Source organism: Phyllostomus hastatus, unplaced genomic scaffold (assembly GCF_019186645.2).
Source record: "Phyllostomus hastatus isolate PE091 unplaced genomic scaffold, TTU_PhHast_1.1 phas_contig_210, whole genome shotgun sequence".
Classification (NCBI taxonomy): domain Eukaryota; kingdom Metazoa; phylum Chordata; class Mammalia; order Chiroptera; family Phyllostomidae; genus Phyllostomus; species Phyllostomus hastatus.
In genome coordinates, this window is record NW_025333737.1 from 29,395,070 (window position 1) to 29,642,334 (window position 247,265).

Here is a 247,265-nt window from a genome sequence, read left to right on the forward strand (position 1 = left end):
AGAGAAAGGCGTAGAAATGAGTCGCAAGGGGCAAAGACTACAACTCCCGTCAGGCTTTGCGCACAGTTCTTACCCAGAGTCGCTTCCTCTACTACCGCGAGTCTTTCCGCTGTGGACCCGGATGTAGCTGTGTTCTTGGCTAAGTGGGCGGGGCTCACGGGAGCTTTGGAACTTGGGGCTCTCTTATTGGCTATGGAGTGGACGGGAATAGTAAGGTGGGCTTTGGCCAAGGCGCGCGGCTCTCTTACGACAGCCAATCAGAAATCTGGTCGGGCTTTGGCGGGAGACCGGAAAGCTAAAACTGGGCAGATTTGGCGCGAGCGCGTCTGGGTTTTACTGCTGCTGGTTTGCTCAGGAGCTTGTTTGGGGTAATCCCTGAAGCCTTGTGCGAGAGAGGTGAGAAGGATCCGGCCGTGAGGCGACTCAGCCTTGTGGCGTGGAGAGGATGGGATTGCTCCGGGAGGTCTGGGGTCAGGGGAAGTAGCGGAGTTGGGGGGCAAGGCCCGCAGGTACGGAGGACGCCCGAGGTGAAGTGAATGGGGGAGAGCTCAGATATCGGGAGATCCCGCCCGGTAGGGGAAGGGAAACGTGAGTCCTCGGAGTAGTCTGGCGGCTGCGCGCACGTAAAGGAGCTGAATGTCGTAGGACGGAGGTGTTCCGGCGAGGTGTTGAGGGTTGTGCAGAGAGATCTGGGGGGATGAGGACTGTAAGTGTGGACGGTTGCTGGGCGAGGCTGGCGCTACAGCTACACCCGAACCTGGGGTGACTGAATTTAGAAGTAGTTAGAAGTCACTCAAGATAAACTCATTGCGTCGCTCAAGCGGGAAAGACCTTGGAGACAGAGGGCCTGGTTTGCCGGAACTTGGGGTCTCTGTGCCTCTCCGTTTTCTCACCTTGAAGATCATTTTAATAACAGTACGTCCTCTAAGGTAGTTGTAAAACTTAGATGAAGCAGTATCTAAAGCAAATGTTTACAACAGCTTCTTAAACGTGGTTGGTAGACATGTTTTTGCCATTACTGCGTAGATTTGGTTGGGAAGCAGAACCGAATGAATGCTGAAATAATAATGTTATAACAATTCACTTATGAAATAGGTGTCGTCATCGTATAAATTCCATGTTAGTAGTTATTTTTCCTTCAGTTTCACATGTTGACTGGCCGTCCTGTTCTCTCTGTTGTGCCCAGCTGTGTTGCCGTCATGCCCCAAACCCGGTCCCAGGCCCAGGCTACGATCCGTTTTCCAAAAAAGAAGCTGTCGCGAACGTTGGACACAGCTAAGAAATCTCATGACACCAAACTAGAACTGACAAACGTCCAGGCCATACCCCGTTCTCCTGGTGTGAAAAGTCAACCTCTCAGCCCCAGAAAACGCCTGGGTAAGCTATCCATTGTACAATATAAGTATTTTGACGGGTAGCTCTTGACCCTCTTTATTCAATAATAAGATGCCTTTGAAGCAGCTAAGTTCCGTTAAGGCCACTCACTGTGTTCACCTTGGTTATTTTCAGGATGGTTGGTAAGTTCTCTCACTGAACTTCAGAGTTAACATCACCTTCTGGAACGTTGAGTAGGTCTGATCTTCAGTTCCTTAACTGAACTTCATTCTGTCGGTATTTTAAATGACCTCGCATTGAGCTGTACTGTATATTATTTTGAAATTCGCCTTAACAGTGGTGAATTTAAGAGACACAGGTGACATTCTTGTTTTAGGTTGGTGGTTGGTCATCCTGTCCTGTCTTAGATAATTTGTTTCTAACGCGGGGTGATTGGGCAATGTCTGGAGACATTTTTGGTTGTTACAACAGAGAGGGTGCTAGTGGCATAGCGGAAGAAGACCAGGGATGCTGCGAAGCATTCTGCACTCGGGTTGAGAAACCCTTCTTTTGGAACCGTCTGAGGCTTGGATCCCACTGAAACCCCCTCGGTTTCTACCAAACGGTAGTAAGATTCAGTGGTGCCATCTGGCGGCCAGTGCTTGCTTCTAAAATGACAGGCATTTTATCGTGGTGGCTTTGACTGCAGTGGAAATTCACCTGTTTCTGGGGGAGGCCGAGATTTTTGCAAAGCCTTTTACTGACCGCTGCCACAAATGACTGTATTTTGGTTTTAATATGCGTCAGGTGATGACAACCAGTGCAACACTCCCCATTTACCGCACTGCTCTCCACCAAAGCTGGGCAGGAAGGAGAACGGCCCGCCACGCTCGCACACACCTAAGGGACGCAGATTGGTATTCGACAATCAGCCGACGGTTAAGTCTTCTAGCAAAAGAGAACGAGCCAGAGTTCACCAGAACAAAAAGTGCCCCTCGGTTCCAAAAGGTCAAGACATCACCACAAATTCCGAGCAGAGACAGCCAGTGGAGAAAGAATCTGCATGCGTGAGGCTATTCAAGCAAGAAGGTGTGTTCTTACACAGCAGTTGTTAATGCAGCCTTGTAAATAAGGCCGGTGACTCCAGAGGAAACCCTTTGGGTCTTCTCAGTCACCTCTGTTGTGTCTGACTGTCCTTTCGTGTCTGGCACAGGCACTTGCTACCAGCAGGCAAAGCTGGTCCTGAATACAGCTGTCCCCGACCGGCTGCCTGCCAGGGAAAAGGAGATGGATGCCATCAGGAGTTTCCTGAGGGAGCACATCTGTGGGAGGAAGGCTGGAAGTCTTTATCTTTCTGGTGCTCCTGGAACCGGAAAAACTGCCTGCTTAAGCCGAATTCTGCAAGACCTCAAGGTACTTTGAGAATCTGAATTATGATGCTCTTGCCAAAATGACCATTACTAAGGGTTTAAGAAACAGTGGCAGGCTTACGTGCCGTTTTCTCCCAAAAAGATGTTTTAAGTTTCATTGTCTAAATCTTTCTAAATGAAAGTAGAGGTTATTCTCTTGTATAATGTTACCTCCTCAAAGACACTTCAGGTTCCATCAAATTCTTATCCGTGGCCCAAATAACTCCTCTATGTTTGCATTTTTTCTAGAAGGAACTGAAAGGTTTTAAAACTGTCGTGCTGAATTGCATGTCCTTGAGGAGTGCCCAGGCTGTATTCCCAGCTATTGCTCAGGAGATTTGTCAGGACGGAGGGCCCAGGCCAGCTGGGAAGGACGTGATGAGGAAACTGGAAAACCATTTGACTGCAGAGAAGGGCCCCATGGTGTAAGTACTGCTCTGCAAAAGTCTTCAAGGTCTGTTACCCGCAACCCCCCATTTTAATCTCTTCATCGCTTTGCTCATAAAAGGAAGTTTTCCTGTATTTGCTCTATGAGAGATAGTTGCATAAGCTTAAAGGGAAAGGAGAAAGGAAAATTACACCTTCTAATGTTAAACTAGAAAACTGTTTTTAAACAAATTGCTTGAAAAACCTAAATGCTGCTTTTTTGTGGTGGTGGAGGGGGGGTCATTTGTAACAGTGACTGGAGATAGGACACAGTATGATCTTTAAACTGGTCTCAGCTGTAGGAATGCAACCTCGAGTCATCCCAGATCAGACGGATTGGAGAGGTAAGAAGGTGAATGTGGATGCTAATTGTTTCTCTCTCTATGTAGCGTGTTGGTGCTGGACGAGGTGGATCAGCTGGACAGCAGAGGGCAGGATGTGTTATACACACTGTTCGAATGGCCCTGGCTAAACAATTCTCGACTGGTGCTGATTGGTTAGTGCTCAAACTGCTACTATTACACGGTTATTCTAAAGAATTCGTTTTGTGTGTTTTTTTTTAAAATGTCTTGCCCTGGCTGGTGTGATTCAATGGATTGAGCGCTGGCCTGTGAACCGAAAGGTCGCTGGTTCAATTCCCAGTCAGGGCACATGCCTGGGTTGCGGGCCAGGTCCCTGGTTGTGGACGTGTGAGAGGCAACTATTTCTCACACGACGACATTTTTCTTCCTCTCTGTCCCCTTCCCTTCCCCTCTCTCTAAAAATAAATAAATAAAATCTTTTAAATTTTTTCTTTCTTTTTTTAAGATTTTATTTATTTATTTTTAGAGAGGGAAGGGAGGGAGAAAGAGAGAGTGAGAGAAACACCAATGTGCAGTTGTTGGGGGTCATGGCCTGCAACCCAGGCATGTGCCCTGACTGGGAATCGAACCTGCGACACTTTGGTTCCCAGCCCGCGCTCAATCCACTGAGCTACGCCAGCCAGGGCTAAATTTCTTCTTTTAATTTATTGATTTTAGGTCAATGAAATGAAAGGGAGAGAGAAACATTGATTTGTTGTTCCACTTATTTATGCTTTCATTGGTTGACTCTTATATGTGCCCTGACTTGGGAGCGAATCTGCAACCTTGGCAAATGGGGATGATATTCTAACCAACTGAGCTACCCAGCCAGTACAAGAATCCTTTTTTAATCTCTTTAGCCTATTTATCACCTATTTATTTTAAACCAGCATTCCGCTTTTTTATCAAAATAAGAAAGTAGATAGTAATTTTAGTCTAAGGAAAATCAGTTTTAAGCGCTGGCTGGTGTGTTTTGGTGGATTGAGTGCCAACCTGTGAACCAAAAGTTCTCTGGTTCCATTCCCAGCCAGCCAGGGCACATGCCTGGGTTGCAGGCAGGGTCCCCAGTAGGGTGTATGCTCAAGGCAACCACACAGTGACATTTCTCTCCCTTTCTTTCTCCCTCCCTTCCCCTTTCTCTAAAAATAAATAAATAAAATCTCTAATTAAAATTTTTTTTCAACTCTTGTTTAATTATTTTAAAAAAGATCAGTTTTAAGTCTGAAGAGATATGAAATAATACAGCATTTCAGAGACCATTGATTTTTGGAGTATCTGATTCAGCTCATCAGTGAACAATTCTAACTTAAAAGAGCACTCTATGGTGACTATATATGTCTCACCTAATGAGTGTTGGGTGGGCGAGGGGGGAGCAACCGGTGGGAAGCAGCCACTGGAATGCTGGGTTATACCTGGAAGTTTTTATTCAGGTTCTGGTGGTTGATTTTTTTCTCTTAGGATGATTTGACCAGGGATGGTTACCGTTCCTTCTCTCCTGCTCAGGCATTGCTAATACCTTGGACCTCACAGACAGAATTCTGCCGAGGCTGCAGGCGAGGGGAAAATGTAAGCCACAGCTGTTGAACTTCCCGCCTTACACCAAAAACCAGATAGCCGCTATCTTGCAGGATCGACTCAACCAGGTGAGCAACAGCCCTTGTGCCACACCGCGTGTTCCTGCCACACCTGTGTCCGGGAAACCTGACGGTCGCTCTAAAACATTTTGTTCTGATGGCGTTACTAAGCGTGGAGTTCCTGTGGGCCATCATGAGAACATTTTTATAAGAGTTTTTACCCCACGGCTCCATTTATCGGGTACCTCTGTGGAAATGAAAGCGAGAGAGGAATCACTCAAATGCTTCTCTAATAAGACCTTTCAAAGGAGGGCCCATGAGAAACTTTCTCTTCTGAAAATGACTAAATAGGTTTTAATTTACATTTGCTCATTTGTCCCCCCGCCCCCCCCCCAGCCCCATATATGAACCTCTACTGCATTCCTGCAAAATGCTTACGTGTGTAATCCCCATGTACTTATGGGCAGAAAGGGCATCTCTTAGACCGTCACGGTGGGGGTGGCAATCAAGTTTAGACTTAAGTGTGAAAATAGTTACCTCGGGGATCTACATGAAAGAGAGGGGGGACCTTACGGTTCAGACCGTCACCTTCCGTGTCTCGTCCGAAGGTATGTAGAGAGCAGATTCTGGACAGCGCTGCCATTCAGTTCTGTGCCCGCAAAGTCTCTGCCCTTTCGGGAGACGTTCGCAAAGCACTAGACGTTTGCAGGTGAGTTATGGCCCTGTTGGCTGCTTTTATTAAAAAAAGAAATGCTCTTTAATTGTCTCATGTAACTCAACTGAATGTGGCTTAAGAGGCTCTATGCTGCCACTTTTTATGCTCAGAAAAGAGGACTTGTTTCTCAGTGGGGAGCTCTGCCTTTCCACCGTGTTAATGTCTGAAACATTACCAGTCCATTACCTACAGAGGGAGGAACAAATGAGATGTTGCTGGCACTCCCTGTGGTGATTATAGATTGGTTAATTACATTTGTATTAAAAAAGACTCCAGTTTACTTTTCCATTAGCTGATCTCAAGCAGGTTTATTTATGGACCTGAACCATCTTTGCCTTCAGACATTTTTTTTCCTCCCTTCACTTTTTTGTGAGCACCCCTTCCTTCGGTTGGTGGTCCCCACAGTTGTGGCTCCAGACCTCTCTCCCTTCCCATCCCCTTGTGCCTCCTGCTGGGGAAAGCCTACGTGCTGACTGATGAAGTTTCTTCCCTCCCAGTAGGGGCACTGGGTCCATTAAAATGATCCTCGCTGTGCTGGCCTGCTGGTCCTCCCTCCCCCTACTGCCACGCAGTAGGTCCAGGGCTGGCTCACGGCTTCCTGTGGGCAAAGTGGTTTGGAGAGAGCAGTGGGAGAGTGAGCTCTTCCTGTGGCTCGATGGCATGGTCCTGGATGTGCAAGTTTCCCCTCGTCAGCAGACCCCCCTTGGGTGAAGACTGCAGCTATGAGCCGTAGGCGTGCAGGCTGGTGTGGTGTACCCCACACGTGTGCCGTGTACCTGTGCCTGAGGACTCCCCTTTCAGGTCTGGGGTGGCTGTGTCTTGTCAGCTGCCCACACTCCGTGTTCTGTCACCTGCCCCAGACGTTTCCCCTCATCCAGAGAGTCACCGCTCGCTCAGTGTGTGCTGACCTGCGGGGCACCTGCAGGAGGGAACCTTGCAGCGCCCAAGTGCTCGGGTTCCCCGATCTGCGGCTTAGTTCAAGGCCACTGTGTCTCCTTTAGCTGAGACATAACCCAGCGTTGTGTGTGGGGTTTTAAAATGATAAAACGTGTTTTCTGTTAATACGTATGTTTTCAAGTTTGGTGTGGTGTTTGGTTTGGCTCAGCCTAAATTAATTTTAGAAATATTTTTCACAGGAGAGCTATTGAAATTGTAGAGTCGGATGTCAAAAGCCAGACTATCCTCAAACCACTGTCTGAATGTAAGTAGTTTATCTCCTTCCTGTCTTCCTTTGTCGTGGAAGCCTAACTCTTCTGGGGAAAGAGCTAGAAAGGTGTAATGAACACAGTTAAATCCATTTTTGTGTGTGTGTGCGTGGTCTATTTCGTTGGCTTTATTTCCATCTTGCCTGCCAGTCCTGTAGTCTGTGCATTACTGGAAACTCGTCCCCCCGGGTGTTACATAAATGGTGGGGGCAGAGTAAGCTCTCTTTCCAAGCTCTAGGAATGAAAACTAAACAATAAGGTTGGATCAGCTTCTCTCTGGGTGCTTAGGTTGTGTGCAGTTTAGTTCTCAATACAGGGGGAGGCAGAGCCCGGTCAATGGCAGACAGACGGTGAAAGAACTGAGTTCAACTGGGCGCACCTCGAGCCTTTAAACCAGTCCAGGAGGGTGGAGATGTAGAGGCGATGTGGCTGCAGCAAACGGCAGGCTGATACAAAGACGCAAAAATTCATTTTCCTTCCCCCCGCCTGGTCCTCCCAGCTGTGGAAGACGTGACATAGCCATGAACTACGTATCTCCTCAGGGTCGAATGTCCAGTGTTAATCTCTAGCGACAGGACAGTCCGATTTGATTGTTTCTTCCTTCACTCCTGCGCTGGTTGAAAACTTTTAAAATCGTTTCTGGCACTGCAGTTCCACAGAGAATACTTTCTATTTTTCATTACCTTGTTAAGAGAAAATTAATAAAAATACTTCAGAAGTAGCCAAACTCAGTGCTTCGGATGGTGGTAGGTAGGTGATATATGCCACTACATAGACTAGATACTGGTTTCTGCTCAGCTTTTCAGAGTCTTCCTTTTTTCCCCACCACCAAATGACATTTGTTATGGGTGTGTCAGTGACCCTGTGAGCACCACCGGCACACACGCAGCTAAAAGGGGTTAGAAGTTCCTGGTATAAATTATTAGATTAGTGTATTCCTGTCTTTTGACCTCTGGTATATGTGATTAGCTTTTTCCCCCCCATTTTTTCTTTTATTGATTCTAGAGAGGGGAAGGGAAGGAGAAAGAGAAGGAGAGAAACATGGATCAGTAGCCTCTTGCATGTGCCCTGGCTGGGGACAGAACCTGCAACCCAGGCATGTGCCCTGACTGGGAATCGAACCCTTGACCTTTCAGTTTTCAGGACGACACCCAACCAACTGAGCCATGCTGGCCAGAGTTGCAATTAGCTTTTCATGGCTCTAGAAAGCTATGGGGAGACTGGCTTGAACTATATACAGAGTCGGGCAAAAGTAGCTTTACAGTTGTTTGTATAGAAAGTAATACAATAATTAACAAATAATAATACAAGAATAGCCCCTGCTGGTGTGGCTCAGTGGATTGAGTGCACGCCTGCCAACCAAAGGGTCACCGGTTCAATTCCCAGTCAGGGCACATGCCTGGGTTGCAGGCCAGGTTCCCGGTAGGGGGCACATGAGAGGTGACCACACATTAATGTTTCTCTCCCTCTCTTTCTCCCTCCCTTCCCCTCTCTCTAAAAATAAATACGTAAATAAATTCTTTTTTAAAAAATACAAAAGTAGTAATAATAATACAAGAATAGTAGTAATAATAATACAAGAATAAACTGTAAACCTACTTTTGCCCCCCCTTGGATATGAAGACACTTTCTAGTAAGCAGCACTGGCTGGGCCTCTCTGACACCTGGCAGGCTCCCAGCACCGAAGATACGCAAGTTGGATAGACAGACGACCACTTGTTGGGCTGTTTCAGAGGGGACTCAGCCATGGGGGAGGGAGCAAGAATAGGCCTCTGGGTTCCTTTCGGCCTTAAGATTCTGCTACTCGATCTGTGATCTCCAGTTTCGCCGCCCCCGTTAGTCCTCGGCAGCATCCCGTTCGCTGTAATAAAACAGAAGCAGGCGGCAACCGCACACGATCTCAGAAAGTAACTTTAGGCAGAGGTTGTTGCAGAGCAAGTCCCTCCTTTCTCCCAGTCCGCCCGTCATCCAGACAATGAGGCCATAGTCCTCTGCGGCTTGCTGGCCGTCTCCCAGCCTCCGCCTCCGCGATGTAGCTATCTGCCGAGATATCCAGTGACATTCTCTCAAGTGTTGCTCTGCTGCAGATCGGTGTGGGCAAGTGACCCAAACCGCAGAGGTCACTTGCAGAGGCTGTCTCGAGGACTTAGGTAGGACTGGCTGTGCTGCTGACGTTTAGCCACGCATTTGGTTCAGTATATTAGGTAGTTTTTCCAACTTTTTTCTTCCTTTCTCACTCGCTGAGCACAGCTGTCTTTGTTTCAAGGTTCTGTTCTGCACCTTTGCTTTTAAGCACTTTCAAGGCAGGATACAGGAGTTCTCTGGCCCTTATTCTTTCAGGACGTGGACTTTTGTCTCTGCAGTTGTGTTCTGCAGGGAGAAGTGGCTCACCATTCTGCCCAGGAAAAGGCTAGCCCCCTTTCCAAGTCATCCCACGTAGTTCTGGTCTCTTTCTGGGAACAGCGCTGTCTGTCATTCTTTCCAGTTGCAGAGTTGGAACCTCCGCTTTGCCACTGCATGACTGCACTTGACTTTTCTTCAGCTAGAACTTAGTATCGTCTGTCCCAATACACATAGTTTTTAAACATCTGATTAAGCCCGATTCATTTATTTCACAGGTAAATCATCCTCTGAGTCACTGGTTCCAAAGCGGGTCAGTCTTAGTCACATATCCCGAGTCATTTCAGAAGTTGATGAAAACAGAATGGCTTTGGTCCAGGAGGGAGCACAGGACTCCTTCCCGCTGCAGCAGAAGATCTTGGTCTGCTCTTTGCTGCTCCTGACCCGGCGGTTGAAAAGCAAAGAGGTCGCTCTGGGGAAGGTTAGTTGGGCGTGTCAGCAGAGGGAGCTGGGGTAGAGATGGGAGTCTGCTTGGCAGAGCAGGGGTTTTTTATTTGTTGTTTTTAGAGGGGGGGGATAGGGAGGAGAAAGGAAGAGAAACATCAGTGTGGGATAGAAACATTGATTGGTTGCCTCCCACACCCCCTCAACTGGGGACCTGGCTGGGAACCCAGGCCTGTGCCCTGACTGGGAATTGAACCAATGACCCTTTGGTCTGCAGGCTGGTACTCAATCCACTGAGCCACACCAGCCAAAGGTGCAGATGTTTTCCAAAGGATGTATTATGCTCCAGCTGATATGAATTAAAAATGGATTTTAATAGTAAGAATAAATACTGATACCACGTAAAAGGCAGCTGGCTTTATTTCCTTTGTGTTGTAGTTGAGAATTTACCATTAATCCTCTCCTACTTCTGCCTCAATGAAATATGTAAAGCCCCTTTCTTGCATTATAGTGTAGGTTTTTGGCAATATCTACAGAGTGCCTGTTCGAGAATGTCACTGAAAAGAAAAGAGGGAGAGTTTTTGCAAACCCAGACTCACATTTTTTAAAAGATTATAAGGTTACAAGAGATATGACTTACAAGCAACATTCGTTTTCCCTTGTTTCCTCCCAGTTGTATGAAGCCTATTGTAACGTCTGTCGCAAACAGCAGGTGGCAGCTGTGGACCAGTCAGAGTGTTTGTCACTTTCAGAGCTCTTGGAGGCCAGGTGCATTTTAGAATTAAAGAAAAACAAGGAAACCCGCTTCACAAAGGTACAACCAATTGCTTTCAACTGTCTTGTTTCGGAGAGCTTATTTTGTTTAAGATTTTATTTATTTATTTTTTAGAGAAGGGAAGACAGGGAGAAAGAGGGAGAGATACATCGATTGGTTGCCTCTCGCACGTCCCCAGCTGGGGAGCCAGCCTGCAACCCAGGCATGTGCCTGGACTGGGAATTGAACTGGCAACCTTTTGGTTTGCAGGCCGGCACTCAATCCACTGAGTCACACCAGTTAGTGTTGGAGAGCTTATTTTTTGTTAAAGGAAAGAATTTAAAATGACCTTCATTAGACAAAGTTTGTTTTTTTTTTTTGTTAGGTAGAGTTTAAGATCTGTGAGGATGGGGCTGCAGCGTGAATAAGATTTTTTTGGTAGGCCATTAAAGAAGCAGTGTTTAACTTGCTTGCTTCTTGGGAGAAAAGCTCAATGTGGCAGACTTTTCATGTAATAAAAACTTTGCTTATGTGAGTTCTCCACTGTAAAAAATGCTTTTTTTTTTTCTTCTTTCCAGGTGTCTCTGAAGATTGAAGAGAAGGAAATAGAGCATGCTCTGAAAGACAAAACTTTAGTTGGCAGTATCTTAGCTACTGGATTGCCTTAAATTCTTTTATTCTACACTAATACCTGACTCGAAAGTATCTAGTTTGGTACTTAAAGAGCTATAAAGTCTTCATTTTAGTACTTTATGTATTCAGATCTGAAGACAAATACTACTTACTTTTACTTGAAAATGATCGATTTTAATTTATAGATTCACGAATATTTGCACAGAGTTAAACATCTTTGGGTCTTACTATTTTTATGCATTAAAAATTACCAAGTAGACCCTTTTAAGTTACCCTTACTACCTGAACAGGCCCGCAGGACACAGATTCGCGCTGCAGGCTGTGCGTGCGTGTGCGCGCGCCTCTCCGCTTCCGCACACGCTGGTGCATTTGAAAGACTGCGGGGACTGGCATCCGGAGAATGGAAAAGTGCGACCCAGGAAAAGAAGCAGATCCGCGTGGAGATTTGGAGGACACTCTGTGGTCACGGGATTTCTTCCTTTTCGGAGTGTCCCGTGTTCACGTGGCAGATGCTCCCACGCTGTGACGTCTTAGAGACCGAGTTTCTCAGGCTCTCCCAGGGGGTGGGGGTAGTCGGGAGAGTGTGGAGCTGCAGACTGAATACATTCATTCTCAAGCCACCTCCTTGGCCTGTCTGAGCCATCACAGTTCCAGAGAGCTCCGGCTCCCAGAAGGCGACATGAAAATTCCTCCCACAGTCTTGCTGCCCTCGCATGAAACTACTTGTCTCAAGATGCCTGAGTTCGGGGTTGGCTTTTTTTACCTCATCTCCTATTTTTGTGGTCTTGTGAGATAAATCGATTCATATGGTTACTCAAGTCTCCCCTTTCCTGGGTTTGGTTTCTAGTGGCATAAGAATGCCAATTTGCGTTGGGGACACCAGGGGGCGCCATGACAACACTGACTGCCTGGCAAGTGCAGGGGCAGTTTCGCGGGAAGGGGAAAAACTTCAGTTTGATTCATTTGGGAGATTGCTGTACTTTTGTAACTCAAGCAAATTCTTGGAATGCAAACCATATGTTCTGATATGAGTGGTCTGAGCACCAGCGACCAAGTCTGCTCTCTGAGCTCTTCTATCTCCTCCTACTTTTCTGACATGGACTTGAGTTTGGGAACTTGATATGTGTGCAAATGATCTGTTGGCCACTGTTTCATTCACGCTGCCCACTGTATCCTTGCAATGTGATCTGGGCTACAGCAGGTGGTATGGGATAGAAGAAGGGCACGCTGAGAGGGCCCTCTGAAATGAACACTCCCCACGGGTGTGTAGCAGAGCATGATCTATAGGCGTGAGTCTGAATGGTGTTTCCGCGCTCCTTCGGCGGAGAAGTCGTTCCGTCTGGTGGTAATTTGCGAGTGGAGAACACAGCTCTATACGCAGAAGCCTGGGAAGTGTCTGGGGCTGTGAGGGTTAACCAGCATAATTGCAAAGATTGTCCGAAGGCTGATGGAAAGCAGAGACTGAAGGGGATTGAGAACAGATGCGAGGCTTGATTTAAATTACATTTTATTGGATGCTGCAGCCTTAAGAGACGTGACTGCTTTACAGTTTGTTTCCACACTGTGGGCAGCTGCTGTCTGTTCTGTGTCCACAGTAGGATCCTGCCCAAAAAGGAGCAGCCTCCCCACCTCGTTGCATTTGAGGCTTGGCGCCTTCCTCTCCACTGCAGGGCTCGAGTCAGGAACATGGCTTGACTCGCAGTGGGGCTGCTGTGTATCCTCCGTGGCTCTGAGCCAAGATTGCCTTTGCAGATTCCAAGGGGCCAAGTTTCTCTCCCCTCTACCTCCTTTCTCTCCCTTTCCCCTGGTATTTGGAAATGGGGCTTTCTGTGTACTGGTTTGTTAGTTTCTTTTCCTTAGGTTCCCCCCCCCCCCACTGTCAATTTCTAGGTCATTGCTGCTCTTAAAGGCTTCAGCAATTGGAACAGGGTTGGTCCTGTCAATGATGCGTGAAGCCGACTTAAGAGTCCCTGCTTGGCTTCCGCTGCCCTTGTGGGAGCAGGAGCTGATGCATGTTTGTCGGCGAAGTCTTAAGTGTAGTTCAGACAGCCAGGGAGCAGATTGAGAGGAGGCGGAAAGTCCTTTTCTTGCTGGCTTTTCTCACCGAGGCAGAGAGCTATGGGAAGGAGTGGGATTTTTCAGTGGGATGGGATGGGCTCGTGGTTACTAGTTTTTGCCAGGATCAGAGGCTGTTTCACACAGAGCAATGGCAGAGATGCTGACCTACATTCTTCCTCCCGAAGGTGGTGGGGCGTGTGTGTGTGTCTATATCCTGGTTTACTTATTTACGTTTCTTTAAAGAAGCAGATTAAGCTTCCATAGAGTGTTGTCAGGTATTGCCATGGAAGGCACATAGACACAATAGAATCGGTGCACGCCCCAGCCCCAGAGCTGCCGCCGATGTTTCTGGCCCGATGAAGCCTGGCTTGTGGCTAGGTAACTGGCAGGCGTGCGTAACGTCCAAGCTGCCCGGAGATCGGAAAAGTTGGCAGGGTGCTCTCCTCTCCCCCACCGCCCGCGGCTACTCCCTGCCTTTAAGCGTCCTTTTAAGATACACCAGTAAGAACTTGGAAGTAGGAATGAGACGGGCTTGGAGATTTTTTTTTTTCTTAATATATCTATAGGGAGGTGTCAACTTGACCACTCAGGGAGACTGAAAGAGAGCAAGCTCGAGATTTTATTTACATGTGTGTCTGTCCGCAGCACTTGGTGCCTGGTACCTGGTAGGTGTTCAGTCGACGGTGAGGGGACAGATAAATAAACCGAGGGAGATGCTGCCTTTCCCAAACGTCGCCGGTGCTCCTGCCCAGAGGTGGCGCAGGCCCCCCGGGGAAAAGAAGGGTGCTTGGTCTTACAAAATAGGTCTTGGCACAGTGGTGAAGGTTTATTGGCCTCACAGATGCGTTCCAATCGCTCCCTCTGATGTAGTGGTATTTTGCTTGAGGCAACTTCCACGTTGCTCCTAGGAGGCCTTGGCTAAGGAGAGAGAGTCCTCCTGTCGGGCTGGGAGGAGGGGCGCCTGTCTGGTGGTTACCTGGTGTCCCTAGAGCCCGGCCAGCAGCCTCTGCCTCTGGCTGGCAAGGGATTACGGAAGAGCCCGCCTTCAATATCCCTTTTTTTTTTTTTTTTTAACTTTTGGGGAAAGTTGTAACCTTAGGTTCTTCCCCGAAAAGGTGTCCTCTAAGGCTTTCTCTTAAGCTGCACTTAGAGGCAGGTCTCCCCCTTCTCAGAAAAGGTGCGCCGCGCCGTAGGGGGAGAAGGCTGTGCCCTCTGGTCTCCCCTCGATTGTCAACCCCGGCCCCAAGGCACTGGCAGGAGAAACTAATTGGGTGCAAGAGGCCTGGGTAAAGAAGGCCATCTGAAGACTGGCAAAAGGAGAGAGACCTAGCTCCTTTTTTAAGAAGCTCTAATTGAGTTCTGAATCAGCCTCGCTCCCTTTGATCCCACCTCTTTTTCCCACACTGCCTGAAAGCGCCGGATCAGCACTTTACAACAAGGGTGCGCCGGCTCCGCGCACCCCCCGCGATGCTCTGCCGCCGCCATCCACTGCTTGTCTCCTTCGGTTAAGATAATGAAGATGCTGAGAGATAAAATGTGTATTTAATAAGGGTGGGGGTGGGGAGGCAGAAAGGGGCAGCCAGGGCCTTCCCTGGTTTGGGGCCTCGCCAAGACTGGAGCTGAAAGCAAAGCTAGAGTAAGACTTGGCCCCAGGGTGCGGGGGTTTCTGGGCCTCCATCCAGCTGACTTCACTGCCTGCTGTTTGCCCTAAATTCCCCCACCTCCACCCTCTCACCCCCACACTCCCTTTCTTTTCTCTCTGCTTGCTCCCGGTGGGAAAAGGAAGTCTTGCTTCAACTTTATTTTCAGCTGGTAACGTGGCCTCTGGTGCCGTGTCCCCCAGCCCAGAGTCAGCTGCAAGGTCGAGCTAGGGCAGCCCCCTCCAGCCGGAGCCTGGAGAGGCTGCGGGCTCACAGTGTGGGGTGAGAAACGCTGGCGTTAATGAAGACCAGCTGCCAGTCTGGGCCGTGCCTGCAGTTAGCTGGAGGCCGGGCTTTGGTGGCGGGTAGAGGTACAAGGGTGTGTGACCTCCACCCCTGGGCACAAGGATATCCTGTGGCAGCTGAGGCTTGTGTTCTCCAAGCTTGACTCCATCCTCCGTTTGTAAGAGAGTAGTCTGTTTCCCCGCTGCCCCTACTCCTCCCCTTCCCAAATAACACTCAGCCCTTATTGAGCTTTATAACTGGAGTGGTGGCCCAGCTGGGATCTGAGGATCTCCAGGCTCTTTTGTAAACACTCATTAACTCCCTGGGAAGAACCGAGGGCCGTGTTTAACAGCTGGGGGAGAACTGAGGCACGTCGGGGTGAAGGGCCTGACCTGAGCTCACCCGACCACGGGCTCCACCCTGGGGCCCTCCGTCCCAACCGATCTAGCTCTTTCCCCCAGTTCTTCCTGCAAGACACAGGCACAGGCAGAGGCATTGCCGCTGCCCTCTCCCCTTCTAGGGAGAGGCCGTGCTTCCCCCTTCCCTCGTTTCTGACTCTGCCTGGCCCTTCACCCCATGACATTTCCCCAACTCTGCTGCTGGGGCTGTGTGCAACTCTCCTTGCAAAACGTTCTTCAGCCAGCCCTCTGCAGACTCCCCAGCCACCTCTCCCTGGTCCGCCTGGCCCAGCAGACCTGAGTTCTCCCTTCGGAGCTACTGAGGAGGTCAGCTGTCCTAAGCTGGGTCTGTAACCTTGAAATTGATGTAATTGCGTTAAGAGGCCCTTCTGCCCCCTATATTTATCCCAAATGGTACCTGGGGAAATAATCTCTCCAACGTATTTGTTCTGGAAAAGTTTCAGGATCCTATGAAGGACAGGGGAGGGGCACTACTGGACTCGTGGGAGCTGCGTCTTGTTCCACTGCCGACTGTCTTTCCTGGTCGTGGGCGTAGCATGAGCCCTTCGGCCCCACCTGCTTGTGCTCTCACCTGTGTGCGTCTGTCTGCACATCTCGACACACTCCCAGGTGCCCCTCAGTCTAAGAATATAAAACTCTACCGGTTTCCGAATACCATCAGGTCATACTGTCCTTTTTCCTTGCTCAAATCAGTCCCCCGCCTTGGGGTGTCCTCTGAGGCAAATAGGAGTAGCGGGGAGGGGTGCTGTGTCTGTGGAGGGGGTAGGAGTGAGGGCTCATCCAGAATGAAGGTCCCCTTCCCCAAATTCTCAACAACTGAGCTGCGTAGCAGGAGGGGGAAGGAAACTGATCGCAACCTCATCTTCAGCACCAAAGCCCAAGTTCATCTTCTCAGAGCAGGCAGGAAGAAATCTCTTTTCTCCTGTCTCATCCTCAGCTGAAGTCATCCCTGTGCTGTGTGTTTGAGACGGGACTTTTCCTGGCCCCAGCCCATGACTCAGACCCCTGTCTTTCTCCCACTGAGGTTCTTCCTTCCCCGTTAGTCCTCAGCGCTGCACCCGTTGACCCAGTCCCGGCTGGTGGAAGAGGGCGGGAGAGCCCATGGCTGCGCAGTGGGCTTTAGGACCCAGTGGAAACCCGTGCCTCTTGCAGCAGTCTAACCCAGAAGCAGGGGGAATCCTGAATCGAGCTAAGAGGGCTTCCCCGGTTCTCCTGGGATCCCCGTTGCCCCCCTGCCAGCACACACCTGAGCAGGTAGGACCACGCGCACCCCTTCCCAATTCCCCCTTGGCCGCCTTCCGCCTGGCCTCTCCTCTTCTGATCTGGCGGTTCCCTCCTGCCTGTTCAGGCTTTCCCCATCCCTCCTCCCCCACCGCTCACTGTAGTCCTGCGAGGTGGGAGCCTGGGAACCGTGGGGTGTCTGAGCCTCAGAGCCCCTCCAGCGCCCTTCCTGCACTTCCCCGAGCAGTCCGCTCGCTAGCTGAGAATGGAAATCGCGGGGGAAGGACTGCCCAGGCCCCACGCCCTTGTACCTCCTTTGCAGCGTTGCCCAATACCCCTTCCCCCACCTCACCTCGACGGGGGGACTCGGTGGTGCTGGGGTGATCGGTGATCCAGAGCGAAGGGAACCGGAGTGGGACGGGAGCCTCCCGGGGGGATTCCTATCTCGCTTCCTCCGTGCCTCCCAGCCCCAGGAGCTCAAGACTTTGCCCCTGTTCCCTACTCACCTTGGAGAAGTAACGTCTCCTTCCAGGCACACCTCACATCTGGGTGGCCAGAGGCTGTGCTGGAGCGGAGTAGAGGGTGTGTGTGTGTGTGTGTGTGTGTGTGTGTGGTGGGGTGACCTTTCCTCTAAGGAAAGTTCTTTCAGCTTAGATTCCCATCCCTGCCAAGACCTAGTGCAAAGATTCCCCCCACCCCCACGTGCGTGTGTGTGCGTGTGTGTAGACCATGCGGTTTGGTTGTAAGATCTATAAGCTTTGGCTAGAGGTGTCTGAGCACACCGCCGGGGAGCGATCCCGGAGTATGGCCCAGGCCAGAACAGGCTCAGCCCAGATGGCCGGGGAAGGGGGTGTGGACCAGATCAGGGAGGCCACCCAGCCTCGCCAGCTCCCTGGGCGACTGGGCTGTCAGAGCCTCGGGCTCCTGGTATTACCCTTGAGGCCTCTTCCCTCCTGCAGGATCCCTGGAAGAAGGGCTGCAAGGCGCCTACTGATGACAGTGGCTTCTTCTCCCCTCCAGTGTGGACTCTGTCCTCTGAGGGCCTAGGGCATCTCGTTCAGCAGGGGTATGACTTGTCTAAGGAACCGTGTGTGTGTGTGTGTGTGTGTGTGTGTGTGTGTGTGTGTACCTTGCTTCCGGGCGAGCTAGCCTGGGGAGGGCAGGGATGGGAGACACTGGTCACACTTCGAGGGACCCCCTCTGGGTGCTGGGGGTGAGTGGCATGGCCTCCACATATCCACGTGTGGGGGTACAATCTACACCCCCCCCCATAGCTCCCTGAATCCCCTATGGGTTGGTTTTGGAGGAAAGGGTGGATACCGACTTAGTTCTGCTCTTGACTCAGAAAGAAAAGTAGCGATGCTGAGTGTGAGCCGTGACCTGAGCATCGGAGGCCCGGATCCGAGACTCCGCCTGGCCATTTCACTGCATGCACGTCTGTAACAGTTTCTTCGCCTGCAAAGTCAGCGATCAGTAACAAGCCCACTTACCTGATAGGACACGGGGCCAAGACCCCATAAGACAATTTCTCATAGAGCTCAGTGCAAACGGCAGTTATGGCCTGGGGAGAGTTCTAGGATGGGATTCTCTCCCCGAATCTAGGTCAGTCTCTCTGCCTTCAGCGTCCTTCCCCCATCCTTGCCCATCTGCGGGGCGGAGGGACCAGGCAGAGCTGCTACCCCGGGGGCTGCAGAACCCCGCTCAATGCACGTGGTAGCTGTGGCCAGAGAGCCCGTGGTCAGAAGGGACAGATTCTCCACCAGACTTTTCTTCCTCGGGCTCCAACCCTTCTCCCCTGAGTCTTGTCTCCGCCGTTCTCCTGCCATTCCCGCTCCTCGTCCTTGTCCCTGTCTCTCCTCTGCCCGGTGGCCTCCTTGTCCGGCTCACTGGGCAGGAGACCTAATCGGATTCGACAGCTGAGATATGTGTGGCGGCTGAGAGCAGGTGGGAGGGAAGCCAGTGGGAGGATAGTAGGAGGGCTGCCCCTGGCACTGCCCGGGCCTCCCAGGCACCACCTTGTGCCTGCTGACTCCTGGCTTGGCATGGCCCCCGGGAAGGGGTGCGAGGGGAAGCTCGGGAACAAAGGGGCTGGGGTCTAGAGATTGGGGGGCGGGGAGAAGCACTCCTCTGGTATTTGGTGGTTTGAACGTCAGTATCTCTGACTCTGACAGGGAAGGGAGCACGGCAGGTGAGAGCCAGGCCGGCCCCTCCCTTCCCCATCCCCGTGACCCCACTTTCTTCTCTCTTCTGGCTCAGAAATGGGTTCACTTTCCCACCCAGCCCCTTGGGCCGGTAGCTCCTTATGGGTCACATCCGGGCGCTGCTGGGGGCACCACCACACACGCGCCTCACTCTGGGCGGGCGGCGTCCTGCTCCCTGAGGTACCTCGCTCTCAGGGCTGGGCGCCAGGACTCCTGGGTTCCCTGCCTGCCTCATGGTGCGGGGCTGCCCTGCAGGCTGCAGGGGAGTCGCTGAGCTGGTTTGCTTCCTCCTGTGTGGGAAGGGCCATCTCCAGGGCGGGGAGGTGTCAGGAATCCCAGGTGGGACGGGGTGGGGGCACTGCAGTCCCTGGCTCGTAGTGCCAACTCCTCCCTCCCAGTCTCCGACTTAGCTTGGCGGCTGCTTGGGCCTTTTCTAGCCTCTGGGCTTCCCTCTTCCTATGCAGGTAGCCAAGATCTTCTGCTGCCCTTCTTCGCTTATTTCCCATGGTATCTGGGGGTGGCTGTTGAATCCCCTATACCTGCACCCATACATTTTGGGGGAGGCAGGGGATTAGAATAATCGAGGCTGGGGCACTATTTTGTCTTCCCTCCCGCTCGGCCAGGACGAAGGAAACCGGCACAGACTTCCCCACACCAATTCCCTCTGCCCTCAAAAGACCAGGCGGCAGAGCCAGACCCTGCCCTCTTGGTGCCCACAATGTGGTTGGCACTGATTTGTCAGAAATTGGGAAGGTTTCCCTGCAGACCGCTTGCCTCCTCTCTTTTCCTCTCGCCGGGGCTGGGACAGCTCTGTGATTGTGGGCACTTATGGGCAGGCCTCCCCCTAGGGGAGGGGTGTGGGACGCCCCCAAGATGGCCAAGTTGGCGCTGGTCCCGGGCTGGAGTGCTGGACACGGCTCCGAGCTGGGAGTGTGTGGGGGAGAGCAGGACATGGGCCTCTCTGCCCCCCTCGTTTCCTGTTCTTTGGGCAGCTGTGGGCGAGAAAGGCTGCAGGGACTATTTTTAGTTGGTCTGTCCCCTGGCAGGAGGGACGTGCAGAAAAGCACGGGGAAGGCAGAGGGTCTGGCCAAGGTGAGGGGAAGGAGGCAGGCTGAGGCCTAAGGAAGGGCCAGGGGGGCGGCAGATAGAGCAAAGAGGCAGGCTGGGCAGGCGTGGGGCCTTGTGGAGAGGGTCCTGGCCCAGGTGCACGGGCTGGGGCGGGCGGAGGAGTCCGGGGACGCCTCAGGGTATGTCTCTGTCCAACAAGGACCGGACTTCGAGACAGAAGAGGCTTTAGGGTCCATCTAGACAGTCCCCTCACAGAGGGGGAAACTGAGGCCCAGCGAGGGGCTGAGACTTACCCTAGGACACTCAACTGGTCGTTGGCTGCCCAGGCCCCTCGCACTGGTGTTCTGTCGTCACGGCCCCTCGCCACACCTGTGTGCGCCTCACCCCCTCGCCGCAGCGGGGAGGCCCCTGGGCCAGGTGCCTGGTCCGTCTCCCTCGCTGCTTGTTTGTTTGTGCAGGGTCTCTGGTGAACCCCAGCTCGGTCTGTTTGTGCGTCTCCACCGTGTGGGGAGAGTCTGCGTCCGGGCTGGAAGGAGGTCAGGGTTGGGGTTTGTTTAGGTGGCCTGTGGCCGCTGGTGTGAACAGGGTGCTGGGCAGGTTCCAACAAGCACACAGGCTGGCGAGCTGTGGGGCTGGGAGACAATTTAGAGAAGGAGCGTCCTGTCTGACTCCATTTCAGAGACCCAGAGGGGGGCAGGCAGCTGCCTACGGTGGCGGGATGGGTGGGGGACAGACGGAGGACTGGGATCTGGGGTGTGGGTTTGTAGGCTCTCTGGTCCCCTTTGGGAGCCCCCATCCTCACACACTTGGGTCCTGGTGGTGGTTCGCTAATCCCATCGGCGAGGGAAGGGAGCAGGCGGAGGAGCAGGGAGGTTATCACAGGCTCGGACTCCCGGGTGGAAGCGAGAACTCGGAGGCCCAGAGGCAGCGCAGCTGGTTGGGATGCTGGGGCAGAAAGGACGGTGGAGAGTTACGGTTCCTCGGGATTCAGTCTCCTGCCTCAACCCCATTCCCGGGGCCACCGTGTGGCACAGCCGCAGGAGGGGCCATTCCGCAGGCTGACGTCAGTGGCGCCCCCTGGAGTTGTTCGGGGGGGCTCTGCCTGTGGAGCCAAATTTGGCACTTGGGCCCCCACCATTTTTCTTCGAATTAGCTTCGGGTCCAGCTGGCAGGAAGTGTTCCGGATGGACCTTAATCCCATACCCATTCCACCGCCCCGCCTCTGCCCCTCCACGTCTCCCATTCCTCGGCGGCCCACCCCCTGCTCCCCCAGGCCTGTCTCCGTGGGCCACGAATGGTGGCGCAGGAGCCCCTCCCCCTCTTTCCACACTGTTTCTGTCTCTGGGGGGCTGATGTATCACGCCCCCCCTCCATCAGGCCTGCCGCAGTGTGTGAGAAATCAATAGTGCAAATGGATTGGATTGAAGTCAGTCGTTCAGCCTGTCGACGCCCCTCGGGCCCCATCTACTCTCCTGGGACGTGGGGGGTCACTCCGTCCCCTTCCGGCTCCGCAGACGCGGAGAGATACACACCTCGTGGTGGCTGCCGCCCGCGCGCCGCGCACGGGAACGAATGACTCTCCCAGTCCGTCTCTGTCTCCGTCCTGATCTCTTTCTCTCCTACACGGGGCTGGTCTTAGCGTGACAAATACTCCTGAACGTTTCTTTTCGAGCTTGGGTGGAGTGAGGGTGGAGGGGGCTTCGAGGCAGTGGGCCGCGGGCCAGGGGCGGGATGGGAGCAGGTGGGTGAGGAGGCCCGTGCCCAGAGCCCCAGAGCGGAGGACTCGCTGGGGAAGGGATTGGGTGACAGCCCACCCCGTCAGCCTCTGGTAACTCAATCCTTGCACCCCACCCTCCCGATTCCCCTCCTGCTCAACAACTTCAGCAGCTGCTGGCAGAAGCCTGTATGAGTGCGTGTGTGTGTGTGTATGGAGGGGGCTGGGGGGCGGGGAGAGGGGCTGTGGGGGCAGGAGGTGCTGCCAGGACATGTTAAAGGAGACTCATGGCTCGGGTACGACTTGGGCGGCAGGAGGCGGTAGGGCTGGTGGGAGAGTGGGTGGTGATGATGGGCAGGGGCAGGCTGTTGAGGGGGGCGCTCGGGGCAGCCCAGGGGTCTCACAAAACCTGCCTGCACTGGAGCAGGGCCCGGTGTGGTAGGGGTGGGCACCGTGAGGGGCAGGGGTGCCCACAGCCATGACTCGCCCTGGGGATGCCTGTTCTTCGCCAGGGGGCGCATGTAACCATGAAGGACACAGACTGTCCCTGTCCTCAGTCCCCGGGCTGTGCCTGCTGGGCATCACAGTCTGGGTGACTAAGTCACTTCTGTCCTGGGGCTGGCAAAGTGCCAGGCTCAGCTCTTCTCGGTAGGTGAGTCACTGGCCTGGCATCTCCCCCGGATGCAGCTGAGTCACCCGGCTGTGCCTGCTGGGCAGGTGGGCACCGTGCTTGGGGTGGGGCTGGGGGGGCCCCCGTGCGTCGGCTCGGTGCCTTCTCTGATCTTTCCCTGGCGTGCCCTGGCCCCCGACATAGACCTGCAGAGCCGGGCAAGGACGGCGTTTCTCCCATGCGCTCTGTTGTGGGGATGAAGGAAGAGGTGGCAGGGCGCTGCATGGAAACAAGTTTGATTTGGAGTAAAAGGGGGCGCGAGTTAAGGAGGCGGCTATGGGTTTGAATCATAGCTCTGCCACCGACAAATGACCTTGGGCAAGACAATTTCTTTTTGAGCCTCAGGTTCCTCATCTGTACAATGGAGCCAGGAGTCCTACCCCAGAACACCCTTCTGGACTGGAGAATCAAATGGGGTGGGGCCAGGAGGGTGCTCGAGGGAGGATCTCCTTTGGGGAGGAGCCGGGAGGCTGGGGACGGGAAGAGGCGTCAACTGAAGCCGGTTACAGTTCCAGCGGACAGCGCCCACCCCACCTGCATCCAGGTGGTCTTGGCAGACTCTGTTCAGATGGCCAGCGATGCCGTTCTCTAGGAGACCCCAGAGGCTGTGAGGGAGGCCTTGTTTTGTTAGGAGTGTGGGCTCTCCTGGGATGTCTGAGTTATTTTGTATCTCCTTTGACTGCTTTGACTGCTGTGGGTTGACTCTGGCCTTGCACCAGTCAGGGCTCTCGGGTTTCGGAGGAGGATCCCTGTCTTGGGAAACGAGTGGCTCAGGCTTCTCCTGCGGCCCTTCTTCTGTGTGCTGGGGAGGAAGGGTGGGCCTCCAGGAGTGTCTTTCCTAATGAGTGAAGAACCCCTAGGCCCGTGGCACGCGCCCCCCCCCCACCCCCCGCTGTCATCGTCTCCCTTCCTGAGTTAAGGTCCCTGGAGGATGGCGGGTAGGAGCCCGGCTGTGGCCCCAGCATGGCTGGGATGCAGCTGCTGCTGCAGATTGGACTCCTGGCCTCCCACCTGGGACCTCTCCTGCCTCCCGGAGTCAAGCCTGGGGAGGGCTAGGTATTAGAGAATACCTAGCCCTGGGTACCTGCCCTGGGTACCTGGGCAGGAGGGAGTGCACTGAAGGTGTGCAGGCCGTGTGCGTGTTCACACGGATGCCAGTCTTACGTGCACGTGTGTGACTTCCTGTGGTGAGCAGGTTTGGGGGTGCGTGCATTTCTTCCTTCGTCGGCACACGGGTTTGCTGCTGCACCTGTGTAGGAGTGTGCCCCACCCTCTGCTTCATGTCCTTGTGTGTCCACAAATGCCTGTCTTGCATGTGCTTGTTCTGTGTGCTTATGGATGTACATACATGGGTGCCCTGGGCATGCATGTGGGGGTGTGCATATGTGTGCTCTGAAAGGGCACGCGGGTGTCCTGAGTTTGCATTTGTACACCTGACTCTCAATGTGCATGAGCATACCTGATGCCATGTGCCGGCAGGTGTACATGAAGGCCACCCTCGGTGGAAGGTACCTGCGTACCTGCGATTATGCACACTTGCATTTTTGTGTTCATGATCCTTCCCCTCTGGCCTCAGCTGGAAGGAAGACTGGTGGAATCTAGGCCAGGGGCAGCTTGTGCGATCTGGGGGTGGTTGACGCTGCGTCCCCTCCCAGGCTGGTCCCTCACCAGGGCGGCGCCCACGGCTGCTTGGCAGAGCTCAGGTTGAAGGCCTTTGGGGGGCTCGGGGGAGAAGGGGTTAAGCGTTGGCGTCCACATCTGGGAGCCATTGGCGCATTCCTGCCGGCTGAGCGCATGTTTGCGGATGGATCTGGACAGGACAGGGCGGGAGGGGCTGGGCAGGCGGTTCACACCGGCGGACGGAAATCCAGACAGGAGCGGGAGACAGCCGGGCCCAGCGGGCGGGAAGGGGCCTGGGGAAGCGCTGCCAGGCGCTGTCCGGGCACCTTTCCCCTGCGCCAGACCTCAGGGGAGAGCATCCCGCAGACCCGGCTTGTCTTACCTTTCCAAGGCTGGGGGCCAAAGCTGGAGAGAGACAATCAGATACCTCAAGTCTAGACCTGGCTGTGTAACCAAAGCGACAGTGGACAAAACCTCATGTTCGCTCCTGGCTTTCGGGTTCCTCCGTCTGTAAAGCAGGGGGGGCCGTGGGACGAGTGGGTTTGGGAGCTCTGCCAGTCGGGCCAGTCCTTCGGGCTGGAGGCTTGGGAGTGTGGCACTTCCCCTTCCAGTGGGAAGTTCTGTGGGGGCACTTGTGGCCACTTCTCTAACTGGGAAGGAGGAGTGTTCCTTAGTGATTCCGCTTCCACCCTGCCCCCCAGACTGCTAGAGGTGGGGACATGACCCTCTCAAACTGGAGCCGCAGGCTGGGAGGGGGTATGCAGCTGTATTGGGGACTGGGGTCTTGCAGATGGGGAGGGATTCAGATCCTGCCCCACTGGAACAAGAATGCAAGCGTTGCCCTGGTGGGTGTGGCTCTGTTGGTTGGAGTGCCATCCGAAAGCGTCGCAGGTTCGATTCCCAGGTTGTGGATTCTGGGCAACCAATCAATGTTTCTTCTTTCTCTCTGTTCCTTCCTCTCTCTCTCTAAAAAAATAAAAAATTAAAAAATTAAAAAACAACAATGAAAGAAAATGTCCTCGCTAAGGATTAAAAAGAAAGAGAGAGAACACGTAAGCTTCATTGGCTCCTCCAGCCTGGGCCAGGGTAGAGAAGCTGGAGTCCGAGAGAGTTCTCTAGAATGGAGGGGTGCTCCTTAGCGCCCCCTACTTAGCTCTTGGAAGATCGAAGAGCCGCTGCTCTTTTAGGGGAAGGCTACAGGGTGGGGGGCTGCTGAGGGCTTGAGGAGGGCCGGAGTTTCCCCAATCTACGACCCACTCAAGCTGGAGCAGTTCTGGGGGGAAGACGAGAGAGAGAGAGAGAGGAGTGTACTTGAGGGACGTCTACCTACTTTGGCTCTCCTTTCTTTGCAGATGAGAAAATTAAGATTCAAAGAGAGGAACCGACTTGCTTAAGATCACACAGCTCTCAGCTCCAAATGGTCCCTGGAAGAGAATTGTAATTATGGGAGCCAGGGGCTTGACAGCTAGGGCTGGAGACACTGTTCACTTCCACATCACATTGCATCTTCCCAGGTTTAAGTATGTGTGTGTGTGTGTGTGTGTGTGTGTGTGTGGTGTTGGGGGGGAAGGGAGTGTGATACCACACACTGCAGTCCTTTCTCCACCTAGCCCTTTCCCCAGCCTTCCCGCGGAACTTCAGCTCCTCGCTCTGAAGCTCTCCTTTTGGGGCAGAGGGAGGGATTCTCACAGATTCCCACGGTCCAGCCTCCTGCTAGGCGCGGCTCCTTTAAGGCTCTCCCAGCCCCAGGTCTACTAAGGAGAGCGGGGTGGAGTGTGATGCTGTGGGTCGGCCCCTGGCTGGTGATTGGTTGGTGGGCGGGCAGGGGCGGTCCTTAGGGAGAGGGCCTCCCTCAGCTCGGTACCCTCCGCCCCCCAAGTCGGGCTCAGGGTAAAGTTTCAGCCTCCGCACGTGACTCGCCATGGCCGCTGCCTTCGACCCGCGCAGCTAAGCCGCGGCGGTCCCTCGGACGGCTTCTCTCCCGGGATCTCTCACCCCTGACGCCGAGTAATACCAAGGCAAAGGGTCAGGACCAACGCGGTGCCAGGAAGGACTGCGTCCCCCGCGCTGCGAGGTAACTTCTACCCCCGGGATTTTGGAAGAGCCCCGGGCTCCCACAGGCATCGGGGCCCCTTGCTCTGCTCCTGATAGGAGCTCCCGGTGCCGGGCGGGTTCCCAGGGAAACCCGGGGTTTCCTGGGCTTCCCAACCCGCCGCCGCCGCTGCCGTGCCCAGGGTGGGGGAGCCCCGTCTGTGCGCCTGTCTTCGCCAGTGTCATCGCGCGCACAGCCGGGTGGCGTCTGGGGCAGTCTGCCGCGCGCCGGAGCTGTGGCAGAACCACTGCTGGGAACTCTTGCTCTCTCACTCTTTTCTCTTCAGAAACAAGCAAAACAAAAAGACTTTCAAACCTGTTTGGGGAGAGATCGGATGCCCAACGGACTAGCCCCCTCCTTCTCTCCCTCCTGTTATCTGAGCCGCCCTGTGGTTTGGGGAGAATCAGCCCGGGGGGCCCACCCCCACCAGAGGCAGCCGGCTTGGGGGGCGGGGCCCTGCTCAGCTGGTGTCCCCCGTGGAGTGAGGGGAGCAGTCAGAATTGGGTGCGGGAACCAGGGCAGTCGGGGGAGGGTTGTCTCCGGGTCTGGTGCTATCGTGGGGTTTGTAGAAGCTCTTTGGCTGAGAGGAGGATGTAATAGATTGGTCGGCTTTGCTCTGCTGAGGGTGTCTGGGACCTGGTGCCACCCACGAGGCGGGGAAGCTGCTAGCCAGATGTGTTTGCGGGAGGGGGCACTGGAACATCAGCTTGGCTATGCCCCCTCTTCTCTCTAGGCACTGCCCTATAGTCTGGCTGCTCCGTGGGAAGGGGGACTGGGCCACCGGAGTGCTAGGTTGGGGATGTGCGCCGCCTCATATGGAAATCAGACCGAAAAACAGCCCCCACCCCAGCCTGGGAGACATTTCCCAACTACTCTGTCTGGGAGAGGATGCCCACCTGGTGTGGCCTGCCTGCTGTCCGCACATGTGTGTATATGAACGGTCTCCGAGGGGTCCGTCCCTGAGAACACTTCCCCATTCCCCTGACCCCTGCTGCAGACCCCCAGCTTCCGCACACCTCTCACTTCTACTGCTGACCACCGTCCTCCACCCTCTGTTTCCTGGTTGGGAGTTTCAGGGATGTCTTGCGTCTGATTCCCTGGCTTCAGTGGTCAGAGGGCAGGGTTGTTCTGAGGAAGTGGCTCAGTAAGAACACCAGGTCTGGCTGGGGGACTGGGGCTCCAGCTTTCAACTGGGGCTCAACCTCCAGGGCCTTGTGCTGGATGGGGAGGCTGGGCCGGGGAAGCCCCAGGTTGGAGTGGGGATGACTTGGAGCCTTGGGGCTTCCCCTGAGGGGGGCAGTGGAGATGAGTCTGGGGGAGGGAACCAGAGAAAGAGGACTTGGAGCTGGAGGAAGAAGGCGGGGGCGGCCGTGGAGTCAGGGAGTTCGTGGCTGTGAAAGATGTTGGTGCACTAGGAGGGGCTGAGACATCAGTCCTGCCCGGGAGTCTGCGTTGGTCGTGTGGGTCCTGAGATAGATGGGTCACTAAGGTCAGACTTGCGTAGGCCCTTGGGACCTGAGGATCTTGGATTTGGAGGGATGCTGAGGGTGTGAATGAGCACGCATGAGGTGCTCACTGCAGAGTGTCCCTCCGCCCCCCACCAGACTGTGGAAGGCCGTGCAGAGGCCTGGGCAGCTCTTGGCAGACCCTGGGCTTGGAATGGCATAATTCTGGCCGTCTCTTCTGCCCTTCAGTGTCATCCTCAATGCCCCTGCTACTCCTCTGGGTCACCTCTGCGGTCCCCCTCCCACTCCCAATCATGTGGCAGTCTGGCAGGAAGCTAGCTGTGGGCACACCATCCTGATCACCCCCATGCATTCCCCGCTGGGCACAGTCACCCACATGTGCCATGACGTGGTTCCTGCCACCCCGTCTACTGTGGGGGAGAGGGCATTATCTGAGTGGCCCTTCAGGTCTGTTTTGGGGGCATTGACCCACACCCCAGTTAGTTTCCCTTCCCCCGAATCATTTGGTCTTGGAAGTTGGCCGTGCCCTCTGGGACCTTCCCCCTGCCCACCAGGCTGCTGCTTGCTCAGACTCGAGGGTCTTAGGTGGGGTGCTTCTCAGAGCCGTGTGACTTGAGGGTGGGACCTGTCCCAAAACACGAGCCTAGGTGCCCAGCTCCCTGTCCTCTGAGTGGCAGAGGCAGGGCAGGACCTAGGCTGGGCTGGAGGGGTAGGTGTGTTTGGGCGTCTGTGTGTGAGCGCTCTGAGGTCTGGGGTGAGGGGCATCTGGGAAAGGTAATTGTATCCCTGCGACGAATAAACGGGGTCATCCCCACTTGCCCAGCACCCACACCCCTTTCTGGTGGTAGTGGTTTTGGGAGTGTGGGAAGCTGGCAGGGGCCCTGGCAAGATGGCCAGAGCTGGCCTGACTTACTGGGTTTGGGGAAGGGAGTGTGGCGGCGATGCCCCAGCTCCCGGGGCTTTGGCTGCACATCCTCTCCGCTGCCTGCTGTCTTTCCTCCCTGCGTTTCCCTCTCCACCCTCTGGCTGCTGTCTGGAGCCCACACGGTTTGGTGGGGGAGGCGGGTGAGGGCGAGTGCCTGCGTCTCCGTGTGTGTCCAGGGAGTGTTCTGGGGACTGGCAGAATTGGCTGAGGGTGTCTGGGTGTCCCCGCAGGGTGGGCGGTGTGCAGGGACCGGGCCCAGAGTGTGAGAATGTGTCAGGGTTGGTGCGTCTGTCCCCAGTCTGGCTCGGGTGTGGGTGTCTCTTGCTCCGTCTGGATCTTGCCTCCCGCTCCAGTCCCCGCCCCCCCCCCCCTTCCCCAGCTGGGACCGCCTGCTTGCTCTCCCTCTCTCTCCGCAACTGGAGCCTCCCTTGCTTGTTCCTGGAATTTGGAGAGGAGGAGGAGGAAGAGGCAGGCAGACAGACCTCCCACACTCTAGCCCGCCCGCCTGGCATCATGGGGAAATGAAATAGGCGCTATGGAACTAAGGTTTCCTTGGCTTCCCCAGACCCTCCAGCACACACCACAGAGTGTGGGGGGCAGGTCTGAGAGAAGGGGTATGGGCCCCCCACCCGCTGCCGCCTGGCAGAGACGCCTCTTTCTTCCACCCTGCATCCTGGCTGCCAGGGCCCCTGCTGGGACCTCCAGGCACTACTGTCAGCCTGGAGGGGGGCGGCGGCGGGGGGGGGGATTAGACTGCTGCCAGCCTGGCCAGCACCTGTTGCCAACCCCCAGCCCTGTAACTGGAGCCGGCCTGGGAGGGGGCTGCAAAATGACAGGTGGAATTTCTGCAACCAGGCACCCCCCACCCTTAACCCACTGGATAGGCCTTTCCCTTCCCAGAACGAGGAAAGCCTGCCCCCTCCCAAGTGTCAGCCTGATCTCACGGGTGATGTCCCTGTCCTTTGTGGGGCAGGGCCTGGGAGATGGGGAAAGGGGATGAGTTTGCTGCTATTTGCCCAGTGACCCCCACCAGCTGCAGAGCCGGGCTGCCCTTACTCAAGTTTTCTGAGCTCTGCTGCTCTGGCAGGGCTGGGGGCACAGGGGTGTGTGGATGGGGGTGGTTGTGTGTTAATATTTTAATTGCATAAAAACTGGGAGCTCAGCTCCGGGCCAGTGGGGAGTCTGGGTCTGGCTGGCCTCCCAGTTTGGGCTAAATATAGTCTGGGACATCTGCAGAGAAGGGGAGGGGAGTAGAGGGAGGTTCCATTCCCCCCACCTCTGGCCAAGGTGCCCTCTCTGGGCGGGCACCTTGGAGCAGGGAGGGGCATTCCTCAGCACAAAAGGCAGGGGAGAGGTGGGTTGGGGCGGGGCACCGTGGAGACCTCGCTGGCTTGGAGGCCGGCGGAAGCCTGGGATGAACCCGGAGGCTGAGGACAGCGCCGGAGTGGGGCACGGAGAGCTGGGTCCAGTGGCTCTGCTCTGCTCTCCCCGGAGCTGCCCGAGGTCAGGAGGCCTCCCTGTGTCACTGCGCCCCGCTGTGTGTCATCGTGACCCTCTCGCTGTGTGCCTGTGTGTACATACCTGCCCTGGAGTGGCTCCCTCTCGGTCCCTCCCCCCGAACCTCTGTCCCCTGGGTCCTACTGCAGGTCCCCAGTCCCTCCTGCCTTCTGTCCCTTGCCCCACAGTGAAACCTTCAACCCAGGAATCGAGACTCGAGAAGGGGAAGCTGCGGTGGGGAGTTCTCTGATCTCCAGTCACGGCAGGAAGTGGAGGGGAGGGGGGCCAAGGCGGGGAACCGTGAGTGGCAGGCGTGGAGGGAGGGCCCGTTGGTCCTGCGACCAGCCTGGTACACTGGGGTAGGGGGGTGGCCAGCCTCCTAGCCACCCCTCTTCCCTCTAGCTCCAACTGGGGGAAGCTTAGAGGACAGCTGATTTCCCTGGGGCTGCTAACAATCTTCACCCTCCCCACACTGAAAAAAAAGTCTTCCTGTCATGTGACTGTCACTTCCTGTCCCACTGTGGTTCCCGGGATGTTTGTTGTTGGTTGCCATGGAGATGGCCACTGTAGGCATTACCCTGGTTCTTGTGGGGAGGAAGGTGCCCCTCCCCCTAGGCCCACAGTTGGGGGGGCTTGGGGGGACCTGCCTAGGGGGCTGTTTCAGGCTGAGTGTGTGTGGTCTCTGATGCCCCAGATTCCCCAGGCCCCCCAGGCTTCTGTCTGTGGGAAGGAGTGACGGCTACCTAGTCAGACGAGTGTTGGGGCGGCCGGGACCACGTCTGGGTGTGCGTGGCCCTGGCCGACCGTGTGAGTCTGGCTGTGCGGACCCTGTCCCCTCCAGCCTGGGCCCGGCCGCCTTGTCAAGATGCCAGTTCATGTCTCTCTGCTTTTGGAGCTTTCTCCCATCCTGTGTTCTCATGGAAACGACCTTTCCCAGGGCGTTTCTGTGGCCTCTTGGGGTCCGAGCTGCAGTGGGGTGGGGCCGTGGGCAGGATTCCTGGCTGTGTGTGTTTGGGGGGGGGGTGGGAGGTGGTGCCCCCCTCACACAGAGCCTGCACCAACTTCTCCTGACCCCACGGGCCCTGACATTACTAGGACTTGGTGACTCACTCACCCCACCCCTCCTGGGTTTCTCTGCTCGCTGGGGATGGAGAGGGGAAGAGATTCCCCCAAGTTCTAGCCCCAACTCAGTTGCCGGGTGTGGAGTAGGAAGCTCCTGGGGGGTCGGTGGAAGGGGGTGCGGGGCGGGGCAGACTCTGAGTCAGGCCTGGTCTGGGGCCCGAGCCAAAAGGATATCCTGAGGCAGGAGTGGGGGGCGTTCCCGGCTTCCCTGCAGCCTGGGTCCCCAGGGAGGGGTGCTGGCTGGGGGGGCTGGTACCACTGAGTCCCGCCGGCAGCCTGCCCGCGCTGGCATTCGGACTCTGGGCAGTCTCTGGGTGGGGCAGAGCGGAGGGGATGGGGGATTGCTGTAGCTACACACACACACACACACACACACACGCTACCTGTGCACTTTGTCCGTCCAGCACCCCCTGTGTGAGTGGGTTGTGCTGCCTACCCTGTGGAGGTTTGGAGGCCCTGGTGAGTGGGCAGCTGCCAAGGTGAGGGTGGGGAAAGCCCCATGCCAGCTTGGGTACGGGGCCGGTGGTTTCCAAGCTGGGGGGTCCCCTTCTGTCTGTGCCCCTTTGGTCCCCCTGCCCGGACAAAGCTGCCTTTGTTTGGTCCACACTCGTGTGGTCTGGCTGCGGCCTAGGCTGGCTCATCTCTTCCTCTTCCTGTTTCTGCCTTCCCCGGGGCAGCTCCCGCTCCCCGAGGCCTGGGCTGCCCCTTGCCCTTTCACCTACTCTCTGCTCGGAGAGTGGCAGGCTGCGGCTCGGGTTCCAGGGGTAGGCGCGGCCCCCTCGGGCTTTGGGGGCCCTGAGCGCAGCTCCCACGGGGCTCTGGTCCCTGGAGGTGCAGGCGTGGGGGGCACTGCCCTGCCCATCAGAGACCCCCTTTTCCTGCTCCTAGATCTTGGCCTCTTCTGGGCTTTGGGCTTGTCCAGCGGCCCCTTCTGCCTGGTACGCAGTCACCGCCCAGACTGTGGCAGGCGGAGGCCAGGTAGCCTGGGCGGCGGGTGCAGAGCCTGAGGCTGGGTGGGGCACACGGCGAGGAGACCTCAGACCCACTGAGTTCTTGAACCAGCAGCTGCGTGGTGGAGCGGTGGGGCAGTGGCAGCATCCGGAGGAAGGCGCCCGACTGCAGCCCAGCCCTGGCCCCGCCGAGGGCTTGCTCAGGGCCTGCACGTGCTCAGGGCAGGTGTTCAAACAAGGCCTGGCCTCAGCGAGGCAGGCCTGGGGTTCTGAAGGGGCTGGTGGGGCAGGGGTGCCCCGCGCCTGTCCCAGCCTGGTCCTTGTGATCTTCTCACACCTTCTTGGGTCGATCTTCCTGCAGCCCAGACCCTGGCGAGCAGAAGGTACACAAGAGCACCAAAGTATGGACTCATGGAGGCGGGGGCATGAGGGGGAGACGGGTAAGAGCCTTAGCCAGGGGACCCCTGGAAAAAAGGAGTAGTGGTTATCTCTGCTCCCCAAGCCCTGCCTGCAGACTGAGGAGTCTGAGTGAAGGGAGAGGTTGTGGCTGTGTGTGTGTGTGTGTATGTGTGTGTGTATGTTCCTGGAAAGTTTATAAATAGTTCCAGCCCTCTGTTCTGGTTTGAAATGTGCCCCGCCCCACCCTGCGCCTGGCAGGGCAGGGGGTCCGAAGGGGCCAGGTGTTTGTCTCTGCCAGGGCTAGAGTTCCCACCCACACCCCCCACGAGTTGAGTTTGAGCTTTGGGTATCATTTGCATATGATTCATTGACTGTCTAGAATTGTTAGGAAACCCCCTGCCCCCCTTCTTTTAAGCGCCCCAATCCTGATGTCCTCCTCTCAGTCTCTCTGGGACTGCCTGATTTCTGCTCAGGGGGGACCATTGTTTCGGGGGAACCTGCGGAGCGGAGAGGAGAGAGGGAAGGACGGGGGCGGGGGGGGGGGGGGGGTCTCGCTGGGAGAGCTGGGTTTGCAGACCCCTGGCGTCTCCCCCGCTGACGATGGGGGAGGAAATGGTCAATTTCTCTTCCGCTCCTCCTCTCCCCAAATCCAGAGGTTTCCCTTTTTTGGTTTGTGAAATGAAAGAAGGGAGTTTGGGAGAGGGCTGTGGTCAGGCCTCCACCCACACCCTGAGTGTCCTTCTCCCCACATCCCTCACCTCAGGCTGGGGGAGGCAGACCCCGGAGAACGGGCGCTTCTGCCGCCCTGCCCCGTCCACAGATGCTAACTAACCCGGGTCGGGAAGAAGGGAGGCGCCGCCGGGTGATGCCGAGAGGGGTGGGGAGGGCGGGGACCCCGCCCCGCCGCCCCGCACCGCACCTCCTGTCTGCCAGGCACCCTGCTAGGTGCTTTCCAGGACTTTTATCTCCTCAATCACACAACCGTTGTTGAGGTAGGCAGTCCACAGACGAGTAAACAGATGCTTAGAGAGTTTAAGTGACTTGCCTAAGGTCACCCAGAGTGGCAGAGCTGAGATTTGACCCATCAAACCTCTGCTGCTTTCTCCCATCTCCGGGGCTCAGCCGGCCCCTGCCCCTTCCTCTCGCCGTGTGACTCTGGGAAACACAACCTATGGGTGGCTGGGGACACCGGACCCCAGACTGGGGAGGGGCACTGGCACCTCGGTGAGGGAGGCCCCCCGCGGGCAGGGGTGTGGGGCTGGCGGCCCCCCTCCCGTCTGCTGGGCCGGGTCTGGGCTGCGCGAATGGAGGTGTGGGCCTGTGGTTTTCTCTCCCTCCAGGGAGGGTGCCTGTGGGCAGTGGAGGTGGCGGGCCCAGGGTGGAGGTTGGATGTGGGTAGTTTGTTTTCCCTTTCTCCGGTGCTGGTTTCGATTCTGCAATGGTGTCTCCTCCGCCCCTGGGTGCAGGGGGGCTGGGGCCCAGGTGTCTCCTGGAGGGTCACGGGGCAGAGGGGCCTTGTGAGGCAGAGCCTGTGCTCTCCGGCCCCGTCCCCGCCACCCACGCCCTCGCCCAGCCCTCTTTTCCTGCCAGCCTGGCCCTCGGCCCGGCTCTGTGATCTTTACCCCCTCCTGCTGCCGAAGGACCCCCCCCGCGGGGCCGAGTGACTTGGCACCACAGCTCGCAGGCTTAGCAGGGTCAGGCCGAGCGACCTTCCAGCCTCTCCCGGAGGTGTGTGTCTGTTGGGGGGGAGGGGGGAAGTTTGGTCCAGTCTCAAACTCCTGACGGGCAGAGTTGCGGCATGAAGGCGACTGTAGTTATGTCTCCCGTGGGGGCAACTGACTGAGCCCACCCAACCCCCCAAAAGCTGGGTCCGGATGCCTGGGGCCTGGAGTGAGTGACTGTCTGGGCCTCCCCTCAGGGACGCGGGCGCCCAGTAGGGGCGGGAAGCCTCCAGAGTATTTCTTGAAGGGTGTACCGCTGGGTGCTCATGGTCCCCAGGGAGGGGGCACAGAGGCCAGCCCGGCTGTGGGAGGGCCAGGGCGTATGCGCCTTGGGAGGCTGTGGGGGCTGCGGCTGTGTCTCTGTGGGGAGCTGCGCCCCGGGGCTGAGCGTGCGAGCACTGAGCCAGGCTCCCTGTGTGTGGGGGGGCCCAGGTGTGCAGAGGTGGTGTCTTTGGGTTCCCTCTGCTCCCGTGCAGGCCGCCCGCACAGGCTGGGCGTGCAGGCACGCTCTTGCCTCCCCAGACGGTTCCCATAGACCTGTGTGCATGTTTCTGCGAGTGGTGTGTGTGTGTGTGTGTGTGTGTGTGTGTGTGAGAGAGAGAGAGAGAGAGAGAGAGAGAGGCTGTCGGTGCTGAGGAGGCTCAGTCAGCCCCCCCTTCCCTTGGCTGAGTTCCGTTGACTGGGGCCCCACAGGGGCGTGGGGGGCCCAGGGCAGCAGTTGGCCCGATGGGTGGGGCCCCTCTCTCTCTGACGTCAGCTCCCTCAGCCTGGGAAGGAGTCACAGGTGCCTGGGGAGGGAAGGGGGCACCTCAGTCGGGGCTGAGGACAGAGGTTGTCCAGTGGTCGTCCTAATTAGTAGCCCTAAAAGTCATGGTCATTGACAAGGTCCTGGGAGAGCTGCCCCCTCCCTAGCAAGTACCGTCCCTACATCCCCCTCCCTCAGCCAGATGCGGGCTGAGGGACGGGACAACGGGCCTCCTCCACGGCAGCCTTGGCAGGAGCTCCCCCTTCCCCGGCCTGTGTGTGTGCTCTGGACCCCGGCTCTGAGCCTGGAGCCTGAGGCTTGGGACCTGGTGTGGCTGGAGCTTGTGGGGAAGGGGCTGCAAAGGGGGACTGTCCTCATTTTGGGTCTCTGTGGCTCTGTCTTTTTTTTTTCCTTTCCCTTCTTCCCTTGTCCCTTCTTTTTAACAGCTTTATGGAGATGTAACTCATGTACCGTAAAACTCACCCATCGAAGTGGGCCGTGGGCTGGATTGAGTATATTCAGAGTTGTGCAACACCCCCCCCCCATCCGTTTCAGAGAATTTCCCTCGCTGCAGAAAGAGCCCCCTACTCTCAGCAGTTACTTCCCATTTCCCTCAAACCCACACCCCAGTCCCTGGTATAACCACAATCTGCTTTCTGTCTGTGTGGATCGCCTGTTCTGGGCATTTCGTGTAAATTGAATCATACACTGTGTGGTCTTTCGGAACAAGTACAGTGTTTTCAAAGTTTATCCATATTGTAGTTGTAGTGTGTGTAGTACTCGGTCGGTTCCTTTTGACGGCAAAGTAATATTCCGGCACGTGGATGATACGGCGCTGTGTTCATTCCTCGGCGGGTGGCCGCCTGGGGTCACGTTTTGGCTGTTACGAGAGATGCCGCGCGGGCGCTCATGCGGACTGACGTTTTCGTCTCTGTCGGGCAGACCCCTAGCAGTGAGGGTGCTGCGGGTCATTACAGAATCACTCCGTGTAACCTTTTGAGGAACTGCTACCCCGCTTTCAGAGCTGCGGTTCTGACTTTCATTCCCACCAGCCACGTATGAGGATCCCAGTCTTTCCACATCCTTGCCAGCACTTGTTAGTATCAGTCTTTTTTGATTATAGTCATCCGAGTGGACGGGAGGTGGTATCTCACGTGGTTTTGATTGGCAGTGTTCCTGGTTTTTTTATTTTAAAGATTTCATTTCTTTTAGAGATAAGTGAAGGGAGGGAGAAAGAGAGAGGGAGAAACATCGATGTGCAAGAGAAGCACCAACATCCATCCGTTGCGTCTCGCACGCCCACCGCTGGGGGCCTGACCCGCACCCAGGCACGCGCCCTGACTGGGGATCAAACCGGCGACCTTTCGGTTCGCAGGCCGGCACTCGGTCCACTGGGCCACACCAGCCAGGGCCCTGTCTATCTTTTCTTTTGTCTTTCATGTATATGCTCTGTGGATGTATACATGCATGTGTTGGTATGTATCCTTGCATGTATATCCTTCTACATAGCCTGAATGCAGCCTCTTGTGAACCTGCGTCTTGTTTCTCCCCCTTTGCCGTCTGCCTCGCTGCGGCACGGCGTCTCGGGGCTCACCGCTGTCTCTCCCCGCCCAGGGGCTTATCTGTGCGTGGCCTCTGGTCCCAGCTGTTCAAACAGGGTGTGGGTCGGTGTACACTGGTGGGGGGGGGGCGGCGGCTCTGGCCTTGCATCCGCCCCCACCTCTCAGCTCCTCAGGGGATGCTGCCTTCGCAGACAGAGTATGTGGGTGACCTCTGAGCTCAGTCCCCCTCACCCCTTCACTGCGGGCCCCTGCCCTCTGGCCAGACCACCGGCCCTCCATGCTGTTAAGCACGGGGAGTGGGGAGTGATGCCCAGGAGCCCTCAGCTCGCGTTTCCCTGTTTTCTTGTATGTAAACAGGCCTCCTCCCTTGGCCGGTGGGACAAGCCCTTGTGGGGTGCTGGGGCTTGGATTTGGGGGGGGGAAGTGGTGTAAGAGGGGCCCCTGGTTTAGGAGTCATTTTTCTGAGAAGTGCCAATGCTTTAGGGAAGCGGCTTTTCCTCTCCCCCCCACCAACCCCTCCAGCCCTCATTCTCTGCGTCTTGACCTCAGGTAACCTGCACTGGGGGAAGCAGCGCAGCTGCCTGCCTGTGCCGCGGGGAGCCCGACGGGGGGGTGGGGGGGGGGCAGCAGACCCTTCCCCTCAGGGCTGTGGTGAGAGGCCCTCCGCGGCTCTGAGCTCTGTCCCCGTCTCCCCAGCCTGGCCGTGCGGTCCTGCCACCCCCAGCAGTGTCTGGGCCCCGCTCCCAGGCTGTCTCTGCCATCCAGGCGCGGTGCCAGCTGTCTGCTCAGCCGGGTGCCACGGGAAAATCTCCGGCCGCCCAGGTTGGGGAGCTCCACGGGGAATGCCCGTGTGCCCACTCACCTGTCTCTCCTCTTTCTGCAGCGTCTCGGGACATGACCCCCCCAGCCGCCTACCCAGGGGTCATCTAAGAGAGGCATCCTTTTCCGCGTCCTGAAGGGCAGCTCTGGACCTCCCCAGGAAAGTGCCAGCTCACGGAACCGCTTGACCGAAGGACCGGCTCTTGGGACATCCCCCAGCCCCTGGCCCCAAGCTAAAGTGGGGGCTCCAGGAGGCTGACATTAACTTGCTAGCCTTGGACCGCAGCTCCAGGACAGAAGGGGGGGTGGGCTGACCACCCAAACCCCCTCTGGGCCCAGGCCCCATGCCCCAAGGAGGGGCGGCCTGAAGCCCGCCGGAGTCTCCTGCCAGACTGTCCGCCTGCCTCCGGACTGTGGCTGCTTGGCATGGCCAGCAACAGCAGCTCCTGCCCGACACCTGGGGGAGGGCACCTCAATGGGTACCCGGTGCCCCCCTACGCCTTCTTCTTCCCCCCTATGCTGGGTGGACTCTCCCCGCCGGGCGCTCTGACCTCTCTCCAGCACCAGCTTCCGGTTAGCGGCTACAGCACGCCCTCCCCAGCCAGTAAGTGGGGTGGCGGGGGGCGAGGTGGGGGAGCTCTGAGGGGCAGCAGGCCTCGGGCTCCGGCCTCTGGGCGTGTCTGTCTGTCCTGCTGCAGTGGTGAGGTCTCCTCCGGACAAGGGGGGCCACTGTCTGGGGGGCTCGAGGATGAGACGCGGTGGTCCCGGGGTTGTGTTTGATGCTGGGGGCCGCAGAGGGGGAGGTGAGCTGAGGCTGTTCCTCGGCCCCCCCTCGAGGCCATTGAGAGCCTCACAGACAGCCCCAGGGACTGGGCCCCGGGGGCTGCAGGCGGGTAAACAAACCTCTCAGCGTTTGGTGGGAAAGGCAGCTCTGCTCCGGGCAGCACCCACCTAGTGCCCGCCCCCCGCCCCCCGCCCAGTGCCCTGAGGGAAAGGGCTTGAAGGAGCGGAGAGGGGCAGGCTGCTGGGACCCTCTCCCGCTGCCAGCTCTGCCCCGTGCAGAGGGGGAGAGGGAGGGACCCCGGCGCAGCCCGGAGGACGGGGCCGTGCCCCAGGAGGAGTGCCGGGCCTGGCCTCTGGCTTCGGACACACGCACGCCCTTGGCAGGGCCTGTGTTTTCTCTCGGCCTCCTTTCTCTGCTGCGGGGGTCCCCCTGTTAGCTGGATGGGGGTCTCAGTACCCTTCCCTGGCTGGCTGAGCCAGGTAGTGGGAGGTGGCGGCGGCTATGGCCAGCTGGCAGAGTCCAGGCCTCGGGCCTGCCAGGCCGCTTACAGTAACTCTGGCCCCCAGGGCCCAGCCGGGCGCCCGGCCAGGGCTGGGGGGAGGAGGGAGCCGGGGCCTGGCCTGGGGCTGGAGGGGGGTTGGAAGCAGCAGAATAGGCGGTGGACAGGCAGGCTGGCCGGTCAGTTGCTGACCTGGGAAACGTGTCCCACCTCCCCTGGTGGGCAGGGACTGAACACCCTGCCCCCGGCGCCCACCGCCCCTCCCACAGCCGCTGGCAAGCTGCCTGGCATCGCCGCCCTGCGCCCTTGGTGGGGCCGGGCCAGTGCCCCCTTCTCGGCGCGGGGGCAGTGCACTCTCCCCAGAGCCAGGGAGTCTCTTTGTCCCCGGGGCAGGCCCTGGCTGGGTGCCTTGCTGCCCGCACTGGCCCGGTGCCCACCGCCACCACTGCTTCCTGGATCGCCTTCCCTGGCCCCGCGGTGGCCCCCTGCCTCCCAGGCCCCGCAGCTGCTGGCAGTGGGAGCTCTGTGTCTGTGCTGCCTGAGGCCCCCATTGCGAGCCCCGGAGCGAGGGGCAGTCAGACGCTGCCTCAGTTTCTTCCACGCCCCCCACACCTTTGTCTTCTGTTTGTTCCCTCTCCTGTCCTCCTCACGGAGGGTGGGAGGCGGGTGGCAGAGGGACCTGGGAGCCAGGAGCCCGACTCTGACCTGGCCTTCCAGTCCGTGCCGGGTGGCGGAGAGGCCGGTTTCGGGGTTTGGGGTTGCTGGGGAGTGGACGCATGTGGCTGGGGGTCCGAGTGGCCGTGTGGGGTCGTCGCTGCATCTACAAGGACTGGGCTTCATATCTCCACCCGGGTAGCTGGAGCGCCCGCTTTCTGCCAGGATGGGGTTTTCTAGGGAGGGAGGAGCAGGGGGCCATAGCCCGGTGCCTGTGGACAACTTGTCCTTCCCCTGGCGATGGGAACAGCGTCCCCGACACGCTGCTCCCCTGGGGCCTGGGCTCACAGGCGGGGGTCGGGGGCCTGGCCCCCAGCCTTGCCCTGTCCCGTGCCAGAGCAGTGAGTGCTTTGCCCTCTGCGTGTTGCAAGCTTCTTCCTCTTTCTTAGAGGTGGGTGGAGAGGGCTTCCGGGTCCCCTACTTCCCACCCTGGTAACCTTTCCCCCAGGGTGGGGTGCTCCCACTTCAGGCAAGCGGAGGCTTCTCTGGCTTTCTCCACCCAGGTTGGGCAATGCCCCTCCCTGCCCCCTCCCTGCGGGAGCCTGTGGGTTTCCCTGCCCCTCCCCCCTCCCTAGTAAACAACAATACCTCTCCCTACCCTGACCCACAGCTTCTGAGCCTCTCCCTCACCTTCCCCTTTTCTGGGACCAGGGGCATCTCCCTGCCTCTCGCACGGGGTCTGGGGGCGGGCCAGGCTCTCTGCACTGGGCGTCAAAGCAGGACAAATTGGAGTCACACGTGTGGGAGATGGAGGCAGCCTCGCCCTCCCGGCTCCAGGAGGGCGCTGGGCTCAGGCACCTCCTGGGAGAGGTGGACATGCGCCCCCCCATTCCTGCAGGGGGCAGTGATGGGCTCCGGTTCTCCACCACCCTTCTGTAGGAATCCTTGCTGCTAAGGCTCCCTCCTCCCCCTCCCCCCTCCCCATCCCTCTGCCCAAGTCAGGAGGTGGCTGGACCTTGGGTGTCTTGGGTGTACCCTTTAGAGACCCAGTGGCCTGTGGAGTGACATAAATATTCTCCAGGTGACTGTGTGTGTGTGTGTGTGGCCGGAGGGGGCGGGTATTTGTCCTGCTTTCGTCTCACAGGGAGCCAGAGTTGGGAGGTCCCAGAGATGGTACAGGATCCCGGCCCCTCCCCCGCCCCGGGGCTCAGCCCCCTCTGGGGGCTGGTATTTACTGTGGAGGGCTGGATTCTGTGTGCGCGGTGGAGAGGGTCAGGGTTGTGTGTGTTTTAGGGGTGGGGAGGTCAAGGCCGGGTGTGTGTGGGGAAGGGAGGTAATGGTTTGTGTATATTGGGTGAGTGGGATCGGAGATCTGAGTGTGTTTGGGGGGAACCAAATCCGGAGGAGCCGCGGACAGGGTGTCGCTGGGCTTGAGTGCTGGAGCTGGTGGTGACTTAGAGCGCCCAGTGCTGAAGGGGGCGTGGTCTGTGGATTATGTTGTGTGTTTGGGGAGGGAAAGGTCTTTAGTTCTTATCAGCTAGGCCCTTTTTCGCTGCTCACCCGGGCATTCCGCAGGGAGGGAGGCCGTGCCTGCAGCTTGGTTTGCGTTTGGGCTCCGTCCTCGACTACTCTGGGGGCCGCTCCGTGGGCGGGTTCCTGGGCTGAGGCGGGACCGGAGCCCCTCGGAGGGCTGAGGCGAGGCCAGAGCATCTACGCCAGGTCCTCCCGTCAAGCCCTCGGCTGCACGCTGTGCTGGGGGTCACTGCCGTCCCATTGCTGGGGCGCCGCTCTCGTGACCGTGGAAAGGGACCCGGGCCTTTCCGGGTGGGAGTTGGAGAGAACAGGTTGCCAGCATCTGTGGAGCACCCAGTGTGTGGGAGGACTTAACCTCTGGTTTACCAATCTCGGGCCCCGCAGTCCTGGGAGGGCGACGCCATCCGCGTGTACGCGGGAGGAAACGGCTCCAGTGGAGTTTATGCCTGGGTTCAGGGGCCTGGAAGGCCCGGCCTTTTCAACATCCAGATTGGCTTTCCTGGGAGGGTATTTGGGGGGGCACTCCTGGTGCGGGGAGACCTACAGGGGGAGCAGTGCCAACGTTGAAACCCCTTCCGCCGCGGCTGAGGCCTGGCTTCTGCCTTAGAACTCCCACCTTCCCCCAATAGGGGGCGCAGGAAGCCCGGGCCGGAGCCTCGCCTCCTCTGCTCTGTTTTGCATCCTGAGGGCTGGAGGGAGAGAGCATCTCCATCCTGTCCTGGAAGTTGCGGATGCAATCTGTTCACACCCATCCTCACCCCCGAACCTGCCCGCTGCAGCCCCGGGCGCTTGCAGAGCTCAGCAGACGACCCTCCCCCACCTCCAGACAGACACTGTAGGAACAGCGTGTGAAGGCCTCTGGTTCATGTTCTTATTTTGTTTCCATTTGTGGGCTGGGGGCAGGGAAGCTGGAAGCACTCAGCAGAGGATCAGGGAACGGGAACCCCAAGACTGGCCTTTCTGTCCTCACACTCACTGTGTGTGCCAGGAGACTGGGGAATGGCCCTAGGACCTGGGACCTTGGGGAGACGTGGCGGGGGTGGAGGGTTTACCCTTCTCTTTCCTTTTCCCTGCCACTCCCTCCCTCCTTTTTCCCAGACGGTAGGAGGGACAGCCTGGGGAGCAGGTATTGTCAGTTGGCCTTTCCCGGGGTCCAAAATGGAGTCAGCCAAAAGACAGTGGATGGAGTTTCGAATGAAAGTAGGGCCCCTCACCTTTTTATCTGGCAGCATTAATAATGCACAGGCCCCTCCTGGGCAGGCTCCCAGCATGGGTTCCGGGGGAGGGGACTCAGGGAAGGAAGACTGTCCTCCTCTTAGACTAGCCAAGGCCCGAGACATTATGTCCACCCCGTGCCCAGGGCCATGTACCCATGGGGATGGGCCAGGGCTGACCCTGACTGCCCTTTAGGGGCGGTGGCATCTGTGGAAAGAGGAAGTGTTTCCCTTCTTCAAATTACTTTGGGGCGGTGCCCACACTGTCTTCTTCCTCCTCCTTCTCCTCCTTCATGGAGTCCGTGCACAGCCCGTGGAGCTGGGCCCCTCGGGGTGGCCAGACCAGAAACAGAGGCCCTTCCCTCCCCATGTGGACTGCCGGGTTGCTGGGACCCTCAGCCAGACCACAGACCAGCGCCCCTGTGGGCAGCAGCGCTGAAGGACAGCTCTTCCTGTTCGGCCGTGGGCAGGCCGCCCAGCCCAGCCTCTCTCTCTGAGCCCGTTTCCTCCTCTTCAGCACGACTCCGAGCCCACCCCTGGCTCGGGGCCTCGCTGTGAGGCCATGGCGGCCTGCTCGCTGGGGAGGGCCTGCGTGGACCTCAAGTACCCTTGCCCCGAGTGGTTGGGGCATCACCCTGGGACCAAAGGTCGGGGTTAGAGTCCCGATCAGGGCACAAGCCTAGGTTGTGGGTTCGTCCCTGGTCCGGGCGCCTGCGACCTGACCCCCAGTCCCTGTGCGGATAGATCCCCGGGCTGGGTGTGTGTGTGAGGCAACCGGTCCGTGCTTCTCTCACACCGTTTCTCTCTCCCGTCCTCTCTTTCTCTAAAAAAGCAAATGAAAGTGTCCTTGGGTGAGGATTAAAAAGAAAACACCCTTGAAGCGATGCACCATGATGATGAGGGGGATGGCCTCCCTGGGCTGGGACCTGCTGTCTGCCTGGCTCAGGGCCTCACGGTCTCCTGTTGGTCACTCTGTCCAGATGGGGTTGGGGACAGGCGGGGTCATGCCTGGCACAGCTGAGGGCCAGGTCGGCTGGGCCCACCTGCTGAGGACGTGCTGGTAAACGCACGGACGGAGAGGAGCCGTGGGGGACGCAGCAGAGCAGCAGCGGAGGGCAGGCCTCATGCCTGTGGGCGGCCGCCGTGGAGTTCCCCCCCACCCCGTGGGTTGACCTTCACTGTACCCTCTTCTCCCGCTGCCCCAGGATACCATGCTCTGCTCTGACCTGAGCCACGACCTGGCTGTTGCCCAGAACGGGCATCTCATCCCCGGCTTCTTCCCCTCTCCAGCTCCGGAAATCCTAACCGTCCTTCAAGAAACATTTAAAAAAATTAATTTACTGGGTTTTTTGAGAGAGAGCGAGAGAGAGAGAAACATAAATTTGTTGTTCCACTTATTTATGCATTCATCAGTTGCTTCTTGTGTGTGCCCTGATCAGGGATCGAACCCACAACCTCAGCACATCAGGATGACGTCCTAACCGAGTGAGCTACCTGCACAGGGCACAAGGGACGACACCTTGAATCCAGCCTGTTCCCAGAGACGTTCCCCATAACTTGCCACACTCTCCCTCCCTCCTTTGAATGCCCGTGGGTCCTTATTTTTTCTCTCGTACCACTCGCCTCTACCACGGAGTGACTTCCCCCACCTCCTTCCCGCTGAGAGCTGTAATGGTCTGGGAGATGTTTCCCCCACCCCTGGGTTTTTGACAGCAGGGATAGCCTCTGATCCTTTAGCCCTCCACAGCTGTGAACCCAGAGCCTAGGGCGTAGCTGGGGCCCAGTAGCTGCATCGTTTGGGAGGAAAGGTACCCCGGGCTGTGGAAGCATCCGCCCTGCTCCCCAGCAACCTCCTTCACTGCCAAGGCTTGCCTTCCGCCCCAGACGTCACTTAGTGCGACCTCACCTCGGAGCCCCGCACGCCCGTGTGCGCCAGCCCAATAGACCCCTTTACTTTCCAGTCTCAGGAACTGTGCTGTTGCACCAGGCACACCAGAGTCCTTCTGGAGAGCTTCCTCCCTGCCCCCACTCACCCTGCCTTGACTCTGTCATTAAAAAGTTTCAAGGATCTACCTTTCTCTGTCTGTCAACACTGCCGGTGTCCTAGGCTGCACCCCCATCGTGTGCTGTCTGGGCGACTACTGTCGTGTCCAGCAGGTCTCCCGTGCCCTCCCACACTCTGTTCTTCACACAGCTGGCTGATGGAACGAGCTGGAACTCAGACCTTGCCTCTCCTGTGCCTGGAATTTTCCTGTGGGTTCTCCCTGCCTGTAGGATACAACCCAAAAGTCTTACTGAGGCCCACAAGCCCCCCTGGCCTGGCCTCAGCGCCCCTCTCCAGCCTGGTCTTGTGCCCCTTTTCCTCTGGAATTTTACACTCCGCCTACCCTAGTCCTCTGTCAGTACTCTGAATGAACTCATCAACTTCTGTAAACCAGGACCTTTGCGCAGGCTCTTTCACTGGGACTGCGCTCCTGGCTCCTCTTCGCCTGACCGACTGGGTCTCTGCTTCGCTCTTCCATGACCCGTCAACACCTCCATTAATTCTCCTTCAAAGCACACAATATTTGTGTCATAACACCAATCAGTGATCACAGTTTCACACACACACACACACACACAAATATTTGCTTAATGGCTGCTGGCCCATAAGGTCTGCAAGGGCAGGTTTGCCAGAGTGTCGAGGTAGGAGGTGTTCTAAAATACTACCCCCCCCCTTAAATTGGCCTGGCACGGTAGGAATATGGGCTTTGATGTCAGAAACTTCAAATGCACTGCCCTTTATTAGCAGTGTGATCTTGGACAACCCCCGGAGCCTTGATGTAAAATAGGAATAGTGCCTGCTTTTCTCTTGGAGATCCCGTTAGGGTTCAATAATACACATGTTAAGAATCTGGCTTCTAGAAGAACATCCTTGGGAAGCATGTAAATTCCTACCCCCTTTCGGAATCGGGGAGCTCCGCTGCCAGGGTCAAAAGGAGTCGTAGGATCCACTCTCCTCCAGGGGCATCCCCTGCTTCAGGGACCCACCCAACCTAGGCCTTTCTTCCAATGAACAGGCATCTCGAGGACTTCCAGGAGGAAGTGGTCAGTTGTAAGGGACCAGCCGGTCCTTTGATCTCTCCAGGGCTGGACTGTGCGGTGGGGGTGCCGATCCTGGTTCCGCGGCTGGGAGACACCCTGGGCGGGGCTTTGCTCACCGGAAGCACGCAGAGCGTGGGGAGGGGAGCCCCGGCTGCGCGCGTCTTTGCCGAAGCACCCGCGCTGCAGCGTCGGGTTCCGGCGGGCGGGCGGCCAGTCACACATGATGTCACAGACAATGACACAAGCCGGGTGTCTCAATCCGACGCAGCGCCTGAGCTGCACAATGTCACACCCGGGACACCCGGCACGCCGCGTCCGTGGCGCTAACACTTGGCCGCACGCACCCCTGCCCTTCACCTCCCGCGGCGTCTCTCTGTGCCAACGGGGAAGCTGGCCCAGCCCGGCTGGGCAGGGGGCCGGCAGGCGAGCCCCACGGGCGGGCTGGCGAGCGGGTGATGTCACGGGCAGCGGTGGGTGGGTCACCCGGAGGTGAGGCGCCGCCAGGCGAGTTCAGCGAGAGTTCAGCCGCATTGCATTAGGCAAATGAGGCCCGGGCTGGGTGGGGGTGTGTTAGGGGAGGACACCGGGACCACCCCTCTCCTCCTAGCACCAACACTTCCCCCGCCTGGCAGCGCCGGTTCCGGGACTGACCAAGCCACGGGGGAGGCTGGGAGCCGGAACTGGGTTGGGGGAAACGTCCGCCCCTCTTCCGTCCTGACCTTCGCGCGCAGCCCCCTCCTCTCCCCGTGCCTGGCCTCCGGCCGCGCTCCGCGCGCTCCTCCTCCAGAGCCTTTTCCCTTCCGTCTCCTCTTCTCTCCTCCCCCTTCCCGGGCTCCCCCCACTCGCGCGTCCACATCCCGCCCCTCGGTCTCAGTCCCGGCGCTTCTCCGGCTGCAGCCGGTCCAGCGGGGAAAGGGTTAAGCCTGGGGGTGGCGCCTGAACGGGATGGGGCGGAGGAAAGGGGGTGGAACCGCAGGCGCGCGGGGCTCCGGTTGGGGGTGGGGGGCGGCGGCGCGCACCGCCCGAGCCCCAGCGCCGGGCCTGGCGGAGGCGGGGCCGCGCGGGGTCCCCGCCCCCACCCGGTGTCCTCGCCCGGGAGAAGCCCGGGAGCCCCGGCGGGGAGGAGGAAGTGCTCGGCGAGCCCCCGCCTCCCGCGTTGATCCCGCCCCCGCCCGGCGCTCTCGGGGAGCCGCGGGACTCAGCCTCGGACACCATGAGACTCGAGACGGGAGACCCCTCGAGGTGAAGCCGCCGAGTTCCGGGGCTCGGCCGGGCGTTCCCCGGGGAAGCCGAGGGACCCCCCTCGCCCCGCGCCACACACAACTTCCCCGCTTTTCACCTGGGATTGGCGGAGCAGCGGCTGACTTAAACGGGAACGCGGGATTCCGGGCAGAGGGCGGCCGCCCGCCCGGGTCGCCAGTCGGGGCGGGGGGGTGGGGGGACGTGCCCCTCGCCCCCAGCTGCTCTCCTCGGATGGCGCCTCCGGCTGAGTGAGGGAGGCGACGCTCACGACTTCCCCGCCTGGACCTCTTGTCTTTGCCGAGAAGATGTATGAGAGTGTAGAAGTGGGGGGGCTCACCCCCACCCCCAACCCCTTCCTGGTGGTGGATTTTTATAACCAGAACCGGGCCTGTTTGCTCCCAGAGAAGGGGCTGCCGGCCCCGGGTCCCTACTCTACCCCGCTCCGGACTCCGCTTTGGAATGGCTCAAACCACTGTAGGTACCAGCCACCCTCTCCTATTGTATAGGGTGAGGGTGGGGGTGGGGGTGGGCGGTGGGGCTTCCGAACCTACCGGGGGATGCGAGCCTGGGGGCGTGGTGGGGGCTCGTCTCTCCCCTTCACCTCCCCTTGTTTTCTCTTGCTGGAGCCGCGGTCCCCTTGCTGCACAACTGGAGGAACCACAGGCATTATTGCTGTTACATTAGGGCTGAGAAACTTTGGGGCTTCCTCCCTGCAGGAAACATTTGTTCATTTATCCTTACACTTCTTGGAGGGAAAAGGAAGTCCCTTGCCCCACTTTCTATGATCTTGCTTGGCATCCACGAGCTTCACAGCAGAGTGGTCCTTTCTCGCATCCCGGAGGGTGGGGTAAAGGTCCCGTTTGCGGGCTTGTCTGCCCTGAGGAGGAGAGGCCTCCTCCCCAGATCCTCGCCCTTGCCCTTGTGTCCTTAGAGTGGGTGTCCGGGGAGCGCAGGATGTCTTTGGTGTTGGCAGCGGGGTGTGGCAGGAAGGGGCAACTTCATCACACACCCCTCTGCCCTGGGAAGCGACCTGTCCATCCTGGGGAGGGGCACCTGTCCATCTGGGTGTCGTCCTGGCCCTGGACACTTGGCTGGCATCTTGGAGGCTAATGTCCAGGAATGGAGGGGAGAGCTGCTCTGGCGGGAAGAACCCTCCTCCCCCTAACCCTAACCCGGGTTGTTCTCTGGGGGATGAGTGTGTTTTTTTTTTTTACCAGTCTGGGGCTTCTGTGGAAATGGATACTCCCCCCCCCCCGCCGCCACCCAGCCGTGTCCTTTTGTTACCCTGTGTTCACTTGGGGACAGGGGCAGGTGCTGGGCCGTTCCTTCCTAAGAGGGGCACTGAGGAGAACCCTGGAGTCCTGGCGGCCTGCTCCCCTTCTGTCCTCACTGTCCCCTGCCTGGGTTCAGGCTCCTCTGGTGGGGGAGGGGCTCAGTGCGCTGTGGGAGCTGTGAGGGGGGCGGTGCACTTCGGGGCGTGTTCACACCCAGCCTTGCCCGCCGGTACCTGGGTGGGAGAGCGCGCTGGCTCTCCGCCTGGGGGTTATTGTTACCAGGCTCCGGTTTCTTCCCCGCTCCCTCAGGGCTCCACTCTTCCCCAGAGCTTCGCCCACCCTCCAGAACCTGCGGTCTCCCTGTCGCCAGCCAGGGAGGAGGGTTGGGGCGGGTCTCCTGGGGCCTGGCAGATTGGAGAGGGTTGAGGGCAGCCCCCAGCCCCTTAGCTGTAGGAGGAGAGACGGAGAGACACCCCACCACTGCCCCTCCCAGAGCCACCTTAACCCCAGTCTTTGCTTTTGTCCTGTCCCCTGACCTTTGCCTCCCAGGGGGGCGGGTAGGCTGGGAGGCTGCAGACAGTGGGAGGGACCGAGGTGTGAGCTTAGGTTGACTTTGGCAGAAACGGAGGGGTGAGGGCTGTGACACCAGGACCTTCTATCCCCCCCTCCCCACCCCCTGCAGTGGATAATTGGGACAGGGCTTCCCTGGCCACCCCCTCCACCACCGTGGCTGCCTTTTCCAGACGGGGGTGAAGCAGGGATGGGAGACCTTGAGCTGCAGCCGTGTCTCCTCCTTTGCCCATGAGGGCAGCTCGGCTCTTTCTGGCCCCAAGGGGAAGGGGGAGGAGCGTGGAGTCCCACAGGCCTCTGAGTCCCCGGGTTTGGTGAGGCCGGCTGGTGAGGCCGGCCGTGGGGAAGTGGAGGCGGTCCCCCACACACTGTCTGGGCCCATAGTCTGTGTAGGTGTCTGTGTGTTTTTGGGTGGGGTGCAGTGGGCTCAGCCCCCAAGGCTGTGAGCCCCCCCCGGGGGGGGCAGTTCCTGAGGCACTGGAAGACTTGGAGGCCAGAGAGGGGACTAGACCTCGTCTAGAGCATTCAGGGTTGCTGGCGCCTTGGCGTGTGTGCAGGTCCTCTGGTGACAGGCCGCTGCAGCCCCTCACAGAGTTCTCCACTCCTGCCTCCCTCTCCCGAGGTGGAAAGAGACAGCGGGCTGGGTTTGGGAAGAGACCTCCTCGGTCCTACACAGCCCTGGGGACGTTGTCATCCTCCCCGGAGCTCCCATTTGGGGGCACCAGAGGACAAGGGGTACACAGGATGTGGTTCCCCATCTGTCCCCAACCAATCTCCGCTGCGCACGCTTCTGCCCCGCTCCCAGACGTCCAAGAATGTGAAGCACGTGGCCCCCCGTACTGGGGGGAGGAGGAAAGATGCTTATCGGCGGCCACTGGGCCAGGGGCCTTCTTCCGCTGCTGCCGAGCTGCACCCGAGCGGCACCCGAGCCACCCCCTCCCACCCCTGGGAGGCAGGGCAGTGCTGAGGGCCCTGCGCCCCCTTCCCGTCCCTCCCCGGGGGCTGCAAGGGGAGCTGCAGAGGAGCGGGCGCCAGCTGGATCGGGAGGGGAGCCGCTGGCCGGGGGCCCGGCTGATTTCCTGCTGATCTCCTCCAGGAAACCGGCCCCTTGTGCGCGCCCGCGAACGGCTCTGGGGCGTGGGGAATCCAGCGCGCTCTACGCCTCCTGCCCGACCGGAGGGGAGTGGGGGAGGGGCACCCTGGCAGCGCCGGAGGGGACCCAGGCTTCCTGGGCCGGTGCCAGCCCCGCGCCGGGCGCTGGAACTTTGAGCCGAGAAGGTGTGGTGCTTCTCCTGCCCAGGTCTTTCTGCAGGAAGAGGAGAGATTTGTGGGCTGGGGCCTCTGGGGCGGGAGGTGAGCGGGGAGGGGCCGGGCCACAGCAGTCCTTTCCCCACGGGTGGTGCCGGCAGAGTCGAAGCTGTGCCCTTAACTCTTGCAGAGGCTGTGAGGGCCCCAGAGTGCCTCCTGTCTTCCCCAGCTGCTGGCTGGAGGCCTGAGGTGGGGACTGGGCCCCACTCTGGGCCCAAAGGGCACAGGGGGAAACCTCCGCCCTGTTCCCTGGGTGACAGGTGGGATGTGCCCGAGGTGGGGGTGCAGACCGCCTTATAGCCTCCAAGGCTGGCAGCCAGCACTGCCTCGTGGGGGGAGCCTCAGCCCAAACTGTAGCCCCCACATTGGGGAATCCCCCCATCCTAGCAAACACTTCTAAAACACACATTCTTTCAGTCCATAAACATGCTCTGGACTTTGCCTGGGCTCCAGATTTCTGCAGGCATTTGCCCCGCTAGTCTGACTCTGACCTTGGAGCTGTCTGTCCCTCTGTCTGTCCCTCATCCTGGTATCCCGTGTGTCTCCTCATGCCCGCCTCCCCCTTCCCCCACTGTGTACCCCAAAGCTCCCGGGTCCTGTTCTCCCTCTCCAGTCTGGTCCGTTTTGGAGGTGGGGCCTTGGGGAGGCTAGCGCAGGGCAAAGGGCTGATGGGGAGGGCAGGGGAGGGGAGAGGAGACAGGTCAGTGCCTCATCCTCTGCTTGTCGGAGCCCGGACTGGGATTCGAGGCCACAGGCCCCCCCCACGCCTGTGTCCTTGACGCCCCACCCCACCCAGTGCAGTCTGGATTGTCTATTGTTACTTCTTTTACGTCTTGGAAAAAGTTAGCGCGACAAAGGGCCCCTTTGTCACCCACCCCTCTGCCTCCTGGCCTCACCCAGGCCCCCCAACCCTGCCCCCCAAAGCAGCTGTTCTCAGGCCTCTCGCCTGTCTGATTGGCCTCTGGGAGAGTGGGGGGGGGGCCGGAGCGAGCAGTTTCGTGTTGGGGTAAGGGGGGGGCCGGGGCTGGGGGCAGGGAAGAGGCCGGGGGGGGGGCGCCCACTGCCCCTCTGCTGTGGGCTGGTCTCTGGGCAGTCCTGGGGGGTGGGGACACAGTGGTGCTGGCCGGCCAGGCTGGCGGGGGGAGTGGTGTCCAGGCCCTGAGAGGAGCTGGGGGGAGCCCTGCCAAGGGGGTTGCCCCGGCGGCCTGTGGCGTGTTCGCAGGTAAGGGGGGGTGGTAGCATGCAGCTCCCCCCAGGACCAGGTGCTGCTTTTCTTGGTTCCTTGGATTTGGGGGCCGTGTGACTCATGGCTATAAGGTGCTCGGGCCAGGAGCTGTGGGCCCTTTTGAATGCCAGAAGGTTGAGTGCTGGCGTTTGGGGTGAGACCAGGCAGGGTTCTGGGGGGTGGGAGGAGGTAGGGACCCACCCCCTGGGGAGGCCTGCGTGGTGCTCTGTGTCCTTGGCCAAGGCAACTGGGCAGGGGCTTCAGGAGGGTGCGGGTGGCCCTTTGGGGGTCTGGGTGCCGTGACCACAGTCCTCCATCCAGCACATTCGCCCCCAGCTGCCCAGGCATAGGGCACAGACACCCTGCCCCCTCCCAGCCCCCCAGCCCAGTCCTGTTCTGCCTGGGGTGGCGGGCACGGAGCCAGGCGCTGGGGAGGGCTTGGCTAGCGAGGGCCGCCCTGCTGGCCGGGTCGGCCCTCCTGGTTGCCCTCTTGGAGCTGAATCACAGGAGGCGAGGGGGGCAGTAACCCGGACATGGTATTGAGGCCAGACAGACAGCGCATTGATGGGAACAGACCCCCATTGTCATGCTGCTGCCCCCAGACTGGGCACCCAGAGGAAGGGGCTTCCGGGGCCCATAGGGACTCCTCTCCCTGTCTGCAGGCGGGGGCCCCCTTGCTTATCAGGGAGTCCCCATGCTGCTTTGCCCCAGCATTTGCAACTTTTCTGTGCACACCCTGCCCCGCGTCCCCGGCCAGGGGATTGTTTGGGTGGAGGAGGGGCTGTGGCTGCTGTCAGGGAGGGGAGGGGGGAGCGGAAGCTGAGGGGGTGGGGGAGTGGCCGGCTTTGAATATCCTGTTGACCCCAGTTTCCTCTGCCCCCAGCCTGTGTCCTCGTCCCTCCCTCCTCCCGGGCCTTAACCCCTTCCTCCCTGGGGGAGGCGGTTCCAGGCCGCCTCCCACCCCCACGGCCCGGTAGAGGCACCCACCCCCCCCCCCCCCCCCCGTCTGCAGGCACATCCATACGAGTGTGACAGTGTATCCTCTGGTCTCTGGGTGTAAAGGTGGGGTCCTGGGACAGCAGATGGGGGTGCCGATGGCTTCACGGGCAACCTCATTCCCCAGGCCTGGCTGGGACCGTGTTCCTGCCCCCAGGCTGGGAGGCTGGGCGGGGCTCCTGGGAGGGGCCCAGAGGCGAGTGGGCAGGTGTGAAGGGCAGCAGCATGGGTCTCTAACCGCCCCTCCCTCTGCTCTCTCTCTAGCCATCGAGACCCAGAGCAGCAGTTCCGAAGAGATAGTGCCCAGCCCCCCCTCGCCGCCCCCCCTCCCCCGCATCTACAAGCCTTGCTTCGTCTGCCAGGACAAATCCTCCGGCTACCACTATGGGGTCAGCGCCTGTGAGGGCTGCAAGGTGAGTCGCGTCCTCGGGAGACACGGTCCGGATGAGATTGATGGGATGTCCCCACTGCCGCGTCCTGGGAGTCTGCTGGTGGGGGTGGGGGGAGTGTCCCCAGGCTGTTGCCCGTGTGCCTGCGGGGGAGGCGGCAGCAGCCTGGGAGGAGAGGAGGCCTCAGATGAGCAGGGCGCCCCCAGAGCGGAGAGGTCCCCTCCTGCTGGAGCTCCTTTCCCGTCTCCATCCTCCAGCTGGCAGGGCGTGAGCCTGCGCCGCCACCGCTGCCCAGGTTGCCATGGTGAGCTGGCTGTCGGCAGGCTCTTGGCTGGGGACCCAGGAGGCCTGCCCCCGGTGGCCCTGCCTGAACCTCCCCAGGGCCGCCTGGCAGGAGGCGGTTGGGGCAGGCGCCTTGCCTTGACCACCCCCCCCCCCCAACAGACGCCCCGGCCGGGTTTCCCTCGACCACGTCAGGCTCCCTCCATCCGGGTCACAGATGTGCTTGCCACCTTCCTGGTGGCTGCGGGCACGGCCCCCTCTCCTCCTCATCTCCCAGGGCCGGGGCCTCTGTACCTGTTCCTTCCCCAGAGGCTGGGGCTCAGAGCCCGTCCGGTCTGGGGACTTGGGGCTCCAGATGGCCCCTCAGCCTGGGCTGGCTGTTCCCAGGTGTGGGGCCAAGATCAAGGGCAAAGCAGAAGGCCTCTGTGTGTGTGTGTGTGTGTGTGTGTGTGTGTGTGCGCACGCGCCTGCCTGCCCTGACTGGGTGTCCCCGGTCTGTCCCTGGCCTGTCAGCCTGTCTGTGGCCGGCCTGTGCGTGGAGCCCCCCCCCACCGGCCCCAGCCCCCTGGGATGGGTCCAGGCGCACCTCCCTGGCTCGTGGCCGGTGTCCTGCTGCTTGTTCCCGGGAGGGCGTGTGTCCTCACCCCCTCGGCCAGCCCGTGCACGTCCCTGCCCGACCTCTCCCTGCCCAGCCTTCTCGCCCTGCTCCGGGTCCGGGGCTGTGGGCTCCAGAGTTCTGCGTCTCTCCTGTCTCGCCTCTTCTCCTCCTTGTCCTGACACGCTGGCGGCCCTGCCGCCCTTTTCCCAGGGAGGGAGGAGCGGGTGTGTGGGTGCGGGTCGGGGGAAGACCTCTGCTGCCCACTGTGTGGAGGCAGGTGCTGGGGCTCCTTTGGGAGAACCCACGTAGGTGGGCCCTTCTCCCTCCTCACCTAGCCTGCTCAGGTGGGTCATGGCCAGAGGCTCGGGGCAGCAGCGGCCTGGCCTTCCGCACCCCCGGGGCCAAGGCCTCGGGCGGGGGTGGCCCCCGCCGCGGGCGTGGCTGACCTGTCTCCCTCCCCCCCACACTCAGGGCTTCTTCCGCCGCAGCATCCAGAAGAACATGGTGTACACGTGTCACCGGGACAAGAACTGCATCATCAACAAGGTGACCCGCAACCGCTGCCAGTACTGCCGGCTGCAGAAGTGCTTCGAAGTGGGCATGTCCAAGGAGTGTGAGTGCCGGCCGGGCCCCGGGGTGCTCCTGAAGGCCGGGGGGTGGGGTTGGGGTGTGGGTGCAGGGATGTGAGCTTGCATACCTGTGCTGTGGTGTGTGGGCTCGCGGTTAAGGATGGTTTCTGTATAGACAGACAGACGGTCTGTCTGTGCATCTAGCTGGCCGTGTGTCCGCATGCAGACAGCCGTTGTTGTTGGCACGTGGCTGGCTGTGTGTGATGGGCACACACGTGTGCCTGTGTGTCTGCCTCAGGCCTGCTGGCTTCCAGGCCCTGGCTGGCCTTGGGGCCGGCCTCAGAGGCACCCCCAGGTCCGTTTGGGGTGCGTATCATAGGGAAGGGCCTGCACTGGGCGCTGCCAGTTGGGTGTGTTTGTGTGTGTGCATGAGTGTGCACACTCGTGTGTGCACCGGGGGGAGGGGACGGCTGGCACAGGGATGTGAACGCCATTGTCCGGTGGTGACGCCTGGGCTCCCGAGTTGGAGGAGAGAACTGGGGCTTCTCAGATCCCGGAGGGGCGGGGGTTTCCAGTTTGGGCTCAGCTGAGGCTGGATGGAGGAGGAGGGAGGGCTGGACAGGGAGACCCTCTTGTGTTGAATCATGGATGTTGCCGTGGTGACCGGTGATTGATGATGTCAGAGATAAATGACGCTGACAGACGCCTCCTTGTCTGCGTGGCCGTTGCCATGGAGCCCGAGCCTTGGGGGATGGGGTGGGGGAGGGGGCTGCAGGACCCCCTAGCCCTTTGTGGGTTGGGCAGTGGAAGAAGAAAGTGGGAAAGAGCTGTGGGGGACCAGGGAGCCCCAGACAGGAGAGAAGGGGTCCTGCACCGCCCCGCCACCTCCTGCCACAGGAGGCACAGGCTGCCTTGTTAGGGACCCAGGAAGTGGCGGCTCCTCCAGGCTACAGAGTGGGTGACCACTTGGGACCCTCAGGGCCCAGCACTTCCTTCTCCCTCCGCTTCTGCCACCTTCCACTCCCGGAAGGGCCAGGGTGGGGACCCCTCCCCTCCCACCGCTATCACCCCCTTTCGCCGGCTCCCTCCTCCTCTGGTTGCTCTGTGCCCCGGAGCTGAGCAGCTGCCATTTCAATAGAATTAAAGCTTCCGAATGATAAACGTCTTGTCACAGCTGCAATTTTCTCTTCCCAAATTATCCCCCCACTCTCCCTCTCCCTCTCCCCGCTCTCCCTTGCACTTTATTGAATTTGCAGAATCGACATGAGTGATCTCCAAATTATGCCAGGGCCCCCCCACCCGCTGCCCCCTCCTGGGGCCCCTGCCCCCACCCTCTCTTCCTCCAGCCTCGGCAGCCGCCACCACTGGCCCTGTGAGTGATTGTGTGTCTGGGATAATCGGCTAGTAACGACCCCATCGCTTCTTTAAAGCCGAGTGGTGTGTGCGGCTCAGCGCCCCTGGTGATTTGTCAGCTCCCCAAGCTAATGGGCCGAGAGATTCTCCCGTCAGGCCCCCCGTTCTCAGGATGGGGAGCCCGGCACCACCCCTGCCCGAGGAGAGGAGCTGCTTCCTCTTCCCCCGGGGAGGCTGCTGCCAGGAGGGCCGAGGGCCAGGGGCAGCTGCGCGTTCCTCCTGGAAGCAGGGGGTGGGGGGGCAGAGCACGGACGTGGGACACTCTGGCTTCCAGACCGGGACCCCGCCAGGCCCCAGGAGTGGGTGTGTGGGACCACAGGCTCGGGGGCTGGGGTCCTGGGCAGGACCTGGGGTCCGTGTCAGGTGGGCACAGCGCGGTGGGCCACAGGCGGACGCTTTCTGCAGCCAGCGGCGCCGGTGGCGGGAGCTCGGGCTGGGGGCGGGCCGCTGCCTGCGCCTGCCCGCCCCCTGACCACCGGCCTCTGCCCTCCACAGCTGTGAGGAACGACCGGAACAAGAAGAAGAAGGAGGCGCCCAAGCCCGAGTGCTCCGAGAGCTACGCGCTGACGCCCGAGGTCGGGGAGCTCATCGAGAAGGTGCGCAAGGCGCACCAGGAGACCTTCCCGGCCCTCTGCCAGCTGGGCAAATACACTACGGTACGGCCCCCACCCCCGGCCCGGCGGGCGGGCGGGTGGGCGGGCACTCGGGCGCCCCTTCTCCGCCAGGCTGGCTCCTCCTCGCCCCGGCCCCGGCCTGCACGTCCTCCCTTGTCCCTCCTCGCCCTCCTCCCGCCTCCTCTTCTCGAGCCGCTCGCGGGAAGGGGCTGGCGGGGCCAGGCCAGGAGGGGGCGCCGTGAGCAGAGGGCCTCACTCTCCCCGTCCTCTCAGAACAACAGCTCGGAACAGCGTGTCTCCCTGGACATCGACCTCTGGGACAAGTTCAGCGAACTCTCCACCAAGTGCATCATCAAGACCGTGGAGTTCGCCAAGCAGCTGCCGGGCTTCACCACGCTCACCATCGCCGACCAGATCACCCTTCTCAAGGCCGCCTGCCTGGACATCCTGGTGAGGGTCTGCGCCCCGCCCCCCCGCTTGGGCACCGCCCCGCGTCTGCGGAGGACGCCCCGCCGCCCACGTAGCCACCGTCCCAAACACCTGTCTGCACTGGACCTGGCCCGATGCCCCGCCCACCCAGGCGCCCACGTTTCCTCTCTCCGTGTGTCATTTGTCCGCTTGTCTGCCTGTCTGCCTGGCCCCCCGGCCGGCCCCTCAGCACCCGGCTGTTCACTAGGGGACCCACTTACCTGCACACGCACCCGTCCACCCTCACCCCGTCTTTCCGTTAAGCCTTCCATCCAGCCACGCGTCTTCCCGTCTGTTCGGTTGTAATAAAGACTCACCCGGGTCCCTGTGTGGCGAGGCCTCGAGCCGGGTGTCAGGAACAGAGGCGAACACCACGCTGTCGCCTTTCTCAAAAACCTTCCGTTTTTGGGAGCGACATAGGTAAACAGAGGCAGCGGACTGGGATACGTGCTGGCTGGCGATGGCGAGAGCTGACCTCCCTCCCCGCAGACGAGGGGCCACAAGGCGGGGCTCAGGGGAGGGGCCTGGAGGAGAGGGCGTCGCAGGCTGTGGAAGGAGCGTGGGGGGGGCGCCTCGAACCCAGGGCAGGGTTCGAAGGGCTTGCTGCTCTGAGTCCAGCTGGGGCCGGGAGATGGGTGGGGCTGGAGGGTGGGCTGGACTGCAGGCTGGATTGGGGACCGTGGCGGCTGCCAAAGCCTCCATTGGTGAGGACTCTTCTCCCTGGCATCCTGACGGGCTCGGCCCTCGCAGCCACCTGCAGGGCGGGGCGCGTGGGCTGTGACTTCCAGGGAGGGGGGGCGGGGGCAGCGTGTGCTGCTGTCTGCAGGCCGCCGCCCACCCCCACGTGCTGGCTGCAGGAGGCAGGATGAGGGTTTGGCACGGTGGAAGCTGATGCACGCTTACTGAGCTCCTGTTGTGTGCCTCGTCCTGCGGACATGAATCCGCCGTGCTAGTCTAGTTTCTAGAGGATTCTGAATTCTCCGCACGGAGACAGGAGGCTGACCGTGAACCAGACCAATACAGAAGCCGCCTGCCGTGTGTGGCTGTTTAAACTTACGTTAATTAACATTTAACTCCCGCTCAGTCCCTTAGTTGCACCTTAGGGTGGTTTCAGTGTCCAGCGGCCACGCTGGCCGCTGTGCTGGGCGTTGCAGATGCAGAATGTTGTCGTTACTGTGGGCGAGGCGCTGGGCCGCAGCGGGCCGGCTGGCTGCCAGGTGGTCCTGTGGGGGCAGATGCTGGGGCTGGCAGCGCCGGGGGGACAGGCTGAGTCCCTTAACTCGCGCCTCCTCTGCACCCAGATCCTGCGGATCTGCACGAGGTACACGCCCGAGCAGGACACGATGACCTTCTCGGACGGGCTGACCCTGAACCGGACCCAGATGCACAATGCTGGCTTCGGCCCCCTCACGGACCTGGTCTTCGCCTTCGCCAACCAGCTGCTGCCCCTGGAGATGGACGACGCTGAGACCGGGCTGCTCAGCGCCATCTGCCTCATCTGTGGAGGTGGGCGGGCTGGTGCCGGGTCCCGGGCCAGGCCCCGGGTGGTGGTGGTGGCAGTGGAGCCCCCTCACCGGGATGTCCGAGGGTCACCAGATCAGAAAAGGACCTTGGCCCCTGTCAGGTCCTGCTTAGAGGGGGAAACTGAGTCCCAGAGGGCAGGAGCCCGCCTGTGACCACACAACAAGGTTGTGGCAGGGGGGACCTGAACTCTCGGTCCCCACCTGGTTGGACCACCCAAGTTCAAGTCCTGGCCAGCTTTGACCTTAAGTGAGTTGCCAAACTTCTCTGAGCCCCCAATTCCGTAAAACAAGACAGTAACGGTCCCCCCTCGTAAAGTCGATGGGCCGATGGAGGTGGTCGTTAATAAAGGTGCGGAGCCCAGAGTAGGGCCCAGTGAGTGTTGGCCGCTGCTGCCATGTTCGTGTTTCGAGTTCTGCAGCGTCCTGCCAGTGTCCGTAATGGGGGGCGTGGGAGACCTGCCCGGGCATCTTCCATCTGCTTGAGGTTGGCACTGCTTGTGTTCAGGGGTCCCAGCCCCGTGAACTGGGCGGTGAGGGCTGGCTTTGGGCAGTCTGCATCCTAAAGCACACAGACACTCTCCACTGCCCTGTGTGGGGAGGCCCAGCTTGTGGCCTGGGCAGGTGCGCCCCCCTGTGGCCAAGGCTGGGAGTGCAGCGATGGTCCTAGCTTCACCAGAGCACCTGCTCAGAGGCACCTCTGCTTCCCCAGACCGGCAGGACCTGGAGCAACCAGACAGGGTGGACATGCTGCAGGAGCCGCTGCTGGAGGCGCTGAAGGTCTATGTGCGGAAACGGAGGCCCAGCCGCCCCCACATGTTCCCCAAGATGCTGATGAAGATCACGGACCTGCGAAGCATCAGTGCTAAGGGTGAGGCTCCCACACCTGGAGGGAGGCCGGCCCCGTGTCCCTGCCGGGGCTGGGTCCCAGCGGCTGGCCCAGGACCCAGGCCGGGTCCCTCACATCTGAGCCAACATCTTGTGTCTTTGTGCCCAGGATGACACCCGACTTGTCAGGACCCAAGCTGTCCCTATATGTGTCTAGGCCAAGGTCCCCCGAGACCCCACCATGCCCAGGCGACCCGTCTGTGAGCGCCTCTTGTCCCCTGCGCATGGTGGTTACGGGCATAGCCCTGGGACCAGACGGTGTAAGTGTGTGTCCGTGAGCAGCTCACTCAGCAGCTCTGAACCCTTCTGAGCGGTGAGGAGGGTGCTGGTGTTTGTAGCAGGGGAAGCCGTGACACACAGCACTTAGGAAGGACCCCGTGTCAGACCAGGTGGTGTGACCCCAGAGCCCGTGTTCACAACCGCCTTCCCACTGCCCCTTGGACTTGGGGACTTAAGAGAGCTGCTCACAACCGTGGCTGGGTGACTCAGTCGGTTGGAGATCAGTCCAGTACCCCAAGGTTGTAGGTTCGATCCCCAGTCAGGGCACATACATGCAAGAATGGACCAGTGAATGCATCAATAAGTGGAACAATAAGGCAATCTCTCTCTCAGTTTAAGACAGAGGGAGATACTGTGTCAAAGAGGTCAAAGAGCCAAGCCCCCAGTGCAGTGTGTGGCAGGTGCTGATCACCCACCGGCTGTGCCCGCCCTCCTGGCCACGCTCGCCTGCAGGGCTTGCAGGGCCGGGGGTGGGCGTGCATGCTGACCTCTGCCCCTCCTCTCCTGCAGGGGCTGAGCGGGTGATCACGCTGAAGATGGAGATCCCGGGCTCCATGCCACCTCTCATCCAGGAGATGCTGGAGAACTCAGAGGGCCTGGACACGCTGGGCGGACAGCCCGGGGGTGGCGGGCGGGAGGGGGGTGGCCTGGCCCCCCCGCCCCGCAGCTGCAGCCCCAGCCTCAGCCCCAGCTCGAACAGAAGCAGCCCGGCCACCCACTCCCCGTGACCGCCTGCGCCCCACAGACGTAGCCCTTGCTCCTCGCCCGGCTTTTCTCTGCCTTTCTACCAACCACGCGACCCCAGCCAGCCCTGCCCCCTCCCTGTCCTCCTCAGGACAGGAGGGAGGAGGTGGCCACTCATTGGACAGAGGCCCGGTGCTACGGACTGTTACTCTGTGGCCTGGGCTGACATCAGGGGCAAGGTCACGAACTGAGTGAGGACCCCTGGTCTTGGGTCTCAGGATGGGGCCTGGGGGCCTTGTGTTCATCGAGACACCTCTCTGCCCGCCTCGCCGCATCTTCATCACCAGCAAACGCCAGGACCTGGCTCCCCCATCCCCGGAACGCGCAAGCCATTGCCTCCTGGTTGGGGAGCCCCCCTTGCCTCAGTTGGTGACGGAGGGGGTGGGCCGGGGGTGGGGGCTCCCCCTGTACATACCTGCCATACCAACCCCCCGGGTATTCTCGCTGGTTTTGTTTTTATTTTAATTTTTTTTTTTTGGTTTTGATTTTTTAAATAAGAATTTTCATTTTAAGCACATTTATACTGAAGGAATCTGTGCTGTGTATTTGGGGGAGCTGGATCCAGAGCTGGGGGGGGTGGGCCCTGGGGGAGGGCAGTGGCTCCAAGGGGCCCCCACTCTCTCCGCGTCCCTGTGTCCCCCGGCCTTCTCCCTGGCCTTTCTCTCCTGTTTCCTCTTTAAAACTGTGAAGTACTAACTTTCCGAGGCCTGCCCTCCCCTCCTTTGTGTGGGGGCAGGCAGCCAGCCCCCTTCTCCTTCTGCCTAACCACTGGTTCCGGGCAACTCCGGCAGCCCCCGCAGGAGGGCGCCCTCCACCGGAGGTGGGCCGGGGCCAAGCAAGGGGCCCTCAGTACACATTGAGCGTTTCCCTGCCCCGTGTGCCTGGCTGAGCCGCCCACTCCGCATCGGGGCCCACGTGACCTAAGCCCTCCAGCCCCCACTTCGAAGGGGCAGGCCTAGGGGCCTGAGCTGTCCCTGCCCCCAGCCTCACAGCCACCAGCACCACCCACAGGACCCCCGGACACCCCCAGGCCGACAGACAAGCTTGGCCCCAGCTCCTCCATTTCCCTGGCCTGCTCCCAACCCCCACCCCACACCCGTGCCCCTCCTTGCCCCGCAGGACGGGCCTAAGGGGGCGGTTCCCTCCCCTGCACCCCTGGGCTGGGGGAGCCGGCTCTGCCCTGCCCCCTGTGCCCCAGGGTTGGGGTCTCATCCCCCAGAGCCCGCTGGTGCACCTGTTACTGTTGGACTTTCCACTGAGATCTACTGGATAAAAAATTAAAATTATATTTATTCTACACACGCCTCAGCTGTGCTGCCTCGCCGCCTTCTCGCAGTGTCTGGGCAAGGGGCTGGGGCCGAGGGGTTGCGCAGAGCACCGTGGCCCGCCCTGTGCTGTGGTCCGGAGACCCCATGGCAGGAGACAGGCCTGCTTTCGGGGAGCCCCACTCTGGAGGGGGTGGAGGGAGAGGGAGAGAACCCCCTGCCTTCAGAGACTCCACAGTGGGAGGGAAGGTACAGCCCCAGCTCCCCAGGAGTCCCAGTGTGGGAGAAGCAGCCGGCCCTGCCCTCGGAGGGTTCCTAGCCCTTGGGAACCTGGAGGTGGGGTCTGGGGGTCATTTGATAGTAGAGTTCTATTTGGGGGGTGAACACAGACTTGATCTTCATGGCACAGTGGTGGTTGGCCCGGGGTCCTGGATCCCACGCACATGGCGACCTTATAAGAACACAGGGTTGGGGCACAAGCCGAGGCCAGTCCCCCATCCCTCTGCCCTCCTCTTCCCGCCCCGAAGGTCTGTGAGCAGGAAGCCCAGAGCACAGCTTGCAGGGGAGCCTGGGTGCTCCTGGTTAGGAGGGTGGAGTGCGGCAGCCTTCGAGGGTCCTCAGAGACCCAAAGTGTCCACCCCTCACACTGCACCTCAAGGCTCAGAGAGGGCAGTGCCCTTGTCCAGGGCCACACAGCACATTAGTAGCAGATGGAAAACCAGTACTCAGGGCTCCCACCTCTCAGCCAGGCTTCTCTCCTGGGTCGCTGAAGCCCTAGAAGAAGCGTCAGATACCGCAGTATTGGGGCGTCTGGGGAGGTGGCGGCGGAGGCTGCGCTGGGAAGAGTTAGCAGCGGCGCTGCGCGGGAAAGGGTGTCCTCCGCGGCGGTCCGCCCGCCGTTTCTACAACCACCGCCAGGTGGCGCCAATTCCTCGCTTATCTCACCCTCCGGCCCTGGCTGACAGCGGCTCTCTTCCCTTAACAAACATTTTCTCACACTTTCTTTGTGAACCCGAAATGAAAGGTAGCACAGATACGTATACCATATGCTATCGCACTGTATCGTAGAGGAGAAACGAAGGGTAAGTGCTATGAATTTCAATATGTAAATACCTGGGCACAGCCACAAGGCAGATACGACGTCGCCCCGCGTTTGCTTCTGCTTTTAATGAGCTCGTTTGGATTTAAAGAAGTCAGGGGGTCAGAAGCTATTGTGCACGTGAAGCGCAAGGAAGTTGAAGAGTATGGTTGGATGTTGAAACAAAAACTAACAGTGCGTAGCAAAACCGTGCAAAACAAAAGACCCCCAAATGAACCCTGAATGGTTTACATGTGAAACAGGCTTTCACCACGTAAAGGTGCAGCGGGACATTCTGAAGTCGCGCAGGACGATTCTTTAGTGTGGGAGGACCTTGTGGCAGTCTTAGTCCCCGCTCGCCAGATGCCAGCAGGCCCCCCTCGTGTGGGTAGTGGTCCATACATTTTACAAAGTGCTCCCCTCGGGGCAATACCTTGGCCGTGGGGACCCTCCAGGGCTTGACGAGATCTCCCACCGCGGTACGCAGCTCACGGCTGTAGAGCCGAGTTTCTGAACCGCAGCACAGTCTGGGCCCAGGAATTCTTCCCGTGCATTACAGGGCGTTCAGCAACGTCCCTGGCCTTTGCCCACTAGAAGCTAGTTGCGCCTCCCACCCAGCCGTGACTGCCAATATGTCCGCAGGCTTTGTCGAGTGCCCCCCAGTGGAGACGCGCTGGGGTGCCGTCTGACATCATCCAGGGCTGACGTGTGCTTTGCGTGGCGCCAGGCCCCGTCCTCCATGCGGAGACTGACCCATGGGTGGTGACTGGGATACATCTGGGGTAGGGCAGTGATGGGGTCTTGCTTGGGCAAACAGGATCTCAAGGAAGGGGAATTGAACCAGGCCTGGGAGAAGGCTAGGAAGGCTTCCTGGAAGAGGTGCCCCCTCCCAGCTGAAGCTCTAAGGGGAAGAATTAGCTAGGTAGGATGCAGAAGTGATACACAGCTTCACATAATCGAAAACTGTCTCCAGCTCTGTATTCTGACCGTTTTCAGGTTTTGGTTGGAATGGTGGAGGAGGTGAGGCTGTACAGGTTGGGACAGGTCAGATCAGGCCAGCTGAGGAGCTGGACTTGATGCTGAGGTGGTGGGAGCGAAGGCTGGGAGTGAAGGGAAGGGTTCAGACTGGCACTGCGGGGCAGGAGCGGAGGCAGTGGGAGTGCCCTGGGCCGCTGGTGACCAGGCTGACCCAGGGCAGCCTCTGAGGGTTGCACAAGGGCGGTCAAGGGGAGGCAATGCTGACATGGTAATGGGTGGACCCAGTGGCTGATGGGATGGGGAAGGCGGGCAGAGGATGGGCCGAGGCAACAGCGGGCATAGGTGGTGGCACCGGTGGGTGGAGACACTAGAAACTGAGAGGAGAACTAGGAAAGTTGAGGTTATTGCGCGCCTGCCTGTGAACCAAAGGGTCGCTGGTTCAATTCCCAGTCAGGGCATGTGCCTGGGTTGCGGGCCAGGTCCCCAATAGGGGGCGCGCCAGAGGCAACCACACATTTAATGTTTCTCTCCCTCTCTTTCTCCCTTCCCCTCTCTAAAAGAATAAAATCTTTTTTAAAAAAGAAAGTTGTGGTTGCATTTGGGGTGCTAGTGACCCCCACCTTCCCTGTGCCTCACCCCACTCCACCCCAGCCACACTGGCATCCCTGCTGGCCTCAGACACCCCCAGAGTACTCCTGAGCCTCAGGGCCTTTGCACTGGCCACTCCCTCCAACTGGAATGCTCTTCCTGGCCACAACTTCCTGGCCAGCCCCTTGCTACCTGCTGTTACGTGTCACTGATCAAGGATGTCACTCCCTCTCCCCTTACCTTGGCCTGGGGGCACATCCTGTGTTTATCATCTGCCTTCCCCACCAGAATGTAAGCTCTGCGAAGGCAGGTTTCGTTTGCCATAGTAGACCATCACCTGGGTCCGCTCCGCTCCGCACGGTGGCGGCACCCACATGTGGCACCTGAGTCTTCGCCTGTGGCCGGTCCGGCCTGAGCCAAGTGCGAAATCCACACAGGGTCCCCAAGACAGCGCAAAGAATCTAAACTATCTCCTTGGTACTTTTTATACGGATGATGTGCCGGCATCTTTGGTTGTATTGGCTTACAGAAAATTTATTGCTAAATTAATTCCACCTGTTTCCTTCTACTTCTTTTAAGATTTTTTAAATTTTTATTTTTAGAGAGAAGGGGAGGGAAGGAGAAAGAAAGGGAGAGAAACATCAATGTGTGGTTGCTTCCCCACTAGGAACCTAGCCTGCAACCCTGGCACCTGCGGGTGTGGATGGCGCTCACGCGCCCTGCAGACAGACCAGGGTGGCGGGCCCCTGCCCTGCCCCCCTCCCTGCGTGGGTGCCCTCGTGGGCAGAGACGGTCCCTCCCTGGGATGCCCCTGCAGGTCGGGAGCTCACGGAGCTCACACAGGACACACGCATGCCCACACAGGGTGTGTGCTGGGATGCTGGTGTCACAGTTGTTTCTGTCCTCGGTGAGACAACTTTCCCTCCGCTCTCACCGACCACTGTCAGCCTCCTGCCCTGTACCTCCTCCCCCGCCCGCCTCCTTCCTTCCCACCTGGGACGCGGCATCCCCACCGGCCTCGGTTCATTCGGTGCCCCGGACGCTGGGCGCACGAGGGACGTGCGAAGGAGAGCTGCCCCGGGGACCTGCCAGCGCGTGCCTTCTGCCCAGGCAGCGTCCTGGGAGCAAATCCAGCACAAGCCACTGCCTGCTTGCTTCTGCGGTGCGGGCCGCGGTGGCGGGGTTGGGGCTCTGACCTCACCCTCGGTCCGAGGCAGCTCTAGATGGCCAGGTCCTGGCGGACCGTGGCCAGTGACACCTTGCTGCGGCCGCTGCCACCCTCGCTGTCGCCGGCCGGTGCCCGGTGCGCATAGGCGGGCGGGGCGTAGGGGTCGGGCCCGGGCCGCCTGGAGGGCAGGGCTGGCGGCGGCGGCGGCGGCGGCGGGAGCAGCTTCTGGGCCTCCTCGTGCGCCCGGTTGCAGCGGTTGTCGCGCTCGGCCGCTGGGCGCGGGCGGCCCTTCCAGAGCAGGTGGCTCAGCTCGGCCACGCTGAGCAGGGCCGAGAGCAGCCCCACGGCGAAGTAGAAGACCACGAAGACGGTCTTCTCGGTGGGCCGGCTCACGAAGCAGTCCACGGTGTGCGGGCAGGGCGGGCCGCTGCACTCGAAGTGCGGGGCCACGCGGAAGCCGTAGAGCAGCGTCTGGCCGGCCAGGAAGGCCAGCTCGGCCAGCAGGCGCAGCGCCACGCTGAGCAGGTAGCAGCGGCGCGCGCGACGGGCGCGCAGGGCGCAGGGCGGGCACGGGCCCTCCGGGAGGCCCCGCGCGCACGGCGTCCCCTTCTCCGCGGCCGCGCCTCCCGGCTCCTTGCTGGCCTGGTGCATGGAGTAGATGACGAAGAGCACCGGCGGCGCCGAGAGCAGCAGGATGTGGAAGAGCCAGAAGCGGTAGTGGGAGACCGGGAAGGCGCGGTCGTAGCAGGTCTGGCGACAGCCCGGCTGCAGCGTGTTGCACACGAACTCCTCCTGCTCGTCCTCGAACACCGCGCCGCCCACGGTGGCCAGCACCAGGATGCGGAAGATCAGCATGACCACCAGCCACAGGCGGCCCACCAGCGGCGACTGCAGCTGCACCGCGTCGAGCAGCGAGCCGAGGAATGCCCACTCCCCCATGACGCTGGGGACGAAGGGTGTGGGTCAGAGGCCGCAGTCGGCGCCCCCACCCGTCCACGCCCACCGGGATGGGGTCCGTTAGACCTCCTCTAACTTCAGGGTGAGTCCGGGGTCAGGGTGGCAGGCAGTTTGTGGGAAGAAGGGAGTTAGCAAGGGGGCAGAGGGGTTAGGTGCTTCTCCACTATGGGTGTCTGTCTCCCTGGGCCTGATGGGTGCTGGGGAGGAGCCACACCCTGGTGCTTTAGCCTGACACCCATGGGTGGCTTTGTTGGACCCTGTGCTCCTCCAGAGCCCAGCTCCCTCGGAGGGGAGCCTGGAGGTCAGCCGGGCCGCCCCTGACGGCCTTTGGAGAAGCAGAAGCTGTCTGCACCCTACGTGCTGTTCTCCACGGGGGAGAATGGTGTCTCCAGACCCAGTCTGGTGCACCTGGGACAGGCGGGCGCCCAGCCGACCCAGCGGGACGCCACCTCTTTCTCTCTCTGCCCTTTTTGCTGCAGCGAGTTTCTCTCTGAGTTGTGGGGCGACACAAAAGTAGCCCCACTTCTGTGACTCTGTCGGGACCCTTTGCCCTGGGTGTCCCCTGCCATCCGACCCCAGCAAGGCAAGAATGCGGCCCAGTCCTCTCCCCTCTCCTCCCGGCGCCCCACGACTTCCAGTCGCCCACATCTCCCGAGAGCCTCCCCCGCACACCCACACGGGCCCCGCGGGCTCCCGGGGCCCCCAGACCCGCGGTCGGCCCCACTCACCCGTGGCCGGAGCTGAGGTGCTAGACTTGAGAGAGGGATCTTGGGAGATGGCTGGGACCTGCTCCTCCTGGTCCCTCTTTCATTTTCCCTTTCAGATTTGGCCGGGATGGGTGACAGGACAGGATGGCCGAGAGGGGCCAGCTCTCCCCCCGCTCTTAAAGGGACAGAGTGACCCTGTTGGCTGGGTCTTCCCTTGGGAACAGACACAGGGCCACGCCCCTTACCGGGCTCTGCCGCCCCTCCCTCTTCCTCCCTCCCCCCCATCCCATCCCCATCCCCATCCCACAGCTGGGTCTCCATCCGGAAATGGGGGAGGGGGCTAACCAGAGCTGCACCCTTTATTGAGAGAACCCCATGGAAGCCAGTCCCCCCAGTGGGCTCCCCCAGACCGGAGGGCCTAGGTCCTCGGTCAGCGGACTGTCCGTCCCCTTGGAAGGCCACCTGCAGGGCCGGAGGCAGGTTCGGTGCCGGTGCCGGGGGCACTGGTGTCCTGAGAGGCAGCCAGCACCTGGTAGCTGGGCTTCCACCTCTGCTGCTGACCTTGGACGAGTCCCTGGGCCCTTCTGGGACAGTCTGCTGTCACCTGAGCTTGTCACCTGAGGTGGCCGGGCCAGCCAACCCCGTTTCCTTTCAGTCCTCCGTCTCGGTGGGGAGATCCCCACGGAGCTACAGAGACCCACAGCAAACACGTGCCCCCAAAACTCCACGTCGAGAAAACATCCAGGTGTTGAGAGTGGCTGGCTTTGGTGGTTAAATGAAAGCTTCTACTTCCTTCCTGCTTCCCGTAATTTCCAGACTTACTACAATGAGCGTGTTATTTATAGCGTGGGGAATGGAGGAAAGGCCTGTTTCTCCCACCAGGCTCTGAACTGGATCCCCTCCCACGGCTCTGGGTGGCAGGAGAAGCTGTCCCTTGGAATGGCCCGTGGTGACCTGAGCAGCCGGGGGGGGACACTGTGCCTTTCTAGGGGTTGGCTCAACCGGCCGCCGTCCCCTTCCCTCGCGGATGCAGCGGCTCGGGGCCAGGCCCTGTCGCACCAGCGCAGAGCGCATCACACCAGTGAGAGGACTTGGGGGTGGGGGGCAGCTGGGCCCCAGGGGCTCACTCGCCCGCAGTCACGCAGCCCGTGAAGAGCAGGTCCCAGCCCCACCCCTGACCCTGCGGTTCGTACTCTTCAGCCCATCATGGAGCTGTCCTCCGTCCAGCCTGGCTGGCCTTCCCAGGTGGCGTCCAGGGCCCGGCAGTCCCTGGGGCGTGGGCCGGGCTGACGGGCGTAGGTACTGGAGGTGGGCCATGCCCACCCCTTCCTGAGTGGGGAGGGTGCCAGGACTCAGTTGCTCAGGGTCGTTTCCTCTCTGCTTCAGCCACGGGGGCCTGGGTAGTTTTCCGTGTTGATCGGGGCCCGGCCTGGTGTCAGGAAGGGTGGGAGAGGTGCCCGGCATCCCCACTGGCTCGGGGGCCCGGCCCAGCCTGGAAAACCCCCCGGTCCACTCTTTGCACCCTCGTGCAGGGTTCCCTTGGGGGTGGGCTTGGGTGGGCAGACACGGCCCTGGATGGAGTCCAATGGAAACCACATGTGGGGGCCCCACATCCCCAAAACAGGAAGGGGGTGGGGGCACCACAGACCTCCTCAGCCCCGACCTCCTCCTGTGTCGGGCAAAGCTGCTCTCTGACCTCTGACCTCCCTCCACAGCCATGGGGGCTCAGGGCCACACCTCCCCTCCCCTGACTATCCAGGGGTGGTCCCTGCCCTGTCCCGTGTTCCCTGCTGGGTCGGGCCACTGGCTCAGCCTGGAAAAACCCCAGCAGAGCTGTCTGCCTGCAGGGGGAGGGAGGTGGCAGAGGTGGTGGGCTAGGGCGGGGCAGGGGGTGGAGAGCCCGTGGCCCCCCTGCAGCGTCCCCGGCCCCTGATGCCACGGGGCCAGACACAGGAGACGCTGCAATCTCGGGGGCCCGTCCTCCTCCCCAGATAGCGCCGTCCAGCCTGGGGGGAGGTGTCGCTGATGCTAAGCAGGGCTGGCGGCACGTGGCTCCATTCCTGGCCGCACTTGAGGTCCGGGGCTGGGCTGGGGGGGCGCGTCCTGCCCGGCCGCACAGTCAGTCTCTGTCCCAGACACCTCGCCCCACCCCCTCTGGCTGGCGTGGAGCCCCTTCCCGCGTCCGTCACACACGGACGGACACACAGGTGAGCACGTCATTGTCTGCACCCACTAAGTGACATCATGGGACACAACTGTTTTTCCTGTGTCCCTCTAACGTGTTCAGGTCTTTATAGAAATGATGCCTTTTAGTGCGGCATCCACTGGCCACCCTAACTGGAATTTAACCTCCTGCTTCCTATCCCTTTTCTCAGCTTTAGTTTCTTTGCACTGTTCGCTACATAACATACTTTTCTTATTTATCCTGCGTAGCATCCATCTCTCCCATTAGCACGTCAGCTCCGAGACGGCAGGGTTTTTTGGTGCTTTATTCCCCGTCCTGCCTCCAGCACCTAGAACAGTTCCCGGCATGCAGTAGATGCTCAATAAATATCTGTCAGGTGGATGAATGGATGAAGTGGGGTGGGTGCCGACCTCCTTTGCCTCAAGAGGAGGAGAACGCCAGTGGGCCCCATGCCTCAGCTGCGTATTCTGGCGTCCTCTAGAGCTTGTGACCCCTGAAGTGATTCCCCTGCCCCCAGCTCAGCCTGCACGTGAGAGGTGAGGGCAAGAGTGGCGGCGGGCATGGTAGATTCTTCTTGGTGTCTTCTGGTCCTCTCTAGCCCCCCCACCCCCCGACCTGGCTGCACAGTTCCTGACCTTCAAAGGCTTCCCCAAGCCTGCAGACCCTCCAGACCTGACCCTTTTGCTCACAGGTTGCCCTTGTGCCTCTCACTCCGCCCTTGGCCCTCAGCCTTAACTGGGAACGGCTCGGCAGCCGGGTCTTCCTTTGCTCCTTGGCTCCGTTTAAGACCAGGTTTAGCTGTGACAGCAAACATACTAAACACAGAAGCAAGGATGTGTCTTGTTTGTAAAATCCCAGGAAGCTACTCCGCGCCCGACCTTCTTGCATACCATTGGCCGGGATGACCTTCCACAAGGAAGGCTGGGAAATGTAGTCTTTCTTCTAGGCGGCCTTGCACCCCAGAAAGGAGAATTTTTTAGCCTTGGTTGTCACACATCTGTGTCTGGCATTGGCCCTCCACGCTGACTTGGGGCATCAGAGACACGCGGTTCCCCCGGAAGGCAGCCCCCGCCAGCCCCTCCCGTGCAGCCCCTCCCCTCCCCCACCCCCCGGGAAGAAGGGAACCTTTGCCATCTTGCCTGCCATCTTGTCCCCAGGTCCTTCCACATCCCTGCCCCTTTGGGCCTTCCTCCATGTGTCTCTGTCCAGTCCCATTCCTTCTTCCTTGTTCTTGAGCAGAGGAGCCATTACCACCTGCCAGCTGGGGGCCCCCACCAGGTCTCTTCCCCATGCCCCCCATTTCTAGGTCGTACATGGAGCAACTTCGCTTAAAAAGGACAATGACTGGGCCTGCTGGTGGCTGGGACCTGTGGGTGGCCCCGTCTGAGTGGCCGAGGGGCCTGGGAGCCCCTCTCTCCCTTTCCCTGAAGCCCAGAGTGAACCGACAGATGAGAGCAACTGCTGGGAGAGCCGGGTGGGCGAAGGGGAAGGATCTGAGTTACAAAGAGGCGTCTGTCACAGTCCCTTTCCCCTCCTGCATGGCCGCTGTTTGTGAGCACCAGCTGGTACAAGCAACCACAGTCACTTCCTGCAGCCCTGGGTCCTCAGCCGTCTCGCTGTCACCCCGGGGACGGAAGTGGGATCAGGTGAACTCAAGATCAGTGGAAGGGCACACCAAAGTAACTCCCCCCGGAAGCAATACTCTCGGGGCCTAGGGACTGCCCTGGCCCGGGCCCCGGAAGGTCACGGAGAGTTACTAGAGGCAGAAGCCAAAGACACCTAGGGACTGACTGGGCTTCCTTTCTTCTGGCCAAAATAACGTGTGCGTCTTTTCACGCTCCTCAGGTGTATCGGGCCACCTGGAGGCCCATGGAGATGCTGTCTTACCAAAAGAAACAAATCTGACTCCGGGAAGTACCGAGGACAAAGGTAAGGGGGCGTGTAAAACGACACAACTGCTTTGAAGAAGGTTGGCAGTTTCTGAGAAAGGTCATCGTATACTTAACAACCCAACAATTCCATGTTGAGGTATTCACCCACGAGAAATGAGAAAATATGTCTGTTGAAAATGCATGCTAATGTTCCTGACAGCTTTATCTGTAACAGGCCCACACTGGAAACAACCCAATGTCTGTCAACAGGTGAAAAGATAAACAATCCATACAATGGAATTAAAAGAAGAGGGAACTGTTGATACAGGCAACATGGGTGAACTTCAAAAACATAATGCCAAATGGAACAAGCCAGATATAAAAACACACATACTGTGTGATTCCATTTATAGGAAGTTTTGGAATAGGTAAAACGAACCTAAAATGGTAGGCATCAGATCCGTGTTTGTCTGGGGCCCGGGGTTAAAGAGACACGTGAGAACTTTTGGAGGTGATGGAAATACATCGTCATGGTGATGCTGCAGGAATATACATTTGCCAGAAGTCATCAGTCTGTGCACTTCCTTCTGAGGAGGTGGTGAGCGTAAGACTTTCTTTGGCATCCTTACCGGTTTCTCTCTCTCCACCTCTCTGGGCAAGACTCTGTCCTCCTCTTCCTTCCCCGTCTTTGTTAGATAGGACAAGAATCTCAAGGTGTGGGCTGTTCCTACTAAATGTTATTCTTGCTAAACGTTAAAATGTAGCACAGTCTTTTGAAGACCAGCTGTAAACAAGACCTCAACCAGTAAGTGTAGGCAACTGCAAAGAAGTCCACGGGTAACTGACTGAGTAAATAGTGTATAGTTTTCAAGAACAACTTGACACCTGCTCCAGAGACTTTGCTATCAGGATTTATATCTTCCAGCCTTGCGCAAATCAGCTGGTGGGCTGCCCTTTAAATCAGCTATGAATATTTTTTTTGTATCCGGGGGTTGTATAAACAGAAAAGTTAAGACTGCAAGGCTCTTCAGCAGATGCTGTAATGGAAGTGGTCATCTCTTTGGTCATGCCAACAGCGCCCCACTTGATGCGGTTGAGGGACATCGTGAAGGTGATTCTGGGTTGAATGCTAGCCACAGCTCAGCCGCTTTGCACCCTGCTCACCCAGGTAAATCGTCACTGCTGCCAACACCTATCAGTAGGTCGGGTGGTGGCTGGATGAAAGCTTTCTGGTGGTCCCCAGAAGTGAAATTGTGCCCACTAATCTTTTAGCATCTTAATTCCTCACAGTTGAAGAGAGGCAAAACTCAACAATCCTCTGCATGTTATTTTCTATTAAATATTTTTGACATCGTTGCAACATGTCCACATGTAGGAAGTGTGCTGTTTCATAAAACTCTCCTACAGGGCTGCCATTTATTGCCAGGTTACTGTGTGTGCACGTTACTCTGACGTATAAGGCAGTGCGGTGACGCCAAGGTTCCCTGGGTGTGAGTGTATCTACTGTCACCAGTTCCCTCAGGAGCATGGCCTGGAATAAGAACTGCACATCGCCGAGAACCACCTCATGACAAGGGAGTTTGACGCCTTCAGCAGCAAACACTATGCCAGTGAGGAACTGCTCTTTGTTCAAGTTTTAACTGGTCCAGCAAAGACACAGCATGTTAATATGAGGGTATCTTGTTTGTATCTTTAGGACCAGATTGGGAAGACTAGTCTTTCTAAGGAAAGAGGCTCCAGTGAAGGATTCCTAAGAAAAAAAGGAACCCCAAGTGAACTTATTTGCATCTTTCAGAACAGAGGCTGGCGTATCTACTATCCCAGGGGATCCTGGGCTCTGTGGGTGCCACCGTGGACTTGGGAGTTTTTATTAATTAGGGTTCTCCAGAAAAATAGAACCAATAGGATGTACACAGCAAGTCCTCACTTGACATGGATGACAGGCGGAGTAACTCAGCCCGAGCCTGAAGGCCTGAAACCAGGTCGGTGATGTAAATCTGAGCCCCAAGGCCCAAGAGCCAGGAGCGCCAGTGTCCGAAGGCAGCAAGTTGGATGTCTCAGCTTAGAAATAGCAAATTCGCCCTTCCTCCACCTTTTCCTCTTCAGGTTCTCACCAGGTTGGATGATGCCCACCCGCATTGATGAGGGTAATCTTTGTCCAGTTTATTGATTCCAACATTAATTTCTTCTGGAAACACTGTCACAGACACACTCAGAAACATTTTACTAGCTATCTGGGCATCCTTTTTAGCCCAATCAAGTTGACACATACACCTAACCATGACTGAGCTTTTCAAACCAGCCTGCAGACATCTGCTCGGATTTGTAATGGTGCAGCACGTGAGTGGATGAGAAAAGCCCGTTCAGTATCATATTAGAACTAGAACCTATGTTATTAACTGGAAAAATTATAAACAAAAATTACTCAAATCTCATCCAGAGAAAAGCAGCGAACATTTCGCCACAATAGGCCTTCCAATGCATGTAACGTTGGTTCTCATATTTTAGCATGCATCAGAATTGAACTGCGGCGCTTGTGAATATTAGTGCTCTCAAGACAGTTCTGGGGTGGGCCCGATAACTTGAATGTCTAACAAGCTGTCAGGTCATGCTGATACTGCTGGTCCAGGGACCACACAGAGAGAGGTACCAGTATGTGGTGTATACCTTTGCTGTTCCAAGTGGGGTCTCCAGCCATCAGCGCTGACATCAGTGAGGAGCCTGTTACTAGTCTCCAGCCCCACCCCAGACCTACTGAATCACTGAATCAGAATCCGCAGTGTAACAAGATCCCTAGGTATGAGAAGCACTGGTTTGTATTTGAGCCTCATATTGTCTAAATAGCTTTTCCTCCCACTTTATTATAGTATAACTTAAATAAGATGCACCATTTTATAATGTAATTCAATGAGTTTTGACACTGTATAGGCTAGTTTTGTATCTCCTCCTCTCAGCCACCCAACACAACTTTCCTGTACTATTAAATATTCTGGGAAAACATGATTTTTAATGTTTTTCTAAAATCATGTTTTGTTAAAAACTTTATTTTTATTTATTTTATTGATTATGCTATTATAGTTGTCCCATTCCCCTTCACTCCCCTCCACCCTCTCCCACCCACATTCCCCCGCTTTAGTTCATGTCCATGTGTCATAAGTTCTGTAGCTTCATTTCCCATACTATTCTTGCCCTCCCCCTGTCTATTTTCTGCCTACCATCTATGCTACTTATTCTCCATACATTTCCGCCCCCCTCTCCTCCTCCCACTCCCGTTGCTAACCCTCCATGTGATCTCCATTTCTGTGGTTCTGTTCCTGTAGTTGTTTGCTAAAATCCATGTTTTAATTGATTTTAGAGAAAGAGGAAAGGAAACATTTATTCACTGCTCCGCCCATCCACACACTCACTGGTTGAATCTTGCACGTGCTGATTGGGGATCGAACCTGGTGCATCAGGATGATGCTCCAACCAAGTACACTACCCTAGCCAGGGCAAAACATGACTTTTAATGGCTATAGACTACGTGGTAAGGATGTACTAGTCTAACCAAATCAGGACATCTCTGCTGTTCCTAGTTTTTCACTGGTGTAAATAATGCTTCAGTGAATATTTTTGGATGCAAACTTTTTGCTTTTCAGTTTTCACAATAGTTTTCCAAAAGTAGAAATCTGAGGAAAGTGATACTAGGCGGGCAAAACACAGCATATTATGACTGTATTCTATTACACTTGAAGAGAAAGTTAATGAGTTAGTGTCACTGCAGCAAAATAAACCTTTCAACTAATACAATTTTTGAATCCCCCATTTTCTCAATAACCACTCTTTTGGAACTTATAATTGATGTAATATCTACTTATCTAGCCATGGTTCATATGTGTAGGAAATACATTTTATAAAGGGCCTAAATGTGTATAACCACTGTTTATTAGCACTAAAATTTTTAATCTCCTAGAATGCCAGTATCTTAAGGAATAGAGTCAGGAATATATTTACTTGAAGTCTTCTTAGCAAGTACTTTACTGATCAGGAGTCAACTTCTACTTTCAAAAGGGAAGTTTCTGAAGAGGGTTTATTTTTCTTCCTAAAGAGAGTGTATGCACTTTTCTCCCTCTATTTTATAAACAGATGCATACTTACCAAACAGGGATTTCACACCTTTGCTTTGTAACCTGCTTTCTTTACTCAGTACACATGATCACTCTTAATGAGTACCTGGTATTCCTCATTTTACCATAATTTAAACTAATTGTTTTACTAAATGTCTCCTGTTTGAACATTTAAGTTACATTCAAGTTTATTATTACAGAAGTTTCAATAAACATCTTTGTATATGGCTTTTGGGAGATAATTGTAGATTTACGCATAGTTGTGAGAAACAATGAGATCCCTTATACACTTTGCCTATGGTAGTCTTTTGCAAAACTGTCATAACAAGGATATTGATATTTCCTGTGTTACCAGAACTTGCAATTGTGTATCTTGACTTAGCTTTTTGCACACGTCCAATTCTGCTCTTGAACTGAATTTCTTAAAGTGAGAGTCTGGGACAAAGAGCTTGGCCTTGCTGTCCTGGTTCTGATGAAAGAACTCATTTTTCCATATTTTTGTCAACAGTACCCTTGGGGATGGTTTAGGTTATCCTTCTGTAACTCAAGATTACTTTTCTCCTAGTACCTTTTAAAATAGTTTTATTTTTGACATTTAAATATTTTATCTATTGGAACTTAACTTTAGTGTAAGATGTGAGGAGAAGTTGGATTTACCTAAAGTTTCCTTGTTTTTTTCCATTAGCCAGTTGTCCCAATATAATTTACTGGTATCAAGTAGTTGATTAGGTTTATCAAAGTAGTTGTTAAGTCCTGGCTGCTGTGGCTCAGTTGGTTGGGTGTTGTCCTGCAAACCAAAAAGTTGTGGGTTCGATTCCTGGTCAGGGCACATGCCTGGGTTGCAGGTTTGGTCCCCGGCTGGGGCGTGTGCAAGAGGGAACTGATCAATGTTTCTCTCTCACTTTGATATTTCTTTCCCTCTCTTTCTCCCTCCCTTCCCCTCTCTAGAATCAATTAAAAAATTGTTAAAATAGGAAATCATTAAAAAAGATACATACATATTTAAAACTATTTACTGATATAGGGCCAAGGCCTTCTGAGTGTAGATAAAAACTTAGTAGTCATGTATAAAACCCATGGAAAAAACTGGATTGGCCTTGATTAGGTCATAATGCCTGTCTCTTAGACCCATCACTATGGCCAGGGGCTGTCAGGAACATGAGAATATGATCAGAATGGTTCTCAAAAGGAAGTTAAGAATAAAAAAAGGTTTAAACTCTTATTAAAAAAAAAAAAGAGAAAGAAGTGAAGAGGGATCTATTTTAGAGTGAGGAAAAGGTATAGTGCAGGGAGAAAAAGGGCAATCAACCAGTTACAATGTTCACAATGTTTTATTGAAGTACAAAATTGTTGGAATTAATAAGCTAAATAGAAAAACATATTAAATATTTACAAAACATTGATAACAGCACTCAAATTACACACATGTAAAAGGCAGAAAGGTCTAAAAGAGTTTACAAGTTGAAAATTATGGAAATTTCCCAAAATGGATAGACCAGCTCACTGCTAAGGACTGGGGTCAATAAAATACATGAGAGCTTTGAGTGAATGTTGTCCTCACTCTTCTGCAATCCAGAGCTCCTGAGAAATTTGTTCTTTGGGAAATTCAGACTCAGAGGCAGCAAGAGGAAAAAAGTCAGAAGTTGAGATAGTCACATAACTTACAGTATAATTTCCTTCATCCTGTTGACTGTGTTGAGGGTAAACAGCCAGGGTGTTTTTCTTTAGCCTCTGCTGATATTCTAAAGGATATGAGCAACTCATTGCTTGAACAAAAGTTCAAAAAAGGCCAAGTGGAGAGATTATTTGTACTAGAACTGTCAAGTTCTATTTGGTAGAAAATTACCTATGCCACCAAGAGAAAACAGAATTAATTGTGCTCTCTCTCATATTTATGAAAGTAGGAATGAAGGCACAGTCGATAGACACTTTTATATCAAAGTGATCCAATTTTAGCTTAATGTATTATGGTCAGTGAACTACATTATGCTAAGTGACCACACAGCTACCTCTAGAGTCCAGAAGTGAAAATCAGGTTTTAAAGACAAAACAGACTGAAAACATAAAGCAGAGATGCAAACAAAACCCACGAGATGGATCACCATCTAGGTGGTACTATGAAAAGATAAGGGACACTGAGGTCTACACACTTCCCCGCTTTGATGGTTCCAGATTAAAACTATCTTTCCCAAACTAAATTCAAAGGGGAGGAAAATATTGAGGTAACTTTAAAACCAATCTTGGGCTCAATAAGATCATTACTTAAAATAGTCACCTCACATTTTAAAACAGATCATCCTCATCTGATTCTTCGAGGTACTTTATAGGTTTCTTTGCCCGTCCAGATTTTACCCGAGGGGCCACAGCGGAGTCTAAGTCCACATGGAAGTCATCACCCTCCGCCTTGTATTTCTAAAAGAGAAAAGCCCAAGCAATTCGCACATGTCAACCTCACAGCAGAATTTCAACGCAGAAAATGCATCAGCAGACTGCAATTCCAGTTTTCCACCTTTGAATATGTCATAAGAAATAGATTTAGGGCAGCTCGCTCATGGACTAAGTGGTAACTTTGTTACAACTAAACTAAATACAGTAAAAGCTAATGAATTATGGGATTTACATTTATTTTCTTAAAAAATGTGCCAAATTATTAAGAGCAAAGCTTGGTTACATTTTAAAACATCTACAAGCAAAGGACTGGTTAGGATAAACACTCACCTTGCTTGTGACTGCTTTAGAAATCATTTTCTCAAAATTAGAGTCGGAATCATCGGAAGTAGATGGCTTCCTTTTGCGGCGATTCTTGGTTTTAGGGGGATCAGGCTTTTGAGGGACGTCAGAAGTCAAGCCTGGATCCTTTTTGGTTCCTTTTGGCGCACCCCTTTTTGGGGCACTTGTAGTGGAGGTGGAAGACTGACCTGCAAGTCAACACAGGGATTCATCACGGCCACTCTCAGATGAACGGTTCTCACTGTGAAGTGTCTTAGCAACCTGTTGACTGCTTATATATAACACAGGAAAAGTCAATCCAATAGAGCTGAGAATATGCTAGAGAATCAGTGTTCTTAAGCATCCATTTAAAAAATAAGAATATGTTTTATCTTAAACATTTACAACTGTTTGTAAATACTATCCCAGTCATAGAAATGAGCTGGATGATGCCTGGCATTTTGAGAAACATGCTACTTTTAAACCTTTTACTACCAATTATGATTATAAAGATCTAAAGACTTTCTTTCATTTACACAAGATTTAATTTCAGTATCAATAGCAAATTTTTGTGGCAATAAAAAAATGGAAATTGACTTGTGGCAACCAGTTAGTTAATCCCAATACTATTAACCCATCTCAAAGACTTATGCTCACTTTTTGCTGTAATCTTCTTCACTGTTACTCTCTTTTTAGAAACAGGGTTTGTGGTTTTGGTTTCGGCTGGGAAGTCAGCTGCAGGTGAGCTTGGAGGAGGTGGTGCATTGTCCTTGGCATCATCAACATCAAGATCTAGGACTTCAATGAAAAGGAAAATAGTACATGTAAGCAACACAGGAAAACCCACTCACTGCTTAGTCCCTTCTATGAATTCAGTTATTTTTGTATCTCTAGCACCTAGCATAGTACCTGGCAAGAACATGATACTTTTAGTGTATTAAATGTAGAGCCTCTTTATTTGCAAAACTAAAAATGGACAACATCAATGTGATGCTAATGAAAACCCGCATTTATTTTCAAAGGCAGGACTTGGCTAGTGTAGTGTGGATTAGAACCCAGGTGGATCTGAGCACCCAGTGAAGCAGATGCCTCACTATTTTTACTTAAACACATACCTGACGTGGTGCTCTCCTGTGGCTTCAGTTCTTTGTTTGTACGTCTAGAGTGAAAAAAAAATTACATCCTGACAACCAATTCTAAATGTGTCAAACAAAGAAGTTATCAACTATGAAAAATGATCATGATAAAATCCATATTAGAGAAGACACTTACTTTGGGGAAGTTTTGGTCTTAATTGGACTAGCATCTGATGGGACAAAATCTTCATCTTCACTTTTTTTATCAAAATCTGAGAAATCTTCATCTGAATCCAAATCCACCGTGAATTTGGTTTTTGCTATTAAAAACATTCATATATAAAGAATTAAAGAGGGTTAATAGAATATTTGATCCACAGATTAACATTCCATGAAGATTTAGGCTTCAGTTGAATTTCCTAAAAGATGCTTTAGTTTAAATTTTTTTAAAAAAGATTTTATTTACTTATTTTTAGAGAGGGAAGGGAGAAAGAAACATCAATGTGTGGTGGCTGGGGGCCATGGCCTGCAACCCAGGCATGTGCCCTGACTGGGAATTGAACCTGTGATGCTTTGGTTCGCAGCCCAAGCTCAATCCATTGAGCTACGCCAGCCAGGGCTAGTTTAAATTTTTTTTTTTTAAAAGATTTTATTTATTTATTTTTAGAAAGAGGGGAAGGGAGGGAGAGAGGGAGAGAAGCATCAGTGTGTGGTTGCTTTTCAAGTGGCCCCCACTGGGGACCTGATCTGCAACCCCAGGCATGTGCCCTGACTGGGAATCGAACTAGTAACCCTTTGGTTCGCAGCCCACGCTCAATCTACTGAACTACGCCAGCCAGGGCAGATGCTTTACTTTAAAAAAAATTTAACATAGCTCTGGCCAGGTAGCTCAGTTGGTTAGAGCATTGTTCTTAGAGCAGTGTATTTTGTTCCTATATGCCAAGGCTGTGGTTTCAATTCCCGGTCAGAGCACATGTAAGAAGCAACCAATGAATGCATAAGTAAGCGGAACAACAAATCAATGTCCCCCCCACCCCTCTTAAAAAAAAAAATTACTGCTCTAACATATAACGATTTCTGGGGTTGAGTGCACTGAGATATATATTTCCCAGTCAAACATTTTAGTATATCCACATGTTCTTCAGTTTATCTTACCCGCTGCTCTTCGTGGCTCTATTTCTCGTGGAGGGACATCAAAGTCACTTTCGTTACCGCTCATATCTGATTCCGAATCAGACCAGGGGTTTCTCTTCTTTCCTTTTTTGACTGGTTTAAATGGCAATGTACTTTGTTTCTTTGCTCTGGTACCTAGAAGGGAGAAGGAATGAACCACTTCACATACTTACAGACTCACTTTTCTGCACCTATCATCCATCCATCCTTTAAATATTTATTGAGCTCTGAGCTAGCACTGAGAATAAATACAGTGGTGAGCAGAAACAGATGTAGTCCCTCTTCTCATGCAGCTTATAGATTGGCCAACTAATCCCACAAATAAATACAATGCGTTTATGTAGGGTATGTGGTATGTGTATAAAGATGAGGCTTCTCCAAGAGAAAGATACTTGAGCTACAATCTGCAGGTTAAGTAAGAGTTAACTAGTGGGAGGGAGGTGGGTGATGACATCTTCCAGTTCAGGAAGTAGCATGTGAGAAAACGGTGCCTTAAGGGATCTGAGAGAAATCGTTATGGCTAGAAAGTAGAAGCTGGGGAGAGAGAGGGTGGTCTTGCTAAGGATTGTTTTATTATTATTTTTTATCCTCACCTCAGGGTATATTTATTGATTTTAGAGAGCGAGGAAGCGAGAGAGGGGGAAGAAACATTGATTGGTTGCGTCCTGTATGTGCCTTGACTGAGGATTGAACTGACAACCTAGGTATGTGCCCTGATCAGGAGTCAAATCTCAAACCCACAACTGGTGTATGGGACGATGCTCCAAACAACTGAGTCACCCAACCAGGGCAAGGATTTTGTTTTCAATAGGGAACCAATATGACCAGATTTACCTTTTAAGAAGTTCTCTCAGGTTAAAACGTGGAGCTCAGAAAGGAGCAAGAATAGGTACAAGGAGATCAACAGAAGTTACTGCTGAAGTCAAGGCAAGGGATACAAATCAAAGGGAAAAGAATGGCTGAGACCAAACCTTGAGGGGTATTTCATGGCTTTGTGAGACAGTTAAATGTCACTAAGTCTTGTTAATTCTTTTCCCCAAATGTCTCTCATACCTATCCTTGGCTCTTTATTTCCCTCATGTTGGTAATTAAAGATTATTGCTCTGATATAGTCCTTCATATTTTTATCAGCATACACACTGATTTCATATTTCCCAGCTGAATCTAATGATATCCATCCTTCCACAACCTGGTTTTCTGGCTCTCCATAACTGGTTTAACTATGTTCCATTATTTTCCTACACACCCCCACTTCTGTTAAGGGGGCCTTCTCATTGTTCCATGCATATTATATGCCCATCTTTCTTCTCCCAACATGGAATGCCTAAATTATACCTAATCTTTGAGAATCTAATCCCTTTCACAAAATGTCTATAACCTACATGCACCCACACTAATCTCACCTTTCTCTAAACTGCTACAAAGGCCAGCATATACTGCTATAACTTTTTTCTTAAGGGTAAATGACCTCCTGCCCCACTTCTTTCTTATTTATTTGTTTATTTGTTTTTACAGAGAAGAGACAGGAGGGAGAATGAGAGGGAGAGAAACATTGATGTGTGAGAACAACATTGATTGGTTGCCTTTCACACACACCCTAGCTGGGGACCAGGCCCACAACCCAGGCACGTGCCCTGGCTGGGAATCAAACCGGCAACCTTTTGCTTTGCAGGACCACGCTCAACCCACTTCTTGTGCCTTCACAATATTTAAGACAGTGATGGGAACACGAATGTTCAAAATACGTAACTGATCCATCAGTTTTTATATGCTAATATAATTGTTAGTTGGGTTTAAAGTTTATGTATGCTGCATTATAAGGCTAATATATAATTTTGCATAGCATGGCACACACAACATAGCTTTATTACTTCTTTTTAATACTTAGATGTTTCCATTGTTTTATTTATCTTTTACTCTGCACAGAACTGACCACATGTTATCAAAAGTAAATAAGAACAGACAGAGATCAATCGATGGGATATAGTTAAGACAAGGGCAAAGTTCAGTGGGGAAAGAAGTTTTTAATATATAGTGCTGGGACAACTGGATATCCACATGCAAAAGAATGGTGCTGGATTCCTTCTTTAGGTCACATATAAAAATTAATTTAAAAATGGATCAGAGACCTAAATGTAAGAGCTAAAACTAAAATTCTTATAAGAAAACATAAGGGTAAATCAACATGACCTTGGATTTGATAAAAGAATAGATATGACACTAAAAGCATGATCAAGAAAAGAATAAAAAAATAGATGAATGAGACTTCATGAAAATGAAAAACTTGTACTTTAAAATATACCATCAAGAAAATCCATAGAATGGTATAGAAAACGGGCAAAGGATCTGAATAGACATTTCTCCAAAGAACTATAAATGGCCAATAAGCACATGAAAAGATGCTCAACATCATTAGCCAAGGGGAAAATGCAAACGCAAACCACAATGAGATACCACTTCATACCCACTAGCATGGCTAGAATGAGAAAGAAAGACATTAAGTGTTGGTGAAAATGTAGAGAAATTGGAACCCTCACAAATTGCTGATGGGAATGTAAAATGGTGTAGCTGCTTTGGAAAACAGTGTGGCAGATCCTCACAAGGATATTATAGAAAAATTACATGACCTAGCAATTCCACTCCTAGGTATCTACCCAAGAAAAATTAAAACAGAAGTTCACACAAAAACTTATATACAAATGTTCATGGCAGCATTATGCACAATAGCCAAAATGTTGAAACGACCCAAATATGTATCAACTGATGAACAATTAACTAAATGTGGTATATTTCTATAATGAACTGTTATTTGGTGAGAAAAAAAGAATGAAGTATTGATACATGTTACTACATGGATGACCCTGGAAAACATTATGTTAAATGAAGACACAAAAGACCACATATATGATTTCTATTTATATGAAATGTCTAGAACAAGCAAATCTAGAGACAGAAATAGAGTAGTGGTTTCTGGGGGTGGGGAGAAGGAGTTGGGAGGAAACGGGGAGTGACTATTACTGGGTATAGCATTTCTTTTTGGGGAAAGAAATTCTCTAAAACTTTGGAGAATACTAAAACTATCACTAGTTCACTGTAAATGGCTGAATTTGGTATGTGCCTATCTCAATGAACTAAAAAAAGTAGATACTCAGTAAAGGCATAATCAAATGGTTAATAGAACTGTTAATTCTATTTAATTAACTGAGTATTAACTATATCCTAGGCAGGGTGTTAAACTCGAGGGATAATATAAACATGACTAACATGTGGTCCTCAAGCATTATATATTAATATATTTGATGTCTTCGAATCTCATAACTAGCTAGAAAGTGAAATCTAATAAACTGGGTTTGTTTTCTTTGGATTCCAAGTGAGGAATTCCAGTTATAAAATATTTCATTTTACAAAATGATTTTTACTCAAATCAAATCCCAAGGACAATATGGGGGAAGTTTAAGTACACTTTAGAAATAGCTCTCCTTCATGTTACCCGCTAAGAACTTATTCAACATCTATGAGGGATTTACTAGGTAACAAACATAATTTTATCTCAATTCTATACCATTTTCCTTAAAATATTTTAATACCTGCTTCTCTTTTCTGTTTCTTCTCTAGTCTTTGTTTTAGGCTTTCTGGTTCCACACTGTCCTCTTGAGGGCTTCCTTCAGTATTTTCACTCTAAAAGACAGCAAGATATTCAAAGTCATGAAGAGCAGGGACCTATAGCCAAGATTGCTCTACCCAGCAAAGCTATCATTTAGAATCAAAGGGCAGATAAAAAGCTTCCCAGACAAGAAAAAACTAAAGCAGTTCATCATCACCAAACCATTATTATATGAAATGTTAAAGGGATTTAAGAAGATCAAAACTATGAGCAATAAAATGGCAATAAATACATATCTATCAACACTTGAATCTGAAACACACACTAAGCAAAGGAGAAGAACAGAGACAGAATCATGGCTACAGAGAGGGTTTTGACGGTTGCCAGATGGTAGAGGGGTATGGGGGAATGGATGCAGAGGTGAGGGGATTTAGAAATACAATAGCTAGTTACAGAATAGCCATGGGGATGTAAAGTACAGTATAGGAAATGGCATAGCCAAAGAACTTACAAACATGACCCAGGAACATGAACAATGGTGTGGGGATTGCCCGAGGGAGTGGGGGTTGCTGGGTAGAGGGGGGCAAAGGGGGAAAAATTGGGACAACAGTAATAGCATAATCAATAAAATATAATTAATAATTAAAAGTAAAAATTAAAAAAATAAAAGCATGATGAAAATGGTCACATTCTGCCGTGTTTTATACTATTACTTAGAATAATATAAGGTCAAATATACAATCTGTATCTGGTCAAAGAATGACTTTTTTCTCTGGGTTCTGGCTACGATCTCTGAATAAAGGTATAGGTACAACCTTTTTCAAAATACTTAAACATTTAAAAAAATCAGGCTCATAAAAAAGGAATGTTATGATTAGATATAGGCTAAATCCCAAACTATAGGCGTAAAAAATTTATGATGTAATTTGTTCAATTTTATGTGGAAATGAGCCTAAAGCATTTTACATATAATGTTTTCATGAGTATTACCTTAATTTTCCTTTTATTTTTCTTTTCTGCCTCTGCTTTCATCTCTATGGTCACTCGGGGGATGACTCTTTTTCCACTGGGAGATGGCAAAACTTCAGCCACTTGTGCTTTTTTCCCCTTTGCTTTCCCCCCTTTCCCAGGGAGTCCTACTTGTTCATCTTGTTTTTCTTTGGCTTCAACAGCCTAAAAAAAGGGATAGAAGAAAGCAAGTTTATAAGCTAACAAAGATGTTATAACATCTTAAACTTCATAGAGATAGCATAAAAATCAACAGTTAAGCTGATTTCAATTTGTTATACCTTAAATTTGTGATAACCTGTTCTATAAGTATATCACTATAATAATAAAGATATAATTTAAGGCTCTGGGCAATGTGGAGTTAGAAGACTGGGTTCTACTCTTGATCTTACCACTGAATCTTTTTGGGGATAAGAAGGGGAAATGAGATTAGGGATAAAATACATATATGCATATTTGTAAATACAAAAAATAAGGATGTAATTCCAGTAATGCACTTATCCAATCAACTGATTGTAAGTCGGACATCATTCTGAAGTGCAATAATATGAATTTGCATGTTAATCCTTTTAGCTTAATTTGTGAAGTGCTTTTTCTTAGGTTGACTTGGGGGGGACTGGGTTGTGATGGTCTTCTCTCACATTTAAATTCTCTTTATCTTCTTAGTCTCAATAGGTCAAAAATCAACTCCTGCCCTTTCTTTGTTCAAAAACTTCTAAGTTAGGATGTTTCCCGGCATCCTTGAACTAGTTTTAAACAATTGTTCTTTCATGTGTTACCTTGGAATATCTCCTTATGCCTCTCTCATATTCTTTCTACTGCCAATTGTGAAATATCGATAAAGAGGTATATTGCTAGAATCTATTATTTTATTAATAAAAATTCTAACATGCGCATTACAAACTACACACCTCTAGCTCTTCAATAAAAGCAGCCAAGTCTTCTTTCCACAAATCTGCCGGACTCTTCCTCTTTAATGTTTCCAGCTCTTGCTCCTTCATTAAATAGTCAGAAAATTAAGAGTTAACTTATGTGCATAAATAGCATTTTCATTTAGCACACAATTAAGTTTTTGCTTTCACGATTGGAACATAATTGAGCAACATGCAACATCATCCACCAGCAACTCACTTTTTCATTTCTTTGTTTGCACAGTTCGTCTTTCTTCTCTTTGGTTAGGTACCAAAGAGGCATATCAAGAAGGTAGTTGAAAGTTGGTCCAGTTACAGAGTCGCTCTTTTCAGTTTCCTTTTCATTGTCACTCTCTTCATTTTCTTCCTCATCTGGAACCTAAAGGAGGAATTAAATGTAGTTTTAATAGGAAATGTGGAACACAGACATTCGATTATATACAGTCTTTAATAATACAGAAAAATGCTAACCCAAAAATTACCTTTTGCTGGGCTTCTTTCCAAGCCTTCACAGGATCCGAATCATAGCCCCTCTGAATCAAAACTTTAATTAATTCTTTCTTAGGCTTATTTTCTATTAAAAAAATGTAAACAGAGGTAATGGTTAGTATTGAGTACTATTTTAGGAAAGTGATAAGGTTTTACTATATTAATTCAAAAAATTAAAAGTGGAAATCAGTAAACTGTCTTTCCCATATATTTGTACATCCTGGTACATACAGTTGACCCTTTGAACAATGCAGGGGGTTGGTGCATGATCCACCGAATAGTTGAAAATCTCCATAATTTGACTCCCCTCAAATGTAATAGTCTACTCTTGACTGGAAGCCTTACCAATAACATAAACAGTTGATTAACATATATTTTGTATGTTATATGTATTATATACTATACTCTTACAATAAAGCTAGAGAAAGTAAAATATTAAGAAAATCATAAGGTTCATGTATGAGGTTTTTCCTTTTGATTTTGAGAGTATGTTTATTAAAGCTAGGGAGAGTGAAACAAGGAAGAGCTTAGAATAGAAGAAGCTACAGGAAAGCCTAGGCAAGGTGCAAGTTTTTTCCAATAGCTGCAAAACTTCAAAAAATTTTCCAACATATTTATTGGAAAAATCCCTGTGTATAAGTGGGCCTGCCCAGTTCAAACTTTTGTTGTTCAAGGGTCAGCTATAGTTAAGCATTCTCACTAAACCAGCAATTTTCAACCTTTTTCATCTCATGGCACACATGATTACTAAAATTCTGTGGCACATCAAAATAGGCATTTTTTGCCGATTTGACAAAAAAAAAAAAAGATATGATTCTGATTCATTCACAGCACATGGCTACTGTTGTGTTAGCTGTTGTCATTTAATTTGACAATCTAAGGGAAAAGAGGTCAGTGCCCCTGAATAGTAAGATATTGCATGTTTTAAAAATTCTTGCGGCATACTGGTTGATCATGGCCCTAAACCATTGACAAGTGTAAATTACCACAAGGTGGCAGTCAAATCATGTGAGGTTGTGACCTAATCATATATAACTCAGCAAAACACAATCCAAACCTTTATTTCTGGTCTCTACACCTCAGTTATACTCCCTGGTTTTTAAAAATTCCAATATTTGATTGGGTAAAATTTTAGTGCCACCACGTACATACTGATTTCTCCATGTTGCACTCATTCCCTTTATTTATAGAACCTCTCTTCCAATGTTTACAGTAGTCAATACAAACTTTACTTTTTGTTTTTCTTTGTGTCATGTTCAGTATTACTCATTTTAGTCTTAAGCAAAATATCTGTGAAATTAAGGGGTTGATATGTTAGTGTTATTTAAAAAAATATATATTTATGAAATTACCCTGGCTGGTATGGCTCAGTAGATTGAGTTCCGACCTATGAACCAAAGGGTCATGGGTTCAATTCCCAGCCAGGGCACATGCCTGGGTTGTGGGCCAGGTCACCAGTAGGGGGCGCATGAGAGGCAACCATACATTGATGTTTCTTTCCCTCTATTACTCCCTCCCTTCCCCTCTAAAATAAATAAAAATTTTTTCAAAAATGCATGAAATTGAACACGTAAAATATCCTCTGATCACTAGGAACTCGTGTTGTCATGGTTTGGGGACCTGCAGTGTAATCCAGTAGCCTGAGTTAGTTGCCCAGCTTTCCTCATTAGCTCTGGCTAGAACTGAGCTATCTTTTTTTTTTTTTTTCTTTAGCTATCTCTTTTAACCTTCCTTTTACCAAGCTTTAGTCAAAACTGTTTTTTTCCTAGTCAGTTAAACCCTGACTTGGTTGCTTCTAGAACATCTTAAAAAATCCCCTAAGACATGACTCTTTCAGGCTTAAGGATACAATTTACTTATAGTAGAAGCATTTATAATCTTACCTCCAGCCCTTTTTTCTGTCAGACTTTTCTCTTGATCAGTTAGTTTACACGGGCACCTCTTTTAGCTCTCTATTCTGTCTCAGTGTCAACTAAATCTTGATTCCTCAAGATGCTCAACCTAGGAAAAGCTAAGTCTTTCAAACGATAAAAGACCTAATTATAATTAAGTCTTTCAAAGAAATGCTCATTCAAGTAGCCAGCTGAACTAAATGGCTTTTGCCCTCCCTCCCACCAGTACTCTCACCAGAAGGGTTTAAAGGCAGTTTGACACAACTGTGGTTTAGTACAAGTGGTTATTTCAAACACATACCAATGATTATTTTGCCATCTATTTTCTCCAAGATAAAGCGTGCCTGATTGTTCAGTTTAGCAGATTCAGCACCAAGCATTCCTAGGAGCCATTCTTTCCTTAATCCATAATATTTCAGCCTGAGTTCAAAGAAGTCTCTTAGAATATCCAGCACTGTGTCATATTTCTTTAAACAGCCTACATGGTCAAAAAGCACCTGGAAAAGAAAAATAAGAGTAGAGCCAAGAATAGGTAAATTGGCTAAACTTTAATGGTTTTAGAGGAATGACTTTATTCTTTCAAAACATAAAATTAGCCTATGATTTCCTTTTAAAATTGATATTAATCTTAATATAAAGGGAAACATATGTATGTCATAAAACAAGGCACACCATAGAGTTGCACGTGAGACTGGTTTGGAGTTTGAAGACTTTGTGGAGTCCAGCTCTCTCGGCCTCGGCCAGTTTCTCTTCAGTCATTTTCACCACGAACTTCACCGTGGTGTCTGTATGGTATTCCCTGTAATCTGTTATGAGAGGAGGTGTCTTCTCGGTGCCATTCAACATGGGTTCTAGGACCTGTTCTTTGTATGTCTAAAGAAATAAATAATCCTTTTGTAAGTTTCTGAAACATAGGTTTCTGAATAGTCAACAAGCATTAGTACAAAAAGTGTTTCTGCTGATCACACACATACACAAACACACAAAACCCCACAGTTACTTACCTGGGTCCATGTTCTGATGGGAAGCTCTGAGATCTCAATGGTTGTGGAATTAAGAATAGCCACTTCACCACTAATGACATATTGATTTGAAGCCAGCTCTTCAATAGTGCCCTTAAAGTTCTTGTAACTTGGAAGCTAAATTGGTATTTTAAAAAAAGAATGTTTTATAAATGAGACACTAAGCACAGAAATCACAGTAGCATTAAACAATAAATCTAACATTTAAGTGAAATTAATTGTATATTTATGTCCTCTTTAAGCACAGTCTACTAAATTGAAACTAGAGGAAAACTGAGGTTCCTAATACACACAAAATAGTTACCATTGGCAAAGGTTCTTCTCCATCCATCAGTCTCCTGATGTTATTCACAACTTCACGAATATCAAAGTTGGGTATTTTGCAGGACCAGCCAGTACCAATTCCTTCAGCGCCATTTATCAGCACCATTGGTATAATAGGAATGTACCATTCAGGCTCCACACGTTGGTTGTCATCATATAAGAACTTTAATGTGTGATCATCTTTTGGTGGAAATAACAACCGAGCCAAAGGACTAAAGAAAACAATCAAAGGTTATTTTACAAAAATACTGGCATTGATAAATTAACTTTTATGAAAAGGACATGTGTTAACCTCATATCTGTACATGAAAATTACCTTGGCTTTACTTGCTGACCAATGTTGACTTAACAACATTTACTGAGCACCTTCTACGTGCCAGGCACTGATAACATAAAGTCTCAGCTTCCAAGGAGCTCACAGGGAGCTAGGCAACAAACACACACTTTGTCAGGTGGTACAATAAATGCTAAGAAAAAAAATAAAGTAGGTAAGAGTGATTGAAGGGGTGCTAAGGAATAGTGGAACTTTATGACAAGAAAACACTTGAGCAGAAGAGAAATGGAAAGAATGAACTCTGAGGTTATCTGCAGAGTATTGCAAGCAAGAGGGACAAGTAAGTAAAAGGCTGTGAAGTGGGAGTATGCTTGGCATGCACAGTCAAAGAGGCCAGGTGTTGTTTGGAGCACAGATAATATGAGATGCAATCAAAAGATATGGGGAGTGAGTGCACAGATCATACAAGATTTGGTTACATAAACTAAGGCTTTAGATTTTGCTCTAAATGAAGCAGTTGGAAGGTTCTGAACCAGTGACCTATTAAAAAAAAATTGCCTGCCATAAGAAAGGGAGTAGACTGAATTATAATTGTTTAGATGAATGGTGTGGCTTAGTATTTTTCCAATGCAGAGCCCATAGGATTTGACAGTGGACTGGACACAAGTGTGGCAAAAAGAAGTCAAGGTGACTTCAAGGTTTTAAGCCTGAGAATTAGAAGGATGGTGTTCCATTTACTGAGACAGGATTTTGTTTTGGACTTATGTTTGAGTTGCTTACTAGATATCCAAGTGGTGCTTGTTAAGAGGACAGTCAGACATACAACAGTGTAGAGATCCAGGGCCGGAGTTACCAGACTGAATGGGTCTGGTGCAGCTTTGCAGCAGACCAGTATTTAGAAGGTGGGAAGATGAGAAGAACCCAGCAAAAATGGCTAATAAGGAGGACAACCAATAGTCTGGTGTCTTGGAGGCCAGGTGAAAAATGGAGAGTTTCAAGAAAGATGAAGTGATTAACTATATCCAGTGCTGCTGAAAGGTTGAATAAGTTGACAGCTGAAAACTCGACCATTCATAATGTACTTTTCATAGCCTTGTAAAGGACATACGATTTCAACTGTGGTATTTAGGCAGAATCAAGTTCTTCTTCACTCTGACCCAAATTCTGCAGCAGGGTTTCTCAAACTCGGCACTTACTGACATTTTGGGTCAGATAATTCTTTGTTGTGGGGGGCTGTCCTGTACCTTGCAGGGTGTTTAGTAGTATCCCTGGCCTCTGCCCACTAGATGCCAGTAGCATGGCTCTGCTAGTTAAGACAATCAAAAATGTGTCCAGACATTGCAACAATACATGTACCCGGGGGGGCAAAATCTATCCTGGTTGAAAACCACTCTCTATATAAAGAAAGAGGAAAACATAAGAAATGGAAGTAAAAATATTTATAGTTTGGTAAGAAAATAATACACCTAAAGGATACAAAGTCTATGGCTATCAAACTGAAACAGAATTTTATCATGGCAAAGAATAGCATAATTAAGCTTTAATGAGATAGTTTTTTGTTGGTTTTTGTTTTTTAAAAAAATATTCTAAGCATCTGCATCAAAGCACATTTTCTCCCCTGGCCAGGTAGCTCAGTTGGTTAAAGCATTGTCCCAATACGCCAAAGTTATGGGATTGATCCCCGGTCAGGCACATTAAGAATCAACCAATGAATGCATAAATAAGTAGAACAACAAATCGATGTTTCTCTCTCAAATCAGTAAGTAAAAAAATTTCTTAAAGGTACATTTTCTCATTAATTGAATTTTAAAATATTTTTTGTCAACTAAATCTCACATTATTTCAAAATTGGAAATGGCAATTCACTAGAAATTGAAAGCATTACCCACCTGAGCATTGTGAAGATGTATCTAGGACTAGCAGAATCCTTGCCACCATGCAGCCTGGTACCAAACTGACCAATGGGCTGCAAGAGGTTCAGATTGTTGCTACCCACAAAATTCTGAGCCAAATTGATAATGGTCATCATTAGTGACATCTGAGGAAGGAAAAAATTTGTTAATCTGATCTGTAGGCTTTTAATAATACATACCCATTATTATGACTAAGCCGTGCTATAATCCGTTAGATGTTATGAGGTATAAATGTTTATCGAGTTTGCCCAGATAAGTACATGGCAGATGTAGTGCTTTAACCCAGGACTTAGGCTCCAAGTTCAGGGCTCTTGCCTTCTAGTAATTTCAATCAAGTCCTCGAAGGCATAGCTCCTTTCTTCATCCAAAGCAGAGTGAAAAATTCCCTACTTTAAGTCACAACTTGCTCATTTCTATCTAGCGTGTTATAACTTTATTCTGTGGTTGTGTGTTGGCCCTCTTGGTTAAACTGTGATTATACCTTGAAGGTAAGAAACATATTCTTTGTATACTTGGTACATGGTAAACATTCCACAAATCTTTGTTGTATGAACATTTACCGAGCACCTACTATATTTTAATTGAAAACAGCAAGTAAGACAATCATTAAAGCTTTAGAAACTTATAGGCAATCTAGTTTTTTTAAAAACATATGAATACAAAAAAAAAAGAATTCAATCACATAATAAAAAAAGAATGTATGCTTGTATAAAGTCAAGTAAGTCAAACATATAAAAAATTGGAAGTCCTGGCTGGTGTGGCTCAATAGATTGGGTGTGGGCCTGCAAATCCAAGGGTTATAGATTCGATTCCCAGCTAGGGCACATGCTGGGTTGCAGGCCAGGTCCCCAGTAGGGGGCATGTGAGAGACAACCATACATTGATGCTTCTTTCCCTCTCTTCTTCCCTTCCCCTCTCTCTAAAAATAAATAAATAAAATCTTAAAAAAACAATCGCAAAGTTGCCCTTTCCAATTCCCGGGGATAACGTCAATAATTTGGAACTCATCTTTCCAGACACTTTGCTATACATACTGTTCTGTCTCTTTCTCCCTCACCTGACACAGTACATAAGCATTGTTTAATATTAGTACAGAGATTCACTTCAGTTATATCACTGTCTCCATGCACAGATGTGTCACAATTTATAACAATTTTTCACTCAGGGGACATTTTTGATGTCTAAATTTTAGCATCAAAGTTATAATAAACATCTTTGAACACAGATCCTTACAGACTTATGAATATCCTTATATAAATATTATTTTTAGAAATAAGGTTTATTAGGCCAAAGTGTAAGCATGCATCTCATCTGATAGATTTCACCAAATTGTTCTCTGCTATGGATATATAAGATTATATTCTCACTAAATGTTTGGAGAATAATTATGTAGGTATTTCTGCTATCATGTTTTCTGGAAACATTATAGATTGTGTGTTTACCTCACCATGATGATAAGAGGACATCTCAGCCACTGACCCAGCTAACTGGGCAACCTTCACCTCTCGCTTGTCATTCCGTTTGAAACATGTAAACAAAACCTTTCTCTGACCTGGTTTCAAACCTTCAAAATGAAAGATGTGCAAATGTTAGTATCCTCCATTTAACTATTTCTAGGCATTGATTTCTACGTTATGAGAAAAACAGACTAAAAGAGCTGGAACTCACCATCCACCATAGATGGGATAGATCTCTCGTTATCAGAATTTGAGAACAGGATAAGTTCCTTGTTTATGAAGTCATTGTAGGTCAGATATGTGGTGGTTTGCCCATACAAGTAGTCCTGAGGGGCCAAAGAGAATATTACATGATCTAGTTTAAAATAATGAAACAAAGAAACCTCTCAGTATTTTTAGGGTAGTTCTTAAGCCCCTCAAAAATTCAGAAGTATTTTGTTTTAAAAGATAAAGTGCACTCTCTTGGTAATTTCTTTTATGCCCAATACATTTATGTAGCAGTCTAAATAAGAATAGGAACATATATATAGCTATTGATTATCATACTTTTTACTGGAATAACTACTCAGTAACTTAAATTTCTTTTATTAATCCTAAAAGGTCAGCCAATAGTCCATTTTGTGGGATATATTTAAAATTTTTACCTCAGGAAGGCCAAGTAACTTCCGTTGTCTTCTGTCCTCCATAAAATGAGTTAGCCACTCCTTTCGATCATCTGTCTGCTTTTTGCTAAAGGCCTACAAATTAGAAGATGAAAAAGATATCGCTGGTACTAACAGTTTCCAAAATATCTCATATAAAAACTGAAATAACAGCCCTGGCTGGTGTGGCTCAGTGGACTGAATGCTGGCCTGCAAACCAAAGGGTCACTGGTTCGATTCCCAATCAGGGCACATGCCTGGCTTGTGGGCCAGGTCCCCAATAAGGGACATGTGAGAAGTAACCACACACTCATGTTTCTCTTCCTCTCTTTCTCCCTCCCTTCTCCTCTCTAAAAATAAGTAAGAAATATTTTAAAATTTAAACAAAACAAAAAAGAAAACAACAACAAAAAACGAACCTGAAATAACAAAAACTCCGTTTTATAAAATATCCAGTCCTTTTCTCTGGATATTGCACTCTCTTGGTAACTGGAGTAATATGGTTACTGAAATATTCCTGCATATTACTGGAGTAATATGGTTACTGAAATACTAATGCATATTACTAGAGTAATATGCTTACTGAAAATACTCTAATCTAAAACATTCTATTATATAAAAAAATGTAAATGTTTCAATTGACTAGCTAAAGGAGTGCTTATAAAACTAGAATGTGCTCTGGCTGGGTGTGGCTCAGTGGATTGAGGGTGGGCCTGCAAACCAAAGGGTTGCCAGTTTGATTCCCAGTCAGGGGAAGTGCCTGCGTTGTGGGTTAGGTCCCCAGTTGGGGACATGTGAGGGGCAACCACACATTGATGTTTCTCTTTGAAAAAAGAAAAAAAGAAAAAAAAACACAAAAAAACTAGAATGTATGTATGAAATACAATTCAAACTCACCAGGCTGATTGCAGCATCATCTTCAGGACCAGAATATTTGAACTGGATACGATGTCTTTTCATATCTGCAAAGTATTCTTTAGCTTCTTTTGATGTGCTGGTGCCCAAACCTACACAACCAAGAATACGAAATTACTCCATATAATCTTGTATAATGGTATATTACAAAATGAGAAGTTCTATACGAGTTTCATTACAAACCTTTGTAATATTTGACTTTCCACTTTTTATGATTTGGTGTAGAATTCTTCCATTCGTCAAATTCAGGAAGACTATAGAATGCCATTTCTTGCTTGTTTTTAGATACCTGTGTTAAAGAGCATACAGCTGTGACTTTGCACAGGGCTAGGTCTCCTACATACCAACACACTTCACTGGTGTGAAGTGTATATCAAGGTTTGAGAAGTAGGGCCTTCAAATATCCATTATAACAGGGGTGTCAAACTCATTTTCACCTAGAGCCACATCAGCCTCATGGTTACCTTCGAAGAGCCGAATGTAATTTTAGGACTGTGTAAAAGTAACTACTCTTTAACAAGGGGCAAGGAGTTTGGCACTGCTGTCGGGTAGAAACAGGTGCCAGGCCAGATAAAACAAGGTGGAGGGCTGGATTAGGCCCTCGAGACTTGTGTTTACCACCTGTGCATTATGGTATCTTAGAAGTTAGTATACCTTTACAATGGGAGTGATAAATTCCTCCAGAAAACGATGTCGCAGAAGAGAGGGCCAGTTGTGATGGATAAAATTAATCAGCAAGCCTTTGATGTGGGAACCATCTTGGTCCTAGAAATATTCGTAAGGCCAAACACAGAAGAATTGTTCAGAAACAAAAAAAAAAAATATGATTGACATACTGGTAATTTCTCAATTTTTTTTATGGGGATCAACAAAAAGAGGCTATTCAAATATTCGAAGACTATTCAAATCCAGACTCTTAACCTGTATATGTAGTACATATGATATAAACATAGTATCTGACTAGAGGCAATGACAATCTACAAGCTAAGCAATTTCCTTCCACGGCAGGAAAACAACGATACAATAAGACATGCTTAATTTATTGCGACAATCTAAAGTTTCTGAAAAGCAAATCTGACCTGATCTGTCATAATCATTATCTTCCCATAACGAAGAGTCTTCAGTGAATCTTCATCTTCATAGTTTTTCTTGTACTGAAGACCCACAATCTTTATGATGTTGTTAATTTCAGCATTCTCCATGATCTGAAATGCACATATATTGTTTATAAACTTGAAAATAACAGATACAATGGTGTATGTTAATTGGATTTTCTTGAAGTCTGGTATTTTGAGTTATTATTAGCCTATACTTTAGTAAGTCAGAACTATCTGTTAAGACATGCTATAATGTACCCAACTTCTTAAAACAGAAAACAATCTAAAATATATTTTAAAATGCCCAAGGAAGGAATAAAACATCCAGCATGAAGTCCTGCACTATAAAACTAGATAGAGATTCTAAAGATAGTTTTATATTCTACCTGTTTATGAGAAGCTTCTCGAACATTGAGTATTTTTCCTCTAAGAGGGAAGACCCCGTATTTGTCTCTCCCAACCACACCAAGGCCTGAAACAGCCAAAGTCTTAGCTGAGTCTCCCTCGGTCAGGATCAGCGTACAGTCGGTAGAGTTTCGGCCCCCTAAAATAAAAAAACACTAATTAGTATCGGCACATTCAAGTCAGCCTCAAATATTAATTCAGACATGCTGTTAATAGCTTTGTGATAAAACCCAAATAATTTATAATTCATAACAAGTTGGCTTACATTAAGTAAATCTGTATGCTTTTTTTCCTGTCAATTTGTCAGTTTAATTTTCAGACCCAGCCAGGGACCTAAGTGGGTTGAGGAAAATTTTTTCCTGTCCTCAATAGATCAATATGTAAACATTTTTGTTCTATATCTTCAAACAATCATTTCAACATTATTTATAATAGCCCCAAACTGGAAATGAACTAAGTATTTAATAAGAAGGAATCCACTGTTTTTTAAGAGTAAAAATAGTCTCTTGATATTAACTATCAAAGAAAAAAATATTCATGGTATGCTGTTAATGAATAAGGCAAATAGCAACTGTCAGACTTAAAGTTTAGAAATATTAAGTGTATACCTGCATCATTGGCATCATCAAGTTTGGGAATTCCCTTGATTCTGTTATGTTTTACAGCTGAACACTTCTTGTTTAACTGGACTTGAGCCTTAAACTTCACCCAGTTTAGTATGCTTTCTACAATACCACAGCCAATTGCCTGAAAATGAGAAGATTTCATGTTAGGGAAGAAGAGTTCTTTCAGAAATCTAGAATACAAATGAGCTCCCATAAAAATAACTCAAAGATTGAGGTAGAAATATGATTTCTGGACAGAGGGTGGCACACCTTCCTGTCTTGGGTTATCACTGCTGAGGAAGCTGGTTCCTTTGGGTTCATTCATTCAATATTTACTGACTATGCACTTATACTGGGCCAGACACTGAGCTAAATGTTGAACATGCAGCAGTTAAACCACATTAGACATGGTCCTTATCCCCGTGGAGTTTAATATACAGCAAAGAAGACAAGGCAGAAATAAAATAAGAAATCACAAGTGTGATAAGTGTTATGGATAAATGGGAATGTGCTGCAAAGAGGTGTGTGTTCAGTGTTCTGCTGGAACGGACTTAGTGGGGGAGAAGGGTAGAAAGTAAGGCTTTCCTGAGGGAATGACATTGAAGACCTAAAGTAGTTCAACAGATTTAAGCATTTCAGGGAGCGAGATCAGCATGTGAAAAAGTTCTAAGGAGGGGAAGAGTACCGTGTTTTCCTAGAATTGAAAGCCGGGAGGACTGAAGGTTAGATAACACAGGAAAGAGTGGCCCTGAGGTGAGGTTGGAGACGGCAGGGTCTTGTAAACCAAATTAAGAAAGTTGGACATTTTCTAAAAGTGGAAATCCATGAAAGACTTCCAAAAGAGAGTGAAGACAACACAAACAGATTACTCAAGGGCATTACAAGGAAAGGACTGAAATTGTATGAATGTTAAGGACCTATTAAGAAAACAGATAAGGGAAGGCTACTGATATGTCCAAGACATGATTCTTACTGGATTGTGGGGGCAAAGAGAAGGCTCCCGGCTTTCTTGTTTATGCAACATTTTGGGGCCATTACTAAGATAGGAAATAACTTTGTTTTTGGGAGATGGAAGAGGTCCTTGTATGGAGGACAGTGAGTATGGAGAGAACTAAGTTTCGAATGTGTGATCAAGAGAAACTACAGGCACTCAATGTTTGGTAAGCGCTTAGATGGGCCAGGTTCTGAAGTGATCTAAACTGAATGGTGATGTGAAATGGGGGAATACAGGTGCCTCGGGTGGGTAGCTCAGTTGGTTAGAGCATTGTCCTGATATGTCAAGGTTGTAGGTGTGATCTCAGTCAGGACACATATAAGAATCAACCAATGTAAGTGCATGGATAAGTGGAACAGCAAATTGCTGTCTCTCTCTCAAATCAATAAATTCAAAAGAAAATGGGGGGAGGGAATATAGGCATATAGGTGATAATCAAAGACCCTGGTAAGAACAGTGAGGTAAAAACTGTTTATTAAATTTTTAAAAAAGATTTTATTTATTTTTAGAGAGAAGGAAAGGGAGGGAGAAAGGAATAGAGAGAAACATCAACTGGTTGCCTTTCGCATGTGCCAGTCCAGAGACCAAACTGTAACCTAGGCACGTGCCCTGACTGGGAATCAAACCCGTGACCTTTCGCTTTGCAGAATGATTCCCAACCCCAGTCAGGGCTTAAATTTCCTTTTTAGAGTGAAAAAATATGTGGGAGGAACCTTTGTTCTGCAGAGCTGAGAAGAACAATGGAAAATAAAGACACTTTTATTTTTTATTTCCCTCTAAGTACTACTCACAGCTTTGATGAATTTTTCACTTAGTTGGCATGTTGATCCAAAGCTCTTGACTTGTAAAGTCATGTTTTCTTTTGTCTGAGAGTCAAAGGTTGGGTTTTCAATTAAGGCATTCACAAAAATCCACATGTGATTTTTCACCTGCAGTAAAAGTTGATATTAAATCACTAAAAACTTACTCATGCCTTATTCATAGCCTTCCTCTTCATCCTTGACTTTGGAAGAAAAAACTGTGCTAAAATACAATACCTGATGTGCTTTTACTGCAACACCACCCTTGTTCTTCTTCTTCACAACATCCACAAGTTTAGCCACAATCTGATCAGCTATATAGTCGACATGTCTGCCACCCTGATAAGAAAAAATGCCCGATTGTAAAGCTCAGCATCCTCAAAATCATAATAACCAACATAAAAGTCTAATTTAGCTTACTTTGCACTGAGGTAACCAAATATCCAAGTTCATTTTATATATTAAAAACAGTAATACATATGAAAATATAAATCATGGTTAATAATTCAAGAATAAAATTACCTTGGAAGTAGCGATGCTGTTGACAAAGCTAATTTGCTGAAAGCCTTTTTCACTCATTGTTAAACACACTTCCCATCTGTGGTTTACCTGTTCATGGATAACTTTCAGTGGATTGCCAGTTTCATCTACCTTATCCTTCAAATACATGTCCACATAGCTACGGAATCCTTTTACCTGTGTAAGAATTAAAATGGTATACAAAAAAGTTACAAAAAGCAGATTCAATAATAACTAGTATTTTTCAAAACCAATGAAATGATTGTTCAATGATGGACATGAAAGAATTAAAGGGTAGAAAAGGATTTAATTTGGTATTTCTTTGAGAAAGAAATTTCCATTTGTAAGTTTAAAATGAGCACATTAAAAGTGGTATAGTTTTCTTTTCAGGAACATATCTGAGAAGTGTTAAAAAAAAACATATGGGAGGAAAGAAAATCAAGTTTGCTTTTGACAATGATCACAAATTCCCTCATGACTGGAAAACACTTACTGGCAGCTTATTTCCATTGAGAAAGACTTTGACATCTTTAGTGGATCCAGCAATATCATATGCTCTCCTAACCATTAGTGCAACAATATCTTTGTCTAGGCTTTGCATTTTAAACTTAGACAAATCAGGCTGGAAGGTAATACATGTGTAATCTTCTCCATTAAAGGGCTTGAGTTCCATCTCACCAGCTCTCCCCATGTTATCCCTCCATGTCTATGAGAGGAAAAGATAGGAAAGATGAAAAATTCAAATCACCTCACAAACTAGAACTAAATAACACAAATTTATAAGTCCCCCAAAATAACCAAATACATGTTTAATTTATGAATAATTTCCCATGTTTTAAGATTATAAATCATGTTAAACTAAGTCAACCATTTATACCATTATAAGTTGGTATCATATAATTTGTAATCAAGGCACCAGATACCTATTTACTTGCCTGTTTGAACATTTTCTTGTATTCTCTACTGGCTGTTTCCACTGTAAATTTGGTACTGAATATGTTACACAATTTGGCTCCATACCCATTTCGACCACCTGGACAAATAAATTTAAAATATTGAATTTTTATCTCATGAACAGTTTCATTTCTTAATCACTGGCAAAGAGATGCAATTATAAAGATTTTAAAACTTAAAAAAAAGATGCTATAGATGGTCATTGAATAGGTATATTTATTTTATTATTATTTTTTTTAGCAACAATATGTTATTTTCTTCAATACTCTACCTGTCACTTTTTTTTCATCATCATCATAGTTACTAGAAGTTAGGAGCTGTCCAAATATGAGAGCTGGGACATACATCTTCTCAACTTTGTGTTCAACAACAGGAATACCTTTTCCATTATTCCATATACTGATTAAATTGTTTTCCCTAAGGAAAGAAAATTGGTATTTCATTGTTAAACTGGCGCTTAAACATGTTTTGTATTTAAATATCAGTATTTCTAAAATATGTAAATTCATGGTCTTAATTTCTTAATGGCTTTTTTTCATATATTTCTTCTGAAATTCAGCATGAACTACATTTTGCACCATGCTCAGTTCCTGATACTCCTGAAACAGGAGCCAAGAGGGAAAAATAAATAAATCTGTTCCAACACCTATGCAGACACTGATAATGTTGAAAAAACATGAGATTTTAAAATGTTAGGGTAAACAAAGGGAAATGATTTATACTCAATGGAAAGAACAAAATTTGGGTATAGTATTATTATACTGCTTTTAAGAGGATCACCTGTACTGTTCTAGCTCTTTTAGCTTTCCCACCCAACAAAACTCATTGCAAAACAAATAGGAAAGAGAAAAACATTATCAATTGTAAACTTCCCTGCTCACAAGACTGCTAAAAATTGTATATGGATTTTTAAAATAGGTTTTATTTATTTTTAGAGAGGGTGAAAAGAGGGAGAAAGAGAGGAGAGACACGTCAATGTGTGAGAGATACATCCATCAGTGATCCTGGGCCTCTTGTAGGCCTCCAGCTGGGGACCTGGCCCACAACCCAGGCACATTCCCTGACTGGGAATTGAACCGGCGACCTTTTGGTTCACAGGCCGACATTCAATCCACTGAGCCACACCAGCCAGGGCTATTTGGATTTTGATGAGGCTAATAAAAAGGTGAAACAAGCATCCTGACCACCCACAAAAGGACACCAGAATTTACAACCTGAAATGTTAGCTCTCTATCACCACCTGCTGGTTTATTATTTACATAGCATTATGTGGGGGGAAAAAATAGCTCCAAAGCTCTAGAATTCAGAAGACTTCAATTGTTGAAGATGCTTACTGAAGTATTTAGGGACAGAAGTATCACAATGTCTGTAATTTGTTGTAAAATGCTGTAGAAAAACTATAGTTGAAGCAAATATGGCAAAGTGTTGATAGCAGTCAGAACTAGATGACAGGTATCGTAGATTGTTCATTTTAGTATTCTGCCTTTCTGTGTTTTTGCAAACTTTCATTAAAAAACCCCAACTTTACTGTAAACCCAAGAAAATGCAACTAACAGTAACAATAAACTATAACAAAAGACTGAGCAAGAGACTTACGGGTCAATTGTGACTCTAATACAAGACATTTTTGGGTCCCTTTGTTTGTTGTCTGCGGCATTGACTGAAAAAAAAAATACACATTTGTAAAAAATTGAAGTACTTAAAAAATTATAATAGTTAAAACATAGAAAGAAAAAGTTTCAGGCACAGCAGTAGCATCGACAAGGTGTTAATTTAGCATTTTTTATTTATTCATTGTACTGCTTCTAGGAAAGAATTCAACTTGACTGCCTCGTGTGTGCCAACAATTGTTTGAAATGACAGCTCTGGCTACAGAGGGATTGTTAGGAATGATACTTCCTTCCAGTGACTGATTTCACCAGTACGTCTTTATATAAAAGAATTTACTCACCTAGAATCTCATCGAAGATTTTGTACAAACCAGGAACAAACGTCACTTCCCTGTAGTTCATGCCGACATCTTCATCGTAAACCCACATTTGCTAGAAACAAGGCAGAGGGATACGGTATTTTCACCCTTTATTTATTGTTTCATCGTCACGATTGCTGTAGAGTCTTTGGGATTGACTATGTACATTTATATGTGTTTATATGTGTGTGTTTATATATGTGTGTGTGTGTGTGTGTGTGTATCAGGTCAGGCCAGTCCCGGTGACACCGAACGCACACGACCTACAGAAATTTCACCAGCAAAGGCCCACGCTCTTCAGTGACGTGGGAACCGCGTGTCCAGTCCGGGTTTACCTGCGTCACTAACTCCACGGAGCCGATGTAGGTGTCGGGCCGGAGCAAAATATGTTCCAACTGTGTTTTCTTTTGATAGATCCTCTCAATAGACAGTCTCTTCTTAGCATCGTCGTTTTTCTTGGTTTTGTTGATTTGCATATTTTCATTCACAGGCTAGCAGTTTGTAAGAGAGAAACGGGAAGAAAAGGGAAGTTCAATCACAGGTTCGTCGGACACGATGAACAGTGACACGCGTGCACACACTGTGGCACACACTGTAGGAGATCCCAGCCTGGCAGCAGGTGCCGGCGGAGCCGACCCCGTTCCGGGTTCCCGGGCGTCCGTTTTAATAGATACGCGACCTCCCACGGGAAATGCTTTCCGTGTCCGACAAAGCACCCCCGCCTGTCCCGTCCCCTTCACAGGCACTGGCCGGGCGGCCTCGATGTCCCGGGCACGGCACAGCGGGGGCCGGCGGCGACGGTCCGGGAGGCCACCGACTGCCCGCCGCGAAGGCCGGGGACGCAGGAAGGACATCTCCTGCGCACCCGGGAGGGTACTGTGCTCGGCCCTGCACCTTTGCTGCTCAGGGGCGTCCCGCCCCGTCGCCAACCCGAGGGAGGGGGGCAAAGCCTCGGTGCCGCCGCCGTCCGTTTCCGGCCGCGGGCAGCCCGCCGGGATAGCGCGGGGGTACCGGAGGCCCGCCCGCGGCCGCTCCCCAGGAACAGCGAAACGGAACACAAGCCCCTAGAAGCCGGCTTAGCCGCCCCAACTTCAATAGCAGCGCCGTACAGGGTTTCGCCCGCCCCGCGATCACGCCGAGCCCCCCGGGGGCGGGGTTCGCAGGGACCACCGGCTCCCAGCGCGCCGCCCGGACGCGCCTCGCCCCTCTCGGGCAGCTGGGGAGATGCTCAGCCGTGCCCAGGCTCCGCGACCCGCCTTTTCCGCGAGCTGTACCTGCAGTGGTGACACCTCCATGGTGACGGTCGTGAAAGGGCTCGAGAACCCTGCGAGCGACTAAACTAGCGGGGCCCACGAGACAATCGCGGAGCCAGCGGCTTCTCCACAGACGCTCGTCGGTTGGGAGCGCAACTCCAGCTCGACTCGAATTTTCCGCCCAAACCAGATAAGCCAATCGCTGACTCGCTCTCACCGGTTCCATCCCGAAGGGCCAATCGCAGCTGGGCTTTTACATCCACCAATGAAAGGCTGAGTTGTCCGGGGTCTGTTTGAATGAACCAATTAGGCAAGGAAGGCGGGACTAGAGAGTGTTTTCCAAAGGCACCACTCTGAGGTGTGGCGGAGAGACGGACAGGGAATCTGGCCAATGAGGAGGGCTCTTTTTGTTCTGGCTGTGCAGAAATCCGAGCGGAATAACGCGGTGCGGGCGTGAAGGGGTTTTCGGAGGGGTAGACTGGGGCAGAAAGAGGGGGGAGTGTCTTCACTCCCCGGGAGCGCTCCCCTCATGTCAGCTCCCTGAACTGTAGAAACCGTCTTCCGTCCCGAGGTTCTTTAGCGAGAGGAAGAGACCCCGAGCTCCATTCTCCTGAGGAAACGTTCCTCATTTTCCCCCGAGGAGACCGAGCGCCGGTTCTCGGGACCGGCGGCCTGGCCATTTGCCCCAGCAGCGCGGGTTCCGGCGTCTGCCTCGACCTCCCCGACGAGAATTTACTTTCCAGAGAAACGAAAGTGCCGCGGTTGTGGCTTGTGGTTTTCGTGTAGTGGAGGGGCGTGGCGGGGTCACGCGCGAAATAGCGGCAGCGGGCGGCCACCGGCCCGTCCAAGGGGATAATCGATAGTTAACGGCCTCGGGAGCTGAGGGCCGTTCCGGGGTTGGCCCCCCGTCCCCCGACAGCCCGGGGGGCGCCCTGCCGCGGTGGCTCCTGTCGCCCTCGTCTGCGTTGGGGTCCCCGCGCTCCGCGGGCCCGGACGGCTCTGCCGACGGGAGGACGAGAGGATGCCCACGACCGCTGTGTTTTATTCCTCCGGTGCACAAGGGTTCGGGCGGGTTTCTTTTTTTCCTCACCAGCCCACAATGTTGGGATGACAAAAACCAAAACAAAACAAAAAAACCGAACAAAACAAAACAAAAAAGGTGTTAGTGTCGCAGGTTCGATTCCCAGTCAGGGCACATGCCCGGGTTGCAGGCCACGGCCCCCAGCAACCGCACATTGATGTTTCTCTCTCTCTCTCTCTCTCTCTTTCTCTCTCTTCCTTCCCTCTCTAAAAATAAATAAATAAAATCTTTTTTTTAAAAAAAGGTGTTGCCCTTACAAGATGCTAGGAAGGAGAACCGCACGGTTTGCGGGCCTGCCAGGTCCCTGTCGGCCGCCGCCCCCCACCTCGGTCAGCCTCCCTGGGGCTCCAGCCCCAGCCGGGCCATTTGCCAGTGGGGTGACCTTGCCGGAGGCGGTCTCTCAACGCGTTCGTTTCCTCTGCTTCAAACAAACGAAGAAACAAATAAATAAAATAAAATAAAATAAAATAATAGTATGACCTCAAATTTGTGTGACGATTCCACGAACGCAGCAGTTAGAATAGTAAGCTACTTGTATCAGAACCAGGAGGCATGCCCATTTGGATGTAATGCTTTTTGGTTTTTTTTTCTGCTAAAAGAACTCGAGGGTCTACCACTTGTTAATCACCCCCAGATCCCGTGTCCACTCCGCTGGCGAAGCCCCGGGGGGTGGGGGGCGGGGGGCCAGCAAGGAGGGGTCGGGATGCGGCCGACGGGCAGTCGCAGTCACGGGTGGAAGAAGCCCGCGGCTGGGATGGTCGGGAAAGCCAGAGGAATGGCGCTCGGGCCTTGCTCATGTCCCTGTCCTCCGGTTTCCCGGCCGCCGGTGGTTCCCAAGAGCGCTCGGCGTCGCCTGCGCAGGACCACGGGCGGTGGGGGAGCCCGACCCGCCGCTCTGCCCGTCCAGAAGGTCAGCCGTCCGTGTCAGGTTGGCAGGCTGGCCGGGCGAGGGTGCCCAGCTGTTTGGTCCAACACTAGATGCTGCAGTGAAGGTATTTTGCAGATCTGATTGACATCGCCAATCAGGGGGCTTTCAGTAAAAGGAGTGCCCTCTATAGTGTTGATAAGTCTCACCTAATTAATGGAAGGTCTTAAGAGCAAAAAATCAAAACCAAAACTGAGGTTTCCCAGCAAAGAAAGATTTCTGCCCCAGGATTGTATTGAGATCCTGCAAGAGCCTCCTCTGGCCTACTGGTCTACCCTACAGATTGCAGACTTGCCACCCCCACCACTGGAGCCAATTCCTTCAATATACATACGGTTTTGAGTGCCAGTTTTGTACTAGACACTATAATCAGCCATTTATATAATTCCCCCACCCCCAATCTTTATAACAACTCTTTAAACTGAGAAAACCGAGACTTGGAGGTGTTAGGTAATTTCCTCAAGACTGTAAATCTCTCCTTATCTTTTAAAACTCAGATCCAACGTCACCTCCCTTTGAAGTTCTCCTTAAGCACCTGGGGCTCCTCTAAGTTTTCTTTACATTCAGAGCTTTTCTCTCTATTACTTAGCACTGATCGTGATGCGTTTGCCCAAAGGTCTCCCTGTTCAGACCGGGAGGTCTTCTGAAGGCATGGGTTTGCCTGCTCCTTCTGGAACCCTCTGCACCGAGTTCAGTGCCCACCCCCTCCCCAAAGGGCCCTCAGTGAATGACACTGTCAGTGCTATCACTGTCTATCGGGGTGGGGGGGTAGCGTACCCAGCAGCAAACACTGTCCCCCCCTTCACTTGTGCAGGAGTGCAACGACGTTGGAGGAAGGGCCCAGCAAAGTCAACCCCCGAAGTGAAGAAACAGGCACACACGAGCCTCTGCTTGCACCCTCCTGGAACCTGGGGCCCACTGTGCCAACAGTTTGCTCCACCTTCTGGGGATTCAGTGGAAGGCTCGGTACCCATTGCTGACATTGGCAGGGATGCCCTTGGGGATGCTAGGGTTGTCCCTGAGCACCTGTACCTTGAACTCAAAGACCCAGTGCTTGAGCTGCAGGAAGGAAAACCCAGACTGGGCAGAAGGGATCAGCTGCCAGCGTCCCTGGAGAATTCTCCTGAGTAAGGCTGCAGCCCCATGAGGTGAAAGGGGGAGGAGGAGAGGCCCCACTGGAGTGAATGAACGGACCTGCTCCTGACTGAGAGTGGGTAAAGAGCCAGCAGTGAGCCAGCAGCCCCTGCAATCTCATGCACAAGCCTCTTTCCTCCTACCCTCCTCTCAAATGTTCTGCACTTTCCAGATTGCTTCTGAGGACGCGGTGAGGTGGGGGTGCAGAGAGGTGAGGTGCTCCTACAACCAGGTGCCTCACCTGAATGCAGTGGGTGACGTCTGTTTTCTGGAAGCAGAAGCAGAAGCAGGGCAGTCACAGCATTCCTCTGTGGACACCCTCCTGGCCCTCTTACTTGGGGCTACCCAGGGGCAGAAGGCATGTGTTGGGGGTGGTGACGTTGGACCTCCAGGAGGTCCACTTCCGTCCTGCACCTGGGAGGAGGCAGGAGGGGTGGAGGCGAACAACAGAAGTGGCGGGCTGTGTTTGGGAGTAAGAGACTCTTGTAGGGAAGGGCAAGGAGGCCTGATGGGAACAGCATGTGTGCATGGGAAAATGCCCATGGCCCTGAGGTCACTCAGGGAAATCTAAGATGGTGCTGGGCGTGAGGCCTAAAATAAGTCACAGAATCATTAACTAACTATTGGGTTCCGGGCCCCATGAGAGGACTTGAGTATAAATATAGCAATTGTCTCAGAAGGAATCTGGGTTCTTAGTCTGAGACTCCTGTCGCCACCTTTACCCCAGTCCCCTGGTTCAGAAGATCCTCAGCCCCCCTTCTACCCAAAGAATGCTGTCATATGTCACCCACGCACCACTCGCCCATTCATACCCCCAACATTCCCTCCTACCTCCCACCTCCCACCAACCACACACCATCCACCCTTCACTTCTGGTCTCACTGCTCCTGCCAAAGGTGAGGCTGCTGTGCTCAGAGGCCAGGGGTCTCTGTGGGATCCCCACAGCCCCTCCCCCCCGCACAGGGCTCGCTCAGTACCTGTTCTTGCTGTTGGAGCAGACAAAGCATGCAATAGAGATACAAGAGGGACAGGAAGGCTTTCTCACTCCAACTCCTCAGCCTTCTTTCTGGTCCCTTCCCCCACGGCCACTGCCACCCCAGAGGGTCCCAAATTCCCTGAAATGTCTCACCTAGCATGGCATTTATCTGACATGCAGGGGGCCCAGCAGGGCAGGCAGACCCAGAAGGAGGGTCAAGAGCAGGGTTGGATCGCCATGGAAGAGAGATTAGGAAGGACTAGGCTGGCTCTTAGATCACTAGGTCCAACCTCCTCATGGTGAGATGGGGAAACTGAGGCCCAGAGAGAGGCGTAACTGCAGTTGACTGCCGTGGGGCATGGCTCTGGCCTAGGAGGCAGAGTGAGAAAGCCGGTTCTGTCTCCTAATGTGGTGTGAGGAATGGGGTCATCTGGGCCTGTCACTTTCTCCCCAGCCCTGAAAGTGGCAGAAATCCCAGATAAGGTCCCTGGGAGGTAGGATATTGTGATGTATAATAAGAAACATATTTGGTATTCTTCAGCGCTCCTAAAACGCTTGGAATTTCCTAAGTGGCGAAAGCAATGAAGCTATCTTTTGTTATGTTAAGGAGACAAGTTTTCGAAAGCCCCTAGGTAATTAAGAATGGGGGTTGGTTGCCAGGGGAACCAGTTAAGAGATTAGGGGGTTGGAACTTTGGCCTTACCCACTGACCTCCCAGGAAGGGAGAGGGGCTGGAGATGGTGTGCAATCACCAGTGGCCAGTGGTTTCATCAATCATGCCCGTGTACCGAAAACCCAGAAAACCACAAAAGGACGGGTTCAGAGAGCTCCTGGGTTGGTGAATGCTCGCCCGTGCAGCGGGACCGGCTCCCTGGGAGAGGGCAGGGAAGCTCTGCGCCCTTGCCCCAGGCCTTGCCCGATGCCAGCTTCCATCCGGCTGTTTCTGAGTTGTATTCTTTTTACAATAAACCCGTGATCTAATAAGTAAAATGTTCCTCTGAGTTCTGTTTCTCTGGCCTCTGAAGGAGGGGGCAGTCTTGTAGGACGGAGCCTGTAACGCATGAGGTCTGATACTAATTCCAGGTAGCTAGTGTCAGAATTGAGAGAAATTGTAGGGCACTCAGCGGCTCGCTGTTGGAGACTTGCTTGATGGTGATGGAAAACCCCACACGTCAGAACTGGTGTCAGAATCGAAGGTGGGTCCCAGAAAGAAAGAAATAGGGCGGAGTGGGATGCTGTGTGCCTCCGCCTGCATCCATCTGTTTCCCGGGTGGTGTCATCTCTTGGGGCTCTAGCCCCTTCCCTTCCTCACCCTACATCTGCTTTCTTGTTTGCTGGTGGGAGAGCCTGAGTAGAGACTCCATGTCCGTGGGATCTGACAGAGCGTGGGGGAGAACTCCCGTTCCTTAATGAGAGTCCCCGTGGGAGCATGGCAGGGGACTGGCATTCCTGGTAGCTAGCTGCTTCCCCAGCTCTGACTTTGGCCTTGAACCCAGGGGTCTGACGTGAGGAGGAGGATACTAGAGATGCAGAGCCCTATCCTCCAGTCCATGTGTTGCCTTCAGAGGGCTTCTGGCTGCTGTGGGGAGCAGGCCTGGTGGGCGGATGCAGCCCCTAAGACCTGGTCCAGCTTGGCAGTTACTGCCTCATTTCTTCCTCTAAAGAATGCATGTGTGCGTGAATGAATGAGTAGGAGGAGTTTGCACTGGGATCTCTCCCATCTTTCCAAGCTCTTCATTTCATCACAGCTATCCATCTTCTCTTTCTTTTCATCTGTCTGTCCTGTTCCAAGTTTCAGTCTCTCCCTCTCTTGGCCTTCCCTTTGTTAGTGCCCTCTCCCATTCTCCCTATCTTCCCACCTCAAAGCACCGTAGAATTTTAGAATCAAAAAAGGTCACAATTAATGATGCCACTAATTTGTAACCTGCTTTCTGGGATATATGTCCTTCCACGTTTATGGCCTTGTTGGATCCTCCTTCAGGGCCCTACGGATTGGCATCCCCATTTTACAGATGAAGAAACTGAGGCCCACCATGGTGAAGACACAAGCCCAGAGTGTGTGATTGGTCAGGGCAGAGCTGGGATTTTAACCCCTGGTGAGACGGAGTGCTCTGTCTGCAAGAGCACTCTGCCCCACAGCCAGTGGGTCGAAACAGGAGGGCAAAGCCCTTCCCAGGGGTAGGCCATCTGGCTCTCCCCTGCCTCCGGGGCCCGGTTTCTGCTACTGTTGAGACCATCCCGTCTGGGTGGGGGAGAGGAACAGGCCGCACACAGACTTTAGGAGTACTGGCTCCAAGCATCAAGCCTCTTGAAAGGCAGAGGCTGCGGGGGGTAAGAGCTGGGGAGAGAGGAGGGGCGGGGCTAGGTGGGTGAGGGGCTCCAGGTAGTGTGGGCGGTGTTTCTGGGCCCACTTAGCCCTGTCCCTTTGTCCTCAAATTCTGCCCCCCACCCCAGCCCTCACCAGCTGGCTTTAGGACTGTCCCTACTTCTTAGGACAAGGACAGAAGCACAAGAGGTCTGAGGCATGGAAAGCCTGGTGGGCACTGTGGTTGGCACTGTGGGCACAACAGCCTCTTGGGACACAGAACTCTGGCAGGGGCAGCCTGGCGGGAGGGAGAGATGCTCTCTGGGTTTGGGCTGTGGCGCTTCAGGGTGCAGTGAGGGTGCCAGCTGGGCCACGGGCACAAGCTCTGTGTCACCCACAGATGGGTGTAAAGCACAGTTGCTTGTGACCTGAAGCCAGTCTTTTTACTACCAGGAGCACCATCTAAAAACAGATTTATAGGGTTGCCATGGTGATCAGTAATCATAACGGTGAACGTGTATCGAGTCTTACTCTGTGCCGGGCACTGTGCCGAGTGCTTTACACACATAGTTTCTGCAGTTCCTCACACAGCCCTACGGGGCTCCGCTGGCGTTATCCCTCTTTTACAAGGGAGGGCATTTAAGGATAAGAGGGAGGATGTCGCTTGGCCAAAGTCACAGAGCTAGTAAATGGCAAATCCAGGATTCGGCGCAGGCAGGCGTTTTGGCTCCAGGCGCTTAATCTCACTTGGCTGATCTCGGCAAACAGCTAACACTCACTGGGCACTTACTATGCAGCAGGCATCATCATAAGCATTTTACACAGATCCATTCATTGAGTCATTTTAGGTGCCCTATATAACAGTTGCTTAATGAATGCCGAGGACACTCAGACGCAAGGGGTGTGCTGAATGGTCCCAAACCCACTGCCGGGAATCCACTCCAGGCAGCCAACTTGAGAGCCAGTACTCTTAAAAAAATAATAAACAAGCAAAAAAGATTTTTTTCTTAAAAAAATTAAGGTATAACATACATACATACATACATACATACAGGAGAGTGCAGAAATAAGAAATATTTAGCTCAGGGAAGGTTCCCATAGTGAATATACTGCGTAAATACTAAACATTACTGGTACCCTAAAAAGACCCCTTTCTGTAACAACTTTTACACTTTTCCCTGAAGCTGACCTCTATCTTGACTTCTAAAACCATACATTACCATATTTTTAGGACTATAAGACGCACCTAGGTTTTAGAGGAGGAAAATAGGAAAAAAACTTTTGAAGCAAAAAATGTGGCAAAATATTTGATAACCTGTGACCCTGCTCCACCACCGCCCCCCCCACCACAGTGAGCCAGGCAAGCTACATTCAGACTATAAAACACACCTGCACCCCCAAAACTTGGGGGGGAGGGGAAAGAAAGTGCATCTTATAGTCCAAAAAAATATGGTAGTTTTGCCTGGTTTTGAGTTTTATATAAATAGAATCATACAGTGGTACTCTTCTGTTCAATACATGATTCATCATGATTCAATATGTGATTCATCTACGTTGCTAGATATAGCAAAACTTTATTCAACTGTAGATTCATCTACCCTGCCATTGATCCCAGTGTTTGGCTGAATAATGTTGCTATAAACAATCTTTTGCATGTGCTCGGGCACACACACGCACACACACAATTTCCATTAGGTGTATATCTGGGGGTGGAATTTTTGTTGCTTTCAAATGGTTGTACAAATTTGTTTCCTGTATGACCGTCCCCTTACTTCACATCTTGATATTGTCAGTATTTAAAATTTTTACCAAGCTGGTGGATACGTAGTGGTATTCCATTGTGTTTTTCCACATGTGTTTAGTAAGTGAGGTATAACCAGAAGCAAGTGCTCTGAACGCCCACTCTGTACAGCTTCTCCTAACAATCCTACATGGAAGGCGTGGTTATCACCCCCATTTTGCAGTTAGGGACATGGAAGCCATGCTCCCTTTTTCCTTCCTCTCTTGCAATCCACTCACCTTTCCTGGAGACCCCTCCCCACTTTTACCCTGTGGGGCTGGGATGTCTGGTTCCCACCAACGTTGGGAGGCACCTCGGGCCAGGAAGTTCTCTTGGGTAGGGAGGAGAGGAGGCTGGGGTGGCGTGGGTGGGGGTGGGGAGGAGAGAATGGATGAAGCATAGAGGCTGGTGTGCGGGACCAGAGATCCTGGCTCTGGGCATGGGATGATGAGGCCAGAAGAGAGGTCTTGGGACCAAACAGAAAGCACGACTGGGGCTATGTGTGAGCTCCTAGCGCTAGTGGGAAGGGGAGGCCTGCAGCCAGGGAATGAGGACCCCTGTGAGTGGGCATGTTGGGGATCTCTCTGGGTCCAAGGCCCTCTGTCTGAGGTTGTCCTGAATCTGAGGACTCTGGAGGGTCTCTAATCCTACAGCCTTGTTGGGGGTGGTCTTTCTGGGTTCAGACATCACTTGGTGGAGTGTCTTTGAGTTTACTAAGGGGTAGGTAGCACTCTGTTTTCCAGGGCCAGGGGGAGTAGGAGGCAGGGCCCGGAGACACTCCAGGGAGCGTGGGGAAGGACATGGGGTCTGCTTGCATCCTGGGCTTCTGATCTTTTAGGCCCAGAGGCATCTGGCAAGGTGGCACCTTGTCCTTTGACTTAACAGGTGTCAGGAGAGGCAGGGCAAGTGGTTTCCCCACTGTAACGTCTGTCTCTCTCTGTCCAGAGCCCTGCCTGTGTCTCTGCTCTTGCAAGCAGTGCGCTCTGCATAGATTTTCCCTGGTTCCCCCCTCCCTTGAGCCCTGAGCCCACGGCTCACTGGTGATGCTCTGGCAGCACAGGCAGCATGGCACAGGGCGAGGTCCACAGCAGGCAGCACATTTTTTGGCTTAAGTTACGTTGAGCGAGCCCGTCACCTCTCTGGGTGGTGGCAGGGCTCTCACAGGGTCCAACCTCACTCACTTGGCTCATCTGCACAGGGTTTGGGCAATGAGGAAGAGACGCCCTCGGTGCCAACTGGCCTGCAAACGATGCTGACTCTTGGACGGTTGGGAGCCATGCCAGCACTGGGCCTAGGACCATGCGAATCGGCTCCAGGAGATCTCGTTTCCTAAACGGCCCGAGCGAGATGGCTCTCACAGTTCAATGAGCTCCCCTCCTCCATTTTACAGATGGCAAAACTGAAGCTGAGGGAGGGGAAGTGGCCACAAAGCTGGCAAGGAGCAGAGCGGGCTGGACCGGAGATGTGACAATGGACCCCGGCCAGCCCCACAGCTGATGGACTCTCCTCTCCCCGCGCCTTCCCCTGCTAGGTGTTCACTTCTGGAGCTGGACATCCTCAGGGCAGGACTCAGGCCCTGTCCTCTGGACCCGACGTCCTCTATGGGTCTCTGTGGAGGCCCTCACTCTTCTGATCTGGTCTTGCAGGAGTGGGGCCCTGCTGGGCAAGGAGGCAGATGTACTAATGTGGCATTGCTCAGCCTGCACACCTGGGGCGACTGTGGGGGATGCCGTACCTGGGGCCAGGGTGTCAGCTGACATGGAGAGAGAAGCTGAACTTCCTACGCAGGGTGGGCACAGGGGGCAGTCCAGGGAAGCCAGGGAGAGGCTGGGAAGCCAAAGTCCTGCGGAGGCCTGGGGCCCAGCCCCACATCCGTGCTACCTCTGCTCTGATCCTCTACAGCCAGCTTGCCCTCCGTACCACAGTCTTTTGTCCTTGGCACTTGTTGAGAATGGTTATGTCAGCTGTTCTGGAAGGCAGCAAAACATAGAGGTGAATCATGTAGACTCTGCCTGGGTTCACATCCCTGCTCTTCCACTTACTTGCTGTGTGACCTTGAGCAACTCACATACCTCTCTGTGCCTCAGTTTCCCTCCCTTAAAAATAGGATAATGATGCCACTTACTACATGTTGTTGTGAAGTGCGTATGAGTGAAGCACATAGAACCATGCCCAACACATGCAACTTGGACCCAGGTCCTGTGACTCCAAATCCCAAGCCTTCCGTGTGCCAGCCTCTCCCAGACACTAGCAGGCCCGGGGGGTGGGGTGGGGTGGGGGACACTAAACCAGCCCTCCAGGAGCTTTCAGCCTAGTGGGAGAGACACACGTCCTGCCACCAGGGGGTCTGCAGCCACGTGGAGAAGTTAAGAGTTTCCAGGAGGGAGCAAACACTCGGTGCCTACTGTGTGCTGGACACTCTGCACAGGCCACCATTTCTTTCCCCTCCCCACCCTTCTTTCTTTCTTACCGCAGTTCCATGTTCCAGGGAAGGACGGTGATGCTTGGAGTTTAAGCAACTTGTTTCAGGTTCCCTGGTGAGTCGGTGGCAACGCGGGGACTGGAACCCGGGCCGGCCCGATGCTAACGTGGAAGACCGTGTAATGCCGGCTCGCAGTTCACCTCCTCCATGAAGTCTGTCCATGTCCTGGATGTAGAACTGACCACCGGTGCCTCTGGGTCCCCGCCCCCGCCGTGTCCCATATAAATGCCCCCAGGGCACCTGCACACTTCTTAGACTTCTTTACACGCCTGCCTCCGCTCCCTGGGCAGGGGGCTCCTTGGGGTGGAGAGCGATCTCTGTGTCCCCTGTGTGTAGCACGGAGCCTGGGCACCAGAGGTGTTTCAGAACGGCGTCATGCATGAGTGGGGGAGGTGCTCGGAGGCCTCCCCGTGTCCGGTTTCCTGTCTCCTTGGAATTATCCCAGACGGCAGTGGGGGTGGGGCACCAGAGGATGGATTGAAGGGTGCCGCTGGGGTAGCGGTGTGGACGTCCGTCTCACCTGGACACCTCTCCAGTTTCCCACACTCACCGACACTCACTCCCCATCCCCAGGCCTTGCCCTCAGCCTCGCCCCAGGCTCCCCTGCACTCCTCCCTCCACAACCTTGTCCCTCCCAGCACCTCTGCTCTGTAGGGGACAAGTCTGGCATTGGGATCAGAACCATCTTTTCTGGTTCCATTTTATTCTCACGAGAACTTAAGAGTAGGGAAAATGGAGATGGCTTACCTTCATTTTACAGTTAGGGACATTCACACTCCGAGGGGTGGCGTCCAAGTTCACAGACCAAGTTGATGGCAGAACTGGGTCCAGCGTGACGACGGCGGGGAAGAGGGCATAGGGCAGTTTACTGAATCAGGGACAGCTGGGCTTCCCCACGGGGAAGTGAGGAAGCCGACTCTGGGACAGAAGAAACCCCAGTTGGTCTGTGAGATGGCATGGAGTGAATCCTAGAATCTTTTATTATTTTATTTTATTTTTCAATTACAGTGGAGAATCCTAGAGCCTTGTCCCTGGCCAGGACTCGCCAGCCCTTCTGCAGTCTTGACGGCTGCCAGTAGGTGCCGTCCGTTTGCAACTTTTGGTTCTGTCCCTGCAGGTCTGGCTTCCAGCCCCGTCCTCCTATCACCTGGGCAGTCTGCACTCGGAGACAGTGGGAGAGGGCCCAGTCCATCCCTGTGAGCCTGGAAGACGGCTGCCCTGGGAGAGGAAGCGGGAAGAGGGTCTCTGATCTGCATTTCAGCTTGGCTGTCCTGCAGCTTTCTAGGCAAAGCCAAACAAAAAAAAAAATCCTCAGTGGGTCACCAATTATGCCTGGACAGGCGCCCTCACCCTGAAGCCAGCTCTAGGAGAGCAGACGAGTTTGTGGGGGAGGATGGGGGAGGACTAAGGGGATCTGAGAGAGAACCTAGGAGATGGGTCCCTGCTCCAAAGGTGACCCCAGGGCTCTCCCAGTCAGCAGGACTGAGGCCAGGGTCGGGGGTAGGGCACCCACAGAATCTCACTGAGGGCCTAGCCAACCCCAAAGAGCACCATTCACTGAATTAGAAAAAGACACCCCTCGCTCAAAACCTTCGACTGCCACCTGCTGGAAAACGGTCACGACAGCCATACAAATCTACAATGACTACAGAAGAAATGGTGCCCCCTGGAGTTGTGCAATGCACAATTTGCAAACCCAGAGTGGCAATCTCCCCTCCCCCCACCCCCCACGCAGGAGTGGGTCTGGGCAGTAAAAGCAAATACCCAGGAAGGAGGAAGAGGCTGGGCACCTCTCTCCCCAGGAGTTCAGTGGTTCCACCCCGGGGACCGCAGAGTGGACCCAGACCCACGTGAACCTTGGGGAGTCTGGGCGGCGGGTGGCGGGGGGAGAGGTTGTGAAGAGAGCCAGCTAACGTCTTAGGGTCATGAGGCCCTTCCAGGCCCCTTGTTGAGTGCCTGTACCCTTCCCACCATCCCACCCGACTGGTTGAGACTGGAAGCACTGGGGGAGAGCGGAAAGGACTGGCCAGGGAGACTGGATCCGCGGAGCCAGGAGTCCGGGCTCGAAGGTTGCGCTCTCAGCTGGGGGACTAGGGGCCGCCTTTGTGGGTCAGGGATGAATCCTCCAAGGTCGGGGGAGGGGGCCAAGGGGTAGCCTCTTTGCTTCCCCATCCCCTTCTCTCCCCTCGCGGGATCCGGTTCAGAAGCGCTCTCGGCGCCTGTCTGGGCTTCCAAACTGCGCCGCTTCCCTCTCGGGCAGAAAAGGACTTTCAGATGTTGCAGCAGCGGCGGCCGCGACTCAGGACAGAGCCCCCTCCCCCTAACGGCCGCGTCTCCCTCTCCCCCTCGCCCTCCCCCACCCTACCCGGTTCCCCCACCTCTAGGAAGGCGCTGGGGGTGTGGCCAGGGGCCGGTATAAAGACCGGAGGAGCCCGTCCGGGGCAGCCACTCAGCCCCCTTCCCCTCGCTGCCCGCTGCTCGGGCCGGGCCGAGGATGCGGCGCAGCGCCTCGGTGGCTAGGCTCGCTCCCCTCTAGCCCGCTTGCTAACTTCCCCGGCTGCGTCTCTGTCCGCCAGCGGGGCCGCCCCGTCTCCCCGCGCTCTCCCGGTCGGGTCCTTCAGGCGCGCCGGGCGCAGCATCCGTGTGCCCCCTGCTGCCAGTCCGCGTGCCCGCGCTCCCCGTCCGCACCCTGTGCTAGCGCTCCGTCAGCACCCGATCATGCTGCCTATCTGCCTCGTGGCCGCCCTGCTGCTGGCCGCCGGGCCCGGGCCGAGCCTGGGAGACGAAGCCATCCACTGCCCGCCCTGCTCCGAGGAGAAGCTGGCGCGCTGCCGCCCCCCCGTGGGCTGCGAGGAGCTGGTGCGCGAGCCCGGCTGCGGCTGTTGCGCCACTTGCGCCCTGGGCAAGGGGATGCCCTGCGGGGTGTACACCCCCCGCTGCGGCTCGGGCCTGCGCTGCTACCCGCCCCCAGGGGTGGAGAAGCCCCTGCACACGCTGATGCACGGGCAGGGCGTGTGCATGGAGCTGGCGGAGATCGAGGCCATCCAGGAAAGCATGCAGCCCTCTGGTAAGGTGTCTCTGCCCTTGCACGCCCTCCCTGGTGTGCGCCCCTCCCAGAAACCCCTTCCCCCCAATCCGGCTGGCCTGGAAGGCCCTTGAAAATCCCCTGTGAGTGTGGGAGAAGGCAGGTACGTGGCAGGGCTCTACTGGCACGGGGCAGGCTCAGCTAAGGAAACTGCTATGGAGTCCCTAACAGCCTGTTGCCAACATCGAGGAGGACTTTTTCCCCTCCCTCCATATCAAACCTCCGAAGGATGCCTACTGGGGAAGAGTAGTCTTGGCTGCTGGTGCAAGAGTGGAAACTTAAGTGCCCTGGCCCAGCCCACAGCCTGCATGCAAGTGAGCCAGAGAACTGGAGGGTGGGGGTGGGGTGGGGGTGGGGGTGGAGGTGGGCTTTCTGTTCCTCGCCCGCAGACCTACAGGTGAAATGCCAAAGGTCTGAGAAGCCAGAGCTTGGACTTTTGACACTGAGGTGGGTGGAGTGGGACACACAGATTAGAGGGGCTTTGGTGGTGAGGGGCGTGGGAGTTGCCCTTCCCACAGCCCCAGGCCAGCTGGCCTAGCTGTTGGGAGAGGTGCTGGGAAGACAGGGGTCTCCCTGCCAGGTCTGGGCACACCCTCCTGCCCTGGAACACCGGCATCCTGCTCTTTTCTCTTGGCAGGTGCCACGTGAGGTGGCAGAGGGAAGTCGGCCGCCAGCGGGGGGCTGCAGAACCCTGATGGGCGTGGGCTAGGGAGCAGAGAGAGGCAGAGAGAGGTGGGCTCAGAAAGCCCTTTGCCTGGCACTTTCTCTCTTTCCGTTTCGCCGTGAGCCTCTCAGTGACTCCTTCTAATCTTTCGTAGTCTCTTTCCTTTTTTCTCTTTTTCTTTGTTCTTCCCTGCTGTGTGTTTCAACCTCCAGTTCCACTAACAGCATTCTTGAGTTCCCGTTTCCTCTGTACCTTCTGCCCGGTATCGGTGGCTTTCTCTTTCTCTCGCCTAGTCCCTTTTTCTGTTTCCCATTGCCCTAAATCTCGCAATGCCAGTGCGGTCTCCTTCTGTTGCTCTTTCTCTCTGCGTGTCACTGTTGCTCTCTCTGTCTTTGTTCCCGTCTTTCTGTTACTTTTGGAATCTCTCTCTTTGCTTGCCTTCCTGTGTGCCTGCCTCTGTTTCTTGTTCCCTCTCTGACTGTTTAGCTCTCCCCGTGCCTGTGTGTCTGTCTGTTTCTTTTCCTGGTGCTTGAAGCTTCCATTGTTGCAGTCCGGATGCTGGGACTCTGGCCCCAAGCTTCCTGCCCTGGGTCCCAGACCGCTCCACTTCCTCAATCCTCTGCAGCTTGTTAGCTGGAGGAGAGCAGGATGCAGGGAAAACAGGAAGGAGGTGGACTCCAGGGGTCTGGGCTCCAGGCCTCTCTCTGCCCTTCCTGCCCCTGGGCAATGAGAGATGGGTCAGCAGAAAACATTCTAGGAGAAATGCCAGCCTGGCACCCAGCACATCGGGGAAGGAGGGGGGGTCCTTAGGGATTAAGTTGGTGATCCTGGGGGCAGAGATGCCAGTGCTAGTGGGAGAGGAGGGGGTCCTGGTACCAGACCAGACTGGGAGTGAGAGCTGAACCCTTGGGCCCCCTGCGTGTAACAGGACCACATTCTCTTTGCATCTCCCTCCTCCACTGGCCAGCAGGTATCTGGCACCAGACTAGTATGGCTGGTGGCCTCCTCCTCCCTCACCGACTTGAACATGGGCAGAAGAGCCTGCAGAGGGTCTTGGGCACCTATTTTCCCTTGGCTGGGTAGGACACCCCATCCTGTAGTGGAGAAAAATCGGTTTCCCTAGGAGCTTTGAGGCGGGGGACATGAAAAGTTTGTGATTATCCTGTGGATATCATTGCAAACCAGCCTCCAAAGGCGGCTTTAGGTCCCCTTTGGATCCCAGGGCCCTGGTCTCTAATGCCCCTCACCCTTTCTTCCTTGCCTGCCCCCGTACCCATGCAGTGCGTGCACTATTTGCAGAAGGAAAGGCGAAGTCTGGAGGACCCTGGGAAAACTAGGTTCCTTCTTGGCAAGCCGTGTCCCTGACTTCTTAACTCCCAGTCATCACAGAAGTATCCCCTGTTGCAGTGTGGGTCGCACTGCACCACGTGAAAGGCGCCCCCTAGAGATGTACAGCAGCCCTGCAAGGTTTCTAGTGAGCCAAGGTGTCCAGGGCTTGGCCCCTATCCCCATGATTCTCTTTAGCCTCTCACTGTCAGTAGGCCACTATCCCTCCTGCGTCCCAAGGCTTGAGGACCTAAGCCTCTTCTTTCCACCTCTTCCTCTTAGGCTGAGCTTCAGCAGGTGACAGGGGAGGACAGCCACTTGGCATAGCCCCTCCCCTGAACAGCTGTGGTCCAGCTGCTACTATTTGCATCAGGGGCAGGTCTCCCCCTTCCACCTGCAGGCGCCCCCACCTTCCTGTTCCGGCTTTCTGAGCCAGGGCAAGCTGTGGACTAACACCACTCAGGCCACCAGAAGCGGGGTGGGGTGGGACATGGACTTCAGAAGTCCACAGTTCTGCATAAGTGTATTGACTCTTGATTCACGGAACCCGGGGGAGTGGACGGTGGCACCAGCGTTTGGACTGAGAGGTTCCTAAACTGTGCTCTGGGTCCCTCTGGGACAGGGTTAGGGCACAAGCATGCCAGGTTAATTTTTACTTAACACAGCAAATACTGTCCCCCCTACTTCGTTCGGTACTGGGAATCCAGTTATGTCATGGGAACAGGGCCTTCCCAGAAATTCTGTGCTTTGGGGGCGGGGGGGGGGGCAGAGGAGGAGCATAGCTGCTTAACATTTTTTCTTTAGCATTGGCGAAGCCAGAATTATTGGTGCCTCCGGTATCAGGAGTCTTTCCATTTAAAGTCATAGGAGCCGCAGGGACAAGTCTCTCCTTCTCCCCCTCCACCCGGCCTACAACGGGACGTGCCTCCCAGAGGTGGGGTCTGGCACCCAGTCAGAGCTCAATAAATTGGAATGATGATGAGGATGGTGATGAAGAGGAAGCTGGATCGTTTTAACTTGAAGCTTAAATCCTCCTCTGACGCTGGGACTTCAGGGGACAGTAGGGCAAGTGCACAAAGCTGGGGGACATTCAGAGAGTTGCGAGGGATGGGGTAGACTTTGGTGCCTTTTCCTGCTGTAAACATGGGAAGGATGAGCCGGCTGTCTTTCTCTCTGACTCGTGAGGCCAGCAGTATGTCACAATAGTGAGGGGGACATCCTTGCACCAGAACCCAAAGAAAGGGCCCTGTGCCTGCCATGGTGGCCTTGACTTCAGCCAGCATCCAGGGGAAGAAGGAAAAGGCCTTTCTTCCAGGGCAGGTGGGTGACCTGCCAGGTCACGGCTGAACCCCACCCACCTCACAGCCTCACCCTGGGTGTCTTGAGTGGGGCAGAGGCTGGAGTTGAGGAGAAATCATGGGGATGAAATCAGGCAGCAAGAAAGAGGAAATTCTCTAGCTTTGACCATGAACTTTGCGGGCAGTAGTGCCAAAGCTGTGAGGCCTCTTCTTTCTCTGGGTGCCTTCCCTTGTTACTGGAACACAGACCAAGGTTTCCAGCGTGCCCATATGTCAGTGGCCTGGGCCCGGAGGAGATGACCTAGCCTACCTTGGAAGCCCCGCCTCCCAAACAAGCCCTTTGGAATTCAGGAGGTCAGACCTTTCAGGGGCCAGGTCTGACTCCAGCTCCCGCTCAGAGGGGACCCCAGCAGGATCGGGGCTTTCCAGAGGGCACTGCCTCTGTGAGCAGCGCCGGGTGGCTGGGGTTCCTGTGTTGGCAGGGACATAGCAAGCATTTAACAGGCTTTTCAGAGACGTAGGCTGTGGCCCTCACCCTTCCAGACCCGGTGCCTAGGGTGATCCTGGGCTGGGTCCTCAGTGTGCTGGTCAGCAAGGCCGGGCGAGGAAAAGTTACAGATTAAACAGCAAGTCAACAAGCTAGGGTCCGGTCAGTGCGCCCGCCCCAGGTCGGTGTCTCTGCCCAGGGCCGGGTCAGAGGGCCTGAACCGTGTGGGCGTGCCCTTGTGGGTGAGTGTGCGCTGGACACGTGACTGTTTGTGTACATCCGTGGTTCTTGAGTCCCGGCCCCTCTGTGTCTGGGCCCAGTGTGGGTATACTCTGCGTGCCTGCGTCCCTGTGAGCGTTAGGAGGGAGCTGCTCTCCCTGTGGTGGTGTGCTCTTCTCTGATCGTACACACCAGCTGGGCAGTGGGGGGACCCAGAAGGGGAGACCAGCCGTGCTGCCTGCCCATCTTCCCCCGATGACCTCCTCTGCGTGACGGGGGGCCCCACCAGCCCCAGAACGTAAGCTGTGCTTCCAGGCTCCACGCAGCCCCAGGTTTCACAGGTTTCAGGGAAGGGACCTAATTGCCATTCTTAATGGTACCTCTTCGATGAAAGGATAGACATTTCAAATATTCATTAATAATCCTTCAAGCGGGAGTCCTTTGTGGACTTCTGCTCATGGGACTTCAACATCGGAAAAGCCTGTTTGCACTGGACTTCTACTGCAGTTCTCTCTCCCTCTCCACCCCCGGGACGCCCCACACCTCCAGGCCTCGGGGCTCTCTGCCCCCTGAGGCAGCCCCGTTCCTTAGAGAGCTCCTCCTTCCTCCTCGAACCTGAGAACATTCCATCCACTTACCGAGAGGAGTAAGCGTCATCGCAGAGGAGCACTTTCCTTTATGGTCACGGGAGGAACGCGCCCCCAGAGGAAAGACAGCAGAGCCCTTCCAGGTGGGAAGGGTGTGCCTCGAGTTGGTGTAAAAAATGACACCACGGGGGTCCCTGTAACCCCTGTCAGCCTTTCCCAGGTCAAGAGGGGGAGCCTTTGTTTCCATCGCAGCCCAGCCCCTCCTGTCCCAGAATCTGGCTGCAGTTCTTTTTGGTCTCCCGTGTCCCTTTTCTCTTCATTCCCCAGCTCCAGCCAACGGCCCCGAAACGGGGACCCCATCCACAAGTCTCGTGGCTTTGTGCGAGGTGGACGCTGCAGGGCGGTCCCTGGCCAGTCCAGGCCTTTTCGGCCGGAAGGGCTCCTTAGGAGAGTCTTCAGGGGAGAGCCTGGGTCTGAGGTCTTTCCTCTGGCTCCTGATGGAGGGCCCAGGGCCGATCTTCTGCGGCCCCCACGGCCCAGTGCTGCTCCTCTGGAATGACCCTCCCCTTCTTGGCGTCCCTGTCAGCTGGGGGGTCTTGCTCCAGTGTGTTCTCCTGAGTTGACCTTTAGGGACTCGATGCCAACCCTAAGTCAGGAGTCCCCTCTGCGCTGTCCTCCTTGGGAGGTTCAAGATGCCAAAGGATGGGGTCTATTTCTCAGCTCCATTTATTCCTTCCCTCTGATTCTTCTTTCTAAGCCAGCCCTTCACTCGTGACAAAGCCTTCTTCCCATCTCGGGTGACTCAATTTTATAAATAACCTTTGGTGTGAAATCTTGACATAGACTTTCTGAGGGTCTCGAGTCTTCCTTGCCTGGTTTTCCTTTATCCACATGCTTCTCCCCACACCCCCAGGACTAGGAGAATAAAAAGAGAACTAACCGCCCCCCTCGCCCCCGCCCCCCCCCCGCCGCCCCGCCCCCCCAACCTCACTTAGGCTGGGCCGAAAAATACCATTTGACCCAGAGGCAGCTCTGGGACCGCTGCCATGCTTGGAGGAACCTGCTAACTCCTCAGGAAAAAAAATCCTGACGCAAACCAGATGTGACCTTCTGACGGGCTGCCAACATCTGGAATGCTGGCAGGGGCTTTGCACTCGGCCCGCCGTGTGCTGCCAGGCCCGAGCGCCGGGGAGGTGGTGCGGGTCTGCAGAGAGGTCCTGCAGCCTTTTCCCCAGCTCGGCCCTGCGTTCCGGATTTGGCTGCCTGGAGAGAGAAGCAGCAGTTACAACTGGGTTTTCCTTGAGTTCAGATAGAGTCTTCAGGAGATCCCAGGGAGGGGGTGCAGGTCCAGCCGTGGCAACCCCGTCTCCGGATCGCCAGTGCCCTGGGCGACAGATGTGGGCTTTGGGTGGGGTCTGGAGTCTAAGGGTAGGGGGCGGGAGGGATGTGGAAGGTGTTCTCTTGGTTCCGGGGCCGCAGAGAGCATTACACAAGTGCACACGGATATGCCGCGCTTCCGCACGCAGGCACGCACCCCCACTCCCACTATTTTCTCCTGTCCAGCCAATGGGGAGAGTCTGTTGGGTCAGATTTCTCATCCCTCATGGAAACTTTGATTCTGGCCATTTGGAAGAGGGTGAGCAGAGCTGACAGCCCGGAGGATCCCCTGGCCAGCTCCGCCAGATGCTGAAAAGAGCAGGAAAGGAGACAGGAAGAGAGAGCAGACGGAGAGGGGGATGGTGGGAGGAGCTGAGTGGAGGGGGGCAAGACCCAGTAGGGGCCCCCCTGCCTGCCTCAGACCTCCCTGCAGGGACCAGGGGACCGTCCTGCTGTCCGGGCAGCTGTAGCTGGTGACTCATCTGAGGGCTGGCTTGGGTGGGATGAGGGACAAGTCAAGGACTTCAAGAGGAATATAATACTCTCCTGAGGAGATCCAGGGGTGTGGGAAGGAGACAGGGCGCTGCTTTGGCTTGTTCCTGTCCCCAGACCCTCCCCCGCCCCCGCTCCTCCCCAGAGCCAGGCTGGAGAACCCCCAAGAAGGAGGCAGGTGGTGTGCTGCCCTGTCCTTTCTCAGTGCTGACCTCTCCTCATTTTGTCCTGCCTGCAGACAAGGATGAGGACGACCACCCCAACAACAGCTTCAGCCCCTGCGGCGCCCATGATCGCAGATGCCTGCAGAAGCACTTTGCCAAAATTCGAGACCGGAGCAACAGTGGGGGCAAGATGAAGGTCATTGGGATGCCCCGGGAGGAAGCCCGGCCTATGGTGAGGACCTCTGACTTCCAATGTACCCGTTCACAGGCACACACACACACACACACCAGCACACCACCACTGCCACCACCACCACTACCACATCACTGCCACCATCATTGTGCCACCACTACCACTGCCACCACCATCAGCACCACCACATCACCACCACCACCACCACCACCACCACCACCACCACCACCACCACCACCACCACCACCACACCACCACCACCACCACTGCATCACCAGCACCAGGACTGTGTTTACACAGTAAACATGCTTTGGGTGCCTATGGTGTACAGGGGGCACCGGGTGTCATCATCAGCACCCAGACAGCCCTCATTCCTGTCCTTAAACTTCCATCCCTGCTCAGCCCTTCCCTGTACTGCTACAGCTGAGGTGGTGGTTCAGCACTGAAATACTTCTGCACTGGTTGGTAAATCACGGTTCCCCAAGCCTCCTGATGTTTCTTGGCCCTTCTCTTAGATTCCCCACTCCAGACCTTCTCAGTCTCTAAAGGGTTAATGCTGGCCATCTCAGGGGCTTGGGACCCGGCCCCAGGGTCTGGCAAATGTCCTTTCCGCTGGGTGGCTCTGATGGCTCTGGGCCTGGGTCTTGTGTGATGTGGGTCGTATGATTTCATTCATGCCTCCCGCTCAGGAATCGTCCCCTGCAAGTCCTTCCCCATAGGTTTCTGCAGCTCCTTTCCCATAGGGGGCCTTCCCTTCATGCCTCTCCTTGCTAGAAGTTCTCTGGCCCAAGTTCCTGTCTTCAGTGTCCTTTGCTGTTTCCACCACTGTCCCTGGAACCCAAGCCACGCCCTTTGCCTCACCGCCCAGCCTCCGGGCCCTGACCCTCCTTTAGGCCTTCAGTCCCGAGACGGCCCCAGCCCCGGTTCTCCCACCCTTCTCCCCTCCTTCTGAGAGTTCCGCCCTCCCTGCCCTTCAGCCGCAGGGCTCCTGCCAGAGTGAGCTGCACCGGGCCCTGGAGCGGCTGGCCGCCTCGCAGGGCCGCACCCACGAGGACCTCTACATCATCCCCATCCCCAACTGCGACCGCAACGGCAACTTCCACCCCAAGCAGGTGGGTCTCCGTCTCCCTGTCTCCTTCCTGCTGGGCCCTGGCCTCGGCTCCTGGGGCACTTGACAGGCTCGGCTGGGATCGAGGTCTTGGGGAAAGGGGAGGCTCCCCAACCGTGCCCAACCCCAGGACCCGCCCCGAACCCTCCCCCCAGCCTTTGGGCCTCAGCTCGTCTTGCCCACCTCACTCGTTTTGGAAATGGGGAGACTGAGGCCCAAAATCGCAGGACGAGTTAGTGGCGGGCTGACCGTCCTGCCTCCCCATGAGGCATTATATTCATCACCTTGTTTCAGCATCTGTGGCGCTCACCTCCTGTTCCCGCCAGCCTCCGCTCCCCAGCACTTCCTCACTCACCCTGCCCCTTCTAGGGGTGGCCCTCCTCTGTGCCGGCGTGTCCGTCTCACCCGGAAACGGAGGGACTAAGTCATGAGGGGTTCAGGGGGAAACAGCCTGCCCCTGCCCAAGGGGAGCAGCCAGGCCTGCTGGGGTGCAGCCAGGATGGAGGGGACGCCAGCCCTGACAGCCGGAGACGGGGGCTTTGGCCGGGAGCAGAGGAAGGAGGTGGGCAGGAGGGAGCACAGGAATGTAGAAACCTTTGTGCGCCGGCCCACCCTTGGAACGTGGCTTCCTCCGACAAGCCCCTGGGATGTTTGAGAAGGCTGGCCTGCTCCAGCCTCGTCTCTGGCCTGTCCGAGCTGGCCCCACATGGAAGGGTGGCATGTCTGGGCAGGGCCCTGGGGTGCCTTGTGTTGGGTGTTGCCTGGGGAGCCCTGGCCTGGATCTCCTTCTGCAGCTCCTTGCGGGCATAGACACCCGTTCTCACACTTCGCCCTCGACGGGCAGACCCACAGGGTGGCTTGGCGGCAGGGGCCTCGCCGGCAGGGGAGAGGCTGCCCCCGGGTCAGCGCGTCCCGGGACGGCATGGGGGTGTTGTGAGTGGTGTGCAGGGGGCGAGGGGTCCGCAAGGGTCCCCCACACTGGTGCCGGCCCTTCCTCTCAGCACTAATTTTGTTTTTATTTTTGTCCCAAGTTTTAAAGTACTTTTCCCCTAAACAAATTATATCCTTTGTTAGAGAAGTTTCAGGTTTACAGGAAATTGAGCAGGAAGCGTGGAGTTCTCATCTACTCCCCCACCCCCAGTTCTCCCTATTGACATCTTGTGTTAGTGTGGTACATTTGTTACAGTTGAGGAACTAATGCTGAGATACGTTATTATTAACTAACGTCCATAGTTTACATTAAGGTTCACTCTTCGTGTTGAAAACCCTTTGTGTTCTATGGGTTTTCTTTCCCCCATTTTTTTTCCTACTGAAAGTTCTGACACTTGACCCCTGACCCCCAGAGCAGCCCAGACCCTTGAGACAAGCTCACCCCAGCTCTAGTCCTGGCTCTGGAACCCACCTTTGCCCCTGCCCTTTCCCCTCCCCCCTCCATCCAATCCTGACCCAAACTGGGGCCCATCTGCTTCAGTTGTTCTGACTTTGACCTCTGTCTTTCTCCCAGTTCTATTTCTGACCTGGGTAAAGCCTCACTCAACTCGCATTTTAGTTTTAATTCCCAATCAACTGTACTTCCTAACCTTAACTTCAGCTTGCGTCCTGCCATGAACCATAATTTCATTCTTAAAGTCCCAACGCGTTGAGAACACACTCAAAACCTCTCCCACCTGCTCCTCAGCCTTTCGAATCCAGCCTCCACTCCGGGTAGGCTATCGGCCTTTCTCAGGGCCCTGCCTTCCTGGCCGAGTTCCGCTCTACCCCAGTGAGCTCGGGGGATTTGTGCGCATCGGAGAGTCTCCGCCCTCGGAGGCCGTCTGGAGCAGTGGTCTGATGGGGGGCTGGGCTGGGGTCGAGGCCGGCTGCCTGGTCACTGACCTCTCACGCCCTCGTCTTGACAGTGCCACCCGGCCCTGGACGGGCAGCGCGGCAAGTGCTGGTGCGTGGACCGGAAGACAGGAGTGAGGCTGTCGGGGGACCTGGAGCCCAATGGGGAGCTGGACTGCCACCAGTTGGCTGACAGCTTCCATGAGTGAGCCCTACCAGCAGGCAGGGGGCTCTGTGCCCCCTGCTACCCCTTCCCCTGGAGGCTGCAGAGCCGACGGGGAGCCTGGGCCCAAGCCCTGGCTCTGCCTCTGGCCCAGGAGTTTCCATCAGGGTGTGTGTTGTGTGTGTGTGTGTTTATGAGCATGGGTGTGCCCTTGGGGTGAGCTGGAGCCTAGGGTGTCCCCTTTGGGCTTAGACAGCCTGAGAGTGGCAACGGGGAGCCCTGGTGTAGTTCCACATTGATCCTGGATTCATTCATTCATTCATTCAGCCATCTAAAAACATGTATTGACTACATATCATATGCCAGCTCTGGTTTTCAGCCCTGGGGGCTCTTATTCTGACTTCCTCTGACTTGGGCACGAGGGGCCGCGTCCTGTACAGTGAGCACAGGTCTGTGGGAGGAGTCCCATTCCTGTCATCAGAGGAGGAGAGTAGACATGTACCTTGACTTTCGTCCCTCCCCTCGATCTAGTCATGGAGTGGAGGCCATAGGGAGGTGTGGGGTAGCGGGTGGCTCCGTGGTCAGGAGACCGGACCCACTCCCAAAGCCAAGGGCTGCCGGGCTGGGCTCCTCTTCTCTTCCCGTGGAGACACGCCTACTCTTGGGTTGGGTGTAGTGCCATCTGCTTTATTGCCTGGTAACCGAGTCCCTGCTGGGGGAGCAAGGAAGAGAGGGCCAGAGGAGGGCCCGCAGGACAGGGGGCTGGGCGGTGGGGCCGGCGTCTGAGCGGTCAGGGGAGGGGGAAGAGTGTGTACGGGACTGCGTGTGCCTGATGGAGAGGAGGACCAGCACCTCGGGGTCCGGGGATGGGGCTTGCCTGGGGCCCTGCTTCCTTCCACTTGGGGTCAGAGGTCACCAGGATGGAGTCACCAGGACGACTCTGTCCTTCAGTGGCTCACAGCCTGCGTGGCTCTGCCTCCCGCTCCACACCAGCTCCCCCTGCACCTCCCTCCCCTTCATACCGCCCCCTGGGCGTCTTCTGGCCACACTGGACGGACGGAGACTTAAGGACCTACCAGTTGGCCAGAATGTCTTGTCTTTCTTTCTTCCTTCCTTTCTTTTTTTTTTTTAACAAAACAGAACAAAACAAAATAAAAAATGCTAGACAATTATGTTTCATTGATTTATTTACAGTTAGAGGCGGGGATGCACTAGGGGTGGGGCGGCCTCTCCTGCATGGTAGAAGGACTACTGACGGTCAGTCAGTGTCCCCGACCCTCCCTGCGGCCTCTTCCTAAGGGGCCTCCCTGTCCCCAGAGTCTGCGCTGTCTGTGTCCAGACTCCGGGTGGGGAAACGATGACTTCCAAAAGGAGGGAGCCAGGACAGCCCCGCTGGGCCACAGCTATTTCTGGGATCAGCTGGTGTGTGGCCCTGGGGCATTTCCTGGGGCATGAGGCAGATCGGGTTTGCATCTGGATTTCATTTATCAATTTAGTGGCGGTGAGGGGGAGGCGCTGCCCTGAAGCCCGGGAAAGCGGGTAAACGTTCCACCGCATTCCACAGCGCTGCCTGCCTGCATTCCTGATGGGGGTTGTGCTGGGATTTGATTCTGAGGGGTTGAGAGTGGGGGCACCTTTCATCTTGCTGCCCTGGGCACACCAGGCTGTGGGCTTTTGGTGGCAGTCCCGTAATTGTGCCCATGGGGTATGATTGGATTCCTGGTCCCTTCCCAGTGTCCCCCCCCCTCCCCTACCTCTGTGCCAGGCACTCATTTCTTGGGTGGGGGTCTCTCTGGGAGGTCGAGAGCAGCCTGGAGACTGGGCTGCTGCACCCCGGGGCAGGCTCCCGGTTTCTCAGCCCCTCCCCAGCCCCAGAGGCACTCCCAGGCCTCTCGATTTCACCGGCCTCTGGGGTGCTGGCACCTGTGCCGTCTGCATGTTGAGTCTGGGGCTGCAATCTTCACTCAGCTCTCTAGCTCAGCCATCCAGTCTCCCTGGGGCACCATGGATCCACTGCCAGCAGCAGGAGATAAAGAACAAAGTGACCCCAAGCATTGCTCTCTCAGCCCCCCTGACCACACTTCAGAGAGTCCCCTACTTCTGGGGCCAGGGCCAAGGCATGTTGGGGCAGGAGGCTGGGTGTCGGCAGCTGATTACATTTGAGGTCCCTAAGCCAAATGCAGGAACAGTATCTCTTTAGACCCCTAAACCATCCCTTTAAATGCTCTAGCCTCGCACCCTGGGCAGTGGGGAGTAGGAGGTCCCTTTCTTTCATGGGCCTCCAGAAAGAGCAGGGTCTGCTTAGGAAGCAGTTGCACAAATGGCCTGGTGTGTGCCTTTGTGACATACGTATATTTATGGTGCGTGTGTGTGTGTGTGTGTGTGTGTGCACACGTGTGTGACTATAGCAAAGTGATACCTTAAGTGTGGGAGTGTGGGCTTTTACAGGACACGTATCCCTGGTCTGGGTGTGTGTAGATGAGTGTGTTTGTGTGGTGCGTCTGTATGAACCTGACTGTGACTGTGTGTGAGGCGAGGAGGGAAGGGATAAGAGATTCAGAGTATGTACTTGCCTCTCTGCTGTGAACGAGTGACCCTCGCTCATTAGGTGTCCCCTGCAGGGTTTGTGGGGGGGGCAGCCTAACATCGGAGAACAGAGAACGTGCCCTCGGAGGGGAGCAGTTTCATATCCCACAGAAGCCCGGTGCTCGCCCCCATGATCTGGAGGCCAGGTCCCAGGCGTCCAAAAGGAAGGAAGTAAAAGCAGCTCAGCGTCCATGCGGACACTCTCCTGGGCAAAGGGAACCATCTCGGGCAGTGTCACCGTGCGGAGAACTGGGCTCCAGAGAAGGCTTGCTGGCCTGGTTGATACCCCGGCCCTCCCACCTCAGCCTCCAAATACCCTTGACAAGGTCACTCTCGTTGCCACGGGGGCACCAGCAGCCCCGGCAGAGGTAGAAAGGAGGAGGTGGCAAGGACGCGGGGCCACCAGCCCTGGATGAACTTAGAACCAGAGCCCTGAGTGCTGTGCCCTGCCTCCCCCCAAAACGTGATTCCCCCCTGCTGTGGCTGGGAGCAGGGGGGTGGGGGGCAGCCCGCCAGCATCTCCTTGCCCACTGGTGCCGATCCACATCAGGCATTTGGTTTCCATTTCCCAGCTCATTAGTGGAGATCAAGCCCTGATGTCTGCTGAGGGTTGGGGGCTGGGCTTTCCATTGGCAAGAACGCCGGGTGGGAGTCGGGAGAAAAAAGTGGAGCCTCGGACTGACACGAGTATTGGATTCAGGTGGGGGAGTCTCTGGGGAGCTGGCCCGGCCTCCGGGCCCCTCCTCCTCCCGGGGCCCTGAGGTTCCAGTCACTGTCATCCCTTCAGCTCCTTCCAGGAAAAGGCTTCCCGTTCCAACCTCTCTGCCCTCTGGGCCCGATTCCCCCAAGTTGCTCCAGGAATGTTGTGAAGCATGCAGGACTTGGGGCGCCTGCCGGGCCCCACCCCCTACCTCCCACCCCACCCCCGTCCTGGGGGAGGAATATAGCTCCGTGGTAAGTGACCCTGAAACATTCCCAGCTGAGAAACGCCCCCTGCATTCTCGACACCTATGGCAATGTCACCTCTGACCCAGAGAAAGGCAAGAAGCCGGGCTGGATGGGGCTGGATGGGGCTGGGAGGCAGGCTGGCAGCCGGAACGCTGGGTGGTCACAGGGAAGAGAGCGGGGGAAAGGGCCGGGCTATGAGTCTGGGAAGACAGTCAAGGGGGAGGAGGAGTGAATGGAAACAGTAAGTGGAGGAGAGACCGTGGGGTACCTTTGGGCACACCCAGTGGGGAGCAGATACCACTCCGGCCAGCCAAGGGTCGAATTAGACCCTCACTGTCAGAGTGACCTGTCCCTCCTACGTCTGAGGCCCCAGGGAGTGGAAGGGGGGTGCTGTACATAATTAGAAACATGCTTTACTGAGCGAGCAGGCACCATGAGGAGCACCCCTCTGCTCACCGCCCCCCTGTGTTCCCCAGCTCTCCTGTGCCCTTCCCCACGACCTAGACCCTCGCAGCCAGACCGGGAGGGGCTGCTGGAGCCTGGGACCAGAAACCCGGGTGGGACTGGCTTCCCGGGCCCTCGCGCACTCTCTAAAGTGCAAACAACATATTTTCGCCATGCGATGGTATTTAATTACACAAAAAAACAGAGCCATTAAACTGAAATTAAAATCTTTTTGGAATCACTTAATTCAGGGCATGACAAATTGCTTTCAGTGCAGGCGGCAGTGTGTCCCCCAGGCGGGGATGGCGATTAGCAGCTTCCACGGCTGGCTGGGTCCCCTCTTCTCCTGGCCCCCTTGCCAGCTTTAAATTCCAAAGCTGGGGTCAGAAACTTCTTCACAAAGACCTTCCAAGCCAAGGGGAAATCGGTGCGTTTGTTTAGGATAGGAGTGGGGGTTGGGTAACGACAGAGCCACTGCCCAACCACTTTTAGATGCCCTGGTCCATTGTATCGAGGGGGAAGTTGAGGCTCAGAGGCCAAGTTCACCCGGAGCCAGGGTGTGAGAACTCTGGTGCTAAGCCATGACCAGGGGGGCCTTTTTTCCTCTTCCAGGTTCATATCCTTCTACCCTAGGCCCGGAGACAGAGGTTGGGGTTGGGAGGGTGAAGGTTGGGGGCCCAGAGCAGGGCCTGGGCGAAGAGGGTCCATTTCTCCAGAACTGGGCCCCCGCCTGGCCCAAGGCTGTAGACGAGCAGGGGAGGCAGAGTGGTGGCCCCGGGGCGTGGGCTGCTGAGGCAGCCTTGACCTCCTAGGCGGCAGCCCGGTGACCAGACTCAGGAGTCAGACACACCTGGAGTCGCTTACCAGCTGGGTGAGTTTGGGCAGGTAAGACTTCGCTCCTCTGGAGCCTCAGTTTACCCAGCTGTCAAATGGGGATGCAAATCCATGGTGCCTGTGAAGACCAGCGGGCAGAAGGCGTGGACAGGGCTCGGGTCGAGGTCACTAAGTGGCATTATTCGATGTCCTTCTCAGGACCTCTGGTTCCTAATTTATAACAAGGTTCAGCCAGGGCCTGGGGGTTTCTAGAACCTTCGCTCGCTCTGACTCTCGTCTGCCACCATCTCTCCTCTCCATGCCCCTCCCCACTCCAGCTTCCCTCCTCTCCCGTGTGGTCTGAACATCTCACTGTGGGCAGAGGTCTGTGGCGTGCGCTTAGACCCGTGGGCGAAAAAAGCGGCCACATACCAAAGGCGACAAGCTCAGGGGAGGCCTGTGTGGTGGTTGGTGGCCTTACGCACCCAGAGACCTCGAGTAAGCACATGGGATGGTCTGAAAGGAAAACTTTCTAACTAAAAGCAGGTCACGGCGGGCAGTCTTGTGCTGGGCCCGTGCTTTTCCCTAATAAAGGTCCGTCTTTACCTTGACTGAGCCTGTCTGTGATCTTTTTTTTTTTTCACATCTAGGATAACATACCAATAACATACCTTTGGAATATCAAAGTAATTTCCTTTTTCCCCTCACAGCACAACCCCCGCACCGGAACAGAGACCACAAACCCCCTCCTCCACTGTAATTTTTACCGTGCTCTTGTTAACTGTTAGCTATCCTGCACCCAGAGCTCCTCCCCCTTTGCTTTCTCCCCTCCCCCTAATCTATAGCCGATGGATTCCACGTAACTTCCTCCGTCTCCCCCTTCGATTGTGATGTATAAAGTAAGGTGCAACCCTGCCCTTCTTTGAAGCCGTTTCTCAATCCGTTGAGGTTTTGCTTCCCGGCAATTGTCGTCAGTCAGTTTGGCTCAAAGAAACTACAAAATTCTTGCCCGGTGACAGACCACTGACTGGGTAAGAAAAAGCAGGCCCATGCCCCCCAGGTCTCCTCGCCTCACCTAGCCTTCCAGTGGCTGTGAGTGAGGTCCGTCTGGGGGGTGAAAGGTGACCCAGTGGGACAGGGGCTGCGCTCTGGGGAGGGCTGCGGGGGCGCACGGTGAGGCCGTGGCCTCCCTCCCCCATGCGCCCTCCGCCATCTGGGAACCTGCTCCCCTGATTGGCACCAGACGGGCTTGCCGTGGTCAGAGGGCTGTCCCAGCGGTCCACTCACTCGGCGTCCTTCCCCAACAGGGGAGAGGGTGGAGGTGGGGCTGCTCCTCCTCCCCCCAATCCACCTTCACGGGGTGCCAGGAAAGAGAGTCCTTTCTCCTCTCCCTGCTCCCCAGGCTACCAGCCTGGGAGCTGGCCTGGGAGCTCTTCTGTTAACCGTGGGGGGTGGCGTGGTGATCTGCTGAGTCTGTCACTGAGGCTGGGCGGGCAGTCCTCAACCCGAGGATGACCTTCCCACCCCCACGGCAAAGCTCTGGTGCAGGTTGCCAAGTAGGGGCTGACGGTGCTTGTCCCCTGTCTCCCGGAGTGGCCTCAAGGTCATTCTCCTCACCCCTGACCTCCTTGGCCTTGGTAGGCAGAGAGGTTCTCGCGCTGGGGGCTGGGGTGGAAGGGCCGGGCCTGGCTGGAGCCAGGCTGAGGCCCAGGGTTCCCGTCATTTCAGGCCTGGCAGCTGCCTGGCTGCAGATGGCTCCCCCGCCAGCCTGGCGGCCAGCACAAATGCTTTGCAGCTGTACCTCGCTCTCTCCGCTTGCCCGGGAGAGTCTGGAGACGGGGAGCCCAGGGGCACGCACGCAGAGCTGGGGCGGGTGGGGGACAGGCCGAGGCAGCTGGTTGCTGAGTGAGAAGGACAAGGAAACTTGAAGCTCGTGAAACAGTCCCCCCTCACACACAGGGGGTGGAGTGTGGGCTTCCCGCAGGAGGGCTGTGCTGGGGGTGGGGTGCCACTCGCAGAGCCAGGGCTCAGGGTCCCGTGTCTGAGTCTTAGAAACCTCTCAGTTGGAACAGCGGGGAGGGGAGCCCAGCCTCACCCCCACCCGGGGGAAACTGGACCAGACTGCTCTGGAAATAAATTCAATTTTCCAGCATCGCGGACAATAGAGTCTCCCCACCCCCCCCAAAAAAAAGCATAAGGAAAAAAAAAGCCCAGTTGCCTTTGCTTGAGCTGTTTCCCAACTTAATTTCTCAGCCTCAGTTCAAGGCTTCTCATTCAAAGCGCCATGTGACTGCTTGGTGACCCCTGGCCCGATCGCAGCCCGAGGGGTCAGGCCAGGCCAGCCTGAACTCTGCTCCCAGGGCCCGTGACCACCCCCACTGCTAAGAGCCCCGGGGAAGGCCCAGCCCCAAGTGATGACGAGGGTAGGGCTGTGGTAGAAACAAAAGCCTTCCCCCAGAAGAGTTTAGGGGTGGGTGAGTCCTAAGTCCCAGGCAACTAGCCCAGAAGGGTTTATATGTAAGCGGACCTTTAAAGTTCTGAAAAATCTTCTTTTGGGTGAGGGAGGTTGCCTTTTAAAATGCAAGTCGCCTTGTAAACCCCTGCGGGGGACGTTGGTGGGACTCTCATGAGGGGAGACGGCCCTGCAGACTGGGGAAGGGTCAGCTTCCAGTTGCTCTATTTGCAGATGGTGGCCTTGTAGGGGACTCGGGTGGCCCATGGGGGACTCTGGGTGCTGGTAGGGGAAGGGGGGTCAGCACAATCCAAAGTGGAGGGAAGACCCAGAGTGGGGGAAGAGTAGAGGTTACCAGGAGGGAGATCCCGAATTTCTGGGGTGGGAGGGGGAGGGAGGAAAGGCCACACAGGAAGCTTTGGGGAGAGTAGGGCAAGATCTTGGCTGGGAGAGGGTATGTGCACTGGGGGCGGGGGGGGGGGGTAGAGGTCAGGGGTGGGAGGGTGGAGAGAGAGGGAATGGCTCTAGCCTGGAGGCTGAAGAAGGTCACTCCCAAGAAGACCAAAGCTGAGAAGAGCCTCTAAAACCTTCTCCAGCTCACCCACTACCCAGATGGGAAACTGAGGCCTAGTGAGCCTGGGCCTTGCTTGCCTGAAGGCTTAAACAAGCCGATCGTAGAAGTGGATTAGAACTCAGGGCAATGTTTTGTGTTTTTTTTTTTTTTTGCACCATCTCCCTGTGGGACCAAGGTGGGCGTTTGGGCACCCAAAAGGAACGGGATTCCTCAGGCACCAGAAAGGGGAAACTAAGTGATAAGGGTATCCTTTGGGAGGAAGATAGGAGGTCCTGATAGAAGATTCTGGGTGGAAGATGGTAAAGGAGGATGTGCCACCTTCCAGGCGGGAAGGGGGAATGGTGACTTTGTCAATGTCCTGAGCAGCCTGAGGCTGGGGACCAGGGTCGGTGGGGGGGCCTAATCCCTGATGGGAGAAGAGGGGTTCGGCAGAGACACAGGAAGGCGGGGCAGAGAACCCCATCCCGGTGTGCCTGGAGGAGGCAGGGGACTGGACTCGGTGGCCTCTGGTTTAATAATAGGCTCCAGATGTCCTCCTTGTTGTCATCACCACCACAGGTTTGGGTCCAGATTGCCTGGGTTCGAGTCTCACCCCGGCACTTACGGTTGGAACCTGGGAATTGCATCACCTAGTCCGCAGTCCATATCCACCAAATGAGGCTGAAAAATAGTGCTTGTGTGGTGGTGGTGGTGTCAAGATGAAATGAGATAGCTTCGCAGGGCAGAGCTTCTAACAAACACCGCGGCCCGATGTGCAGCAGGCACTGTTCTAGGTGCTGGGGACTCGGTGCCGAGCGAGACCAGTTGTTTTTCTCACGGAGTTCTCGTTCCAGGGCCGCGGGACTTGGCGTAGAGGTTAGGTGCTTGGAGAAAGGCCGATGGAGGTGCTGGGGACTGAACCTGCAACCTTGGTGTATCAGGATGACGCTCTAACCAACTGGGCTACCCGGCCAGGGCCTATAACCTTAATTTTATAGGGTAGGGATATTGCAGTTGAGAAAACTGAGCCTCAAGGTCCAGAGAAGTGATGGGTCCCTCTCTCCAGGACACACGCAGGAAATGCCGTGTGGACAGTGAGAAGGTGGCCGTCTGTAACCAAGAGAAAGCTCACACCAGAGCCCAGCCATGCGGGTGGCAGGCTGCAGAACCGTGAGAAGGCAAGCATCTGCTGTTCCAGCCTGTGTAAGACACCCAGTCCACGGGATTTTGTTACGGCAGCCTGAGCAGACTGGTGCAAGGGGGACTGGGGGTCTCTGGTCCTGCTCTTTCCCGCGTGGTCCTTCCAAGTTCAGAGAGAACCAAGGACCCAGGCCTGGATCAAGCAGGCTCCTGCTCCCACCTGTCTTGGAATAAGAGCCCCTCTTCTTAGGCTCCTATCCCTTTCTTGGCCTGAATTACAAGTGCTCACAGCTTCCTCTTCCCATCCCACTTCTCCCCAACCCTGCCCCCTGCCCCACGGTCATATTTCAAAAGCACAAATGTGGTTGCTCACTCCCTGGCCAAAAAGCCTTTGATGTCTCTCCATGACCTACAGGGTGAATTCCAAGCACATTCTCGGCATGGCTGTGCACCGCGCCACCTGCACAACGGCACGCAGTGAGTCCGAGTCCGGCGTCGCTCGTTCACGCACGGAACAAGTCCCCAGTCCCTAGATGTTCTTCTCCGTTGAGCCTGCGAGGCTCTCGATGCTTTGGATCCTGACTCTTTCCTCTGCTTCCTTTCTCACTCCTTTGGGGGCCACACATTTCAGCTGCACTGAACGTGATGCCGTCTCATACCTGTGCGCCCCGCACACAAGTTCATTCATCTGCCTGCTCGTCTGAGAATGCTGGGGACACAGAGTGGGCCCAGACCTGGAGTGCTCTTTCTCCGCCAGTTCCTGGCTGGGTGCGTGTGGGCAGGTGAGCCCCACGCACCTCAGTCTTCTGATCTGTAAAGTGGGATTAAGCACATATGATGTGCCCCGCGTTGCCCTCAGTACATGAGATTGCACCCCCTTTTTGGGAGGCTGAACTCCTGTCCATCCTTGAAGACCCAATTTGAATGATGTCTCCTTGGTAACATGGCCCTCATGCCTTCCAACTGGGCAAAGTCTGTCTTCCCTGTTTCTGCCCTTCCTGCCAGGCCTGCGTGGCACTTACAAACCTCTGTCATAGCACCGTTGTATTTATGTGGGTTCCTGGCTCACATGAATAAAGCATGCAGCCAGAAAACAGTTGTTACATGGATCAAGGTACCAGTCTCTGGGTTGGGGGCCCTTAACCCCCTGCCCTGCCCTGGTCCCAAGCCCCGAGCCTATTGGACGGCATGAGAGTTCAGGATAGGAGGTCAAGGATGCAGCAGCAGAGGGGAGCACCCGGCCTCACCGGGAGATGCCTGTGGGGCGGTGGTCAGATGGGGGCCTAGGAGTGGGGGTGCTTCAGCCTTCCGGAGGCCACTCTGCAGCCAGAGAGGAGGCAGGGTTCGTGGGGCATGGGGGTCTGAGTCTTGGAATGGCTGGTGGTGCAGGTAGCTACCACTTCCCCTTGCTGTCTGTCACTCCACCAGCAGCTGGGCTTTGCTCTGGGTCCAGCCACATGGGATGAAGGGGCAGAGGATTTACATGGGAAAAGAGTGAGAGAGAGGGAAGGTTTTTCTGTGAAGAGGGAGGAGCTGGGTTTAGGGGTGGGTGGGTAGAGAAGGTAAGATGAAGAGAGAGGGGAGGAGGGCGAGAGGAACTGGCCTCGGGGAAGCAAGCAAGAGGAGGCGGGCTGGCAGCATCTGTGTGTGTAGAGAGAAGGGTGGAGAAAGGGATGGGAGGAGGGTCAGGACGTTGGGAGAAGTGACACCAGAGGGGGTATCAGGAGGGGGGCTTAAGGCCAAGGGCTGCAAGGCCTGAAACCTTCTGGAGAGAAAACTCCTGGGCGTCCACACATGGGGGCAACGAGCCCTCCCCTCCTGCTTCCTGGGTTGGTGACAGTCCTTCCTCCCCTGGGCTCTCCAGCCTCCCACCCACCCTTGCTGGGCTGGCTGCTCTGCCCACCAGCCAACGTCCAAGTCAAGTTCTGTGTTAAGTTTTCCCGGAGGAAAGATGAACCGTGGCACATGCAACAGAGATTCTTAGCTTCTGCAGACTCTGTCCAGGGCCTGGCGAGGGGGGCAGGCTGGGCTGGGGGCTGGAAGTGCAGTTAGGTAGTGGGAGGGGAGGCAGGACTATTCACAGCTGTTGGGAGCACCCCTTTCAACACCTTCCAGGGCAGCACCTGCCACTGGGGCCCTAGGCTCAGCCCAAACAGAAGTGGCAGCTCTCCCCTTCCTAAGGCTCTTCAAGAAAGTGGGTGCTCCCTGCAGCCCCCTTGGATACCCCTTGGACTTGGGCTGCCAGTGGCAGAAGCCAGGTAGAACCCCCCAGGCCTAGGGTGGCAGGATGACAGGGCCCCTGTCCCGTTCTCTAGGGCTGGACTGGTGGCTTGGGGCTCATCTGGGCCCAAGGACTCTTCTGAACCCCTCTTGAGTGGCTCCTGTCCCATGCACCTCTCCTTGCCCCTCCGGGGACCCGAGTGGGGCCTGGGAACCAGCGGGGGTACCACACAGGAGAAGTCCTAACCCCGTCTTCCCGGCAGAGTGGCGGGAAAGGCATCGTGCTGGACACGAGAGGGACGGAGCGTGGTTTAAGCGATGGTTTGTGAAGTGGAAGCCAGTGGAGGCCGTCCTGCTGGGAGGGGTGGGGCACCGGTGGGCTTCCCTAAGACAGAGCCAACTGCTGCCAACTCAGGTCCCCTCCTCTGTTCAGGTCTCCATCCCTGAGGGGACAGTCCCGATGGCCTTAGAACCAACTGTTGTGCGCGGACAGACACTTTATTTTCCGTGATGGGAGCGACACAGGCACCCAGGAGCATGTGGACGGCTCTCTGCCAGCTCCTCCTTCCCCCGCCCCTTGCCCCTGGGCGTGACCTTGAGGACTCTGGCACTGTGACCTTGAGAACCTTGCCTAACATTCTGCAGTCTCTGGGGGTGGAGCGGTGCCAGACCGCAGGCTGGGTGGGCCGGTCTCAGCCGGTCCACCAGCTCAGGGCCGCTTCAGTCTGGTTTGGTTTCCTGGGTTGAAATCATAATCTGTGAGGCCCAACTTTGGCCAAAAATAATGATGCTCTAGCTGGGCCCCTGGTTAGAAGACAGCAGGTACTTGTCTTCATAGAGCAAACGTGGGCCTCTTCTCTGAGCCCCCCTTTCCACCCTCATGGTGTGGCTTCCTTAGGACCCCAGGCCTGCGAGACAAACTATCCCAGTTTCTGGAAGGCTGGGTGGGGGTGGGGCGGGAAAGACCGCCCAGCTTCCCCAAGCCTCTTGGAGTGGAGGCCTGGCTGCATTCCTGACTCTCTGCTGCCCCCCTGTGGCTGTAGGGCTAGTTGTCGCCACACCACCGTAGAGTGGGGTGTGTGTGTCTGTGTGTGTGGGTGTGTTGGGGGTCGGGGGACTCAGAAAGACTGGGGCTGAGGCAGAACTAGAGAGATCCATTCCTTGTGTCTGTTCTGGAGGGGTCTCTCTGTCCCCACTCCAGATGTGGTCACACTGGCAACACTGGGACTGCTGTAGCACCAATAGGGGGACACTGGCTTTCCAAAAACTTAAAAAAAAAAGATGGGGCTTTGATACTTATTTGCAGTGGAGGGGATTAGATATCGAGAACTCGAGGACAGCTGGGTCCGCTCTGACCATGGGGACAAGTGCGCCCTGGCTGAGCTGCCCTAGCAGCCATGGCCTCCTGGCGGGAAGAACGCAGGCCAGAGAATTCAGCTTTGTCCTGGGAACAGCTGCCTGAGAAGCCTCTGGGGAAATGCGGAAAGGAACAGATGTGGAGGGAAAGAGAGTCAGTCCACCCTGCATCCACCTGCTCCCAGGCCGGCCCCCGGCCGGGGCCCCGCGGTCTAACGACCCAGCCCTGCTGTCTGTCTGCCGTGAACAGGCGCGCAGGCCTCTGGCGTCCAGGCTGATGGGGCCGGGCGTCCCCAGAGGCGGTTTGCATGTGGGGGCCTCAGAGATGGCTGTGCTTCAGAACCGCAGGGAGCGTGTTCAGACGCCCACCAAAGTCTCGGAGGAACAGTGGGTCCTATTGGCCTCCTTTCCTGGATGAGGAAACTGAGGCCCAGGGGGGTCTGAATGAAGGTCACTGCTGAAGGTCACAGGGGGGGTTCAAAGGTTTCCACTGAGTACCGGTCTCCTTCAGTTCAGTACACCGGTCCGTCAGCGTGGTGCAGCAGTGTGTGGAGGGGCGGAGAGGAGTTCTGAGCGAGTCCCTTGGGAGATCCGGGGACACGCACAGGGAGCTCCGCTCTACACCCTGTCTGCGTCCTGCAGCAGAGCATTCACCAGGCCGATGACCTTGGAGGTCGGCTGGACCGTGTCATACTCGGCGAAGAGGTGGCACACGTTCTCCTGTGATTCTGTCTGGCTCTTGGCCACAAACCCGAAGATCCTGGTGGGAGAGGGCAGCCTGAGTGAGGAGGGGCACCGCGGGCGGCCCCAGGCTGGGAGCGGGCAGCTCAGCCCACAGAGCCCCTCCCTGCCCCTGCCCCTGCCCCAGGCAAGTGTCAGCCTGAGAGGCCCCTGGGTTCAAGATCTGGGTTTCCCTCATTTTGACATGGGGGGGTCCCCGGGAACAACAGGACCCGTGTATATCCCATCAGAGTGGGGAGGGCAAGGATGTGTCTTGGCCATCAGCTGGGAGCCTCCCTACAGACTAAGGTTCCCTGAGGTTAGGGCCTGTGCCGCCCCCATCAAAACCACAGGTTCTTAAGGTCAGGATGGGCCCGCATTCTTTCTTAGTTTCCTCCCCATGCTGGGTGGGAGGCCCTGCCTCAGAGAGACCTCTTATGGGGCCTGACCGAGTGGACAGGAAGACCTTACCGGGAGGGCTTGCAGTACTTCTGCCACCTGTGGGAAGGAAGGGACAGGAGGGAGGGCTGAGGCTCTGCTCCATGTTTCCGACTCCGGCTCCAGCCCTGGCCCAGCAGGGTGGAGGATGCCTAGCTTTGTCCCCGCCCCCACCACATCCCGCCTGCCCCTCCTTCTGCTGCCCCTGGCCTGTCTGGGATCCCAACCCCAGGGCCAGAAGGGAACTTCATGGGCGGCTGGGCCCTGGATGGCCTTCTTCCTGTGGCCCAGCTTGAACTCACCTTTGCTGCTCGGGGTCCATGCCACAGAAGCGGAGGGTGGTGAGGGGGTAATGGCGCCGGAAAAACAGCCTGGGAGGAGAAAGGAGAGAAAGGGAGCCAGTGAGGGCTGGTCCCTGGGTCGTGCGCCTCCAGCATCTCCAGCTCCCTGCCCTCCCAGCCTCCCAGCGGGGCCCCTTGCAGCCCAGCGGGACCTTTCCCACAGCCGGGTACGTCCCGCCTTTCATGGGGTGCTTCTGCCATGTGTCTGTCCTCCGTGTTGGGTTTCCTGGCCCCTTTCTCCTCCCCGCCCACCCTGTCATCTAACTATTTGAGGACAGGAATTACGTCTTGGTCGTCTCTTGCTTTTCCAGCCCAACACCAGGCCCTTGCTAGACTGTAAAGCCCTGAGCCCAGGGAAGAGCAGCCTCGTCCCACTGAGTCCCAGTGGCTGGCAGATGTCCTGTCAGTGGGTGCGGACTTAATCGATGCCCAGTGAATGCCGGCTGATTCCACCTCTATCAGTCACAGCGAAAGGAGGCTTTGGCAGGTCATTGCAGTGAGGCTCAATGGAGACACAGGACTTGCCTGGGGTCACTCAGCATCTCACTGACCCCGTGGGCTCCAGGACACTGAATTCCACCTTCATCACTGGTCCATCACCCTCTTGGCCGTGACCTTCAGCTCACCCTGCCCGGCCCTGCAGCCCCAGGGTAAGGGAGGTCCCTTACTTCCTCTGGAGGTCGGTCAAGGTGATGCCCTGCTCAGTGACTTTGAAGTGGACCACGGTGGGTGTGGGGAGGACGTCCCTCTCCAAGGTGGTCGAGATAGCCTTCCGTATGGCCAAGGTTCCGGTCAGGGTCTCCACACTCACGGAACTCAGGTAGAGGGCATGGCAGCCTGTGGGATGCAGACACTGGGCTGGGGTCCTGCCAGGATCCGTGGGGTGGGCGAGGGTCACCCAGGCCCTGGTCCTTCCTCTAGCCAGAGCCAGGGGGCAGGGTGGCCTGTCTTCTTCAGAAAGCCAGTAGGGCTCCTCTTGGAGCCACCAGGCAGACGGACTGAGACTGTGTGGGTGACTCTAATTTGCAGCCGACCCCTGAGGACTTTGGGATCATCCATTGCTTTGTACTGCCCTGGCCCCTGGCCCTCTGGGGTGGGACAACATTGCCCTGTGTGGGGGGACATTCAGGCAAACCTTCCTTCTGCCCAGACCCATGGCTGGTGCTGCCTCCACCTCCACTTCCACCCACCCCTTGCAGCCCCTGTTCATTGCTGAGAGGAGAGAGAAAAGACTATGGTGGGGAGGGGGCCATTGTACTTAGGGGAACAAAGTAGGAGCTGTCACTCAGACAAGTGCTGATCTGTGATTGGCCTCTGGACATGAGGAGGCGGGACCATCTGCCTGTGGAAGCCCCCAGGCCCCCCAAGAAGATGGCAGACACAGAGGTCACCTCTAGAGCAGGTACTGCAGGTCCAAACAGACCCCAGCATGTCCGCCTGTGCCCCGTGTGTGCAGGATGTGGTGTCAGCCTCCCCAGGGCCCCTGTTCTCCAGCCCCTCCTCCCCTGGGCCCACTGCCTGCAGCCTCTCATCTCCCGGTTTACAGGGAGGAGGAGGAATGTGGCACCTTGTTAAAGATGAAGAAATAAGGCTGTGATGAGAAACACGTGTGGACATGCGTGTGCACGTGCGTGCGTGCAGGGCTGGGAGGTGCCCCCCAGGGGCACGGCCCCGCTCAGAGCCTCCCACGTATCACTCACCCGCAGATTTCTTCAGGCAGGAGGCCCGGCTGTCTGTCCAGGGGTCTGAGGCTCCGTCTGCACCTCCCAGTTCTGAGCCAAAGTAAAGGAACAAGCCCCGAGGGGCCGGGGGGAGTGAATGGACCCCTCTCCTAGGAACAGGCTTCATTAAGGCCTTTGAACATCTCCACCTCCGCCCACACCTTCAGGAAATGACTGGGCTGAGAAACCAGGTGTGGTTACTGGAATCGGGCGAGCGGGGCCGCTTCGGGCTCCCCGGCGCCCAGATCTCGAGCCTTTTGATGCCTCCTTCTTTTCCTTCCTCCTCCAGCCCCGGGACAGCTGCAGTGACCTGGTTCTCAGAAGCTGCTGACCCTCACTTCATTCCAGTCCGCACCAACCCAAGCCTGTTGGCCCGCATGTAGAGAGCCTGTCGCCATCCCTCCACCAGGGGCTCCCCTGGTCCTTGTTCCCCTCTCCCAGAAGCCCCCTTGCTGCTCCTCCTGTGAGATGACCCCCTCCCCCGCTCTGTCGGGAGTGCTTGGGGGTGCGGCTCAGCTGTAAACTCTAGAGGGAAGTTTCTGCTCTGGACTCGAGGCCTGACTCTCAGTGCCTTTGGGTGAGTTACTTAACACCCCGAACCCTACTTTTCTTATCTGTGAAATGGGGGTAACAGCAACATCTACTTTACAGGGTGGAGTGAGGTATGAATGAATGGGGGAGTCCCCAGTAAATGTTAGACCTGGAAGGACCCCCCTCCCCCCGCCACCAACTGACTAATTTAACGTTCCTTTCACCTTCTCAAAGAAGGCTGCTATTCATCAAACGTCCACTGTGCCCGGCGTTGTGCTAAGAGCCTCGCCCGAGTTATCTCATTTAATCCTCGCACCAGTCAGCTAAGTAGGCATGATGACAGCTGCCCCCATTTCCCAGATGAGGAAACTGAGGCTCAGGGATCCTAGAATATGCACTTGTCACTGTGGCACCGAAATAGCCCACAAATCAGGTGAGACGCGACCGCTCGGAGCCCTTCCCTGCTGGTGAGAACACGCAGACCCCGCGCCCCGCCTCTGCCCCCAGGGGCCCAGACCCACCTTTCTGCGGGATGGCGAGCGTGCAGGGCAGGGCCAGGGCCATGATGGAGTGCTGCCACACGAAGGCCGAGAGGCTGCCTGCAAGGACACGGGCGGTCTTGCGTGACAAGGCCTTTCCCAGACCACCCTCCTGGCCCAGGGTGGCGGGCCCACCCGGGGGCCTGGGGGCTCACCAAAGTAGGGCTCCTCATCCGCCCCTTTGAGATGCACCCCTCTGGCGGTGGACTCGATGAGGAAGTGGCGGATCAGGTCACTGCTGTCCTCGCCTGGACAGAGAAAGGGGGAAGAAGCATGGGTGTGGGTGAGCGATCCAGAGCCCGCTCGGGGTCCATCCGGAGGTCAACTCGCTCCTCCCCCTCCTGCCTCTGGGGCTGCGGGCGGGAATCCCGTCGTCTCTAAGGCCTCCTCCCAAGGAGGGACCCGCACTTCTGCTCAAAGGCCTCTGCGGCCAGTAACTCTCCCTTCAGCAGACCGGTCTCCTGGTCTCAAGACCTCTCAGGGGTGGTTTAGATCAAATCTCAACTCTTCAGCCTGGTTTCCTCTGTCCCCCTCCCCGCCCCCTCCCAGGTGCCTATGATCCTCCACCGGATGGTCTCCGCTGGAGCCTGCCTGGGAGGGCAAACAATGTCCACCCCCCTTCTCCGCCAACCCACAGCTCCCTCCTCTCTCTGGGCTCACGGGCAAGGCTTCCGTGATGACCAACAGCACCCCAGGGCTCACTTTGTTATGTAGCCCGAGAGGCAGAGGCGAGAGGTGTAGGGTAGAGAAATCCCCGCTGGCTTTTCTTCCTTGGGTTTCCTCTCCACCACTTACTTGCTCTGTGGGGCCGCCTGCTAACTCTCTGTGGCCCTGTCACCTCACGTTCGTTGTAGAGAGCTGCACTCCCGGGGTTCAGGGAAGGGCTGTGACCGGGCACCTCGTACTGCAGGGACCTGTGTTTAACCTCTGTCCCCAGCGAGGCACCCTGGTGCCTTCCACAGTGTCTGGGGCAGGGTGGACGTCCTGTCCCCGTGTGTTGCATGTGAGAGACCACGGACAAGCACGTGATAAGCTGCCACACATGTGTTTTTACATGGGGTCCGGTCTGGAGGGAGGTGGGCGCTCAGAAGAGAGCAGCCTGGAGCGGGGCTGGGACCTTCCTCCTCCTCGTCCCACCATGAGATTAAAGCAGGGAATCTGGGGACTCGGGGAGGGGCTTTGAGGCTCAGGCTGGCTATGAAAGGAGCTTCTCACAGAGCCCCAGGGCTGCAGAGCTGCCAGGGAGGCTGAGGTGGGCGCTGCTCCCAGGGGTCATGGTGGGCCCGGCCCAAGGTCACCCTGCAAGCAGCAGCAGAGCTGGGACCGGGCCCCACCCTTTGCTGTTGCCTGGACAGGCCTCGAGACAGGCGCATACCTGACGCGTTCTGCGCAGCTGCGGGGGCCTCCTGCACCTTCAGGGCGAGGCCGAAGGAGCCTCGGTAGGAAGAGCTGTCCCTCACGACGAAGGTCCCGGGCCCCTCCTTCCTCAGCAGCTCGATGGCTGGAACAACCCTCAGGTCAGAGACGGTTACCGCCCCACCTGGGCGCCCTCCGCCCACCAGCTGCATAGGGTCTTCACGGAGTGGGTGTTCCAGAGCCGCCTCTGTTCCCGGGAAGTCCTTGCTCTCATGTCATCCCTCAGGTCGTGAGGTCCACACGCAGGGCACGCCCTTCCCGGGACCTGCCCTTTGCCGTTCCCTTCTCTGCCGCCACCCAGGGCCCCGACTGCGGGACCCAGGCCCGACCCCCCAAAGCACCTCGTGTCCCCTTACCTTGCTCTCGGGTGATGCTCGGCTTGAACCAGTATTTGGAGGTGTCCATCACAAACTTCATGGTGGGCTGCACGTCCCGGGCGGCACCTGGAGACGGACAGAGAAGGGGGCGCCCTGTAGGCTGGGCAGAGGAGAGCTGGGAGACCCTCCCCCACCCCCTGCCCAGCAGTCCCGTTCAACCCACCCTCTCCTACCCTAACCCCACTGTGTCTCCAACTGCCTAAAGGGGCAAAACGCAACAGAAGAACTTCAGGGTTCGTCACACCTCGTATTTAGGGGTCTTCCCTTGTATCCTTGGTAATGGATTAAAAAAAACCCAAATAGATAAAAATCTCAGTTTAATGAGAAATTGTTTCTCAAACCTAGTGCTGCCTGCTGGGCACTGAATAAAGGATAAATGAGGGATTCTGAGATACATCCTTTGTTTGATTTCTCACTGTTCTCCTCCTTAATAATCCTGCAGGTTCCTTAGGGATTTGTTCAGTTTGGAAAAGAAAAGGAAAGAAAAGGTGAAGGAAGGGAAAACAGCAGGTCCCGGCAGGAAAGGGTGTGCTCGGAGGTCAGGAAATGGGATTCCTGACTCCGGCTGGCTGGGGACCGCTGTCCGGCCCCTGAAGCCCAGAGGGGGACTGGGTGAACTCAGAAACAAACCTCGGAGAGCCCCTTACGCTCCAATAGCCTGTGAAGCCCCCGTGAATTTTGCTGTGAGACTGTTTTGTGAATCTAATAAGATCCCGAGGTGTTTTGAGTGATAATCCCAGGCAGCACCAAACCAGGATTGGACTGTCCCCACATGAAGTACATGTGCTCTCCGGACGCCCAAATGCCCATTTTCCGGGTCCCTACAGCAACAGCAGCAGTTCTGAACTTCAGCATCTTGAAAAGGTGTGCTGTGGCCAGGGGAGAGTAACTCACAAAAACTGGACTAAGATCGGCAAATGATTCGTCCTAGGAAGACGGTCAGAGCAGATTCAAAGGCCTGTGCATTTCTCTTGCTTCGAGCGAGAGTGGGATGGAGCAGCCGGCTGGAGTCGGCATTTCATCCCCCCTCCCCCCCATATACCGCCCCCCCCAGGCTGTGAGTCACCTTGATACCCCTTTGGCGGCCCAGGGAGGGCTGAGAGGCCGGCCCTGGGAAGGAGACGGCTGAGCGAGGAGGGGCCCTGCTCCCGGCCTGTTGTTTACCGCTCTGGGCTCTGGGTGGGTTTGCTCTGTCGGAGGCCTGCAGGCACAGCCTCCGGGGAGGAGGGCGTTTGCTGTGTCGTGGTCTTAGCTGTCTGAACTGGCGCGCCTTGGCTCCGTTCCCCTGTCTGCCTTTGTCTGCCCGTCCATCCACCAGCGTCAGAGTCACGGCCCACTGGCTCCAGAGTCACGGCCCACTGACTGGCCCTCTCCCTCCCCGCCTCCCTCTCCTGAGCTGAGTTTAGTCATCGAGGCTGCTGCTTCCACGGCCCGAGGGTCTCTGGGCTCTGTCCCCTCTCCCCCACGCCCACCCCCACGACCACCCTGGTGCAGGCTCCGCTCCGGCTTGTCTGGACCACCTCATGACAAGAACCCAAACAGAACCAAACAGGCCCGGCCCTGTACGTCACTCATCTGCCAAGAGGATCTGTCGACTGCCCCATGCTCCCCTGCTGGAGACACTCTGATGCTCTCCCGTCGCCTGAAGGGTAAAATCTACCCTTCAGCTTAGTGTTCAAGGCCTTTACAATCTGGCCCTGAATTACTCTCAGCGACCTCCCCGGCACCCAACAGCCCAGTCATCTCCCAAACAGGCCCTGTGCTCCCCACACCTTCACGCTGGTGGGCGCTGTTCCCCTGCTGGGGACGCCTTTCCTCTCCTGCCCTGGCCACGGACGCCTGATCTGCATCCAGACCCAGCGAAGGTGCCCCTTCCCCTGCGGAGTCCTGCCAGTTCTCCAGAGCGAAGGGGCCACCCCTCCCTCTGTGGTCCCATACGACTTCGAACATTCCTTTACCCTCGTGTTTATCCCAGTCTACAGTTATCCTTGGTTTTGGCCTCTCTTTTTAGACTGATTTCCTCTCTCCCGACTCCCTGGCATGGTGCTTGGCACACAGTAGGCACTCAGTCAGTGCGTTGACTGACTATTGCAGAAGCCCGCTGGTGCTTTGTCTGGCCCCCCCAGCCAAAGCTTGCAGTGCTTGAGGTGTTGGCTTACCTGTGCCTTCTGGGGATGGAGCGGGAGAGGCTTCCGGCGGGGACTGGCTGTGGCTCCTGGTGGCCGGACAAGGGTTGCTGGCAGAAGCAGCCCCAGATCGGATGGAGTCCTGGTGTCCTGGGGTCCCCTGGGGTTGGGGAGACCCTGGTTCCGGGCACCCGTTGATCAGCACGATGGGTATGTCCACCATGGAGTTGGCGATGGATGGGGGGCAGCTGCTGGCATGTTCCTTGGCCAGTGGTGGGGAGCAGGTGGCTCTGGGCCAGCCCACGCCTGCGATGGTATTGCTGGGGACCTGGATGTCCTGGGCTTTTGTACACAGGGACGCTGGGCCCAGGTTGTGGAGGCTGGAGGAAGAGCTGGCAGGGCTTTCCAAGGACCTAGAGCATGACTGTTGGCTGGAGAGGCTGCAGCGGAGGAGGGACTGGCTGCTGCAAGGGGAGAGAGTGGCAGACGGGCGGAGTGTTAGGGTGCCAAGGTGGGCGCTCGGGGGCGGGAACCAGGCTCTGGTGTTTAGCGATCTAGGTGCCTATGGCCTTGGCCAAATAAAATGCTGCAGAATCCACTCTCTATAGCCCAGAGCACAAGGCATGCCTGCCTGACCCCCAAGGGGTGCCGAAGGACGCAGAAATGTCCCTGCGCTGTTGAGTCTTTGGTCGGTTAAAGTAGCCGAATGGGCTGCCCCTCTGCACACCACAGGGCTCAGGTTGGACGGATTCCCTCTGCTTCCCCAGCAAGGCAGGTCTGACTGAGCTGTCACACCAGCATCCCCATCGCCCCATCACTCCCATGAACCCTGCACACAGGCTGGACCCGCACTGGACCATGTCAGAGCTAATGCCGAGGGAGTTCCCCAGCGCGGGGAAGGGGAGGCAGCTCTGCGCCCAGCCGGACTCTCCCTGAGCTCCCAGGCCCGTGCCAGCGGGCACAGCCGTGGGACCCCAGCCTCCTTGCGGGGACTGCCTCCACACGGCAGCTCTGGAACTGGTGTGGGCAGATAGAAGTCCTGAGGTTGGGCCCTCCTGTGCAGGGTGGGTGGGTGAGTGCAGCTCTACTGGGGGGGCCTGCGGGGACCGGGCTGGGCGGTTGTCAATCATGCCCGGGTCTGCCTCCCTCCTGCTGGGTTTTGCAGCAACAAAGAGGAAGGAGTCTCTTCTTTCCTAAACGGTTCATCCTAGGCCCCTCAAGTCTATTTACACCTTAAAACAAAACAAATCAAAACAAGAACCAAATCCTTCCTCGAGATGGACTGCATGAGGGCCGGAAAGGATACAGGTGGGCCTTATTAATACAATTCTTTTCCCAAGAGGTGGGTGTAAGTCCAGATTTTTGTGTATTGAATCCTATTCCAAATGGAAGGCTTGAGATCCCAACGGCTGCGGTGGCATAAAGGAGGACAGCCACTCTTTTATTTTTGGTGCATTCCCAGATTTTGCTCCGAGCAGGGTGCTTCTCCAGTTTTAGGCTCTGTGTGTGTGTGTGTGCATGTGCGTGTGCACGTGCGTGTGCATGTGTGTGTGCACATGTGTATGTGTGCGTGCGTGCGCTGTAGGGGAAACGTCAGAAGCTGTCCTGGGAGTGACCTACCTTCCAAACACGTAGCTGACGTCAGATGCTGGGCTGGCTGAGAGCGCGGAGCCCCTGCTGCTTTGCTGAGGGCCAGGGCCCCCCGGCCTCTTCTCCAAGCCTGCGGAAGCCTTCAGCGGGGAGCCCAGGCCATGGGCGCCCGAGGCCTTGCTCCTTGCGCAGGGGATGGAGATGCTAGGAGAGGGTGGGGGGTGAGAGGACGCAGCCCCAGAGGCGGGTGGAGGACGCTGGTGGCCCCTGCCTTGGTTCCCAGAGAAGATGAGGCTCTCGCTGCTGCTCCGGGTCTCCCGGGGGACGTCTCTGGAAAGGAGGAGGCCGCCACTGCGCGGAGAGCCGAAAGGCGGGCTGACCGACGGGCTGGAGCAGCGCTGGGGGCCGTCGTGGCACGTTGACCTCGTGGAGGTCACCTCGATGTACTTGATATCTTTGGGGACAGAGGCAGAGTGTTGGTGAGACCGGGAGGCTGGGTTCCCAGGACATGGGAGATGCTGGGGGAGCCCCCTCTGTTATACAGGCCAGACCACTGAGACCCAGAGCAGCGAATCTCACTGGAGTCAGGATTGGTGTCCAGCTCCACCTGCAGGGCCCAGTGCCAGAGTCACCCTCTTTGTGACATCTTCCCTTGGTGGGGAGCGGCCTTGCCCTGGAGTCAGGCAGCCCTGGGTTTCAGGTCGGGCTCTGCCACTTGCTGCCTGGGAGAGTCTGGCTAACTGCCTTCGTCACCTAGAAGCTCAGTTTCCACGCCTGTCAAACGGGGCAGTGAGGATGGAATGAGATGAAGGCAGGGGGCCCATCGCCGTGCCTGTCACATAGTCAGCTCTTTAAAATTGGCACATAGTAGTAAGCCCTTTGTGCCCCCCCTCCAGGCTGAAATGACTGCTTACCAGAGTGTGCCAGGCACCTCTCCTGGCGCCTCTGTTACTCAGGGCGTGAGAAAGCTGTTTCTGTGTCTGTATCTACTGTGAAGACCTGGTTGCTCCCTAGGGTCACCCAATGAGCTTTTAAAAGTCCAAATGCCCAGGCTCCCCTTTGCGCCCATTAGACCAGCATTTCTGGGGTGGGCTCAGGCCTCAGGCTGTTTGGTTAGTTCCCCAGGTGATTCCAACGTTACCGTGGTCCCTGCCCAGCAGCGCTCGCACTACACCTGGGAGCGGGCCTGACGTGCAGAATCTCAGGTTCTACCCCAGGCCTATTGCATCAGAACCTGCAATTTTAGCAAGAACCTGGGGATCGGGGTCCACTGCAGAGTTTGAGAAGGGCAGGAGTTCCCAGAGGGCAGGGCGGGCCGTACTGGTGGCTGGTGCATGGTGGCTAGTCATCACACTTGGCCCCGGCTGCTGGCTCACTCCGAAGCTGTTAAATTCCCCAGTTGGGAGCACCTAGGACTTTTGTGCCCAGACTGTGTTCCTCCCTGGAGTGGGGTGCCCTGTGGTTCTCCCCAGGGTGGAGATGGACACCCCTCTTCCTGGCCTGGGGGAGAGGAACTATCCTCAGTACTTTTCCAGCAAAGGTGGTGAAAAGTAGGGGTTACCAAGGGCTGTGACCCCTGCCCCTGGCTTCCCAGGATGGAAACTGAGGCAGAGTCCCCAGGAAACTGCACCCTCAGCTCCTGTCTGCCTGCCTCTCACCTACTTGGGCCCTGGCATGTGCACCCCGCCTGCCGTGACTCTGGAGTGCCTGCCTGCCCCGGCCTGCTCTGGGGCAGGGCCTTCTGGCTCTGCTCTCCACCGCTGCCTCTGTCTGAGCCTGCTGGGCCGGACGGAGCTGGGTGCGGGGCTGCGTCAGACGAGAGGCGATGACGGGCTGACCCGGGCTTGTTGCTCCAGAGGCGGAGGCACGGGCCTGGCTTTGTCGTCAGACCAGCATGGGTGACAGACCAACCGGCTTTGCCGCTTTCCGGCCCAGAGGCATCGGGGACCTTTCCTAACCACCCTGAACCTCAGTTTCCTCGTGTGCAAAGTGGGGGCGTAAAACCAACGCTTGCGGTGAGGATAAAGTGCATGGATGAACGGAGCCCGGAGTCTGGCCCCCACTGGGGTCCTAGGAGCATCTTCTCCCGCCTGCTTTTGGGGGCAGCACTGGCCAGGTGGCTAACGCGCTCTGGGTCAAGCGTGGGTCCCACTGCTGACGGCAAGGGGAGAATATTTGGCACCATGTGCTGTGGGCTCTGAAAGAAATGAGGTCTTGGAATGGGGTGGATTCTTCTGGAAGTTTGGCAAGCACAACTTGTATTTTTATAGGGCTTTATAGTGTTTATACCCATAATCCTTTCAAGCTTCACAACGGTCCTCATGGCCAGCGCCAGCAGACAGCACTTTTATAGAGGACACTGAGGCCCAGAGAAACGGGGGAGGGGGTGGAGCTAACATTTACTGCACGGTTTTTAATAAAGGCTGGTATTTATTAAGTGCTGTGTGCCAGCACTGTTACAAACATGTTACCTGCATTAATTTATTCAGCCCTCACGATCACTCCATAGAAGCAGGAAATACTATTAATTCTGTATAACAGATGAGCGATCGAGGCACAGAGAGGTTAGGTGAGATGTCCAGTGCCGCACAGCCAGGGGGAGTAAGAGGAACCGGACTTCTGCGCCTGTGCTCTGACTGGGGTGGCGGGGGGGGGGGGGGGGCTCTTGCCTGGAGGAGGGGCTCCTGGGGACCCTTCCCCTGAGGCCTTGACCAGAGAGAAGGCGCTGAGAAGGTGTTCAGCTGCTTTGGGGAGGGTCTGTTGGTCCGGGGAAGCTCTGGGCCACTTCCTCACCGGGCCGTGCAAACTCTCCCAAGGCCATGCTTGGGGGAGGAGGAAGCCAGCAGGGAGTGCAGGAGCGGCTGTGAGTCACTTCCTGCTGTTGGCGAGGTGCGTTAGCCTGGGGGAGGGGGAGGGGGGCCCTAACCCCGCCCATCACCGGGTGCAGTCACTGTTTACAGGCCCCTGGGGCGAGTCTGAGCAAGGCGCAGTGGAAGTGGGCGCCAGCACCCAGGTGGGTGGGTGGGGTCACGTGGGTGGGGGGAGGAGAGACCGTATTTAAGCACCTTTCACTCGGGATTGGCAAACAGCCTTGCCTGGCAGAAACTGCTGGAAAATAAAGTGTGGGGGTCTGTTCCAAAGATGGGGAGAGGAGGAAGGGAGGATAGAGAAAGAAATACGGGGTTGGCCTCTAGGAGCCACATCCCCTGTGGGATGGGAGCCCTGCCCAGTCACCACCGAACCTGAAGGACGGTCCGCAGGAGGCAGGGGCAGGGAGCTAGCTCTTCGCTATTTCCTCCGCAGGGCAGATGCCCGGCCGGGCAGCACCAAGGTCTTTCTGGACCTGCACACTGGGGCGCAGGTAGGCTCACAGCTGTGCGCACTCGGAACAGAGTTGACTCTTGTGTTATTATTTATGGAGTACTGTATTGTTTTCCATGTGAACAACAGTGAACCTACTTCTGCCCCTGCCTGCATTTAGGGGAGGGATCAGCGTAGGATCACCGATGTTTAATTTTTAATTTTGCCAAGTGAGGGAAGAGAAACAGTGGACATCTGCTAGCACCACCATTAAGGACTGCCTTCCCTTCGACACCCCAAAGGTTGGAAGGAGGAGACTAGGAACACAGAGGTCCTCTGCAGGGAACAGCCGTGGCCACGTGGCAGCTCACCCGGCGCCCAGAGTTGGTTGCCACGGGCTGGGGAGAGCTTGCTGTGTCACCAGCAGTGGAGGTCTGAGGGGAGGGGTTTGGGAGGTCAAGATGCTCGCTGCAGCTCAGCGCAGTGACAGGAGGGTGCTCGCTCTTCTGAGAGATCAGACAGAACTTCCTACTAGGGAGCCGACCAGGCCGGGCTGGATCTGGAAGGAGTGAGCTCCCAGATATCACAGGTATCCAAGTGCAGATCAGAGGAGAGGGTTTAAAAAAAAAACATTCCGCCCTGGCTGGCGTAGCTCAGTGGATTGAGCGCAGGCTGCGAACCAAAGTGTTGCAGGTTCAATTCCCAGCCAGGGCACATGCCTGGGTTGCAGGCCATGACCCCCAGCAACCGCACATTGCACACATTGATGTCCCCTCCCCTCCCTCCCTTACCTCTCTAAAAATAATTAAATAGATCTTGAAAAAAAACCCCCACCACTCCATCACAAGGGGCTAGGACAGAGCGAGGCAGCTTCTTCAGGCCTCTCGGACCATGGCTGCCTTCTGAGCGCCCGAGTCAGGTGGACTCGTCCTCGTGTCGGCGGGTTGTGGCCAGGACATGTGAGAACACAGGCCCCTCTCTGCCCATCGGCCCCTTGGGGGAAGGACCCACTGTCCATGTCCCCGCCTCACACAGGTGGATGCTCTGCAGAGAGTGGTCTCCACGCTCCCCACCCCCACCCCGGCCTGGAGTGTGCGGAAGGGAAAGTCTGCCTTGGGGCAGGAACATTAAAGCCCTGGGCTCGCTCTTGTCACTGGCAATTAGGCCCCAACCACCTTCCCTGCAGAGGCACGCCCGGGGCTGGCCGTAAAACGCAGGATGACTCTCGAGGGTGAGGGAGGGAGGCAGTTCTTTTAACTGGCCTGGCAGGCAGAGCTCAGTGGGAGGGACAGAAGGCAGGTCAGGGGCCCCGGCGCCAGAGGACCTGGGTGCCGGGCTCGCTCTCACCCCGGAGTCTGACCCTGTGCTGGGGCCGGTCCTGAACGCAGCCCTGGGGTCTAATAAAGCAGCCGCCGCTTAGAGTGACTCACGGTGCGCCAGGACCGGTGGTAAACACCCGAGTGTTGTTTCTTTTAATCCCTGCAACACCCTTTGAGGTAAGAACTCATTTATATTTTACAGACGGGGAGTCTGAGACACAAAGGAGTGAAGTGAACAGCTCCTGTAGGGTCTGCCTGACTCCAGTGATTAGGCTGGACTGGCTCCTGAATCAACTCCATGAACCTCGGGCTTTTCATCCATAAAATGAGGATAAAACAGTCACCTCGTGGGGGTGAACTGGGAGGATCAAAGGTTCTACTATAAAGTGCTCAGCACAGTGCCTGGACATAGTAAGCACTCAATAAACAAGCAGACATTCTCACAGACCCTGTCTTTAATCCTACCCACACTCCTGGGCCCACGCTGATTGCTTAAATCCCTGGAAGCTTCAGTTTTCCAGCCTGTCTAATGGGGCTGCTGCTCCTTGATCTCAATTTTCAAAGTAAACTTAAAACTTTTGGTTTGGGAAACTGAAGCCAGAGGTAGGGGTTTCCAGACCCCCGAGGATTTAGTGGTGTGCTGGAGGTGGCTTGTACCAACTCAGGACGGCTGATCGTTAAATTCCCAGGATTTTGTCAGGCTGGTTGCTAAACTCAGCCATTATTAAACATTAAATTATATAAAAATGCAATAAACTGCCCTGGCTGGCATAGCTCAGTGGATTGAGTGCAGGCTGCAAACCAAAGTGTCACAGGTTCGATTCCCAGTCACATGCCTGGTTTGCAGGCCATGGCCCCCAGCAACTGCACATTGATGTTTCTCTCTTTCTCCCTCCCTTCCCTCTCTAAACATAAATAAATAGAAAATCTTAAAAAAAAAAAGAATGGAATCTCTCAATTCCCTCACCAAAGCTTTAAAAAATTGCAATAAACTGACATATTAAAAACAAAACTAATACATATTCAAAATTTATCCTATCCCAGTAATTTTCCTGCTTTTGACTATGATCCACACTCTTGAGGTTACCTACATCTGCCAGCCTGGCCCAGTGCAAACACTATGCAATAGCCTGCCGCCATGTATCTCTCTCCCAGGTCACCTTCAGTGACATCATGTCAGCGGCCTGAAATGGGCCGTGCTGGGAGAATTGACGCCATGGAAACTGGTCAAGGCTTCCTATCGGGGCTCTCCTCCCGCCCACCAGGAGGCCGGCGTCTGGCCTTCACTGCACACTACGGCTTAACACAGCAGAGCTGCCACCTGGAACAGGCCGAAATCTGGGTCCCTCCTGCTCCCTCCATCCAGCTTGGGCCTCCCCAGAGTAATACTCCCCTACACAGGGACAGGGGATCAGAGAGACACCCCACAAAATTTTTAAGATGCCCAGGTTAGGACCTAAGGAGGGACACCATAGAATAACACGGTTCTGGGGTCCCCACGCCTACTGTGCTCTTATTTATAATGCATGGCATCGTACAAAAAAATATATGTATATATATAAATAATGCATGGCATTATACAAAATATATATAAGTATGCATATTTATATAAACATATTAGCTTACTTAAATGATCTGAAGAATCACACAAAGCAGATGTCCATCACTTTCCAAACTCAGAAGCCAAATAGAAGTGGATAGTGAGGGAAATTTGTTTTTATCCCTTTTGTATAGCAGCAAAAATAGGGAAGTTAAGCAAACTGTTTAAGGCTGCAGGTCATCTCCCAGCCGGACGTTGCCTCCTGCTCCTGCTCTGGAGAAAAGCCCTCCTTCCTGAACTCTGCCCCTGCCCCCCTCCTGGCACTGCGCCCAGGTCCTTACCCAAGCCTTCAGGTTCCTCTTTCTTTCTCCTCGGGGATGCGCTCTGGGTGGGCTCAGCCCAGGGGCCACCAGGCCCTGGGGGGAGCAGCTGGAAGGTGGGGTCCAGTTCCAGAATCATCTGGTTGAGGCTCTCCAGGGAGAGATCAATATAGGAGTCCAGGTCATCCAGGGCGCCTGAGGTCTGCTCACCCAGGGGCGGTAGGAGGCCGCTGGCCTTGGCTCCGGCCAGGGGGGCCTGCTGGAGCCTGTCGTGGGGCTCCTTGCAGGGCGTGGGGGCCATGAGTGTCTGCGTTCCCCAGCCTTGTGTGGTATAGTAAGGACACTGCGGCATCACAGGCAGGTTGGGGCTGGGTGCTGGGTGCAGGGCCCTCCTGGGTTCCTCACAGGGAGCCAGATGGACTGCGTGGCCTCCTGCCAGCAGGGAGCTGGACATCACCTGTGACATGGCGGGGGCAGCGTCAGGCAGTTTACCTCCGGCTTCTGACCAGCCTCGCTTATATCCCGGAGATGTCACCTGTCAACCAGGAGCTCCCAGGACCTGAAAGAGGCCAGGGGTGGGAGTTGAGTAAGTTTTGTAGATGAAGCCCCTGCCTCCTCTCCCCGCCAGACAAAGGCATATTTATCCCTTCAAGGAGAGATGTGGAAACTGGAGCCCAACTGCCCAGGTTTGCATCTCGGCTCCACCACTTACTAGCTGTGTACCATCGGGCAGGTTAGATCACTTCTCTGTGCCTCAGTTTCCTTACCTACAAAGTGAGTTAATGTTTGTAACATGCTTAGAATACCCTGGCACGTACTAAGCATTATGCAAGTTATTGTTAAATAAAATAACTTTGATAGATGTTTATTAAATATCTACTAGGTACCAGCCTTATTTATGAAATGCTAGCTAGTATTTAGTGACTAATTACTGCGTGCATAGTTACTGGTGTTTACGCACAAAGTCTTAAAATCCTCACACCCACCCTATGAAGTAATATTATAATTACACCATAGTACGATGTGGGAATGAAGACACAGAGAGGTAAATAACTTGCCCCGGGGGGGGAAATTGCCAACATGTGTCAGAGCCGAGTGGACCCCGGGCTATCCTCTGTCAGAACCCCTGCATTTAGCTGCTACTCCACGTGGGCCAGGGTGTGACCCAGACAAGGAAGCAGGTGAGCAATCACGTAAACAGTGACACTAGGGAGCGGGGGAAGTGGAGGGTACTCTGTAGGCACTGGGGGGGGAGGTTAGGGAGGACTTCCTGGAGGAAGGAACCTGTATAAAGGGAGGCAGGAAGGAAAAGCAGGAGCTAGCTGGCCAGGCAGGTGTTCAGAGGCCCTGACAGACAGGGGCATGACTGGGAGGCATGACTGAGCACATGGGGACAGGATGCACCTAGGGTAGACGGAGGGGAAGATGGGGTGGGGGAGGCAGGCTGGTCAGTCCCTGCAGAGACCTGTGGGCTGGGCTCGGAGGGACGAGGGGGAGGAGCTACAGAACAGTTCTGCGCTGGGGAGTGACATCAGATGATACTCAGTCCCTGCATGCTCCTCTGGGGAAGAGATGTCTCCACTTCCTCACTTTCCTCACTGTGGAAAGTCCTTCCTGTTGTCTAGTCATAATGCCACACATTAGCACTTTGCTACAGGTGGGACTGGGTAAGGGGTAAGAGGTTCTGGGACTCGGGCTGCCAAGGAAGCCGTAAGGAGCTGGGACGTGCCGATCACAGTATCACTGCCTGCCCTGAGCCTCGCCGCTCATCCCCGATACCCCCAACTCTGCTTCTCCTTTTTCCAAGATGCTTCCGTGAGACCCCCTTTCAGAGTCAGACCCCCAGTTCTAGAAAAGGTGTTGAGACCAGCCTGGAGCTATTGAAATAAATACGGACTCTGGAGCTTGAAGATTCGGATTTGATTCCCAGCTCCAATAGTTCCTTAGGGTGACATCTGACCCTTAGCATCCTCCTCTGTGAGGTGGGCATGAGAATTCCTGGCCTGCACCCTCCCCGAGAGGGACCTGGAGCCGGTGAGGTGCTGCTTGGGAAAGCAGTTGGACAGCTCAAAATGCTCCTGAGAAATAAGGGCTTGTCTAGGGCATAACAGCTCCATAAGAGTAAATGAGGATAGCTCCTGTTTATCAAGCGTTCACCACGTGCCCAGTGCTGATCTATGTGTTTACCTCTGGTAACCCTCCTCTCGCAATCCTAGAAAAGATTGCACCCGTAGTACCAGCCCATTTCACAGATGAAGATACTGAGGCTCAGAGAGGTTAAGAAATCTGCATGGGCTGCACACCTAGATGAGTGACAGAGCAGGGATTCAAACCCAGGCTGTGGGCCTTCGGATGCTTAACTCCTTGTGCCACACGGAGTTCAAACGCAGAGGGACGCCTGCGGTCCAGAGAGGGCACGTGACTTGCCCAAGTCACACAGGTAGTTAATGAGAAGAGCCAGGCCCCTCTCCTCGTCCACGGCTCCTGTGGGCCTCCGCCAGACTTCCCCTTGGCTGAGCCCTGGAGGGGGTGGCGCATCCCAGGCTCCCGAGTGTGCCTATAAATGGCAGTGGAAGGGAATTGGTCTCTGAGCTCCTTCCTGGGGGCAGCTGAGGACACGGAGCTGCGGCTTTTTCCTCACACGCTCCCAGAGGCCTGGGTTTGCTGGGGCAGGACCTCGGCGGGGTTCTCGTCCGGGCCCCACAGAGGAGAGGGCTGGGCTTAGCGACTCTATGGAGTACACTGGGGGCCTGGGTCTCCCCAAAGGCTGAGGACCTAGGATGCCTGCCAACTGCTCTGGAAACTACTTTTCTGCCACCCTGGGAAGGAAGCCTTTCCTTCCTTTCTGGACCTCACTTGTCCCATCTCTATAATGGGGATATTATAATAACAGACATTTAAAATGGACTCATTTTCTTTTCTCAATGGTTCTGTGAGGAGGACACTCTTACTGTAGGGCTAGAGAGGCTAAGGGATTCGCCCAAGGTCGTACATCCCGCAGAACCGAGGGGTGGGATTGGGACTTGAACCTGGGTGGTCAAGGCTCCCATACCCCATGACTCTGCCCCATAGATTTAGGACCCCTTTCAACTCTTCCCTTCCTGGGACTCTGGAACCCACGGGAGAGGCCTGGGAGGGCTCTTCTTCAGACTCCTCTCACTTGCGCATCCCCGAATCTCCCTGGCCCTCCCTGGGCAGGGCCTGGGCGCATGGCTCTGTTACTGGATGCTCCGCCCCGACCAGTGCACTGTCCTAGCTCTTCCGTTTCTGCTCTAAGGGGGAGGGTCAGGTGCTTGGGGCTCAGGACTTCGTGTGCGCGCGCCTGTGTGTGTGTGTGGTGGTGGTGGTGGTGGTGCTGGTAGAGGTAGGATGGGGGTGTGTAGGGGCCAGAGAGGTCTCCAGCCAGCTCAGCCCTATTTATAGGTCCTTCCCACCCAATCCCCCTTCAGATCTGGACTCGAATCTCTCCGTTCCCAAGGGCCCCTGAGGCAGGAGCGTCCTGCTACCTTGGCATTTTTCCTCTTCTGCGTCACTGCCAACCTCTTCTCCCTCCTGCAGGCCCAGGTCCGTGAAGGGAGGGGGTGGGAGAGAGTGGGCCTGAGTCCCCCCAAAAGCTACTTGCCTCATTAGCTCACCCCTCACTCAACCGCCATCCTGGAAGAATGGCTTCTGTCTGACTGTACCGTCCCCTGCACCCAGGCCCAGGGACAGCAGGGACCTTTGGACCTCTGAAGGCTACGGCCCCCCACCTCTGGGTCCCTAGCAGCCTGAGGGGCCCAGCCCCAGGGCTTAGGCCCGGCTGAAAGGCGGGAGGCCTGGTTCCGTACCCATTCCCTTCCCAAATCTGCAACCCCCTTCTCCTCCCTGCACCTTGGTTATGTCATCTGTACACCCCGGGACACAGACTTTCTCCCTCAAAGTGCTAAACTTTGCAGTCTGTGGCCCTGAGACTGTATCTCTCTCCTTCACAGCCTCTTCCCCCTTTCTCCCCGCCTTTGCCCCGAGCCCAGGGCCCCAGAAGCGGAGAAGCAGAGGACACAGGGTTAAATGAGTCAGGGCTGGAAAGGTGCTGAGTCTCCCTCTCTTCTTCTCCTTAAAGAATCAAGGCACCTACCTTTGTGTCCAGGGCAGACAGGCAGCTGCGTTCACTCCTGGCTCCTGGGATGAGACCGCTCAGAGACTCCAGGTGAGCAGTCGGGGGAGGCGCAGTTCACCTCGGACCCGCCTTAAGAGCGCCCGCCTCCCTCCTCCCCTCAGGGTCCTACACTTGGCCAACTGACTGCAGGCCCCGCCCCTTCCCTGGATGGACAGCTCAGGTGGGGCTGGCTCCGGCACGGAGAAGGGAAGCATGGGGTGCAGGTGTCCTGGCCTGGCCTGAGGTGGGCTGGGGCTGGGGTTGTGTGTGAGGAGCTCCCAAACTCCCTCCCACCCCCCACGTGCACCACATGCTCAGCGGAGCCTTGCTTGGTTGGGCAGGGACTTGTTAAAACCAAGGTGTGCTGGCTGTGGGCATTCCTGTTACCACGTGCCAGCTGGAGGCGGGACCTTGGGTTGGCAGAGCTGGCAGAGAGTGAGGTTCTTGATCTAGGGAAAGCAGGATGCCCGTGGGCAGGAGACCCTTCCCACAGCCTCGTCCTGTGTCACCAGGGCGGGGTTGCCCTGTGTCAGCACAGGGTGAGGGCTCATGGCAGCTAAGGCTGGGCGCAGGTCTCGTCTTTTCTTCTTAGCCTGGGAATGGGGCTTTCGCTCGAAGTAGGGAAGCTCTGGGTGTCTGGAAGCCTTTGAAAAGGGGCTTGTAGCTTTGCTTCATTTCTTTCATTCATTCATTTATTCATTCATTCACTCACGGCTCTCCCGCGGCAGGGTCTGGTCTGTGCCCCAGGGTGGAAGTCCACATGGGGCGATGGCAGAGAGTCCAGAAGTCCAAGCATTCCCTCCCCCTGGCTCCACATCCCTCCCTGTGCTGTGCCAGGGTCCCAGAGGGTTGTGAGGGGGCGTCCGGCGGGCCAAGTTGGTCTGCAGTGAAGGGAACCGGCAGCCGCCAGCTCAGGGACTCGTGGCGATCCCAGCAGTGGCTAATCTCGGCAGTGAGTGGGCTGCCCAGATCCCCCATTAGGCTCAGTGGAAGGACTACTGGCCTTCAAGTGTTTGATGCCTTGCGGCTTCTAGGAGGCGCAATGAAGCAGCGTCTTGAGAGGCCAGTAAGCACCACTGTGCAAAGTTGTAACAAGGTGCCCCTTACTGATGGTGGCATTGGGCGGTGGCTCTGGGTGACCATGCAGCCCACGGGGGCACATGGCTTGGTGAGCAATTGTCTTTGAATGAAGAAAATGATGTCCCTTCCTTGGGGCGGTGGCAGGGGCCAGGTGGGGTGCACTGCACACGGCGGGGGGTTGGAGGGACAGCTGCTGAGTTTCTTGGGTGGAGGGGGCGGGTTCCAGGGACGCAGAGTGTGGGTCCAGGATGGCGGTGGTTTTGGCATTAGCTCTGGCTGCTTCCCTGGAGACTGGCATCCAGAATGTTCTTTGCAGCAGTTCCTTAGGGTGGGGGTGGGGTGGTCCCCGAGCTTATGACCCTGTGACTGAGGGTTACAGTCTGTCTTGGCAGGTCTAGATTTTTTTTTTTTTAGCTCACATTTGGGCTCTTCTTTCGCCATAAGCTGGTCCCAGGAACATTGATTTCAGCCTCAGCCACCTATCACAGAGTCTCCCCACCCCCCACCCCCCCTTGCTCCCACTCCCCTGAAAGGGTCAGCCTCCCCAAGGGGTGGAGCAGCACTTCTTTTTGTGTCCTTGATGTGATCGTGTGATTTTTCTTCTTTAGCTTGTTGATGTGATGGATTACATTAATTGGTTTCTAATGTTGAACCAGCCTTGTGTACCTGAGGTAAATTGAGCTTTCTGTGGTATGTCATTTTTTTAAAAAGATTTTATTTATTTATTTTTAGAGAGAGAGGGGAAGGGAGGGAGAAAAAGAGGGAGATAAACACAGATGTATGAGACAGATACATTAATTGGCTTCCTCTTGCACGCCCCCAACTGGGGACCTGGCCTGCAACCCAGGCATGTGCCCTGACTGGGAATCGAATCAGAGATCCTTTGGTTCACAGGCTGGCGCTCAGTCCACTGAGCCAACCAGCCAGGGAGATATATCATTTTTTATATATTGTTGGATTCCATTTGCTAATATTGTGTGGAGGGTTTTTGTATCTCTGCTTCTGAGAGGTATTGGTCTGTTTTCTTGTAGTGTCTTGGCTTTTGGTATTCAGGTAATGCCGGCCTCATAGAATGAGTTAGGGGGTATTCTTTGCTTCTGTCTTCTGAAGGAGATGGTAGAGGGTGGGTCTATTTTCCCATCCTTAAATGTTCGGTAGAATTCACCAGTGAACCTGTGAAATAACTCATTGATAATTTTTACATTAATTTATCGATACACATTGAAGTTATGTTTTATTGACATTGGGTTAAATAAAATATATTCTCAAAATTAATTTTACTCGCTTTCTTTTACTTTTGGAAATGTGTTTTATTAGGTTCCCCAGGCTGGTGTAACAAATGACCGCAAACCTGGGGTCTTCGGACGACAAACACCTGCTCTCTCGCAGTCTGGAGGCTAGAAGCCTGAAGGTGGACTGTAGGGAGGAACCCGTCCCTGGCCTCTTCCACTGCTGGTGGCTGCCCTGGGATTCCTGGGCTTGTGGGCACATTACTCCAGTCTCCGCCTCTTTGCTTTGCCTTCTCCTCTGTCACCTCCTTTTGCTTCCCTCTTGTATGGACACTTGTGATGGCATTTAGGACCCACCTGGATAATCCAGGGTAATCCTGCTTCAAATCTTTTTTTCTTTTAAGATTTTATTTATCTTTTAGAGAGAGGGGAAGGGAGGGAGAAAGAGAGGAAGAGAAATAACAATGTGTGGTTGCCTCTTGTGCGCCCCCTACTGGGGGCCTTTCCCGAAACCCAGGCATCCGCCCTAACTGGGAATCAAACCAGAGATCCTTTGGTTTGCAGGCTGGCACTCAATCCACTGAGCCATGCCAACCAGGGCTCATCTTCAAATCTTCAACTTGATTGTATCTGCAATCATCCTTTTCCCAAATCAGGTAAAGTCGAAAAGTGACTTCAGGATAAGTGTGGGATGGCCGCTGCAAGAAGAATTTGGAGAAACGGCCTGTGTATAGCTTTGCCTCCCCCTGCCTCCCCCTTGTAAGCCTCCCTGAATACTGTATTCTCACATTCCATTGCCTCTGGAATTCTGGCTGGGCCACAGGTTCTGTCAAGCAAATGGGCTGGGGAGGTGGCTTGTTGGTGCTGGTCGGCATGGTGACGGAGACGCTGGGATTTGGGGGCCGCTGCCTTGCAGCATCCAGCGTCCAGCCTTGCAGGTGTGGAGCGGTTGTTGCTGAAATGACTTCCTGACCCTCGTGTTAGTTAGTTAATGGTTCTTGCAGGCAACAGTCCCCGGGCGGCTCCTGATTGCTTCCTGACGAGGCCAGAGGGAGCGGCTCCCAGGTGGGCCCCCTGTCTCTCTGGGCATCATTTCTGCAGGTGCAGCTTGTTTGTCTAAGCCTCCCAGTGGTTCTGTAAGTGCTGGGTCACCTGCATGACATTCCTTTCTGCTTAAGTGAGCTGGTGTGGTTTCTGCTTCCTGCCGGTGACTGAGGCTGGGGGGCCAGGCCGGGGCGAGAGGGACCTGTGGGCTGGCCTACGCAGCCTGGCTTTTCTGCTGTGAGCGAGCAATGGACACACAGAGGAAGCTTTAAATGTTAAAAAAAAATTTTTTTAATTTATTTTAAAAATAAATTTTTCTTTTTCTTTTTCTTTTCTCTCTCTCTCTCTTTTTTATTTTAATCATTGTTCCAGTACAGTTTTCTCCCTTTTACTCCCAATCCAGCCCACCTATCCAACCCTCCCCACTTCCCTCCCATTACCACCCTCCCCCTAGTTTTTGTCCATGTGTCCTTTAAATTTGTTCCTGTAAACCCTTCCCATTCTCCCCTAAATTCCCTCTTCTCTCTCCTCTGGTCACTGTCAGCCTGTCCTCTATTTCAGTGTCTTTGGTTACATTTTGCTTGTTTCTTGGTTTTGTTGTTTAGGCTCCTGTTAAAGGTGAGATCATATGGTATTTGTCTTTCACTGCCTGGCTTATTTCGCTTAGCATAATGCTTTCCAGCTCCATCCAAGCTGTTGCAAAGGGTAGGAGCTCCTTCTTTCTTTCCGCTGCGTAGAATTCCATTGTGTAAATGTACCATAGTTTTTTGATCCATTCATTTACTGATGGGCATCTAGGTTGCTTCCAGCACCTAGCTATTATAAATTGTGCTGCTATGAACATCGGGGTGCAAAGGTTCTTTTGTATTGGTGTTTTAGGGTTCTTAGGATAAAGATTTTATTTGTTTATACTTAGAGAGAGGGGAGGGAAGGGGACGGGGAGAGAAATATCAGTGTGTTGTTGCCTCTCATGAGCCCTCCACTGGGGACCTGGCCCGAAACCCAGGCATGTGCCCCAACCGGGTATCGAACTGGCGACCATTTGGTTTGCAGCCTGCACTCAATCCACTGAGCTCTACCAACCAGGGCAAAAATTTTTATTTTTTGATATTATATTAGTCTTGGGTTCACAACATAGTGATCAAACATTTATATAACTTACAAAGTGATCACCCCAATAGATCTAGCACCCTTCGGACACCACACACAGTTATCACAATATTATCGACTGTATCCCCTGTGCTGTACTTTACATCCCAGCGACTATTTTTGTAACTGTCAATTTGCACACCTTAATCCCTTCCCCACCCCCACCCCCACCCCCACCCCCTCCCATCTGGCAACCATCAAAATATTCTCAGTATCTATGAGTTTGTTTCTGCCTTGTTTATTTGTTTATTTTGTTTTTTAGATTCCACATGTAAGTAAGATACATGGTATTTGCCTTTATCTGACATTTCATTTAGCATAAAACCCTACAGAGGAAGTTTTCAAGCAGAGCCTGAGAGCAGGGAGGGAACCACGTGAACGTATTTGTGCCGTAGAAAAATGATTTTGCTTCAGGCAGGTGATGAGCCCTCTATGAAGGTAGCAGGGGGGCAGGCCTTGCTTTTTTCCGAGACTCTCTCTTCTTTGGGGTTAAGGCAGATGCAAAAGACTGGGGAGGGATGGTCTTTGCTACAATGGGGCAGGGAACTGACAGGGGTGGTCAGCCTCCTGAACATTCTAGGCTCTATGTGCAGCATGCAAGGCTGAAATTAGTAACAGGCAGGGATTCCCGACAGAGACCATAGTGGGGATTTTGGTAACTCAAAACCAGAATGTGCATCGAGGCGCAGAGGGAGCGGAGCAGGTGGGAGGCCAGACTGCACCCTGGACGCCGGAATGTACGCCGGTTCTCCATTGCCAGTTTGCTGCAACTGCCGGGAAAGGTCCTCCTAGGGCCTTTGGGTTCCCTCTGAGCAGGAGGGAGGTCTTGTTTCCTTCTCCTGTTGCCGTGGGAGGGCTGAGAAGGAGAGGAGTGAGGTCCTTCCTATCCCGGGGGAGGGTGCTCCGGTCTTTGTGTTGCGGATGCCCTCCGGAGGTGGGACACGTCTCAGGTCTTACTCCTCTGCACCTCAGACGCCTTAGCTGTAAAGTGTGCTTGCCTGAAACTGCACCTGCACACCAGGTGAGGTCCATTTCAGGAACACCTTTCTCCTGGATGCCCCCACCCACACAGGGTGGGTTCCCTGCAGTCTTTAATGCTACAGCTGGAGGGGCCCTTAGGTGCCCAGTCATCCTTGAACTCAAATTGTAGAAACTTTATTGTTTATACACCATCAGTAAAAAATGTTAGGCAGGCACCGCTGATACCTATTTATTTATAAACTAAATACATAGAACTTTATAAATTATGTATATGAACTAGATACACCAATATACATTAGTATGCACATTTTAAAGTGCATGTACATGATCAAATACATTATGTCCATTATACACACATAAATAAATTATACATTGTATATATTATGGTAGGTACATTATGAAGCTATGTAAATAAAATAGTTTTAAGGTAATTGTTATGGCACTTCACAATGACAGCCATGCCATCAGACGTGCTGCTTTCTTTTTGAAGATCCTGGTGTGAGGCCTTGTGGGAGAGCGACTCGAAGGTCTGGCCCTGAGTTTGGTTCATTTCAGTGTTCAGGTTCCAGGGTCGGCCCGGCTGAACGGGAGGCCTGACGGAGACAGCAGGTCCAGACGCCGCCCAGACGCACGGTGGGCTTGGCTTGCTCCATCTCGACGTTCAGAACTCGATGTTCGGTGCCATCCACCAAGTGTGCAGACGTTTTGTTCAGCATTGACTTTCAAATTTCCATCTTCTCCCGTCAGTCAGTTGTTCTTACAAAGAAATCAGAATATGTTGTATTTTAGTGCTTTTAGCAAGTGAATTTTAAGCCCACTCAAACTCTTCATTGGGAAGATTTTAAAGCATGTTAAAAAATTCCTTTGTTTTCTGTATGTGTGTGTGGGGTGTTTTTTTTTTTTTTGAAGGGTAGATATAAAAAGATCTTGGGAACACGTAAGATTCTGAACACCAAAGTCATATAACAATGTGAACACTTTCCAACTTTATTTCTAAATCATACTATTTTTCCATTCAAAAAAGGCGCTTCCTCGACAGCCGTCAAAACGTCACCTTTACCCTGGTGAATGGCATTTCACTTTTGGAATGGCATCTCCTGTCGCCCTCGGCAGGCAATCCTGTTTTCCCTTCATGGGATGTCGGGGGAGGTCGTGTCCTAGGATGCAGATGAAGCGCCGCTACTTCCTCTCTGTTTCTCCGCAGAAATCTTTTTTTGTTGTTGTTTGTTTGTTAATTTTGTTCTTTATTTTTAAAATATATTTTATTGATTATGCTATTACAGTTGTCCCATTGCCTCCCCTTCACTCCCCTCCACCCTGCACACCCTCTCCCACCCACATCCCCCCCCTTAAGTTCATGTCCATGTGTCATAAGTTCTTTAGCTTCTGCATTTCCCATACTATTCTTGCCCTCCCCCTGTCTGTTTTCTACCTACCATCTATGCTATTTATTCTCCGTACCTTTTCCTCCCACTCCCCCTCCCACTCCCCTGTTGCTAACCCTCCATGTGATCTCCATGCAGAAATCTGTTGAGGCTGCTTGTCGTTTTTAGAGGCAGATTAGTTTTAGTTTGAATCAGACGGGACGATCTGTAAGTTCCACTGAACTTGGTGTGCGTAAAGGGCAATGCCACATGTTGAACACTGAGCAGTTGAGCGTGGAGGCTGCCCTCGAGGTCTTTGCCTGACCGAACGCCCACCTCTCTCTCTAGACACCGGCTAATGTGGGGACGCAGCCGGCCCAAAGCACGCTGCGTGCCCAGGTCAACCTGGATGTGAAATGTGGGCAGAGCTGCACTCCTTCCTTCCTTTTAGACAGAAATACGTGCAACTGCATACATTGAATTCTAAAATTTTCTTTCCATGTGCTTGTGGGTCATTCTGTGTTCCTTGAGGTACCTGCACTTCACTTTGGAGGTCAGGTCTCACCAGACCGGTGGGTGGGTCAGCTGAGGCTCAGAGAGGGAGGGGGCGTGGCTGAAGGGCCCACCACAACCGGTGACAGAGCCAGACTGAAACCCAGGTCCTTGCCTTCCAGGGCCCTCCCCCGATCCTGACAGAGGCACTGGAGGCAGTGCAGGCCGGTCAGGGGGCAGCCCTGTCCCGCTGCCCAGGGCCCTGTGGTCCCAGGAACACCTGTCCTGCTGGGGCGCAGGGTGGGAGCCTCACGTCTCTTCTAGGTGTGGACCTGCTTCTTATTGGAGTATCCTCTCCTCTTCCCGTCCCTTCCTCCCTTGTGACAGGCAGTTCGGGTCACTCTAATCAGGGCTGGGTCGTGTGTGCTCTCTGGACCAAATAATTTGTCTTTGGCTCTGGGACACCGTTTGCAGATTCATTCACCTCAGAGTTAAATCTGAGAAGGAAACCAGCCACCTGTATCCACAGACAGGCTGGGGCTCGGCGCTGCCGCCCTCCGACGGCCCTGCTTGGGCCCCTCGCGTCCCCGGGGGAGGGAGACACAGGGACACTCCCAGGGACTGCAGTGCCTGTGCCCTCCCCAGACCAGGAGCTGCAATGGCCCAAGCTGCTGGGCCATCTGCCCAGGGCCCGGCCTGGAGAAGGGGTCCCTGGAGAGCCCGGGGGAGGAGGAGGGTGCTGTGTGTGATCCTGCGTAGCCCTAGGCTCAAGGTGAGCTCGTTGGATGCGCAAGGCCTCCTGCGGAGCCCAGCAGAGAGCAAGAGCCGTGTGTTCTCCCCCCTTCCTGGCCCCCGCCTGCACGCACACCCTTGTCTTCGCATCTGGAGCTCAGCTCTGCTGTCCTGACTGCACCTGCAGCCCTTCGCACACAGCTGGCCCGGGGCCACGTGGTCAAAGGGCGTGGCACCCATGGCAGTGCCCATGCTATCTGTCCCCAGGTTCAAATCCCTTCTCCTTCTGGGCATGTAGTGACACTACACTTCCCAGCCTCCCCTGTCGTCACAGCGGGCCATGGACTGAGTTCTGGACAGTGCAATGTGGCCAAAGAGACGTAAACCATGCCGTGTCCTAGTCTGACCCCTGAAAAGCCTCCTTGGCTCACTGTCTTCTCTGCCCAATGGCCTGATGCAGAGGACCCAGGGGGGGATGTGAGGGCCCTCCCCACAGTGGGGTGGAAGGGGTCTGGGTCCCCGCCTGTGGCCACTGCATCTGTGTGGGGAAGAAAGCTGTATAGGCTCAGCCACTGAAATGTTGGAGTGGCTAAGCAGTGGTGGCCTGCTTAACATGTGTTTGACCCCAGATGAGAAGTTGAGGGGCTTGAATTTTTTAAGATTTTGTGAAGCAGCGTAGCGTTGGAGTTAAAAGTTTAGACTCTGGAGTTGGACTGCCAGCTTCCCCATAGGTGGGGGATTGGTTAATGGGTTTGCCTATTTTGCATATTTGATATACATGGAATCATACAGTTTGTGGCCTTTTGTGACTGGCTTCTTTCACTCAGCATGGTGATTTCAAGGTTCATCTGTGTTTGGCATGTCAATACCTAATGCTTTTTAACGGCTGCGTAATATTCCATTGCACGAAGCCATCACACGTGCGGGGCCTTTCTCCGCAGGCTGTAAGATGGTGTTGGGCTGGGAACTGCGGAAGTCAGCTGGAGGCTCCCCCTGCGTCCCTGGGGTCTGTCACTCCACAATAAGCTGCTGGGGCTCGGAGACCCAGCGAGACAGCCAGTCTCACCACATCCCCTTGTCTATGCAACCTGATCCTGAAACCCGCCCAGCTGTGGGGGCAGCATCACACATGGCTGGGGTGGACCTGTCCCGGGAGGGTGCTCCTGTTTCGGGTTCCCAGCTGTCTCTGGTCACTGTGCCCCAGCCGCGTCTGCAAAACACTGGAGGCTTCCTCTGTGGACAGCCCTGAGGTCACGCAGGGTGGGGAGGCTGCTGGGGGTGGGGAGCGGGGGGCGCATGACCTCAGAACCTGGGAGTGCTCAACCACTGAGCCTGCATGGTGGGGGGAGCCCAGCCCGGCAGCAGCGATGCCGGCCCCGTGCCCAAAGAGAGGCTTAGATCTCCACTTGTGGAGCCTGTTTTCCAGAGAAATTTCATTCCACATTGTTTGTTTTCTGCTCCACAGACGCCTCAGCTAAGGAAACCATGGGAATCTCATTTGAAGAAGAATTTGGCCCCTGGAGCCCCCACCCCATTAGTTGGCAGGGGGGTGCCAAGATTTCAGTGGCTGCCACCACACCAGCAATCCCCAAACCACAGGAATGCCGTGGGGTCACCTGAGGACAGAGGGAGGGTGGCTGGACAGGGAGCGGGCAGTGAGCCCATGGGCCTGTGTCACGTGGGGGTCTGTTGGTTTGGGACTGGAGTACTGGATTCGGAGGCCGCAGGCCCCAGTGGGAATCCAGACTTTGCCACTCTGGCCTGGGATCTTGGTGGTCACAGCTGTGGCTAACCACACTCACCTGGCCACTCCGGCCCTCAGCCAGCCTCCGGCAAGGAGCTGAGCTTGGCGGCGAGGGAAGCCACATGTGGGGGTGGGGAAGGAGGACACGACTGGAGGAGGTGAGTGAAGGCAGGCTTTTCTAGTCTCCAGGGCCTGCAGGCTGAGCTGGAGAGGCACCCAGCACTCACAGGTGCCTTTAGCTTCAGGGGAAGGGAACCACAGAAGGACGGCACCCATTACGGTAAAGGCCGCGCCAGGTGCTTCAGGCGATTCATTGCATTTCTTCTTACAGCCAGCTCCCGGTGTGGCTGCCGCTGTGCTCTGTCACGGGGGGGGACTGAGGAAGGTGCAGGGACTCACCTGTGTAACCAGGTACCGAGGGCAGGGGCCGGGCAGAGGGCCCAAACGCCGTGTTCTGTCCACACCAGGCCACTGGTCCCTGGCTTGGCCTCAGACCTGTCTCTTGGTGGGATTACGGTCAAAATCATCAGTTGAATGTTTTCGTGCTGGAATGGACCTGGTGCAAGTTGCCATTTTATAGATGGGGACATTGAGGCCCAGGGAAAGGAAGCAGTGCATCCCGAGTCACCCAGGCAGGCAGCGGATGTATCTGCTGATGCTCACTGGCCATTTGGTTCACATGTGGAGAGCGGAGTGTCCCCGAAGCCACGGCTGTCTGTAGTGTCCAAGGGGACAAAATCCTTGCTCTGCCAGGTGTGTGACCTGTCTGCTGACCCGGTCCTGCCTCCGGTCCAGGGAGTGTGGATGGCTCAGCGCGCCCTGGCCCTACCACTGTGACAACACCTCCAGGTCCTGCTGACGGGGTCCAGGAGCATCACACCGGTGCATGAAGAGCTGTTCTATGCTGTCTTCATCTTAACAGGTGTGCGTCACCTGTGTTGACGTGAGGCTGGGGAAGTCCAGGTTCCCATCTCAGCTCAGCCGCTGCCCAGCATGCCTGCTACACGGGAAGGCGCTCCGTAATATTTGCTGCATGCCGTCGGTTGGCCACTGCTTACTGAGGATTTTCCGGGAGCGGGCTTTGTGCTAGGTGCCGGGGAAACAAAGACGTAATCGTGTCCCTGACTCCAAGAAGTTCCCAGACTCGTTGGGGAGGCAGGTCTTCAGTTAAACAATGGCTGTGTCGGGGGGTCCTTGCTCTATAAGAGGATGTGTGAGGTGCAGTGGAAGTGCGGTGGAGATCAAGGTGGGCTTTCTGGAGGAGGCAGGGCCGAGCTGAGACGAGAAGGGTTATGGGCCAGGTGAACAAAGCAGAGGCTGTGGAGCTTCAAAAGCGAGTCCGGCAAGTACAAAGGAGTGGGCGTGTGGAAGGGGGGCCAGGAATAACTCAGAGTGGCTGGAGCCCAGGAGGTGGGCTGGTGGTGATGAGGGCACGGGGGAGCACGCGGGCCAGGCGGCGATCCCCGCTGTGAAAGCCTTCGTGCCGCTCGGAACCGTTTGCACGTCATCCCCAGGGAGGGGAGGTGGGGAGGAGGCCTGCGGGGTTTCGATCATGGGGCTGACTCGACCAGATCTGTATTTTGGGAGGTTCACCCGGGCTGCATCAGGGACGGCCTGATTGGGGCGGGGAGGGCAGCCAGGGAGCCGATGTAGGGACCGGACTGAAAGGGGCTGAGGCTCCTGAGGGCAGCAGCTGCACTGAGGGTGGAGGAGGGGCGAGGCTGATGGACTGTGATAGGTTGGGTGTGAGCAGTGGGGAGAAGAAGGGACTGGTTTCTGGTTCGAGTGATTGGTTAACTGAGGTGCTATTCATCCCAGGTGTAAACTGGATTTGTAGGCTTGATGGTGGGGGTGAGGGAGGGCGGGATTCATACAAATGAAGTTTAGAGCCTGATGGTGTGAGGAGCTCATGGGCCACCCAAAGGGAGACCTCGGGGTGTGCTTGGTTGATACAAGGATCTGGAGACCAGAAGAAAAGCGAGAACCGAAGTTAGAGATTTTGGGTCATCACCCTGAATCAAATGCAGATGAGTGAAGGGACCACAGGATGCTCCGGAAGCGAGGTCGGCTGATTTTGGCGGAAAGGGTCAGCGTCCTGTCGGTATCCCGTCGGCACTACGGCCTTGCACGCCTGCCAGAGGACCTTCCTGCCGCAGCGGCGTGCCGTAAAATGGGCCGCACAAACCGTTTGGCTTCCCCGTGCGCGTAGAAGTCAGGTCGACACCGCACCGCCGTCCACCTGGCGTGCAGTGGCATTGTGTCTGGAACCACACACGTACCTGAATTTAAAAATACTCACTCCTGTCATCTGAGCTTTCCACAAGTCATCCTCTTTTTGCTGGTGGAGGGTTTTACCTTCAAGTTGCTAAAAAAACCACACTGTCTGTGAAGTGCGATAACCGACATATGCCTGTACAGAACCGAACCAAGGCTTAGCGTTATGTGGGCAACACTGGTGTTTTCTCTCCATTCTGTTCCATCTCATCCCATGTTGTTCCACGGTGTAGCTCAGTTTTTAAGATCCTGGCTGTGACTCAGTAAAGGGATTGTAGTCTCCAAGTTGGAAAGCTGGTTCGGACACCCGGCTGGAGGCCTGTGAACTCAGGAGAGTAGGGGCTGGGCCCATGTCCACCCACCAGCGTCCCCCTGGGCATAGCACCGTGCCTGCTACACGGAAAGGCGCTCCATCAACGTTTGCTGAAGGGCCAGCTGATCACTTACAAATACGTGAATGAATTGCCTGCCCTTCTCAGACAGGAAAGTGTGGCTTTGATCAGATTCTTCCGTTACTGAAAAAACCAGCCCACTTCCTGTGGCTTTGATCTCAGCCTCCATTGTAAACGGCCCTGCCTCTGCCAATAGCACCCTGCAGCTCATTTCCTGCTTTCTGGCCACCTTATCTCTCTCTCCAAACACTGCTCGCCAGCTTTCCCTTTCAGGGTGAGTAGCACACCTCGGAGTTCCTCCTCACCACACCTTTTGGCCTAAGGTGGGGCTGGCCTCTTGGGTCAAGCACTTCCCAAATCTCAGCCCCCTGGGGTCCAGGGCATTTCTGGGTCAGCCGTGGCCCTCTGCTAGGGCTGGACATTGGTCCACACCCTGCTGATGGTCTTTGGGTATGAGAGGGGTGGGTATGGGGGGGTGGATGATGAGCTAACTACGCAAGGTACAATTATAAACCTCGAAAGATACTACAAAGGAAAAGTCGAGGATGCCTTGAGACTGTGTCATGGGGACCCTGCCCTTGGGGGATCAGGGAGGGCTTCCCCGAGGAAGAGACAACCTGAGACCTGAAGACAGTGGGACTTAAGAGGCAGAGAGGGTGGAAGAGAGAGAAAGAGCTGACGGCTGGTGAGGGCTGCGAGTGCCAAGGCCCTGAGGTATGAAGAACAGCAGCCGTCCACCTGAGCCGAAGAAAACTAAGTGCACCTGGTGCCCCAAGCACGAGGGGCTCACACGACTGAGCCTGGGGAGGCAGCCAGCGGCTGCCCTTGTGGGCCAGGATAGAGATTTTGGGTTTGCCCCAGGAGCAGTGGGAAGCGACAGTGCTGGGAGAATCGGGATGACACGGTTTAGGAAGCTCCTTTGGCTGTCCCGTGGCTGAAGGATGGGGGTGGGGGTCCAGTGAGGAAGATGGGACGCCAGTTCCGAGGCTGTGGCGGCTCGGAGAGGGACCCCTTTGGGGCAGTGGTGGGGGTGGAGGTGCGGCATGTGATCAGCCTTAATACTGTACTTTGCAGGTCATTTGTTCATTTGATGCTTGTAAACACCTGCTGGGAGTCTGCTGTGCGCTGAACGCCCTGGGGAGCCAGAGTCAGGCTGGGCTCTGCCCTCAGGCAGTTCACAGTCTCTCTGGGAGGACAGACTAGGGGCAGATCAGCCAGCGTGCAAGTGCAAAGCACTCTGGGAGGTTCAGGTTCTGTACAGGCGCCCGGAGGGGGCATGGGCACCTGTCACTCCAGTGCTGTCCTGTAAATGCTGTTTGAGCTCGGTGGGAAGTCGGGGCCTTGGGAGGGGAGCTCACTCGGGTCTCCTCCCCAACCCCACTGTCATCTATAGCGCTTGTTCCCAACATTGTCAGTGCTGTGTACTGGTTTTGTGGGAGACAGGGTGGAGGTACCAGGAGGCAGGGCTCCTAACAGGCTGCAGACCAACACCACTCTGGGGCCTGGGGGTTGGGGACTCCTGATCGACCGGACTTCAGGCCCCAGGAATCCTCCCTGCGCCCCTGGGGGGCCATGTCCCTTTCAAAGGCTCTTTTCCTGGCAGTAGCGGGGCCCTAGGGTATGAGAGGGCACAAGGGGCTTCCCAGAGCCTCAAGGCGAAGTGAGGGCAGACGTCCAGCCCCAGGGTTCTCACTTTCCTCTTCCTGCCTCTGAGTCACTGTTCTTGGAAGCACAGTCGTTTGTGATCCTGCTTACTCAGGGAGTTCCACCCCCACACTCAGCCCTGCCCTTCCCTGGGGAAGGGGGTTCAGGGGCAGCCGGGAGCTGGCTCAGTGAGGGAGCAGACTCCCCCACCCCCAGCAAGTGGGGCCTGGGTCTCTCCCTCGCAGGGGGAGCACCCTGAGGGCGGGGTTATTTCTTTGCCTTGAACCTGGGGCTTCTGTTCAGCCTCGAGGAGTGCTCCCTCCCAGGGGCCATGTTGACAGTGACCTCCCCGCCAGGCTCATGCTCCTCTAAGGTCTCTGAGGGACCCTCCCAGTGCTGGGGATGGGGGGGGCAGGTGTGTGGGGCTGCCGCTGCTGCCTCCCCGGTGTCCCCCTGGCGCGGAGGGCTGCTCTGTTGGGGGTTCTCCCGCCAGCGCTCTCAGCCTTGGGATGGGGCATCATGAAGCTGCAAGCTTTAAAGAAGGCCGTGGGGTTTTAGCAGCTACACAGAGGTGGCAAATAGAAAAGGCAGTTAACGGCCAACGAGCATTCTAAGTGGAATCTTCCACAACGGGTGGACCTGGGAGACAGCTCCACAGGCTCCAATGTGCCGGTGAGGCAAAAAGACCACGTGGGACCCGCAGGTGCATACGGGGGCTGTGAGGAGATCAGAGGGCGTGGGCGCAGCCTGTGTCTTTGAGGGCCTCAGACATAGCCGTATGAGCTTCCTTCCAGAAGGACCGAATGAACTGGACATACCGATGGGGTAAGAGAGGGGGAGGCTCAGACAGTGAGGGGCTGTCCAGTGAAGGTGGCCACCAAGAGAAGCTAATGGGACAAATACCAGGGGAGCCCAGGGGCAGCAAAGGCGAGAAAACACGCCCACCAGGAACCTCTCTGTAAATCCCAGTTCAAACGCACTCGGTGGAAAAGGATTGCAAACAAACCTCCCACAGAGATATTCCTAAGAAGAAGGTAGGATGCCAGGCTCTTTCTGCACAAAGAGGTTTGTCAATAAAACAGCTAAGTCAAAGCTTATCCAGTCCAAGGGGTTGGGCCTTGAGAAAAGAGATAAGCAGCCCAACTAACTGTTCAGCCCCTCCACCCTCCTGCACTCCCGCCGAGGGTTCTAGGCGGTGTGGTGCGCCCTCACTGCCTCCCGGGCGGGGAGGGAGGGCCGTCCTGGTGTGGGCTTGTGGCACGAAGAGGTCCCCGAGCACTCACTCCGCCAGTCCGCCATCAGTGCCCGAATCCCCCCATTCACGGAGTTCCCATCTTTCTTTTTCTTAAAAAACATTTTATTAACCCTGGCTGGCGTAGCTCAGTGGATTGAGCGCGGGCTGTGAACCAAAGTGTCGCAGGTTCGATTCCCAGTCAGGGCACATGCCTGGGTTGCAGGCCATGACCCCCAGCAACCGCACATTGATGTTTTTCTCTCTCTCTATCTCCCTCCCTTCCCTCTCTAAAAAGAAATAAATAACATCTTAAAAAATACTTTATTTATTCTTAGAGAGGGGTATAGGAGGGAGAGAGAGAGAGAGGGAAAGAGCCATCAAACGGTTGCTTCTCGAACATGACAACCAACCAACTGAGCCACACCGGTCAGGGCGAGTTTCCTTTCTTGCCGAAACCCGAGCCAGCAGCCAGCAGAACGAGTCCCCCTGGGTCCATTCCAAGGAGCCCAGGTCCGGAGTCACTTGGTGGCCCCAGAAAGAAAAGAGGGGACTGTCGGAGGCTTCATTTTGGGGTGGGCTGTGGGCCCCGGAAGTGGGGTACAACACTGTCTCCCCGGGGAAACCTGGGCTGGCTGCAGGGCAGTCGGGAGGTCCAGGCGGAAACTTGGCCTTGACGTCTCCAGGACGATGGGGCTCCTCTGGGTGGGCCTCAGTGTTCTCACTGGGAATACGGCGCAACGCTTTCTGCCCTCCCGGCCTGAGTCAGAGCCTTCACGTTCTGTGACGAGATGCCCGGAGGAAATGACACTCTCAGCCTGACCCCTAGAAGTCCCCCAGCCCACAGTGACCCTTGCGGGGAGTCTCTGGGTGTCTTCCTCAGTGCTGGGGCGTCTTCGCCGTCCTTCCCGGGCCTCTTCAGAATGAGTGGCTCCCTGGGGAATGCCCTGCCGCACCGTGAGCCACAGGAAGTGGACCAGGGCTGGGAGGAACTCCCTGTGGTCACCTCACCTAGGTCCCAGCCACCTACGGACCCAACGGAAATGTCCGGAGATATTGAAGAATTCGCCACACCCTGACGACGGTTCCTCAGGGCATTCCCTCGGAGCCCTGACTCAGCCAGCTCCCTCCCCCTGGGCACCCTGCTAACTGATACACACACATAAACTACGTCTTTTCAGTGACCCTGTCTCCCCACGGACAGAAGTCAGGAGTCCAACCCTTTCAAGTCCCTCTTCTGTCACCAATAGCATGTCCTTGGTCACGTGTTACCTACTAAACTCTCTCTCTTTGTTTTTCCTTTTTGTTTATGGAATGAGGATAATAGCATCCACCTTATCAAGAGTCCTCGAGGCTTGCAGGAGATAATGTGTGTGTGAAAGGGTGGAAATTACCTGTGTGTGAGAGTTCCTCCCCAGGTGTGCCCTCCTCCCTGCCTTCTGGAGCAAATTCAAGCTCGGCTCACTCTCCGTTCCCTGGCCTCCCTCGGCCTCCAAGGGAGACGCCGACGGTCAGGACCACCCTGCAGTGCATGGGATGCAGACTCGGGAGGAAGGAGGAGGAAGGGGATCAGGGGCGAGACCAACAGAGGAGGGAGGTTGGACAGCGGCCACAACGTGGGGGCAAGGACGGTGGGCGAGAGAAAGCAGACTGAAGGCCCACCCCTGTGGCCGCGAGTCCTTTCGTTAGGGCTGAGGAGCTCAAGGACACTGAGTCGCTTGGAAATGATCAATCATGGGTTGCCGTCTTTGATGATGACACAGCTTTGAGACGGGACCACTGGGTGATGGCCTTGGAAGCGATGCAAATGTCAGATGCCGAGCACACAGTAGGGACACAGCGGGCACCATGATTGGTGCTGTAGCTGCTCAGTTAAGGATCGAGTTTGTGTGTGCTGTCTCCCGCTTTGGACTGGGTGTCTCCTGACTGCGGGTGTGACCACAGCAGCTGGGTAACTCCGGGAGGGCTGGGACGATACTTTGTCTCCCGCCCCCCATTAGACTGGGGGCTCCTTGAGGACAGACACTTGCATTCTTGATTAGACCAGTGACTCCCAGTGTGGGTGCTGTTCTTCCACCCCAGGACAGGGGCGTGTCTCTATGTTGCCTGACGAATGGCCTGAAGACCCTGCCTGGGCGGGGGTTGGGGGGGTAATGGTGAAGGGAGGAGAGGAGAGAGGTCAGCGCCCAAAATGTTTTCTTCTGCTATGTGCTGCCCAAGGAGGTAAAGAGAATAACAGAGAAAGCGCCCCACCCCAGCCCAGCCCCTGAGCTAAACATTCATTCTTAAGAATGAACAATCGTCTCCCCACCCCGTGGGTTCCCATAAATCCAGGTGAGCGCTGTCTGCTCCTCCTGACTCTGTCTCATGGGGCAGGGCAAAGGCCGAGCCCCACCAACGTCCTGTCTCGTGGGGTTGAACGTGTTTACTTGTGTTTGGAAAAGTGGCAAGGCCGGGGGCGGAGGTCATTATGACAACAGCGCAGACACTCCTGCAGGAACAGAACAAGGTGTCTGTGCTGTGGACAAGCCTGTATCTGTCTGTCTGGGTCACGGCCTGCTTTTCGTATCTCAGCCTGGCAGTCGGTTCAGGCTCCTCATAATCCGGTTTGGCTTGTTGCAGTTCAATTAGATTCCATCATTTATCGAGCGCCTACTATGTGCCAGCTACCATAGTGGGTGCTGGAGGGCGTCTGAGGAACAAGATCAGGATACTGCCTTTAAGGAGTCCCCCACCAGAGGGACAGAGGCGTGCACGACTCTGCGGCAGAGAGACCGGAGCTCCCCCAGAGGTGTGAACAGGTGCTAGGAAGGCGCAGGAGGCAGAACAAGGGCAATGTCTGATTTGAAACTGGAAGGCTGGGCAGGCACTCGAGAAGCAGCGAAAGGCCGAGATGGAAATAGCATGAACAGAGTGGGGCATGGTGCGTGGTTCCGCCCGCAGGAGGGAGGAGGGATAGTCATGAGCATTTATCGAGCACCTGCTGATCACCAGGTTCTGCGCTAGGTGCTTTGCCTGCGGATTATCTCGCTTCGTCCGCCCAGGGATGTAAGGAGGTAGGCACTGGCGGAGGAGCCAACGTCGGTCGGGAGAGAGCAGATGGATGTGAACCAGAGCCCGAATCAGGTTTGTCTGATTCCAAATCCCAGGTCCTTTTTCACGAGGCCAGTGTTTCCTGAGTATATTCTATGAGACTTTCGGGATTCTGAGAAGGTACTTTAGGGACATGCCTCATTTTAGCTTCATATTTAAAATATATTTAAATCCCTGGCTGGCATAGCTCAGTGGACTGAGCGCGGGCTGCAAACCAAAGGGTCGCAGGTTCATTCCCAGCCAGGGTTACATGCCTGGGTTGCAGGCCATGACCCCCAGCAACCGCACATTGATGTTTCTCTCTCTCTATCTCCTTCCCTTCCCTCTCTAAAAAGAAATAAATAAAATCTTAAAAAAATATATTTGAATCAACACACACTCCAATGTGTGATGCAATAAAAAGTGTTTTCCTTCCGTCTCTGCGTATTTTTGGATTTCTTGTAAGTGTGTGGTTGACTAGAAAGACTGCACAGTCTGCTGAGGTCTACCCCTGCGAAACTGTGAAACAGCACGCACTCCCACGCCTACCACACTCCACTGTGAGGCAGGTGGGACTTTCCGTCCATTATGGCCGACGCAACGCACATGGGTTTCTCTCTTTTTCCTCCAGAAATATCTTAGGAATAGATAATAAACATACACGTCTTTCCAAAGGAAAGAGTTAAGGGGAGGGCCTCTAGGGACAAGGGAAATCTCAACAGGTTTCTGGAAGAGCGGCTTCAGGAGCAGTGATGCCTGAGGAAACGGGGCAGATGAAGATGCGGCCCGGGGTCGCACGTAGAAGGGTCCGCAGCCACGGAGGGGGCTGGTCCGCTCACAGAAGCTTGGCACTCGGACACGCTGGGCGCATCGGAGCGGGGGGGGGAAGGGAATGTGTGGCCGAAAATGGGGGCTTAGTTGAAAGTCTGTAAATGGAATAATAAACTTTGCTGACCCTTGTATACGGCTTACTCAGCTCTGATCCTTGGTTTCCCCTTCCCCCTAAAATGGGAAGTCTTTAGAGAAATTAGACTGTCTAAGCAAGACTAGGAAAGCTGGGTTTGAAGTTGGCAACCTAGAAGATAAACCACTTTACAGGCTGACATTCAGCAGTGCCAGCGCATAAAGATCAGCTCACTCTGAAACAACGCCTGCTATTCATCTCTTATCTGTGTCCACAAAGCTTCCAGAAAATTTCTGCTGCTTTGTTCTTAAATATAAATGGGTAATCGTAAGGGAGAAGCTATTTAAGGAAACCTGAAATATGAAATAGAAAAAGTCAGATAAACTGAAAGTAAGACCTCTGAGGAAACAGAAACAAGTTTATAGGTAAAAAGAGAACTTCGGAGAATTCAAGAAGACACTGTATTTATAAAACATGAGTAGTGCAATGGAAAAAAAAAACAATTAGAGAACAAAAAAGTCCCTGGACATAAAAAGATAACTAAAATTCAGTGGAGGTGTTGAAAGTTAAAGTAATTTCTCAAAAAAATAAAAAAAGAGAATTTTATTAGAAAAAAGATAAGAGACAAAAAACAAAACTATGCAGGAAATCTATGTTTGATTAATAAGCATTTTAGGGAAAAGAGAGAAATGGGAAAGAATTTTCAAATAAACAATTGAACAGAATTTCCTAAACCAAAAAGACTCAAATCGTCAGACTAACAGAGCTCATCCAGCCCCCAACAAAAAGAAAACACAACATTTCAGAATACCCGGGAAAATGACGAGACATCTCTTCAAAGTTTCCAGAGAGAAAAAGTCATCTATAAAGGAACAAAAATCAGATTTCCATCCTGACTGGTGTAGCTCAGTGGACTGAGTGAACCAAGGGGTTGCCAGTTCGATTCCCAGTCAGGTCATGTGCAGGGGTTGTGGGCTGGGTCCCCAGTGGGGGCTGCGTGAGAGACAACCACACATTGATGTTTCTCTCCCTCTCTTTCTCCCTCCCTTTCCCTCTCTCTAAAAATAAATAAATAAAAATCTTAAAAAAAAAAGGAAACTCCACAAAAAACCAGATTTCTCATCAGCAGTGTTGGATGCAAAAAGACAATAGAAAAAGATCTTCAAAATTCTGATGGAACATGACTTTTAACTTAGAGTTGAATACGCAGCTAAACGGTCTGTTAGGTACCAGGCCAGATCAAAGACATTTGCAGATACATAAAGACTGAGAAAGTTTCCTTGTCACAAACTGTTCCTTGGGAAGTGATTTGAAGACGTGCTGCATAAAACAAGAGAGAAACCAAGAAAGGGGAAAACCTGGGATTTTTGTCAGCTTGCCGCTTAGCTTCGTGTGCAGTTTTATTAATTTGTGCATTTAGTGTGCGTTTTTTCTTTGTTAGGTTTAGATTTCAGGGTTATGCCAGCTCTGTAAGATGAACTAAGTTTTCTATCTTTTTATTCTCTGAAAGTGTTTGCACAGAGAACGCTCTCTTTCCTCGATGTTCGCCAAAAAGGAAAAAAGAAACCCAAACTGAACAAACCGACCCATTTAGATCTCTGTTAAAAAAGCAATTCTTTGACAATATTTTCTGATCTTTCTTTCATCCTTGTTTTGTGACCTTTTGTGGCAGGTCATCCTGCTATCCGACATTCATCCTTAGTCTTCCTTCATTTGAAATAATTCAATTTGCCAAGTGAGAAATTAAATTTCATAGGCCCTCTTGCAGAGTTTGGGCGAGTGTCACAGCTCGGGCCCATGAGGAGACACACATGTGTGAAATGGAGTTTCCAGAAAAGGGACCTAGCTGGCCCGTCCGTTGCCCTTCCCACTTCCTTCTCCCGGAACGTAGATAGGACGCCTGGAGGTGGAGAAGAAACCCTCTGAGCTCGAGGGTGAAAGCCACTCGCTAACGATGGTGCAGCAGGAGAGCAAAGGCGCTTGGGTCCTGGATGGCGTCATGGAGCTTCACGTCGACCCAGAACTGCTTCCCCCTGCACTTCCTGATGCATCAGAAAAATACACCCCTTATTAGTGCAATTTACCAAGTGTTCAGTTTTCTGCCCTTCTTTTCCCCCAGCAAACTCACCTTCCCCTGACATAACCTTTAACCTCAGGGCTGCTGCCTGGAGCACGGAGGTTTTTAGGGTCTATGGAAAGGTATCGAGCTTAATGACACTGGAAGCTGTCCCTCATCTCTCTGAGTCCTCTCCCCATTCTTATATCTGCTTAAAAGCACCAGGAAGAAACATGTCAGCTTTCTTGGCATCCCCTCCCTGGTTCCTCACTGTGAGCGGAGGAGGGACCTCTGGGGTTGTCAGGGAAAGGTATCAGATGCACACGGCTCAGCCCGTTCCTGGCTCTCTCTCTGGGACTGACCTAACCTTGACCAGCGTGTGCTGCCTCTGTGCCGGCCTCCTCTAGGCGGTGAGCGCCCGGGCAGGCCCGGCCCCTGCTTTGGAGGACTTCAATGGTCCAGCTGCTCTGCTGTGAGTGGGTGGGGAAGGTCAAACCGAGGGAGAAGGAAAAGGAAGGCTGTTTGGGCCTTGGGTCCAAGCCACATGCTCCAATCCATCTGGACCAGTAATAAAGCTGACATTTTAATCCCCGCTGGTCTCCTGTGACTGTTTCTCAATTGGATCAGAACTTGGAGAAGTGAGGGGTGTGATTAGCTAGCGCCCGCAGACCCCAACATCTGCTGAATACTTAGCCCCCGCGGGAAAAGACACAGTTGGATGAAAACAGTGGTTTAAAATTTTGATATGTATTAGACAGGACCTCTCTCTACCTAACCGATTCTATAAAATGTGTCTCAGGTTATGTTTTTGTAGGTGAGGGCCTGGATTGGGAGTGAGAAGGCTCTCCTGCCCTCAGGACCACAAACTGGCTCTGGGGCTTGACTTTCCGGGACTCCAGTTAATCAGTTATAAAATGCGTAGGTTAGACTGGATGATTGATAGGGGCCATTCCAAACTCTGATACTCCTTCTTTAAAACAACAACAACAACAACTATTGATTTTAGAGAAAGGAATGGGGAGGGAGGGAGGGAGGGAAGGAGAGGGAGACGGAGAGAGAATGAATCATCCATTTGTCATTCCACTTATTTAGGCATTCATTGGTTGATTCTTGTATGTGCCCTGACTTGGGATTGAGCTAGCAACCTTGGCATAGCAGGACAAGGCTCTAACCAACTGAGGTACCCGGCCAGGGTTGGTAGTCTGTCAATCATTCAACACAGGTTTACTGCGTACCTGGGGAGTGCGTATGTGTTGAGTGCGGGGCTGGAAGTGGTTGTGTAGTGTTGTGCAAAACGACTATGACCCCACCATCTTGGAATTCGGAGTCCAGCGGGAGACACAGCGACCAAGTAAACACACGAATCAATCTCTAATTACATTTCACTCCTTCACTTGATCAAAGTTCAGTAAGTGAGCGACTGGGTTGTGTATGATGTTCCCGCCAGTTCTCACCCACACGGAGGGGGAGCCGGGCTGGCCGGCCGGTCCGAGAGCCGCACACGGTGGTGCCACTGGGTCAGAGCCACTGTGCTTGGAGAGATGTCACAGAGAAACTGTCAAAGGGCTGGCTGTTCCGATGCAAAACAGGTTACACATTGTGTTTAAGTTACACATTGATAACATGCTTGCTGTAAGAATTCAAGCGGCACAGAGAAGGAATAAATTGAAAACACCTTTCCCTTTCTCCCGCTACGCTCACTTGGAAATGAAAACAATGGTTAGATGTCTATCCTTTTAGCAGGCTGCATACTTAATTGTAGGCTCTGGGAGGGCAGGGATGGGACCTGCCTGATTCACTGCGGTCTCCCTGCGGGGAGCTCAGTCAATATTTGTTGACTCAGTACGTGAATAAGTAATAATCACATATAAAGGCTCATATATGTTTTTTAAAGATCAACAAGGGGATCATGTTTTTTCTTTTTTTTTAAAGATTTTATTTATTTATTTTTAGAGAGGGAAGGGAAGGAGATAGAGAGAGAGAAACATCAATGTGCGGTTGCTGGGGGCCGTGGCCTGCAGCCCAGGCATGTGACCTGACTGGGAATCGAACCTGCGACACTTTGGTTCACAGCCCGCGCTCAATCCACTGAGCTACGCCAGCCAGGGCGTAGGATCATGTTTTTTCTTGTACTCTGCTTTTTTTTTAACTTAAAAATCTATAATGGACATCTTTCTATGTATCAATGTCTAATTTATCCATTTTGCTGGTTGTGGGTTGAACTGTGTCCCCTCCAAAAGAGAGGTTGAAGTCCCAATCCCGGGTGCCTGTAAATGGGACCTTATTTGGAAACAGGAACTTTGCAGATGATATTGAGTTCTGATGAGGTCACACGTGGTTGGGGTGGGTCCTCACTCAATGTACCTGGTGTCTCTATAAGAAGACAAGAAAGCCCTGGCTGGCATAGCTCAGTGGATTGAGCACGGGCTTCAAACCAAAGCATCGCAGGTTCGATTCCCAGTCAGGGCACATGCCTGGGTTGCAGGCCACAGCCCCTAGCAACCGCACATTGATGTTTCTCTCTTTCTCTCTTTTTCCCTCCCTTCCCTCTCTAAAAATAAATAAATAAAATCTAAAAAAAATATAAGAGAAGACAAGAGACAGGGACGCAGGGAGAATGGCTCGTGATGAAAGAGCCGGAAACTGGTGCTATCAGCCAAGGCACACCAAGGGCCGCCGCCGGAAGCTAGGACGGGCAGGGAAGGCTGCTGCTACCCGGAGTCTCGGAGGGAGCCTGGCCCCGGCTGAACTTCTAGACTCCAGACTTGTGGACAACGCGTTTCCGTTGCTTTAAGCCACCCAGTGCGTGGCATTTGTGACAGCTGCCCGGGGGAACAAATATACTTTCTTAAAGGACGTTCAGGTTGCTTCCAATGTGGACATATTATAATAATGCTGACTGAGCAGTGTGACGGACTGGGGCCTGTTGGGAGGGGCGAGCCTAGGATGTGTCACTCCACCCCCCAGAAACCCTGGAAACAGTCACGGACCCCAGGCTTGGGGTGTCCACTCATACCTTGGCAGGGTTGCCAGATAAAACACAAGACGTGCGTGTCCCCTTTGGGACATACCGATTCTTTGTTGCTTATTCAAAATTTAAATGGAACTGAGCACCTGTATTTTTATGCACTCACTACGGCAACCCTAACTCTCCAGTTTCCCAATTGGAATCCCGAACACTGGGGTTGCGGGCGGCCCACACCGTATCTGAGGGAGACCAAAGATGCGGTTTTCTGCAGCAGCTCTGGAGGACCCCTCCTCCTAGGCCCGGATCCCTGACAGTCACGCTGCTCATGGTCAGTGCAACCTAGACGTCCTGCGTGTGGCGCCCGCCCGCCTGCCCCGGGACCAAGGCAAACCTCTCTCCTGCCCACATCAGACGCAACGTGCTCTTCCCCTCCACCCCACCTTTAAAAGGGCCGTTCCGGCCCTCTCCCTCCAGCTGTTCCCCCCCCCCGCTGGGCTTGGACAAGACAGATGTGGACCTGGCCCTTCGGGAACCGACTGATGGGTTGCAGGTGTGCTGAGTGAGGAGGGAGAAGGAGGACAGCTAAGAGAGCCGGTGACAGCTGCAGGCAGGGTCTCCCAAACATGCACGCTCGTTGGAAATGCTATTTCTGGTCAGAATCTGCGATCTCCAGGGAGGGGCCCCGACCTGGTCTGGAGGCTCAGCGAAGGCTTCTGCAAGGAGGTGACTCCCCGGCTGAGGCTGAAGGCTCGGAAGGAGCCAGGCAGGTGGGATGTGGGGGGCCGGGTCGGGGTCCAGCGGGGGAAAGATCACGAGCAAGGGCAGTGGGGAGGGAGGGGCGGGTGTGGTTGGTCCCGAGAGCCGAGAAGAAAGAGGAGAAAGAGCTTAGAGAGAGCAGATGAGGCCACTCTGGCCGGGTCTTGTTGGCCGATTAAGAAACAAAGCAATGAGCCCTGGCCGGCGAGGCTCGGTTTGTTGGGTGTCATCCTGCAAAGCAAAAGGCCGCTCACTCGGTGCCAGGTCAGGGCACGTGCCTGGGTTGCAGCGGGCCTGGTTCTCAGCTGGGTGTGAGGGTGAGAGGCCACCCATCGATGTTTCTCTCCCTCTCTTTCTTCCTACCTTCCCTTCTCTCTTAACAAATAAATACAGTCTTAAAAAAGGGAAAAAAGCAATGAGAGTGCCCTTGAGGCAGAGACCGCCTGAGCCTTTCCCAAGGGTTGCTTCCCTTCCCTGACACCTGGTCTCTGGAAGTGTCTGCATTGCCCCCATCCTCACACAGCCTCACCCCCACGTCCGGCACTCACTCACCGGGCGGGCAGGGTGGGTCTGGTGGGAGTCTGGTGGGAGTCGGCCAGTTGCCCTGGACATTAACAGTGTGGAGGCAGGGGCCAGGGCACCCTGACTTGTGAGAAACAGGTGTGGGAGTTCACCAACCGGTTTAGAAAGTCTCCCTATTAGACGAGTGATGCTCGAAAATGCTGTTTTTGTGACTGAGAAGACGCTGTAGAGTTCAAGGGTGTGTGTGGCAGGCACACCACTCGTCCTGCATGGTCTCTGCCTTCTGAGGGGACCTACCTCTAATGAACAAAAGGTGGCAACAGTTAGAGGAAGTCACTCTCGAGATGGAGCCACGACTCGCTGCGACTTCCACGTGGTGTGCGTTCCGCCTCTGTGAGGCCTCTTCGCTGCCCTGGTGGAGCCAGCTGCTGAGCTGGGAGCTGCCCGGTGGAGAGGCCCGGGTGCCAGTGAACCGAGCGCAGCCTCCGGCCGACAGGCAGCGAGGAGATCGAGGCCTTCAGTCCAATGGCCCTCGAGGGCCTGAATTCCGCCAACAAGCACGTGAGTGAGCCTGGAAATGGGTTCCTCCACACTGGAGCCTTGAGATAACGACAGCCCTCCACAACACCTTGATTTCAGCCCGAGAGACCCCGAAAGACAGGACCCAGGTGAGCTGCACCTGGATTCATGACCTTCAGGAACTGGGAGATAATGAAGGTTGTTTTAAGACCCTTGAGCTTGAGGGTAACTTGCAGCAATAGGCGACTAAGACAAGAATATAGCTTGGAAAAGGCCCGTCATACTCACCATCGTCTTAACACACGTATCCCCGGGAGTGGAATACATAGAGTGGCCTGCACGCTATTTTTGAAGCCTGCCCTTTATCACTCATCAGTTTGCGGAAGACACTGCAGCACACGGGGGTCCGTGGTCGGTGTGTGTCCCCCTGGGCCCACCCAGAAAGCAGACGCCGCACCGGTTACCCTCACGGAATTGAGTACAGAGAATCGATCACTTTATTGTCGCACAGTACGGTGTGAAAGGTGAAAATCACTGATAACCAGTCATCAAAATCACTCTCAGAAAATCCTGTCGATCTTTAGGACCTGGGCCCTCAGAGCCTCAAAAGCCAAGCACTATGTAGTTTGGTGTTGCTCTTATTATTGCATTGAAGCCTCTCTTCCATTTCTTTGGCCGGGGGGGGGGGGCAGGACGGCAGTGGAGGCCAAGAATCTATTCTGAACAGGCCCAGCAAGGCTCCCTCCCTCTCTGATAGACGTGAGCGGTTGAATCAGCCGGCTGGGTGGGCGTGTGGAGGCGACGCGTTGTACAGTAATGCATTTCCGCGCGCCCATCGCGCCGGCACAGCTGTGGGCGTCCGGGACTGATTGCCCATTGTGCCCATGTCCCCGCTTCCTCAGCCGCCTCCCTCGTCTGGCTGCCAGCGCCTGACCTTTGCAGAGAGCCTTCAGTGCATGCGTTTGTGCAGATAACAGTTGGCTTCCGTTTGAATTATTTCCTTGGAATAAGACCCAGGAATGAAATTATTGGGTCAGAGGAAGGCAAACAGCTTTATGGGTGTTGCCGGGAACGGCTTTATTGCTTTCAGAGGAGTGGTGCCAACTCAAGGGCAACGATGTACAGTGTCTGAGGGGGTAGCTTCAGGGCAACAAGTTCTTTGCTCGGAGGAAACCAGCTTCCAGGCCCTTCAGAAACTACCCAAAAGGGGTCGCAGATGCGGGAGGTGGGGCCCGGCGTGGAGCCTGGACCGAGGGGCAGGCGGTCTGAAGGTTCGATGCCGAGGAAACGGGGAAGCAGTTAACAGCGCCAACCACGGACAGCTGGTTCTGAGTTCCAATCCTGCCGTTGATACTTAATCTCTCTGCGACATTTGTTCTGTCATCTACAAAACAGGCACTCTCGCAATTCGGAGCCTGGCAGGGGTGAGACGAAGGTTAGATCAGCTATTAGGGGGGTTAGACCCCAGCACACGGGGCAGCCCACGGTCAACACTGAATGCATATTAGGAAGGACCATTTACTGCCATTTCTATTATTCAGCGCCTGGGCCTCGGAGTCCATCTCTCAGTCCTGTCTCTGCAGCAGCCGACCCTCTCTTACTCTGCATTTCTGCACAACACCCCGCCCAGGTGCCTCCGTTTTCCCTGCGGACTCCCTCCTCTCTTAGAGGCCCGTCTTGGCTTGGAGACATTGAGTCGGATGGTGTGTGGACGCCCCCTTGTGGACAACCAGCTTTCTTTTGTTCTTCCCCAGCTAAAGGGGGAAGCCAGCCCTGCACTTCGGAGGGACCAGGAGTGGGTGCATGTGTGTGTGTGTGCGTGAGTCGGGGTGGGGTGGGGGGCCTCTGTTTCTGCACATAAAACAGGAAGTGGCTCATCGTGCTATCCTTCTCACTGGCTGGCTAGGGGATGGGTCTCTGTACACTTGCACACGTACATGGATGGGAGTGGCCTGCTCTGGTTTGTGTGTGTGTGCACACGTACCGAGGCTCATGACACTTTTCTTGTTACGATGTCTCCTGGGGTTCCACTGAGACTGTACGTTTTGAGAAATGACAGCACCATGTTGCCCGAGGCCATTATTACGTATAGCGGCATGTAAAATAATCATGCCATACTCGGTTTATCCATCCACTCATCTGAATATTCAGTTCCACCAATATTTACTGGCTGACTACTATGCGCCCTGTCTCCTGAGGTCTGGGGAGGCAGGAGTGACGCAGGCGGCCTCTGTTTCTGCCTTCTCCCAGCCCAGTGGGTGAGAGAGACGAGTGAGCAACCCGTTGCAGTACAGGGGAGTGGTGAGGGTGCCGGGGGGCTGCTGGAGGAGGCGCTGCCGGAGCTGAGTCACGAAACTGTGGGTGCTCTAGCCTCTTCCAGCCTTGAGGCAGAGGGGTGGGTGCAAAGAGGATTGGTGGGGGGTTAGAAAGGTAAGTTTTACCCCCAGCTAAATGGGCAAGTCCCTTCCTTGGGGTCCGTCTCCCCCTGGGTTAGGCCAGGGTGGGGGTTGGCCATGATACTTATAGTTTCTATTGACTTCGATGTTTTCTGATCTTTTCTTCCCTCAGCCTGCGGAATTCTCTTTCCTTCTACCGTTCTGTCACACTCCACCCCCTTCCCCGAAGAAATGAAAACCAGACGGGGTAATGGAAAGCAGGAAAAACATTCATATAGGCATGCAGGACACGTGCATGCCTGTGCGTGCACAGAGGCACGCACACACAGGTTCCTCCCTCCCCACCCCTGCCCTGCAGGAACCCCCAGCTGCCTCTCGGGTCACTGGGGACCCGACAAGGGCGGGGCGGAATGCAGGTGACGTCCCAGCAGACCAAGATCCTTCCATATTTGGCTCTTGGGGCAGCTCACTTAGCTTCCCAGAGCCCGCTTCCGGATCAGCCAGGTACCCACCTGGCGAGGGTGGTGCGATGACCCGAACTGACCTGTGTGAAGCGGCCCCACTCTCTGTAGCACTTAGTGGGCTTTCAGAAAGGGGGAGCCAAAAAGCAATGGCATTTAAAAACATGTAGCATGGGTCAGACAACCGCCTCCACAGGGGAGAAGGTTTTGACGGGAACGCCTCTCTGACCTTCCTGGTGGCGACGGCCTAGGCGAGAACACCAGACGTGCACTGCATGCACTGTGGTCGGCTCTGCAACGCTTGGGCCAGCTGGAGTGCAGCTTATTAAGTGGGTAACTTTGGCCGCGTTACCTAACCTTTCTGAGCCTCAGTGTCTCGTCTGTAAAACGGGGACCGGATGGTAGCGTCCTCGTCAAGTGCCGTGAGGGTTCACTGAGGCGAGTGCAGAAGTGCAGAGGAGGCCTCAGTGAACCCGTAGTGACCTGAGTCGGTCCGGATAGGCTGGCGGGTGTCGCAGACAGGCCCGAGGATGAACAGTGGCTGAGAGACGGTAAATGGTTGTCTTTTGCTCCGGTGACAGGTCTCGGGAAATACCAGTGGGGCTCCTGTCAGCGACTGCTGACAGCAGCGCCATCTCCGGCACGTGGCTTCCGAGATCATGTTGGCATGTCAGGCTGAGGGGGTGGACATTCGCAGGCAGGTGTGGCCCTACTGCAACGGGGTCCAGGGGAGTGGGCGGTCGTGGAGGTACAGGAGTGGGAGGCGGAGGCGAGGTGGGAGACAGAGAAGGGTGGGGAGGAAAGCCTCAGGTCCTCGGAGGAGGAGGGGCTAGAAGAAACAGACGGGGAAGGGAAGGAGTCTTTGGCGGACCCCACCCCCACCCTCTTCCAGGGGCCTGCAGGTCCCCCCCAGTTGTCACCTGGCAGCTTTGTTTCCTGGAGGCCTGCCCACTCGGGGCCCAGCCACCCACAACCCTGGTGCGGCGAGAGGCTGAATCTCCTCTTTCTGCTTTGTTTTCCTTCCAGGAAGGAAGTGGCTCCAGATGCTGTGGGTGGGACCTTCCTTGGCTGGGATCGCTGTTCCCAGATTTCTCATGATTCCTGGCGACAGATCTGGCACCTCTCACCAGCCTCAGAGACGGGCAGAGCCTTGCTTAAGAATGCCCCGCACCCCAGGAAATCTGAGTCTCTGAGTCTCGTTTGGGGCCACCCCAGCCCTCTGGGTGCAAGATCTGTCTCCAGAGAGACACAGTGACAGTTCAGTTCCACCCAGGCCTGGCAGGCTCCTGCTGTGCACCTGGGGGCACCAGGACTCTGCACTCAGGAGCTTGCAGTGACCTGGGGCGATGAGACTCGCTTCAGGCAGCTGTAAGCCCTGTGAAGCAGGCCCACAGGGGCTGAAGGAAGGAGAGCTCACCGTGCAAAGGCGGCTTGGAGGGGGTGGCACTTGTGACACGTCATGAGGGAGACACAGGAATCAGACAGGCGGTGATGGCTGGGAGGGGGCTTCGGTGTGGGGGGGGGGCAAGGGGCACGTGCAAAGGTGGAGAGGAAGGTAACCACAGGCCTCCCTGGGGGAGCCCAGACCGGACCGGTTTAGCTGAAACAACAGGAGCGATGGGAAGTCCTGGAGCGCTGAGGCTGGGTGGGTGGTTGGGATTAGGTGGAACACGGTTGGAATGGGAAATTGGTGTTTCTCTGGGCAGCCAACGGGGAGCCTCGCAAGGGTTTTGAGCAGAGGAGGATAATAAGAAAACACCGGTCTGCTTTTCACGTGGGACCCCCCTGCCCAGCTGCCCTTGCCCTGTTGTGAGACCCTCTGGCCTTCGGAAGTCAGGCCCAGAGTGGCACCGCCCACGTTCAAGGGGCTGGAAAACTTGCGGACAGGAGGCTTCACCTCTGGCCTCCAGAGCGAAGTCAGGATCACTCTGAAAGGGCAGCGGTCCTGGAGGGAGGCCCCCGGGGGCCTGGGCTTGCCTCTCAGCTTCAGCAGCCCCCTGCTGTGGGACTTGGTAAGCCCTCTGGGCCTCGGTGTCCTCAGAGTGGCATGGGGTAACGTCCTTTGCCATGAACTGCCGCTCATGGTAAAAGGAGATGACCTCCCCAGCTATCTTATCACCGTGTTCAATAAATACTGGTTTCCTAAACATTGGGGTTAGCACGAGTGGGAGGAGGGGCGGAGGATCAGATATTGGGTGCTGCTACCAGCTGGGCATGGAGAGGCCACCCCTGTGCTTTTCACCCACTGCCTGCCCGGGTTGGGGGCTCCTTGACCTGCCTTCCTGCTTACCTGGTAGGAGAGAGAGCGAGGAAGAACCTTCAGGATGGAGAATCATTTTGTCAGTTTTTGTCCTAAGTCCATGATGAGGGACGTGTTTGGACGTGTTTGGACCGCCCGGAGTGAGAGCAGGGGCCGGCCTCCCCCCTGTACACCTGGCAGGGAGTGGGACACACGGACAGATCTTGGTTCTAATCCTTGCCCCGCCACTTACCAGCTCATGACCTTGTGCACATTAGTAGCCTCTTCCAGCCTCAGTTTCCTTGACTGTCAAATGGGAATAATCACAGCACGAACCCACGGCGTGGTGGTGAGAACCGAGTGAGCTAATGGTGACACAGTGAGCGCCCTGCACATATCAGGAGCCCCTCAAAGGTCAGTTTCCTTCCTTCCCACCTACCTACCTTTATGGGGCATATAGGGTGGCTGCCTTACAAGCAGAGCTCTGGGTGGGAAACCATGGGTCAGGGGAGGCAGCTCCCCTCTGCCCAGAACCCCTCTGGCACCCCAGGCCAGGAGAGGAGAAAACAGGAGGCCGGCGATTTCACCCCCAGGCACAGGCCTCCGGAGGGGAGGCTGCTCCCGCATCCCCGCCCCGAGGACCGAGAGCGGCTGAGACGGCAGGGCCGTTGGCCTCCGCAGGGCGGGAGGGGAGGACGAGCTGGACCCACGCCTTCCCCTTCCTGAGACCAGTTCTCAGAAGCACGACCGTCCAGATGTCCCACCTCAGACTCTGCCAGCACACTGGAAAAGAACCAGTAACTAATTCACACTAAGATGTTAATAGCAATAAGTGAATCAATGATTGCCACACCCTAGGGGTGCTGATAGCTCTTCGTGGCTTTCCGGTTCAGCCCAACTGCCTCCTTAACCAACACGGTCCCCCTCCCTGAGGCTGTCGGGGGCTCAGCCGGAGCGCTGCCTGCCTGCCTGGAGTGGAGGCCCAGGCAGTGGTCTGGCAGTTGGCTGTGGTCTGGGGCTGGGGAGCCAACCGAGGGGCTCTGGAACGAACCCGGGGACACAAGCCGAGGCGGAAGGGCAGATCCTACTGGAGCACGGGGTCACCTTTGTGACCACTAGGTGTTAGAGACTGGGTCAGAGAGCATAGGTCAGAAGAGGAGGCCGTGCCCACGGCCCACGGCCCACCACTGCCCCTTGCCCGAGAAGGGCCAAGTCTGGAAGGTGGAGAGGAGGTGGAGTGGGAAGCAGGCCAGGCCATGGGGCCCTCTGCGCCCAGGAGGGGAGGAGGGGGCTGTTGCATCCTGCCCATCTCAGCACAGGCAGCTGAGACCTTTGAAGGTAACGACGGTCAAACTCATCTGCCTCTGACGTCTGGTGACTGAGGTGGTTTGGCTGCGCGTGGCCTTGGGCATGGCTGTAGAACCTGGCTCCTAGGGGGCCTGCGTCTGGGCTGAGGAGTCAAAATGCAGATTCTGATTCCGCAGGTCTGGGGCCTGAGCATCTGCATTGCTTTTTTAAAAAAATTTATTTATTTATTTTTTAGAAAGAAGGGAAGGGAGAAAGAGAGGGAGAGAAACATTTGATGTGTGAGAGATACAACAATCGGTTGCCTCTCACATCCCCCCACTGGGGACCTGGCCCACAACCCACGCATATGCCCTGACTGGGAATTGAACCGGTAACCCCTTGGTTCATAGACCTGCACTCAACCCACTGAGCCACACGAACCAGCACTCGCATCTGCAGTTCTTAGATAGATGCTCCCAGGTGCAGGGTGTGCTGCTGGTTTAGGCCCACACTTGAGCAGCGAGGGTGGGTGAGTGGGAGTGGGGAGCTAGGGACTCTCCGGGCCTCAGACATGTCCCTAAGGAGGTGGCCTGTGACCTCTGGTGTCCCTTCTGGCTCTGACCCTGAGCATCTTTAAGACCGCACGTGGGCGGGTTGCCTGCGTGCCGAGCGGAGCCGCTCAGCCACTCCTCTGGGTGCTGTCCCGGGCAGGCAGAGGAAGGCGGCTGCCCTTTGACAGTGATTAATAAAAAGAACAGCTTCACATCACTGAAAACTTAACCGAGAACTTAGACCTCATCCCTTACAACGGGCAGGACCAGGCTGCAAGATGAATTTGAAAGCCTGTGGGAACGGGGTTTGGGGGAAGTACAGGGACGGGTGACCTTACTTTATTTGGCAAACATGCCCACTCAGGCCCCCCAGGTGATCTGTGGGGTTGCGGGTCTTCCTAATCCCATTGTAGGGGCCCAACACAGTGCCAGAGCTAAGGGATCTTGAGCCCACCTTGCCTGAGCTCCCTGCCAGGCTGAAAGTGGACGGTTCACAGAGACTGAGGTCAGGTTGGCGGCACTGACCCCCAGCAGGGGGGCCGGGCCAGGCGCCTGCACCTGCAGGACGGCTCCAGAGCTCGGGCCCCCACCTCCCGCAAACACTGAGCTGTGCACCCAGAAACTTCACCCTCTCCTTCCCTCCCTCCCCCTTCTCTTTCTCTCTCACCGGGCTGGGTTCCTGTCAAGAGAAAGTTTCCATTATATGCTCGCATGTATGTGTGTGCTTGCGTGTGCGCCCTCAGAAGTACCCTATTATCTTTTCCTTTGTGCAGAAAATCAGGTCAGTGGTTTGTCTGTTGTTGCTAACCACACAGTGCCGTGGGGAGGTGATCTGAGTGGCCGTGGGCCCCCACCTCCCTCTGCTGACGGCTGAGGGCAGGAGGGCTAGGGCTGGGAAGGCAGCCGCCAGGCCTCGGGGTCCCCGGAACGCAGTGAACGCAGGGGCCAGGGCTCCCAATGTGGGGAGAGAGAATCTCCGGCCACATCCTGTCTCCCTGTCAGCATTCCTCCCCCTTTCCTGGGGCCTCGGCCGCCTGCCCAGGGTCTGAAGCCTCCCTGGTGGCTGCTGTTGAGTAATCAGGGGGGCCTGGGTCTGAGGAAAGGCAGTTGCCCCGTCTTCTGGGGTTAAACCGAGGTCAAGTGGAACTCTCCGCACAGGTGTCAATAACAACGACAGCCAGGGCTCTGGCTGCTGAGCACTTTCACACCAGTTTCCTCACTCTGCCCGCAGCACCCTTGGAAGAGGGCAGTGTGGGCGTCCTTGCTGTGCCCCATGCTGCTCATGCAGGCGGGCATGCAGGCGAGTGGTGTTCCGAGAGAGAGCGAGGTCAAGGACCTAGTTCAAAGGCATCCACACTCCAGGCCTAGCCTTGCACTCTGCTTCTGTGGCCCTGTGACCTCAGGGGCTGAAGAGGGAACTTTCCCTGCCGCCTTGCGGTGGGTAGGAGGCCAAGGCTGCAGTCTCCTGGGCCAGCGGTCCGAGCAGCTCAGCTGGGCCCTCCCTGTGGCTCACCCAGGTCTCTCGCAGGCTGCAGGCGACCCTGGGCCTGGCCTGGCCTGGGGAGGACTCTGCCTCCCCAGACTCGGAGCTTCAGTGGGATGGGGACAGAGAGCAGAGCACCTTCCAGGGAGGGCAGCCCCTCCACCCTCTTCTCATCCCGTGCTTTTCAGTTCACCCCGGGCTCGTCGTCCCCTCCCCTCCCTTCCCTTCCCCCCACATTCCCAAGCCCTTCTCCACTCAGCTTTTGCTTCCCTGTTTCCCAGAGGCTCAGACAATAGAGGCTGATGTTCCAACTGCTGAGAGCACGGCCTCCCCTCCCCCTGCAGCCAGAAATCAGCCCCTGCAGATCACTGGGGCCCGGGCTGCCAGACGCGGACCTCGCCCCTCCCTCCCACCTCTTACTGGAAATGAGCCCCTGTCCGTCCCCCACTCCTCTCCACCGCACCCCACCCCCCACCGCCCCCCACCGCCCCGCCTCCCGAGAGGAAGTTCAAGGAGCCCCCTCCGCCTCCACTTCCCTGTTGGGGACCCCCAGGCTGTGCAGAGGCAGGCGGGTCCTAGTGCCCACAGCCTCTTGTGACCTCACGGGGTCACGGCAGCCTCAGAGGAGCAGCGCGCCCCAAGGTTATGGTGTTGGATGCTGACGCTGCACAGCCTGAGCTGGAAATGACAGAGAGTGCCTTGGGGGGAGAAACAAACTGGGGTTTCAGTTCCCATGGAAACGGCGTCTATTTGTCGAGGAGCCCACATCGGAGCCTGGACCCTGTGCCTAGGGTGGGGGGTGGGCATGGGAGGGCGAGGTCCTCTGTTTACTGTCTGGGGCTCTTCCAGGATTGCGTGTCTGAAAGGGGCCCCCTACTTCAGCCTTGACTCAGAAGGGCCCGTCTGCCCGGGCATGTCTCTGCCACGCAGGAGTTTTTCGGTACATTTTAACCTTATGAGTCAAGAGTGTGGGAAGACCCCAAAGTCACCATTCGTACGTTTATTCTGCAAATATTTGTTGACCTATTCTGTGCTGGGCACTGGGCGAGACCAGCCAACCAGGAGTTGGTCTGTAGCTGCTCAGGTTGGTGGTGAGAGCTTCCCTTCCCGGAAGGAGCTGTGGTCAGAAAAGGGGCAGGGAGGACCTGCCGGGGAGGGGGGGGGGACCCGCATGACACGGGTGGGCGTAGCAACGCCACTCCCCTGGCTCTACAACCAAAGCAAGGGACTTCTGTTCTCTCGTCAGGGAGCTGACTCTTACATCCCTTGGGGAAACATCACCCCCGAGCACTGGAGGCAGGTGCCTGCACAAGGGGGCGTTCCGCTGGTTCCTGCTGCGGGGAGCAGCTGTCATCACCCTCCGTGAAGGTGTGGTCTCGTCACCACTGACACGAGGCCCTGGTTCTGTGTTAACGTTTCAGTTGGATATGCTTCATCCAGCCAGTTAAAAAAAGAGTTGTTATTTTCACATCCCTTCACTCCTACGAAGAGCCCCCACACCCACCATCTCAGCCAAAGCTGCTGGAACAACACCACGACCACTGTCAGATGGGGAAACCGAGGCTGGGGAGGGGAGGGCACGGGACACAGCTACACAGATGGCAAACAGGGAAGTTCGTATGGGAACTGGGTGTCAGATTCCTTGCTGCAGTCCCTCCTCCCAGCCAAGGGGCACCTGGTGACGGTGCCTCCCACCCCCACTGGCCGCCAGCCCACCTGGGGACGGGAACCAGCTGTGTCCGGAGAGAGGGGGCGGGCGGGAAGGGCCGCTCTGCATCGGCGTCATAGGGGCTGCACATTTAGAAACAGCAGAGGCCCCAGCAACGCTTTCTCGGGCCACTTCACCCTTCAGTGCTTTGCTTTCCTTCTCGGTAAAGCGAGGGAGTGCGTTGGATGGGAGCCATCTGCGCCCTCGTCCGAGTTCCAGTGAAATCAGGGTTCTTGTCGGTGGCTGCTCCCCTCTCCACGTGGGGGACGGTGATGGGGACAGGGCAGGGTGCACAGGAGACACCCCTTAGAGCTGCCCAGTATCTGGGCGCCTCTGGCCGACTCTTGGGCCCCCAGGGCAGTGAGGACAGAGTCTGGAAGAGTTGTAAACAGGGAAGATGAGGGTTGGGGGAGGAACATCAAGAAGGAAGAAAGGTTTCCAGGCCGTGGGGTCCTCCTGCTGGACTCAGCGAGTGCGGTGGGATCAGAAGGGGGGACCCCAAGAGGTGGTGCGCCATAGCCTGTGTCCACTCTCCTGCGCTCTCTGGCTGGGGAGGGGGGGGGCGGCGAGGAGAAATAAACACGTCTGAACATCTGCTGTTAATGAGGGGTTTGGAATTTCTGAGCCAAGGATCAGATTGCAAGGCCTGATGAGGAGACGAGATGTCTAAGAATCCGGAGTGGGGCACACCTCACAGCCCCATGGGGAGCACACTGTTGTCCCCACCGACAGGGCGGGGGGGGGCGCGGCTGAGGCTGGGGAGTTAAGTGGTTGCCTAAGGCCACGTAGCTAATAAGAAGCAGAGGTGGAGCTCTCCCGACTACCCCACGGGAGTGGGGGGGGAGGGGCTGCATGGGCAGGGGTGCCGGTAGGCCGGGGCCATTATTCTCACTTTCTGGTGCCCAAGACTGCCTTGACTCTTAGGAGACCACAGCTCACCTGGAGACTACGTTCCGCCCTTCTCTTTCTTTCTCACTGTCGTTCTCCCTGTCTGCCCCAGGGTGGGTGCCCGTATTTATACTTCTGTGTATGTCGTCTATAAAATGTGTGTGCTTAATTTTTAAGATTTTATTTATTTTTTAGAGAGAGGGAAAGGGAGGGAGAAAGAGAGGGAGAGATACATCAATGTGTGGTTGCCTCTCGAGCGCCCCCTGCTGGGAACCCTGCCCACAACCCAGACATGTGCCCTGACTGGGAATCGAACCAGCCACCCTTTGGTTCACAGGCCAGCTCTCAATCCACTGAGCCACAGGGCTGTCTGTGTGCTTCTTAAGCATACTGTGAACGTATGTACTTACGAATGTACTCGTATCCCAGTAGGACTAAGTGCAGCACTTGCCAGGCCCAATGCAAAAGAAAAATGCTGGGCCTCTTGCTCAAAAATGATTAAGAATTTCAAGGCAGAGACAACCAACCACTGAATCCAGTGGGGGCCCTGCCGAGTGCGGGACCCCGTGTGGCTGCACAGGTCTCAGGCCCGAGAAGCCGGTTGTATACATGAGGGGGCGCTTTACTTGCATGTGTGCATGTGTGTGCTGTTGTGTGACTGTGTGTGCTCTTGGCCATGAAATCTGAACTCTTTTCTCTCCACCCCCGGGCTGGGCCCCTCGGCAGCTGCCTGCCAGTGCAGGAGAGGTGTGCCGTGTGCTTTATTTTTGGCGCCTTTGCTGCCTGCTCCCATCGTGCCCTGGGAGGCTTTTGTTTTACTGCCTTTGTTGGAAGGGTGACAAACACTTCCCTCCATCTGCTGCCAAGGTGGCCCCACCAGAAACCGCAGCTGGGGGTGGGGCGGCTTCCTCAGCCCCTCACCCACTCATCCTGCGCCTCTTCCAGGCACCAACCCAGGGAGGGCCCTGCCCAGCTGACCCCACCCAGACGAGGTACCTGCTGCGCATCGGAGCTGAGAGGGGAGACAGAAACTGCTTGGTCCAATTTCCTCATTTTACAGCTGAGGGGATGGAGACCCAGAGAGAGAAAGCGACCCACCTGTGTGGCCCGGGGCATCTGGGGCAGAGCCAGGACACCTGCCCCCACAGCCCACACAGCCCTGAGGGGGACCAGCCTGTGGAGGGGGCGGGGTGAGGGGCGGGGCCTGGAGAGGAGAAGGGGAGACTGAGCTCTCAGCAAAGACCTGGCTGCAGCCTGGCTGACAGGTGGGGGCTGTGTCTTTGCTATTTGATTCTCCCTTCTCCCAGGTGAGAGAGCTCTGCATCCAGGAGGCTTTGAAAAATGCCGGCTGGCACGTTTGGAGAATGCTGGCATAATGTCTGCCACAAAGTAAGGGCTCCATTTACCTAGTTGGTAGTGAATACACAGTTAGTTAGTTGGCCCGTGGAGTCAACTAAAGAGCAGGAGCTTTAGAGCCCAGCTAGAGCTGGTGGAAGTCACTTGGTAGCTTTATCATGCGGTAGCTGTGTGACTTTGGAAGAGTTACTTAACCTCTCTGAGCCTTGGCTTCCTCATTGGTAAAATGGGACTTTGATAGGGTTGTTGTGAGGATTAAGTAAGACATGATAATGCTTGGTACAGTATGAAGTACCTGACAAAGTCCTAATAAGGCTGTAGTTATTCTGGCTAGCGATGTCACCTCAGGTAAGTCACATAAACCTCAGTTTCCGCATCTGTTGTCCCCGGCAGGCACATCACAGGCCCTGAGTAAATGGGAGCCCGGCCCCGCTCCTGGGCTAGGCCCCCTCCACTTCCTCAAGGTCTGCTCCATGCTAGGCTCTGTGATCTCTGCGCTCCCTTCTGTGACACCCTCCACCCCCGCTGTCACCCAGACCCTGGGACTCGCCCAGCATCAACACTCACAGGTGCTTGGCAGTCCATGGGCTCCCCAGGTTTGGGGGTTAGGGAGCATGGGAGGGGGTGGGGTCCCTGGAAGGAGGCTGGGGGCAGAGCAGGTACAGTTCTTGGATAAACATCCAAGTCCTGCCTCTGACCAAGGACTGAAGGGCTCCAGGTGGGTCTCAGCCGGCAGGTCTTGTTCTGCAGAGGACGAGGAAGGCCGGCTGGTGTGTCCTTGACCCACCCGGGGCCGCCCTTCCCATTGTTCTCTCTGCCCTTCTTCCCCTGGACCCCGAGAGGTTGCCAGCAGCACCCCTCGGCAGCCGGGGTCCCCGAAATGGGGCTATGAGGACAAGGCAGGTGGCGGCGAGAAACTTTAGTGCAGGCGGGACAGCACTGTCCAGGGGGTCAGCTGTGGGGGCAGAAGCCGGAGCTCCTGGGTGGGAGACAGAGGTGGTGCCACGTAGGTGATGGGTTCCCGGCACCTGGTTTGACCACAGGCCTCTAGCCAAGCCACAGAACACTCCCCACCCCCCCCACCCCCCCCCCCCACCCCCGGCCTGGGAAGAATGCGCCATTCCGTCTTTGCACATGCTCCTGCCCCCGCTGCAGTCTCGCCAGGGCCCTTTGCGCAAACCGTGCAAGACGAATGTGCATGCGTTTCCAGGCTTCTCGTTAAACATTGGAAAAAGGTTCGGGGGCATTTCATCCGCAGCATCTGTTGAACTTCAACCACGTCAGCTATTGACTCGGATCGAATATAAACTGTTCCGGCCTAAGGAAGCTCTGGCCCAGGCACGAGAAGACGCAAGTCGTGTTTCCTCATCGGCCCTCGTGTCCGCGGGCACCGCGGCCAGACCTCGGGGCGTATTGCGCCACCCGGGAACGGAGCCGGCCGGAGCCGGCAAAGCCTGACCTCGCCCGGCGCCCTGCGCCCTGCTCGGGTGGGGACTGTTTACTCACACAAAGAGGAGCCCTCGGGGAGGCCAGACTTTGTAGTGGTCACTGTGGCAAGAGAACAACCCAGCGAGTTAAGTCCCTGGGGTTAGCGAGCAACAGACAAAAATAAGGTTACGTTGGTCCTCAAAGTAAATACGGGAGGGAAGGAACCCACCGCGGCCAGGAAGTCTAAGGCGGCCGCCGCGTGCACGCACCCAGCGGAGCCTATGGGAAAGTTCACGTCCCCTTTTTTTCTGGTTTCGGAGGAGCCCAGTGGAGTTGCTGTAGTCTAGGGCTGCTTTGGCTGGTGAGCAAGGGGGCTGTGGAGCCTTTTCTGCAGCTGATCCCTGGTCTGGGTCTCTTTCTGGGCTTGAAATGAGAATGCAGGGGTAGGGAACCCCGGGTGATTGTCAATGAGGCTGCTACTCCCTGCCACGCCCTTTGGACGTCTGCTCCGGTGGAGTGGGGGCTGGGAGGGTGCACCGGGTGGATTTTTTGAGTTGAAGGAGAGGCCTCGCCCTCTTTCTCGCCCTGGGGTTTTTCTAGGAGCTCAGACCAGGAAAGCTGGGTCATTACTAACCCCTTTCGGATCGAAGAAGGCCCACCTGCCTCCTACCGAGACTCACACAGCCGCTGCCTCCTCATCCGGGCCTGGGAGGCCCTGGAAGCTTGTGTGTGTGTGTGCAGGGCCAGAGGGGGAGGGGGGCATCTTCCTGCCCCCACCCCCACCCCAGGATGCTCTCTGAGTCCCGCCCCAGCCACGCAGCCCCTACAGGCCAGTCCGGCCTCACCTTCCCCTGCCTTCTGCTCCTCTCCCTTCCTCCTGGCTTTTGCCTTAACTCCCACCCCATCACTCTTACGGGACTGCTGCTTCTCTTTCCCACTGTCTACCCTCAACACAGAAATGCAGCTGAGAGCCTCCTTCCCGGAGAGGATCCTTTCTTTAAACGGCCCATTGTCTGATTTCCTTTGTGCCTGTGGCCGTATTTCTATAGCACTTCATTCTTCCAGGCCAGTGGCATGGACGAGAACTACAGAACAGGGAGAGGGGACGGTCCCCATAGGGGCCTGGCCACGGCAGAAGAGGGACGGTGCCGGCCAGAGAAGAGCTGGCCGTGTGTGCCAGGGCGGGCTCGTGGGAGGCCGGGGAAGGTGTCTGGAAGGAGCTCGGAGCCTGGATTCAGGCTCCAGTGTTGCCGAGAGCCCCTGGGAGGCCCCTGGGAAGTTATTCCCTCTCTGAGTCTCACCCACTCCCCGGTCAGTTGGTGGGAAGGACAGACGGACCGATCTCAAAGGTGCCCTCCATCCAGCTGGACTCACCAAGTGTCCAGGGGTGGACATGGGGCTGAGGAATCGAATGTGGTTTCCTTGGGGTTTGCAGCTTTTTTGTTTCAAGCTACCATTCATTAGACCTCTCAGTGACCGTCAGTGACACCTCCATAAACATGCCTGAGCATTTTACAGACACGGGTTCTTTTACCCCCCACCCCCACGACCCTAGGAGGCAGGGACTGCCGGCATCCCCGTGACCCGAGGAGGAAACAGAGGCACAGGGAGACCAAGGAATCGGCCCAAGCGGCGCAGTGGTGGTTCAAACCAGGCCGCCTGGCTGCAGAGCCCGAGCTCCTCACCACCACGCTCCACATTCCAGGCGCCGGGCTAAATGTCCGCCAAGTCCTCTCTCCACCGTGCCGTTAAGAAATCTGAGACTCAGAGCAGTTGAGCAACAGCTGAAGGTCACACAGCTGGGAAGCGGGAGAGAGGAGATTGAAAGTCGGCCGGGCTCCAGGGCCTCTGTTCCCCCTCCCCGCCTTCCCCCCTACCTCCAGCAGTCCTGCCAGAGTCTCGGGTCCCCGAAGCACATTTACCCAACACCCCTACATTGCAGTATCTCTTTCAGCAAGTCCCTTCCTCCCTCTGGGCCTCAGTTTCCCAATCCGGAGGTTGCTCGGGTGTTAGACCAGCAGATCTTTGAGGTCCCTTGCAGCTGTGGAAGGCCATGCCATGTGAAGTGTGGTGCTTCTGGCTGAAATGACAGGTCTGTGGCCTGGGGTTGCAGCCAGGGATGGCGAGGGGACGAGGGGCTGGCGATGGGAAGAAGGGGAAAGCTGCAGGAAACGCGGAGGGGCTGTGGGGGGCTGTGAACTTGGGACGATGGGGCAGTATACGAAGGCGAGGAGGGAGAAGGAGAGAGAGCCACACCCTGAGGTGGGGGTCAGGGGGCGCTGCTCCAGTGAATCGGTTCCCTCTTCCCAGGGGGTCCCCCAGAGCTCAGGGCAGGCATGTGAAAGTGCCGGGCTAGCGAGGAGGGCCAGGAGAGCCCCAGGCCCAGGTCAGAAGGCCTGGCGTACAGCAGCGTGGGGAGGTAGCACTGCTGGGGCTTCGTTGTCTTCGTGAGTACGTGGAGACGTCCAGTCCTTGTAGGAGAAAGGTGTCTGGGGCCGAGGCGGCATGTTTGTGCAGTTGGCCTGTTCACGACCGCTCTGTGACCCTCCTCCCCTTCAGGAACGGAGGGTCCTTCCCCACCTGCCGCCTCGTTAGGATGTGCACGCCAGAGGGCTCACACACACACACACACACCCAGGCATGTCCCCCTTGGGGCCCCGCAGGCACGTGGGATCACCCCTCGCCCTGTGCTCGCTCGCTGGCACACAGTTGCGGCTTTTCAGTTTGGAAAATTGGTGGAATCAACTTTTGCAGGACTTTCTCAGCCCGCTGAGCTATCACAGCACGGGCCCCTTCAGATCGCTCCTCATGCGTCTCAGGGTGGACTAACCTTCTGTCTGGCCCGAGGAAACAGAGTTCTGGGCAGACATCAGGGTGCCCGGTGACATGGATCCTGGGCCTGTGTGGGACAGTGGCTGTTCCCCATCCCTGCCCCTCTATGACCAGTGTCCACACCATGGAAGGTCATTGCTGCAACTGTGGCCAGTGGGGGGGGGGTGCTGTGGGTGGCCTGGCTCCCAAGCATTCAGCAAGGCATCCAGCGGCCTCTCACATGGGCCCCATCCCAAGCCCCTTAGTTCCGCGTGCTGAGGGCTGCACTTCCCGACTCATCTGGGACAGGGGAGCAGAGTGAATTCCCACACATGGAGGTTACGGGGACAACGCGGCTCTTTACAGAGCTCTGCTCAGGCCAGCGTCCCCGGATCAACGCTGGGCACGAGAGCTTCGGTCCTGTCCCATGAGCTCTGGAAGGCTCTTTGCAAGATGGACACATCACAGGTACTTCCTGTTCTCCTACCTTTCGGCCTCTGGGGCCTGTGTGGTTGGACAGGCTCAGAGCAGAGCTCAGGGGCCTTCTGGCTCTGAGCGTCTCTGAGAAATGAAGACTGGGACGGGGAGAGGGAAGTGGGGGTGGTCAGGTGGGGCGTGGGGGTTTGCAAAACAAGAACACACTCATTTGTCATGTACCAAAAAAAATTTTTTTTTTCCTTTCTTTTAAAGCTCTTGTTTCCTCAAGGGGAAAAACTTTTATTTGTGTATGAGTAACATGCACTCTCTTAATGAACTGGAAACAGAACAGGATGACATTCTTTTGTCCCTGTGACGAAGAACAAAGCAGCAGCATGTTGGCCTCCGGCAGCCAGCATTGTCACCCACACCCTGGCCCCTAGCCTTGCTCTCGGCCCCCTCCTCCGTCCTATTGGAGCGGAGACACACGTCATCCCCGCTCGGAGCCTTGGCTGGGGACTCAGCTTTGGCCGTCCGGAGGCAGCTAGCCTGGCCTGCAGGAAACACCACGCCTCTCCCGGAGCGCTCGAGAGAGGGAAGTGTGCTTTTAGGGAGGTTCAGGGTTGCCATTTTTTGCTGGTGTGGATGATAGTGGAAAAAGAGAGAGGAAGGGAGGAATTCAGAGCGTTAGTCGACCCAGGGGCGTCTCCCTTTCCCTGACAAGCAGTCTTCCCACCACCTCTGGTCTGGGGGAGATACAGCGTTGCTTCCTGGAAGACCTCGCTGCAGCCCCTGAAGGCTCCCTCGGAGGGCTCCCCAGGCCCTTGTACCCGCCCTGGCTCTCACCAGCGCCTGTCCCTTCTCTTCAGGAGGTGTGAACTTTCTCGACTTTCACTTTTGGTTTTTGGTTTAGGGGACAACAGCTTTGGTATTGGAGCGTTGCTGGATCTGGTAGCTTATCCGCCACGCCTCTGCAGACTTGGTTGAGGTAGCTAGCATGGGGCGGCATCTGTCTCCTGCGGCATGGGCTTTCACCACGAGATCAACCTGAAGGGCCAGAACCACCTTTTCCTCAGCAGCTTTTGGGTCCTGAGTTATGTCATCTGCCCCCTGTCCCCAGCCGTGGACCCTGGGAAAGTTTAGGGTTAGGGTTCGGGTTAGTCCAGGCAAGAGGAGCCTCTACGGGGAGAAGGTGGTGGTGGTCTCGGCCTCCACGCTCATCGAGGAACGCCGGATGTGCCGGCAGGAAGACCACTGCCGGATCTGCTGCTGGCTGAGGCAGCCCAACTCCTTGAAGAGCTTGAAGAGGTCATTGCGAAACTTGACGCCGATGAAGGCGTACAAGAAAGGGTTGACACAGCAGCGGACGCAGGCCAGGCTGTAGGTGACATCGTAGGCGATGTTGAGCTGCTTGCTGAGCTCACAGCTGCTGGCGGTGGTGATGTTGAAGTTGGCCACGGTCTGGGCCAGGACCACCCCGTTGTAGGGCAGCTGGAAGGCTATGAAGACCACCACCACGGCGATGATCACCTTGATGGCCTTGTTGCGTTCGAAGTTGCGCGCCTGCAGGAGGGTGCGGATGATGACGAGGTAGCAGAAGCTCATGGCCAGCAGGGGGATCAGAAAGCCCACCACCATCTGGGCCACCTGGACGGTGATCAGGGCCTCCACGTGCTCCGTGATGAGGGAGCACCGCAAGGCTTGCTCGCTGCTGCTCCTCTGGATGCCGCTGTACAGCAGCTCCGGGATGGCCAGCACCGTGGCCAGCATCCAGATGCCCACACAGGACAGCTTGCTGATGAAAAGGACCCGGGCCCGGTGGCGGTGGGCCGAGATGGCCTGGACGATGGCCACGTAGCGGTCGATGCTGATGCAAAGGAGCAGGAGCATGCCGCTGAAGAAGCTGATCTTGTAGATGCCGAAGATGAGCTTGCACATGTGGATGCCGAAGGTCCAGGACTTGGCTGCGCTGTACGCCCAGAAGGGCAGGGTCACGAGGAAGAGGATGTCCGCCACGGCCAGGTTGAGCAGGTAGGTGTCGGTCATGGTCTTGAGTCTCTTGAAGTAGATGTAGGTCAGCACCACCAGCCCGTTGCCCAGCAGGCCCACGAAGCAGATGGCGGAGTACATGATCGGGAGGAACCAGGCCTTGAAGTTCCGCACGTCCTTCTTGAAGCACACCGACTCGTACAGCGTGTAGTCCACCGTGGTGTTTTCTCCCAGGTAGTCGTCCGTGACCTCATCTTGGCACAGGCACACCTGCGGGGAGGGGAGCAGGGGAGCGTGATCCAGCTGAGCGTAAGTGGGCGGGACTCGTGCTGTTTTGGGGTGGCCCGGAGCCGCGGTTTCCAGGTGCGGTCAGCCCCGTCCTCAGCACCGCCCTCACCACCTCCCCCCTGCACATTCTCGGGCCCCACCTGAGACCCATGGTGCCAGGATCTTGGGGAGCGGGGCCCAGGAGTCTGCTCTTCTGAACTTTCTGGGAGGTCCTTTGGTTGGAAACCAGTGCTGCTCATATTTTGAGTTAACATATATGAGTGACCCGGAGATCGTGTTAAATAAAGCACACGTCCTAACTGACTGGGCTGGGGCAGGGGCCTGTGGGCCTGCCTTTCTACAAAGTAGGCAGCCCCTGATTTTGCCACCTCTGAGAGACTTGACCTTGCCTGTGCTGACAGTGGGCCGGGGACGGTCTGGGCTTTGGGGTCCCAGGGGCCTTGAGACGGCGGCGAAACACACTCCGTCTCTCGGAGCCTCGGTTTTCTCTGCGAAACGGAGATGACTGCCGTTTCCTTCCCAGGGTTGCTGGGAGGCACGTGACCCAGGGCCAGGCACCGATTTGTCTGCACGGAGGTTTTATGTTGGGGGGAGCTGTGGCTTTTTTTTCCTGAGCCTCCTTCAGAACCTGGTAGAGAGAGCTTCCCGGGACGGAGCCTACAAAATACCTCAGCTTTTGGGGGAAGACCCACCTTGGGGTTAAGGTGGCGGAGGGCCTGGAGTGAGAAGAGAGGAAGGCAGAAGCTCTGTTACGAGGAGACTGCGTAGCCCTGGTTTGGGGCAAGCTGCCGTGCTCACGGGTGGCAAGCGACTTGCAGACTTTTATGGACCCCCGAGGCCTGGGCCGCAGTGTCCGGGCCACAGCAGGGGCTCAGGCAGCACGTGCCCAGGGCGCTGAACTCCACGGCTATCGCAGGCACGAATTTTGGGCCCGCAGGGCCGCCACCTCCTCCACTGGGACCAAGTCCTCGCGGAGACCTTGGAGGAAAGCCCAGCTTTCTCTCCTCCCGCCTCCTCCCACCTCTCTGCCTCTCTCTTCCTCCGAGCCTCTTCAGCAGATCCCCAGCAGCAGGGCTCAGATGCTCAGTGCTTTTTTTTTTTTTTTTTTTGAAAGCCTGTCTGCAGAGTAGGGTATGGGTTTCATTGGTCTGCTGTGATTTTATCAATGAGGAAGGGCTCCCGAGTCTGCTCGCGCCTCTGTGCACAGCGACGCGGTGACGGCGGAGCCTGGGCAGGGCTGGGGGCTGGGCTGGGGGCTGGTGGTCGCTCCCCTGGGCATTGGGGTCTGGGCAGCTCCACATGGAAGATTCTCATACAGTTGGGGAGCTGGAGGGGTTTTAAAGATGAGGAAAGGGAGGCAGGCGCTCGGAGAAGCGATGTGGCTTGCTCCATCCGGGTTCCAGCCCCATCTCCCAACTCCCCTGTGCCGTTCTGTCTTTCTCCCTTTCAGTTCTGGATGCACCGTGCTCCTGCGTGGGGGACTGGGTGAGGAAAAAACAATGGCCAGGAGCTTTTCCTGTGGGTGTTGTTTTCCCTCATCTGGGTGTGACCGCAGCCTGCAAGTCCATGGCAAAGCCCGGGGCCTCAGGTCTGCGGCCGCCGGCCGTAAGGGGGTTCTGGGCCTTCCTGGAGGACCATGTGCGAGGCCCCCGTGAAGTGTGCTCACTACCACTGCCGTTATCTTCTCTTTTCCTCCTTACCAGCCTCCCTCTCCATGAGCCACCGGGCTCGCTGCCTCCACAGCCCACAGCCCCACCACATCCTGCCCCGTCGGAGCCATTGCCACCCACCCAAGAGAAGAATGAACCCCAGCTTTCCCTCAACCCCTCCCCCGCCTTCCAGCCTCCTCTGGTAGTACTACAGCCCCCCCTCTGGAGTCCTGGAAACAGGGAAGAGAGCGGGGGAGGGAGCGGTGATGGAGAAAGGGGCCAGGCTGAGGGCTGCAGCCCAAGCTCCAGGGGGCCTCTGGGATGGGGTTTTGGGAACAGTGCCCAGCGTGGGGCCCGCCTCTGGCCACAGCTCCTGGAAAGCTGCCCCTCTGGCCTGCAGGCCTGGGGAAGAGCCAGATTCGAAGAAGCACCGCCTCCCCAGCCCTGGTCCCAACGGCCCCCTCCCCCTCCAAGACAGCTTTCACCCCCCAACAAATCCGGGAGAGTCGACTGCGCTGCTCGAGTTACAGTTCTTTCCAACTCTGGCACTTGGATGGGGGGCGGATTGACTGTCCCCACTTCGGGGATTGAGAAGCAAAGCCTTGGACACTGGAGGCCTTTCCGCCTGCAGAGCTCAGGCCCCTCTAAGTATGTGTGTGTGCCCCTTCACGCCCTCCCATGCCCACGGTGCTGGGCCCCAGACTCCCTTGCAGTGGGGTTCAGAGGGGTCTCTATTTCACAAAAGGGAACTGGGCTTCTAGGGGAGCTTTCGGCTGGAGGTCGAGGAGGGAGGCAGCCTCGGGGTGCTAAGACAGTAAGCAGGCCGCCACACCAAAGGTTCTTCTCTCAGTTCACCCAAACACGTGAAGTTTTACAAGCACAGGCGTGCGCGCATGTCTGCACGGCTCAGTAACCGGACAGCCTTCGCTTTTGCAGCTCCTCTCTCTCTAAGAGTGCAGCCGGGGCTCACTTCTCTGTCCCTTGCATGGGGATATGGGAAGTGGGTGAGGAAGGGGTGGTGACTTATTTCCCTCATGTTGCAATTTAAATGGAGTAAATGTTCTCTAGGGTCACTCAGCAGATGGAGCGGGGCGACCATCAGCTTAACGAAGGGCGAGGGGGTTAGTGTCTGGGTTGGTTTCTTTCCAACAAGCGGCCAGCTGCTCCACCCGAACCTCGGACTTGGGAGAGGCGGGTTTGGGGACGGGGGTGTGGAGGAGGGAACGGACCTTACCTGGAAGATGACAAGGAGAGCCACCGCCAGCACGCTTTTCATTGGCTTCCCTGCAGGAGACAAGGTGAGAAAGTTATTGCCTGGCAGGCACAGCTCTTTGTTCTTAAAGAAGGTCGCAGAGACAAAGATGCTGGTGGACCTTCCATCACAAGCCCCAGGCACGGCCTGTGCTGAAACAGAACTAGGAACCAGATTGTGCCTCGAGGCCTCTGCCTGGCTGGCCTTGCTGCCCTCACCTCCTCCTCCTCCTCCTCCACTGCGAGGTCCCAGAAGGGAGCACAAGGCCTGACGTGTCCCAGGTGCAGGACCGGCTCTCGCCACTCAGCTCTGCTCTGTGGCTGATCTGAGGGCTGGACCTGGAACTTCTTTCCCCCCCAGGAGGACAGGTCACAAGGTAGTTTGTGTTGACGTCTTATGTCACGCAACAGCCTGAGAGCACCCGAGGGAGGGAACTGTGCCTACTTTACCTCTGTAGCTCCTCTCCATTCCTCGACCCTCAGGGGAGTCTGTGATGCCAACCATGAATGCCAAGCCAAGGTTACCAGCCCTGTTGCACCTCTAGTCTCAGTAGGGACAGGGGAGTGGCCGGGACTCTGCATTAAACACCTTCTAGAGCACCCCCCCAACCCTCTACCCCTCCCCAGCAAACACAGGCTCCTGCTTCCCAAGAGGAAGTAGCACTTTCCCAAAGTCTGTGTACTTGGTCACAGCACCACCTGCTGGAAATCCTGCTGCACGACACCCAGGCTTGCTTCAAGTGGGGATTCTGAGCTTGGGAGTCCCTGGGGGATGGAGGAAGGGCGTCAAGCCAGGTACATAGATATATGTTCCTCCCACCTCAAGCAAATTATACTGCATGCTGTTGCTACACACGTCTTCCTAAAGCATGACTTGGATGCAACCCTCCTCCTAAATCCTTAGGACCTTTGTACCCAACCCTAGGGAGGAGCGAGACCCTGGTGCTTAATGAGCAAGGCGGCCAAGCCCCCTGCTGTCTTCCTAACCTTCCTCACTGCGTGTTTTATTTCTGGGGACAGGCGCCCACTGTCCCGTTGTCCCCAGCTTGCACCGGAGTACTTGCCACCCTGGGAAGAAACGGGGCGCCGTGCAGCATGGAGCCCCTCTCCCGCCACCCCCTTGCTCGCTGTGCCGAGCATGCAGCCGTGCCTCTGCCCGAACAAGCCTCTCCTGGGGTCCCGTGAGGCCACGGCCCCTTCTCCACTGACTCATCTCACTGTGCAGCACTCGAGGTTTCTTTAAACTCACAGTCTGTCGGTTGCGCTAGAGAAAGCCCGTTCTGACTGTCGGTGAGAACCGAGAAACCTCAAAGTTGTGATACAACGGGTGAAATAGTAGCGAGGGCTGTTTCCATTTTACTCTGTTAACCCCTGCTCTTGGGCGCTGCCCCGTTCTGCGTTGCCACTGTCTAGGGTAGGGTGCAGGAGTTGGGGTGTGTGTGTGTGTGTGTGTGTGTGTGTGTATGGGTGTGTAGGTGGCTTCTCATTCCAGGTGTGCTGGAGGGGACAAAGGATCTTGCAGGACCCAAACAGACCATTTTCATGAAAGGTTAAGCAAGTGGGAACTTCGGGGAACTCTGGTATCTGTGGCCCAGGGGGCCGGTTGGCGGCCGTGAGTCACACCGTCTCTGCTCGTTACCCAGTCATACAGCAACTTTCTCTGGGCAGCACCCTGGGCGGGACAAACGAAGCAGGGAATCTCAGGAGCTGAGGCATGGTCTGCTTATGTGCTGGGTATTTTCTCAGTTCTTGCGTTTAGAGTAATAAGCATAATGAAAAGAAAATTCCCTAGAACTCCAGCCTGAGGCCTCAGCGAGAGAAACTTCCTTTTTATCTGGGAGGACGTCACTGGCTAGCTGCTGCCCTAAGCCCTGAACTTCTCCCCCCGACATTTCCCAGGCCCTTCGGGCCACCCCAGGGGAGTCACAGCTGCCCATCAGCTGGCCCCAAAAGCCACCCCCAACTTTTTCTTCTTTGTAATTCCTTAGCTGCCAATATAACTGTTCTCTTTTTTGGTCAGTGGAGTGGGGGGCGGGTAGGAGGAAGCAGGGGAGTGGTAGGAACCCGGAGAGGAGGCGAGAGGCCTGGGGACTCTCTCTCAGACAACAGGCAGGGCCGGAGGAGGGCTGGTGGCCTCTCACAGTCACTGTGATAATTCATAATTCATATTTATTGGGCCCTCTCTATATACCAAGATGTTTGCACGTACGATCGTTTCCTCTGCACAAGAGCCCCATGAGGTGGGTGCTGCTGCCATTCCCATTTAGCGACGAGGACACTGACGCACAGAGGGATTAGTAACTTTCCCAGAGTCGCAACTGGCCAGCACGGAGGTGGGCTTTGAACCCGTCTGACTCCAGAAATGGCCGTCCGAACCGCCCCTCTGTGCGGCTGCTGAGTCTGTTCGCATCTCTCTTTCGTAACACCCTGTGACTTATCCCTTCTTATCCTCGTTCTGCATTTCAGAAAAGAGAGGCCCAGAGAGGATAAGCCACTTGCTTAGGGTCACACAGCTGCTAAGAGACGGGTGTGAGATCTGAATGGAACTTTCACCAATGCGTAACCCTACATTCCCACGCGCCTGCTCTGTGTGAGGACCTCCGTGGAGCACAGAGGAAGTCCTCACTGCCCCGGGTCGCAGTGGTCACCCGTCCTGCTGCTTTTCTCCCCCGGCACCTCAGAGCTCACCCCATCTGTCCCGACACAAGGCTTTGCTGCCCCCTTGCTGCCACGGAACTCCTTCTGAAACACCAATCTCATCCCTTAACTCAGCTAATTGGAAACAACAACAACAACAACATAAAACTTCACTGGCTCCCCACCACTTTCGGGGTAAAGCCCAAACTCCTTAGCAGTGCCATACAAAGTCTGAGGGGTCAGCCCTGCCTGTCCGTCCTGCCTCCTGTCCCCTCCCGCTTTGGCGTGGCCGGCGCTGACCATCTGAGAGCCTGCAGGCTGAGCCCCCAGGATACGCTCTGTGTCTGCACGGAGTTTACAAAAAACTAGGGTTGGCGGCCTTTGAGTGGAGCTTGCACCCTCTGGTTCACCCTGCTCCCTCTCCTTACTCCATCGTATGCCCACTCCCACATTTACCTGGTTGGCCCCTGAGGACTATTGAGTCTGATATCACTGTCCCATCTGGGACCTCTTGCTCCTTCGGTGGTCGGCTCACTCGTACACACCCTTCCAAACCCCACGTAAATGCTCCCCCGACTCACGTTCACTGTTCCTTTCTTTGAGCCTTAGAAGCATTTTGCCCATGACCCTGTCTGCACTGCCTCTCACTCTGCATCGGCCTGGGGACTTATGCCTCTCCGTGGCGGGTCATGGCTGAATTCCCCAGTCGAGGATAGTTGGTGGAAAGAAAGTACCAAGCAAAGAGGGGAGATTTCCCACAGCTCTCTGAGGCTGCAACATTCCCCTCCGCCCTGGCCAAGCTCCCAGAAGGCTGGGAGGGATTGGCCCTGAATTCCTTCCAAACCCCCCTCTGCTGCCATGGCTGACCGAGCTATGAGAGAGGAATCTCTGGCAGGTTTATTTATTTATTTTTTCTCTGCTTAGGAGAATTCTAACTGAGGTCTCAGGCCATACTTCTTTTCTTTTTTCCAATCTTCATCGGAGGATATTTTCATTGATTTTAGAAAAAGAGGGACAGAGACAGACATCCATGTGAGAGAGAGAAACATCCATTGGTGGTTTCCATATGTGCCTCGACCGGGGATCGAACCTGCAATCTTTTGGTGTACAGGATGACGCTCCAACCAACTGAGCCACCTGGCCACGGCTGGGCCACATTTCTTGAAGGTGGGGAAGGCACCTCCGGGTTGCTCATTCAAATTATGAGAAAGGCCAGCTCAGCCAGGGTTTAGCATTTTCACTTTGTGTAACAGAAACTCAGCCTTCTCACCCACCCCTGACTCCCCTCTGGGCAGTTGAAGAACCAGCCCCACCAACGGTCCAGAGACTGTTTTGAGCAAAAGCGTCTCAGTGGCTTTCCCCTCCACCACCAGTATTTCAACTTGGCCGTTGGGGTTCTCTCAAATTGAGCAAAGCAGCAGGAACACCCCTTTCTCTTGGACCAGAGGTGCCCTCCCTCCCTGCATCAAAGTCTGTGGGTCTAGCACCCCCAAAACTTGGTCTGGAGGAGGATCCTCAGTGGTGTGCTGGAGCTGGCTTTCACAAGCTCATTAGCCAGGGCTGTAATCTCTCTCCGACTCCAGTTCAATCATTTCACGGCCTGACATCGGCTGGAAGAGTGCAATCAGCCATGCTGGGAGACTTGACACTATGGAAACTGGCAAGCACTGCAAACCAGGGCCGCTGTCCACCCCGGGGAGCCTGCTTTCCAGTGTTTGCCAGCCCACCCCTGGGACGCGGCTCGGATCCCTTCCCGGAGGTCAAACAGAAAGTCAGGAGCAGGGTCTGCCGCGGACGACGACTGCATCCTGTGTCTGTGGGCAGCAGGGGGTGCAGAGATGGCTGGGGAGTGGGGTCTGAGGGTGGGCTGCTGGCAGGGGAGGAAGCTGGAAGAGATTTTAAAACACTAAAACTGACTCAGAGTTCTCGACATCATTTGTCTGCTCCACAAGCATTTTCTGCTCTCACCCCCGCCAAATACCTGGAATTCAGAGATGCGAGAGTCATACCCTGCCTGCCAGGAGCTCAGTCAGTGCGTGGGACAGCCATGGCTGTTTGCTGGGCTGGGGGTGGGGGGTGGGAGAGGCAGAGATGAAGACAAAAGGCTGTGGTGTGGTGGGGAGGTTTGTGAGGACAGCAGAGCGTGCACCAGGGAACCTTCACTTTTTAAAGCCAACCCCTTGTGGCTTTGAGGCCACTGTGGTGCTCGCTTGTCAGTGAGAACCAGCCATCCAGGAACCTGGCCTTCGTAACCTCCGTGGGGTCTGACTCCATGGCTGAGATTTATCAGCGGGGCATCTGGAGCTGGACGAACCCCTCCGAGCCCCTCAGGGCTTCCCTGTACGCTCTGCAAGGTTACGCGAGAGGATGGGCTTTTTAAAGGCGGGAGTCATCTGCCTCGGTAGCAAAAGTGAGTACGTGAGGGGAGCTGTGCCAGAGGCCGGGGCTGTGACATCTCCAGGCTGAATGCCTCTTGGTGTTCCAGCTGATGTCGCCCCCCGCCCCCGCCAGGCTTTCACCTGCCTCAGGCACCAGTAAGGCTGGTGGGATGTTGCAGCGGAGACAACGATGCAGCTGGCATTTGCATGCACAGTATCATTTGCACACTGCAGTCACCTTGACTTTGCTCCTCCTCCTAAACCCAGGAGATTCTAATCCCTATTCAGCAGGGGAGAAAGGCGGGAATCAGAGGGGGAGTGGAGGGTCCAGAGCCCTCCGAGAATTTCTCCCTGAGGAACAGGTCTAGAGAGAGTACCGCTCACCACCCCAAGCTGAGGTGAGGACAGGTGCTGCCCAGGTCACTGGCAAGCCCAGCCTTGCCACGGTCTTCAGTCCCACTGTTCTGGAAAACATGATCTCAGTCCCTTTGTCTGTCTTGGTACCAATGGGTACTCCCTCTCCCAGGTCTGAAAGGTGCACCCTCTGTGCCTGGAATATAGGGTGGCATTCTGACTCCCACCAAAGCAGAACGGGACCTGTCTGGTCGGCTTTTCCATGCTTCCCCCCCACCCCCCGCCCACCGCGCATCCTCTGCCCCCATTCCACAAATTCAGTCCAGGTGTCAGAGCAGCTCTGCTCTGTCGTTCTACTCACCCAAGTCCATGACACTTTCGGGCGCCGAAACCACACAGGAAGGCTGTGCCGGGGCTTGTACTCCCCTGTCTAGGGAGGAAGTGGTGTGTGCCCCTTTTAAGCAGCAAGAGGAGCCACCGCTTTCCCAGCCCCTTTCAAACGTAAGGGGTGTGAGAAGTGACAGCGTGCCACTGACATAGAGTGCCGGCCCACTCACTGGTCACAGGGCCCTGAATCACCACGTCATTTACATTGAAAACTCCCCTGTGCAGTTCTACAGAGCAAAGACTAAGGGCCCACCCCCAGGGGCCGTGTACTGATTCAACAAATATTTGTAGCCTGAATTCCACATGTGGGGGAGTCAGAGACCCAGTGAGAGCTGTGGAAGCTGTATCCCCATCTTTCTCTCACCTAGCTCTGTGTCATGGGGCGCTGCCTTTCCCAGGCTACTTTGCCCTCTGGCTTCTGGGTAGGTTTGGCCCATGAGAGGCATTGACAGATGATGGACGGTAGAAGGGAAGGGATAGGCCCAAATGTATCCTTTCTTCTTTCTTTTTTCTTTTTCTTTTTTTTAAAAAGAATTTATTTATTATTTTTAGAGAGAGGGGAAGGGAGGGAGAAAGCAAGGAAGAGAAACATCAATGTGTGAGAGAAGTATCTTGCCTCTCGTATCAGTTGCCTCTTGTGCGCCCCCTACTGGGGACCTGGCCTGCAACCCAGGCATGTGCCCTGACTGGGAATGAAACCCGTAGCCTTTCCATCTGCAGGCTGGTGCTCGATCTACTGAGCCACACCAGCCAGGGTGTTTTTTCTTTTTCATTTTTTCTTGTTTTTCTCTTTTCTTTTCTTTTCTCTTTTCTTTTCTTTCTTTCCTTTCCTTTTCTTTTTTTCCTCTTCTCTCTTCTTCTAGTTCCTCTCTCCCTTCCCTTTCTTTGATTACAGCTTTCTGAGATATAATTCCCATGTAAAATTATCCCTTTTCAAGTGTACCAATCAGTGGTTTCTGTATATCCACAGAGTTGTACAATCGGTTTTGCAGCATTTTTATCACCGCCCCTGTAAAACCTCCCCTACTCATTAGCGAGGACCCTCTCCCCTCCCCCTCCCCTCCCCTCCCCTCCCCCTCCCTCCCCTCCCTCCCCCTCCCCCTCCCCTCCCTCCCCTCCCCCCTTGCCCCCAGCCGCTGGTAACCACAAATCTACTTTCTGTCTCTACGGATTTGCCTATTCCAGACATTTCACACAAACAAAACTATACAACACGTGTCCTTTGTGTCTGACTTCTTTCACTCAGCATACTGGTGTCGAGGTTCCACTGGGTCGCAGCAGCAGCCATTTTCCCGTTCGCTGTTAGGACCCAGCAACATTCCATCTTGTGACAGATCACCTTTGGTTTCCTCGTCATCATCGTGTGCATTTGGGCTGTTTCCGCTTTTCGGCTACGATGAATAATGCTGCCACAGATAACGCTGCCACAGATGACGCAAACTTTGTGTGAACCTGTGCTCTTGGGCGTCATGCATGCCTACGAGGGGGATTGTCGGGTCCCAGGGTAGCTGCGTGTTTCATGGTAAAGACTTTTTTTGGCTGTATTTTTTTAAACAATATCCATGTTTCTGTTATTTGAAAAGAAACATTTTTATTTTTTATGTTTTTATATTCCTTTGTTTAATTTCTAGATTGTAACGGAAAATAAACACAAAATCATGTATTTTATTATACAAATGTAATACATGCAAATTTGCAGTGTTTTTATTTTATTATATTTTGTTTTGCCTTTCAGCCCACATGGGGAATGAGTGTGTCTCTTGGATACACGAGACCTGTGCTGTGATTGCGTTGACCGTGACCTCCGCAGGGTTAACAATTGGAGGCGCTGTCAAAACTGTTTTCCCAAGTGGCCTCACCGTGTTACATTCTCATCAGCAACGTGTGAAGGCTCCACACTCTCCACAAAACTTGTTATTGTCTGAATTTTTTATTCTAGCCCTCCTGGTGGGTATGAAGTGGTATCTCATTGTGGTTTTGATTTTTATGATCCTAATGATTAATGATGTGGAGCATGTTTTCACGTGCTTATTGACCATTTGTGTATTTTCTTTGGTGAAATGTCTATTTAAATCCATTGCCTGTTTCAAAATTGGGTTATTGTCATTGGTTTCTCTTGTGGGGAAGTACCTTGGTCCGTCAGGAGGCGCCAAGGGCAAGGGGAACGCATGGACAAAAACGCTTTGCTGGGAATTTCAAGAGAAGGAAGGGGAGAGGCAGGGGGAACGGGCTGAGCAGGTTGGGGATCAGCTCTGGGGCGCAGGGGCTGCTCCTACTGGTCTGGTGCCTCGCCCCCGGGGGTAATTAGGGCAGGGAACTGTTGTTTCCTGGGGTATGAAAGCCAGACCGAGGAGGTGGCTCAGAGGACAGGCTCAGCACTGGTTGGTTTGCACATTGAAGGCGTGCATGCAGACCAGCCGTGCACTGTCTCTAAGAACGCGGCCCCAAGATACCAAACTAGAACAAAACTAATACAGACCCGTCCTCCACACTGTGGTACATGCATTGAACCAATAATTGGTATGCTACGTCCCAGTGGCTGGAATTTCAGGAACCCAGGGTTGGCTCCTCTCAAATCACACCCAGTAACTCCAGTGACATTTGTTCAGCCCCGGACCTGGGGCCTGTCCCCAGAGTCTGGGGAAATATTTCTACTAGAAAACCCTTTACTAAAGGTTCCACAGAATCTGCAGCTACAAATGTTATCTAGCACTTCCTGTTTCTTATGCTAGCGGAATGGAAGTCAAAGGAAGGAGTTACCTTATTTATTTTCTTTTTTCTTTTTCAAAGTACAGTTGTCTGTACTTTAAGTGGTCTGATCACTATGAGGAAGCTGGGTTGCTGATATAATCGGGTATAGTAGGGGGAATGTGAGCAGAACTTGAGGCGGCTGCATCTCTTGGTGCACTGATGCCTGGCGATGTGGTGAACAGGTGGCAATCTCAGCCTGACAAAGGGAAGGCAGCCAAGGGTTCAGATCCCTTGGGGCTGAGGCCTGGGCCAGGTTACTTGTTCTTTATTGTTGAGGAGTAAGAATTCTTGATATACAAGTTTTAAATATTTTCTCCTATTCTGTGGATTGTCTTTTTTTAAAAAAAGAATTTTATTTATTTATTTTTAAAGAGAAAGGAAGGGAGGGATGGAGAGAGGGAGAGAAACATCAATGTGTGGTTGCCTCTCATGCACCCCTTACTGGGGACCTGGCCTGCAACCCAGGCTATGTGCCCTGACTGGGAATTGAACTGGAGACGCTTTGGTTTGCAGGCTGGTGCTCAGTCCACTGAACTACACCAGCTAGGGCTCTGTGGAGTATCTTTTCACTTTCTTGATGGTGTCCTTTGAAACACAGAACTTTGAAACGTTGAGGTCCAATTCATTTCTTTGTCTTCTGTTACTTGTGCTATTGGTGTCACGTCTAAGAACTCATTGTCTAATTCAGGTTCACAAAGGTTTATTTCTACATTTTCTCCAAAGAGTTTTACAGGTTGAGGCCTGACATTTAGCTCTGCTCCACTTCGAGTTAATTTTTGCATACCGTGTTTCCGTCTAGTCCTAGTTTGTTGGATTTTGTTAAATCCTTTTTCTGTGTTCACTGAGATAACCTTTTTTTTTTTTACCTTTTTCTATTAAATATGGTGTATCCCATGGATTCCTTTTGTCTGTTGAACTGATATTGAATTCCTGGGATAAGTCACTTGGGCATGTTGCTGGTTTTGATGTGTCAGTTAATGTTTTGTTGAGGATTTTTGCATCAATATTTATGAGAGATATTGGTCTGTAGTTTTATTATCTTGTGATGTATTTGTGTAGTTTTGGTATCAGGGTCAGTCCAGTTGATGGTTTGTCAGTTTTGCTGATCTTTTCAATGAACAACTTTTGGTTTCACTGACTTTTCTCCTCCCCACCCCCATAATTCTCTAGTTCATATTTCTTCTCTTCTGCTTGATTTAGGTTTACCTTGCTTTTTCTGATTTCTTAAGTCAAAAAATGAGATTCTTTACTGAGACGTTCTTTTTTTTCAAATATAGACACTTACAGCTGTAAATTTCTCTCTAAGCACTGTTTTAGCTACATCTCGTATTTTTTGATATGTAGTGTTTTCCTTTTCATTCATCTCAGAGTATTTTCTAATTTCCCTCATGAATCTTATTTGACACATTGATTATTTAGGAGTGAGTGTGTTGTGAATTCTTTCAACCTTCTTCTGTTATCGATTGTGGTTGGAGAAGGTACTTAAATTTACTGAGATTTGTTTTATGTCCTAACGTGGTCTAGCCTGGAGAATGTTCCATGTACACTCGAAAGGAATGTGTATCCTGCTATTGCTGGGTGAAATATTCTATTGATATCTGTTAGGTCCAGTTTCTTCGTAGTCTTGTTCAACTCTTCTGTTTCCTGGATGACCTATTGCCTAGCTGTGCCTGTTACTTAAAGGGTACTGAAGTCTTTCACTATGAATGTTAAATTGTGTGTAACTTTTATTTCTCTTTTCAATTCTGTCAATGTTTGCTTTGGATATTTTGGGGCTCTGTTGCTTAGGTGCATATATGCTTACTTGTTCTGTCTTCTTCTTCTTTTTTTTTTAAGATTTTATTTATTTTTAGAGAGGGAAGGGGGGGAGAGAGAGAGAGAGAGAGAGAGAGAGAGAGAGAGAGAGAGAGAGAGAGAGAGAGACATTGATGTGCGGTTGCTGGGGGTTCTGGCCTGCAACCCAGGAATGTACCCTGGCTGGGAATCGGACCTGGGACACTTTGGTTCCCAGCCCGCGCTCAATCCACTGAGCTACGCCAGCCAGGCCTTGTTCTGTCTTCTTGAAATATTGACTCCTTCATTGTTATAAAATGTCCACCTTTATCTCTACAAACAATTTTTGCCTGAAAGTTTATTTTGTCTGCTATTAGGATAGCCTTTCCAACTGCTTTTTGGCTACTGCTTGCATGGTATATATTTTTTCCTCATGAGGATGTTTCTTTCCCCAGCCAGCACCTGCTGGGTAACCCTCCTTGGTCCTAGATGTGCCCTAGTACTGCCCTGCTCTGGACTCTGGTATACACTGTCTTCTTCCTGCATCCCTCCAGCTCTAGGGATGATGGCAACTTCCTGCTGTTACTAATCTCTGGGTGACCTTACCAGCCCTTGTTTGGCTTCTTAGCTCTTCCATCACCCATATAACTGGCTCCCTTTGTTAAATTCCTTTTGTTTAAAATACCTAGAGGGATCTTTTTGCTTCAACCCTGAATGATACATGGTGATTCCTATCCCCAGGAGTTTAAGGTATAGCAGAAGTCAAGGTTAGATTACACCCCTGTTGTCTACAGTTATGATGAAGACCAAGCATGGTGTGAGGCTATACCCAAAATAAGGGAAGAAAATCCAAGATGGCATAGGGATGGAAGAGAGATGGACAAGTAGATAGAATAGCTTTCCTTCCCCCCAGAATTATGAAGAACACTCAATTGGGGGGTAGGTAGTGCAGTGGCCTTAGCTCTGTACCAGCTCCTATATGATCCTGGATAAATTGCCTCTCTTCTCTGAGCCTCAGTTTTCTCAAGGGTATGTGAAGAAATTGGACCACCTAGGCGATACCTAAGCTTTGGCATCTGAGACTGAAGGGCAGGACTTTCTCATAGTATTCTACCCATTGCATAACCACTATCTGCTATTCCAAATCTCTGAAAAGAGGCAAAAGAAACCCTCCCTGAACTTTCCTTCCAGCCCAAAGGTCCTGGCTACTCTCATCATTGGCATGAGGAGCCCACTGGCTTCTAGCAATATCAACAATTTCTTGAACGAGGTGGGAAGGACCCTCAGGGATCATATCAGGACAAGTGTTGGCAAGGCAAGACAGAGCAACTTCAGTGTGGGACTCTTCCAGAAGCTTCCTGCTGGAGTGCTTTTCTGTGTGCCAGATGCTTCTAAGGAAAAAGGATCTCAGAGGTAGAAGGCCCCCTGTTCCAGTCTTACCTTTGCTGTAACTCACTGTGTGACCCTGGGCAAGTCACTTTCTCTCTCTGGTTCTTAGATGCCCGTCTAAAAAGTAGTGGAATTAGACCATACAAACTCCAGGCTTCCTTCTCTGGATAACCCTCATTATCCTCAAGGATTTTCTTGGTTCTCCAGCTGACATAGGCCCCTGTAGAAGGTCCCAGGTCAGGAGTGTCCACAATATCCAGGGTGGGACGGGAGAACGTTGTGGTAGATGCCCCATGTTGTCAGGGAGAGAAAGGGCTGCTCCTGATTCTAATCTCAGCAGCTTCAGCTTGATGCTAAGTGGTGGTGCCCAACCCAGACCTTCTTCCTCTTCTGTCTTTCCCAACACTCACAGCTCTGGTTGCATGGACGTTGCACACTGTGGCTGGGGAGCTTGTAGTTTTAGTTTCTTAGCTGGTTTCTGAGCCAGACAATGGGGATCCCCTAGTATTTCTCCACACTGATGGTGAGCTCTCCCTCTGCATGTTAGCGTGCTATTAGTGGCTGTGAATGTACTGTCTATGAGAGGGACAGTGGAAGAAGAACCCAGTATAACTCTTCAAATCCCATCCCATCCTTTGGGGCCCAGGCAGGCCTACCTTCACTGTCCTCCCTCTTCTGGACTGCCATGGCACTGGACTTTGGGGACCCCCAAATTGGCATGCACAGCAATGGCACGTGAGCTACTTCTCTATTCTAGAACAGACTTTGTGGGTCTTTAAAACACGAACGTGCTGTGTACTTTTATGGCAGTCTTTCCATGGCCTCAAATCGTGCTGTGATTTTAAAAAACAGATTTTTTAAAAATGTAGTTTGGCACAGTTCAATCATGGGTGACAGCCTCTGTCACAGAAGGGTCTGTCTCACCCCTCTTGTTAAGGGTGTGTGTTGCATGCCTGGCAAGGGACTAGAAGCCGGCTCCTTGAGACTGCTGTCTCTTGCCCCCTGGAGAATTTTGAAAATCAAAGATGGGACTCAAGGAGTGAAGCCACTTATCAATGCTCAAAGGCTTCTGAGAGTGGGCACCCTTGTGTCCAAGCTGTGGCGAGGATGTGGTTTGTTTTATAAGCAAAGGCAAACTCTCTGATTTCACATCCTCCAGTCGGAGAGCCATGGATACTCCCGAGTGTCTGAACGAAGGACATGCCTGTGAGAGAGGCAAATGCATTGTTTTTGCTCATTCCTTGAGTGCATTTGGACCACCCTGTCTTTGTTCTTTCCAAGACTGATGGCCTTATGGACATGCAGGCTGTTGGACACTGAACACCTACTAAGTCGGTGCTTAATAAACATTTGATTGATTGATGAAGTGACTTCAGCTTTCTCCTAACATGCCACAACTCCCTCCGCCTCATTCTTGGGAATCCACTTCTTCTTTTTCAGTTTACTTTATTGGGCCCTGGCCAGGATGCTCAGTTGGTTGACGTGTCATCCTGTACACCAAAGGGTCACAGGTTCGATCCCCAATCTGGGCATGTATGGGAGGCAAGCGATCGATGTTTCTCTCTCACATCTATGGTTCTCTCTCTCCAAAATCAATACCCTCCCCCATATCCTCAGTGAGGATTAAAATGAAAAAAAAAAAATTAAATCCCTTTGTTGGGAGCTGCCTGAGGATCTTGGTCTTGGCAGCAGCTTGAATAGGACCTGTACCACGGCAGAGCAGAGAACAGCCTGCTCTCAGGGGATGGTCCCTAGGACACCTGCTCTGCACTGCAGTGACTTCGTTCAACAAATATTTGATGCGCACACATGTGCCATCAAATACAGATACAGAGATGAACACGCATGCTCCCTGGCCTCACCAAGGTCACGTAGAGCACAGTGAGTGTATCAGTCAGCTCAGGCTGCTGTAACAAAATACCACAGACCGAGTGGCTTAACAACGGAAATTTATTTTCTCACAGTTCTGGAGCTTGAAGTCCCAGATTAATATCCAGCTGGGTCAGACTTTTTTCCTGGCTTGCAGAGCGCTGCCTGCTCACTACATCGTCACATAGTCTTTTCTTGTGTGTGCGAGGAGAAAGAGAGAGAGAGAGGGAGGGAGGGAGGGAGAAAGAGAGAGAAAGAAACTCTCTGGTGTCCCTTCTAAGCGCATGAGTCCTGTTGAACCACGGCCCCACTCTATAACCTTATTTCACTTAATCACTTCCTTAGAGGCCCTGTCTCTGAATGCAACCACCCTGGGTGGTGGGTCTTCAGTGTATGAGTTGGGACACATTCATCTCAGAACGATGGGGGAGATGGAAGGATAAAGCATCATTACTCATAAGCAATAAAAGCGTGAGAACATGCACAAGAAGGTAGACACTAAGTCCAGGAAGAAAAAGGAGGAGGATGCAAGTGGAGAAGAGCCTCTGGGAGCTTAAACTGTGTTGATAATGCTCTGTTCGCGGTGGACGAAGTTCTCCCTATATTGTTCTTTGTACTCTTATGTATTCAGTATTTCATAACATTTACAAAACAGTGGACGACAATTAGAAAACAATGTAGTGAGCCCTGGCTGGCATAGCTCAGTGGATTGAGCGTGGGCTTCGAACCAAAGCATCGCAGGTTCGATTCCGAGTCAGGGCACATGCCTGGGTTGTAGGACACAGCCCCCAGCAATCGCACATTGATGTTTCTCTCCTCTCTCTCTCTTTCTCCCTCCCTTCCCTCTCTACAAATAAATAAGTAAAATCTTAAAAAAAAAGAAAACAATGTCATGAGAGCTAATGTCGGGGGGCCGGCAAAGCGCAGCGTTCCACGGGAGCATGAAGGAGGGGAACCGGGAAGGCCGTGGAAGGCATGGCGCCTGCAGGGAGTGGGAGTGGCCCAGGCCGAGAGAGGAGAGCGGTGGTGAGTGGGCAGCAGCAAATGCCCAGGCAGACATTGAACAGGTCGCCTCCTTCCTCAGAGTCACTCAGTCTGGAAGTTCAGGGGACAGGGGGAGCTACGCTGTTCGACGCAGCCTTCTTGCCATGAGCCGTGGTCAACTGCTGGCCAACTGGGGGGCAGGTCAGCTAATAGGAGACAATGTCTCCACATTCGTATGGGGTTTCCACACGTCTCAGCGCATTCTTATATCTCATCTCATTCAACCCTCAGGGTTGCTCTGTTTGGTGAGTTTCAATTTTCCGATGGAGGAAACTAAACTGAGACTTCAAAGAGGAGAAGTGGCTTGACCTTTGACTCCAAGATAAGGGGCTTTTCCTACCATGCCAGGCTGAGACTAGGCATGACCTGAAGGGCTCAGGCCGTGAGTGATCCATCCCTGCCTGGAAAAGATGCCCTCAGACAAAGCCTTGACCCTGAACCCTGCCCTGCTCTCCGAGAATGTGCGCACTGTCTTTAGGGAAGTTGTGTCCGTGAACAAAGGTTTCTGAGAAAGAGCAGGAATGAGAACCTGGAAGAAATCTTTCTGTTCATTCACTCCAACCCTGACGATTGGTGACCTGGGGGGAAAACCTCCCCATAACCTAGCCCACCATCACACAGCCTCCTGTCATGGCAAGACAGACCAGAGAGCACCTTGGACAGAAGGAAGCAGACCCAGAGTGCCCCGGAAGGAGCCAGACCTGCAGAAACTCAGTCTTGCCTTTCCTGCACATGGAGCCGTGGTCAGAGTACCAATTTCTTGGCTCTGCCCAGAGTGGCCATTGGCTGCCGGTCCCTCTGGCCTTGTCATTCGATGGCAAAGTCCGAGATCACACCACTTAAGCCCTGCCCCTACCTCTAAGCCCTATTTCATTTCACTTGGGTGCCACCTATGTCCAGGTGATGCCAAGGACAGTGGATGCCCCCCAGCGATGGGCAGCCCAACAGGCAGATCTGGCATAGATGTGGGGCCCCAGCCGGCCAAGGACACCCCAAACTTGAGAAAGGTGCTGCTTTGAACTTACTTAGAACTTTGTACACAGAAAAATCTAAAAAGGAAGCTCCTTTCATTTCGGCACCTGTGTACATGTCATGCCATCTGGTGAGTATTAGGGATTATACTTGGTGAGAGACTACAATCTTTTTAGGGTTTACAGTCTTGTAAAAGTTTTCATCTTCGTCAGGAAAAGAACCAACAGGTGTGAGGTGACGGGGCTGTCGGGCTGCAGGGGGAAGGAGGTGGCTCTCCAGGAGGAAGAAAAGGGAAGGAGATCTGGACCCAGGCGAACGGGAGACCTCAGGTCACAGGGACACCTGTTGCTACGGCCTGGCAGCAGTTTGCTGTCACTTGTCAGGACGCGTGTGCACAAACACAATGGGGCTGGCCTCAAGAAGATGCTTCCTGTTTTGCTCCGTGGGTTCATTGCTGGGCATCAAGAGGAAGGGTTTGTAGGTCTGTGTTTTTCACATTGCCAGGCTCCGGGAGGGAAGGGGCGGGGCGGGGCGGGCGCGCGCGGATGGGGGTCTGAAGGCAGGTGAAAGGGAAAGCAGCAGAGCGAGTTACTCTTCTAGAATCGCTGGGCAGAACCTCATGCCATTCTAGTTTCTGCCGACTGGGGGAGACGGGTGAGCGGGGGGCTAGCCACACTGTCCTGCTGTCCCCAGGAGCGCCAAGCCAAAGCCCCCCTGTGTGGCTGAGGGTCGCCCAGGGTCCCCTTAGCTCTTTCTGTCCCTTGGTGACCCCGGTGCTGACTTCTGCAGCGGGCTTTAGCTTAGCTTGGCAAGGGGGCACGGGCTATGGAAAACTTGGACTGAAATAGCCTCTGCAGTGAAAGCAGGGGCAGGAAATGATGATGTTGGCCTCGTGGCCAGTGATGTATGAGAAATCGAAAGCCCACTCCCACTCCTAGACCGGGCCCATCGCTGGGCCAATCCTGAATATTTCACGCGGAGGTTTGTGCATTTCAGTTATTAGAAAGCCCAGGTGTCTTTATGCTTGCTTAGCTTCGGACTATCGGTTGCGGTGGAAAAGAGTATGGGGTTTCAGTCTTAGCTCAGCGCAGCCAAGTTTCCAGAAGCCCCTTTTCTCTTGTTTCCTCCCCTGGGGATTGAACCAGATGACCTTGGATGTCCCCTCTGAGCTCACGTTTTTTGGATTCCATGGCTACTCTCTTTGGGGGAGGGGTGCTGTAGAGAAGTGTAGATTGTGCACATGGAGGAGATCCCGGTAGAGCTCTGGTCAGAAAGAAGAGCTCGGAGGAGTCCTGAAACCATCCTGTTCCTTCCCGCCTAGTGGGGTAAGGAGCCCATGCTGCTAGGTGGGGGTCACGGCCCTCCGCGCCCGGCCCGTTCACCAGCTCTGGCCTCCGCCTCCAACTTCCCACCTGTACGCACTCTGTCCTCCAACCCTTCTGGACCAGCGCTGCGTTCCGAGCTCTTTAACCCTTCTGGGCTTTTCCACACGCTCTTCTCTCAGGCTAAGATGCCTCTGGCTGCTGGATCTCCCCCTTCTTGGATTCCAGCTCATCATTTCAGACGCAGCCCAAAGAGCGCCCCCTCCCGAAGATCTTGCGACACCTCTGCCCGCAGCACGTTGATCCTGTGGCTAGGATAGCGCCTCTCAGTCTAATTCGTCTCAGAGGCATGTATCCATCTCTCTCCCGCCAGCAGGTTACAATTAGGTGGCATTTTATTTATTTCTTAGATGCTTAACATAGCACTGGGCACATTCTTGGTGCTCAACCAGTGAGTGTTAAATTAAACTGGAGCATTTTTCCGTTGATTTGACCACAAACAGCCTCCACCTAGAGCTCATGAAATAGTGGTCACTCATTGGGGCAGCTAGGGAGGACTGGGGCAGAGGAAGGAAGCTTTATGGGCCTATCTTTAGCTATCTGCATGGCCATCTGCCCATGTTCCCCCAAGGTTAGTGTCAGCTGTGGCTTCTGAGTATAGTTCACGGGGTCCCTGTTCTGGGGAAGCTCCCAGACTGATAAAGCAGGTCACCAGTTTGAAGGATCTTACCTGTTGTTTGAAGAAGAAGAGGAGCTAAGACTTATTTAGCACCTGCTGTATGCTAGACCCTGAATCAGCTCAGTTAAGTTAATCTCACAACCATCCTTCCAGGTAAACACAGTGATGCCCATTCTACAGATGAGGAAATAGAAACTCAGAGAAGTTAAGGACTTTCCCAAAGGAGGGTAACAGCCAGTAGCAGGGAACAAGGAATGGAACTCCCCTGTCTATCCTCTTTCCTCTCTACGACACAAGTTGGTAACCAGGATCTTAACTTCACAACCATTGAAAGCCCCAAAGTCAAAAGCCTCTGCTGCTACTAGTCAGCAAAAACGGAACTTCCACTATGCCCCGCTGTCCAGATAGTACTCACTTCTGAATCAGAGTCTTCAGGAGCGCTTCTAATTGGTGGAGAGTAGGTCACATGACCACATCCTAGCTGCAAGGGAGGCTGGGAGTTTGTGTTCTGGGTTTCTACTTGGGGAGGCAGGACCACAACAAGAGAGTTTCCTCCAGACAGAGCTACGCATCAGACGATGGGCAGTGTGCTGTGGCAGGTCTCCGCCTCACCGATCCGCCCTAAATGTCACGCCAAAGGAACTTGTTTGAGGGGCCTGAACACAGTCTTCTTTCAAACCCTGCTCCTTTCTTAAAATGCAGTTTGAAAAGAATATATTTTTACTATATAATTTTTGAGATATCATTTACACATTGTAACATTCACGTATTTTAGCGTACGTTTCTAGGGGTTTTTGCAAATGCGTACCGTTGTGTAACCGCCGCCGCAAGCAAGATACGGTATGTAACAGTTTTATTCCACCTCCCCCCAAATTCCCTCCTGCTCATTGGTAGTCGACCCCCTCCTCCACCCCCAGCCCTGGCAACTGCAGACCTGGTTTCTGTCTATAACTTCTGGAGCGAAGGCTTTTTAAGCAAAGAACAAAAACGGGGCTGAGAAGATTCTACGGGTCAATACCAGTGGGTGCAAGTCAGAGGCTCCTCCTCCGAGGCTCCTTCTCCTTGGCTCCCGTTCCAGGGGCAGAGAAAGACATGGATTATTGCAGATCAAGTCAAATGGTCAAAAGAATAATTTCCTTACAGATGTCCGGCGTGGGGCTTTGAGCAGAGAGAAAGGTGAGGTAACTGTCACGACTCCAGTTCACTGTCGGAATGGCCCCTTAGAGTGGCAGGCAGATGGTCCCTTCGACAAAGGCAGTGCTGCCCACAGAGCCAGGGAGAGGCAGGTCTGTCTCCCGCCTTCCACCTGCATTCCTCGCTGTCAGGTGCGGAACTGGCCCAGGGCGGGCGGGGTCGGGTGGGGGGTGTCTCCGCTTCTGTGTCGTGTGCCAGGCTGCAGGACCCAGAGACCGGTAGGCTCAAGAAGTGGCCAAAGGCGGCTGTTTATGGGGATGGGGGTGCAGACCGAGCGTAGCTGGCCGGCCGGGGAGTAGGAAGAGAAAGGCAGTGAGCTACAGGCCCGGGCTGGGGCTAGAGGCTGGCTGGAAGCTCTCCAAAGGAGTCTGAGAATTCTAAACTTGAACATGGCCTTCTAGGTCATTATGAAATCTATTTTTTTCATTATGGAAACATATATTTTCCAAATGGGATAGAACCCATTTTATTGAACAGTGTATTGGCTTGGTTTGAATGTGGCTGTCTAGGCAGGTGGTAGGTAGGTCTCTGTTGGTGCTCCGGCCTGGGCGCTGCACGTGCTCGAGGAGGCCTGAATGAAGTCTATGGAGCTCCCTCAGAGGGAGGCACCCAAGGTCCCGGCAGACGGGGCTCCCGGGGGGTGGCCCTGTACCCCTCTCTGGAGGAGGCGAGAGAGGAAGAGAAGAAAACGCCTACTGGGTGATGCCTATGTGCCTGAACCTGACCTGGGCCCTTCCCTGCCCATCATCTCACTCAGGCCTCTCAGCTGCCCTGCCAAGCGGGTAGGTCATTGCCTGTATAGATGCGGATGTAGCGGCTTAGTGGCATCTAAGTGCCTTACGTGTTCAAGCTGGGATGGCTGCGCAGACCTGTGTAGCTCCAAATACAGCGGTCTCCCATGTGGCTAGGAGAGTTTCAACTCGCGTGTGCTCTCCCCGCACCAGGAGCCACGGGGGCCAGAAGTCAGTCAGTCACTCAAGGGGCTCGGAATGAGGCCTGTGCCACTGCTTTCGAGTGGGTGGACCCTTAAGTTTCCAGAACCTCCTCTCTGGGTGACCCTATCTTTGTTTAAAATGGACAAGGGCAAGGTAGAGGGTATCTAGGGCAGGAAGAGTGCGAACACGCAGGTAAAGAAGGTACATGTGAGTCGGTGGTGGAGACGAGCGGAAGACGGAGAAGGGGAGGGCTCCGTGCAAAGAGCTTTGGCTTTTGAGTAAGTTCTGGTTTCGGACCCAAGTCCCACCACTAACTGATTTCAACCGAGTCGCTCAAATTTCCAGACCTTGGTTTCAGTATCTGTGAAAATGCAAGAGATGATAGACTTGTTTCTGAGAGTCCCTGCGGGGATGAAAGGCTGCAGAATCCGTGAGGCCTCTGGCCCTGAGCAGGTTCCCGACCGTGCTCACATCTCTGCTAGCTTTTCCCCCTGTTCGGTCAATCACGGGGAGCCCGTTTGGGCATTTTTGTAGATGTCTACAGCTGAGAAATCTAAAAATAAACTTGAACTATGGTGGGTTTAGCGCAGTGGTCCCTGGCAGGCACTTCTGTGTAAATAGCAGAAGTGAAAAAATAAAAAAGGGAGTTAAAGAACCCGGATCGTGTGGGCGTCCCCCGCAGTGGGGTGGCGGGGGCGGAGGGGGGACCTTTGGTGTTTTTTCTTTGTTGTTTTTGTTTTTGTTCTGTGATGATGTGGGGACTCTCCAGGGACACGTGTCACAGAGCGGGAAGCAGAAGAGAGGTGGAGGCATGGCAGGTGGGAAATTTGATTCTGCCCATGACGTAATAAGTCAGGAGTAGGGACAGGGCGGGCGTCGGTCACCAGGTGGAAGAGAGGACGCAGCACTCAAAGGTTTTGCCCTTTCCTCCTCCTGGCGCCGAGTCAGAGCTGGGCAAGTTCCTGAATTTGTTTTCAGTGAGCTTTTGAAGAAAGGTCACCTTGGGGGGTTTGCCTTATTCCTGAAATGTTAGTACGTCAGAGGCTTGGTGGAAAGGGTGCGTGCTTGTGTATTTCCAGTTTACAGACGCTCACGGAAAGGGGGAACGAGAGGCTGGCTCATTTGACCATGAGCCCGTACCGATGGGAGTTGCAGGTTATTCTTGTTACTGTATTTTGGATACTTTCCCTTCCTCAAATCTAATTTTTCACTGTCTCTACAATCCATGTTTTATAGGCTCAGGGAGATGATGTGACTGTCCCAAGGTCCTCAGTGGGAGAGCCAGGACTGGAACGGGCTGCCTCCTTCTTTCTGTAACACTCGCATTAGCTGCCCTGAGGGAATGTCCTAAGGGAACGGTGTGTAAGTTGCGCTTGGGGCCCAAGGCCTGGGGAAGCCAAGTCATAGCAACTTTTGCCCCATTACCTGAAACCGGACCTTCTGCAACTCTTTAAAAAAAAAAAGGATTTTATTTATTTATTTATTTTAGAGAGAGGGGCAGGGGGAGAGAAAGACAGGGAGAGAAGCATCAGTGTGTGGTTGCCTCTTGCGCGCCCCCTACCGGGGACCTGGCCCACAACCCAGCCATGTGCTCCGACTGGGAACTGAACTGGTGACTCTTTGGTTTGCAGGCCGGCCCTCAATCCACTGAGCCACACCAGCCAGAGCTGCAACTCTTTTTCAAACGAACATGATGACATTATGTGCCATGGTTGCTACTTCTGAAAAGGAGTGAATAGCCCAAGTAAAAGCAGTATATCATTCTATATATTTGTATTGATCTTTAAGTCTCTGCAGGTGACTTTGTAAAGAATCAAACCAAGTCGTCTACTGTTCCCCCTGCAAAGAGCCAGAGGGAAGGGATTTACGCTGCTCTAAGAGGCTTTGGGAGAGATCCAAGAAGAGCTTCCTGACTGCAGGGGGTCGATAAATGTAGGAGTTGGAAGTGACACCTTCCCAGTCCCCCGGAGCCTCCAGCACCTTGTGGCGTTTGCCAAATACCTGACCTCTTACCGGCTGCCGGTGCCTGTATTCCTCCCCTGGAACCAGCTCAGACTTCCCAGCGTTGTCGCAGAGAATCATGGGCTTCTCTTCTCCGCTCCACAGAGTGGTCCTGGTACCTCTAGTGAGCACCCATGTTGTTCTCCTGAGCTGCAGCCCAGCCCCTGGGCTCCTCCGTTCCGACATCTCAGAGGGCTGGGATGTGGTCCGTGCGTCTCTGTCACCGGTACCTAAGGCAGCACCCGCTGGTAGTCAGTGCTCACAGAGGTGCTGCACTTCACAACAATGAGGTGGTGGTGGTTTTAAAAACCTTGTTAAATTTGAACAGCTCAGTCCTCAATGTCAGCATGCATAAGCATAGGCACTTTCACACCCTGTTGGTAGGAATGTATAAACAGGTTCCACTTTTCTGGAGAGTAATTTGAATTACTTAGAATTTTGCATGCCTTTTGACTGTATTATTTTCTTTTATTTTCCACCCGCTCCCTACCTCTCTTCTTCCTTTTCTTCCTGAGAGGTTCGTGACTGGCTCGGCATAAAGATATTGCTATTGTTATATTCGTAGCAATGTTTTCTTAAACCATAGCAAAATTGGGACTAAGATGAAGACGGATTTTGTGAAATTGTGGTTCATACGTATGATAGAATACCCATGGAGCCATTACAATGGATGACATATCAATTCTTGTTAGCAACACAAACACAGTGATAAAAGCTGATTACAGACCGGAAAGCATGATCCCGACTTTGCAGAAAACATAAGGATGTGTCCACGGGGAATCACCTGGAAGGATTTACCCCTAAACGTTTAAGCTTTTATTGGGGTGGTGGGACTTTAAGTGATTTTAACTTTCTTGTCTTCTTTTCTTCTCTGCATGTCCTACAATGAACATGTATTTCACTTAGAACATGGCAAAACATGTTAGCTGATTCTCGAACTAAACTACTTGGTCCTCAGATTTTAAAAACCGTAGAGACCAAATCAAAATGTAGCAAGTCAGAGTTGAAAGGCCTGTTGGCAAACCTTTGGGCCAGAGTTTCTCAGACATGGCTGCACATGAGAGTCGCCCGCGGAGCTTTCAAAACCCTGCGGCTCAGTCCACACCTGATACCAATAAATCGAAACGGCCAGGGATGGACTGGGGCCCCCAGTGCATTCCATCTCCCCGGGTGTGTCCGGCATGGCAGCACCGGCCACGTGTAGCCGTTTAAGTTTCATTAAAATTAAGTAAAAGTAGCCCTGACTGGGTAGCTCAGTTGGTTGGCGCTTCTTCCCACACACCAAAAGGTTGCAGGTTTAATTCCCGGTCAGGGCACAATGCTAGGTTGTGGGTTCGATCCCTGGTTGGGGCATGAACAGGAGGCAACTGTTCAATGTTTCTCTCCCCCTCTCTCTCTTTCTCTCTAAAATCAATAACCATAGCCTCAGGTGACAATGAAAAAAAATTATACTAGCCACATTTTAAGTGCTCTATAACCCTGTATGGTTAGTGACCACCACACTGGGCAGTGGCCAGGGTACCTCTAGACCTAGCCCTCAGTTTTCAGGAGGGGAAACCAGACGGGCGTCTGGCCGCTGGGTGCCCTCCCTGCAGCAGGCCTGATGCCCCTGGAATCCAAGGGTCTCTGCGCTTGCTGCCGCGGCCTGCAGAACAGCCCTGCCCAGGCCATCGATAACTGTGTGCCTAGAAAGATCCTCCTGCGTTCTGGTGTCTACCCTGTTCTCCTTGATCGCGGGAGGGCTGCGTGCCACCTAATGATCTGCAAGGGCTGGACAGGCCCGGGCCTCCCCGACCTGGCGCAGCCCGGCCGGGCCAGCAGGCGGGCTGTTTACATGGAATCCGGGCGCTCGGCGGACAGCAGAGCGGGGCTCAGTGTTTTCCACGGCTGCTGAGGGAGGTGAGTGAGCCGAGGCAGAATAACAAAAAGCCACTTCAAAAACACACCAGAAAGAGTCAGAAGGCAGAGACAACCAGAGGGTTGAGACCCCCCTCCCCCCCAGAAAAACCTGACAAGAGAGCAAAAACAAGTCCCGGGAGCCTCTGGTCTCGCCGGTTTCGAGATGTCGCGGTTGCTGACTTGAGCACGGGCCTGTCCCAGCAGTTCTGAGAGGGGGTGGGAGCCGAGGCTGTGGGGGCTCAGAAACCTCACCTGAGTTCTGAGAACTGTGTGACTGGGGTGGTGGGACAGTCCCTGAGCACACCGTGTCTCTGGGAAGACAGGGGTGTGTGGTGGTGGCAGGGTCGGCCTGCCTGGATGAGCGTGGGGAAGCGGAATCCTACCTGGCCCCGGGCCCCTGGGACCTGCTGCCTCGTGGGGGGGGTGGGGTGAGACCCCCATGGACATAGTCCACCAGGGAATTCAAAGGCCGGGGCTCCTCCTCAGGACCCGACCGTGAAGACGCCAAGCCAGAAAGGGAGGCCTGGGGCTCGCTCACCTCACCCCATTTTCCAGCCTCTGCTGCGGGGCCATGACACATGGCGCAGGGGGAGCCCTGGTGTTGGAGGACTTGAGCTCAGGTCGCAGGCGCTGTCCCTGACTCACCCTGTGATTTTGGGCAGGTCAGTTTACCCCTCTGGGCCTTAGTTTCTGGACCTGTAAACTGTAGGGTTGATCTAGACCAGTGACTTTCAACTCGTGGGCTGTGGTAAAGCTGGGGGGTGCGGTGCGGTAAATGGTAATGGAGAGAGACAAGACTTGGAGTGGTGAACACACAAGGCGTTATACAGAGGATGTGTTATAGAATGAGGAAAAAGTCTTTACAACACACAACACCTGACTATTTAGTCAGGGGCACTGACCCCTTTTCCCTTAGATTGTCAAACAAGAGAATGACAACAACAGCTGTCTGGTGTGAATGAATCAAAATTAGACTTTTTTTTTGGTCAGATTGGCAACAAATATTTTTGGTGTGCCGCAGAATTTTAGTAATTAGTTTATGTGTGCCATGAGATGAAAAAAAAAAGGTTGAAAATCGCTGCCCTAGACCGATGGTTCTCACCCGGACGGCGTATTGGAATAACCCACTGAGCTGCAAAAACGCACCAAATTCTAATTGTCCTGGGGGTACAGCCCGGGCGTCAGGGTTTTCAAAAGCTCCTTAGGTGGTTCCAGCGTGCGGCCAAGGCTGAGAACCGGTGGTGTACCCAGCGCTTCTCCAGTTCAACGTGCACAGGCATCACCTTGTTAAAGCTCTGAGTCGAGTTCCTTCGGTGAGAAGCAGAGTCTCGGGTGAGGCCCCGGGCCCACACGGGAGTGAATCTGTCTTTCATGCTCACTTCTGTCTGACCAGAAGCTCAATCCCAAGCTCCAGCAACTCCATCCGTTTTTGGTGTTTGTTTCAGTAGCTGGAGGTAGTTGCGTATTCCTGCCAATAGACACGATTGCCTTTAAGTTCTTTGTCTTCCCTCTCCCAGGAATCATTTACAGTCTCACGCGTCATTTAAATTTTGACTGGGTGCTATGGGTGTGAATGAAACAGGGATCTTCTCTTCAAGGGCAGACAGTGAAGGATAAAGCTAGACTGTGATGTGAGTTCAAGGTGAAGCAGTGGCCATTTTTATTGAGAGTTGAGAGAGACTCCACATAGCTGATGATAACATTTCATTAAACAAAATATTGAACTCCATCTCTGCTGGGCACTATTTAAGTGCTTTACGCAAGTAATCTAATCCTCACAACAACCCACCCTGCGTACTGATAACATCTCCCGGTTTCCATACAAGGAAGGTGAGGTTTAATGAGAGTCAGAGATTTCCCAAGCCAGGAGCAGTGCTGAGATTTGAACTGAGGTCTCTGTGTTGACTACTAGTTCACATTGGGGCAGGGCTGTACTTGAGCTGCATGCTTGACCACACTCGACCAGACCCCACCCAGCCAGATCCAACCAGATTCAGCCTCTTGGCACTAAATTGTTGTTGGGAGTGGGGGAAGAGGTGGGGTGGAGTTTGCACGAGTTTGGTCTACTTAAGCAACCTTTCTGCTCGCCTTCCATTCCTCTCCAATCGGAAAAGGGCAGGTGGAAACAGTTCTCTCCCAGTTCCTGGGCTGGCACCTGGGGTCATACTTTCTCCACGTGGCTTTCTCTCTCATCCCAAACCTCTGCTGTTTGCATCTTTTTCTTCTTGCATCATTTTCTTTTCTCCAGCGGAGCAGGCAGGATATCCCGCTCTGTGATGGTAACCCCAGCCTCCCCAAACAGTGCTACATGGGCGGTCACGTGAGAGTACCACAATTGCTGCAAACTCTAAACCTCTCTGATTCCACTGGGTTCTTAGCCCAAACAGTGGTTAACAGCCCAACCCAATAGTTTTTCCAACTTGACTCCACCCTTCGTGTCTCAGCCCCTGATATCAGGGCTATGGGGCTGGGGAGGGAGTGGGGGATGAGAAAGAAGAAATGGAGACTTCTTTGCTACCCCATTAGATCTGGAGTCCCTGGAGACAGAAACCTTGTCTTTTCATTTGTGTATCCCCAGCATGGAATATGGTGCTGGGTGGAGAGATACTCAGCGTAAGAGTGTTGATCAGATGAATGAATGAAGGTGAGTTGGGAACACACAGAGTGAAGAGCAGCCCTGGTAGCTTGTCCTGCTTGGCCTTCAGGTAAAGGAGTCACCTGGCACAGGCTTCAGCTTGGGAGGGCCCCAGAGCCCTAGGTACCGCTACTGGGAAGTCTTTCTCTTTCACCACATCACCTCTGTTTCTGCAGCAGCTTAGAAAGGTGAGGTTTTCTGACAGAGCACGACCCCTTGCTGGGCTGGGGGAGTTGTACCAACAGAATGCGAACTTTTACAGCAACCAGGGGAGGCCCGGTACTACTGAGGCAGCCCCGAGACTGTAGGATGGGAGACCCATGGAGAGAGGAGATCCCTCTCTTCTTCACGCTCCAGACAAAGGATCATCTTATTGGAGTGTGTGTTCTTCAAATTGTGTTTGGATAGCTAACCTTGGAGGCTGGAATGAGAAAAGTGAGGCATGCAATTTACATGGGAGGAATTCCTCTGCAGATGGATTTTGTCCTGCAATTAAAAAAAAAAGAAAGAAAGAAAATGCAGAGAAAAGAAATAAAATATTTACTGAGGAACTAAAAGTGCTCAAAAATCCAAAGCAACTTTGCACTGGCCAGTTGGACCCAGCCCAGGAAATGTTCCCACTTATTCAACTTGTGACCTTAATCAAGAAAATGTTGTCAAACCAACTCCTTAAAGATTCCCTCTTGTCTCTTGAGTCTTACGAGAGAGAAATAAACCGAAGAGAGACACGCCCCTGTGGCCGAGGGGCCTGTTCCATTGGGGGAGGGTCCAGCAGGAGGAGCAGAAATTCGGAGAGGCCCCCATGCATTCCGGCTCTGGATTCGGTTGCTGTTGGAGTCACATTGTTGCTGCAAACCCAGCCCCTTCCCTCTGGCTTTCCCAGGGGCCTGTGAGGTTACTCCATTTCCACCATCGCTTCTGAACCACCCATCTCAGGGGGATGGAAACTGGCCACGGGTGCTGCTTCAATCCCCTCCTTCAGCAAATAGCTGCTTTTCTTTACTTTAACTGCCAAGGTTAGACTTTATGATTGTGTGGAGTCAGGGTGGGCCTGGGAGAACGGATCCATTCTTTCTTCCGTGTGACAAACGTCTCTCCCTGAGAGTCCGGCTGCCCCCACCACCTTTATCTACACGCTGTTGCCTGTTCCACCTATGTCTTTGCGTTGACCTCTCTCCTTAACACTGATGTCGCATTTCTAACAGCAGCAACTGAAAGGGTCAGAGAAAGAGAATGGAAATGGCATGTAAATGATTGAAGGCAGCCTACGGAAGTCATTCAGCAATACATATTCAGAGACTCCATCTCCAGGGGCAGGAGCTGAGGCCACGAGATGGGCCATGATTTGCCTACAGTCTCATCACAAATGCGTGGCGGCCCTGGGACCAGGGCTGTCCCCTCGAAGCTCTGGATAGGGCCTCCCAGTCATGGCAGTGTGACTTCTTCGTGTCTTCATGGATTGCTGTCACAAGGCACAGACTTGCCTTCTCAGAAGCCTTCACTCCTCTGGGGCAGGGACCTCCTCCAGCACATCCCACATGGCTGGCGGGCATGCACTGGGGGCACAGATGGGTGTGGGAGTTGAATCAAGTGGTTAAATCTGACTTTCGAGAGTCTCTGGCATAAACAGCACTGAGACAGGCCGGCCCCACCTAAGCTTCTTCACTCAAGTATGTCCAAAAAGGTGTCGCTCAAATCTCACTTAAGAAAACTTTTCAGACCCACCCAGTGTCTGAATTTTGGAGCAATTCCTACCTGTTTTACTTAGCACCCTCTTTATATGAATTTGCGTGGGCCAGGGACAGTGTGGCATTTCAGATTGGAGTCTATGGGTATAAATTAAGTCCCAGCCCCACCAGTTTTTAGACATGCACTCTCAGGGAACTCCTCTGAACCTTAAATTTCTTACCTGAAAACAGGGCCAGTGATATTTTCCTCCCTGGCAGGTTCAATGGGGAGGTTGAGACAAGCCAGGCACAGTGTTGAGTGTGGTGCCAGGCACTCGGTGCCTTCTGTTATTGTCACACGCTTTCAAAACAACGTGTTTTGTTCCTCCGCCTTCTCCGAGGATGGTTACCTCGCCTGTGAACCGGAGGAAATAATATGCAATCTTGGAGGATTGTTATGACAACCAAATGAGAGAATACATAGAGGACTGTGCTTTGTAAATTCTTAAGGCTTGGGTGTGAAGTGTGACTGTCCCCGAGATTACACAGCTGGCAGGAGGAGGCGCTGTGCCGGAACAACCACACTCGCCACGACACACAGGTACCAAGCAATGTGTAAACAAGCCCACAGGCACACAGCCGCAGCACCGCCAGGAAACATCCCGGCAGTCTGACCCCTACTGGCATTCGGGGGAAGTGGATTTTTGGTTATTTCAGTAACCCCTCACCCAGCCCTCCAGGCCACCTGAGCAAAGGTGGTGGACAGCCGTGAATGACCCATGGCCTTCATCCTCAGGAAGGTTACAGAGTAGCAGGGCGCAAGTGTGAGCGAGTGTTATTCTAAACGAGGAGGCCGAGTGACCCAGAAGAAGTAACGACAGAAAGACTGACGGAGGGGGGAGTCCGGGAGCGCAAGGGCATCTCACAGCAGGACCGGCACGAGAGCCGGGCTCCGAAACGCGGGCAGCGCATCGGTTGGCTCAGCCGCCGCAAGGAAAGGCCACAGCAGGGTGGCGTGTGCAACAGAAATTCATTTCCTCGCAGCTCTGGAGGCTGGAAGGGACGGTGGTGTTGGCAGGGCCGGTTTCCCCTAAGACCCTCCCTGGTGTGCAGATGGCTGCCTTTCTCTCTGCGTACTCACACGGTCCCGTCTCTGTGTGTCTGTGTCCCAGTCTCATCCTCCTACAAGCACACCAGTCCTATGCGATCAGGGCCTACCCACGTGACTAACCTGACTCTGGTTACCTCTTTAAAGGCCTTATCTGAAACATTCGGAGGTACCAGGAGTCAGAACTTTGACACTTGTTCAATTTGGGGGGGTAGGGATGGGGAAGCACTGTGTGGCCTATAACAAGTAGGATTTTTTTCACATTTGTTCACTTCCAGAAGTGCCCCTAAAATGTGAAATGTTAAAAAGCACAGAAAGGAAAATAAAACCATTAAGAGATGGCCATAACCATCTGATTTTTTTTTCAAAATGGAAATACACCTTATACTACAGCGCCTGTTGTTCCGTGACCGGCTATTTTCCCCTGACGAGTATGCTGTGGACTTCCCCTCCACACGAACTGTTCTTCCTCCACATCACGTTTACGGGCTGCGGACCAGTTCATTATAAAGACGCATGCAATTCACGGATGGTGGGATTTTGATGGGCCAAGGCTGGGGCGGAGGAGAAATAGCCTTCTGGGAGGGACCGACTGCAACGCTAAGAGCATAGTAGCCGATTACCTGTCAGCAAACTAGAACTAGCCAAAGGCTTCTCAGGATCAGGTAAATTACACTTATAAAAAAGAATCTATAATTATTGGGTGTGGGGAGAGACTGGATGGGAGAGGGGGCTTCTGAGAAGTCCTGAAGTGTCCCAAGGATAAGACAGCTGTGGAGTTTTTGGCTGGTGAATTAGCATCTCTGTTAGACCCTCCAGGGCCGCTGGAAGTCAGTGCTGGACTCCCTGGGGTGAGACTGAACACTTAACAGATTTTTTAAAAAGATTTTATTTATTTAATTTTAGAGAGGGAAGGAAGGGAGAAAGAGAGAGAGAGAGAGAGAGAGAGAGATAGAGAAACATCAATGTGCGGTTGCTGGGGGCCATCCTGCAACCCAGGCATGTGCCCTGACTGGGAATCAAACCTGTGACCCTTTAGTTTGCAGGCTGATACTCAGTCCACTGAGCCACACCAGCCAGGGCCCTCATTTCACTCTTAAGATTGTGAAGGATCCAAAGGACCAGTTTGAGCTGGACCAGAAAGGCTCCTTGGGGAGAGAGGAGACAGGGAGAGCAGGGAGGGAGCATGACTCCAGTATGCCCACCAGCCTGCGGTGGGTTTCAGATGACCCAGAGGGCTATTCGATGGGGACACACTGCTTAGCCCTATTAATCTCAACAACCACGACTTTGAAATTATGTTCATAAAGCCCACGGTGTCTTAGGTTTCATTTGCTCCACTGTGCAAGTGGGAGAGGAAGAAAGTGCAACTGGCTTTCTCGTGATTTGGTCGAGAAAGCCACAGGACAGTTAGGAATGCAGAGATGTGGGCTACGACGTTATTTCTAGGACAACCATCCTCCAGTGAGAAAACCAGACACCAGGTGTCTCTGGGGGCTCTTTTTATAGAACACGGCAACCATTTCTAAAGCCTTAGGAATCTTAACCAGACCGTTGTGTGGAACGAACGCACGCAGCCAGCTGGGAACAGGTTTCTATTTTGGTGAAAATCTGCAATCTGTCGCCGTGCCACATCTGATTCTTAGAACTGGATTTTTGATGGCGAGTGGCACGCACCCCTCCCCAGCTGCAGGGCAGAGAGGCCATCTCCTGCAGTTCCTTCTTGGGGACTTGTGTTTAGGACCATGGCTTGCATTGTGGAGGCGATGTTATCAGTTGGCACTACAAGGACAAAAGCAGGCCTGCTGAGCTCCAGTTTACTGGCAGGAAACAGAAAAGAAAGAAGAGGCTACTGTTTAATTGTGAATTCCCTGATGGCGGGAACTGTAAGGCTTTCTTCTGGCAAGGGGTTGCCCTGACAGTCCTCACTGGTGCTGGGGGCGGGGAAGGGTTGCGTCGGTGCCTGTGACCATCAGGAGCCCCCTCTGCAGTGAGGACGAGGGGAAAGGGAATCTGGGAAGGATGCACTTTGCACTTTTAACACAGCCGCAGCATGGAATGCCCAGCAAGATCATGCGCTGCAAGAAAAGATTGATCACTTGGCAACAATTCCCCACGTGACAGCTCTCGACAGACAGTTCTCCTCATGTAGTAATGGATCTTCGTTGAGACTGCACTGCGTGTCAGGCTCCATAGGAAAACCGTGCAGGCCAGGTCTCGAAGGTGGACGCACACGCCTTCATTCCGTGCGGTGAATGTTCCCATGTCTTGCAGAGCCCACCCCTGGTGCCTAGTGAGAGAGTCACACCACCCAAGAAAGTGGGAAACGAACGTGCCCACGTTCCGCCAGGGAGTCATCCCGGAGGCTGGCGGCCCCTCCCCAGGTGTCTGCAAAACAGCACGAGCCAGGCTGCCGGGTGCCTTGCCCCTGAGGAGGAAACCCGGGACCATGACACACCAAAGACTCAATGTGGGCAAGGTGCCCAGAGGGAGGGCGGCCACTGGGACGTGGGGCGTCGTCCAATTCTGAAAGCAGATTCTATTTAATTCACTTTAAACAAAATAGGAGGGCCCGTTCCACCCCGAGGCGGAAGATGCCATCTGTGGATGCGGAGATTTGGGGACCGGGAAGCAAAAGGGCTGCCTCCCCTGAACCCGGTGACTGAGGTGGCACCGTTTCACTGCGCTAGTTACCCCGCATGAGTCACTCATCTCTTACCCTTCCTGAGCGCAGCCTCTCTCGGAAAAAGGTGGGGCGTCACTAGTGCCTCGAGGTGCTAAAGCCCGGGGCTCTGGGGTGGATGAGGAGAAGGCGTGAAGGGCAGGGACGCCTGTGGGCATGACACAAAAGACAGAGCTTGTCACAGCCCCCCCTGCACGTGAGCTCCTTGGGAGCAGTGGTTTTTGTGTGTTGTTCATTGATGTATCCCCGGCGTCTGGACCCAGCCTGGCACTTCATCGGAGCTCAGTACATCCCATGTGTTTACTGAGCGATTCTCCGATGCCGAGATGAGCTAGTCCTTCTAACGAGGTGGTCGCTTCCTGTGAAGCTCTATGGGGAGAAAGTGGGGTGAGTGTAAGGTAGGGTGCCTGTCCTCAGGTCTGGCCATATGCTTGCCCTGTAACCACCTGGTATTCACTCATTCATTCATTCATTCATTCATTCATTCAAGGAACATTTGCTCAGCTCTTCTTCTGCAATATACTGTGTGTATCAGTCATTAGAGGCACGAAGATGGAAGTCAATAAATATTTCTTTAAACCCATCATGACCTGGGCTCTGCGGATCCCACGGTGACTCAGGCTGGGACCACACCTGTTGGTAGGAGACACACACTGTTAACACCACAGACGTGGGGCATCTCAGTCCATCTGGAAGTGGGGGTGCTGGGAACAGCTTCATAGAGGAGGGCACGTGCAGGCCGCACCTCGACGGCGGGGTGGGTGATCATCGGGCCGGGCTGGGCCGGGGCATGCGTCAAACCTCAGAGTCTCTCAAAGGCACGCTGGGGGCGCCTCCCAGCCACACCTCCTCACTCGCCACTTCCCCACCTCCCAAGCCTACCGAACACACCCCTCCTTCTCCCTAGTCCTTCACTGTTCACTCCCACCTCGGCTCATCCCAGGACCTGGCACTGTAGCACTGATATGTGTTATCATCCATCCCAGTAAAGTGGCCAAATTGTTCCGGGAGCATGGTGACATGACTGGTGCTGGTGTAGCGAGGGAGTTGTGACCCCCATGTAGCTCCAGCTCCTGGTGGCTCCCTTGGAAACTTGTTGTGGGGGGGCGGGGGAGCAGGCTGGGCAGGACTAGGGCACTTCGGGGCTCTCTGTACCACTGAAATGCCAGCCGGCCCCCGCCAGGGGCCAGCGTGTGGTGGGTGGCCCATATAGTAGCATAACACAGAGACCCCTCTCCAATAGGCGGGGTACGGCCACGGCACCTGCCCTTCGTTTGGAGGAGCCCATGCCCAGGACGGAGGCCCCTCAATAGGGCATTGTGGCAGCGCAGGGGCCTGGAGGGTATTTCCACTCACACAATTTGTTTTGATCTAGTCATCCTTTCAGGCCCTGAGCCTAGAAACGTCAGAACCTGGTCACATGGCTGCCACCCAAAGATCAGGTTAAAACACAACCAGAAGAATGGTGTTTTGATACTTAAAAAAACACACACACATCAGCTGCTAACCTTTGTAGGATTTTCCCCTTCCCAGGGTGAAGAGAGAGAAGAGGAAGTGAAAACAGGAGGGCAGAATTTTCTCTTGGTACCACTTGTCTTGTAGACAACAACCAAAAAACCCCCTCGCGTTTGAGCAGCGCCTTGTACTTTTTGGTGGCTGTGCCCTTCCACGGATTGCCTCGCTCGGTTCTCAGAGCTAGCTCCCCCACGTGGGATGCAGGATTCTCAGCCACCTCAATTTCATTCTCATTTGTAGACTGAAGGCACCCCTGGGGCACCCCAGCAGGGGCTGGGGACTGGAGATGCCAGGAGAAAGAAGTCCTTCTCCAGAGCCATTCTGGAGAGACGCTGGGGGGTTTCTGAGTTTCTCCAGGAAAGCTGATCAGAGGTTCGTCCATCCTGAGGGCAAAAGGTCCCGGTGAAAGGGAGTCTGAGCCGGCTGACCTCTGGGTGGAGCCCTTCCGTCACGGAACGCCGGAGTCGGGTTCCCAGCACTGACTCACCATCTGCAGCTGATCTTTCACAGCTCAGCTATGTATGGGACTCTCCTAGCTGCTGGGGATCCCCTACCCCAGAGTCCAAGGCCCTTGAGAGCTCCTGATTGCAGCAGCATCTGTCGCCAAGAGAGGGGCGTCTTCCTTCTAGCCTGTTGCTCTCACAGACCTCGTGACAACTCCGTGTAGGCCACAGGCCTGGGGCGGTGGGGACAGTGTGGAGGCGGGCAAGTGTGGGTGACGACATCCTTGTTCTCCGGGAACTGCAGTGTCTGGGTGCAGACAGACGGGAACACAAACACCATATGGGGGCTGGAGGGCAGGGCGGGGGGTGCTGGGGGAACCGGCGCAGCTTAGGTTGGAACCCTGATGCCCCGAGACAAGAGTCCCCGGGGCCCAGTGCCCCCCCTTCTGGCACTGAAAATCAGCAATGCATGATCTGATCCGTGCGAGTGTGGAGGCCCCAGGGGGCCAGCGGGTTTGACACTGGGAGGGCCCAGTGAATTCTGGTGGCCATTCCCGTTGCTCTTTGGAAAAGACTCTGTCGTGTGGTTTCACAGAGCTGAGAATAGTGTGGGCTGGGGTGTAGAGGGCAGACTGGAGACTTTCTGGGTGGGGGGAACCTCATGGCGGCCCTCTCCCGTCCCCCGTGGGGTTTGGTTTGGTTGGGGTTTGGGAGCTCAGGGCCCACGGAGAAGCTGGGGATCAGGGCTGCCAGCAGGGCAGGGGTAGTCCTCCTTTTGTGTGACAGATCCAGGAGCCCTGGACGTCCCAGCAGGACTGAAAACCATAGTGTCAGAACGGAGAACAAGAAGACTCTAGGATCATCGCACACTGAGATGCCCCCTCCCCGCCCCCCTGACACATCCCAAGACTGGTTCCTAGGCCTCCTAGTCAGGAAGAGATTCAGTCTGGGCCGGAAGTCAGACCCCCTGGGCCAGGCCCTCGGGACAGCCCCACTCGCTCTGGCTTATCACGCTCCTTTCCATCTCTGCTCCGCGCTTCCCGGCAGGGCCTGCCTGCCTCCCCACAATGCCCTTCTCCCCGCCTCCCACGGCCCTTTCAGAGGCAGCACTTCCCTGAAGCCTCCCTGGTGTCCTAGCCCAGGAGCCCACGTCTCCCTCCCCCTCCTCCGAGCTCCCCTGGCTCGGGGTGTGACCCCACCTAAAGCATTCATGCATTGCTCTCCTGACTCTGAGATTTTAACCCTTTGGACCTGGGCTCTGGTCTCCCTCATCTCTGAGGGTGCCCACCTCCTGACACAAAGCCATCACTAATAGTGGACAAGACCCATCACTGCCCCCTCGGCTTCCGTCTGCCATCTTTCCTGGAGAAGAGGCCGTTGGTCGGTCCGTTTCTGAGGAAGAAGAGGCTGGGGAGAGAGCTGGGAAGGGACAATCCCAGCAAAGTCCCCGGGGATCTGGGAGAGCTGGCATCTCGTCAGGGTCGGTACTAAGGCTCGGGGGCTACGTAGCCAGGGCGACTAGGAATGACAGAGCAGTTTTCTGGCCTGGGGCAGGAGGGAGGGAGTGGAAATCTCTGCCAGCGTGGCCCTGGCACTGTAGGAATCCGTCCAGCCTCCAGGCGTGGTAGGGGGGTCGGTTTCCAGGTGAGGCCGGGAGGGTTCTGCTCAGGTATGTTCCAGTTTCTTGCGTCTCTGGAGAGTGGGGTGAAGGACAAGGAACACAGGTGCTGTGCAACCTCCAAGGGTGGCCACCTCGGACCCCAGCACCATGTTTCCAAATGGATAAAGGTCAGGTCCGGATTTGCTTCAACAACTACTCACCTACTTCCTTCTCCTTTCCCCAGGGTTCCCCAGGGACGGGCCTTGGCTGCTGGGATAGGCCCTGGGCAGAGACCTCAATGCGGTAGGGCTTCCCAGGTGTCCCTGCGGTCTTGCATGTGGACGAACAGGAAGCATCCCATTTGAAACTTACATAAACAATCATTCCTTTTCTGAAGTACCACGGAGTGGGGGCTGTGAGCAAGGAGGCAGCTCTTGGGCGGCTGCCTGGCCTGAGCATTGGGCCTACCTCTGAGGCCCAGGGCTGCACCCTCCGCAGCTGGGAACCTGTCCTGCTGGCCTCTTGTCCCTTCTAAGTCACCCACACGCACCCCAGGGGCTGTAGAGAGCCGCCACTCAGCCCAGCCCTGCCGTTGAATCAGTCTCCATCTCTTCATTTCGATGGCAGCTTAGATTTGTTATTCTTCAAAGATTCCCTCTTGGAAGGGCACCAGCCTCTCATTACAACTGCCTGGGGCGGCTCAGCTAATCCGGCACTCTGGCTGGTGTCACCTCTTCTGGCCTGGGTGTTCCGACACCCCTTCGGGCGCTGGCAGGGTGGGACGATGGACAAAATAATTAAGCCCCACGAGTTGAAAGGAGACTTCATTTCCCTGTATAAACTTTGGTTTCTTCTCTTCTTGGGTAACCACGAATGTATTAATCCAGGATTATTTTTTTTCCTTTTGTCACAGGTTTGCTCTTTAGAAGTAGCATTTTGTTTTTTTAACTGTAGTTTTCATTAGAGTGTAGGACGTGTGAACTTAACAACATTAAAGGTATTTTTCCTGGCTTATTATAAAAACGATGAGCTATATGCAAGCTAGCCTCAAAAAGAGAAGAATGAAAGGTCACCGCTAACTGATCACGAAACCGCCGGACCCAGTTTCCGTGTTTTCCTTCCAGTCTCTGCCGGGACGCAGGGTCCACAGCCCCCGCGCACATGCACCTTTCGGAAGCACCTGATCTGATAGCAGGTGCCTTGCCTCCGGTTGCTAGGTGATCTTTCTTACCACCGTTAACACACAAAACACCTTTAGTCTCATAATGTATTAAACCCTCCTCCTGTAGCTGAACATTTGGTTGCTGCTTCGTTCACGCTTCGAATCAAGCTGTTCACCTGTCCCTTCTGGGGTCTGTCAGTCCTCGGGAGCCAGGTGGGGAGGGCAGGCTAGCGTGGAGGGACGAGCAGGTTCAGGTGAGCTCCTCTCACCTGGCACTGGGCCTGACTACGGCCAATGGGTCCCTGCGGGGCTCAGGGACCCTGAGGGGGGCTCTTTGAAAGGGAGCACCCCTCCACTCAGTGGGGGAAGGGCATTTCCGGGGCGCACTTGTGTATCTGTGCAAAGTTTTTCATTCAAATGGGCACTCACTCACTGGACTCTGACCGTTTTTGTAAACCTGTCCTTCATCAGATGAACGGGAGGGGTCAAGTCGTGCTGGATGTTTGTACTGGTGTCTAGAAGGGTTGTTAGCATAGAAGAAGTGCTCCGTAGTTGTTTGTTGGGAGGATAAAAGTCAAAAGAATGATTCACAGCTCACAGGGAAACATGTAAGTCCCCAGCCTCTGCCCTTTCCCCCAGCCTGGATGGTGGAATCTGATACAGTGTTCTGCTTTTGCGGAGGAGGGGGCACTCTGACTCCGGGCAAAGGGCCTCTTCTTTCCGTAGCTTACTTCTCTCCTCTGGGGGGGGGTGGGGCCAGCACCTCTTGCCTGGGAATCCTGGTGGGAGTTCTCCGCCCTCCACCGCCATTTCAACCACGAAGTGGTGACAGATGACTAGGGCAGGGTCCCTGCCCTATCCGTTCCACGCCGCTTTAGGTCACCCTTTATTAGATGGGGTGGCCAACTTGTCTCAGCTTGCCCGGGACTTTCCTAGTTTGAGCACTGCAAGTCCCCTGCTCGGTCCCCGGTAAGTGGGGCGGGTTTGCCCTAGATCCCTGCACCCAGTTCTTAACAACGTCCTGTAGAGGGCGCAGGAGGCACACAGGGGAGGCAGGCGGCGTCGGAGACCGAGGGTTTGCCGCCCGCCCAGGTGGGTGGGTGGTAATATGCATCACACCACCTGGACCAGGTTTCTGCCTCCGGCCAGAGTGACTCAGAAAACGGCCCGTCTCCTCGTCTCCTCCCGCCCCCGCAGGGAACGCCCGTGTCAGTCCTCCGACCTGTTGGAGAAGAGAGACCTGGTTTGCCCAGCAGGAACGCGCTCTCTGGTTTTCGACCCTGAGAAGGCAATCACGAATCAATCGTGGTTGTCTCGGGTCACCCGGTGCGTCTCGCTCTGACGACCCGGGCAGCAGGGCAGCTCGGGCCAGGCAGAACGGATTGGCTCGCTTTTCCCCCAAGTGTCTAGCAACCGCTGCCTCCTCCTGGTTTACAGATCTGCCTTAGGAAATAAGTGGGAAATCATAAAACGTATGTTTAAAGTGGGTGGCGCTAATGAACAAGCAGTCTTGCTCCAACAGTCTAGTAAGAGGGGAGGCCCACGCAGATCTGCTGTGGGCAGTAGCCTGGCTGCAGCCAAGGGCACGTCAGCCACTCCGATTGGCCCGGCTTTCCTGGCACCCCCTGCGCACCAGCTCCCTGCTTTGGTGCATGGAGAGTTTTCTTGTTACGTGTTCAAATGGGTTGCGAGGTGTTTAGAACAGACGCTGCCATGGTGGGATCCTTTACCGATTCTTCCGCTGGCTCACCCTTTGTTGTTAAGCCACACACTTAGGGCGGTAATTATAGTTCATTAAATGTGCCGTGAGAATTGTTTTGTAAGGAGTGCCTGGCTGAGAACACCGACAAAACGATGAAAAACCCCCAGAGCGGCTATTTACAACCTGGAATGGCATCCGTGTGGATGCTCGCATCTGCAGGAGGGTCTGGGAAGTGACGATAGCACGCCAGTCCCAGTGTTCTGTCAAGAGAAGTTATTTGCTTCTTAGCTCTTCTCCCTCTTAAAAAGTCCTTTTAAGCTCTGACTGGCGTAGCTCAGTGGATTGAGCGCGGGCTGCGAACCAAAGTGTCGCAGGTTCGATTCCCAGACAAGGTACATGCCTGGGTTGCAGGCCATGACCCCCAGCAACCGCACATTGATGTTTCTCTCTCTCTCTGTCTCTCTCTCTATCTCCCTCCCCTCTCTAAAAATAAATAAATAAAACATTTAAAAATAAATTTTAAAAAAGTCCTTTTAGAAACCAGAGTGGTTACGAGGAAAGTGTTGGTGTTTCTAGGCAGTTTGGGAAGAGAGAAGGCCAGCTGGCCGAGGGTCGGAGTCTGTGCCTCACAGGTGGAGGCGCTTCCCGCCCGCCCCCTCCCCAGCGTGGAACGAGGCGGACCTGGGTGGGAGCCCATCTCCGCCACAGGCGGGTGGTGTGACCTTCCGCCAGTTAGGTCACTTCTCTGAACCCCCGTTTCTCCATCTGGAAGACAAGGGTGATGTTTGTGGCCGTCCCCCATTAGGTGGCTGTGAGGGAGAAAGGAGGTAGCACGTGCCAAGCCCTGAGCTCCGCCCCTGGCACCTGGTGGGTGGGGGTCAACGACAGTTCGCTGAAAGAGCCAGTCGTTCCTCTTTCCTCAACTTGAAGCTGACTGCCTATTCGGTCCACCCGCCACGGCTTCAGCTGGCATTATCCTGCAGTTGCTTCACTTGCCGCTTCCTTTGTATTTCATGAGACACGCCCACTCACGGGGTTCGGGTGTTCCCCAGGTTGTCGCGGCTGTCTGTCTTGAACTATCGCGAGCATCACCACCACCACCACCACCAGCAGCAGCGGCTAACATTTATCGAGCATTTACTGTGAACCAGGCATGAGGCAAAGGGTTTTTTTTTGTTTGTTTTGTTTTGTTTTGTTTTTCATGTGAAAGGTGATGAATTTGTTGCCTGCCACTCGCAGGGGAGCCAAAAGTCGGAGGCGGCAGGCTTTCCCGGAGACACAGGGGTGTGCTGGCCTGGCCAGCTGAGCAAGGCCAAAGATGAGGTCGAAGTAGTCTCTCCCAGCAAAGGCTCGGGAGCCGTTTTAAGAGGCGGAGGTGAGGGTAGTGAGAATGTGTAACAAATATTACACGTATTTACTCATTCTAATTCAGGGAGTCTGATTGGGTAGTCTCTGAAACCAAGCCCCCAAAGGTTAGAGGTGTAGGAGGGGCCACAGAGAACAAAGAAATTCCAGTCTGGTGGAGTTTATCCGGCTCAGGTGTGTCCAAATTCGGTCTCTGTACCAGACCTTCCTCATTAGCAGATCCCTTGCTTCTTCCGACCCAGGTAGTCAAAGTAGCACCTCTTCCGCTTGAGTTCTGTGAATTTTGGTTCTGCCGTGCTCCTGAGGTCTAACTATAGTTAGCAGCTAACTAACTACGCCTGCTCAAGCCTCTGGGACCCGTCTGATCTGGTGTGGTCTGGTGGTCTGGAGACAGGATAGTATGAAACTAGGGACATTCATTGACAAGTGGAATAAGAGAAACTGGGAC

General features: G+C 54.4%; 7 protein-coding genes across 14 annotated transcripts; 3 read left to right on the forward strand and 4 right to left on the reverse strand.

The window, feature by feature from the left end:
- The first annotated feature begins 260 nt into the window (after nt 1-260).
- CDC6 (cell division cycle 6) lies at nt 261-11,948 on the forward strand. Of its 2 annotated transcripts, none has more exons than XM_045837068.1 (12): nt 261-396; nt 1,187-1,377; nt 2,122-2,403; nt 2,528-2,727; nt 2,973-3,148; nt 3,539-3,645; nt 4,994-5,133; nt 5,673-5,773; nt 6,916-6,980; nt 9,603-9,805; nt 10,442-10,582; nt 11,101-11,948. In XM_045837068.1, exons 2-12 carry the CDS (start codon nt 1,200-1,202, stop codon nt 11,188-11,190), a joined length of 1,683 nt encoding a protein of 560 aa, XP_045693024.1. In that variant the 5' UTR covers nt 261-396; nt 1,187-1,199; the 3' UTR covers nt 11,191-11,948. The 2 variants fall into 2 exon arrangements, with proteins under 2 accessions (XP_045693024.1, XP_045693025.1); XM_045837069.1 differs by having other exon boundaries at nt 2,976-3,148.
- Nucleotides 11,949-16,722: 4,774 nt separating this feature from the next.
- Nucleotides 16,723-59,886, forward strand: RARA (retinoic acid receptor alpha). Of its 6 annotated transcripts, none has more exons than XM_045836454.1 (9): nt 16,723-16,811; nt 37,414-37,953; nt 51,997-52,145; nt 53,473-53,614; nt 55,479-55,639; nt 55,871-56,047; nt 57,367-57,571; nt 58,298-58,456; nt 59,263-59,886. In XM_045836454.1, the coding sequence occupies exons 2-9, from the start codon at nt 37,776-37,778 to the stop codon at nt 59,478-59,480; spliced, it is 1,389 nt and encodes a 462-aa protein (XP_045692410.1). In that variant the 5' UTR covers nt 16,723-16,811; nt 37,414-37,775; the 3' UTR covers nt 59,481-59,886. The 6 variants fall into 6 exon arrangements, with proteins under 6 accessions (XP_045692410.1, XP_045692408.1, XP_045692409.1 ...); XM_045836452.1 differs by lacking the exon at nt 16,723-16,811 and adding an exon at nt 25,932-26,125; XM_045836453.1 differs by lacking the exon at nt 16,723-16,811 and adding an exon at nt 29,921-30,037.
- Nucleotides 59,887-63,204: 3,318 nt separating this feature from the next.
- On the reverse strand, nt 63,205-66,883 carry GJD3 (gap junction protein delta 3). Its single transcript, XM_045835636.1, has 3 exons — nt 66,799-66,883; nt 66,259-66,412; nt 63,205-65,516 (listed from the first exon to the last, which is right to left on the reverse strand). The coding sequence occupies exon 3, from the start codon at nt 65,510-65,512 to the stop codon at nt 64,625-64,627; it is 888 nt and encodes a 295-aa protein (XP_045691592.1). The 5' UTR covers nt 65,513-65,516; nt 66,259-66,412; nt 66,799-66,883; the 3' UTR covers nt 63,205-64,624.
- Nucleotides 66,884-75,714: 8,831 nt separating this feature from the next.
- TOP2A (DNA topoisomerase II alpha) lies at nt 75,715-102,577 on the reverse strand. Its single transcript, XM_045837193.1, has 35 exons — nt 102,425-102,577; nt 101,486-101,641; nt 101,133-101,223; nt 100,778-100,841; nt 99,453-99,598; nt 99,163-99,260; nt 98,721-98,933; nt 98,231-98,404; nt 97,946-98,047; nt 97,700-97,837; nt 95,918-96,056; nt 95,291-95,448; nt 94,887-95,012; nt 94,462-94,572; nt 93,991-94,096; nt 93,790-93,899; nt 92,896-92,988; nt 92,463-92,577; nt 92,237-92,358; nt 90,771-90,919; nt 88,588-88,819; nt 88,266-88,400; nt 87,934-88,134; nt 87,563-87,758; nt 85,363-85,454; nt 85,101-85,259; nt 84,881-84,964; nt 83,952-84,134; nt 82,945-83,035; nt 79,340-79,492; nt 78,381-78,504; nt 78,224-78,267; nt 77,766-77,906; nt 77,118-77,317; nt 75,715-76,811 (listed from the first exon to the last, which is right to left on the reverse strand). The coding sequence occupies exons 1-35, from the start codon at nt 102,443-102,445 to the stop codon at nt 76,683-76,685; spliced, it is 4,596 nt and encodes a 1,531-aa protein (XP_045693149.1). The 5' UTR covers nt 102,446-102,577; the 3' UTR covers nt 75,715-76,682.
- Nucleotides 102,578-115,519: 12,942 nt separating this feature from the next.
- Nucleotides 115,520-127,245, forward strand: IGFBP4 (insulin like growth factor binding protein 4). Its single transcript, XM_045837183.1, has 4 exons — nt 115,520-116,153; nt 122,860-123,017; nt 123,956-124,090; nt 125,985-127,245. Exons 1-4 carry the CDS (start codon nt 115,805-115,807, stop codon nt 126,117-126,119), a joined length of 777 nt encoding a protein of 258 aa, XP_045693139.1. The 5' UTR covers nt 115,520-115,804; the 3' UTR covers nt 126,120-127,245.
- Nucleotides 127,246-137,718: 10,473 nt separating this feature from the next.
- TNS4 (tensin 4) lies at nt 137,719-159,280 on the reverse strand. Its single transcript, XM_045837552.1, has 13 exons — nt 158,978-159,280; nt 154,885-155,422; nt 148,415-148,838; nt 146,828-147,258; nt 144,648-144,734; nt 144,251-144,376; nt 143,031-143,123; nt 142,858-142,935; nt 141,785-141,856; nt 140,753-140,921; nt 140,046-140,114; nt 139,777-139,803; nt 137,719-139,345 (listed from the first exon to the last, which is right to left on the reverse strand). Exons 2-13 carry the CDS (start codon nt 155,327-155,329, stop codon nt 139,204-139,206), a joined length of 2,163 nt encoding a protein of 720 aa, XP_045693508.1. The 5' UTR covers nt 155,330-155,422; nt 158,978-159,280; the 3' UTR covers nt 137,719-139,203.
- Nucleotides 159,281-202,417: 43,137 nt separating this feature from the next.
- On the reverse strand, nt 202,418-213,258 carry CCR7 (C-C motif chemokine receptor 7). 2 transcript variants are annotated; one of them, XM_045836912.1, is made up of 3 exons: nt 213,084-213,258; nt 207,337-207,386; nt 202,418-204,435 (listed from the first exon to the last, which is right to left on the reverse strand). In XM_045836912.1, the coding sequence occupies exons 1-3, from the start codon at nt 213,091-213,093 to the stop codon at nt 203,356-203,358; spliced, it is 1,140 nt and encodes a 379-aa protein (XP_045692868.1). In that variant the 5' UTR covers nt 213,094-213,258; the 3' UTR covers nt 202,418-203,355. The 2 variants fall into 2 exon arrangements, with proteins under 2 accessions (XP_045692868.1, XP_045692869.1); XM_045836913.1 differs by lacking the exon at nt 213,084-213,258 and adding an exon at nt 207,573-207,649.
- Nucleotides 213,259-247,265: the final 34,007 nt, after the last annotated feature.

Coding starts and splice junctions, on each gene's coding strand:
- CDC6 (XM_045837068.1), top strand. CDS start 1,200: ATGCCCCAAACCCGGTCCCAGGCCCAGGCTACGATCCGTTTTCCAAAA. Junction 5,774..6,915: donor AAAGCACTAGACGTTTGCAG/GTGAGTTATGGC, acceptor TATTTTTCACAG/GAGAGCTATTGAAATTGTAG. Junction 9,806..10,441: donor AAGAGGTCGCTCTGGGGAAG/GTTAGTTGGGCG, acceptor GTTTCCTCCCAG/TTGTATGAAGCCTATTGTAA.
- RARA (XM_045836454.1), top strand. CDS start 37,776: ATGGCCAGCAACAGCAGCTCCTGCCCGACACCTGGGGGAGGGCACCTC. Junction 56,048..57,366: donor CCGCCTGCCTGGACATCCTG/GTGAGGGTCTGC, acceptor CTCTGCACCCAG/ATCCTGCGGATCTGCACGAG. Junction 58,457..59,262: donor GCGAAGCATCAGTGCTAAGG/GTGAGGCTCCCA, acceptor CCTCTCCTGCAG/GGGCTGAGCGGGTGATCACG.
- GJD3 (XM_045835636.1), bottom strand. CDS start 65,512: ATGGGGGAGTGGGCATTCCTCGGCTCGCTGCTCGACGCGGTGCAGCTG.
- TOP2A (XM_045837193.1), bottom strand. CDS start 102,445: ATGGAGGTGTCACCACTGCAG. Junction 101,642..102,424: donor TGGAGGTGTCACCACTGCAG/GTACAGCTCGCG, acceptor ACAAACTGCTAG/CCTGTGAATGAAAATATGCA. Junction 94,573..94,886: donor TAATGATTATGACAGATCAG/GTCAGATTTGCT, acceptor GAATATTTCTAG/GACCAAGATGGTTCCCACAT.
- IGFBP4 (XM_045837183.1), top strand. CDS start 115,805: ATGCTGCCTATCTGCCTCGTGGCCGCCCTGCTGCTGGCCGCCGGGCCC. Junction 123,018..123,955: donor GGGAGGAAGCCCGGCCTATG/GTGAGGACCTCT, acceptor CCTGCCCTTCAG/CCGCAGGGCTCCTGCCAGAG. Junction 124,091..125,984: donor GCAACTTCCACCCCAAGCAG/GTGGGTCTCCGT, acceptor TCGTCTTGACAG/TGCCACCCGGCCCTGGACGG.
- TNS4 (XM_045837552.1), bottom strand. CDS start 155,329: ATGTCACAGGTGATGTCCAGCTCCCTGCTGGCAGGAGGCCACGCAGTC. Junction 144,735..146,827: donor TCCATCCCCAGAAGGCACAG/GTAAGCCAACAC, acceptor GTCCGTCTCCAG/GTGCCGCCCGGGACGTGCAG. Junction 143,124..144,250: donor AGCTGCGCAGAACGCGTCAG/GTATGCGCCTGT, acceptor TTCTCTGTCCAG/GCGAGGACAGCAGTGACCTG.
- CCR7 (XM_045836912.1), bottom strand. Junction 204,436..207,336: donor CTCTCCTTGTCATCTTCCAG/GTAAGGTCCGTT, acceptor CCCTCCCCGCAG/GTGTGCCTGTGCCAAGATGA.